At 45.0% G+C, this 288,358-nt stretch overlaps 3 protein-coding genes across 4 annotated transcripts; 2 read left to right on the top strand and 1 right to left on the bottom strand.

Annotated features, from left to right (window-relative positions):
* The first annotated feature begins 51,254 nt into the window (after positions 1–51,254).
* On the top strand, positions 51,255–139,263 carry RD3 (RD3 regulator of GUCY2D). Its single transcript, XM_078647115.1, has 3 exons — positions 51,255–51,357; positions 129,235–129,564; positions 138,590–139,263. The coding sequence occupies exons 2-3, from the start codon at positions 129,245–129,247 to the stop codon at positions 138,885–138,887; spliced, it is 618 nt and encodes a 205-aa protein (XP_078503241.1). The 5' UTR covers positions 51,255–51,357; positions 129,235–129,244; the 3' UTR covers positions 138,888–139,263.
* A 6,677-nt stretch (positions 139,264–145,940) lies between these two features.
* Positions 145,941–241,895, bottom strand: LOC144763790 (uncharacterized). Of its 2 annotated transcripts, XM_078649736.1 has the most exons (8): positions 241,754–241,895; positions 213,647–213,713; positions 196,858–196,932; positions 193,277–193,435; positions 178,480–178,532; positions 155,543–155,626; positions 150,551–150,643; positions 145,941–146,647 (listed from the first exon to the last, which is right to left on the bottom strand). In XM_078649736.1, exons 3-8 carry the CDS (start codon positions 196,928–196,930, stop codon positions 146,597–146,599), a joined length of 513 nt encoding a protein of 170 aa, XP_078505862.1. In that variant the 5' UTR covers positions 196,931–196,932; positions 213,647–213,713; positions 241,754–241,895; the 3' UTR covers positions 145,941–146,596. The 2 variants fall into 2 exon arrangements, with proteins under 2 accessions (XP_078505862.1, XP_078505863.1); XM_078649737.1 differs by lacking the exon at positions 213,647–213,713 and having other exon boundaries at positions 241,754–241,888.
* A 371-nt stretch (positions 241,896–242,266) lies between these two features.
* MRPL57 (mitochondrial ribosomal protein L57) lies at positions 242,267–255,145 on the top strand. Its single transcript, XM_078649738.1, has 2 exons — positions 242,267–242,397; positions 254,757–255,145. The coding sequence occupies exon 2, from the start codon at positions 254,771–254,773 to the stop codon at positions 255,086–255,088; it is 318 nt and encodes a 105-aa protein (XP_078505864.1). The 5' UTR covers positions 242,267–242,397; positions 254,757–254,770; the 3' UTR covers positions 255,089–255,145.
* Positions 255,146–288,358: the final 33,213 nt, after the last annotated feature.

Genomic DNA, 288,358 nt, shown 5'->3' with positions numbered 1-288,358 from the left:
TTTTCTAAATAACTGACCCTAATGTTGTACATGGTTGCTGGTCCCACCTTGCTTTTTGCCTGTATGCTGTTTATTTTGTCTGTTTTTAACACTTGTTTTGAATTTTCCTCGGCGGGGGTTCATTCCCTAATGTGTGCTCTTCGTTTTTTATTCTAAAAATAAATAATTTCTCCGTATAGGCATTGAAACAATTTTTGGGAATTATTCTTTTCTCACTAATATTGTGTTCATAGTTAATGCTTAGGGACTACTGTTCCTTTATTTATCCATTACCCTCTGTCCTTAATAATCCTTGGGTTTGCCCTGTGTTTTAAACTAACTTTCTAAAAGTGGCATTTTCAGAATTTTAATTTAAAATCCAACTTTACCATCAATTAGGACTTTAAATTAGGAATACGGAGACAACAAATATGAATGAACTAATTATCTCTTCCCATTTGGAAACTACACTTATAAAAGGCAATAAGGCAACTCCAATGTTATCCTATCAGAGAGATAGGCCTTGTGTTTCTCTATCTGGACATATAAGTCCTAAAAGTACATGTCCTGCTTTTTAAATACACTGCACCCTGCTATTGGGCCTGTCCAGGGCCAACCCTAGGGGTGACTTGTATGTATTAAAAAGGAAGGTTTGGGCCTGGCAAAATGTTTAGTTTGCCAGGTCGACATGGCAGTTTAAACTGCCCACACAGGCTCTGCAGTGGCAGGCCTGAGATATGTCTAAAGGGCTACTTATGTGGGTGGCACAATCAGTGCTGTAGGCCCATTCGTAGCATTTGATTTATAGCTCCTGGGTACATGTAGTACACTTTATTAGGGACTTATAAGTAAATTAAATATGCCAATTGGGTGTAAGCCAATGTTACCATGTTTTAGGGGAAGGGCACAAACACTTTAACACTTGTTAGGAGTGGTAAAGTGCGCAGAACCCTAAGGCCTGTAAAAAAGGCAAAACAGGAGGTCTGAAGGCAAAAGGTTAGGGGGAAACCACACCAAGGATGCCAGGTTTAACACTGGCTTTCCTGCCTACTGTGACTGACGCCTGAAAAAAAAGAGTTGTGGGTTGGAATAGAAGCCCTCCATAGCATCTGAAAGTCAAACAAGGTAGTGCTAAAGCTGCGCATTTTTCTGCCAACTGTTCCTGTCCAGTCCCAAACAGCTATTCGCTGTTGTGTGTAAGCAGGTAACACCCATTGGCTTTTCCTGGTCCCAGAGGCAAGCCATTGTCCTCTGAGTCATAGTAGTCAACTCTTTCACCCAAGGATGTGTATTCCAGCTCTGGAGGTGTGATGAGTGGCAGAACTCGTTGTAAGCCGGTTCTGGCTCAGGTTGCCTAAAGTACATTTTACAAAGCTACTTTTCAGCTTAAGTTATCAAAAAGATGGTTATACTATTAAGTCATATTTTAACAACGAAGCAGGGAATAACTTTGAAGCATTTTCCTAGCCCTTTCCTAACAGGAGATGGGAAATAAATATTGTTTTCTCATCTGGTCCTACTAGAGAAAATTCTAGCCAGGTCTACATAGTGAAACTGCTTTTGGCTTTTGTTTCATTGTTGATTGCACACTAACCTCAACAGGTAGTGTGACGATATTTTATATATTAGCACCATGCCCTGTGGGCTTACAAGGCACACTTTTAGGGTGACTTATGAATATATAAAAAAGGCATTTTCTACATGGTAAATATAATTTCCCCTTTGAGGTATCACTGCATTGCATTCAAACTGCATCCTAATCAGAGCATAGTGGTGCTCGACGCAGAAATGCTTTTGTCACATATGTGGGTGGTGTAAAAATAATTTGTGCCTACAGACAATATTTTACTTACTATGCTACCTCTAAAAACAAACTACTAGCTCTAAAAATAAACCAGTGGAAATCGAGTTTTGTCTTTTAGTGCGTTGACGTCAGAGCAGTAGAAACTCTGGCTTCAAAGCCTGTGCTCCAGAGGGCTCTGATTCATCATCCTTCCTGGATCTCCAGAAACCCAAGGGAGTTGGTGGAATGGAGGACGACAGTCTGCCATATATCCTGTCTCTCCAAGGTCCCTGGAGACCGCATATGGGCGGGATTTACTGAAGGTGTATTGGGGCTTAGAGGGTAGCAGAACACTACACCATATTATATACATTACCTACTGGCGGTCGCCAGTAGGTATATATAGTTAGGATTTTTTCCCTATGGGATTTTTGAAAATTCTATGTCTAATAACTTTGGTGTTTGTGGACGGAATTGGCTGAAATTTTCAGGAAAATGGCACATTTTGTTTCTGAGCAGCCCTTGAAAATTTGGGGGGGGGGTTCGTCAAGGGGGGACCGAGAAAAAAGGGGGGTCCCAAAACGTGTTTTTAACATTGAGTTTTCCATAGGGCGGTTGGCCTCACTTTTAGCCCGAACGGCTGAATGGATTTGCACGAAACTTGGCAAAATTGTAGGGACTGGTAGCCCGATGTGCCTTTTGTAGGTCTCAATATATGTGCTTCAGTGGATTTTGAGAAATTAACGTTCAAAAAAAGATATATATCTGTAACAGCGGACCGGGCAGCGCTCCAGTTCGCGTACTTTTCGCGCAACGGAGCTTTGTGAAGCGAAGCTGATTGGTTCTCCGGCGTCTGTAAACATTCCAAACAGTCCGTAGCGGCCGCCATCTTGTCTCTCGGTAGGATCGAGAGACAAGAGGAGGCCAAAGCGAAGGGGCAAATGACCATAAGGGGGCATAGTAGATTCTCGCTGACCCCCTAGGTTTGATGTGGAGGTTTTAAAAGGGCCCCGCGGGGCAAAAAAAATAAAAAATAATAATAATCGAACGGCTGAATGGATTTGCACGAAACTTGGCAAAATTGTAGGGACTGGTAGCCCGATGTGCCTTTGCTAGGTCTCAATATATGTGCTCCAGTGGATTTTGAGAAATTAACGTTCAAAAAAAGATATATATCTGTAACAGCGCTTTGCTTCGGAGCTTTGCGAAGCTGATTGGTTCTTCGGCGTCTGTAAACATTTAAAACAGTCCGTAGCGGCCGCCATCTTGTCTCTCGGTAGGATCGAGAGACAAGAGGAGGCCAAAGCGAAGGGGCAAATGACCATAAGGGGGCATAGTAGATCGTCCCTGACCCCCTAGGTTTGATGTGGAGGCTTTAAAAGGGTCTCGCAGGGCAAAAAAAAAAATATATCGTTTTTTTAGTTTTTTTGCGTGGAGTGCGCCCGGTTCGCGAACCGGGAAGCGTTCTGGGGAGCGTACTTTCTTGAAAATTAGTGAAAAAAGTTAGAGTAAAATAATAATTGTGAGTGATCAGATGTAGGGTAGCTCTGAGAAGAGCTTTTGGGTTTATGGTACATTTAGGTACTTATAAGTAGGTACCAATGCACAGTCTTAAATTCAAAATGAAAACTCTGTTGCCCTCATCTGAGAAGTGAACTCCATCTCCTCTGTAGATATCTTGCATGTAGTAACGCAAGTTATTGTTGTACAGGGAGCCCATTCCATGGTCTCTCGTGTAAGCTGAAACAGATTTGTTTACATGCTTCCTCGACTTCTCAATTTGTGGACAAAATTGGTTTGACCACCTCCATTTCTGTCTTTGGCATATATTTGAATATACCAAGGCAGTCTGAGGAAAAAGTGCCATCAATTGCTCAAAGGTGTCCTTTAAAAGCATTTCCAGACCTACCCCAGTCAAAGTGCCCAAATCATTACCTCCACAGTGCACAATTAATAGGTCAGGTTTTGGCAAATGCATAAAGGTTTTCACCAATGGTATCAATTGGTGACATTTTAATCCTCTGTGGCCAAACCACTTAATTTCCACATCTTGTAAATTGAGGTTAGGTAAATTCCTGTTCTCAGCATACCTCTGAGCCCAATAGATGTAACTATGTCCAACAATCCAGACAGAAAACATGGTGAGAGAAGGTTCTCCTGCAGTCAGATGAAGTGTGGCAATGAAATGGCAGTTGAAAAAATAAGAGTTTAAAATGAAAAAAACTGTGGAGTTTCTGTGTTAATGAAGCAGTAACAGTGATTGGTGGATTTTGATTGCTGAAAACAGAAAGTTAGGGTGCATGGATGAGTTGTTTGAAAGATGTATTTTGAGTGGTCAAGAAAAAATCATTAAATGAAAGAATGCACTGGATATGAGGTGCACTGAGAGTTCAGAGTTCAATTGCAACATTGTTGTGTGAACTTGCAAACACCAGAGGTCTTCCAAGACGTGGTTGCCATGCAGAAAAGGCATGAAATGGCAGAGGGGGGAAGGGTTTTCATTTGAAAAAAAGTGAGGGAAGAGTTTTGATTGGGTGACATGAGAGATATGTGTGAAGAATTACAGCATTTCTGTGCTTTTGATAGCTGCAGACTCTGGAGTGCATACCTTTTGCTCTGCTGAAGACAAATTGGTGTGTTTCTGAGACTGTTTTGAAACTCAAAGTATTTGCTAAGGTGAGAAAAGATTTCTTTAATTTAGATAGAAAATAGTGTGCTTTAAGGAGAAAATTATGAAGAAAGTTGTGTTTTTCAAATGTTGCTTTGTCTCAAGTGTTTTACAAATAGATTTTGTTTCTTTGAGAAATTGTAATTGGAGAAAATGTGAAGTATTAGTACTGACAGGGTTTTTATGGGCATAGGAGCTGTGGAGTGTTTTCAAATTATGACTTGTAAATCGTTTTTGAGAAAAAGCAATGGTTTTAATATTGATGACAAGGACATAATGGTGTCTGCTTCTTTATAAGGTAATTGAGAGTCTCTGATGTTATTTTTCCCATTTCAATGTAAGAAGTTTGTCTGTGGAGCAAATTGCTTGTAAATATGCTCCCACCTGTGCATGGCAAATTTAGATTTTGAATGTTTGCGTTACATAGGCATGTTAAAGGTGACTGAAACATGCTGCAAAGGCAATCAAAAAACGCTTTTATGTGTCTTAAGGACATTTTAAGTCATTTCCCCATGTGCAGTGTTTTCAAATTATGAGTTGAAAATCGTTTTTGAGGTAAAGGAATGTTTTCAAAATTTATGTGTGCCATATGCCCCCAAATTTCTTTTTCAGGGGTGCAGCAGGGTGTTCTTGAGACACCCCTGCACCCTCGGAAAAATTCGTAATTTGCGATGAGGTAATTGCTAATCGCAAATTGCACCTTCATTCCTATGGGCCTCCTGCTGCATGGAAATGAATGGGTAATTTGTAATTAGCAAATAGCTCATCGCAAACTAGGAATGGTAAAGAATCGCTATTTATTCCTTAAAGTTCGCTATTTAGGAAATGCAAAAAACTTTGATGATACATATGGCGGTTCATCTCTAACAAGATAAGAAGCATAGGGATAGATTTATGATGACTGGCGCATCACCAGGGATGTGTTAGTCATTCTGTGCCGCTGTTCCGTCACCTATGGTGTGCTGCATTTACAATGCGGCGCATCATGGGGCAAAAACAGCACAGATGCGTGACGTATCTGTGCCGGAAAGGTGGCGCATTGCTGGAGTTGTATCGCAAGTGTGATGAAGCTCCAGCAAGGCTCAGGGGTGTCCCTGTCGCAGGGTTTCTGTTCTCACACAGAACTGTGGACAGAGGATTGGAACCTCGGCGAATTAGGGTGCCCCAAAACTCACCGTAGTAATCAAAAACCCCTTAGCAAGCTAGGTACAGTGTCACATTAGATATAACAAACTCTCAATGTTTAGACAATCCAGAATATGAACTTATAGTACCTCAGGATACGTGGAACTCATGAACAGTCGGTCGTTATATATTTCTTAGAAACCAGAACATGGAGTTAAGAAGAACACATGTGTATTTGAAATGTTTATTTACTAATGCCGTCTTCTCAGGCGTAGTATCTTAGATAATAGAAGTACACATATTATCAGTAGCAAAATTACCAGCATAGTTACTAGTACATAAAAAGCGAATGGTGACAGTATGTTAACATGCTGTAAATGAATAAGAGTTAGCAACACTTATAAGCAGCCGCGGGCCGTGGAGGGAGTTACGGTGGGGCAGGGAGGCGGGGAGGGGGAGGGGCAGGGTGGGGAGGGCTCCACCCTGCCCCTCCCCCTCCCCGCCTCCCTGCCTCACCGTAACTCCCTCCACGGCCCGCGGCTGCTTATATCTGACCCTCCCTAATACACATATTATATTATTTGCTAAGAAGGTCTCTTTGTGTTGGTTTAGGGCGTGCCCATACTTTAGTGTCTTAGATTTGAAGGAATCACATCAGCATACACCAGCTCTCTCTTCATGTGAACCGCATCAAGTGTTGTGTATGTGTGTTCGGCAAAGCAATATAAAACCCGCCTCATGCCCAGAATTGGCAGAAGCTGCACTTATGTTATGAGTATGAAGTCGTGGAGATCAGACCTCATAACAATTCTGTATCGTGTTGTTCTTGAAACTTCAGCAGTCGCTGTACAGATATAGTTTAACAAGCAAAGCAGATAGTAGAGCAATAACATATTATTCTCATGTAAACCACGATGAACTACTAGGTTGAAAGCTAAAGCAACAACTAAGTGTCGTGTGCAGAAGTTGCAAAAAAGGAAAAATGGCGTTTAAACCGGTAATGAGCCCATGCTAACTTAACACGGTGTAAAGATATCCAGGATCTAGATGACACCTCCCCATGATCCGGAAACGAACTGAATAAGATAATAGAAGTGGCATCTCATGAGAGCAGATTGCAACTTTATATGTGGACGGTCCGCAAGGTAAAACATTAAAAACTAGGAAAATTTAATGCTAAAGAAAAATAAAACAGCCAACTACTTTATCGAGGCTTAAGCCAATAGGCAAGCTAAATAATAAAAACTTGACAAATAAGTCAATGAATTGTCAATGAAATGCTAGTACTCAGCATATCAAACATGAAAAAGGTCTATGACATAACTGTGTATGCAAAATAAGCTGCAACAGCCTCCAATAGGAAGTCACCGTCTTCATCCGAAAAGAGTTCAGCCATCCAATTTAAAAGCGGAAAAGAACATACGTGCTCTCCCAGCACCGGATCCTCTATCACCATCAGAGGACAGCTCGGTGGGTTTTCAAGAAAGCTCTGTTCCAAGAAAGACTGTGTTGCCGCCAGTAAATTCCAGGGACCAATTAGTCCATGCATCAATGCCACAGCCATAATCCTTTCGCCAGGACAAACCAACTCGTGAGTAATGATAGGAGTCATCAGCTGATTAAAGTCGACGTCAGGAGAAACCGGTCCGCAGAGACACAAATCAATGGCCCAATCGAAATCACAGGTCAGGCAGTGAAATACAGGCTGGACACAGGTGAAGTAGGAGAATCGAAAAGATAATCCATATGCCGTGCTTAATATCGCCAACGGCATTGTGCCATAATATTCAAGCATGCGATTGCGGAACAGCGTCAGCAGCTGCAGGGCGGGAGCTTGCACAGGAGGGACATCCATATTTAAAAATGTAAAAAAGCACAAGAGCGTCCGCTGGTAATGCAAGTAAAAATGGGAATCCACCAAGCACAGTGGAAAAAATAGAATGAAAGAAAGCAGGGATGACTCCAAAGATTTTCTCAAATGAAGTCACGAGACCACTGGTAACAACTTTAAAAAAGTGCGGCAGGCCCTTTGTGGAGGACGCGTTAAAGATAGTCCGAACCATCTTGCTGAAATGGAAAGGCAAATCTGTATTTAAAAGGGTCTGCACCTCTGTGCGGGTGTTCGCTATGTGAAGCACGAAAGTTTCACGGGCCGAACTCAAGGCCACCTCTCTCTGAGACAAAAGAGCTCTTATTCTTGCCATGCCGTTGAAATCTGTTCCCAAGGTTGGTATTTGTGGCCAGATTGAAAACTCCCTATGTTCATGTGTGGGAGGAAATAGAACATTTCTGCAGCAAATAACCCGTTCACTTACTGTTACGATAAAAGGAATACTTTTAATTAACCCAGAACAATCTTCATTATTGAGCATCAAATAACTACCATTTTCCAACAACTTGAACGTGGGGATGATAGCAGGAACTGGCGTGCCTTGCAACACGCAAGCCATATTTGGTCGGTGTTTGTTGCATGAACCGTGTAACTGTATGTGCCTACACATGAGTGAATGATCTGGCGTCTCAGTGCATTCCTCTCCATTCAGATAAACTTCTTGATCATCTTTGAAACATCTGTATGTGTATGGAAGCGACCAGACCTCATGAAGAAAACCACTACCTAAAGGTGCATAACGACCTATTGGTATATATTTCATACAATTTGAAAACTTATATAAAGCAAAAGGCAGCGTTATTAAACCGTGGATAAGGCACGTTGCCAAAGCAGCCAACCTTTTGGATTTATACTGGAAATGTTAAAGGAAGAATTATGGAGTAGGGCCTGTAAATCTTTAATGGACAACCGAGTAAAATTACTCCAACCATCATATTCCTCTAACTCCGGGATAGTAGGGGTGTTTAATTTTTTAGAAGTAGCCAATCCAAAGCATTTGGTCTGGGAAATTGTTTCATTCACAAACAACATATGATTTGGGATGAGATATGCACGGTGCAAAGCCTCAGTGCCTTTTACCTGCCAGGTTCGTGAACCCCAAACTGATGTAGATCCTGGATATCTTTACACTGTGTTAAGTTAGCATGGGCTCATTATTGGTTTAAACGCCATTTTTCCTTTTTTGCAACTTCTGCACACGACACTTAGTTGTTGCTTTAGCTTTCAGCCTACCTGCGTCAAGATCTATGCCTGCTTCAAGCAGGCGCAGGGTTTTGATGCAGCTTTGTCCTATCTGATTGTAAATGCGGCAGACTGTGGGTGGTAGAGCAGCGGTGCACGTTAACTGGTGCATCTCTGGGGATGTGCTAGTTAATATAAATCTGCCCCTTTCCATACATACTGAGCATGTCATGAATGATGTAATATGTGACATCATCAGCAGTGGATTACGGGTAATAGTATCTCTAGTTTACTCCCCTATAGCTGTCTTTCTTTTAACATAACTGTCTGTTTCCTTCCCTTATACTTACTGTTTTTTTGGTTCGCTTCCGGTTCGCGTACCGGCGAGCAAACTGGGAAGCGAACTAAGAGAAATAGAGGTTGGCACAGTTCCAAATATTGTACCAATTTTTTAATACCGGGGAGGTAGTTCTGAAAAGAACTTTTTTTTAATTGTTTTTGTTGTTTTATATTTTTTTTATTATTTTTCTGAACATTTTTTTACTTTTTTTGAATTTTTCTGAACAGTTTTATATTTTTTTTGTTTTTTTTTTGGAGGGGGCAACGAAAACGATTCATTGTAAAGGGCTCAACAGGAGCAACAAAAAAAAAAAAAGAATTTATTGTTTGGGGCGTTTCGGACAAACATAAGCATGATTGTCAATAGCTCTGTTGATCAGAGTGATGCTACTTTCTCCGTAGCAAATGAATCCACTGCAATGTACGCAGACTTGTTTTACTTCACGAAATCTCGTTTGTATATTTGGCACCATCTCCCTGCCCTCTGGTCCCGTTACTTCCGGTACAACAGATCTTCTGGCCATAATAGGGAGATTATCTAGGTCGTTACGAAACTGTGCAGCACTGAAGTTGTTAGGATGCCACCTAGTCATATGGCGATGCATTGTGTAGTTTCCGAAACTGTATTTTTTGTCGGTCCCTCTGGACAGTCTATCTTGACATATAAGGCAAGTTACGTATCTTGCATTTACTTTTTTCTGACCTTTGGGAATTTTAAAAAATTGCCAAATGAAGTTTTCTTTCCGGTGAGACGTCCTGGGCTCCTCAGGCAAAAAGTGCCTCTCTTCGTGCTCTTCGTCCTGTTCCTCTTCTTCCTCTTCTTGCTGAATTATAACTTCAGCAGGTGGTCCACTCTTCCTTGGATGTGGTGGAGGTGGTGGGGAAGCACCAGCTGAAGCTACTAAAGAAGCCATTGCTCACTGGTAACAAAGGGTCTTTCTCTCACAATGATGAAAGTCAGAGTGAGGAAAGAAGGAGGGATTTTCATCATTTGGGAAAAACAATAGTTCTCAACCAATGAAAAGTGTTCATTTTAGATTATATGACCTAGTCTTACATCATTAGGAAACCAAAAGTGAAATGAACCAATGAAAAGTGTTATTACCAAGTCACATGACCTGCTGTGTTTACGTTACGCGCTTTGCAGGGCCTCCCGGTTTGCTTCCAGAAACCTGCGCTTTGCGCCTCGCTTCGCGTACCAGTTCGCTAACGTAGCACGTCATATGACGTATCACGCGACAACGCGAAACGTCATGTGGACGGGAGGCGTCACGATGTTGTTTTCTAACGCGGCAGTTGCGATAAAGAAACGTTTACCGGCTCGCGGTCTATTTCGCGGCATCAAGGTCAGCTAACGGGAAGTTTCCCGATTCGCGAAGCGGGAACGAAGAAAAAAATATATAAAAAAAAAAAATTATTAATAAACATATAAAATATATTTTTGGATTTAAAGAAGAATACATTTTACAGCTACAGATATTAGCTGTTAAAAAACCAATGAAATTCACTGAAAAAACCATAGGTTATAGACCATATATTGTTAGGAATTAGCATTTAGAAAACCTTATTTTACTCACACAAAACCATTGAAATTCCATATATAGTTAGTTGCACTAACTATATATCGCGCACCCGCAATCCACTGCTGATGATGTCACATATTACATCATTCATGACATGGTCAGTGACATCACTGATGACATCACTGATGACATCTCAAATGACATCACTGATGATATCTCATTTGACATCAATGGTCACATCAATGATGATATCATTAATGTGACAATACAATGCATCTCCTCACACTTTAATATAACCCCTGTTACACCCAGTGTTAAATACAGAGTATAATTTTTGAAACCATTGACACACCAATACTAGTTACTACATACGCACTCACTGATTCCTACGTCTACACACACATTCACTCATTCACCCATACAATCATTCATACATACAATCATTCATCTTTACAACACTATCATATGCACTCATACACCTATACAGACACTCACACTCTGCCACTCATCCATGGAGTTACTCACACACCTAGTCAGTCCTGTAAAGAATCAATCACACTTCCATTTTCTAATCTACACAGTTAAACATAGAGTACCTTACATTTTCAAACATATACTAACACATACTTACTCTCTTATAGAATCACTGATACAAGTACACATTGATCTGCACAGAGTCACACACCTCCCAGCCAGCCATACACACACTCAGTCTCCCATACAAATACTTGTGCAACCAATCAATAACCCATATAGCTACTTATATAGCTACTGATCAACACATGCAGCAGCTTGCACAACAACAGACATACTGATGCACACTTTCAGACAGTTTAGTCACTAACCCGTGCATTTAGTAAGACGCATTTAATCACTCACTCATACAGTCAATCACGCACCTACTAAAACCTTCATTCAGACACTTATACATCCACTCATTCTTCAATATGTAAAACATATTTAAACTTTACAGAAACACATAATCACTGGATGTTGTCATCAGTGATGTCATTTGAGATGTCATCAGTGATGTCATCAGTGATGTCACTGACCATGTCATGAATGATGTAATATGTGACATCATCAGCAGTGGATTGCGGGTGCGCGATATATAGTTAGTGCAACTAACTATATATGGAATTTCAATGGTTTTGTGTGAGTAAAATAAGGTTTTCTAAATGCTAATTCCTAACTATATATGGTCTATAACCTATGGTTTTTTCAGTGAATATATATATATATATATATATATATATATATATATATATATATATATATATATATATATATATATATATATATATATATATATATATATATATATATATATATATATATATATATATATATATATATATATATATATATATATATATATATAACTAAGGCTGGTAGAGAAGGGTGGCAGAATGCCAGTTTTAAAAAAATGTGTTTGTGGGGTCGGAAAGATGGTGGGAGTGGGTGATAGTATCACAAAAAATGGGACCCCCTGAACGTGGTTGAAGTTCCTAGGACAGGGAAACAAACATCAAATAGATAACATTCCTAGGCAACAAGGGACTTTATCAAAAATGAAGTCCTATATATAAGACAAAAATTAGCGCAAAAGCTCAGTGTACCAGACAAGAAAAGTAGTTAAAATTGTATCAGTTTATTTATATAAAAGTTAAAACATTACGACATAACCCTTCATGAAAATGATTGTACACAATCTTAAAAAATTATGACATAAATATCCATGAAAATCATTATGCATGAAATGAGGGCCAATTACAGGTGGCTACGATATAATGTAATTCTATGAATGACATTATGTCGTGGCCACCTGTAATTGGTTTTATTGTAACTGATTTTTATTTTTGTCAATAAGTAATTGATTCTTTTTATATATGTGAGACAATTGAAACTTCATTTGGCCCTCACTTCATGTATAATGATTTTCATGGATGTTTATGTCATAATTTTTTTATATTGTGTACAATCATTTCCATGTAGGGTTATGCCGTAATGTTTTAACTTTTATATACATAAACTGATACAATTTTAACAGCTTTTCCTCTCTGGTACACTGAGCTGTTGCGGTAATTTTTGTCTTATATATAGGACTTCATTTTCGATAAAGTCCCTTGTTGCCTAGGAATGTTATGTATTTGATGGGAGTGGGTGATAGGACATCAGGTATATGCAATTGTTTTGGAACCACTGCGATATGAATGAGTCCGATGACTCCCTTGCCCCTGCACAGGTGGTCCATGGGAATAGAAGTAATAAGAGTAATAAGAGGGAAACTAGTCCTGTGTTGCTTGTGTTCCGGTTCAGGGAGGACCTGGCTTGGAAGTTCGGGCTGGGCTTTTCCCACTGGAGCAGGGTCTAGACATATTTGCATATGGCTAGGGCCAAACCAAGGTGGCATGGTGTGAAAAATAACAATGGATTGGGATGTGGTGGAGTAATTACCAGTGACTGAGATTAATTCAAGTGTGCCATCCATCACTTTTTTGTATCCTTCAGCGTATCAACCTAAGTGGGACAGGTATGCCCAGATGTGGGGCAGATGCTCACTGTGCCTCTGAAACCAAACTATACCTGGTTGACATGCTCTAATAATAGCGAAACCAGACCTGGGTTGCTTGTGCTCCTGTTCATGGAAGCAGGGTTGGATTGGGATCACAATTAGGCCCGGCCACTCCCAAAACAAGCATTGGAAATGCAATAGGGCTCGCATTAGAAAAGTTTGAGCTATTGGTCTTATAAACATTTTTTATTTTATTTATGTGTTATTTTTTAAAATAGCTAAATTAATAACTTTGTCATTTACAATGCCAATAGTTATAACTTTCGCAAATGTGACACCTATAGCATTTGTAATGCAACATGTTTTGTATTTACGTGACTTAGATGTATTGATATTACAAATAACAATGGCTTTTAATTTTTTAAAATAATTAATACTTAAATAATTTTTTTAATTTGTAATGGCAATAGCTTAAACTTTTGTAAATACCTTTTGTGAAGATTATGTTCAGTGTTTTTTATTGTGACGAAAATCCAAGAACAGAAGTGAAATATTACCATCTTTTTGTGATTTGTAATAAAGCGTGAAAGCTTGAAAACAGCTTGAAACATTGAAAGAACATATTTGAACCAGTGATGCTGTGGTTGCGCTAAGTGATCCTGTGGTTGCGCTGAGTGATGCTGTGGTAGTGCTGAGTGATGCTGTGGTTGCGCTGAGTGATGCTGTGGTTGCGCTGAGTGGTGTGTGCATTGGTGGAGCTTAGTGGGTGCATTGGTGGAGCTGTGTGGTAGGTGCATTGGTGGAGCTTAGTCGGAGCATCGGTGGAGCTGTGTGGTGGGTGCATCGGTGGAGCTGTGTGGTGATGCCTCGGCGGAGCTGTGTGGTGGGTGCATCGGCGGAGCTGTGTGGTGGGTGCCTCGGCGGAGCTGTGTGGTGGGTGCATTGGCGGAGCTGTGTGGTGGGTGCATCGGTGGAGCTGTGTGGTGGGTGCTTCGGTGGAGCTGTGTGGTGGGTGCTTCGGTGGAGCTGTGTGGTGGGTGCATCTGTGGAGCAGTGTGGTGGGTGAATCGGTGGAGCTGTGTCGGTGGAGCTGTGTGGTGGGTGCATCGGTGGAGCTGTGTGGTGGGTGCATCGGTGGAGCTGTGTGGTGGGTGCATCGGTGGAGCTGTGTGGTGGGTGCATCGGTGGAGCTGTATGGTGGGTCCATCGGTGGAGCTGTGTGGTGGCTGCATTGGTGGGCTGTGTGGTGGCTGCATCGGTGGAGCTGTGTGGTGGCTGCATCGGTGGAGCTGTGTGGTGGGTGCATCGGTGGAGCTGTGTGGTGGCTGCATCGGTGGAGCTGTGTGGTGGCTGTATCGGTGGAGCTGTGTGGTGGGTGCATTGGTGGAGCTGTGTGGTGGGTGCATCGGTGGAGCTGTGTGGTGGGTGCATCAGTGGAGCTGTATGGTGGGTGCATCGGTGGAGCTGTGTGGTGGGTGCAGCGGTGGAGCTGTGTGGTGGGTACATCAGTGGAGCTGTATGGTGGGTGCCTCGGTGGAGCTGTGTGGTGGGTGCATCGGTGGAGCTGTGTCGGTGGAGCTGTGTGGTGGTTGCATCAGTGGAGCTGGGTGGTGGGTGCATCGGTGGAGCTGTGTGGTGGGTGCATCGGTGGAGCTGTGTGGTGGTTGCATCAGTGGAGCTGGGTGATGGGTGCATCGGTGGAGCTGTGTGGTGGGTGCATCGGTGGAGCTGTGTCGGTGGAGCTGTGTGGTGGCTGCATCGGTGGAGCTGTGTGGTGGGTGCATCGGTGGAGCTGTGTGGTGGGTGCATCGGTGGAACTGTGTGGTGGGTGCATCGGTGGAGCTGTGTAGGTGGAGCTGTGTGGTGGTTGCATCAGTGGAGCTGGGTGCATCGGTGGAGCTGTGTGGTGGGTGCATCGGTGGAGCTGTGTCGGTGGAGCTGTGTGGTGGCTGCATCGGTGGAGCTGTGTGGTGGGTGCATCGGTGGAGCTGTGTCGGTGGAGCTGTGTGGTGGCTGCATCGGTGGAGCTGTGTGGTGGGTGCATCGGTGGAGCTGTGTGGTGGCTGCATCGGTGGAGCTGTGTGGTGGCTGCATCGGTGGAGCTGTGTGGTGGCTGCATCGGTGGAGCTGTGTGGTGGCTGCATCGGTGGAGCTGTGTGGTGGGTGCATTGGTGGAGCTGTATGGTGGGTGCATCGGTGGAGCTGTGTGGTGGCTGCATCGGTGGAGCTGTGTGGTGGCTGCATCGGTGGAGCTGTGTGGTGGCTGCATCGGTGGAGCTGTGTCGGTGGAGCTGTGTGGTGGCTGGATCGGTGGAGCTGTGTGGTGGGTGCATCCGTGGAGCTGTGTGGTGGGTACATCGTTGGAGCTGTGTGGTGGGTGCATTGGTGGAGCTGTGTCGGTGGAGCTGTGTGGTGGCTGCATCGGTGGAGCAGTGTGGTGGGTGCATCGGTGGAGCTGTGTGGTGGCTGCATCGGTGGAGCTGTGTGGTGGCTGCATCGGTGGAGCTGTGTGGTGGCTGCATCGGTGGAGCTGTGTGGTGGGTGCATCGGTGGAGCTGTATGGTGGCTGCATCGGTGGAGCTGTGTGGTGGCTGCATCGGTGGAGCTGTGTGGTGGCTGCATCGGTGGAGCTGTGGGGTGGCTGCATCGGTGGAGCTGTGTGGTGGCTGCATCGTTGGAGCTGTGTGGTGGCTGCATCGGTGGAGCTGTGTGGTGGCTGCATCGGTGGAGCTGTGTGGTGGCTGCATCGGTGCAGCTGTGTGGTGGGTGCATCGGTGGAGCTGTATGGTGGGTGCATCGGTGGAGCTGTGTGGTGGGTGCATCGGTGGAGCTGTGTGGTGGGTGCATCGGTGGAGCTGTATGGTGGGTGCCTCGGTGGAGCTGTGTGGTGGGTGCATCGGTGGAGCTGTGTCGGTGGAGCTGTGTGGTGGTTGCATCAGTGGAGCTGGGTGGTGGGTGCATCGGTGGAGCTGTGTGGTGGGTGCATCGGTGGAGCTGTGTCCGTGGAGCTGTGTGGTGGTTGCATCAGTGGAGCTGGGTGGTGGGTGCATCGGTGGAGCTGTGTGGTGGGTGCATCGGTGGAGCTGTGTCGGTGGAGCTGTGTGGTGGCTGCATCAGTGGAGCTCTGTGGTGGGTGCCTCGGTGGAGCTGTATGGTGGGTGCATCGGTGGAGCTGTGTCGGTGGAGCTGTGTGGTGGTTGCATCAGTGGAGCTGGGTGGTGGGTGCATCGGTGGAGCTGTGTGGTGGGTGCATCGGTGGAGCTGTGTCGGTGGAGCTGTGTGATGGTTGCATCAGTGGAGCTGGGTGGTGGGTGCATCGGTGGAGCTGTGTGGTGGGTGCATCGGTGGAGCTGTGTCGGTGGAGCTGTGTGGTGGTTGCATCAGTGGAGCTGGGTGGTGGGTGCATCGGTGGAGCTGTGTGGTGGGTGCATCGGTGGAGCTGTGTCGGTGGAGCTGTGTGGTGGTTGCATCAGTGGAGCTGGGTGGTGTGTGCATCAGTGGAGCTGTGTGGTGGGTGCATCGGTGGAGCTTTGTCGGTGGAGCTGTGTGGTGGCTGCATCAGTGGAGCTCTGTGGTGGGGGCATAGGTGGAGCTCTGTGGTGGGTGCATAGGTGGAGCTCTGTAGTGGGTGCATCGGTGGAGCTCTGTGGTGGGTGCATCAGTGGAGCTGTGTGGTGGGTGCATCGGTGGAGCTGTGTGGTGGGTGCCTCGGTGGAGCTGTGTGACAGCTACTGCTAACCAAACAATGAAATTACACAGTAAAATGTATATCAAATATTTGAATTAAACATATGCATAATTTAAGTCTCATGACCTCAGGCAGATAAAATGAATGCATACGTTCCCGGCAAGATGTGGTGACAATGGATTGGGAAAAACAAGAGTTGGGTATCAAACATACGAGCAAAACTGTTTAAATAAATAAAACGCGGGAAAGAGCCTACTCTTTAAACAAGCAGAGACGGTGGGGAGGGGTGTGGGGCAGGGCAGCAAGACACAGAAGTGCTGGGTGAGAGCATAGAGGAAGCATCTGGAGCAAAACATTTTAAATTAATGAAAAGAAATCCTAAATCAATGTGCGAGCAGCAGAGAAGTGACGGCGGGCAGCAACACGGAGAAGTGGTAGGTGAAATAAAGGCATACGTTACCGGCAAAATGTGGTGACAATGGTTTGTGAAACACAATATTTAGGTATCAAATATACAAGCAAAACATTTTAAATAAATAAAATGCTGAAAGGAGCCTATTCTTTAAACAAGCGGAGATGGTAGGGAGGTAAAGAAGTGCTGGGTGGGAGCAGAAAGGAAGCGACTCGAGCAAAACATGTAAAATAAATTAAAGAAATCCTAAATCACAGTGCAAGCAGCAGAGAAGCAACGGCGGGCAGCAACACTGAGAAGTGGTAGGTGGAAGCTGAACGAAGAAATGTGGGTATTTTTCTTTAGTAGAGACTGGAAACACGAGCACCACGAGCAAAACAGTTTAAAACAAGCATCAGAGAGCATAAAAAGAGACACGGTCTTGCGGCCGTGAAACTGAAATTACGGCCGGCCGGCCGTGAATAATTAGGGGATGAGCGCACGCTGAGAAGCTTGTGGGAGGGGAGGCTGGGCTGCCTTTGATGTGGTAATGCGAGGCAGGCAGGCAGGCGGCTGGTGGCATTGTGCATGCGCGTTTTAGGGCTTGCGCTTGCGCAATGACCTAAAAAGCACATGCACTGCATGGAATCGCCAGTGGTTAAACTCTGGATAAGCCACTATAGAGCTTCGCCAGCTATGCGCATGCACATCAGCAGGCGAGCCCTAAAAATGTGGGCTACATTCCCACATGGTCAATATATATTTTTTAGCTATGCATAGCATGAACTCGGTCCAAGGTAAATGGAACAATTACCATAAGCACCAGCTACATTGCTAAAAATCAAATTCATTTTTATTTTAGGTAGGGAGATTAAGTGATTTTTCCAGAATCACTGGATGCTGAGCTGATACCAGAACTTGAACGTACTTCCCCAGTTCCAAGGTCAGCAGCTCTGAGACCATAAGACTACATCCCATGTTTTTTTTTCCCTCTGGGAAAGGTGACCTCAGAGCGAGCCCCATGCAAACACCCCTCTCCTGCCCCCACCAAGGCATAAAAGACAATGGGACCAAAGTGACAACACCTGGCCCCTAGCAAAGCTACTTCTCTTACTACCCCCCTCACCAACCCACTGCAGCCTCAGGGTATGACCTGGCAGGGGAGAGGGGTAAAGAAAAGTACACTACTGATGCTGCTACTCCAGGGGGGGGGCTTAGGTGAGAATGGCCCCCTGCGAGGTCCCTGCATACTTCCACCCTCCCCACACCCGTCATGGCCTGAAAGTGATGGCAGAGAGGGGGAGTGACACTGCTTCTGGGCTGGGTCGGACACACGTGGTAGGGGGCAGAGGTGAGAATGCCCTAAGGGCCAGAACAACACCTGGGAACAACACCGGGCCCTCAGCCTCAATTTGACAGCATGGTAGGGGAGTGTGCCCATGATACTGGCAACACTTTAGAGTGACAAAACAGTAAGTTTCTGTGGTGCGGTTCACAAAGGCCCTAATAAAATGGCCCACAGATGACCCTAAGGCACCGGCACATCGCCCAATGCCCGACTGATTGCTTTCCCCATCCAACCCTGCATGGAGGACCTAGACTGGCAGTTCGGCTAAACTAATCCCATGGGAGCAGGGCCAAGAATGATTTGCTTATCACTGGGTCCAAACTGAGGTGGCATGGCGTGCAGAATAACAGTGGATTGGTATATGGCATGAGTAATTACCAGTGACTGAGTTTAATTCAAGCATTCTAGGTGGTTCTCTGGTGACCGCAAACACCTCCGCCCACACTTCCAGGTCTTCTGCGACCTTCTCATCCTTCCACGTCAATTTAATATGTGTTTCTTCTGCTACTGCCCGCTCAAGTACATCTTTGACCCACAATAACATACTGGGACCCCCTGGACTCCTTCATTTCGAATCTATGACAGAATTTCGACAGACAAAATATCGACCTACAGAAACATGGACGCTGGAATATCGAAGGCAAGTATATCGACATCCTATCTACAACATGGTAAGTACAAAAATATCGAAACAAAAATATCGATGTTAAAAATATCGTAATTACAAATATCGTTTTATATCTGTTAAAATATAATGTGTAAAATAAAGTAAATAATAATTATAAATAAAAAAACATTGTTAAAAATATTTAGTAATGTTTAAAATTAATAAATAATAAATATGTAATAATATAACACTAATTAAACACATATGTAAAATATATAATATATATTTACTTAATAATACATTTTAATAATTGCTTTAATTACTTATAAATTGTTTAAAAATAATATAAATTACAAATAGATCTCCACACATAAAATAATTACATAAAAAATTAAATAATTATTTTTAATAAATTAAAAAAATTAAATATACTTTCAATATTTTTTAAATAATAACATAATACATTATCTAAATTGATTCTAAATATTAAATAAAAATACTATTTAAAGTCCAAAAAAACAACAGTATTAAAAACATTGGATAGCGTAAAATGTAAAATTACTATTCCCACTCCAGAAAATACAAAATTAGGGAAAACATTGTATAGCATAAAAATAAAAATAACTATTACCACTCCAGAGAGTGGAACAGTGAAGAAAACATTGGATAGCGTAGGGGTAAAAATTACTATTCCAACTCCAAAGAGTGCAACAGTAGAGAAAGCGTTGGATAGCGTAGGAGTAAAAATTACTATTCCCACTCCAGAGAGTGCAACAGTAGGGAAAGCGTTGGAAAGCGTAGGGGTAAAAATTACTATTCCAACTCCAGAGAGTGAAACAGTAGGGAAAGCGCTGGATAGCGTAGGGGTAAAAATTACTATTCCCACTCCAGAGAGTGCAACAGTAGGGAAAGCGTTGGATAGCGTAGGGGTAAAAATTACTATTCCAACTCCAGAGAGTGCAACAGTAGGGAAAGCGTTGGATAGCGGGTGGGTAAAAATTACTATTCCCACTCCAGAGAGTGCAACATTAGGGAAAGCGTTGGGTAGCGTAAGGGTAAACATTGCTATTCCCACTCCAGAGAGTGCAAAAGTAGGGAAAGCGCTGGATAGCGGGTGGGTTAAAAATTACTATTCGAACTCCAGAGAGTGCAACAGTAGAGAAAGAGTTGGATAGCGTAGGGGTAAAAATTACTATTCCCACTCCAGAGAGTGCAACAGTAGGGAAAGCGCTGGATAGCGGGTGGGTCAAAATTACTATTCCCACTCCAGAGAGTGCAACAGTAGGGAAAGCGTTGGATAGCGGGTGGGTAAAAATTACTATTCCAACTCCAGAGAGTGCAACAGTAGAGAAAGCGTTGGATAGCGTAGGGGTTAAAATTACTATTCCAACTCCAGAGAGTGAAACAGTAGGAAAGCGCTGGATAGCGTAGGGGTAAAAATTACTATTCCAACTCCAGAGAGTGCAACAGTAGGGAAAGCGTTGGATAGCGGGTAGCTAAAAATTACTATACCCACTCCAGAGAGTGCAACAGTAGGGACATCGTTGGATAGCGTAGGGGTAAAAATTACTATTCCAACTCCAGAGAGTGCAACAGTAGGGAATGCGTTGGATAGCGTAGAGGTAAAAATTACTATTCCAACTCCAGAGAGTGCAACAGTAGGGAAAGCGTTGGATAGCGTAGGGGTAAAAATTACTATTCCCACTCCAGAGAGTACAACAGTAAGTAAAGAATTGGATACCATGAAAATTAAATATAACATACTTAGAAATAATTTTTATATTTAAATGTATGAATATTTACATTTTTAAAAACCTAAACATCATTTCAAAATACAAATTAATATTACAAAAATATAGGTTTGAATAAATAATTAACAATAAATTAACAACAAATATTAATTAAAACATAATAGTTACCAAATAAGAAATATTAAGCAATAAAATACTGTAAAAATCAAAAAATTATTATTAATAATTGATTACCAATTAAAAAATAAACAATAACATTATTTGTATAGCATAAATGACTTTTTCTAACACATTAATTACCAATCATTTACAAATAATTTCAAATAAAAAAGGTTTAATTACCAATTAAATAAATTAATTACCAATTAGAAAAATGTATTACAAATTAAATACATTAATTACCAATTAAAAACATTAACTACCAAGTAAAAACATTAACTACCATTTACAAACATTAATTACCAATTAAATAAATTAATTAGAAAAATTAATTACCAATTAAACAATTAATTAACAATTAAAATTATTAATTGTTAATGAATAATTAATTAAAAATACATAATTTATCAATGCCAATAATTAAAAATAATTCATTACTTAATTACAATTAAAATACTTCCCACCCAATTCCCCTATAAACCCACTACCCGCTACAGAACTTAAACGCAAAAAATAATAAAAATTAATTTATAATTCCTAAAAAATTATAATTAATTTAATATATTTAAATTACTTCCCACCCTATTCCCCTATAAACCCACAACCAGCTCCGGTAATAAAACATAACATTGACTTAAAAATAACATTATAAATATATAAAAATAGTTCACATATAACTTAAAACAAGTAAAATACTTAACAAAAAACATAGAACACATACATATTAAATACATATTAAAATACATAACAATAGTACAAATATCGATATTAGTAACATCGAAATTACTAACATCGATATGTTTGATATCGATATTACTGACTTCGATATTACTTACATCGATATAAAAAAAACGATATTACTTACCTTAGTGTCGATATTCTGTCCAACGATATTGTTGACATCGATATTCTTTACCTTCGATATTTCTAACTCGATATTTGTGTAGGTCGATATTTACAACTCGATATTTTGACTGTTATGTTATGTTATAAGCTGTTTTGTAACGCGCTCAATTACTACCGGAGTATCCTGGCGCGGTATACCGCTGGGGAACCCGTCCTGGCTTTCCCTGTGGGATGGTCCCTACTGGGAGTACCCAAGGTGAAGCCAGGCATCCCCGGCATTGATGGGGCCGTTGTGGAGATTAGGCAAGCTAATGCCCAGAGTTGCCGAGTGGGACCCCTGGTTAGAGTTGGCACCGAGGCGAGAATTAACGAGTCCGCTGAACCTGGTCCACGTCCCTGCCGCGTCGGGAATTGAACCCTGGTCCCGGGCCAACTCCTGCTTCTGCCGCCTCTAACCAGTGAGCCACACCACTCCACTGTGTACCCTTCATTTCATTGCTACGCACCTCCGCGGCAACACTAGCATCACTCTAAGAAACATATGCTGCATCTTTTTAGTCTGTACCTTTGGAATTATCCCAAGCAGGCCTTACAATGGGGTAAGTAGCAATGGTATACACGTCACCTCCACCAGCTTGCCAAATACCTCTGCCCAAAAAGTAATTAGCAACTTAGATGTAAGATTTATAGAGATTTTTGTGGTCTGTGGGTAAGTTCCTTACCTGTTCTACTCTATTTTGTATTCTGTTTTTTTTTAAGAGTTCTAAGAACTTTGTGTTTTACTGTCTTACTTCTGTTATTTTGAACTGCATTCCATGATTATCCTGAATTTTACTTCACACATTATAAATCAGTGGCTTCAGAAATTGAAAAACAAACTAGGGTACGCAAGCAAGAGAGCATGTTTTTCTCAATTTTTACCTTAATAATATGAGTCATGAGCAATTTTAGGCTTAAGATACTGAACGCATTGCATTCCATGTAGAGGTGTTGCTTGGTAACTATTTGTTCTAGGCTTGGTTACAGCACAGCTAGATCTTTTCAGAATGTACTTCAACACTTAAAATCGAAAATTCTCAAATTATTTTCATATCCACTTTACCTATTGTTTCGCATAATGAGTTTTGCAATAGAGGTAAACATGGGGTCGGTAATTGGAACTTGTTTACCTTTCTCCCAAACAAAATTTACTTTAAACAAAGGGGTGAAAAGTTGGAAGCACTGACCACACCTTCCTCTGTTCAGGCGCTTTCAGACAAAGAAAGACATGGATAACCAATATTCCACGTCTACAGGAGGCGGCTAGTTGTACAGTATTGTGAAACATGTGCAGCCTGGTAGAATGTGTATGCCTTTAAGATGCCTTATCGTCGAGCATTGTTATGCCCACCCGGCATGCATCACGGCAAGACATGCCGTTTGACCCAGTGCATATAAGATGACAGATCCCTGCTTGGGTGGGCAGTGCATGTGCACCATCGGTAAACAACCTTTACAACGCAGTCATTACAACGCATTACCTTTACAACGCAGTCATTACAACGCAACATCCTTTACATCGCATGCCATTACAACGCATGTCACTACAACGCATGTCATTACAACACATGTCACTACAACGCATGTCACTACAACACATGCCATTAAACCCATCATAAGATAAGTAATGGGGAATAGTAATTTATAACCCTACACTATCCAACCTTACCCCACTGTTGCACTCACTGGAGTGGGAATAGTAAATGTTATCCCTACACTATCTAACACTTACCCTACTGTTGCACTCACTGGAGTGGGAATAGTAATTTTTACCCCTACACTATCCAACACTTACCCTACTGTTGCACTCACTGGAGTGGGAATAGTAATTTTTAGCCCTACACTATCCAACACTTACCCTACTGTTGCCCTAAAAGTTGTATGTGTTGTAGTGGTATGCATTGTAATGGATTGCGTTGTAAATGTAGTTTCTAAAAATGCGTTGTGATGGCATGCGTTGTAAAATCATACGTTGTAATGGCTGTGGCGATGTAAAAACTGCGTTGTAAAGGCATGCGTTGTAAATGTTTGTGCTGTCACGTCACACATTCGCACCATCACATCAAGTCAGTCTCACAATGGTTTGCTGCCACAGTGGCAAAACACCTAGAAAGCATAACAAACTGGTGATTCGGTGTAAATGCTCCCACATGGTGACGTCGGAGAATGGGGCAGCTCTACCCAGGGATCCATCAACTCGCTGGTGGCATTCCAGGTGCCAGTGGCACCCACCTGATATGACTGGGGTGTGTGCAGCTTATAGATTTCAAGGCTAAATCATGAATTCTTAACTAGCAAGGAGCCTGACTACACAACAGAAAGTCACTACCTCTTAATTTTGTTGGGCAGTGTGTTCATAAGACCCCATAGAGTTTGGCGAAGACCATTGGGGAGACAGCCACCACCTACTTCAGCCAAGTTGACACTGACTCTGAGACGCTTACGCTCATGTAGACCAAATGGTAGACAGAGGTACTGTTGTATTCTTCAAATGTAGCTTAGCAGATACCTGACTGCAGGGTCCATTCTCAGAGTGTCCAAAGTTCGGAACATCACACCAGATCTCCAGGACCTGGGTGCAAACCATTGATACACAACTTTTCGAATCACAATACATTCCCATTCCAAATTGTGAATCGTAATAAGTCGGTAAACCCATTTTTGTAAGATGGAAATGATTCTAAACCTTGGAAAATGAGTTCAGAAGATAGCAAAAAGCAGCTTTGTGGTCACAAACCTTTGGTTTTTAAGAATTACAGGGTTTGTGACTGTAAAATGGCTTTGAACATCAGGCACAGTGCTTTGTTTGTTAACAAGCAACAGAACCAAGTGGTAGATCAGGAAAGTTAAAGACAGAGTACGTAACTACACAGCCAATGAGTACCAAGCAGCCAAGGGTTTAAATATTACCCAACAACTTACGTATTTTTTGAAAAAAACTTTTGTATTATTTCATAAGCAAAATGGCATCAAATAGACACTCCATCACAACAGTTAGTACAAAAACATGAAAGAATATATACAAATATGTACAAAAATATTGCAGTAAAAGCAACATACACTTACAGAGATAGTGAACAAGCATATAATCAAATTATTGTGATGACACCGACTATTGTCTGCGATATAAATTCAAAAGCACAAGGTTGCAAATTGAACACTTTTTTTACATACAGATCATTAGAAAAACAAAGCCAGTCCTTTGATAAAAAATGTGAACAGGGCGGAACTGGGATGAAATAGCCTGCCTGTCACACAACACCTGTGATTAGTGAATTATAAGAAATTGCAGAAAGGGCCCACGAGAGTGGTATGAATTAGTCCCTAGCTGCACCCTTAGTTCTTGACACAGGCTGGGGGTCAACGCGTTTCGAACCTTGTTTAGTCTAGGTTCTCCTCAGGACGAGGACTGGGTGAAGATGTACCTTCTCAGCCAAACATTGTCTGCGTGGAGAGAAGGGGAAGGACCACTGGAATTATTCTGGATGCGGTGTCAAAGGTGCCGGAACCAGGGGCGCCAAAGGCGATCTGTGATAGTCTGCGAGGACTCACATTCTCTTTTCTGTGTATTAAGAAGGCTGCACAGGCTCTGCGCTGTACGAAGGAAACGGGCCACAGTCTGTTTTGTAGCGTCTGGGCGGGAATCAATCTCTCGCTGTCAGTTCAAACCTTCTGGGGTAGGAGTCCTCGGTTGTTAGAGTCTGCCGGTCAGGTCAGATTCGTGAGTGATGCCATTTTGCTTATGAAATAATACAAAAGTTTTTTTCAAAAAATACGTAAGTTGTTGGGTAATATTTAAACCCTTGGCTGCTCGGTACTCATTGGCTGTGTAGTTACGTACTCTGTCTTTAACTTTCCTGATCTACCACTTGGTTCTGTTGCTTGACTATTGAGGTCCAGGTTGGTCAGTAGTAGGACCCCACACCTTCAATTGTGTATTGTTTGTTAACAAGTCAGTGCCACTGCCCTTCTCAGGAGGCCAATGAAGCTTGCAAAACCCATTGCCCCTACCAGTGCAGCCAATACCAGTACCAACACAACTACTAACCATCACAGTCCTACAAGTGTCACAATTCAGACTATGCCAGGCCACCTGAAGCTATAAGAAGGGCCTAGGTGGTATGTATTATTATTTGTTCATGTATTTTGAATAATTAAACACTCTGTTGTTATGCTCACCTCAAAATTAGGCAAACTGTACCACCAAGTGGTAGAATGCAATAAGTGCCAGCGTTGAGAATTAAGTGCCAGTGCAGAGCACAGGAAACACCTGCTCAAATTAAGCACTGGTGGGGCTAAGCTTCTACAGGGATTGCCTATTACCTGTACTGTTGGTTGTGTGTCACAATGACAGCACTGTAAATAAAACCACAGTGAGAATTGTTTCAACCTGCACATAAACACCACTGAAATGTATATGCTTTTTAGGTCATTTCTGATTTTATTAAAATTTTATGTATAAAATACTTAATTATAAGGGCTTTCGCCCAGCATCTTTAACAATTACTGTTTCTGCGTCATTCACGTTTTTCTTCTATCCGCTGTAGCATACAGCATGAGGCAGCGAGTCAGCCCAGTTCAGCCATTGGCTAACTTCACTGTGGGTGGTGGCTTTGCGTTGTTTCAAAAGAGCAGATCCACATAAAAATAATTATCTTCAGTGCCACTAACAGCTATAGCAATATGTGATTTTTTTAGACTAAAAAAATATTTGTGCTTTTAGACATTTGTGTTTTTTAATTGGCAAGGCCCCGGCTGCTCCCCCAACAATAAAGTTTTACAAAAACCATGATAAAATAAAATGAGCATTGACCAAGCCAAAAGGCTGGCTGCCAATGACAGGCTTATTGGTTTTGCCAATTCTTATTATATTTGCGGGCTTGAAATCGCAATTCAAAACATTTAACACCATCTACCACAAGAATAACTTTTACCTATTAAAATGTATTACCAAAAATATCCACTTCACTAGAAGTGCAGTATAAAACCCTGACCTTCAAAACCCAGGTATTTACCGTAAATAAACAGAAAATCCAGGGGTGGCTGGTAGTAATTTGCAGGGGGGTGGTGCCCTACCATTTATGTGGGAGGAGGCAGGAGCATAAGGGGCATGCCAGTCAGATGCTCAACACAGAACTAAATCGTGATGAAAAACAACGTTTCAGTATTAGTTGAAGATCAGGGGTTATTTACACATGTGCAGGGCCGGGCGTATGGTCTGACTCGCCCTCGAGGCAGAAGCCGGCATTATGATGTCAGAGTGGTAGGCGTGGCAATTTGTTCAATTTTTTGCTTGGCTTCATATGTTCGCCCAGGGGTGTGGGCTGAAAAGGCCCAAGGCATGGTTAGGACCACAGAGTGACAGACAGTTTGAAAAGTCTGGGAAAAGGAGGCCAGTAATAGAGAGGAGTCGGTGGCATACACTGAACGGGAGCAGGCTCCACCCACCAAATGGTTTTGCTGCTGAGAGGGCAGGCTGGGGGAGCAGACCTGCAGCTCCGTCTATAAGAACTCAGCATGTGTGTTAAGCCGGGCTGGCCAGAGTGCTCGAGACACTTGTGCATACTACTGTCCTCCCGTTTGCATCTACACGTGCCCTTTATTTGTATTGAGACATGGCCTCGAAAAGTCATGCCTTTGCTTCTAAGCGGTGTACCCAATCGCTTTACATTGTCAGCCTCGTCCCCAGTCACTCTCTCCCAATGAAGAGGCCATGGGAAGCGCCAGATAGTCCGTTCTTCATTGCTTAGAGCTTCTGCTGCCTGCCATTCTGACCCCCAGGCGACTTCACTGACGGCTCCTCCGTCAAGGCGGAGGAACGGTGCCCCACTGCTTTCTGAGTAGTGCATAAAGGAAAAATAAAATGATAATAAAATATATTATCATTCTATTTTTTCTTGCTTTGCCAAGTATGCCAATTCAAGGGTGGGGCAGGGCCAGGCCCTTCTGATTGACACTTGGAGGCTGGGATGATGAGTGCTACGCACTGCTACAAGTGCGCATGTCTGTTTGGCCCGCCTTCTTAGGCAGGCCAAACAGACATGAACACTTAGGTTTCTCCAACCCAGCTGTATTGCACAGCCGGGAGGATAAACAGCACAGACTCCCTGCGCCTGAGCAAGCGTCAAACCTGTCTGCTCAGGCCAATCCGCACACTGCTCTGATGCTAGGTATAGCATGAGAGTAGCGTCTCGATTGGTTGTGGAGTGTGTGATGTGTCTCAGGGACTGCTGGGAGCAGGAGAGCAGTGGAGCACCGAGGTGCGAGGCGGCTGGCAGCATCAGGTAAGTCTAATATTTAATTATTGGTAACGCCCCCGTGCTCCCCTCCTGCGCCCCACCCACCTACCACTTTTTATTTGTATCGACCGCCACTGGGTGACTTACTGGCTGAGATCAGCGAGCATGCCGAACTGACACTGCAGAAGCTTCAACTCCGGAGAGGTGCTTTGGATGTCAGGTGAAAGGTCCCTTTATTATCCTGTGGCACCACCCCAGGCACAGTTAGAAATGGGTTTGGACTAGACCTAAGGAACTGTTGAAAAAAACCTACACTTTTTACGTAACAAGCATTAAGGTTTGTACCATAAAAGCCGGAGTTTCCGACTTCGGAACTGGGAAGCTAGGTTCGAGTCTCTGCGACGGCTCAACACGCCCCCCACTTGTTTGTGTGGGCCGCCAATTAATGGAGCTCTGCTGAACAGACAGATCTGTACTTATCAGATTAGTCATGTACCGACCAAGTGAGGGCAGGAGCCCTCTGCTTTACTGCTCTATGCCGACTAGAAATATGGACTGAACTGGTAGGACTCTCCTAAGCATGGACGGAGCTTGGGATTCATTGAGGTGTCACATGAGTAACAAGGAAATGTGGCTTAACGGCCAGAGATGCCGACTTTGGATTTGTGGAACCAGCTTCTAGTCCTGGCATTGGCCCACCATCCTTTGATTCTGAGAAATTCTTTTGATCTCCCAGGACCCAAACAACATGCATCAGAACTTGTGTGATGAAATCTGGTGCTCATGTAAAGCACTCTAATGTCCTTGGGCCATTTGTGTGGTATGTAAAACTGCAAAAAAAAAAAAAAAGAGTAAGGAGCTGTGGTGTTGAGCAAATGCTGAATTTTGCTAACCAAGTAAATTGGTATTATGACAGTGGTATATTTTGACTTGTTTCTAATGATGAACTTGGGCTGTAATATGCACAAGTTGAACTCCCATTTTTTAAACGTTTGTAGCAAATTTTCTTGAAATCGTCTGTGCTATACAAAGGCACCATGTGAATTTAAATTTTTTACAAGTTCTTCTCGGGGGAGGCCCCACTCCTGAATATTACTATTTCACTTTGGCTTGCTTGTTGTGCTTGCTGTTTTCTTCAACTTGAATCTCAACTTTTCGCCCCACTACTTTTAGAATCAACTAGCCACCACTGAGAAAAGTCACAAAAAATATGAACTTTGCAAACAACATAGCAAAAGTTTGCCAACGCTTAAGAAGCATGACGAGGGTGTGAGTATTTTGGGTTCGCAAAGTGCACTGAAATCTCCAGTCTAATTTCTATAAGCACAGTAGTTTGTGATGTTCTTTCCAGTACTAAAATCATTCTGCCTCAGACTACGGGGGCGATTAGGATGTAGTGTGGATCGCCACCGCCTGCATGGCGGTGGCGATCCGCCCTACATCCTTCCCCGCCCGCCATCCATTTCCCCCCGCCATATTAGTATGGAGGGGGTACCCCAGTGGACCGAAAGACCGTCCGCCGGTTTTCCGCCGGTCGACCAGGCGGAAAAGGGGCTATATATGGTGGCGGTGTCTGCTAGACACCGCCATCCATATTAGCATGGGCAGTGGAGCATGGCTTTCCATGGCAGAGACCCCTCCATTGAAAGCCATGTGGAGTCTGCTTTCGGGGGCCCGTTGCAGGCACCCAGGGTATTGGGGGGTTCACATGGAGGGTTCCTATGGTACCCCTCTGCATTGTCATGGACATGGTGGCAGGCACCTCGCGGTGCCTGTCACCTTGTGCATGACAATGCACACAGTGCATTCCCAGCATTGTGGTGGGCGGTGCTGTGAGCACCGCCCGCCACAATGCTGTGAATGGAGTATGCCACGGTGGCAGTGGCATCCTAATTGCGTGCGGGAATGCCACACCACTGGCAGTCGGTCCCAGCACCGCTAGGAGTCCGCCGGCCATCCTAATTGGCCCCTCAGTTTCCTTGCTAGCTACTTGTGTTTCCGTTGTTTCTCATAAATGTTAATTATCAACTGTGGTCTGAAACATTTAAATGTATGGATACGCGAATGAAAGGAAAATAGGCCTTTTCGGGTGATCCAGCGCCCCTATAGAAAATATGTCATAATAACGTTACCCAACTCCACAATACTCACCATTAATCATAAAACACTCATAGGCCCATAAACTAACGTGACATATTTTGAGCAACTGAATCATGTGACCTAATTAATGAACCTATTCACAAATTATATACACATTTATATACGACTGCAGTATAACGATTTCATCATGGTTTTTGTAAAACTTTGCATTTAATTAAGTCACCTAGGCAAATGGATCTGCTGATGGTAACAACTGTGAAATAACAAGACCAGCTTTTTTTTTCAGAAATCTTATTTATTAACTATTTATTCAAGGAAAGTGCATATTATTAGAATCTTTTTATTTAAGCAACATTATTTGAGGAATTGCAAATTAGACTGTTAGTTCAAAGCAAAATCAAATAACATGTTTAATGAAGAATAAACAGTTTTCCATCACCTAAGCCCTAACTTCCCTGTCTAAAACTCACTTCGCCTAAAGGAATAAAGGTAAAAGTCATTTAGCCCTATTGATCCTTACGTGCTCCAAAGAGTCCGTCAGCACGTCACGCCTAACAGGAATCGGGAGAAGATGAGCAGCAAGAGCCCCCTCCCTCCCATGGGGACAGTTTTTATACCTTTTCTAACTAACTAAAGTATCTTTGTCGCACGTTTTTACTGTCAATTCAAATTTTCTATTGGCTGAGCCACGTCAGTCCACTATTAGGTCACGCTCTCCTGACCAAGTCCGGGGCCTCATCATAGCCCTTATTGTTCTTAGTTTCACCATCCTCTTTGCTTCCTCAAAACGATACTTTTCCCGGGGAGAAACTTTTACTTCCTAATCTTGGCAGGCCATACAGCATCCTGTCCTTGACAAAGACTCCAAGAACACATTCAACTCGACCACAATTGTTTCTGCATTAAACGTTGTCAGCTCAGCAAAATACTCTGCGCATGAGTGAAGGCTTCACTCTGGTCAAGTCTTGAAAGCTGCAGCACTGCCAGCCATTTTCTTTAGGCCCATTCGTAAAACTAATGCATAAACAAACACAAAACATCGATTAATGAAAGAAATAAAGTTTGTTCTGTTACCCACCCACCTTTGCTAATTATTAACCCATTAATCTATGTTACCTAGCAGAAGCAAATAAAGCAACAAACAGATTTGTGCAATATAAAGACGAAAAGACAAAACATGAGCACACAGAAACAAGCACATGCCATTAATAAAACAGCCGCATTTAATTCTGACAAAAACAATAGACAAGATTAGTTTGTTATTTTTCACAAACAGACATTTGCAACATAGGGCACATATATGAGCACATATATTAGTTCCCGTGTGTCATGAACTGCAATTTTAATCTAGGTTGGTTAATAATATTCTCTCCATTCACATTAGTATAATTATTTTATTATGGAAGTTTAACTTCGCGAGTTGAAATAAATATATTTCTAAATCTCGCTCCATCAACTCCCTCATCTGGTGATTTCAAAATCACCAAACCACACCCAAAAATTGAGCAAAATTTTTATCCCAAAGAAGAACATGTTTTGATTTTCACTGTGTTAGTATTTCTAAAGACTTGTCTCAGCTGTTTGTCTGCAACTTTCATATTGAGTTCTACGAAACTCTTCCAGTTCTATTTCTCTCTCCTGTACCTTTCTGATCTTGTATATTCTCTTCTTTTCCCTCAGGTATTTCTTTCTCTTGTGTAACATGCAACTGATCTTTAACAACAGTATCACAAAGACTATGACTAATAAAGGTGTCAGAATTTTGCCAAGAATTGAACCACCAATCTCTTGAAACCAGGTTTTGATTGCTGCAAATCTTTTGGTTAACCGTTCCGAAAAATCATCCTCTTCTAAGGGTACAATTTCTGATTACAACTCAGTAATATTTTTGATATACATCTCAATACTCTGACTCTTATCTGGAATATAGGTACAGCAGTGTTGGACATGCAAAATGCCACAAACTCCTCCCTCTTTTGCTAGCAAAATGTCTAAAGCAAGACGATTCTGCATTACCATGGACAGTATAGCAATGAGCTCAGTATCCACCAATTGGAAACCACTAGCTGTGTCAGTTGACAACCTGTCAACAATTGTGGACAATATTCTGATTCTTCCTGCATTCAGGGTTAAACCCACTAAAGGTATAACTGCTTCAAAAATGTCTCCCAAAATTTCTGAAAAACTTTCCCTTTTAAATCTGCTCAGATGATTGCTGATTTCAAATGAACCTTCTGCATTTCTGTCAACATGGAATATTTTTGGAAATACAAGTCCAACAAAACAGGTCCCATTCCAGTGATCAGGGGGGTTATAGTAAGCTTTGTCTCCACACACAAAATAAATTCCAGGAAAAATTGGATCCTTGCCACCTTTGGATCCCCAACCCCCCATGCTTTTGATAAGTGTCCTCACAATGACTTGCACCCACAAAACAGTTATCGAACAATGTGTTATCTCTCCTAATACAGAATTTACCACTAATTGTTTTGTCTATGTGTATAGCAACATTCTCAAATGATTTATCATTAAGCTTTTCATCCTCCAACTGCCAAAATTTAGATTTGGTCTGTTTGAGCATCTCATTTCTTTTATAAATTGCTCTCCTCTCCTCAACTAGATTCAGGAAAGACTTTTCCTCAGTTCTCAATTTACATGTCAAATTATTTCTAAAAGCATACTCATAGGTGAGTTCATTTGTCACAATGAAAAATTCCCTCATCTGTTTGGCCTGTTTGTGCTTATTTAAGCTTTTCTCAATTTTCAGGTTTGCAAAAATCTCGTCATGGTTAAAATAGTAATACTCCAAACGACCAGTCTGATAAAATAAGCTAGCTATTACACTGCAGGTTATGCCATAAGTAAGAGGAAGCATATTATAGGTAACTCCCTCCGAAACAGCAGCAGGCAATTTCACACAAATATAACAGTCCTTGACTTCCATGACGTTTACATATTCAGCCAGGAGTCTTGAAAAAGTATTGCTAGAAAACTCACCAACAGATCTATCTTGGCGAATCTCTGGTCTATGATCAATAACTCTGTTAGTTTTGCCTGTTGCACTATGTTTGTCTTGTTTAACTGAAGCTTTGCTCGTCATGTTAGCCTTATACATTTCCTTGTCAAATCCAAAAGGGAAAATGACAGCTAAAACTAACCAAAGTAAGATTATTAAGACCACACAAATTAAAGACATTTTACAGCATCTCCTAAGAATGGAACATCTTGAATTGTTATTAACAAATACGTAAGGCATTTTCACTCCTTTAACAAAGTCTTGCAAAGAAAACAAAAATCAAAAATTACAAATGTCTAAATTTTCTAAATTTCTAATACCCCCCTATTTTAATTTTTTTAATTTTTTATTTTTTTATTATATAATTAGAACTTCACCTTCTAACAACTTTTCTTCGACCTTGCGTCACAATTTGTTTTCCAGCTAACACAATTTCTTCAACCTTGTATCACCTAACACAATTTCTTCAGCCTCATGCCAAAAACGAAAACCCTAAATTTTTAATAGAAAATACTTAAATCGTTGTCACTATTGTCTTCTATCTCTTCCTGACTACTGCTGTTGACTTCCACTACAGGTGGAATAATTATGTAAGTCCACTCAGGTGACTTATATTTCTGGTTTGGTTTTACAACTCTCTTTGCCCTACTACTAATGACTTCTATTTTCTTTCCTGCTTCACTTTTCTTTTCAGGATCTTTTTGACTTGATATTTCATTAATTTGCTCCTTTGATCTGTTTATCAATTTGAACTTCAAGCTTTCATTTTCTCTTGGCCAGTTATCACCTTTTCTTGGTAATTTCTTCTTTGGCTCAGTTACATTACACTCTGTTCTCCAAGCCCTTTTTCTGAAATTTCTTATCTGAGAATCTTCATCACTCACTTCAGTTTCACTGTCAGAAATTTGAATTCTGGACTCAGGTACTTCTTTACTCGGCAGCTTCACTCCGTTAGGAACTCTATCTTGATAGCTGGTACTTGGTAATTCGTCTTCTTCTTCTTCAATTACCTTCAACTTCCAAGTTTCAGATTTCCTGTTCCTGCTTTCAGAGCTTCTTTTCTGCTTTTCAATACTCTTCTGGTCTTGAATCACAACTTGATCAGACTCTTCTTCTGCTTCTTTTTCTAGCAGATCTTCATCATTTTCAGAGTCTACAATCACAATCTCCAAATCTTTTTCAATCGATGCTTGATTTTCATTTGAACTTTCCAGATGTCGACTTTCTTGTTGATCTTCAGGATCTGGATTTCTCTCAGGTTCTTCTTCAGAATCCGAATCAGCAGTGGTGTCACTTTCTGTCAGACGAAGTCTTCCTCAGGATCTGATGTGAAGATATAAGGGCCCACCTCTCGATACCTCCAATTCTGATTGTAATAAATACACAGAATATTGAAGTGATCATGGGGGGAATTAGGGAATTAGGAAGGGAACTGCGGGGAGGGAGATCTGAAAAGGAAAAGTTATTGTTGCGAGTTTTCTTAATGCTTCACTCGACTCTAGGACAAAATATAAGTAATAATATCTTTACACTTGAAAGATCTAATTAGCTTGGAAATAATATATACTTCAGTTGTCAATAGAAAAGACTGTTGTCTCTTTTAGCGCAATAACAAACAATTTGTTCCCAAAAGAAATAACGCAATGAAACTTGCGACTGATTTATATTGTAAATAGCCTCTTTACAATCTGCGCAAACTCTAAAGTTGTATCTTTAAAACATCAGCAAATAATCACTTTTACTTATTCTCATACTTTTGTAAAAGACCCAATTTCAGTAAATGTTGCGACTAAGCAGTTCTGTATTTGCGACCATTCAGTTCTGAATTGCGACTAGGCAAACTACCAAGCGCCTCAATTTACCCATAGAAGCATGAATTGGAGAAATTAAAACATCACTTAAATTTCAACAAAGGTGTTGAGTTGCTCTTAATAATTTAACCAAGAAATATCACTAATAACCTTTGCGCATAATATCTCTAAAAATCAGAAAATATAATCTTTACTCACTTTGACAAATTACTTTAAATCTCTTAATTGAAAGTTTTTACTTTCTCCTACCTGTAGAGTACGACCTACTCTACAAACTGGAAGGGTGTGTCAGCCACTCTGGATTCTCGAAATCAGTCTTCTTGGAACTGGAATCAGCTTCTCCTCTGCAGCCCTCGATAGGAAAACGCCTCACAAACCTGGTAACTTGCTGCCAAAGACTCGACCCCTGAAAGAGACTGCAAACACTTCTTCTAGAAACTTCCCCAGATTAGAGCACCTGGGACAAGCTGCTACACCTTCAAAATCCTCAGAATAGTGAGCACGGATGTTTGGGCGCGGTCGCGTACGTTAACGTGACAACGCCTATGCTAAATCCCACGCATGCGACCGGTATGCTAAAGCTCACGCATTCGGCGGACGCGATAAGGGTGCTAAACCTCACGCATCAGGCGGACTATATCTAATTGGATTGTGACACATTTACAAAAACAATGGACCTTCTGACAATGTCTTTACTAAGGCCTTCTTGCACATTTCTGCCACCAACAACCTCCCAGATTAGCCTGGTGCATTTTGCCACATAGTGGCAACAGACATGGCGGACGATAGTGACGCCTGCACAGTGGGGCGGGCCCTAGACCGCAAGCCACCCTAGTCCTGACAGTATTCTCCCCTCCCAGGAGCTCTAGGGCCCGGCTTTGAAGGATGAAGGAGGTGGAATCTTCGCAAAATGCGAGATGCGTGAATGTTCTCAGCTGGTTCCCAAGAGTCATTCTCGGACCCATACCCTTTCCAAGACACAAGATACCACAGCTTCGTACCCCTACGCTTAGAGTCCAGTATAGTCTGTACTTCGTATTCCCAATTGCCATGAACCAAAACCAGAGCCGGCCTGGGCCTTACATCCTGTCTAGCTGGTTTTAACAAGGACGTGTGAAACACAGGATGAATTCGCAAGTTTTTGGGAAGTTGTAATTTATATGTCACTGGATTGACTTGACGGAGTACTGGATATGGGCCGATAAATTTGGGATGAAACATGTTTTTGTGTTTAAAATGCAAATTCTTCGTAGACAACCATACTTTATCTCCAGAAGTATACATTGGTCCTGATCGATGATGTTTATCATATTGCCCTTTGTATTTCTCTTTACTTTGTAATAAACGTTTGTGAATCTTCTGGTGAACAGTCTGCATGAGTTGTACTGTATCTTACACCGCAGGTGCATTACTCTCATCTTTGGGCAAGGTCAAAGGAATAGTCTTTGGTAAGTATCCATAAAGAGCTTCAAAAGGAGAGGATCCAGTAGAAGAATGAGGCGAAGAATTATAGGCTATCTCAGCAATCCACAGCAAATCCAACCAGGACCTTTTGGAATCCTCAACATAACATCTCAAGTATTGTTTTAATGTTTGATTTAATCGTTCGGTTTGACCGTCTGTTTGCGGATGATAGCTGGTAGACATGTTTGATGTGATTTGTAAACTATGACACCATTGTTGCCAAAACTTAGATGAAAACTGAGATCCTCGGTCTGATAACAACACTGAAGGCAAACCGTGTAAACGCACTATTTCTTTTAGGAAAATTTGTGCTAATTGTCCTGCTGTTGGCAATCGTTTACAAGCTATAAAATGTGCGTACTTAGTTAGACTATCCACGACAACCAAAATGACTGAATGTTGATTGATCTGCGGAAGATTTGTAATAAAGTCTAACGAAATATATTCCCATGGTTTGGTTGGTGTTGGTAAAACCTGTAACAAACCTTTTGGCTTACTATGATCTGTCTTGAATCTTGCACAAGTTTCACAGTTTTGAGCCTTTTTTGTAACGTCTTTCTGTAAATTTGGCCACCAGAATAATCTTTGTACTTTTTCTACAGTCTTTTTGGGACCAGGATGTCCAGCCATAGGATGGGAGTGTAACCAATTGAACACAGTTTCTTGTAATTATTTGGTAGGAAGGTAAACCTGCTTTCCGTGGAATGGTATTCCTTCCTTGATTGTTTGATTTTCTTCTTTATTCTCCCATTTTTCCCATTGAGACGGAGGAAAATTTTCATGAATATTTTCTAGAAATTGGTCAGCAGACAATAAACAGATTACTTTGTCAGGATCTATTATTGCTTGTGGAGCTCCTTCGAATCTGTGCAAAGAAGAATCTTTTCTAGAAAGAGCATCAGCTTTTTTACTGTCTTGTCCAGGACGGTAAGTTACTATGAAATCATACTCTGCAAAGAACATCATCCATCTTAACTGTCGAGGAGTTAACATTCTAGCAGAACTCATGAATTGCAAATTTCTATGATCCGTATATACCGTTACTGTGAACTTCGCTCCCATTATATAATGTCTCCAGTCTTTGAATGCTTCTAGTATGGCAAGTAATTCTTTCTCTGCAATGATGTAGTTTTGTTCTGCTGAGTTCAATTTTTGAGACATATATGCAACTGGATGCATCTGACCTGTTTTGTGATGTCTCTGAGACAAAATGGCTGCTATTGCTACATCTGAAGCATCTGCTTCAATTATGAAAGGTTCATTTACATCAGGATGCATTAGGATTGGAGCTGCAGTAAAAGCCTTTTTCAAATTCTGAAATGCATCATTGGCTTCAGAAGTCCATTCAAATTTCACCTTTTTCCTTAGTAAACGAGTGATGGGAGCAACCACTGCTGAGAAATGATCAATAAAACGACGATAAAAATTTGCAAAGCCCAAAAAACATTGTACATCCCGAACTGAAGTTGGAATGGGCCATTCTGCTACTGCCTGGATTTTTCTATCTGTCATTTTCATGCCAGTTGGTGTGAGTAACACTCCCAAGAATTCCACTTCAAAAACATGAAAGTCACATTTAGATAATTTGCAATATAGATTATGTGATTGCAAGGTGCTCAAAACCTTTTTGACATGTCCCTCATGTTTTTCCACTGAATCTGAATAGATTAAAATATCATCTATGTAGACGATAACGAACAGATCCAAAAATTCTCTCAAAACATCGTTTGGGAAAAACTGAAAGGCCGCTGGTGCATTACAAAGGCCAAATGGCATTACCAAATATTCAAATAATCGATATCGAGTTTTAAATGCAGTTTTCCACTCGTCGCCTTGTCTGATTCGCACCAAATGATAAGCTCCTCTAAGATCAAGTTTTGTATAGATTACTGCGGTCTTAACTTGATCCAAAAGGACGGGAATAAGCGGCAAAGGGTATTTATTTTTGATCGTTATTTTGTTCAACGCCCTATAATCGATACAAGTTCTTAATTCCCCATTTGCTTTTGGGATAAAAAACAAAGGGGAGGCGGCTCGTGACTTAGAAGGGCGGATAAAACCATTCTCCAAATACTGATCCAGATATTGTCTTAGATGTTGATTTTCTTTTTCGGACAGAGCATATATTCTGCAATTTGGTATACAAGAACCTGGTATGAGATCAATTTGACAATCGTAACTGCGATGAGGAGGAAGAATTGCTGCCTTTTCTTCACTGAAGACCTCTTGATAATTTTTGTAAACTGTGGGTAAAATTGTTTCTTTTTCTCCAGCCGTCGCGATTTGACTAATAGTTGGCTTGAAGGAACTTAAACAGGAAGAATTACAAAAATCAGAGAGAAATACAAGTTCTCTTTTTTGCCAATCAATCAAAGGATTATGTAGACAAAGCCAAGGCATTCCTAGAATAAATCCATACTGAGGAGCTTGGATGACGTCAAATTGAACCTCCTCCTTATGTCTTTGTCTTTTTGAGTCTTCACAAATCATAGTCACTTTAGAAGTTTGCATAGTTATTGGCCCTCCGGACAAGATTTTTCCATCTACTGCCTGAACGATTTCTGGTGTTTCTTTTTCTTCACAGATTATACTTAATCGTAGTGCAGTTTCCAAATCTACAAAATTTCCTGTGGCTCCTGAATCTATTAATACTTCCATTTGCCAGATCTTTTGAGTTAACTGTATTTGGACCGCTAAACGAAAGTGAGCTTTATAATTGGTCACACAAGAGTTTATTGAAGGGTAAGCGATGGTTCCCAAGAGATCCCCCTCTAAACATCTTGGGCATGTTAGTTTTCCGACTGTTGATCTGTTTTTTCAATAGCTGCCACCTTGTTGACATTTGAAAACTTGTTTTTAGGTTTCATCATACAGTCTTTCACAAAATGTCCTTTTCGACCACAGTAGAGACATTGTCCATTTTTACGTCTGTTGTCCTTTTTTCTTATCCGTTCTTCTTTCAGAAAGTCGGTGATCTACACGTAATGTTAAATTTATCAAATCTGAACAAGCTGCTGGTTGTGGGTCAATTTGGACTAAAACATCCTTTAATTCGTCTTTCAGTCCCTGATAGAAAAGAGCTGCTCTCTTTTCTTCCGGCCAAGAAGTTTCTGCAACAAGTCTATTAAAGTGTGATAAATAAGTAATGAGGTCTCTGTTTCCTTGTTTTAACTGAAGTAGTTCTCGATCTGCAGATAAAGTTACTGTTCGCCTATCAAACACTTTCTCAAATTCTTCAATAAAGCGTTTCCAATTATACAATAATGTGCTATCTTGTCTAACAAATGGAACAGCCCAATTAGCAGCATCTCCGGACAAATAAGAGATTAGAAACGCAATTCTAGATTGTGGGGTAGGAAACGCTGAAGGTCTACAGGAAATATGTAACTCAATTTGTGTTAAAAAGGTTTGTACCTTTGAAGGGTCCCCAGAGAAACGCTCCGGAGTAGCCAAAGGAATTTGCGGTGGAACAGTAACTGATATGTTTGTGGAAGCTCTTGCACCAAAGTCTTGAACATCCTCTGGAAGGGGAGTGTTCTGAAGTTGTATATTGTCTACCTTGTCAGCCAATAACGCGGTTGCATTCATAGTGTCTTTTAAATCAGCCTGCATTTTAAATCATCGATGGTGGCCATTATGGCAACACAATCAGATCAGGAGGAAAATGATTCGTGGGCTCACTATTCTGTCCGACAAAGTCTTCCTCAGGATCTGATGTGAAGATATAAGGGCCCACCTCTCGATACCTCCAATTCTGATTGTAATAAATACACAGAATATTGAAGTGATCAAGCGGGGGGGATTAGGGAATTAGGAAGGGAACTGCGGGGAGGGAGATCTGAAAAGGAAAAGTTATTGTTGCGAGTTTTCTTAATGCTTCACTCGACTCTAGGACAAAATATAAGTAATAATATCTTTACACTTGAAAGATCTAATTAGCTTGGAAATAATATATACTTCAGTTGTCAATAGAAAAGACTGTTGTCTCTTTTAGCGCAATAACAAACAATTTGTTCCCAAAAGAAATAACGCAATGAAACTTGCGACTGATTTATATTGTAAATAGCCTGTTTACAATCTGCGCAAACTCTAAAGTTGTATCTTTAAAACATCAGCAAATAATCACTTTTACTTATTCTCATACTTTTGTAAAAGACCCAATTTCAGTAAATGTTGCGACTAAGCAGTTCTGTATTTGCGACTATTCAGTTCTGAATTGCGACTAGGCAAACTACCAAGCGCCTCAATTTACCCATAGAACCATGAATTGGAGAAATTAAAACATCACTTAAATTTCAACAAAGGTGTTGAGTTGCTCTTAATAATTTAACCAAGAAATATCACTAATAACCTTTGCGCATAATATCTCTAAAAATCAGAAAATATCATCTTTACTCACTTTGACAAATTACTTTAAATCTCTTAATTGAAAGTTTTTACTTTCTCCTACCTGTAGAGTACGACCTAATCTACAAACTGGAAGGGTGTGTCAGCCACTCTGGATTCTCGAAATCAGTCTTCTTGGAACTGGAATCAGCTTCTCCTCTGCAGCCCTCGATAGGAAAACGCCTCACAAACCAGGTAACTTGCTGCCAAAGACTCGACCCCTGAAAGAGACTGCAAACACTTCTTCTAGAAACTTCCCCAGATTAGAGCACCTGGGACAAGCTGCTACACCTTCAAAATCCTCAGAATAGTGAGCACGGACGTTTGGGCGCGGTCGCGTACGTTAACGTGACAACGCCTATGCTAAATCCCACGCATGCGACCGGTATGCTAAAGCTCACGCATCCGGCGGACGCGATAAGGGTGCTAAACCTCACGCATCAGGCGGACTATATCTAATTGGATTGTGACACATTTACAAAAAAAATGGACCTTCTGACAATGTCTTTACTAAGGCCCTCTTGCACATTTCTGCCACCAACGTCCTCCCAGATTAGCCTGGTGCATTTTGCCACATAGTGGCAACAGACATGGCGGACGATAGTGACGCCTGCAGAGTGGGGCGGGCCCTAGACCGCAAGCCACCCTAGTCCTGACACTTTCTTCGTCAGAATTTTCAGGTGTAGGTACACGAATAGTATGGCTTGCGTGAATCCACCTCTTCAAACCCTTGCACTTCACTGCATTTGTTGTGACTAAATCACTTGCCTTGGTTTCTGCCACCTGGGTACCAGACAGTTTCTTCTTCGATGAACTGTTGTCCTTACCCAGTCACTTGGTAACAGATCATGTGCTTGCTCTTTTTCTCTTGTTTGAACTTCAGTTCCCACCTGATGGAACACAGAAGTCACGACGTCAGATAAGTTCCTGCAGTACTCCAAAATGACGCTATCATTAATAGTCATCAACTTTCCTACTGGTATAAATGCTTGTCTCATAACCCTGCCCATGAGAATGTCATGTGGGCTTAAACATGTCTTTTTATCAGGGGTACTTCTCAAAGACATCAAAACAAGTGGAAGTGCATCAGTCCACTTCATACCTGTAGCTAGACACATTTTGCCAATTCTATTTTTAATAGTTCCATTCACTTGCTCAACAAGACCTGATGCTTCTGGTCTGTATGCACAATGAAGTTTCTGTTCTATGTTTAAAGCTCCACAAACCAATTGTAACAGTCTGTTTTCAAACTGTCTTCCACGATCACTTTCCACAGTCACTGGAAAACCGTACCTCGGTATAATTTCCCTTAAAAGCAATTTTGCAAAAGTAATTGAATCATTGTGGTGTGTAGGAAATGCTTCAACCCATCTTGAAAACAAACAAATTATTACAAGGACATAACGCAACTTGTTGTGTGGTGGCATGTCAATAAAATCCATTTGTAACCTTGTGAATAGACCACCCTCCCGTCCTATGGTTCCCATGCTCACAACTGTTTTTCTGTTGGGGTTCATTTGTTGGCAAACTATGCACCTCTGACAAAAAGACTCTGCAATAATTCTGAACTTTGGATTGAACCAAGTCTGTCTGAAAAGCCTAATCATGGAATCTCTTCCTATATGTCCCTGACCATGATACATCCTGGCCATGTCAGCAATCATGCTATTTGGTAAAACTGGTCTGCCATCTTTGTAAGTCCAAATTCCATCCTCTTCTCGCTGTCTACATTCTGCTTTTAACCATGTGTTTTTCTCCTCATCACTTGCCTCATCTTGTAAATCTTTTACTCCCTGCCATGTTTCAACTACTGATGTTAGCATAAGTGAGCTCAAGACATGTTCATCATTCTTTTCCCGAATAATTGAACAATTGTTTTTCGCACAGTACCTCGCAATCTCATCTGCATAGGCATTTCCTTTTGTGATAAAATCTTCACCCTTTTTGTGAGCTGCACATTTCACGACAGCAATCTTTTCTGGTAACTGAATGCCATCGATCAATCTCTTGATCAATTTTGCATTTCTGATGGAAGTCACTGCAGAAGTTAAGTAACCTCTTTGAGACCAGAGCTGTCCATAATCATGCACAACTCCATATCCGTATTTGCTGTCAGTCACTATGGTGATTTTTAAATGTATTGCTTTTTCACATGCACGAATCAAAGCAATCAATTCTGCTACTTGAGCTGAACGAATTCCTTCGAGACATGATGCTTCGATCACAGTAGCAACCATGCAGACAGAATATGCTGCTCTCAGAAAGCCCTCATCTGTTCTCAGACAAGAACCATCAACAAAATAAACAAAATCTGACTCAGGCAAAGGAACATCTTTTATATCCTGCCTAGGCTTGGTACAAAATCCAAAACATCCAAGCACTCATGGTCAATATCGTTTTCATTCCTGATTTCTGTTACAGTATCATCAGGCAATAATGTGGAAGGATTTAAATTCACACACCTTGCTAGCGAGACATTATCTGATCCCAGAATAATTTTCTCGTATTTGGTAAGTCTGTTACTTGTTAAATGCTGTGTTTTGCTTCTGGTAAGGAGAATTTCTACTGAATGGGGTACATAGACTTTTACAGGAAATCCCATAATAATTCCTACACTTTGCTTAAGGCTCACACTAGTTGCAGCTATTGCTTTTAAGCAGCCTGGTAATGCTTTTGCAACAGGATCAAGCACTGCTGAGAAATACGCTATTGGCTTTCTCAGTTTCCCATGTCTCTGAATTAGAACAGACAATGCACATCCTTCTCTTTCACTGCAATATAACTCAAAATCCTTTTCATAATCTGGCATGCCTAAAGCTGGAGCTTCACACAAACTTCTTTTTAGCTTTTCAAAAGCTTGCATCTCAATTTCAGTGAGAACAATTGGATCTTTTATATCTGATTTTGTTAATCTCTGCAGTGGTTTTGCAATTACTGAAAATCCACTAATCCATTGGCGACAATAGCCAACCATCCCTAGAAACATTCTGACCTGTCTCTGTGTTTTTGGAGGTTGCATTCCCTGAATCATTTTGATTCTCTCAATTGTAACTTGTCTGATTCCTTTTGCAATTCTATGACCAAGATATTTTACCTCGTGTTAGCAAAACTGTAATTTTGCAGGTGACACTTTATGTCCCTCATCTGCCAGATGGTTCAAAAGAGTAATTGTATCTGTGACACAGTTATCTCGTGTTTTTGCTGCAACAAGTAAGTCATCAATGTACTGAACCAATGTCGATTTTCCAGGTAAATTTAGATTCTCCAAGGACTTTTTTAACAACTGATTAAAGATAGATGGACTCTCTGTATACCCTTGAGGAATACGACACCATGCTAATGTGTGACCTTGGAACCGGAACGCAAACATTTGCTGGCTGTCTGGATGCAATGGAACAGTAAAGAACGCATTGCAAAGGTCAATAACAGTATATCATTCTGCATCATGCGGAATTTGGTAAAGAATCACTGCTGGATTTGAAACAGCTGGGCAACATGGAATAACTATTCCGTTAACCTTTCTCAGGTCCTGAACTATTCTGTACGTTCCGTTTGGCTTTTTAATCCCCATAATCGGTGAATTACAAGGACTGCTTTCAATTTCTTTTAGAACACCTTGTTTTATGAATTTGTCAATTACAGGAATGACATTTTCAATTGTCTCTGCTTTCATTTTGTACTACGGAATGTTTGGAAAATCTATTCCCTGTTTCACTGTTATTTTTACTGGGTCAACATGTTTCATCAAGCCCATTTCTCTTCCTGTCAAATCCCAAATTTCAGCTTTGACTGTCTTTTTCAGTTCTTCAGGTAAATTATTTTTATCAAATGCAGGAAACAATTTACTTTCCTCTGCTTCAACCATTAGCATTGTCAATTTGTAAAGCCCATCTTCTTCTAGTGTCTGAAGCTCAATACCCTCCGGTGAGCAGTATATTTTGCATTTCATCTTGCAGAGAATGTCTCTCCCTAGCAAGTTTACAGGACTGCTGTTACAAACTACAAATCTGTGTTTGTCTTTAAATTTGCCAATTTCAATTTTAACAGGCTCTGTCAAATCCGTTTTAATCTGTTGATTAGCTACACCAACTACTTGGATGGTTTCACCAGAGAGAGGCAGGTTTTCTATTTCCATTGATCTAACAGTAGAACGGGTAGCACCAGTGTCCACAAGAAAAGTGATTTCTACATCATTCACTTTGCCATTTACAAATGGACCAGACTGGTCAACCTCAAAAGTGGCTCTAAGCACACACTCTTCCCCCTCTCTCAGGCACCGTCATAAGAAATCCTCAGAATCACTTCCACCATTTTCTGTCATCAAAAATTGTCGAGAAACATTTGGCACATTCACTCTTTGCGGTCTGATTACCTGATCACCTCCGCTGAATCCTGTTTCCGAATTATAACTCTGACCATTCACACAGTTTGGAAGAGGAGGTTGTGGAATCTGACTCTGCTGATTCGCTAACTGTCGCTGTAGCTGTTGCTGCAGATTCAACTCATTTAATTGTCGCTGTAGCTGTTGCTGCAGATTTACATCATTCTGCATCTGTGGATTTAATGATGCATTTTTAAATTTCTGGGCGGATTTTTACACTTGCGCTTCCAGTGTCCAATTTCGCCACAATTAAAACAAGGTAGCTTTTGTTTTAGCTCTTCAATATTAACATTAAATTTTGGTTTATTGAAATTTCCCTTAATTTTTCCTTGACCCTGATTCTGATTAAAATTTTAATTTTTGTTTTCCAAATTTGCAATTTGCTGTTCAGCTACTTTCACCTGTGCCCACATTGCCTTTTCCTTAAGCTTTTTCTGCTTCGCGTCTATCTCATCACTGCAGTATTTTGCTTTTCTCAGTATATCATCAACTGAGAGTGATTGCCATCTGACAATACCATTCCTGATCATATCACCAATTTCAGGTCTCAGGCCATAAACAAATCTGTATATAAAGTGGCTCATGTCCTTTTCTCTTAATTTTTCATAGCCACTGTACTGTTTAAAAACCAACAGTAGTCTTTCATAGAATGAATGCACTGAATCTTTTGGCTCCTGATTTCTTCTGTCAATTTTGACCCAATCAACTTCTTTTGGGGGAATCTTATTTTTCAACCAATAAATCACTTTATCATACAGTCCCATGACTTCTGATGATGGAGCACCTGTTGAAGCATCTCGAGCAGGTTCTACTTTTGGCCAACTTACAGCAATTTTACATTCTGTCCAAAGATCTGATGGGACACCAATGTCAAAGAATCCATCCAGATCAATCCACAGAACTTTCCAAACTTTTATGAATCTGTCCACCTGCCGATACCATTCCACCGGCTTTTCTCTTAACCGTGGAAAATCATTTGTGAATAACAGAATGTCCTGTCTAGACCAAGGAACATGCACATAACCACCTCCTGCTATTTCTCTCATTGGGTACTGATTAGCCACCATGCCCCTTTCTCTCCTTTCTTCCTCTCTTTTCTTTGTCCACTTCACTCTCCATTTGCTCAAATCACCCAATTTTTTAATGTACACAATCAAATCTTTTATATGCAGAATTCTTCCCATTGTATTAAAATTCCCAATGTCTTTTTCAGTAAAATCTAATCTGTAATGTTTTCCCAAATTTTTCTGTTTGCTCAAGTCAATCTCTAATTCTGCAGCTAATTTTTCTAGCTGTTCATACTTATTTTTCGTTTTCCATTGTACGCTTTTGCAAATGAATAACAATTCATCATCTTGATAATGCTTTAAACTGTCAGGACCAATTGTGCCAATGATTAATTCCTCCAAATCTGCTTTAAGTCTCGCAACATCAAGCTTTGGGGTTGAATCTGTTTTCTCAACACTCTTTTCTGGAGATTCAGTATCTGACTCTGCACCCATTGGTTTTCTGCATAATGAATCTGGATTAAAAGTTAAATCAGGCATCCTTGTTTTCTCTCGATGTATTTCAGTTAATTCTGAGTAAAAATTTTCAGCCACTTTCTGAATTTCTCAATTTAATGGAATAGTCAAACCTGGATGTCTAATTTCTCCCTGATCGAATACAGGTTGAACAGGACCAATCGTTACTGGAACTGTTACTGATTCCATGCCTTTAGTTAATTGCCGAATTAATTCCTCTTTTGATCGTAAATATTCTGAAGTACTTGGAGTTTCCTCATCTCTTCCAGCACCCATTAGACCTCTGAAAGGAGTCTCATTTCTTGAAACTGGAGTTTCAGGAAAATTTCTACTTTCACCATATGCACTAGAATTAGTTCTCGTTTCTAATCTTTCAGGAGTTTCTGTATTATTCGAGTAAAATCTGGGTGAATCCTCATTAAATGGAGGTGCACTCGGAGTGGTTCCTGTAAAAACCATCGGGGTAGACCATGAACAAGCTGGTTTTAAAGAAGTCTGTTTCTTATTTGTAAAGTATATTTCTTCTAAAACTGGATCTTCCAATTGACTTTCTTCAATATTATTTTTCTTTTGAGTATTCTTTTGACCTGGTATTTCAGTAATCATTACTCTCACTGGGTATAAACCATCACACATGTCTGCCTGTCTCCATCTACGCATCCTATCCTCATGAGTTTCTCTTTTAAAATTTGATTTTGGACTTCTTATTATACCACTGCTTTCCCGTTGAAGTTCAAACATCTCATCCTCCCACTCAACTAAAGCCTCAAATTGTGTTGGTCTAGGCTTCGGCACAAGAGCCATCATTTTTTCTCTCAAAGTTTTCAAAATTCTCATATTAAATGAGCCATCCTCTGGCCAAGCTAAAACACCATCATCCTTGGTATAATCCATCCAATTATCAAACCAAAGGCAAGTATGATAACCATATTCACCTTCCATATAGGCTGCAGGTGTTTTGTATTTATGAAGTAATTTTCCACCTCGCGTTTCAATTTTCTTATCGGGTGAAAATATATTTTTCAATTTCTGAAGCCATGTAAGCTTTTTCTCTTCCTTTTTGTAATAATAACTCATGTTTTAATCAAATCCGCTTAATTTAAAATGATCGTAAATGTTTCCTGGTTGATCCGCAAAACCAGCCAATCCGTGCGCGAAACACACCAACAAGCCAATCAGGTTAAGCTACGTCACCACCTTACTCAACCAATAGAATTGCTGCTTTCTGGAAAAGCCAATCGACCTACAGCTCGTCAGAGTCACGTGAGCCAATCAGTGCGCTAGCTGTGACGTATGTTAGCCAGTCATAGCGCGGACCCTGTGACGTACACAGCCGCTGCAGCTCCTCGTCTCTTGCTCCAGGAGCTTACCCCTCCTTCACAAAATATTTTCACAGAGCCTTTTTAAAAACACTTTTTCAATGAAATTCAATTAATAACAACAGAAAAACAAATCATTTGTCTGTTTCGCTAAATAAAGTGATAGCTTTTACAATCATTCATGTATTCTTTTGCGTGGAATAGACGACGCTACTCTCACAGAATATACAATTGCTGATAAAGTAAACTTTTACTCTACTCTTCTAACAAGTAGTATCGAACTCGTTTCCCTCTGAATGCACATAAAGTAGCAATTCAAAGTTTGACTCGAACAAATTTACAAAATCATTTACGCACTTTCAAACGGAAAGTTTCCCTAACCATACATACATGAAATCTTGGTAGGACTTTAACCAACCATAGAAATCCACATTTGCCAGTAAGAATAGACAACGCTTCCTTACCCTTCACACAAGCTCGGATAAAATTCTACTACTCTTTTCGCAGTGAGTTTTAAAACAGGCTCTAAGTCCCTACACTCAAAAGCTACGATTTCATAGACAATCCTCACTATACATTCTACCTAACACACCTAAAATCCCTAAATTCGTGTTGTACGTCCACAACACTAGTGATATATGACAATACCACTATTTTGAAACAGAACAAATGCACTGTGTAACTTCATTTGTCACACCACTCATATGCCGGCACAACTAGGATTTTTCACACTGCAGGAAAAAACCTTTTCAACTACATGTAACAAGTGAACAAACTCAACATATGTTAAACATCGATCCTATGTAACTACCATGTAGCATGTCAGTTACCATAGTAACCATAACTCTGCTACCAGAGAATTGATCCAGCGCCCCTATAGAAAATATGTCATAATAACGTTACCCAACTCCACAATACTCACCATTAATCATAAAACACTCATAAGGCCCATAAACTAACGTGTAAAACTTTGCATTTAATTAAGTCACTTAGGCAAATGGATCTGCTGATGGCAACGACTGTGAAATAACAAGACCAGCTTGTCTTTTAAGAAATCTTATTTATTAACTATTTATTCAAGGAAAGTGCATATTATTAGAATCTTTTTATTTAAGCAACATTATTTGAGGAATTGCAAATTAGACTGTCAGTTCAAAGCAAAATCAAATAACATGTTTAATGAAGAATAAACAGTTTTCCATCACCTAAGCCCTAACTTCCCTGTCTAAAACTCACTTCGCCTAAAGGAAAAGGTAAAAGTCATTTAGACCTATTGATCCTTACATGCTCCAAAGAGTCCGTCAGCACGTCACGCCTAACAGGAATCGGGAGAAGATGCGCAGCAAGAGCCCCCTCCCTCCCATGGGGACAGTTTTTATACCTTTTCTAACTAACTAAAGTATCTTTGTCGCACGTTTTTTCTGTCAATCCAAATTTTCTGTTGGCTGAGCCACGTCAGTCCACTATTAGGTCACGCTCTCCTGACCAAGTCCGGGGCCTCATCATAGCCCTTATTGTTCTTAGTTTCACCATCCTCTTTGCTTCCTCAAAACGATACTTTTCCCGGGGAGAAACTTTTACTTCCTAATCTTGGCAGGCCATACAGCATCCTGTCCTTGACAAAGACTCCAAGAACGCATTCAACTCGACCACAATTGTTTCTGCATTAAACGTTGTCAGCTCAGCAAAATACTCTGCGCATGAGTGAAGGCTTCACTCTGGTCAAGTCTTGAAAGCTGCAGCACTGCCAGCCATTTTCTTTAGGCCCATTCGTAAAACTAATGCATAAACAAACACAAAACATCGATTAATGAAAGAAATAAAGTTTGTTCTGTTACCCACCCACCTTTGCTAATTATTAACCCATTAATCTATGTTACCCAGCAGAAGCAAATAACGCAACAAACAGATTTGTGCAACATAAAGACGAAAAGACAAAACATGAGCACACAGAAACAAGCACATGCCATTAATAAAACAGCCGCATTTAATTCTGACAAAAACAATAGACAAGATTAGTTTATTATTTTTCACAAACAGGCATTTGCAACATAGGGCACATATATGAGCACATATATTAGTTCCCGTGTGTCATGAACTGCAATTTTAATCTAGGTTGGTTAATAATATTCACTCCATTCACATTAGTATAATTATTTTATTATGAAAGTTTAACTTCGCGAGTTGAAATAAATATATTTCTAAATCTCGCTCCATCACGGGCATCACATGCATGCAACATACCCGGTTCAGACGGGAGACTCCCGATTTTTTTACGTCAAAGGGAGCTTTATTTTAGCTGTCTCCCGCCCAAAATTGCATTTCCTTCAATTTATGTCAATAGGGAAAATTAAGTTCTCCGATTATTACTTTTTCAAAAATCGTCATCTACGTAGTTTCAAAATGATAAGTTTCAACATGGCCACTGGAATGCCTCAGAAGTTCCTGGTGCGTCCATGCCATGGCATGTTGAGGAAGCAATCAATATCAAAGTATGCGGTAAGCAACAAAACAAAAAAATGCCGGGAAACATAACACTTTTCCTCTAGTATTTGTTATGCTGTGGACGTCACGAGTTCTAACACGGCATCCCCACTTCGGAATCCCAGGATGAGGTCAGCGCTTACTTAGAAACTGTTAAAGCGCTTCATCTAAAAAAAAAAATGGCAAATGCCTGAGACGTAAACTCTAGAATGGCGTTGGGTACCCGCTGGAGAGCGAACCGCCACGTCTGCCATGTGCTCGTGTGTTGTAAATAACTTTTGAGTGCCCGTGGGACGCTTTGCCCTGCCAGCCTCGCCTCCCCTGCCCTGGGGCGCGCGGGAGCCTGATGAGTCGGCACGTGCCTCCTTGTTATCCCGCGCGCGCTGCTCCTCCTCACGCTGAGCGGCGCGTGGAACATGCTCTCCCCACAGATAATACTTATTGTGGCCAAATAGGCTTAGATGGGTCTCCTTGGTAACTGCGGCTCGTGCGCCGGGAGGAGGCGCGCTGGGGCTGCACCGGAGGACTAGATTTAGCCTCGCCTCGCCCCTGCCTTCCCTGACTTGAGGCCCAAGGGGAGAAGAGGCAACAAGTACGCGCTGCTCGTAGGGCCCTCTTCGCCTGAGCGCTGCCCGGGCCCAGCTGTCTCCGTGCCCCTCAGGCGGCGGAGAGACAGAGGAGCACACGTGTATCCAGTGGGGGCAGGTGCGCCGGTCTCTGCCCAAGACACAAACAGCCTCTCTCCCTGCAGCGGGGGTGTCTGCACAGCCCAGGTGACGGGGAGCGGCCCCGGGACACCGGTAAGTCTTGTAATATTGTCTACAAAGCGCCACCTTCCTCTCGTTCTCTTCAAAATTAAAAATTAAAACTTTGTTCCTAGTTTTGAGAGGAAACGTTTCGAGGCGGCTGATGTAGATACTTTGGTGCGGAATGGCATGCGGGGATTCAAGTTCATACGTGTTTTTTTCTTGCCAGAGTTGAAGTTTTATTTTGTCAGTCATGCTGTGCTAACAAAAAGAGCTAGAAGTGACCTCCCAACCCGGGTAGAAATTTCAGTTGCTGTTTGAAAATGGTAATTGTGGCGTATGCGTGTTCTGTTAGACTATTATATATTTGTTGAACACAGAAGGTGAAATTCTACCAGTTAAATAAAGATGCATTTGGGCACTGGTCAGCTGCAACTGAAATCAACTGCAATTTTAGGTAGCCCATAAGTCGGTTTTTCTAGCAATTGATTTCAGTTAAAATTATTTTAAGTAGTTAAGTGGAATTTCCTCATCTCCTTTCTTCTCTTACATTCAGGGGTATATTTGCGAACGTTTTGCATGGGCACTTGTAAGGCACAGCGCAATTGAAAATTGTAGCGCTTATTCACTACACACTAAATAGGAAGTGTTATGTCTGTCGGTGTATTTGGACTATTACACGTCCAGGGTGTTATGAACCAATTTGAAAGTACCGAGGTAGGTTTTGGAAAATTATATCTGACAGGAAACTGAGAAAAAGAAAAGCCCGTGGGAGAGAAGGGCTTATAGCAATGTGAAGCCAGCCGCAGACGTGTCTGTAGAGCTGCACAAGCCCCAATGGACACTCAATGCTGAATTTAGAAAACTGACTTTCCCAACAGCTTGTGCAATGGGCACAACATCTCTGCTGCACAGAGGCAGTCTGTCCATTCCATGTTAAACCGCGTCCCACCATACGTGACCATGCTATCAAAACCGTATATTTAAAACAATCAAATATGGTTTTTTTCGACAACTTTAAGTGAGTACTGGAGTGTATTGTGGAAAACTTGTGGCCTGTGGAAGCCTAGCCCGGGGACACTCCGAATGGAGTAACCATGCTCCCATAACATAACATTTTTCTGCAAGGAAAAAGTAGATTTAATAGCAGATTCACTCATAGGGATGTTCAGCAAATAGATCTACTGGTGCAGACTAAATTAAAATACATGCTTTTGTCGAAGAACCTGATGATCCAACACATCCACAAGACCAAAGCCAGAGTAAGATCCTTCTCCCAGCCAAGACCTGGAACACCCTGCCCCTCCACCTCAGGCAATCCCAGTCGCTGATTCAATTCAGGAAGGACCTTAAGAACTGGTCTTCGACTGAACCCCCCTGCGCCCAGACGGATCATCAGCCCCCTGTCACTCCCTCCTCCCAGCACCGTGAGACCCTCACGGATGAGTAGTTGCGCTATATAAATCCCTGATTGATTGATTGATGCCTCGTCCCCTGCATAGTCATTATCTGGATCCTGTACCAGGACTCTAGACCTCCACCCATCTGCCTCTTGGTTTTTGCAACTTTTTGTCTTACCTTTGAAACTCGGGAGCTTATTTAGAAGCCCCTTGCACCTCCCGTGCTTCCCTTTAAAATGGGAAAAAGTGACGTAATGGCAGCTCAAGGGGCTTGTACATAAGCCCCCTAGGTTTGCTGCAATGTCTCAAGGTCATCGCAAAATGCCTCGACCTGCAGGGTCATGCCTACACCACTTTCTTCTACACTGGCGTGTATATGTCCTCGGTCCAGGAAATTGTCTGCGGCCTTCACCTTTGACAACCAACACTGCACATCTATGTCGCACACCTCCCAACACTGACTTCAGCATTCACATGTGCGATCAGTCGCACCATGGGGCCGATACACAAAAGAATCTTTGAGAGTAGGAAGTAGTGGAACAGGAGCACTCTTTTACCTACTCTTACACACCTTCATGAATCAGCCCTGAAAGGCTTAACTTCCTACCAGTAAAAGTGCAAAGCAGGCACAGTCCTTCCTCATTGTACTAATTGTATTTAAATATAACTCAAATATTGGAGGATATGAAAATTCATAGTTCTTAATGGAATGAGATGTTTTTGTAATTATTTTAAGAATTTAAAAAAATGTGTATTCTTTGTGGTTTAAAGATCAATGATCTAAATAAACTTTATTCTGACAAAAACTCAAATATTGCTAGTGTATTCCAATCGTAGATGTTTTATGGGCAGTTCACAGCGGCAAGTAAGAGTATATAAAAGAGTACTACAGAAATACTCCTTTACATACTCTTACATGGCTTTGTGAATCAGCCCGAACATTTCTTTATCATAGCTCTTTGAACAAGAGCTACTAAAAGGAGGCGCTACAGAGTCGATGCGCGCTTCATTTTATCGGCTCTCATTATCCAGGCAATGCACGGCCACTGAGAACTCTTGCTTTTCAAAGGGGGAGCCCAGGACTTGTGTCTAATGTCACCAGGACCTCGTGGTGAAGAGGCGACCGATCATTGGTGGTGAATGGCCCTAAAGTAGCCCTGTCATGGGATAGATACATAGGTCACGTCATCGTCTTCCAGGAACTGAGGAACGTCTGGTAATGGGATTTAGTAAATGATGAAATTAAAGCCCAACAGAAGCAGGCCATTGCACTGTAAGGCACAGAGACACATTTTACAGAGTGCTTGTAATCCTGTTTAAGGCTAAGAGGATTGGAGTAGTCATGTATTTGGTTATTACGGATTAGTAGTGGTTCTCAATGTGCTTTGTCTGGGAAACATTTTGTATAGTCACTGCTGTTCCATCCTTCGCCCTGCTAATAACACCCTTGCACATTTACTATTATTCCACTCAACGTGGGGCAGCAGCATTTACAATATTGTAAATCTAGGTAAACAGTTGTGGCTATGCTGAAAACACTCCTATTCAGAAAGAGGCATGTGCACTTCTGAGATATATTCTAGAAGGGGATCAACTACCAGATTACTACCCCTCCCTTCAGCCCCCCCCCCCCCCCCCGGAGGATCGGCTGCTATTGGACCCGATCTTTGACGAGGCCACTCTATAGTACATAAGAAAATAATCAACAACTCGCGTGATCCGTTGAGGGCCATACAGGCGGCATGGGAGAGGTAGCGATTAGAGCGAGATTCCGGCAGGCCCAGCTCAGAATCCTGCATAGATCCGATTACTCCAGAATACTCCTGCTCAAGGTTGGACTATTTAATTTACATATAGGTCTCTAGTATATGTACTACATGTACCCAGGACTTGTAAATTAAATGCTACTAGGGGGCCTGAAGCACTCATTGTGCCACCCAATTAAGTAGCCCTTTTAAACATATCTCAGGCCTGCTATTGCAGCCTGTGCGCAGTTTTAAACTGCCAGTTCGACCTAGCAAATTAAACCTTTTGCCAGGCCTAAACCTTCCTTTTTAAAACATATGTCACCCCAAAGGTAGGCCCTAAACAGACCACAGAGCAGGGTGCAGTGTATTTAAATGGTAGGACGTGTTTTTAAAAAAAGTTTTACGTTCCCTTGTAGTGAAAAACTCCTAAATTAATTTTCATTACTACAAGGACTGTCTCTCCAATTGGATAACATTGGGTTACATGTTTTACATTTAATAACGCTTACTTTTGATTGAGAATAGATGAGTATGATTACAAAATGACACTATTACTTTTATTCTTTTATTTGCCAATGCAAGTTAGATCGGCAAAAAGAAAAAAAACAAGGATGGGTGAAGTAAAACAGTGAGGGGAGCATCGAATTATGGAGGGCTGGGGATGAAATATGTTGGTGGGAGGAAGCAACAGGGAGGGTATGGGTGGTGATGAAGAAACATGTAGAGACCTATAGGTAAATTAAATAGCCCAATCAGGTCTAAGCCATTGACACCATGTTTTAAGGCGAGAGCACACGCTCCTTGGTTTTAAAGTGCACAGAGTCCTAATGCCAACAAGCACATAATTCAGAAAACAGGAGGGGTGAAGGGAAAAGTTTGGGGGCGACCCTGCATAGAGGGCCAAGTCCAACAGTAAAGGTAAAGGAAGCTATAACAAAAGGAGGAAGTGTGATTTGGGAAACACCATTCACTCATGTAGCATAGGATTATACTAATCTCCTATTACAGCACCCACCAAGCTACAGTAGCCCCCACAGGAAGAGCCAACTTGGTTGTGCTGAGTGCCCTACCCTACAGTAGTGAGAGAGGGTCAGCATTGAAAAGGTAAATGTACGGTAAATATGTTTAAACATTCATAACTCACCAGCCACCATTGCAAATTATGGGGATGGGGGACTGCTCCCCAGTTTGCATGTACAACCCACCAGTTTCCCTCTTTTGAATGTTGATGTGTTTGTTTTTTTGCCTGATGTTTCTGTTGCACAAACATCAGGTGTTGTGTTTGGTTTACCGAAAGTTGCCTCAGTGCATAACTGAGGACAATATGTCTTTATTCTCCACAAGCGGAATGCGAACTAGGAACCAGTAAAACATCCTCTTCGCTCATCTCCCGCCAAGATATTACACACTGAGCTCTCAGAAGCCAGAATACCAATAACTTAAAGTAAACAAGCCCTTCATTTAATCCCCATTTCGAAGTATGCTTGGATAGGCAGGATCACTTGTGTTGATTTACCAATTATTTTAGCCAATCCTAATTTACACTGCTGGCTTCCAAGTGGATCCCTCACCGGGGGACATCTGTGTCCTGTTTGAAAAGCACTGCGGCCTGAGAGCTAAGGTGGAAGTGATCAGGGGCGACGTGTGTGAGGTTCTGCTCTGTGCTTCCTGAGTAATGGCCTTGTTACTTTCCGGTAATTCTCCTTACTCCAAGTCCAATTCTTCCTCTCCACAGTCCTAAAATCCCACCGGGCCAGATTGAGAACCAACAGCACCCTGACGAAAATGCTCATACTATCCCTGCTCCCTTACTGCATACTCTCGCATCCCTCCCTTGTCTCTCTCGCTCTTAAATCCCTCCCTCTGTGTTTGCTGTAAGTACCAGGAAAAGCTGTAAAAAGCAGTGGCATCCTGCCCAATAGCTCCAAAGGATCCACCCGATAGCGAAATGCTCAGTAGAAAAAATTGCTAATTCGAGACAGGATCTGACGACCTGGGTGTAGTGTTCCGATGCACGAGGTGGCATTCCAGCCTACCCACGCCGTCGGGAAAGGCGAGCGCTGACTCGTGACGTCAGACGCTCGCTCGTATAAATAAAAGGGCGTGGCCTCGGCTAGGCAGTCGGAGCCGCGTGCGCAATCAAAGTACCGGCTCCTGTGGTTCTTAGCGCGAGCGCGCTAGCTACACAGATAGCGTCTCTTAAAACGCTACACTGGCGACGAGGGAGTAGCTCTGAACCCACTGGGGCAGATGCCTGCCCCATGCTGTGAGAGGTGTTGTGCTGCCGGATGGTGTGCCCTGAGAGGGCAGGACAGCTCAGGAAGGCCTACCAGAGGTCACTGATACCGCGCAGGTGGACGACAACGGAGGTATGCGCTCGCCCTTCGGGGCCCCGGAACCAATACCCGCATTGGCCCTGTGGTGGGTAAGCCACAGCAGAGCGGCCCGCTTTGACTGTTGGCCAGGCGGAGCATCCATGCCTGTTTATAGCTCCAAGGCCCGCCTCACGAAGCTGCGTCACTCTGCCTGAATTACCCCGGTGGAGGGAAGGAAAGGAACTGTGCCCAAAGGAGGAAACTCAGGGTGTCGCTCTGACACTGGACTACCAAGGAAAAGGGGAAGACAAGGCCCACGCAGCGCGCTGAGCACGTGCCAAAATGGCGTCGATCCCCGCCCTTGAGCCGTTTGTCGTTGATGGCAACCCGTCATCCCTCGCTCCACGCTGGAGAGATTGGACCGATCGACTCCAAATATACTTCGAGGGAGCGGGCATATCAAGAAAAAGGCGCAGAGCCCTACTACTCCACCTGGGAGGCAAAGATATCCACCGTATATATAAGACCATCACGGAAGCAACGCCAAAGACTTACCTCACGCTACTGACCGCTCTAAATGCTCACTTCGAGCCCATGGCAAACAGGGACTACGAAAAATAAATTTTTCGCCAGGCCAAGCAGGAGGCCGAAGAATCCCTAGATGCGTTCCACGGCCGACTGAAAGAACTAGCGAGCACGTGTGGATTCCGTGACGAACAGGAGGATATCCGAGGGCAGATCATCCAAGGGTGTTACTCATCCAAGCTCCGGGTGGCCATCCTCCAGGAAGACGGCAAGCCCCTAGCGGACATCCTCACACTAGGCCGCTCGAAGGAACTGTCGCAGGCAAGGGCGTCGCACATGGAAGCAGCCCTACACCGCCCCATCAAGATGGAACAAGTACACGTGGCCGAGAAGGTGAACGTGGTAAGGCCCAAAGTGCGACAAACTGGGGGGAAGAAACCGCTAGACACCAAGAAGAAAGAGTGTGGATACTGTGGAGGCCAACCTCACCGCATGCAGGACTGCCCAGCAAAAGGGAAGAAGTGTAGCGCATGCGGGTGGATGAATCATTTCGCAGCAGTATTCAGATCCACCAGGGTCAAGAAAGAAGCCGCACATGCGGTGCGAGAAGACCCGGATAGCGAAGACATGGACGATGACACCGAAGAGTACCCAGTCCACTATGTATTCGCAATCAACCAGCCACAAAGAGAGAAGCGCCGCCTCCCGAAGTGTCGCATCAGGATCCACCAACAGGAGGTAAAGGCAACCATCGACACGGGGGCATCAATTGAACTAATGGCCGCCAACGTATACCACCAACTACGCACCGAGCCTCCGCTACGAGAGGCGAAGATCCGAGTATTTGCATACGGACAAAAGACGCCCATCCCACTGATTGGGTGTTTCAAGACAGAAATCCAGCACGACTAAACGAAAATCACCAGCTGCCGCTCCATCCTGACTCGAGGTACATCACCACCTTCTCTACCCATGTAGGCCTCAGAAGCTACCGACGCCTGAATTTCGGTATCTCAAGTGCCGCAGAAGTATTCCAGAATACTATCAGAGAGGTCCTCAGTGGCCTCCCCGGAGTACTAAACGTGAGCGATGATCTATTGATCTACGCATCAACGGGGGAAGAGCACCATCAAAGACTGAGAGGAGTTCTAAAGAGAATCCAAGAGTCCGGCCTTACTCTGCACCGCGAAAAATGTCAATTCCTGCAGAACAAAATCAGTTTCTTTGGATACACTTTCTCTGATCAAGGAGTGGCCCCGGATCCGGACAAGGTAAAAGACGTCCAAGAAGCTCCTGCCCCTACAAACATCTCAGAAGCAAGAAGCTTTTTGGGCATGGTAAATTTCTGTGGGCGCTTCATCCCTGACCTATCCAACCTTACTAAGCCTCTCAGGGAACTGACAAAGTCCACGACCACATGGCAGTGGGGCCCTGAACAAGAGCATGCTTTCCAGGCAACAAAAGCGGCCCTGTCGGCAGAAACCACTTTGTCGTACTTTGATCCTGCGAAGCCCACCAACGTGGCCGTGGATGCGAGCCCCCATGGACTGGGAGCAGTGTTGGCTCAACTTCAGAACAATGGAGAGTGGGCGCCCATTGCCTATGCCAGCCGGTCCCTAACTGAAACAGAGCAAGGATACTCGCAAATTGAGCGAGAGGCCATCGCCATTCATTGGGCCTGCCGACACTTTCACGTCTACGTGTATGGGCACCACTTCACAGTAGCAACTGACCACAAGCCGCTAATACCCCTATTCCAATGGTCTGCGTCTAAAGCGCCACCCAGGATTGAAAAATGGATACTCCAGCTCCAAGGCTATGACTACCGCGTGGAGTACAAACCGGGATCCACCAATCCGGCGGATTACCTGTCGAGGCATCCGCGGCCAGCCACCAACAAGGAGAGAGCGGAGGCAGAGGACACGGAGGAATACGTCCGTTTGGTGACAGAAAGATCACAACCCCTCCCCATGAGCTTGGCCGCCATCGTCAAAGCCTCGAAAGGAGACGAATGCATTCAGATGGCGGCGGACGCAGTCAGGTCAGGAGATTGGAAGGCCATTCAAGAGTCCCTGGGCAGAAGAACACCCCACGCCAGACTAACGCTGGAATCTATCCTGAGGGTAAAAGGGGAGCTGTCCGTCGACAGCCAAGGATGTCTCTTACGAGGCCCCAGAATGCCGGCCAGCCTCACCCAGCAAGCAGTGGACCTGGCACACCGAGGACACCAGGGAATGGTGAAAACCAAAAGCAGACTAAGAGCCAAAATCTGGTTCCCCGGCATGGATGCCAGGATCGAACAAACGGTGAGGACCTGCAACTGGTGCCAAGCAGCGGGGCAGGCGGATCGCCCACACCCAGTGGTGACGGAAGAAAATCCCCAGAGACCGTGGGAGTGCGTGAGCGCAGATTTTGGGCACCTCCCGGATGGACGTTATGCCCTAGTCATCATCGATGATTTCACCAAGTACCCGGAAGTGGAAATAGTAGGGAGCCAGACAGCCACGGAAGTGATAGCCAAATTTGAGAAAACCATCGCCACACACGGCATCTTTGAGGTGGTTAAAATGGACAATGGACCCCCCTTCCAGGGGCAAGAGTTTGCAGAATATCTAAAAGGATGAGGAATTCATCATCGCAAGATCACCCCACGCTGGCCCCAAGCCAATGGGGAAGTGGAAAGATTCATGCGCACTCTCAATAAAACAATACGAATTGCCTTGGCGGATGGATCTCCGCTGGAGAGAGCGATTTACAGCTTCCTAAGAGAGTATAGGATGATCCCGCACATCTCCAGGAACGGCAACAATGGGCCGAGCAGTGAGTGACACACTCCCACACCACCCAACCTGGGTCCCGGCACAGGCCAGCGAGGAGAGGACCCTAGCCAACAGGACTCGCTCAAATGATCAGGCCAGTAAGCGGAGAGGAGCCAAAGAGTCGCCTATTCAGTTGCAAGACCAAGTGTATGTCAAGGATCGATATCCAGGGAGCAAGTTCAGGCTCCCTTTCGAACACAGACCATGGACTGTCACCCGCCGGACCGGCACGATGATGACCGCCCAGAGAGGAGCTGAAACCGTCACCAGAGACGTATCCTTTTTCAAGAGAGCACACCCCGGAACCCCTCCATGCCCCGGGTCCGAACTGGAAGGACTGCACCCGAGTCAACAGCGCGAAGACCAGGAAGCAGACCAGTACCCCGGGGGCGAGGACGATCCAGTGGACCTTAATACCAGTCCCTGCCTGCCACTCCCAGGGGTGACCTGCCCAGCTCTCCCTCATCCAGGGGGGAGCCGGACACCCCCGAGCGCAGGACCCCGGAAGTGGCCCTCTCTAGAGGCGGACAGTCCAGATATGGCCTGCGAAAGAACCAGGCACCGTCTTCCCAGCTGGCCGACTATCTGGTGTGACCATCATGAACTAAGGCTGATAGACTGGTAACAGATCCATCGTTTTGACTGATTACTATGTTCTTATAAATGTTATTGTTTAATAAAGGTTGGAAGGAATGTAGTGTTCCGACGCGCGAGGTGGCATTCCAGCCTACCCACGCCGTCGGGAAAGGCGAGCGCTGACGCGTGACGTCAGACGCTCGCGCGTATAAATAAAAGGGCGTGGCCTCGGCTAGGCAGTCGGAGCCGCGTGCGCAACCAAAGTACCGGCTCCTGTGGTTCTTAGCGCGAGCGCGCTAGCTACACAGATAGCGTCTCTTAAAACGCTACACTGGGAACGTTTGTTAACATCGGCAAGTGTTCATTTGAATAACTCTATCTACTTCTTGGGGGCGTTTCCCAACAAGTTAATGTGAATACTTTGCTGTGTTGCACAAGTTACTACTTGTGTAACGATATATCTGTAAGAGACATTAGTTAGTGATAGATTCCTTACCTTAGAATATCCCCAGGCGTCAGACTGGATCCGGAAATTTTTGCGTAGCAATACCCCTGCGCGTCGGTAGGCGTCGTCTGCGGCTCCGCGTCCGTCGTCGGCGTCGTTAGCGCCGGAATGACGTCGTCGGAGTACTTAGACGCCGCCCATGCGCGCTGACGTCAGTTCTGATACACAGCTTTTCCGCGCCAGATACGCAGAGCCATGATAGAACCAACACTGGTGCCAAGAAACTAGGGCCCTGAAAGGGGATGACCTTAACCCTAGATATCGGTTCGCAGAACGGGGAGGATGGGTGGGTCGGTAAGGAATCTATCACTAACTAATGTCTCTTACAGATATATCGTTACACAAATAGTAACTTGTGCATCTGAAAGAGACACGTTAGTGATAGATTCCTTACCTTAGAATAGATACCCCAGCAATGCCAACCCCGGTGGTGGGTCTGCGAACCAATAATTACACCAGAAAGTCCTGGAGGACGGAACGGCCAAAGAAGCCATCCCTCCGGACTTGACTGTCCAGGCAGTAGTGTCGTGCGAACGTGTGCAGCGAGGCCCACGTAGCTGCCTGGCAAATGTCCTGCAAGGGCACTCCCCGGCCCAGGGCAGTTGTAGTCGCCGTGGCCCGAGTGGAATGAGCCCTGAATCCAACAGGGGGCTCCTTCTTAGCCATGGAGTAACAAGCCTGGATACACAAGATGATCCACCGGGAGATGGTCCGCTTGTGTACCGCCTTTCCCTTCTTAGCGCCCACGTAACCAACAAAGAGTTGGTCATCCACCCGGAACTGGCGTGTGCGATCCAAATAGAAAGAGAGCGCACGTTTTGGGTCCAGACGGTGGAGCCGCTCTTCCTCTTTAGAGGGATGCGGAGGCGGAAAGAAGGTAGGCAAGGTGATGGACTGCCCGATGTGGAAGGCTGAGACAACCTTGGGCAGGAAAGATGGCTTAGTACGCAACACAACCTTGTCCGGATGGACAGAAAGGAAAGGTGGGGTACAAGAAAGGGCCTGGAGCTCACTAACTCTCCTGGCAGAGGTGATGGCAACCAGGAAAGCAGTCTTTAGAGTCAGAAGACGAAGAGGACAGTTGTGAAGTGGCTCAAAGGGAGCGCACATCAGGAAGGTAAGAACAAGGTTCAAGTCCCACTGGGGCATCACGAAGGGAACAGGAGGGAACATATGCGTGATGCCCTTAAGAAATCGATTTACAATAGGGGACTTGAACAAAGAAGGCTGATCAGGTAGCCGTAAGAAGGCAGAAAGGGCAGAAAGGTAGCCCTTGACAGTGCCCAGAGCAGAGCCCTGCTGGGCAAGAGAAAGAAGGAAGGGGAGAACCTCAGAAAGGGGGGCAGAGAGTGGATCCACAGCCTTTGCTGTGCACCATGCCACAAATCTGTTCCACCTGCAGGCGTATACCGACTTTGTGGAGGGCCGCCTGGCCGCCAGAATGACATTACAGACTTCGGGAGGCAAGTCAAATGGCCTCAACTGTCGCCGCTCAATCTCCAAGCTTGTAGGTGGAGACTGGACAGGTTCGGGTGGAGGACCGTCCCCTGCTGCTGCGACAGAAGGTCCTCCCGAAGAGGCAGACGAATCGGGGGATCTACTGACATGCTGAGTAGCTCGGGATACCAGTATCTTCGTGCCCAGTCCGGAGCCACAAGGATAACCTGGGCCCGGTCGCGCCTGATCTTCTTCAGCACTCTGGGCAGAAGTGGTATAGGCGGAAAGGCGTACAACAGACCGCAACTCCACTCGCGACGAAAAGTGTCTCCGAGCGAGCGCCGCCTTGGAAATTCCAACGCGCAGAACTGATGACATTGCGCGTTCTCTTCGGTGGCGAATAGATCTAACCAAGGCTCTCCCCATTGCTGAAAGAGGCCTTGCGCCACGTCCGAGTTCAGACGCCATTCGTGATCCATCATGCACCGACGGCTGAGTTTGTCCGCCCTGGCATTCAGAGAACCTGCCAGGTGTTGAACCACCAGGGTCACACCCTGACTTTCCAGCCATTGCCAGAGGCGCAGAGCCTCCTGGCAAAGGGTCCACGACCCCACCCCGCCCTGTTTGTTGCAGTACCACATGGCGGTGGTGTTGTCCGTGAACACCTGCACTACACTCCCCCGGACAGAGGGGAGGAAGGCCTTCAGTGCTAGACGAATCGCCCGTAGCTCCAACAGGTTGATGTGAAGCCGGCCTCCGCCGGAGACCAGAGTCCTCTGATCTCCGCCTCTCCCATGTGGACACCCCAGCCCTGGAGGGACGCGTCCGTCACAACTACGTGCTCCGGGTGGGGTAGGGAAAGGGATCTGCCACTGACCCAATCGCGGTCCCTGAGCCACCACTGCAACTGTCTTGCAGCGCCCTCCGAGATCAAGACATGATCGGACAAGTTGCCCTGATGCTGGGCCCACTGAAACTTCAGGTCCCACTGCAGAGCCCGCATCCGCCACCGGGCGTGACGCACCAGAAGGATGCAGGAGGCCATCAGCCCCAGAAGCCGCAGCGTCAACCTGACCGAGACTCGGGATAAAGGCTGAAAGATGGGAACCAGAGCCTGAATATCCCGAACCCGCTGTTCGGGAGGGTAAACCCGAAACTGCGCCGAGTCTAGAACCGCTCCGATGAAGAGGAGCTTCTGAGAGGGACACAGGTGCGACTTCGGCACATTGATGGAGAACCCCAGCAAGTGCAGGAGGTCGGCCGTAGTCTGGAGGTGGCTGACGACTGTCTGGGGCGAGCCCGCCTTCAACAACCAGTCGTCGAGGTAGGGGAAGACTGACACCCCTAACCTGCGCAGATGAGCTGCGACCACCGCCATCACTTTCGTGAACACCCGTGGGGCGCTGGTAAGGCCGAAGGGGAGCACGGTAAACTGAAAGTGCTCGTGGCCTACCGTGAACCGCAGGTAACGCCGGTGGGCCGGCAGGACGGGGATGTGAAAGTAAGCGTCCTGCAAGTCCAACGCTACCATCCAGTCTCCGGGGTCCAGGGCAGCTAAGACCTGAGCCAAAGTCAGCATCTTGAACTTCTCTTGACGGAGGAAGCCGTTGACGTTCCGTAGGTCCAAGATCGGGCGCAGGCCCCCCTTGCCCTTCTTGGGTACCAGAAAGTAGTGGGAGTAACATCCACACCCTACTTCTGGCCCAGGAACGCGCTCGATGGCCCCCTTGGCCAAGAGGGCCGTGACTTCCTCTTGCAGAAGTTGCAAGTGATCCCCCGACACGCGGTGGAATTGCGGTGGCATGGCTGGAGGAGTCGCCTCGAAGGGGAGGGAGTAGCCCCTTCGAACGATTTGCAGCACCCACTTGTCCGATGTGACAGTGCGCCAGCGGAAGTGGTGATGGCGAACCCTGCCTCCCACAGGGGTCACATGGGCCTGAAAACTCGGACTAGGAAGGTTTTGAGGCAGGTGCTGCGGAGGGAGGTGTGGACTGTTGACCCCGACCGCCGCCACGGCGGTTTCCACGGCCGCCACCGCGCTGCTGGGTATTCTGCGGTGCGTGGCTGGCAGCACGTGTGGGGGCGCCCCTTCCGTGGCCACGAAAGGAGCGAAAGGCACCCGATTGCTGGCGCATGGCCGAGAGGCCTAAGGACTTGGCCGTAGCCCTGGAGTCCTTAAAACGCTCCAGCGCATGGTCTGCCTTGTCGCCAAAAAGGCGACGGCCATCGAACGGCATATCCAGGAGGGTGGCCTGGACATCGGCCGAGAAATTGGCGGACCTCAACCAGGCGTGGCGTCGAACCGCCACCGTCGTTGCCATCGCCCTGCCCAGTGTGTCCGTGGTATCCAGTCCACACCGGATAGAGTATCGTGCCGCATCTCGACCCTCCACAAGGGCTTGGGCGAGTTTAGCCCGGACCTCCTCCGGGCATTGTGGCAGCACGTCCGCGACTGCGTCCCACAGGGTGTGGGTGTAGCGGCCCAAGAGACACGCAGTGTTGACAGACCGCAGTCCCAAACTCAGGGACGAGAACACTTTCTTTCCGAACTGTTCGTATCTCTTGGATTCCCGATCGGGCGGGGCCGTCGGGAATGCGGTCTGGGAAGTGGAGGCCTGGATAACCAGGCTCTCGGGGGTGGGTGGACAAAAAGCAAGGGTCGCCCGGGGCCGGGCGGTAGCGTCTGGCCACGTTCCTATCCACAGGCGGACCTGTGGCGGGCTTGGACCAAGTGCCCACAAGAACGTCACACAGGGCTTCATTAAATGGCAGCAGAGGCTCACTTGAGCTTGCCTGCAGTTTAAGAACCTCAGTGAGGAGGTTAGTCCTCACGGCCGCGACGGGGAGCTCCAGGCTCAAGGCCTTGGCTGCCCTCATCAACACTACGCTGTAAGCAGCCCCCTCCTCCGTAGCCACGGTGGGAGGGGAGACAAATCCAGTGTCTGGCGAGGTGTCAACACCACTGGCCTCCCCAAGCTCATATGTCCAGTCCTCCTGTGACTGGCAGTCCCGTGCCAGAGGGTCCTCAGACCCCTCCCAATCACCTCCGTCATCAGTCTCCTGTAATCCAGGGTCAATAGACTGGGCCTCCTCATGGAAATAGAAATCTCCAAAGGCCGTCGGAAGCGGCGCCCAACGGCGCCGTTCCGGCGCCAGAGTCGGACCGAAGGGAAGACTGGGGACGGCGTCCACAATGGGCGCCGGGGGCGACACCCTCGGGGCCGGCGGCGGTGAGGTCGTGAGGTCGACCGGCGACGACCCGGATCCGGAAGCGGATCCTGTGAGGCCCTGCGGCGCCGGGACCAAAGTCGCTGGCGGCGCCGGGGCCGAAGCACCCGGCGGCGTCGGGCCGAAGCACCCGACCTGCTAGGGCCTCCAGCCGGGACCACTGGGCCCGGAGGCGCCGCGGGGCCCGGCTGAGGAGGGAGGGACTTCATGGCCATGAGGTACCGCTCGACCTCCTCCGGCGTCGCGCCGTGCCCAGGGACCCGAAGGTGTGGGGCAGGCGGCGACGCTTGCGACTCTCACGGAGCCGCGTGGGCGGTGTCGCCCGAACCCCCGGCCGCATCGTGCGAGCGTCGGGGTGGGTCGGAGGAGCGATGACGCCGCTCCGACCTCTCATGCCTCTTACCTGAGGACTTGGATCCCGACGACCGATGTCCACTCCCGGAGCTGCGGGGACTCCGACCCCGCGACCGGTCCCTCGACCTCCCGTGGGACCGGGACCAGGAATGGCGCGGGGCCGACTGCCGGAGCTTGAGCCGCTTGCGGGGTCGTGGTGGTCGAGGCCTAAGCACTTCAGGCACCGGCGATGGGGGTCCGTGACCGACATTAGTCGGTCGCACTTCGAACAGGGCTTGAACCCGGGCATCCCTACCGGCACCGATAGAGTCGAAGAGTCAAGAAAGAAATGATCGAAAAAGATCAAAAAAGTTAGCCAAAAAATGACTAGGGGTAGAGCTTCTCCGGATCTGCGCTAGCTGGCGCGGAAAAAAGAAGAACTGACGTCAGCGCGCATGGGCGGCGTCTAAGTACTCCGACGACGTCATTCCGGCGCTAACGACGCCGACGACGGACGCGGAGCCGCAGACGACGCCTACCGACGCGCAGGGGTATTGCTACGCAAACATTTCCGGATCCAGTCTGACGCCTGGGGATATTCTAAGGTAAGGAATCTATCACTAACGTGTCTCTTTCAGATTGTGATTTTACTTTGTTAATAAAAAATCTGTCTGGCACTGGGGTGGAGTTCACGTAGCTAGAACTGTGGCAAGAAAAAAGACGGGCGAGGAGGCCATGTGTGTCTTTGCCATCCTGAGTTTCCTGCAAGATAGGGATCTTGGGCCCAGATGTACAACCTTTTTCTGCGGCCGCAAATGGGAAATTGGGCCGTTTGTGGCCGCAAAATAAGTCTGCCCCATGTCAAACCCTATTTTGGGAGCCGGTAACCTATAACTGATTCGCAAAATAGGGTTTGCGACTCGCTATTAGGAAGGGGCGTGCCAAGGGCGTCCCTTCTTAATAGCGACTCGCACTTTAATGTACCATTGTTTTGCGACCACAATTGTAGACGCAAAACACTTGCAGTTTACCACCTACTTCAAGTAGGTAGTACGCCACTCGCTAACGGGAAGGAGTCCCCAGTGGACCCCTTCCCCTTTGTGAATGGATGCAAAATATTTTTTGATAGCAGACAGTGATCCCATGGACCACTGCCTGCTCTTAAAAAAAATGAAACAGAAACGCTTAATTTTTCCTTGCATTTTTTAAATACATTCCGTTTTCCTTTAAGGGAAAAGGCTGCATTTAAAAAAAATGTAAAAACCTGCTGTATTTAAAAAGCATAGTAATAGACAATGGTCCTTAAAAAGACCAGTGTGGTCATCAGGATATAGACTCGAATCAGTGATATATTAATAGTGTCCAGCCGGACAGTCAATTTAATCATTCAAAAGTTTCAAAACCAAAAGTATAAACACATCAATACAGTGGGACACAATCTTGCATCCTACATAAACACATGACAAGTACACTTTAGGACAGGAACATATCAGGCAAGAAAGGGTAGCTAGTGGAATATTGAACACAATTTGTAACAAGCTTGAGGAAACAGTAAATACACTTTTTTTTAATCAGATTCGATTAATGTGCAAACTGTTTACATTAGTCGACAACTAACGTAAGGTGGGCCATTTTCAGGCTTCACTATGGCTGGTACACCCCATGTTGCAAAGATGCAATCTAATCTTTCAATGACTCGTTCTTGAGTTGTCGATGAAAGATCTTCAATTAGTGGAAATAGTGAGTATTCATCCATAATCACCAATAGATGAAGTCTATCATCTAGTGGACCGTAAAAGTCAATGTCTTTTATCTCGCATACATGCTTTGGGAGTTCTGACATGTTCAAAGTGTGGTGAATAGTTTTTGTAGAAAGTCAGTTGCATAAATGACAGGTCTTTAATTCCTTTTTAACCTTGTCACCAAGGTAAGGAAACCAAACTCCATCTCGGAGAGCTCATTTTTTGGCAACAATCCCATGTTGTCCTTTATGGGCTACTTCCATTATTCTCTTTCTCAGACTCGCCAGAATTAGGATTCTCAACCCTCATAATATTACTCTTTTCTGAGTTAAGGACAATTCAATCTTCACATTTTTGTACTTTTGATATTCACTATCGCTAGTGAGCGGTTGAGTGTGTTGGTTCCATGACTGATCTGTAATTATGTCCTTCAGCTTTAACATGTCACTGTCATGGCTCGTTGCAGTAATAATCTGGGCTAATGAAATGGCAGCTGGTGTGTTTGATTTTACCATGAAGTTGATATAGGCCTCAGCTGTTTCTGATGGAGTACCATGACCTTGTGTAGGCTCTCTGGAAAAGTAATCAGTAAGGTTCTGATCCTTCCCTAGATGGTGCACAATGGTATAATCATAATCTTGTAACCATAGTCCCCATTGTTTAATGCGAAGAGTATTTTGGCCTTTGGATTTCAAAATACAGTCAGTAAAGCTTGATGTTCAGTTACCATCGCAAAAGGTTTTCCGTACATGGAATACATGGAAATGTTCTCAAGCCTATCCCACAGCTAAACGTTCTTTCTCCGGTTGACGTAAGCACGTTCTGTTTGGGACAAATGTCTACTTGCATATGCCAGAATATACCTTCGAACATTCGGGTGTCCACTGTGCTGTGCAAGGATAGTGCTTAACCCGACAGGGCTAGCATCAACAACAACCTTTTTATAAAGCTTCTGATTGAAATATGCAATTTCAGTAGCATTCTCAAGGGCTTTTTAATTTTCATGAAGCTTTTCTCACATTCATTTGACCAATGAAATGAAACATTCTTCTTCATCAAATCTCTCAACGGAGTGCTTATAGTGGCATAGTCTTGCATGTATATGGAACAGTAACTGGCCTTGCCAAGAAATGAACGTACCATGGACACATCTTGCAGGGATCAGCATCTAACGTTAGTAGGATCTGGTGTCATACCCCCATCAGAAAAGATTTGGCCAAAGAATTTTAACTTTGCCTTATGGAACTCACACTAGTCTGCATTCAAAGTCAAATCTGCTTCGGCAAGTAATTTACATATGTTTGTAGGAGCTTTATCGTGTTCTTTTTGTGCAGCTCTGAAAACCAATATGTCATGACTGTAATTGAACAAATTCATGACAGGCTGTATGATATGCTCAATGACAACTTGAAACAGTTATGTAGCGGCACACCAAACTTAGGGCCCGATGTAGGTCGCCTATTACCGGTCGGTAACAGCCGATTTCGGCCGTTACCGACCGGTATTTGGGATTTGACATGTAGGTAGGCTTAATTTACAGAATCGGTATATTTACCGATTCTGTAAATTTACCGATTCTGTAAAATACCGATTCGGTAAATTTACCAAAATGGTAAATACAGATGTAGGTGGCACTGAAAACCGTGCCACAGGCCATTACCGAATCGTTATTTACCATGTAATACTATTACATGGTAAATAACGAATTCCAGTGTACATGCACATCTGTGCATGTACACCTGTGCCATGTGGCACACAGACATGCCCTAAGGGCATGTATGTGTGTCACATGGCACACAAGCCAGAAACAGGGGTGCAACAGGGTGTCAAAGTGACACCCTGTCCCCCTTGTGAAATCGGTAATTTTACCGAATCGGTAATTACCGAATCGGTATTTGCTATTGAATCCTATGGGCTTCAAGGCCCATAGGAATTAATGGCAAATACTGATTCGGTAATTACCGAATCGGTAATTACCGAATCTTACCGATTCAGTATTTTTACCGATTTTTTTACCTACATAGCAATTACCGATTAGTAAATACCGAATCGGTAAAATTCGGTATTTACCATTCGGTAATTTGCTATTACCTACATCTAGGCCTTAGTCTTTTGTATCAAAAGAGACCAACATGTGTAGAAGAGGTTGTAATGCACCTGCAATATTCTTCAAGTTCTAACCAATGATAACTTTTATTGAACCAAGAGGAGAGAAAACCTTCACACCATTTAATTGCTTTATCATTCATTCATTCATTGATAACTTTATTTCGGTCACCACAGACCATAAAAGTGCAGATAAAATACAATACATACATACAATGCACAAGAAATAAGTAAAACAATTAATAACATATCCAGTAAAATTGAGACATATAAAATTAAATTAAACATTAGTGGTTATCCAGATGTACAAAATACAATATTATAATTAGACTTAATCTTTACAAAATTTTCTTCGTCTGCGCCACATGCCAATTAAGAACCGTGAGACGGCAAAGACAATTGGGGGATGGGTGTCGTACTTTAGAACCCTACAAGCTTGGGCACATTGACTGAAGCCTAGGTTTCTACAAAGTGGAAGCAGCCAACATTTCTTTATAACCTGATAGGCAGGGCAAAAAAACAAGACATGGAATACATCCTCTCGCTTGTATTTGCATGCTGCGCACACGGTATTCTCTGTATTAGCCCATTTACTGGTAAATGCCCTAAGTGGGAGACTACCAATCCTAAACTGCATAAAAAGTTTCCTCGCAAGTGGGGGATAGATTACATCCAGAAAATCCTCCTTTTTAGATTCAGTTTTTACTTGGAGAAACTCTACTGTTAGTCTTCCCACGGTAGTACATCTCTGAAGGGATAATAAGTTATGGTGCCTAAAGTGATGTACCAGGACTGCCTTAGATATCCCTAGACAGTTTTCTTCGGGATTGTCCCACAACTCAGGTAAGCCAATCCTATTACTAAGTGCCCTGATATGTAAGAGCCACGGAATGTTCTTAGTTCTTAACGTAGCCCAAACCTCTAGGAATTCTTTTTTATAGGAAGCCAGTTCAGGCACTGACCATAATCTCTTCCAATACAACAAGGGCCGCAATGCTACTGCCTCCTCTATAGGATCTAGCCCCAAGTCCATACGTAGGGGAACAAGCGGTGTACTGGCTGGTAAGTGGAGGAGTGTGGCTCAATGGTTAGAGCGGCAGACCCTGATGCACAGTTCTGGCCAGGGACCAGGGTTCGATTCCCGCCTCGGCGGGGTCTCGGGCTCAATTTCCTCGGACCTGTTAATTCTCGCCTCGGTGCCTATTCTAATCACGGGCCCCACGCTGCAACTCTGGGCAATAGCTTGCTTAGCCTCCACACCGGCCCCAACGTCGCTAAGGATGCCTGGCTTCACCCTGGGGGTGCCCAGGAGTGGACACTTCACAGGGAAAGCCAGGAGGGGTTCCACAGCGGTATGAGTATCAGCACCAGGAAACCGAATAGGCGACACCGCAAGGTGACCGTCTGGTGACAGTGCGCTCTATAAGTACCATGACATTTACATTTAAGCCCAATAAATTCCTCACTAAGGTGTGTTCTACCTTCATGAGGTTGGTTAATCTTTGGTGTCCCCATAGTTCCGCCCCGTACATAGAAGCCGTTCTGGCCTGAGTTTATACATTTCTATGACCGGGGCCACGGGCTTAAATTCGGAAATTCTGTGCACTTTTCCAATTCCACCCGCCACTTGAGATAACCTAAGGGCCGCCTTTGCTGACTGGAAGCCCCAGTCAAGATTTTCCGTCAAAGTAATACCTAGATACTCAAAGGTCTTGACTCTTTCCAAAGGAGTACCATTCAAAAGTGGATTTGGACGGGTCTGCCTTGGTGGAATAAAAATCATAATCTTCGTCTTACCCAAGTTTATTTCTAGACCACGCAGTGCACAGAATGCTGCAAAGCCATCCAGGGTACTTTGGATACCCGTTGATGTTTTGGACAGCAACAAAGTGTCATCCGCAAACATCAATGCGGGCACCCGACCAGAGGCTAGCCTAGGGGCATCGTTATCCTTTACTCTAAGCAGATGATCTACTAACCCATTTATGTAGAGTCAGAATAGGGTTGGGGCCAGGACGCATCCCTGGCGCACCCCCTTCTTCACAGGGAAGCGGGCCGACAATTCACCATACCTCCCACACCTGACTTGAGCGTAATTATCAGTGTGGAGTCTAATTAACACATTCAATAAGTAGATGGGTAAACCCAAATCAAATAATACTCTCCACAACTTGTCCCTTGGCACTAGATCGAATGCGGCCCGCAGGTCGACAAAGATGAGGTAGAGGCTGCCACCCTCCAATCTCACCGTTTTCCAAAATAATACCTGGAGTCTAAATATCTGGTCTAGGTTTGAAATACCCAGCCTGCAGAGTACTCAAAATCTCATTTTCCTCTATCCACCCCTGAACTCTCTAAAATAATCCTGCCCATCAGTTTTTGTGTGGTATCTATCAAATTGATGGGCCTATAGTTTGATGGGATTAGGGGACAACCTTTTTTGTGGACAGGGACTATCTCCGCTCCAAGCCAGGTATCAGGCGGGTCCATCCCCTTCAGTATTGCATTAAATAGGACACCCAAATATGGCACCCAAATTTTTGGTTGAGACCGAAATAGATCCCCTGGCAGCTTATCTAGGCCAGGCGCCTTGTTAGGTAGTAGTTTGGCTATTGCAATTTCGACTTCGCTTAGCGTGATAGCCAAAGACCCCTCCAGTTGATACTCATGGAGGGGTCCAGGGGTAAAGAGGATAGGAGCCTCTTCAGCCTCGCCTAACACAATATCCAAAGACCCCTCCAGTCGATGCTCATGGAGGGGTCCTGGGGTAGGGAGCAAGGGGGCCTCTTCACCAGAGTATGCATAGAGTGCTCCAAAGTGGGTTTCCCAGACCACAGCTGCTATGTTCGGTACAGGAGCTAATCCACCCTCACTCACCCCAGAGCTGACAATAGCCCAAAATGACTTAGAATCCTTACGTGAGAGTGCTGATCTTAATTCTTCCCATCTATTTGCCTCCCAATCTTTTTTTCCCTATTGATAACCTGCTTATGCTTAAGCCGACATTGCTTAATGCTTGGTTTGTCCTTTGCTTTTATTGCGGTTAGCAAGTCTTTTTTTGCTTTCCGACAAGTGGCGTTATACCAGGGATGGGTTACAACTGGGCTTGCCTTTTTACTTCCTTTGGGGTAGAACACCTCAGACAGTTTGACAACCAACTGCTTATGAATTTCCAAGGGCCTGATCTGAGAATCTTGCTGGGGGTCCTTATCCCCCATCTCTCCCATTTCTATCAGCTGCGGTAAAGCCTTCTGATATATACCTGCAAGTTTAGTTGGAGAGCCCTGCAAGTAAGACCATTTAACTCTCCGACTGTTAATAGTTAGCAGGAGGGGCAGTTGAGCAGCATTAGGCTCAGGGACAGGGTTAGACAACCCAAAACTCCCGGGTTTCAGCGTCAAGACCAGGGCATTGTGGTCACTGTCTTTCCTCGGGTATACCCTGAAATCCAGGACCTTATCCCAATGTCTAAGTTCAACCATTATATAATCGATAAGGGAACTTTGCCCTTCTATATTAAAGGTTGATAAGCCCGGTCTATCTGATTCTGTCCTCCCGTTGCACGCCCTCAAAGACATTGAAATGGAAAACAAATTAATTTGGAGAACCAGCGGCGTCCATGCTCTAACAGGTGGTATCTGTGGATCTGGAATACGCCAATACTGATCCTCATCAGTTGATCCTTCTAAGTCTATGCAGGTAAGAGGTTCGAATTGGCAATTGAAGTCCCCGCCAACTAATAGGACTACTGTTGGTTCAAGGGTCAAGATGAACTGCCTTTGTGTATCAATGGTTCCAGATTCTTGCCCACTCTGCATAGGCCTTGAGTAGATATTAAGTAGGGCAATCTGTGTGGAATGTGGAAGTGTTAGAAGGACACATTGGACATCGGGTGAGTTAGTTGGAATATGGGCTGCTTTGGCACCCAGGTGCGTACCTACCCATGTAGTTCAGCCTCCCGAGGGTCTTCCCCTACCCCGTGTTGTAGCCAAAATATTAAAAGTGGGGAAACCGGCCATCACGGTCTCTTCCAACGCCCATGTCTCCTGCATTAAGCAGATATCATACTTTTCTATAAAAAGTCCCCACTCAGGCGAAGATAGTTTACTTTTAATCCATGCTAAATTCCAGGACAGAATTTTAATGTCACCATCCATTACCCTAGCCCTAGTTGCACCTAATAATCTCACTGAGCTAATTTCCCCGAGATGTGATGCTTCACCAGGTTCTACCCCTCTAATGCACATTGGCCGCTTATTCTCTTGAGTTCTTTCTTTAGCCCCTCCCTTAACAATTCAACTGTAACACCACCTGCCTCCGCCTGTGTCACAGGTAATAGGGCTCCAGAATCTACAGCCACAATATCCCTCCCTTTAATCCGCCCCACATTTACCCTAGATACCACCCTACCACCTCGGCTAATTATTGGGGTAAGGAGAATATTAACATCAGCATTGCTCCCCTCTCTCTCTACTTGTGAGCCCTGAACATTGATTGTTGGAACAGTGGGCAGTTGGCTCTCAAGGCGTCAATCCACTTGATCTAGGGTACTGAACCTATTGCTTTGAGAAAACAAAGGGAGTATAGGGGTAGATGTATATGCACCCTTCCAATTTATTGCCCCCCACTTGATCTCTATGGGGGAACGTGTTCTGCACGCCCCAGGGCTGCCCACCTCTATTTCGTTTGGGATCCAGCTGAGGAGCGGGATAAAAGTAGGATAGATGTAGGGATTGGATTTGCGTTTCAGACCGAGCTGGGGCCCCATTACAGATATAATCCACAACACAACTATTCCTGAAGTTAATTATTACACAGTCTCCCGGGATGGTTTTTTGCCTTGACCCCACCCAATCTACTCGTCTTGCAAACAGTATTTCACCAGAAACCTGTAAGGGAAGAGGCCTATTAAGGTTGAGCCTCTGTATACATTTATTTTTAAGCTCATTGTAATCCTCTTTTTTTCCCCTGGCTTAAGACTGGCACCCCTGCAAGCACCACCACATATGATAATGACTCTGGGAGAAGATCAATGCGAGGTAGGACTTTTATTAGCCCTTCCTGGGGAATATTTTTACTTTCTTGAGGTTGTTGATCTACACACTGAATGCCCCCCCCCAGACCCCCCCCTTCTGATCAAAACATTGTTATTAGTTACAGTGCTATCACTTAATGGTGGTGGAGGGACATTGGGGGCTACCACCAAAGGTGATGGAACAGGTATGTTATTACTAATGGACAGGGTATTTGAATTACCATCTTTATCATGCCAGCAATGTGCGGACCTGGATATGGTTCTTGTTTATTTGCTTTGTTAGCTTGTACATGTCAATGCATATGCATGCTTCTCTTTCACTTACCTTTTTGGTCACTAATACTATGGGAGAAACCTATGTCGCTGGACCATTGGAACATTCAATAATATCATGCTTATGTAATGATTCAAGTTCTTTTTCAACATCTTTCAAATGAAAAGCAATTTGTTTATGTCTCTGAGCAATAGGACGGACTTCCTCATTTATATACAACTTCACTTTCATAGTCTTAAATGTTCCCAAACCACGAAATAACATGGGGAACTGATTATTTTATGGTGAGCATTTATATTGTACGTCACAAAAATGTGTCCCATGTCAGCAGCTGTGCTGAAACTGAGTATACAGACACTGGACAAGTTGCCTTGGAGCACATGGACAGGTGCTGGTACCTTCATTTTCTTGTGTTTAATTGTTGCTACAATTGAACCATGACTTTTTAAGGGTGTTGATGCAGCCCATGTATACGCTTTGATTTTCTATGTCATAAATTGCAGTAATGGAGATAATTCATGGTATTTCTCCTCAGGCATAATATTTATTGATGCACCACTGTAGAGAATGAAGGGTATCTAACAACATTTACTTTCAGAATAATTTTAGGACAATGTTTGAATGACATGGCACAATCATTTCATTTACTCTCACTTGAGATTGATACAGAGGAACTGTTTGACGATGATTTAGATGATGATCAATGCCGTTCTATGTCGATTTGTCTTAACTGATGTCGCTACGTGGACTTGTGGGTGCACATCGAATGTTGCTTCTGGAACATTTCAGAGGCCATTGTTTTCACGCTGTGACGCACTTGCATTTCTCTTGGCTTTGCAAACTGTCACAAAATGTTTCTCCTTCCCACAGCCTTTACAAATCTGTCAGAGGATGGGGCATTTACCTTCATGTGGAAACAAAAATCCACATCTAAAACACAACCTTTTTTTACGGGTAGATCTCACCTTGTGTCCTTCAGTCTTTGGCTTCAGTTTACTCTTTACACTCATGACTGTTTCATTCTGGGCACCTCCGGCCTCCATGTCGGCAGCTTGTCAATCTGCACCCTCTTCAGCTCTGGCAGCCAATAAAAATTGACCAGACTAAGAGTTTCTCTCAGCATTCGTCATCTGAATGAATCTGGCAAGCTCCATCAATAACTTTCAGACACATAGCTTCCTCATCAATAAATGCATTGAACTTACAATGTCTTATGAGTACGTCGAGTCTCTCCACAAATTCATCAGTGGTTTCCCCAGCTTTCTGTCGTTCCTGGTTGAAGATGTATCTTTCGTAATCAACATTTGGCATTGGATTAAAAACTTGTTTAATCTTTTAATCTGATGATATGTGACTTCTTCATCCGTTCGTGTTATTCTCTTTATGACTTCTTTTACACCATCACTAGCAAGATTTTTGAGATACTTGATAAAATGTTTATCGGTCTTTTCAAGTGCATCGATGAAATTATCAAATGTCTCTATCCACACAGCCCATTTATCACAAAAATCTGCTTATTGGCGATATCGAATGTTGGTGGTGGTTTCAGGAAAGTGGCAGCATTGTAGACCAGGATGGAACATACTGACACTGTGTGTGGGCCTCTGTGGCTTGGTTTATGTGACTCAGCAGTGAGGCCCTGCGTCGTGCTGGCCTCAGGATCACTTTAATGATAGCTGGAAACATGACTCCCTTCTCTGCAAGCTGAAACATTTCACTATTCCGAAGATATTCGGAGACGGTGGCGATGGTAGCGCACCTGTCAAACACAACCTCTGTGCTTGACCTGGGTTCCGACGCCTGTCGCTGAGGTCATACCAGCTCACTTTACATAGATTCTGTTGAGTAAATATTTGTGTGATCCCTAGACGTCGCTTTGCTCGCTCTTTGTCTTCACCACTTTCATAGCTGCCAAGGTTTCAGATTGCTATGTGGGACATTTTCATAAGTGCAGTGTAATTGTGAGGGACATTTCAATGACTGAGTGACACTTTCTCGGAAGCAAAAATCAAGCAATGAAGACGAGGGAAACATATAAATCTCAGAAATTACACCCATTTGAGCAACGAGAACCCTAAGAAGATCTTAAAACTTCTGCAAAGCACCAGAAATGGAAGGGCACTAAGCTAGTGCCCTTGTAAATGGATCATCCTGTTTAACAATTGTGCAACCATGATTTTAAACAAGTATTTCACATGCAGTACTTTATTAAAGTTATGTGCACATATACAGACATGCGCAGTTAAATACAAAAGTAGCCTGTCTCGAGTCACAGTCAAGACGCACACTGGTAAGAGGAGCTCTCAGTGAACTGGTGGCACTGAGCGGCGGCTGTTTGGAGAGAGGCATGCAGCCTGACCTGGCCTTTAAAGATAATAATCCACTTACTGCTTAACTGGCTCTGTCCCCGGACTCAGACTCGGAGCACGTAAAGTCAGACACTGTTGATCAGAGTTCTAGTGTTGCCAGGAGACAGCAACAATTTCGGGGGGCGCAGGCTGGGACACTAGGAAATTGAACATGGGACACCTGTTGCCAGGCGGGCCGGCAGAAAAACAATGAATCCTGCCAGTTTTAACCAGCCTACTAGTAGTACACCAACTCACTGGACCCCTGGGTCCTCCCTGCCAATCAATCAAATAATAATGCAGGCAGAGAGCATCACTGAACTCCAGGCGAGTCACCTGCTACTACTGTGAGTTCAGACATTTAAGTTGCACCAGTCGGTATTGTAAAAATAAAATACTTTTATTTAGCTCAGTCATTCAGCATTACAGTTCTCACAGTTGGACAGCAGGCTCATGACGGTGAGTCTGAGTTGGCCGCCGCTGGGGGTCGGGTGAGCCTCAGAGAGTCGGACCAACCCACAGGATCCATTATACTGCCGCTACGACTGTGGTGAAGGAGGCCTGATCCGCTGCACTGCCAATCCCATACACACTGCAGCTGAGCAGCCTAGCCATTTACTAAACTTGAAATGCCGCCGGCTTGCGCCGGCCTATTAATGTGAGTCTGACAACTCAGTGAGAGGCTCACACACTGTCTGACTACAGCCATTGGGCACTGACAATGACTCTTCTCCTGACGTCAGAGATGTGGTGTCGGGTGGTGTTACATTGCAGCACAGTAGCTAGTGAGCAGATGAACCAGACCCCAAGCCTACCGGGAGCAGCACGCACCATGCTGCCATTGCAACTTTCAGTATTGGTGCATTATAGGGGCACGGCTTGACAGCTGAGAGACACTGTAATGCTTGATTTTTGCATTTTAGTGCAGTGATGCGGATCACCACACTGAAATGCATCAGTCTAATGCCTGATGTGTGGTACTTGGCAGGGCTGCACTTTCTAATTTTAACGTTATCTTGCACTTTGTGATTATCAATAACTGCTCTTTGAAAACCTGGTTGTATCTGCCTTAAGCGTTCACGTTCTGGATTACATATGACTGTATATTGCATAGCAGTGCAGTACCTTCATATATGATACTAGCAGCCCGCCCCAGCGTTGCCTGGGGCAGAAGGGGGCTGGGGGCCGCATTTCAGGCTTGTGTGCACTCATGGCTCCCGCCCGTCCCTCCGCCCGTCCCTCTGTGCGCACCCGCGGCTCTGGGCTGCTTCACTTACCTCACCCACCGGCGTTGCCCGGGGCAGAAGGGGTCTGGGGGCAGCATTTTGGGCTTGTGTGCACTCATGGCTCCCGCCTGTCCCTCCGCCCGTCCCTCGGTGCGCACCCGCGGCTCTTGGCTGCTTCACTTACCTCACCCGCCGCTCCTCCCCGTGCTGCTGATTTTACCGCTCCACTTCTCCTCCGCTTCTCGCTGCTCCTCACTGCTTGACCGCCACTCGCCGCTCCTCCCCACGCTCATGTCCTCCGCTCTTCCTGTTGCTCCTGAACGCCGCTCCTCCCCGCGCTCCCGATGTCATCACGCAGACGTCGCGGCCGGCGCTACTTGCAAGGCACTACTTTATTTTTATTTCTAAATTTTTTAAACAACATATATTTTTTATTTTTATATAGCCTATGTCCTTCTGCTTGCCCTGAGGTTTTCAAATATGTCTTGGGTGTTTGGATTGGTGGTGTACTTTTCGAGTTTACCTGGCTCAAAGGACACAGTTCTCTCTTTATAATAGTAGTATAGATGACCAGGAGGTTCTCGGTCATCAATATGAAGATTTCTTTGCAATGCATAAGTCATTTTTAATTTCTTTACCGCTGCCGGAGTTGCGCTGACTCCACATGCGCTAAGCATCGATTCCTCACTTTGCAACACACGTGGCATGCACAAGCAGTTTGCTTGGACCACGGCAAACACTCTGGGAGAGCACTGTCGATCTTCGGGTTACTTATCCCCTAACTGTTCTCCAGTTGTAGTGTCTCCCCAGCTTGGGTACCCACAAAGGACTTTGCCACACACGAAGTTTAGTAATACACATCTTTATTCTTCTACATGTAACCGCAACTCAACATTCTAAACCAGCCTTCAGTGCATTCCGCTCTAACACCTATGTCACAGTTCTGCGGAGTCCAACCGGAGTCAAAAGGGTTCCATTATTTCTAATGCGCAAGATACTACAGTAATTATAAGAAAAGAAGAAGCTCACACTTTCACACGCAACAAGACACCTCCCTACCTACCAAGAGCAGTGACATCACAACCACATTGAAAGGAATAAATACAGGAAACCACGAAAGGTGTAAAGAAATCCATGCTACACGACAAGCACAAGAGCAACTAACCAACACCAGCTCTTGTCCAACCCACCGATGGGCAATCCAAAAATATGCAACTCCATTTTTAGACGGGGACAGTGTAGAGTAGAGACCCATTCCACCAGGCACAGGCATACCACAGAAACAAAGCACAGATACCCTTACAACTAGGCACTGCACAGCAATGCAAGCCACTCCTACTAATGAACATCAAACACAAATCCTGCTATAAATAGTACAGGGACAACTAATTGCACATCACCCTACAGTAAACCGAAACTCCTCTTGTAACCAGGCACAGGGATCCCACTGCAGAACTGCTGTCACGGGGGCTGACATCACCACAGATGGACATCTTTTGCGTGAGATGTTATATAGAATCAGTTTGCTTCTGGTGCTCACCTGTGCCTGCGCACTTGTATGTGATGTTTACCAAGTCCCAAATACCTGCGTTGTGTGGACATATTCACATTTCCAACTACACACATCACGCTTATGGAAGTGCTGAGGGTTTGAGAATCCAAACTTTGCATGTATCCCTTTGCAATGATTCAGATTTTCTCACTAAACGTTGCTTGGGAAGGGGAGTGGCCCTCGCCTGTTTCTTTACTTTATAAAGAGAAAAACACATCGTCTGAGGCTGGGTAGGGGCAATTAAATTTGACTAAGGCTGTGTAGGGGCAATTAAATGTGACAACTGTTCTGCTGAAACTTGCACCTTCAAACCTCTCTGAGTTTCTTGTGAGGTCTCTGATACAAATGTTATATTTCCCCTGTGTACTCTTGATGACATTTATTTATTTATTTATTAATTTATTTATTATTAAGAGTCTCTCAGCATGTACACTATGAAATGAATAGTTGCAAGGAATATATGATGTTACAACGCAAGCATTCACAACACATGTTTTTACAACGCAGTCTTTACATCGCAACTACCATTACATTGCTTGATTTTACGATGCATGCCATTAAAACATATTTTTAAAAACTACCAATACAACGCATTCCATTACAATGCATAATACTATTAGGGCAACAGTAGGGTTAGTGTGGATAGTGTAGGGGTAAAAATTACTATTCCCACTCCAGTGAGTGCAACAGTAGGGTAGGTGTTGGATAGTGTAGGGGTAAAAATTGCTATTCCCACTCCAGTGAGTGCAACCTAAGGGAAAGTGTTGGATAGTGTAGGGGTGAAAATTACTATTGCCATGTATCCTAAAACCCATACCACAATGGCATCCGTTGTATTGGCATGCGTTGTATGGCATGCGTTGTATGGCATGCGTTGTAGTGACATGCGTTGTAATGACATGCGTTGTAATGGTATGTGATGTAAAGGCAGTTGTGTTGTAACAGTTTTGTTGTAAAGGTAGGTAGTTGTAATGACTGTGTTGTAATGGATGTTTCCCGTTGAAAGGTTCATCCTGTTAGAAGCATCATTTGAAATGACTTCTTGCTTGTTGCCTTTAAAGTTTTACTGTGGTTGGAAGGATAGTAGTTCTCTTTCTTTCTAAGTTGACATTAAAATTTGATATCTCTTTCGGCCTTGCTGTCTTCTGTGATCAGAATATAAAATTAGGGTGCTTGTTGGGTTTGGGTACGTCGAGGGTATGGAAGGTGGGAGGAGTTGGGTACTCAAAGTTTGTGTAGTGGGACGGGCAGTTTTACATGCTGGGGTAGGAGGGATAGAGAAGTAAAATTAATCCAAATTCAGCTGCATGTGTAGGAAATCTACAAAATCTGGTTTGCCTATTCAGTCTCTAAGGCTCTTTGCGAACCTACCCGGAAGGACCCTGCTTAAGGCAAGTATGTGTCCTCATTTGAGCAGGGTATTGTCTTTCCGTGCCTCCCATAGATGCAGATCACTAGTTTCATTGACAAAGCAGGGTTGGGTGAATCTTTGTCTTATTTCTCTAATGATCTACTATGGTTGTGTTATTAATCTTTAGATGCATATTTGTCCATGTGGTGGCGGTGTTGTTGTCACTGGCTCAGAGCCACTGTGCTGGATGTATGTCATCACAACGCATGCTTTTACTACGCATGCCTTTACAACGCAGGATTTACAACGTAAGTCGTTACAACGACTTGCGTTGGGGGGTGCTGGATAGTGGAATAGTTTAATTTACTATTCCAACTCCAGTCCCCGTGGATAGTAGGGAAGGTTTTGGATAGTAAATTAAACTATTCCCTATCCTACAGCGCCCTCCAGCGCAAGTCGTTGCAATGACTTGCGTTGTAAATCCTGCGTTGTAATGGTAGTGCGTCGTAAAAGTTGCTTTGTGATGGATGTTTCCCACTATGCTTACCCCAGAAACCAGGTTGTATTTTCTAAGGCTGACTTAAAAGTAACAAAAATGTTATAGTTGCAGCCGGACGGATTCCAGATCTGTAGGTTGTGGTCCAAAACTTAGAAGACCTCGTGGTTTCAAAGTTGAGAGCTGAGGGGCTTATGTATGATAGGCTTGCGCCATTGAAGGGGTACTTTTTTGGACGCTCTGGTGGTGCAAGTCTCTTAGTCATATCCATGAGGATACGCAAAGCCACTCTGCTTGGCTTTGCATAGCCTCAGAGATATGGAGAAAGACAAAGCGGCTCAAGTCGATGCGCTGCTTTACTCTGCTCCAGGGAGGTGTACCATGGGCACTGCAGTGAGTTTTCCCACTCAACACTCATTGATTTTGATGGAGCCTCAGATTGAATTAATCACGTAAACCTGGGGCTGCGCCTAAGCCCTACGCCTCCCCAGAGAAGGAGTAAAGAAGGGAAATATTTTTATTTCTCCTAGTTATTTCCTCATTCTACAGCACATATGGAAAGAGGAAAATGCCCCTCTGGATTCTTTTTGTGCAGGAAGGTTGCCCTTCCTGCACAAAAACAATCCTGCATGCAATGCAGAAACCCTTCCACAGTGGTGCAAGGGTTTCTGTGTTGACGCTAGGCAGCAAAGTGTGCGCCATTGTGGGGGAAAGGACAAGAATGTGCCATATTTCATTAATACAATGCATTCCTGCCCTTTCACATTGGCTTAGGGCAGTGTAGCAAGAAGTCTTGCAGAGCACCCCTTCGCCAATTACACATAAATGAGGCTCTGAGTGTAGGAAAACTCACCTACCCTGCTGTTCCCTCAGCTTCTTTGCTTTCTGGACCCAAAGGTGTTGACTTTTGTTGTGCCCTAAACATAATCTAGTAAAAACAAGCATTGGAAATGCAATAGGTCTCGCATTAGAAAAGTTGGAGCTATTGGTTTTGTAAATGACAATTTTTTTTTATGTGTTGGTCTTGAAAATATCAAAATTAATATCTTTGTCATTTACAATGCCAATACTTTTAACTTTTTCAAATGGGACACCTATAGCATTTGTAATGCAACATGTTTTGTATGTACGTGACTTACATGTATTCATATAACAAATACAATTGGCTTTTAATTTTTTTAAATAATTAATACTTAAATAAAAGTTCTTGTAATTTATAATAGCAATAGCTTAAACTATTGTAAATAACTTTTGTGAAGAATATGTTCAGTGTATTTTATTATGACGAAAATGCAAGAACAGAGGTGAAATATTAATTGATTTTACAAATAACAATGGCTTTTAAATTTTTTTCAAATAATTAATACTTAAATGAAAGTTATTGTAATTTATAAAGGCACTAGCTTAAAGTAAATCCAAAAAAAACAAGTTATGGATTAGGCGGTTTGCTGCCAGTTGCTGCTGCCACTCTCTAATAGCAGCCGCAATTTTCTTTATTAATTTCTCCATCGGACCATAAACTGTATGTAAAGGGGTAGAAATAGAGTTGGAGTCGCGACGATTGGGAGGTGCACTGTAGTGGAGTATTCCTTAAATACTGGAGCTGACGAAGTGTGCTCAGTGTACGAAGATAGATGCCCCTTTTGAAAGCTGCTGTAACGCCTGCAATACTACTGCTGGTCCCTAGATGGAGTGTTAGGTGGAAAATAGCAGCCACAATAAAAACAAGGTTAATTAACGGGAATAAATTACAACCAATACACTTGAAGACGGAGGTCAAGGAAGGGACGACGAGGGGGCAAACAAAGGCAAGAGCGAGGGAGAGGAAATAAGAAACCCCACCCCTCTGAAATAGAACAATATACAATTGCATGAAATAAATAATTGTTTCTAAGAAGTGCCGGTACTGTCCAAGTAAAAGTATCAGAAGGAGAGCTTCTTACATAACCGAGGGCAGGACAAGAGAGGTGGTGGTGGGGGGGGAGACGGACAGAAGAAGAGAGACCGACATACGAGGAGAGAAGGGGGTATCTTGAGGGAGAGAAAAAAGAAGGGACAGAGTGGGGGAAGAATCAGAGGAGCGAGCAAGTTGTATAAATATGAGAGCGAGAAAGAACGAGGGTGAACTATAGAAAGAAAGAGGGCTGACATACAGATATAGACGGAAAACGAGAGTACGAGTGAAAGGGAGAGAGAGATAATGAGTGAATGGGAGAGAAGGGAAAATATATAGAAAAAAAGAAAAGAAGACACGGCCGGCCGGCCGTGAAACTGAAAGCACGGCCGGCCGGCCGTGGAAAAGCCTTTGATGCAGCAGGGGGTAATTAGGGGAGGAGAATGGCTGGGCTGAGGCAGAGCGCAAAGCCTTTGATGCAGCAGGGGGCGGAGCGGGAAGAGCTGCTGGCGGCACCAAGCTGACGATTTGATGCTGTGCACGCGCATTTTAACTAATTGCGCTTGCGCATTGAGTTAAAAGTACACATGCACTGCATCAAATCGCCAGTGTAGGTAAGCTCTGTTTAAGCCCCTATAGTCTCGCACTGCTCAATGCGCATGCGCATTGACAGGCGAGACCTAAAAAAGGGGGCGACCCAATAACCCCTTGTGAATTTGGGTATCCAACACTAGAAACGTAACCTGCTAACAAAGGGTACACAATTTGAATTATATCAGGGGTACCCAATTTAGTCATATCCAAAATCAAAATTAGTTATTTGAATAAACATTTTTGGTAAATATGGAGGTATAAAACCAACAAAACATTAAATACAAGACCGGCACATCAGTTGACCATATCATAAAGAAAATTGTACTAATTTATCAAACAGCAGGGGTTCAAGATTCAAATATATCCAAATTTACATTGACAATGCACTGTATTTATCACTATCAAAGGAGAGAGAGAGAGGACTAGGTAGCTAGTCCGTATCCCCGGGGTTTTATATGTGAGATCAAAAAGGACTAGCCTATTTGTGAATTTACATATACTCAAGACTGTAAGACAGGGTACAAACCCTTTTGTTTGTTCATGAAGCCCTCACCCACCAACCTGGTTGGTGGCATGCTTCATCATCGGGCCCACCCTGTGACACCGAGTGTGTCCCGGGTGTGCTTCGACGCCTGAATACAGCGGAGCAGGTATGTTTCTGAGTGTGCAGTGTAGTGACGTGAAGGTGAACATTTAAAGCTATACAGGAGTAGTCTGGCAGAGGAGTGGACCATGGGAAGATAAAGGGGCCTCAGGGGGTTAGGGACCTGTGGAAAGAGAGCTTACCCGGCTCTTAGCTCCAACTGCCAGTACTTGGTCTGAGGATGGACGAGTTACGTAGACTAGGTGCCAAATTTAACTAAGATTTCCCGCAATGTTAAGAATTATGTGGAGGAACGTAATGGACAATTTTAGGAAGGTGGAGCAGGTTGATAAATTATTAGAAACCATGCACAAGAAAATATAGGGGGAAACGGAGGTTATAGAATGGAAAGTGTATGGGGTAAACAGAGGGCACAACTGGTTTGGGAGAAGTGTGCGTATTGATTTTTTGGGTTGGGAGTATGAGGGTCTGAATTTATTTTTTCTCATACACATGGGTGAGGCTTCCCAGAGGAAAGGCACAAAGAGGGATATAGGATTGCAAGATTTTCTAGAGAGGGTTTCCATGTGTGAGAGACTGGGTGGGAACCATAGCTGAAAAAATATAAAAAGTCCTTATTTCGCTTTGGCAAAAACAGATACTAGGAGGTTCAGAAGAAAAAGAAAGTCAGAGGGTTTGAAGGCTGGGAGAGAGCTAAGGTAGAGTGTATGACCTGGAATGTTATTGGGTTGCTGGTTGCTACAAGTCTGCGAGTAGTATGTCGGTACTTTCAGGACTCTCTGGCACAGGTAATGATATTGCAAGAGACCCATCTTATAGCCTCACAGCACAGTGCATAAGTCTCCTCAGCAAGCAAGATTGGGTAAATCAGATCATATGCTTAGATGAAGTAATTAACTAAAGAGGAGTTGCAGTACTGGTCAGGAAAAATGTAGGAATGAGTGTTTGCTAATTTAAAGCTGACTTCAGGTAGGTTGATAAGATAAAGGTACCTCAAGGGCCTTTCTCATGTGCGGGATTTTACAGCCCAAATCAAGATGACACTGCATCTCTTCATGAGATGACACCTAACATCTCAGAGTATCCCTCTCCATTAATTATAGAGGGTGATTTCAATGTTGTGTTGAATGAGGACTTAGATAGGTATCACAATAGTCTGGCGATAAGCAGTCCTAAAATGAGAAAACGTTGAGGGACTCATGTTAAACTATGGGTTGCAAGATATCTGGAGGATGCGAGGAGGTAAAGAGGGTGTACTTTTCATAGTAAAAAATACAGTCATGCCTCGTGGATAGACATTTTTCTGGTGGAGAGTGCACTTACCGGCAAAATAAGCGATGTTAGACATTTCTCGGCTCATTGTTCTGATCACTCAGCTGTTCTGATAGTATGGCAGTGTATGGAAGGCCATTTGAATAGGAGGTGGAGGGTAGATAGGTCTCTACTGCAAGACGAGGAGGTACAGGCGGTGTAGGCAGGGCTGGATTAACCATTAAGCAAAATAAGCACATGCTTAGGGCATTAAGGGAAGGCTGACATCACAGAAATGTTCAATTGCCAGATTTACAATGGACTATATGGTGCTGCTGAACCGATAAGGTGTAAGTATATGAAATAAACATTTACCATCTTACTGTTTTATTCCATTTCGAAAACTAACATTTTATTTTATTTTTTCTTATTTATATTTTGAATTAGATATATATGGGGGCTCCAAAATCTTTTACGTGCTTATGGCCTTTAAAGGCCTTAATTCAGCCCTGGGTTTTGGCCAGAGATACTAAATACTTTTTTAGACTGAATGAGGAATCTGCCAGTATGGAGGTGGTGCAGGATACATACAAGGCGTTTATTAGTGGGGTTCTTCCAGCCCTGGGATGTCATCAAAATGTAAATCAAGAAGAGAGGAAGCTAGCAAGCTAGAGAGGGCTATCTTGAGCACTGAGAAGAAGTTAAGTGAAACCACTCAAGAAATATATCTGGAGGTACAGTGGTAAGTGGTGGAGCTACGGGTGCTATGAAAGAGTTATTAGAAAAGAGAGGTTGAGAGCAGTGTTATGCAAGCAATTTAAGACATTTTGAATTTGGGAAGAAGTGTGGAAAGGTACTTGCATGCAAAGCAAGGGCAGACAGGGCAAGGGGTGCTATTGAATAGCTGTATAGTTAAGATGAGGGAACTGTATGCATAACTGAAAGGAGGTAGAAGAAGTGGTCTGTAGTGCATTTCAAATAGTATACTTAGAAGAGACACTAGTTGAAGCCCACGATTTTAGAGAATGGATAGCAGACAGGAAACTTTTGAACTTGTCTGATACTGTAATGAACTGGTTCCCAGGGAAGATCACATACAAAGAAATTCGATCTCAAATAAATGTCTAGTAGTGGGAAGGCAGTTGGGCCAGATGGTATACCCTTTGAGGTTTATAAAATAACAAAGGAGGTGGTAGTTCCGATATGGAGAAAGTTGTTTGATGAGATTTATTTAGAGTGAGGGACCAAGTCAGCGTCATGGGATGAGGCAACAATCTCATTAATTCTGAAGCCGAATAAGGATAAGAAGGCCGGGGAGTTATACTTGCCTATTTCCCTTCTTAATAGCCACTATAATGTTTATGCATAGATCTCGTCCACCAGGTTGGCTGGAATAATTAGTTAGGTAATGCATTCTGACCTGAAGGGGCTTCATACCAGGCACGCACAGTGGCGTAACATTAGCCCCCGCAGTCCCTGCAGTGCTGGGGGGCCCAAGCTCCACGCGCCCCCCTCAGCACAGTACACTGGGTCTGGAAAGAAAGTGGTAGGTGGTAGGTGGTGGGACAAGGGAGGTGGGGGGTGCCCAATAGACCTTGCAGTGGATTCCCCTCAAGTTTCATTACGCCACTGGGGCGGCAACTGCATGATTTAACACGCTTACTAATTGCCTCTATAGATCTAGCTACAGCAAATGCTAGCTTGCTTGCAGTCATACTAATTGACGCTGCAAAGGCTTTTGACAGAATGAATTAGATATGCTTGTGGGAGGTGATGAGAGCTAAGACTTTCCCCCAGTTATTTATAAAGGGAATTCAGCAGCTATACAAGGCCCCTTTTGCTAGCATTTTGGTAAATAGCAGTCTTACTAAGAAAATAAAGAACCACAGGGGTACATGTCATGGGTGCCCATCGTCCCCACTCCCAGTTGATAGCTACATTGACCCTTTGGCACAGCTATTTCAGGACAATGAGGATGTAGTTCCGTTTATGATCCAAGGTCAGAGAAATAAAATTGCTCTCTGTTCTTACGATATTATTATATATACAAGCAATTTAAACAAGACTCTCCTACACACTACTCAGTTAGCAGAAACCGTTGGAGCAATTTCTAGATATGCTATCAAGAAATCAAAAATGGCGATTATTACTGTTTATCCCAAACCCCGTAGGCACGTCCAAAGGTCAGATATTTTGGAATAGGGGTGGTCTCCACTCTGGAGGAAATTGCTAAATTTGATCTGGCTAGGATCTGTAAGGAGACATATGTTCAATTAAACAAATGGGATCATCTATACATAATGATATAGTGGTAGTGGTTATTATGCCTAAATACATGTCTTTTTATTAGTATTCCTCTTTTATTTGTGAGGGATCTGCTAGTTAAGATCCAGGGGGGGTTAACATCCTTTATTTGGTCTTTGGAGAGCCCTAGATTGGTCTGGAGGAAATTAAGACCGAGATTGGTGAAGGGTAATTTGGCGTTCCCGAATTTACAGTTGTATTACTACGCATTTCACTTTTAGAACAATAGATTGTTGTTGGCAGATGACTCATGGAGGGTATACATGTATAATGGTTTAATTGGGAACTTAGGGAGGCAAGGCTGCCTGTATAGATTTGGTCACCCACAATCTTTCAAAAATGTAAAGCTGATGGTTTTAAGGACTTTCCTAATAGTGTGGTGTAAGATATGGATGTTGAGGGAAATTGATTATCACTCAGATTTTAACCCACTTGGAAATTGGCAGAAACTCCTGCACCTTTACAAGATCAAATTAGCCTGCCATTGATTAGGGCTGGAGTAAAGAGGTGGGGAGGGTTCTCACGTTATATCGTGGAATGCAATCAGGGCACTGACTAAGGGTGAGATATCTGATTTTAGGTTATGGTGGAACAGTCAATGCTGGGTAGGGACGGACGGATCAATGGGAATTTGAGGAGAGGATGCAGGATCCAAATCTCCTCCCGAAAGAAGTTTCAGTCTGGTACTGGGAGCTGGTGAATACGAGAATCCAAAAAAGGCGATACTGTAGCATGCTAGAAGGAGCATCTGCCGATATCGGAGTATAATAATCTATGCCAAATATCACTGAACTTTCTTAACAGAATAGTAAAATCTGCACCATTAAAAAGAAACCACTTCTTCACTCAGGACAGAATCTACTGCACTCCAACCGAGTTTGGCCAAATGACCAAGGAAGGTGCTCTAAGGTGTCAGAAGTGTGAAGTTGCCTGTGCTGATGACATCCATATGATTGTAAGCTGCCTGGGCCTCCAGAGTTATTGGAAGGCAGTAAGTGGTGTTATTTCACAGATTCTGGTGCAGAGTGTGGAGACTTTATTTGGTAATTTTTGGAACAGATGCTTATCTTGAGATTGATGTGCCAATGTGTCATCAGCGCTTAATATTTTATTTAGTGCTTATAGCCAGAAGGGAAATCTGTATGAAATGGCTATGGGAGATGCCCCCACTGTTTAGGAATGATTGTTAACTGTGGATAAAGTTTGAAAGTTGGACAGATAAAGCTGTCTCAACAGTAAAAAAGCAAAAGACCTTTGGGAAGAGTATCTGAAATTGAGGGAGGAAACGTCCAATGAATACCAGGCAGGCTAATCCCAGGTTAGGTAAGGAACTATCTGGCATCCAGCAGAACTGTATTTAGATGAAATGAGCACCTCGAGTCATCTCTTTTTCTGTTGGAGAATGAGGACAAAATAACTAACTAACTAAATAAATACATCTTGCTCCCTATTGAACCCCATGCCTCTAACAAATGTTCAGTTCACCATATATGTCCCAGCCTTACTACATTACATAACATATTGCTTGCCATTGGCAAAAGTTCCTGCAAGAAAGCAATGATTATACCACTTAAAAAATCTACTAAGGACCCTACTTTAGTTTCAAACCTATTTCACTGCCCTTGCTGGCCAACGCAGTTTTCTGCATGTCTTGAGAATAAACAGTCTTTTGGACAGTTTTGAGTCGGGTTTTAGGCCAGCACATGGGACAGCGTCTGTCTAACTAGTAGTGAAAGGCGACATTAGAGGCAGGGAACAGGGAGGAGCTTCTGCTCTGTTATAGGACCTCTTGGAGGTCTTACAACCCAGATTCATCAAGATTGGTATAGGAAGAAAAGCCCCGAATTGGATTCAATCTTTTCGTAATGATAAGAGACAAACGGCCATCTGCCCACCTGATCAGTCGCAAGCATTCACCATACAAGGTAGAGTGCCTCTGGGTCTTCATTTAGCCCTACATTATTTAACATCTAGTGGGATAGTAGCAGAATTGGTACCATCTCTGGGATTGAATTTTACATTCTGTGCAGATAGTACACATGACTAAACATTTCGCCACCACGCAATCCACCCTTAGTAGCTGCATGACTAAAAGGGCAGGCTGATTGAATGGCTTAAAGACGGAGGTACTGTTAGCCCTGGGAACTGGGTGCTGCTCCTGTCGCAGTCTGCTCAACCAATTTTACTCTTTTTGTTTTTTTTCGACTCAAAGCCTAGTTTTGGGCAGAAGAAAGGCTGCAAGGACATCAAAATGTTTCATAGGATTATAGGATTATATAAACAAATAATTGTCTTTCTGTTCCATTTAGAATGTGTTGTGACTCAACTTAGGCAAGGCTTATGCATCTCATATTATATTACGCATTAATACTCACCTAGCGATGCAAATGTTTGGGAAAATAATTGGAAACCATAAAACTCAATCCGAATGAGATAAAAATTAGTTGTTTTATTTTGAGGCTTTTAAATCTATGTAGATGAATGATTGCAATTATTTTGACCAGAGCTGTAGAACAGTCAACAGATATTCTTAAATATGTTATGTTGTAGGTGAATGAAGAAAAACATGTATTATGGGTTTATTTGTTATCTATACTAATATAACAAAGAGAGAGCCCAAACCTTTGAGGCGGGTAATCTCAGGAACCACAGCACCAATCACAACACCCAATACAGCGTTGGAAAGGGCAGTTGCAACAGAAGGACATAGGCTATGCAGACACCCACCATATACATTTAAAAGGTAAAAGAACCGTGCCAGCAAAGTAGTCCCTTGCGGGCGTGTCTGCGTTGTGCTGTGGGCGTGTGCTGGGGGCGGGAGAAACGCTGGGGGCGTGTGGTACGTTCCGCCCTTCATGCAATGTCTCATATCGTGTGCTAATCCCACCCTGCTCCCTTTAAATACCCCTGCACCCCATAATCATAACCCACCCTTACTCCTTAAAATACCTCAACACCCTTAAACACTAACCCATCTTAACCCTATAAATATACCCTGTACCCCAAAACCCAAACCTATCCCTAAACCCTAAAAATACTCCTGTACCCCAAAACCCAAACCTAGCCCTGAACCCTATAAATACCCCTCTACCGCAAAACCCAAACCGACCCCTGAACCCTAAAAATACCCCTGTACCCCAAAACCTAGCCCTGAATCCTAAAAATACCACTGTACTCCAAAACCCAAACCTAGCCCTGAACCCGAAATTACGCCTGTACCCCAAAACCCAAACCTAGCTCTGAACCCTTAAAATACCCCTGTACCCCAAAACCCAAACCTACCTCAGAAGCCTTAAAATACCCCTGTACCCCAAACCTAGCCCCGAACCCTAAATATAACCCTGTACCCCAAAACCCAAACCTACCCCCTGAACCCTAAAATACCCCTGTACCCCAAAACCCAAACCTAGCCCTGAACCCTAAAAATACCCCTGTACCCCAAAACCCAAACCTAGCCCTGAACCCTTAAAATACCCCTGTACCCCGAACCCCAAACCTACCCCTGAACCAGAAAAATACCCCTATACCCCAAAACCCACACCTAGCCCTGAACCCTAAAAATACCCCTGTACCCCAAAACCCATACCTATCCCTAAACCCTAAAACTACCCCTGTACCCCATAACCCAAAACCATATCTGAACCCTTAAAATACCCAAACACCCCAAAACATATACCTCAGTACCCCAAAACATATACCCCTATACCCATACTTACCTTATCCGAACATTAAAAAAAACATGCTTTTACCATTCATGCATTTACAACGAATTTCGGTGTAAATGTATGCGTGGTAAAAGCATATAAAATGTAATGCCATGCGTTATAATGGCATTGCGGAGTCATGGTACTTTCGTAATGAAAGTATGCGGAGTGATGGTATGCGGAAAGAAAGCTGCAGAATAATGGGTGTTTACCCTCCCCCGGTAAGTACATTGGTGGCACGGCGGCCCACCAATGCAGCAACATACTCATATTTTTTCACCACCCATTTGAAAAATGCACAGGTCTCTTTCATTGATGGCCAGCACCGACATACACTTTTAGACACACCTCCCGCCACAAGTTCTAGAATTGCGAACTTTAGAGCTGGGGAGCTACGCTAGAATCTCGGCATCAGCTCAACATCCTGTGATTTCAGGCAAATCGCTTTGTCTCCCCGTGCCTACCACAAATGAATGTGTTCTTCTGTAATGTAAATTGTGCTCATGCCATGTTGTCGAGTTTGAGCTATATAATATTGCAAGGAAAAATAAAGTAGGGAAACTCGAGTTCACACACTACTGAACGCGCACTCTTAAGTGCATCAGCAGTGCACTGTGAATCGGAGCGTTTCACAGGCCTGTCACAGATAAGAAATGCTATCAAAACGAAATCCTACAAAACAATATACTACTGGCCGGCAGCAATTCATACCCGGACAACGTCGGGACGGGCTGCTAGTTTGGACATAATGCAGCCAACATTTAAAAGCGATCTTTACAGCTATTATATTTGGTGGTACTGTTAAACTAGACTGGTTACAGCGGCATAGCGTGGGTTGCCAGCACCTGGGACAAGGCAGGTATTGCGCCCCCTAACCCGTGGACCGTTAGCACTTCCTGGTGCAAAATTTTAAAAGAAAGTAAATTAGTAGTTCGATTTATTTTTCTTTTAAACTTTTTTGCCCCCTAAGAATTTTGCGCCCCCCGGCAACCGCCTCTGTGGGCCCCGCCCATGCTACACCAATGAGTGGTTCCATTATATTTAAGGCTCAAATTCGAGTTGTGCAGTGTGGTATCCCGTAGGGACTTGTCACCCCGCAAGATTTCCGAGTTTTATCAGATGTTTTATCAGAGAACTACATTTAGGAAGTAGTCTGGTAATTCAGGAACTCAGAAACTCACCATGATCGGTAACTTGGGTGAACTACTGTAAGGATCAGGGCTCTAGGCCCTTATACAGTATAAGTAATGACACTGACACATGGTTGAATAGTCTGGAACTAGCCCGGTGCCACCTGTGATGGATGGGTGTGGGGTGAGTGTTGAAACCAGCACTCTATTTATTTATTTATTTATTTAAAATATTTATAAAGCGCGACTGTCACCTGGCAGGTATCCTGGCGCTGTTGGCTACTCCTAAGGTTCTTAGACGGAAGTTAAACAAAGGTTAGGGATTTAAAGGGACGGGGGAAAGAGCCAGGTTTTAATTCGTTTTCTGAAGGGAAGGAGATGGGGGATTTGGCGAATATCGACAGGCAGACTGTTCCACAACTTGGCAGCAGCTACTCTGAACGATCTTCCCCCAGTCCTGGCCTTCTTACATCTGGGCACTTTCACAAGGCAGGCAGTTGTCGACCTAAGTGTTCTGGTGGGAGTATACCACGAGAACAGACGTTGGAGAGGCCTGGGTCCGGCACCGTGTAGTGCCTTAAAGACCAGGCAGAGGGCTTTAAAGGCAATGCGTTGCTTCAGCGGCAGCCAGTGCAGCTCGGCCAGTGCTGCAGTGGCCGAGGATCTCCTGGTCCAGCCAAGGGCCAGTTTGGCTGCTGCCGACTGAACTCGTTGGAGTCTGTCCAATAGTGTCGCAGGAGATTCAAACAGGAGCGCATTGCAATAGTCTAGGCGACTAAGAATAGTACACCTGACTATCAGTGCTCGGGCGGAAGATGGTAATAGAGGCAAGACTTTGCGCAGTGAGCGCAAGAGGCCTGAGCAGGTGGCGACTGTTCTTGAAACCTGCGTTTCCATGCTTAGTTGGTGGTTAAGCATGACGCCCAGATTGCGGACACTAGTGACCGGTGGCGGGTTATTAGAGTTTTCCGGGGGCCAAAACTCAGCAGGCAGAGGGCGCGGTATTCGGCTCGCCGGGCAAAACAGAACCTCAGTTTTCGAGGAATTAAACTGGAGGGAGTTTCTGTGCAGCCAGCTCGCAGTGTCTCTTAGACAGTTGTGAAAAGCTTCTAAGGGGATGGAATCTTCGCCCTCCCAAGAGAGAAGAAGCTGCGTGTCGTCCGCGTAGTTTACAGTGGTCATGTTGTATGATTTAATTAGGGTGACCAAAGGTTTCAAGTAAACATTAAATAGAATCGGGCTGATGGAGGAGCCCTGAGGAACACCGTGAGGGACAGGGGAGAAGGCCGATTGGAAAGGGGGAAGGGATACCGCCTGTGCTCTGTCACTGAGGTAAGAGTGGAGCCAGATCAGGGCCGTGCCGTCGATCCCTGCCTCTCTCAGCCGCTCGAGCAGAATCCCGTGGTTGACCGTATCGAATGCGGCAGACAGGTCTAATAGTATCAAGGCCACAGCTTGGCCCCTGTCTGCACGCATTCGAAGCTCCTCCATGGTGGTAAGCACAGCGGTTTCGGTGCCATGGGCTGGGCGAAAACCGAATTGGAATTCGTCCAGGATGTGGTGCTGCTCGAGGTGGGTCGAGAGGCAGTTACTGACCCAACGTTCCAGCACCTTCACCGGGAATGGCAGAAGTGATATAGGGCGGAAGTTGGACAAGCATTCTGGGTTGAGCGTAGGTTTCTTCAGAAGCGGGGTGATGAGCGCTTGCTTCCAAGAGGTGGGGACAAGGCCACAACTGAGGGATTGGTTACAAATCATCCGGAGAGTATAGAATAATTCGTGTCCACATGCTTTCCACATTTTCGGAGGCAAAGGGTCTAGGGGAGATCCAGAAGTGATGCCTTGTGCCACTTTGTCGAATTCAGTTTGAGAGAGAAGAGGGAAAGCTCGGAGCCTGTTCGTGGGAGGACAGACTGACTTCAAAGAGTCAGAAATGATAAGGCTGACTTCGGAAGAGGTGGAATGGATGTGTGGCGGAGGCGAGACTAAGTTATTTATGATAGTCTCAATTTTGTTAGTAAAAAACTGAGCGAGGCTATCACAAAGAGTCTGAGAAGGAGATATAGGATTTTTGGCACAGTCAGGATGTAAAATATTGTCCAGAATCTGAAATATGCTTTTAGGACTGTTAGCCGCATTGGCTATGGTGAAGCAATAGTAATTCGCTTTGCTCTCTATGATAGCGGATTTGTATTCACGGAGTGCCTTTTTCCAAAGGGCTTTCTTATTGTTACAGTATCCTTGTCTCCACTGTCTCTCAGCCTGTTTACAGGTTGATTTGAGGATTTTCAGGGAGTCGTTGTACCAGGGAGCAGGTGCTCTACCTTTAGGTTTGCAGTGTTTTAGAGGGGCGACCGCGTCCGCGATGGATGTAATTTTTGCACTAAAGGATCTGTAGTTGTATTCCACCGAATTGGAAGGGGAGACACTATCTTCCACCTCGAAGACTTTTGCGGAGATACTAAGTTTTTCTAAGGCTTTCCAATTACGATAAGAGAATTGTGGTGGCAAGTGAGTCTTGGGCTTTCTTGTAGTGGTGTTGTTGATGTAAAGTTTGATGAGCGAATGATCTGTCCAGCTCATAGGCAGGATGTCGCCTACTTGCGTTAGACCCGGACTAGAAAAGATAAGATCCAGGCGGTTGCCAGCCGAATGGGTGGGGTCCTTTATCAATTGGTGAAGCCCCACACTATCACAGGACAGCAGAAGATTGTTTAGACTCGTGTCTAGGCTGCCGTTTGGCCAAAGATTAAAGTCTCCCAGAATAATAAGTTTATTATGGGAGGTTGCCAAGTTAGTGATAATCGTGAGGAGCGCTTGCTGTTGTGAAAGAGAAAAGGCCCCAGGCGGTCGGTAACAAATAATGACCGTGAAGGTGACTCCTAAGTGGCAGTTTATAGTCAGACCGAGGAGCTCGATTCCGGGTACTGAGTCTATATCAATGGTGTTCAATTGCCACGAGGCTCGGAAGATGACACCGACACCGCCACCTCGGCCTTTGGGTCTAGGGAGATGGAGAATGTTAAAATTTAGAGGACAGGCAGAGGCTAGGTCAGTCTCACAGTTGGCATGTGTCCAAGTTTCTGTTAGAAAAAGTACATCTAGATGATGTGAGTCTATAAGGAGGTTGATTTCGGTGGCATGCTTCGGTAGCGATCGCACATTCAAAAGGCCTCCTACAAGTAGACCCTTGTGGGTGATGTCTGTAAGGGGAGAGGCAGTCTCTTCAAAGATGAGCTTACCTTCATGAGCACATCCTCGGAGGCTAAGCAGGGCATCGCGGGAGTAGCAAGGTGTCAGTGAGCTATGTTGGGCAGGGTCTGTGGCGCTAGGCGCATCCTCGTCGCGGACGAGCGCAGACGAGCTTGCCTTAAGCGCGCCTTCGGCGCGCAATCGGCGCGCCCGCTGCGCTCGTCCGCTGCGCTTCCGGTATTGACACATGATTTATAGTGACGTAGGAGGGGGTGTGGCCAGCAGTAGATGGGCGTGGCTATCGTCTCCCTTTCGGCGGTCAATGGCGCCAGGGAGCGAGTAGATTCTGCTTCCCCACAGCTAGTGATCAGCTGTTCTGGGAGTCAGGTAGGTAGTGTGCAAAACGGAATAATGTCCTTTAAAAACACAATAATACACAATCACAACAGTTTTAAAAGATAAGAACACCTCCCGGCTTTTCGCCTCAGGAGTTTAGCAGCAATGGGGCAGCGCGGCGTCAGCGCGTCCTATATCACTGCGGAGGGGGCGTGGCCAGCAGTAGATGGGCGTGGCTATCGTCTCCCTTTCGGCGGTCAATGGCGCCAGGGAGCGAGTAGATTCTGCTTCCCCACAGCTAGTGATCAGCTGTTCTGGGAGTCAGGTAGGTAGTGTGCAAAACGGAATAATGTCCTTTAAAAACACAATAATACACAATCACAACAGTTTTAAAAGATAAGAACACCTCCCGGCTTTTCGCCTCAGGAGTTTAGCAGCAATGGGGCAGCGCGGCGTCAGCGCGTCCTATATCACTGCGGAGGGGGCGTGGCCAGCAGTAGATGGGCGTGGCTATCGTCTCCCTTTCGGCGGTCAATGGCGCCAGGGAGCGAGTAGATTCTGCTTCCCCACAGCTAGTGATCAGCTGTTCTGGGAGTCAGGTAGGTAGTGTGCAAAACGGAATAATGTCCTTTAAAAACACAATAATACACAATCACAACAGTTTTAAAAGATAAGAACACCTCCCGGCTTTTCGCCTCAGGAGTTTAGCAGCAATCTCTAGAAGTGGCTAGTGGAAACACTTGGGGCCTAATTATGATGTCGGGACACCGTTTCAGTTTTGGGACTGACCTCCGGTCGGCGGTCCCAACTGCCTAATTATGATGTGACGAACACTGTTCAGTCGCATTCCTACATTTCCCCATGGGAGCATGCACTACAGCCGTAAACTGGCTGTAATACATTCTCCCATAGGGAAATGGGAGCTACTGTTCATCCCTACAACCCATGGCAGGCACCTCAAGGTACCCCCTCGACCCCCAACCAGAGGACACACACACAAGGGGGCCCTGCTGAGGGCCCCCCAAACACACTTTCCAACATAGTTTTCATGTCAGACAGGCCGGCATGGAAACCGTGCCGGAAACCGCGCATCCTAATCCCAAGGGCGGAAAGGCCCGCCCTATGGGATTACGACCTTGTCCCTACTGGCCAACGGGCTTCATGAGCTCATCAGGATACAGCCGTTATGTCTGGCCGGTTTCAATTCCGACTGGCTGATTGAAACTGACGATGAGGGCCATCATAATCGAGCCCTTGGTGTAGAAACACTAGACCGTGACCAGCCAGTCGCTACAGGTACCAACTTCAATCGGTAAAACCAGGCTCTGTGGTTCCCCCTCCTGTCACGTCATCTCCCAGTCCAGTTCCCGGCGCCATCCCAGAGTCAGGAATTTCATCTCTTCCTTGACAATGCACTCATTCTTCTCTGCGCCATAACTGGGTATCAACCGTACCTGCCTTCCGGTGTGTCAGGGACCGTCTCGTCCTCGCTAAAGGATATCCAGATATAGCAAGTAATGCGATTTACGCACCATTTGACGTACTTCTTTTAATAGCACTCGCTTTATGCGCTGTTTCTATGCCTCTGGCAGATAGTCCTGAAGTGGCGTTTTTATTCCAGTTCTCTAAGACCCAAATCCACTTGAGCTCTTTCCTGCTTCAGCTGCAAAAATGAACACTAACTTGAAAATAGCACACATTATTACCCTCTCCAGCCGAGAAAGGGCTGTACTGAAATGAAGGGAATAGGCCATCAATTTTCCATAATTGCGAGGTAGAATGAACTAGGTCTCCATTGCCTTACTTCGGAGGAGATGTAGAAATGTGTCTGAAATAAGCCTAAAGTAATTTGCAGCAGTGCGCCTAGGGAGGAGGAGTAGTATCTGAGTTATAAATAGGGTGCTGTGCTCTTGCATTGGGTATTACATACAAGGACAGATTATATACCTCCGGATGGTGTAATTTTTATGGTATCCGTTGCACTTGGTATGTTGCATACGTTGTTTGTGGAAGTCCCTTTTTAGGTTTTGCCTCGCCAAAAAGATGCGCTCTGCGCATCTTTTTCGCGCAGGCGAAATCCTGATGAGATCTGTAGTGTGGCTTTGGTTCGGCCCTCGTCATTCATTGGCTGGCTCCATAAATGGAGCCTAGCCATTGGACGAGGGGCCTGTCCGTCAATGCCGGACCAGATTCGGGGGCGTTCCCGACATTCTTTGGCTTTTGCCGACGTCACGCGACGCCGGGAACGTCCCCGATTCTGTTCCGGCATTGCCGGCACCTCCCTTGCTCCCCCTCCCGCTTGTTTCCTGGTGCCCGCCTTCGTGCTCCGGCCGGCCGTCGTCAGCGTCTCTCCTCCCCCTTTCCCGCCCCCTCCCGCTTCTCTCTGATGCAACATTAACGAGAGTCTTCATTACACGGAAACAGTCAGAAATAAAACAAAACACATCAATTTATGCACCATAGAATGTTAAGCGTGCACAACAAAATACTCTGCAACCCACACATCAGGTGTGGGGGCGATCAGTCAGTGACAGCAGCATCACGGGGGCTGCTCCTGATAGCCCAATGATCACGCCGGAGGCATCAGTGCCAAGAGCGGCTCTCGCTCTCCCCGGGCTCAAAGGGGGAGTAAAGTCCACGATCCCTCGCTCTTCCGTGTGTGACAGGTAGCTCGGGCTGTGAGAGCACGCGTGGTGGTGACCTACGGGAGTGAAGACCCCAGGGAGCTGAGTCAGTGCTCGTGAAAGGTGCGGGGCCCGCTAAGGTGCACTGGCGCTGCTTGGTCAGCGCTTACCCAACCCACCTCATCCTGCCCTTTCTCTGCCCGAGCTCACCCGCCGTTGCTGCCTGCCGCCCTCTGTCCCTTGTCATCCTGCCCTTGACCTTGATCCCTCGGGCTCACCCGCGCTGGTCCCCCCCTCCCCCCCCCCCCCCGCATCTACGTCCTGCCCTTGATCCTGCTTACCTGCACGATGTGTGTGACAAACTGCAAATATTAGATCGACAACACATAAAAACATCCAATAAAAATCAAAGAACGACAAGACCAATTAAACAAGGCACACGTAGGGCCGTGGAGCTTCAGAGTGCAGAGTGGAGCTTCAGAGTGCAGAGTGGAGCTTCAGAGTGCAGAGTGGAGCTTCAGAGTGGAGCTTCAGAGTGGAGCTTCAGAGTGGAGCTTCAGAGTGGAGCTTCAGAGTGGAGCTTCAGAGTGGAGCTTCAGAGTGCAGAGTGGAGCTTCAGAGTGCAGAGTGGAGCTGCAGAGTGCAGAGTGGAGCTGCAGAGTGCAGAGTGGAGCTGCAGATTCAGAGTGGAGCTGCAGATTCAGAGTGGAGCTGCAGATTCAGAGTGGAGCTGCAGATTCAGAGTGGAGCTGCAGATTCAGAGTGGAGCTGCAGATTCAGAGTGGAGCTGCAGATTCAGAGTGGAGCTGCAGATTCAGAGTGGAGCTTCAGAGTGGAGCTTCAGAGTGGAGCTTCAGAGTGGAGCTTCAGAGTGGAGCTTCAGAGTGGCGCTTCAGAGTGGAGCTTCAGAGTGCAGAGTGGAGCTTCAGAGTGCAGAGTGGAGCTTCAGAGTGCAGAGTGGAGCTTCAGAGTGGAGCTTCAGAGTGGAGCTTCAGAGTGGAGCTTCAGAGTGGCGCTTCAGAGTGGCGCTTCAGAGTGGCGCTTCAGAGTGCAGAGTGGAGCTTCAGAGTGCAGAGTGGAGCTTCAGAGTGCAGAGTGGAGCTTCAGAGTGCAGCTTCAGAGTGGAGCTTCAGAGTGGAGCTTCAGAGTGCAGAGTGGAGCTTCAGAGTGCAGCTTCAGAGTGGAGCTTCAGAGTGCAGAGTGGAGCTTCAGAGTGCAGAGTGGAGCTTCAGAGTGCAGAGTGGAGCTTCAGAGTGCAGATTCAGAGTGGAGCTTCAGAGTGCAGATTCAGAGTGGAGCTTCAGAGTGCAGATTCAGAGTGGAGCTTCAGAGTGGAGCTTCAGAGTGGAGCTTCAGAGTGGAGCTTCAGAGTGGAGATTCAGAGTGGAGATTCAGAGTGGAGATTCAGAGTGGAGATTCAGAGTGGAGATTCAGAGTGGAGATTCAGAGTGGAGATTCAGAGTGCAGATTCAGAGTGCAGAGTGGAGCTTCAGAGTGCAGATTCAGAGTGGAGCATCAGAGTGCAGATTCAGAGTGGAGCTTCAGAGTGCAGAGTGGAGCTTCAGAGTGCAGATTCAGAGTGGAGCTTCAGAGTGCAGAGTGGAGCTTCAGAGTGCAGATTCAGAGTGGAGCTTCAGAGTGCAGAGTGGAGCTTCAGAGTGCAGAGTGGAGCTTCAGAGTGCAGATTCAGAGTGCAGAGTGGAGCTTCAGAGTGCAGAGTGGAGCTTCAGAGTGGAGAGTGGCGCTTCAGAGTGGCGCTTCAGAGTGGAGCTTCAGAGTGCAGAGTGGAGCTTCAGAGTGCAGAGTGCAGCTTCAGAGTGCAGAGTGGAGCTTCAGAGTGCAGAGTGGAGCTTCAGAGTGCAGAGTGGAGCTTCAGAGTGCAGAGTGGAGCTTCAGAGTGGAGCTTCAGAGTGGAGCTTCAGAGTGGCGCTTCAGAGTGCAGCTTCAGAGTGGAGCTTCAGAGTGCAGAGTGGAGCTTCAGAGTGCAGAGTGGAGCTTCAGAGTGCAGAGTGGAGCTTCAGAGTGCAGATTCAGAGTGGAGCTTCAGAGTGCAGATTCAGAGTGGAGCTTCAGAGTGCAGAGTGGAGCTTCAGAGTGCAGATTCAGAGTGGAGCTTCAGAGTGGAGCTTCAGAGTGGAGCTTCAGAGTGGAGCTTCAGAGTGGAGATTCAGAGTGGAGATTCAGAGTGCAGATTCAGAGTGCAGATTCAGAGTGCAGATTCAGAGTGCAGATTCAGAGTGCAGATTCAGAGTGCAGATTCAGAGTGGAGATTCAGAGTGGAGCTTCAGAGTGCAGATTCAGAGTGCAGAGTGGAGCTTCAGAGTGCAGATTCAGAGTGGAGCATCAGAGTGCAGATTCAGAGTGGAGCATCAGAGTGCAGATTCAGAGTGGAGCTTCAGAGTGCAGAGTGGAGCTTCAGAGTGCAGATTCAGAGTGGAGCTTCAGAGTGCAGAGTGGAGCTTCAGAGTGCAGATTCAGAGTGGAGCTTCAGAGTGCAGAGTGGAGCTTCAGAGTGCAGAGTGGAGCTTCAGAGTGCAGAGTGGAGCTTCAGAGTGCAGAGTGGAGCTTCAGAGTGCAGATTCAGAGTGCAGAGTGGAGCTTCAGAGTGGAGCTTCAGAGTGGAGCTTCAGAGTGGAGCTTCAGAGTGGAGCTTCAGAGTGGAGCTTCAGAGTGGAGCTTCAGAGTGGAGCTTCAGAGTGGAGCTTCAGAGTGCAGCTTCAGAGTGCAGCTTCAGAGTGCAGCTTCAGAGTGCAGCTTCAGAGTGCAGAGTGGAGCTTCAGAGTGCAGCTTCAGAGTGCAGAGTGGAGCTTCAGAGTGCAGAGTGGAGCTTCAGAGTGCAGAGTGGAGCTTCAGAGTGCAGAGTGGAGCTTCAGAGTGCAGAGTGGAGCTTCAGAGTGGAGCTTCAGAGTGGAGCTTCAGAGTGGAGCTTCAGAGTGGAGCTTCAGAGTGTCAAGAGCAATGCCAATAGCTCTAACTTTAACAAAGGCAAAACCATTGCATTGTAAATGCTTGTTCTTAAAGAGTCTACTTTTTGCTAAGTATGGATCTTTAATATCTAATTTGCGGAAAGCGTCTTAATTTGGCATTTATATGGCTATTTGTGTGCCAAACAAAGGCAAACGCCAATATAACGAATTGTATAACAAAGTACGACCATTTTAACAATTGACACATTAAAGGGCCCCATTAGGTCGCACAATACATCACAAAAGGGAGCAAAACTGTACCCCCGGCAGCGTTTACTTTTGGAAACAAATTGCATCAATCCACTTGATTTTTCCAAGCTTTTTCTTTTCGAAGATTCTGTGCTTTGGCTTGCACATTTATTTGTTGTCTTGTGACAAATTATTTTGTTGTGCACATACGCATTATTCTTTCCACCTGCCCTCTTTTGCCCACTTCAGTTTTGTGGAAATGTGTTCCATGTCTTGCATTAAATAATGATGACTGCAAGCTACATTTTTCTGTTGTTTGCAGCTAGCCAAATGCTCGGGTATCCAAGCTGTAAATCTAACAAGCATTTACAATGCAATGGTCTCGGCATTATTAAAGGTAGTGCTATTGGCATTGCTCATGACATTTATTTTAATTTTTAATTTTTTTAAAACATAAATAAATGGTATTGTCATTTACAATGGCAATAGGTGAGCATTAGAGAGTAGTAGAGAGTATTCGCGGACACAGAGCCACACACACTCGCACAGAGCAGCGCACACACACACAGACAGAGCCGCGCACACACAGACAGAGCCGCGCACACACAGACAGAGCCGCGCACACACACAGACAGAGCCACGCACACACACACACACACACACACACACAGACAGAGCCACGCACACACACACACACACACACAGAGAGAGCCACGCACACACACACAGAGAGCCACGCACACACACACAGACAGAGCCACGCACACACACAGACAGAGCCACACACACACACAGACAGAGCCACGCACACACACACAGACAGAGCCATGCACACAGAGGCACAGAAAAACCGGGATGACAAGCAGGGAACAGAGGCACAGAAAAACCAGGGTAACAGAGGCACAGAAAAACCGGGGGAACAGAGGCACAGAAAAACCGGGATGACAAGCAGGGAACAGGAGTAAGAAGTAGACTAGAGAGCTTCATGGAAGGAGTAAGACAAAGGCAGTGGGCACACCAGGAGTAAGATGCAGACTAGAGAGCTTTGTGGAGGGAGTAAGACTTGGATTAAAACCTGGGATGACGAGGCAAAGTATGGGCTCATAACAGCAGTATCTGAGTGGAACAGTGGTGTCACAGCAGGAGCATGCACACTGGCAGGCAGGATCTATCCATGTCGAGGCAGAAGAAAACAAAAGCACACATACGAAAGGACAATCTGAAATTCTGGAGGAAAGGTTATTATTTGATGAAGAATGAGGTGTTTGTCAGAAAACACTTCTCAGGATAGCAACGGGTAGGTGTGAGGGAGATCAAAGAGCAGTTAAAGGACATAAGCGGTCTAAACCATGGACACTCCAAGACGCGAAGAAACATACAAAGGGTCCAAACCACAGAGAGATTCTGAGGAAGAGAGAAGCAAAAGAGACCCAAGGCACAGTGAGAGACTATGTTACAGGGAGAGACATGCACGAGATCAAACCACATAAAGGCTCCAGGATAGAGAGAGAGAGACGCCACAAATGGAAACCACACAGGTATTTATGTAAAAATATATATCTTTATCTAGTTTAGGCAAGATCAAAAATCAATAGGGCAATGCCAACATACATAAGCTCTTCTGTGGTAGATGATCAGAAAAAGAGTTCTCTTGTAGCCAGACAAAAACGATGTCTGGTAGGATCTCTATCACTTATAATTCACTTGCCTTTGTAAAAAGAACCCATCCCAAAACAAAGGGGAGGGACCTTAACTCCAAAGCATGAGGCTGTCTCTGTGTTTCCCTATCGCAGCGAGTATGAGGTGCTGCGTGATTTCACAGGGGAGATTCCAACTTCACTTGAGCCCCCACGGCCTGCAATGCCGGTCTATCTCTGCCCGCTCACACCCAACACCCAGCGCTCCACTTAGTCCGCCCGCATTGCACACAACACGCACGGCGGCAGACGAGGGCTCCCACAAAGGAATCGGAGCCCGTTACCTGAAAGGCAGGCGCGGGGCAGTCTGGGCGGCTCACTGGGGATAGGCTCCTTCTTTTCAGCACTCCCCCGGCCTCCGTTGCAGATCCTCACAGCGCGGCCCTTCGATGACGCGAAGGGAAGTACGGGCAGCTGGGGCCAATCCCAGCACGGACCAGTGGTGACGTCGGCGGCTTTAACAAAAATAAACATTACATATTTTAAACATGCCTATTAAATACTATTTTGTCTAAAAAAAAACAATTATTGCCTCGATCATTGCCGGAGATCCTGAACTGCGGCAGGCTCCGACGAGGGGAGGGGGAGGGAGGAATGAAGGGGGAGGCACTAGAGGGAAAGAGAAGAGGTTGGAAGAGACGGGGCAGGAGGAGGACACCAGGGGAGGGATCGTGAAAGAGCCCCGTCCTTTTTAGACTGGGGGGCGTGTTTTTTCATGATGACGTCACAGCGAGAAAGAAACGAAAAAACAAGCCCCCGAATCCGAAAAAGACTGGGCTTGAACCGAGTGACGCCCCTCTCCTCCAATGGCTGGCCAGCATTTACGAGGCCAGCCAATGGAGAAAAGAGGCGGGTTCAAGCCCCCTAACTAAGAAACATTAAATCTTAGAGCTCCGCCCACACTGCTATGCAGTGCGACGCAGTCCTCGACCTAAAACCCTGTACTGCAGGACTCCTTCGTCCAAAGGGATTTGATCATTTTTTAAATTTGAGTCCACTAACCCGCACCTGAACATTAATGTACAGGATATAGAGTTCATTTAAATCTTTGAAGCCCTTTTGACACATTTTTATAATACAAATGTCTTTAAAACTACTGGACAGATTTACCCTAAGCACAGGAAGGTCTTATTTTGAGTAAAGTTCTAGTTTCATGCCAAGTTTGGTCGCAAGTCAGAAATTCCTATTGCCTCCTTTCTCCTATCCCCCGAAGGCTCTGCATCAAACATTCTTCCCAAATCTTGATGATTTCTGTTGTGATATCATCAGTGCAGTGTTGTCATCAAAGATTTTACATTAAATGTCATCAGTGGTGTCATTTGAGATGTCATCATTGATATTCTGTCGGAGGTCAAGACAGGAAATTACAGTTTAAGTTATTGTTTGCACAGCTTCAATGGCATAAAATAACATAACCCCATGTAGCCTTTGCGGTGCAGGGGTGAGGCGAGCTCCAGGGGGTCCCCACAGTGCCCTGGCCTGAGAGCTCCTGATTGAGCCTGGGGTGGATGTTGGGGGCCTCCAAGTACCTTGCAGGGGGGGGGGCTCCTTCAAGTTTCCTTACACCACTGCATAGCTCACAGTCATTTTGTCCATTATGTTGACATTACCAACTGCACAGAATTTTCAGCTATGGGCAGCTGCACTGTGTGTGTTTTTAGAAATTGCTGTCCAGATCCGAGGATACAAAATGGCATATGGGTCAGTGCTGCAAATGGCTCCTTGGGTTTGACGATTCTGGGTCACATATGGTTCCTACGCACATGGTAAATAGTGGTTTGGTGACTGGGATCCACTGCTAGATTTGCAGATTACAAAGAGAAAACGGTTATTTTTCTATTTTTGGGGACACTACCCCTGTGTTCCCTTAAACCCTCACAAAATTAGTATTTTTGGAATGCAGGACCTGTGATATCCTTCCATCATATATTAAAATCTAAAACAAATATTTGCAATTGTAGTTAACCAATCAGATTGCATAGATCTGTAGAGCCTGACATATGTGCAAATCCTTTTATGGACAAGGGAAACAGTGTCCCCTCGTCAAATTATATTTGGGTTTTTTCCCAATTTTATTTGATAAATGTGTCAAGTCCAATTTGACAGGTCTGCTTTAAAGATATGTATAAATGTTTTACCTGTTTTTGGCTTGAATTAATTGGGGATTTTATTTTGCAAACAAAAAAGGCTTTCACAAACCAAAAAAGATTTGTGAGTTGTATGAAGCCGCTTCATCTCAGCCAGGTTTCGCTGAAATCAATCTGGCATTTTTTTCTGTAGGCATGACACCTTTTTATATACATGACTTAACATGGGACTGAGCAACTTTACCCCCGGCCCCCTAAAATATTTGCCCTTCTTGATGCATTTTCATGAAACTCTAAAGAAACAAGTCAAGTGGATAATGCAGAAGTCCTGTGTAGTGTTGCCCAATGGTTCAGTTACCGATGATTGATTATTACAATTTCTATGGGGAGTGCGATTTAACTATGAATATAGAGCCGCTGTTTTATAGTCTACAAAACACATTCATGTAAGTATGTCGGAAAGTTTATAGATATGCCAAAAGAAAGCAAATCCTCTGATACACCTGCTCTTGTTGCTTGTAGAATATGTTATGCTCCAGTTAACACTGCCTCAACACTTTTTGCACTGAGTCAAAAATGAAAACAAAGTGTGGTATCTTGGAATGCGGGTTTCTGGAATATGGAACTGAGAGGGTTCTATGGAGCTGAGGGTTCTATGGATCGACAGTTGAGGAGATCAAGAGCGGGAGGGTCTATGAGGCGTTTCTCTATGTGAAGATTGAATAAACCCATTATAACCACTTGTGTTTGGAACTTACTACATTGGCGATGAACTGGGTTGGGGAATGCCTCAACACCTCGCTTGGGCAATAATGGCTCCTGGAGAAAGAGACTGTCATTTTTGACTACCTGAGCCATTACCAGGGATACATCAACAGTATTGTGAGTGGATCTACCACTTGTTTTTAGAGGACTTATTTATACTCACTGTTGTTATACTGATGGGCTCGAGCGCGCCGGTCTGCCAGCCAGAGGCATCGACCAGTGCGAGTTGGTAGTTATGCCCGAGCGCCGCGTCACATCAAGTTAGTAGCTCGTGGCATCTTCTCTTCAACAATGAGGTTCTGGGCCTGATTTTCTGCAAAGAACCTCCCCTGCTCTTCGCAGAAGTAGAACCCCTCCCATGGGATGCTGAGTAGCTGGTTGTTAAAGGAGCCATTTTAACCCAGTGTTGAGTTGTATGTGACAGCTCCTCTCATTGGGCCCTGGCTCCTCAAAGGAAAGTTCCTTGGGTTTTTACAGCTTGGTCATAAAGAGTCTTCTCAGCATTCAGAAATTGACGCTCTGGGGAATTTTAGTGGTTTAAATTAGCCTCTTCAGCTGCGTGGATCACTTGAATAATAGCTTGGTGTCTTGGACTCCCTTAATGTGGAATAGATATTCCTGGGGAGAGTGTGTACTACAGATTCAGATTACAGATTTATGTAGGCTGGCAGCATCATGTGAGTTTCAGAGTGCTTTAGAAGAGAAAATTAGAGACCAGTTCATGTTGGGGTGTATAATAGCAAAAGTAAGGGAAGAACTGGTAAAAAGATTATCCTAAATTGAATAAGGTGTTGCTAATAGCCAAAAAGTATGTATGTATGTATGTATTTAATGCTTGTTAAGCGCAGCTGTCACCCAAAGGGTATCCTGGCGCTGAGACCAATCTAATCATCAGGTGAAGTGCATTACATTACTCTTGGAAACAGAAAGGTCTTGAGATCCCTTTTAAAAGAGGACAAATCTTGTCTACTCCTCAACGTCAAAGGTAAGGTGTTCCATACATAACGTGGCGGCCGCGAAACTAAACGCGCGGCCGCCCATCCTCACTCTGTTGATCCTGGGAATCCTCACCAGAAACGACGAGGAGGATCTCAAAGGTCTGGCAGCTTGATACCAGGAGAAAAGATTTTGAAGCGGTATCGGTCCTAGTCCATGCAGAGCCTTGAAGACCAAGCACGAGGCCTTGAAGGCGATCCTCTGCTGGACCGGTAGCCAGTGAAGATCAGCCAGTGCTGTGGATGAAGAGGCAGAGCGAGGACGAGATAGAGCCAATTTAGCCGCCATGTTTTGAATCCTCTGCAACTTTAGGATCAAAATCTTAGGGGCTCCCAGCAGCAGTGCGTTACAGTAGTCTATCCTACTGAGAATAGAACTACGCACTACTTCAGCTCTAGCTTCCCGGGGGAGTAGTGGCAAGATCTTACGTAGGGCACGAAGCAAGCCCATACAGGTCGCTGCAGTCCTATTTACAGAGGCATCCAACTGTAGGTTGGGTTCGAACATAACTCCCAGGTTGCGGGCCGATTTCGCGGCCTCCACCGATCCTGGAATAGAGGTTGGCCAAAAGTCATCCGGTAGCGCACGGGGGAGACGATCAAGGGAGCAGTGGAGTACCTCCGTTTTTGACCCATTAAATTGGAGTGAGTTGGCTCGCAGCCACTCAGCTGTAGCCGACATACAGCGGTGGAAGGTGTCCCTCGAGACTGTCTCATTGCCCTCAAATGAAAAAATCAATTGAGTATCATCGGCATAATTGATGACTGATATGCCAAATGACTTTATCAGATCTACCAGGGGCCGGAGATATAGGTTGAAAAGGATCGGACTGACCGCCGATCCTTGGGGGACACCTTGATTCACCTGTCGTGTAACTGATCGAAAAGGTGGTAACGCCACAGCTTGCTGTCTGTTGCAGAGGTAAGATGTTAGCCAACTTAAAGCCCGACCAGTTATTCCGACGCTCCGAAGACGACCCAGTAGAACCTCATGGTCCACCGTGTCGAACGCGGCCGACATGTCAAGCAGCACTAAGAATGCTGACTTTCCCCTGTCGACACGCGTTCGTAGATCGTCCAACACGGTGACCAATGCGGTCTCGGTGCCATGGGCCGGCCTGAAGCCAAATTGAGCTACGTCCAGACAGGAGTTTGTTTCCAGGAAGTTAGACAAGGCTCTCGTGACCCACTTCTCAATAATTTTTATTGCAAATGGTAAAAGTGAAATGGGCCTATAGTTGGCTGGGCATAGAGGGTCCAGCGTAGTCTTTTTTAGCAATGGTGTTACTATTGCCAGCTTCCAGCTGTCTGGAACTGAGGCCGTGATCAGCGACTGGCAGCAGATGGAATGGAGTGGAGGAAACAACTCATCTTGGAAGGCCTTCCAGATTTTATGAGGCATTGGGTCAAGCGTTGAACCTGAGGAAACACTGTTGGCCAAGACGCTAAATTCCCTAAAAAAGATTGAGGATTCCTTTGCATGTGTGGATGTGATAAGAAGAGAGAATGGGAACGCATGTGAGGAACAGGTCCATAGTGTGGTCAAAGTGAATAATGATTTACAAAAAATAAAATTAGCAGGAAAATGTTTTAGATGCTGTTTTGTTGGGCACTTGGCGAATGATAAAACGTGCCCAGCATGGGGGGCTGTGTTAAAGGCATGTGGGAGTAAGGACCACTATACAAATAATTGTAGATGTCAGATTAAAAACAGCAGGGTTAAATAGGTAGCGGTGAATTATGAGGGTGGAGAAAGTGAATATGACAATCTGCAGTGTGGTGAGATAGTGCTACAGTTACAGAATCAAGGGAAGCGTGGTCCGTATGGACTACATAAATATCAATAGATTTGAAGTAAGGATAGTGTTTGATTCAGGGGCAAAGATCTCACTGGTACCAAGAGTGTTTTATGAAGAACATCTGGTTAACAATGTTAGGCTATATAAGCCAGACATCAAAACTAAAGTGTATGGGGGGTCAACCAATCGAATAGGTAGGTTATTTTGAGAGTGAATTGGAGTACAAAGGACGCATCACAGCAGGCACGATGTATGCCTCTTGCGAAGGGGATAGTATAATCAGCTGGTTTCACCAAGGATATTTAGATTTGATGTTTGATCCTAATAGCCCTCCCCCAGTTGTCTTGAGGAGGGAGGTGACTTGTGATCTTTGGGGTTCACCACCTACATGCACACCCAATAGTTTGTCTGAGGTTGTTGCGAAGGACAAGGAGAAGAAGTGCAACATGAATGCAGCCCCAGTAACAGATGGAGTTGGTGTATTTCAGGATATGAGTTGGTCTGAACAGATGGATACTTGGAGAAATTCCTAGATGTTTTTGGTGACAATTTGGGATGTTTGACTGACTATGCACACGAGATTGTGTTGAAAGCTTATGCAACCCCAGTAATAGGTAAGATGCGAGGAGTTCCCTTTTCTATGCGACAGGCAATGAAAGACAAAATAGATTGAAGAAGGAAGGCATTATTGAGGAAGTGGAAGCTTCGGAATGGGTGTCACCGGTGATTTTGGTTTGCAAGGCTACTGGTGAGATTGGATTTTGAGTGGATTTGAGAGGGTCGAATAAAACGGTTATTGTGGATAAGTATCCTCTTCCCAACTTATCAGATATGTTGATATATGTAATCCAATAGAGTCTGCTCCTACACAGCCACCATCCATCTCCATTCTTAGAGAACTTACGAAAGCTAACATCATCCTTTGGCACTGATGTCTCTGGAACCCAGGAAAGGTTCCAAGATTTGGTCTTGTTTTATTAATGAGTGGAGTTGAGTAGTCCCTGCTTAATCTAGGAGTATAGCTGGGCAGTGCAACTAGGAGATGGGTTAGACATTACTTTGGGTTATTTCGCCTTAATAAACTTTTCCAATAGAGTCATAATTGTAGCCGGATTCCTTCAAATACTATTTTCTGTTGATAAACAGGTATTCACCATGAAAATATCTATGGTCTTTCACATAGACCTTATGGTATGTTTCTGGAAGCTGCTGGTAATTAGAGAGGGAAGCCAATGAGAGTCAGACGGCCTGAAATGGGCTACACGGAGAAGAATGACTCTTAATTAATCAAAGATGTGATGTCACATACGTTAGTGTTTGAAAACGTGCTAACTTTTCTATCAACTCTGGTTAGGAAGTAACTTTGGAAGACTTGTCCATGGGCAGTTCGATTTAATTTAAGATATTAGTGAAATTTAACATGCAGAAAAGTTTTTTTTTTCTTGGGGTTTGTCCAGCATCTGGTGTATTTTCTGTAATGTTGCTTATACAAAGTTTCTACCATGGGTTGTATCGAATCTCCAAGAGTGATCCAAGCAATGAAGTATTTGTCTCACTTTGAATTCAGGCATGAATCACTGGAACAATTGATGTTGTTTTGCAATTGAAGTTAGTATCACAGTGGCATAATCATATGAGGCCTATGAAATTAACATGTTATTGGTATTTCAAACTGACTGAGGGATCATAGCCTAAATTTCAGGTGAATTAACAGCTATACACTTATCCAAGAAATTGTCAAAGTCTTTCCAGCCTCTGCTTTGCAGTCTTTGCATAGCAGTATCTGAGAGGCTATAATGGAATATGACTTTAGGAACACTTCAGTCCAAAGTGTAGGACCAAATGGAAAACCTGCACCATAGAGCAGTATATAGGACAAAACATCAGACCATGTGCCTGAGTGGCAGAGTTAACCCTGAGGGCAAGATTTAATGGTGACAGCAGATCAAGAGGGTGTACGAGCTGGCACTATTGTAGGGCGGGCTTGGCAAACATTGTGAAAGTCTTAAAAGGTCAAGAAGGCAGTTGGTGTTTCAGGGGCATGGAGTATTAAGGTAAAAACAACAAAAATGTTTTTAGAAAAGAATTGTATAAAGTAACCTCTGAACAGAAGAATTTCTGAGTTTAAAAAAAGTTTTTTCTTCAAAGAAGTCTTCCTCCCTAATTCCATCACCATATATAAATTGCATTCAGTTTACATCGCACAAAATAAATGAGATTTTAGAAACTATAGTATATCTCACAAGTGCACTCATTTGTACTCTCAGCATAAAGATTGCTTAGTAGAAAGAATCAAGAGGCTCATACTTGAAGGAGTTCAGTTTGCAATTGTCAACAAAATTGAAGTGAATGGATACCTACAGGAGGAGCTTTGGTCTTATTATTGCACACCACACTCCTTTACAGGGCACCTCTTGAGCCGTCTTCAATTCCGTTTATTTATTGTGCACAATAAATTAAAATAATTGCATATACGTACTACCTCCCTTTTGTAAGTTAACGCATCATCTTAAGTTAGAGTAAATAAATAAATAATTCTTTGGTGATCTGAGTTAACATGGTTATTAAAATGTATATCTTAACTAAAATACTTACTAAAGTTTGCTTACCAAATTGGTATGACAGATAAAAGCATTCTTTGTTTTACACGCCTGATTGGTTATATAAGAGCCTTGATCCGTTTCTCTTTACGGGACAATCATTTTGTGAATAAACAGTTTAGGACTGTGTTCGAGGAAACATAGAAATTATTGCATGCCTACATGTATGAATGTTCTGCACATTAAAAGAGATTCATAGTAGCTCCTTCTGACTCTTAATAGGGGTTTAACAGATTAGCCCCAATGGATCAAGTCCTCTTTATCAGCCTTCATAACCTGCATGTTGCACTCTCTATTTCCTTTAGCCACAGAATGATCAAGTGAGGTTAGGTTCCTGAACCAAAGATTCATAAACGTATTTTTATTATTAAAACAGAGTATCCTGCCTCCAGGCATGGTTGTGCTTTTAGAGACTTGTAATTTATTTATAGGCATCCACACGTGTCATTGTTTGGACAGGTTGACCTTAGCCTCTGTCAGTGACAGCTTTTTAACCCCTTCGCTGCGGCGGCTATTCCGCCGCAGTGCTAAGGGGGAGGGGGGGCCGCGCGGCGCTCCCGTGTTCGTGACGGAACCGCTCCGTCACGAGCCTCGGGCGCGCTGTGCTTGTGACGGAACGGTTCCGTCACGGCCCCGCCCGCCCAATAGAACCCTCAGTGCAGGCGCGGAATTCGCGCCGCGCAGGCGCGGTGGCGGACCAGCACAGCACACCCGAGGCTTGTGACGGAACGGTTCCGTCACAAGCACGCAAGGGGTTAATGACCGTGTTAAATGATTTTTTGAAAGAAGCATGTGTGGCAGACATGTATCATAAGGGTCTTTTCTGAAGGGGGTCTAGGAAATGTTTCGGGTACCCCCTTGCTGGTTATTGTTCTGACCCAGTTACTATTTCAGTCCACAGTACTTGATTTAATCATTTTTCATTGTGGCTTTCAATTTGTTGCAGCATTTTACAAAGGCACCCCGCCTACTTATTGTTTGTTTGGTTAAACTAAACTCAAGGCATAGCTGAGCAGGAGATGCATGTCTTGGCACAGAAAGGAGGTACCATTGCATGTTGGAAATTATGGCATCTAACATCGTTGCATCTCTTCTTGCACTGCTTCGCTGCCGTATGTTAGGGTTGGAAGCAACTTTGTGGATATTATTTTCAAAATTGGGCGACCGCAGGTCCCATTAGAGTTTTAAATAACATTTGAAATGCTACTATCAGGGAGAGGACTTTGGCTCTTAGCTGATGTTTCTGCTGCAGAGAGGAGCCTCTTGAATCAATAATCACTCTGAGCTACTTGTACTCATTGACGTTCCCAATTTCAATTCCTTTGAGATGCCATTTGTGGGTTCTATTTGTTTTATTCGTAACCACCATCACCTTAGTTTTTGCTAGGTTAATTTCCATATCATTTTTTGATGAGTACTTGGTTAAGCTGTCAATAAGCCTTTGCAGACTCACTTTAATTTGGTTTGCCAAAATGAAGTTGTCTGCGTATAGCAAGCTAGATAGCAGACAACCATTGCGTTTTGAGGGTGACCGTTTACGAAATTCAGATTGACAGGCAAATTGGCAAAAAAAAGTGGTAAGAAATTTGGGATGCCAGAACACACCCCAGTTTCAGAGTTTCAGGCCTTATTGAGAGTAAATCTTCCTAGAAACATAAGTTTAATTGTCAATCTTACAGCATGTAGATAGCTCTGGGAAGGGGATATGGTATTCCCCAATACTCCAGTTTCCCTATAACATTTTGACTGGACGCAGTCAAAGAAATCCACAAAGCATAAATGTAGAGGTGTCTGCTTTTTCAGTTGTAGCTCATTCATTAATGAAAGTGCTAAGGTGTTAGTTGAGGTGCCTGTACCACTGCAGAGTTCTGTTTGGTTTATTGGAATTATTTCGTTTTTGTTTGCCCAGTTTGTTAGATCTTTATTCAGCAAGGAAGCAAACTACTTGACTTTATTGTCAAGGAGTGCTATTATTCCATAACTTACTAGGGCCGATTTATCTTCACCTTTAAAAATGGAGTTTATAATAGAGCCCTTCCAGTCTTTTGATATCTCCCACTGGAGCGCATTGTCAAAAAAATTTGCAAATTTCACAGCCCAAAATGAAGGGTAAATAGCCCGTGGGATCCTGTTCGGGCCAGGCACCACATCACACCGTCCTTTCTCCATAACCTTCATGATTTAAATAGTTGAATATGAGATAAATCCTTTATTACGTAACCCTGATCTCTGCGAAGTAGTGTCCACCACATGTTGTGTCAAATCGTCAGATTTGTGTTTGGAACTGTCTCTAGGGTTGACAGACTTTTTGTCTGCTATAATTGATTTCATTCTACTTGAGGGCAATCTGAAATGAACTTCCTGGAATTATACCCAAGTCATTCTTAGTCATGAAATATAAGTATCAATCAATCAATCAAACATTTCTTGATTGTTGTAGGTCATTAAAACCATAACAATATATATATATATATATATATATATATATATATATATATATATATCACATCACAGGAATACTGCTTACGCGATCCTCAGCCAAACAGCACTGATGCCGTCGATGGTAGCAGTCACCATACTATTCGTTTTTCACGGTTCCCGTTCACCTCTGTGATTCGGCTCCCAGAAAAAGACGGCACACCAGGTAGGTCCAGCACAAAAGTTTATTGTGCACTAAACAACACAAAGACGACGCGTTTCGGCGTTAAGCCTTTCTCAAGTGGCCCCCATTTTGATTTAGCAAGAATATGTCCTTTCTTTTTTTATGTTACATAGACATAAAAGAAATACTGTGATTACTCGTATCCTTCAACAAACTACATACAATTCAATTCATTGCATCGTTAGTTAAACCACACTCTGTGTACGGACATTTCTTGCATTGGTACAATGTCAGTTTCGCTGGTATTAGACCTTGGTTTTAGTGATGGTAAAAGCAAAATATCGTGTCAGGTCGGTGTCCCGGTAGTGTGTTCTGGGTAATGTGGTTCCCCGATGTGCGTGACATTGAGCAGTATCCTAATGGAGTATTGTGGGTAATGTAGTTCCTCAATATATAAAGCACTAAGCAATCACATTTTTTTTGTGTTTAATTTTCATATATACAGCAGAATTCCGCATGAGCCAAAAATCATCTAATTTTTTCAAATGTTTTCATTTTAGCATAATTGTATTTAGGAACAATTCATTACCATATTTTTTCTAATGTTCGATACTCAATTTCTGTAGCAATACGCTGCCAAAACCGCATACAAGTATATGTGAGTATATACTTGAGGGTTCTGATTTATCACCGTTATCTCTTTTGGGGAACCATTCTATTACCATTTCGTCGGTAGATCATTTCATACTAGGTACACCATATTCACACGCGGCTTTTCCACATATCAGCTAGCATTGTACTTCAAGGGGGCAAGTCTGGTTTGCTGTGCATATAATAGTGGATAAGGGAACGGTGCAAGGGAAGTGGGGTTAAAATCTAAATGCCGTGCTGGTTATTAACAAAAGTGAGTTAGTCTAACAAGTGGTAGTGATAAGTTTTGAGTGATGCCCGGGATTGTTTCTGGTGGCTGGCAAAATATATATATATATATATTTTTTTTTAAATTAGAAATGCGATCTAAAATGAGATGAGTGAAAGTGCAACTGTGCATAGTAACATGTAGACTCACATTTCTATTATAAATTATGATTAAAAGATAAAACAGAGTACACATTAAATTAAAAGAAACTGTACCCCCGCCCCCCTATCCCCTCTGTCGGTCGATCTTCTAAATTACTGCAGTGAATCTCTCCACCTCCAGGACTATGAAAAGCCATTATTTAGAGGTGTAGCAGATGGGAGACATGGTCAGGATATAACCAGGTTGCAATTAAATTGTGGGTAGTCAGGTTTGAGGCTAGCTATTATCACTATCAAATTCCTTATCCCTTAAAAGCCTTTTTCAATAATAGATTGAAGAGTGTGCATGTTAGGGTAGATGCAGACTAGGTGGATGAAGTCCTCCTTTTTAGCTGTACAAAGTCTGCATTCTGTGGGGTGCTGTAGTCCCAAACAAAGTTTTACCAGAGGCAGCTCTTCCGTAATGGCAGAGGGGTGTCACCCCACTGGTCACAGTCAGTCACAGAAAAATAAAATGATAATATAAACATAATATCTTTTTATTTTTCTGTGACTGGCTCTGGCTGGCATGCCTGTGTAGGGTGGGCTGGGCCATGAAAGGGAGGAGAGGTGTGCACTGCAAAACAAAAATATGCAAGTATATGGTATTTTCATTTTGAGCAACTAGTGAAGCACAGAATATGAGTATCATTATCAGATTTTAAGTCATAACTATATTCACAGATGAGCATGAACCGAAGATTACCACAGACAGAGGCTGAGATATTCTATAGCATTAAAGCTCACTACAAAGGGCTATAATTGTTGTTAAAAGCCCTCTTCTTGAGTTATTGGCTCGAGTCACAGAAAATGTGCAATAATACGAGAGATGCCCTTTAACAACTGGAATAACCTGAGGCAAAAGGTTATTCGAACATTTAACCCACTAACAATGGAATCCTGAGAGAAATAGAAAAACGAACAGTAGAATTTGTGCGCAGAAGGCTTCTACCATTATGAGCCAGAAGCCAATTCATTATCTTCAATAGAGCTCCCAACATTCTAATGTTCTAATTAAGCATTATAGCCCACTGCAGAGGGCTATAACAGTTGTTACAGGCCCCAAAGAGCGAGGGCATGTACCAACCACAATAGACTGAGGTATAAAGGCTATAATGCTATTAGAACATTCCAACCAAAGAGGGTTAATTGTTCTGAATTAAAAAGGGAGAAACAAAGAGAATCACTGGAATGTTGGAGCAGCCGGCGTTTGCCAGGCATTACTGACCCCGAGGCACCTCATTGTCTTCGATGGCACTCTCAACATTACTTTGTTCTTATATGGAATACTATACAGTCTGGCTCTCCACCTCCATCTATGGGCTATGCTGTTTTGGTAAACACTTTGATAACACTTAGATGTTGCTGCATTTAAAGTCCTCTACTTCTATAGACCCATCCCCCTTTCGCCAGTGAGGTGTATCTGGAGATGCATCTGTAATGAAAGGTATTCTGCTGAGCTCATAAGGCATTCCGCCACATTATATATCCCCGTGACACAATTATGCTTGGGTAATCAACTCAAATTTCTGAAACTTCAGGTTCAAAGATGCTAGTTTAGATGCCACTCTTTCTCTGACCCATACCATTCTGTCAGGCACTTGATAGGGCTTGAGATGTGATTGTTACCTCTCTCACATTTTGAAAGAACCTAAAATATAATTATTTAGGAGAGATAGCCCAGAACATACGACTGGTGTTAGATATAGTGTCAAATAGGGCGGTCGACCTCGGAGCTGGGGAACGTGGTTCCAGTCTCAGCAGGGACGCTTCAACATTCTGTGATTCTGGGCAAATCACTTAATCTCCCATGCCTAACAAAACAAGCATTGGCATAGCCAATAGGTCTTGCCTTTGGGACCTTATAAGTGTTTAGTTATCCAGCACAATATCCTTGGTGCAACAACATCAAGTGTTGCATGGCTAAACACTTATAAGGTCCCAGAGGTGAGACCTATTGGCTATGCCAATTCTTGTTGTTTAAGGTAGGAACTGAGGTGTAGTCCCAACTCCGCCATTAAGCCAAATTTGTGATCCTGGGAAGGTCAGTTTACCTCATTGAGCTTCTATGTCCCTGTAGGTTGGATTTGAGGAAATTTACAAACAAATTAAACTCTTACTAATAAGTATGGAACCGAAATAGGTTGCTTCTATAGAGGCTGGCACTTGTAGAAGAGCTTCCATGAAAACAACTGTGTCGACCGAGGTTCACGTACTCTGCTCTGCAGGACAAAAAACCCACTCATTTTAACACAAACATATTTGTGACAAAAATCAACTCACTGTTGTTATTTGGCCTCCGAAGAGGCTAGGGGTCTCTGTTGGAATAGTGGGGAAAGACCTGCCTCAGTCACTCGAACAGTTGGTTTGGAATTAAAAGACCAGTTTCTTAATCCCCACTTCCCTGTTTTCACCCCTGGACTTACGGAGTCGAATTTTTCTCTGTTTATGTTGTCCCATGTGTACCTCACTTGGGCCGTCCTACAAACATGTTATCATTGAATGCCATGCACTACTTCACTGCGTGTAACCCATGGGCACACTGAAAGATAATGGCGTACGCATATCGTTTTGTAGCTCTTTACATGTGCTGATTTGAAATTACAGGGTGACTAATTGTGTTTTGGTATCTTGGCCATTCCAGCAAAGAAACACAGTGCAGCAAGAGAGGATTAGAAATGCCCCAGGGGGCACGTCACTCCAACCCACATTAACAATAGTAATGGCCTAATAGATAAACGTTTGTGGGGAGGGTGACAACTTTGTCCTGCAAATGGCTCCGAGGAGGCAGGAATGTTCACACCTTTTCAATGCTCCCTTCCATTGTAAGCAGCAGCAGGTCAGCCCCAGTCCACACCCCCTTACACACACAGGCGGTTGTTGTTGCTTCTATCAATTCCCCTATCAGCACCTGGTTTTTCTACAAAGTATAGGGAAATATAGCTTGTTTTCCAATATAATCTGTGGCATTGTTACATTCAGCGCTTTGTGGTTCCTTCTATACCAAGTTTTTCAACGAAAGGCAGGAGAGTATGGGGGGTGTTGTTCAGCAGAGGCACGCACATTTGTCACTGCAAACCAAACATTCAGGTGTCGGTGTGCTTTATATAGCGCCTAGAAGTGTTAAGATCCAATTAGGTTGTTTAAGATTATCTGAAAGTATGATGCGTGAATGGATTAACCCTGGGCCAAGCTCTACGTCTTTACTCTTCTTCCAGGCTGAACACTGAATTCACTGTAACCACTCAGGCGTTCAGTCATAATGACCAATACATTTCAAAACTGCAGACATAATTCAATATAGTTCTTTGCATGACAATTAACTATGCCATTTCAGTAATGTGTTATGGTAATTGGACCTTCAAGGGTTTTAATTGTCTTTATGTTTCAAATATTACTTTAAATATCTATAATCGTACGACCTGATATATTTGATGCCGTTAATGCACAACAACTGTGACAAATGTTTTTTAAGTCAATTTCTGTTTGTCACTAAACAGTGATCTTTTTGAGACAAAAGAGAGCAAAAGAAAGTGGTGTATATGAAAGAGTATTCGGATTTAATATTTGTTACAAGGGTACATGATAGATATACAACGTTGTAAGAGAACATACAAATAAATTGATCTACAAAAATTCTCTATACAACAATTTCAAGAGCTTTTCTACCTATTTACAATCTAATTTATTATCCGGTAGAAAAAGCAAGCGTCGACGTTTCGGTCTCTATTCTTGCGTTTCCGAGACCATCCTCAGGACATAAAAAATCATATCTTGGGAGACCCTCAACCACGGAAGTTCTGATTATAGTGGTAATGTGCGACACGGCATAAATCGAAATGATTGTATCTCTCTTAGTAGAATAACCTGTTTGAAGTCCTTATTCGCCTGACTTCATAGGTGTATAGAAAAAGAATTGGGCAGATAAAATATCTAAGAAAATTGTGAAAATCTCCTATTGTGTTATTCTGGCGTTTGTAGTTACAACGTTGAGTCTATCGCAGTCAGCTCTCAACAACTGAAATTAGTTTGCTGCAGCCCTTCACTTCCAAGTCAGTTCAGGAGCAAGAATCTGAACTGACTTGGAAGTGAAGGGCTGCAGCAAACTAATTTCAGTTGTTGAGAGCTGACTGCGATAGACTCAACGTTGTGACTACAAACGCCAGAATAACACAATAGGAGATTTTCACAATTTTCTTAGATATTTTATCTGCCCAATTCCTTTTCTATACACCTATGAAGTCAGGCGAATAAGGACTTCAAACAGGTTATTCTACTAAGAGAGATACAATCATTTCGATTTATGCCGTGTCGCACATTACCACTATAATCAGAACTTCCGTGGTTGAGGGTCTCCCAAGATATGATTTTTTATGTCCTGAGGATGGTCTCGGAAACGCAAGAATAGAGACCGAAACGTCGACGCTTGCTTTTTCTACCGGATAATAAATTAGATTGTAAATAGGTAGAAAAGCTCTTGCAATTGTTGTATAGAGAATTTTTGTAGATCAATTTATTTGTATGTTCTCTTACAACGTTGTATATCTATCATGTACCCTTGTAACAAATATTAAATCCGAATACTCTTTCATATACACCCTTTCTTTTGCTCTCTTTTGTCTCAAAAAGATCACTGTTTAGTAACAAACAGAAATTGACTTAAAAAACATTTGTCACAGTTGTTGTGCATTAACGGCATCAAATATATCAGGTCGTACGATTATAGATATTTAAAATAATATTTGAAACATAAAGACAATTAAAACCCTTGAAGGTCCAATTACCATAACATATCTATTGCCCAAACCCTCAAGGGTATATTGGGTTGCTCACTTTTGTGTACCATTTCAGTAATGTAGCGCTGTGAGGTGTTTTAGCGCTTCAGTGACTCTTATACAACGTATTTACCATGGAGGTGTAACCTCAAATAGGCGTGTTTGCATGGAGGTTCTTTATTTGCGAGTGTAAAGCATGAAGTGTTTATGTGTGAGCATACATGTGAATATGCACAGGTACCTGTGTGACTACCTTGTAGAACATACGTAACCATTCAGTTTCCGAGCTTTAGGGGGCGCTGCAATACTTGCTATAAAGGTTGTTTTGACAGGGAACTCACGCATGAGCTATTAGAAATATATGGAAATTCGTGTTTACTCGGATATATTTACATCTAAAACTTTGACAGTTTTGTTGTATGATAAACAGCGGCCTGCTCAGATTGCGCGTCACAAATCGAATTAGAGCGCAATAATACTTTAGCAGTTGCAGTAGAAGCTTAGGAAATAATTGCCTGTGACAGGGAGTAGTCGGCAGATGAGAAAGCGAGGGCAAAAGAAAGCATCATTGAGAAAAAGATAAAGAATAGAAAACAAAGGGTAAGAAAGAAGCAAATGATAAAAATGCGAACAAAGACCGACAACGTGGGAGAAATAAAACTAAGAATGACATATGAATGCAAACGAAGCGATGTGAAATAACAATGATGGAATCAAAGCGAGACAGAGCTAAACAGAAAAGAAGCAGTGAAATAAAAACAAGCGGGCGCGCGTTGAAAGTAAAAAAAAAGGAGAGGAGGAGGCAGCAGGTGGAGGGGAGAGAGGAGAGGGCTTGTTTCCCTTGTTGGAGCAAGCAGGAACCATCTGTTAATTACAAACAGATGGTTTCAAAGCTCGCCCCCGCAAGGGAATCGCCAAACATGCCCGCGTTGCCATTCAAAGCAATGCAACACGTGCACGTTTTTGGGGCCAAAACGAAATCGATTACTAAAGGTCTCCTATGCAGCGCATGCACGCTGCGTAGTCGAGACCTAACAATGAACGTCTCCTTCTGTAAGGTAACTAGTGCTCATGTGAAGCGCTTTGATACCTTCGGGTCTAGTTTGCGCTACACTTTAAAAATAGCGTTTAACGCTAATCAGAAGAAACCTCGCACCCTGAGCCTCACAAAATGGATGACAGAAATGGTTTTGCATTATGGTCATTATTTGCTCTGGCTTACGTGCATTATTGTCCTTCACTGCACATACTGCATTTAAATTCTGATTACAACTGGGACCTACAGCGCATAGCACATGGCAATGTTTCTGAGTACTTGCAAGTTGTAATCAGGATTATAATGGGAATTGTGAGGCGTGAACTCTTACAGCACCCCTTGGCACAACAGTACAGCATGACCTGCAGTGGGAATCATGTACTCCTCGTGGTCACAGAGGTTGCAGCAACACATCCATAGATTCCAGTTTGTGGCCCGTATTGCAGTGTGTGAGCTGCTAGTATGTGAAATCTGAGAAATGGGGTTTTAGCAACTGGGCGTATTATTGCTTACATCGGAATCCGGAGGCAGCGCTGTCAGTGTCTGGTTACGTGACTTAATTCTTCCCTCTCCCCATTCCGGCCAAATAGGACTTAGAAAGATATTTCTGCCACCCTCCTTTATCTTGCTGTAACCTTAGGGCCTCTTTGCTTCGGTGTCTGAAGTTAAGGTCTGATAAAGTCAAATGAAACTTCTTTTTGATCCCTTTAAGGTGTGAAGAGCACACACGAACCCCATCCCTTTCACATCTCATGTAAGTCACTATCATGTCCCAATGGTCTAAGCAAGGGGTCTCTAACAGGTAGATTAGGAGTTACTGGTAGCTCACCTGTACACTGGAGATAGCTCCCTGAAGGGCAGTCCAACATAATATGTACTTCAGGGGGTATAGCCACATTGAAGAAGGCTACGCAACATATCTCTGGCTGGAAACAGGGTTTAGAACGCTGTTTGTACAATGAAGTACAATTACAACGCGGTTGTTACAACGCCTGCATTGATAGTACGCAATACCTTTACATCGCAAGTCATTAGAACGACATGCTGTAGGGGGTGCTACGGTATTGGATATGAAATCCAACACCTTCCCTGCTGTTGTGCGAACTGGCTTAGGAATAGTAAATAATACTATTCCTAAATCCAGCGTGCACCCTACATCAAGTCGTTGTAATGACTTGCGATGTAAGGGTATTGCGTTCTAACAAGACGGTCGCTGTAACTACTGCGTTGTAAAAGTACGCTTTGTGATGGCATGCGATGTAACATGCTATATTCATCTCCGGCCTCTGTGAGTGTTAGCCAGCCAAGCCAATGTTAAGGCTGCACGTTTACACAACACACACTCTGACAGCCTGCGTAACTTTCGACATGACCACCGGTGTCCACTCTCAGTTTAGCAAATCAGTAGCAACCCACACTCTGAGTTATACAATGTGTGTGACAAAGACAAGATGCTCTTGAAGTGTTTTACCCAAAATGAAAGAGCAGATTTGATAGAAAGAGGTGTACTTTGAAACAGTGGAATGCTGATGTTTGAAAACCATATGATTGAAAAGCCAAAATATACTTAAAGCTGCTCTTTGATTGCTAATTCATAGTCCGTTTGGGGGATTTATACCAGGAGCGTCTGTAACTTGCGTAATTCCGTATAGCGTAATCATGCAGAATTACTTACGAATTCCACAAGATTGTGCTTCAATTAAGCAAGGAGAGTAATTCTGCATTTAGTGCTATTTCTTAGCGCAAAAATGCCTCCTCGTATAAAATGGGCACGAGGATTCATTTTGCGCTATGAAATAGTGCTAAATGCAATAGAACATGAATAGACAGCACAAGCAGTCGCTTGCACTCGCTAAATGTGCTCTTGGGGTAGGATTTTTCCCCATCTTACTACCAGCATTATGCACTATTTCCTTATCGCAAAATGCACATTTGCGTCCAAAATGGACTTCGGGATGCCTTTTGGGCTAAGAAACAGCACTAATCGCAGTACAACACGAATAGCAAGCGGTCATGCTTGCTAAATGTGCTCTTGTGATAGGATTCCCACCCTCAAATTACTCTTAATTACACAAGGAGGAGTAATTGCAGAATTGTTATGTTCTGTTATAACGTATTTATAGAGCACACAGCTACTCAAGAAGAGTGTCCCGGCGCTAGCAGAGCACAACGTTTGATGGAAACAAGTAAAGACAGCTCATAAAGAGAGGTAGAACTATTGCTGGAATAGCCACGTTTTGAGCTGTTTCCTAAAAAGCCAGATATTAGATAATTCCCTAATTGTGGCAGGAAGTTTATTCCACAAGTGAGCAACTTGGACTTGAAAGGAACGACCACCTTTACGAGAGCGTGCAAATTTGGGCACACTCATCATATATAGATGGGATGATCAAAGGACTCTACGAGGCGAGTGGAAGCTCAATCTTCTCCTGATGTAATTAGCACCGGAGCAGCGCAGAGCTTTAAAAGCCGATGTCAGGGCCTTAAACTGAATTCTACGGCGGATGGGGAGCCAATGTAGGTTCCTAAGGTGGGAGGAAATGGGGGCACGAGGGCCTAGCATAAGAATGGCTCTAGCTGCAGCATTCTGCACCACCTGGAGTTTACTTAATAGATTTTCCGGAAGACCCAAATAGAGGACGTTGGCGTAGTCCAGCCTTGATGTAATAAGAGCCTGGACTACCATCCTTCTGTGGGCAAGTGACAGAAGAGGTAGAAATTTACGAAGTGTTTTCAAAATTCCGTTGCAGGTTCCTGCCACTGATTGAACTTGCTTCTTCATGTCCAAGGAATCATCCATTTGTACCCCAAGATTTCTGGCTACCCCCACAGAGGACTGTGGGGGGGGACATATCAGACGGCCACCACTGATTCCATTCATCTGGATCAGAGGCCCGAAGAGAATCACTTCTGACTTTGCTGAATTACACTGAAGCTGGTTAAGACTAAACCAGGAAAAGACTTTTCTCAGACAGTTATTGATTTTCCCACCTTCAAAACTTTTCCTTTTTTACAGGTGTACAATAACTGAGTGTCGTCTGCATAAGATATAATTATGGCTCCCGCCTCTTCAGCCAGAGGAGCGAGGGGGGTCATGTATAAATTAAATAATAAAGGACTCAGCATAGATCCTTGTGGTAACCCAACCTTCATAGGAGGCATACAGGAGGAAAAAGGCGGGTTCCAGATTTCCTGCCTTTTGTTCCCCAGAAAGGAGGAGAACCATTTCAACACCTTGCCCCCCACTTTGCAGTCAATCAATCTCTGAAGGAGTCTATCATGGGGCACGGTGTCAAACGCGGCTGACAAATCTAACAATATTAAAACCGCTCTTCCACCTGAGTCGAGAGTCCCTTTGATGGAATCAGAGATTTCAAGGAGAGCCATTTCCGCGCTAAAGTTAGCGCAGAAACCAGATTGGCTCCTGTAAAGGAGGTTATTCGATTCGATGTATTCAGTAGTGACTAGGTTCACATATTTTTCAATTGTTTTGGCGAAAAAAGGCAGAAGTGAGATAGTTCTATAGTTAGAGGCTGATAATGGATCCGCTGACGGTTTCTTCAGCAGTGGTAAGATTTTAGCCTGCTTCCAAATAGAAGGAACATTGCCGCTGCTTATAGACAGAATTATCAGTAATTCCTCAGCAAAGAGTAACACTGAATTGCTAAAATTACTCCCTTTACTCTGGCGTAATTGAAATTCTGATCAGGCCTAATTTATAGCTCTTACTATTGTATTTCCGCCAGTGCGCGCTTGCTGCTGTGGCTATTTCGTTAGTCATATGGAGAAATTTTTATGCATTGAGGTGGTCGGTGATCTATCACAATATCAAGTTTTAAATATTGTCCAGTCAAAATTTTGCATCCGAATATTAACAACTACAACATCATGAAGGTGAGTGAAGCTTTATTTACATTCTTAACTTCACATCTATTTGTCTTCATGATAAATCTATATCATAGCTCTGAACTCACTGCATCCAATCCACACACACATATGTGCCACAAATATCAATTTCCCAAGTCACCATAACCCCTTAAGCACCCTCAGGTACATCCTACCCAGTACCACATGCAAGCCCCAGTCAGAGACTACATTGCACTTTATTCCCACACTTCCCCTCTGCAGTTTGTGTCTGGGGGCTCTTTGCTGCTGCATGGAGGTGGTTACTCAAACAGCCAGGTCTTAAGGTCTCGTATCAATTTGTTGGAGTGATGGTGCAGTCGTGAAGTGCAGGGGGAGGTTGTTCCAGGCTTTGGCTGCCAGGTGCATGAAGGAGCATCCTCCGCTCTAGGCTCGGTGGAAGCATGTGGTGTCTGCAATGGAGAGAGAGGCTCATTGGAGGAGGCTGGATGGCAGGTGGAAGGTTAGGCATTTGTGGATGTATGCTGGTCCTTAGTTGTGCAGAGCCTTGTAGGCATGTGTCAACAGCTTGAAATACATCAACCATTCAACCAGTATTCCTTCATGATCCGTACATGAATGTGAAACACAAACCTGATACTAACGCCAACCAAGGCCATTATTACTAGCTTTGGTGATTTAGTGTAAAATGGGGTGATGTGATATCAAAGTAGGCCTGTCTCATGAACGTCTGAACAGAGACCAATGCACTGAGGGCTATCAGAACCTGTTAATGGGTACCATATAGTGAACGACTGCAGAAATGATGCTTCATCCGTTAAGTTTCTCACCTTTATCCTGCCTCTTTCTGCTCATGTGTCATCTTTATTTTGCCTCTTTCCGCTAGTTTCTGACCTTTATGCAGCCTCTTTCTGTTTGTTTTGAAGCCTTTTTGCCTTTCTGCTCGTATCTGACCTGGATTCTGTCTATTTCTGCTGTTTTCTGACCTATATTTTGCCTCTGTCTGCTTGTTTCTGATCTCTATTTTGCCTCTTAATGCTCATTGCTGACCTTTATTCTGCCTCTTTCTGCTAATTTCTGACCTTTATTCTTCCTAATTCTGCTAATTTCTCTTCTTTATCTTGTCTCTTTCTGCTTATTGCTGACCGTTAGTCTGCCTCTTTCTGCTCGTTTCTCACCTTTATCATGTCTCTAACTGCTCATTGCTGACCTTTAATCTGCCTTTTTCTGCTTGTTTCTCACCTTTATCTTGGCCCTTTCTGCTCATTGCTGAGCTTTATTCCGCTGTTTCTCACATTTATCATGCCTGTTTCTGCTCGTTGGTGACCTTAATTCAGCCTCTTTCTTCTCCCTTCTGTCCATTTCCCCAGGACCTTGGGCGCGCCTTAAGGTCCCATCAGTCCGGGCTACCTCCCTGTCTCCTCCGGGAGCCGGCATTGCTACCAAATGCAGGGAGTTGCTGTAAATGCAGCACCCTCTGTGCAGGAGCAATACTTTCATCTCTTTCCCTGCCCGCATGTCTGCTGGCAGGGAAAGAAATGAATCCTCCACTTCATTTCTTGTATTTGGCCCCGGGGAGGTGGTGGAAACCCCGGGGTTGGGGGTCCCCCTTTTTAATGTTAATTTTAGCCCTGGGGAAGTGGTGGTCCTTGGGGCCTGGGGGGGAAGAGGGCAGAGGGTATGCGTGGACCTTCGTTTAATGTACCAAAAAACCATGGGAAGTGGTAGTCCTCAGGGTTTGGGGTGGGTCTGCACGCCCCCCCTATTAATTTTATATAAAGCTCCAGGTAGTGCGTAGTCCCCGGGGCCCAGGGGAGAGCCGCGCAGCCCCCTCGATTAAATGAAACATAAGTCCTGGGAAGGTGGTGGTTTCCAAGTCATAAAATACCCATGGAGGCGGACCACAGGCACCCCTCCCCTCCTTTAATTTAATAAACTTGGCATGCCCCCAGTACCTGGCCCACTTGGGCTTAATTAAAAACAAACTGGGAGACCGCGCTTGTTTTTTAAAAAACAAAATGTTGCTGTGAATTTGAGGCAATATTTTATAATTTTTTAATGGGACCAAGGCTTAGGGGTCAAGGTATGCCTCCTTTTCTATTTTTATTTTTACTTTTTACTTTTTGTTTTTTTGGGACTCGACTGAAGCAGAGTTCCAAGATGACTGCCACGCTTCCTGGTTGAAGTGTTGGCAGCCAATCAGAGCTCTGCACGAGCTTGTTATTATTCGCGAATTAGCCGTGATCGTAGATATACATTACAAATTTGAATTTCCTTTAATATCTCACGAACTACTGAAAAGAGTTACACCAAATAACAAAACGCATAATCTGCGGACTAAAGCTAGCTTTCTGTCAAATTTGGTGTAATTCTGTTCAGCTGTTTGGGCTAAAGAGTCTTTGGGAATTAACATGGGAAATGCACTTTTTTTGGCCCCCGCTTAACAGATCACCTCGAAACTTTCTATGCACAACTGGAATCACCGGTGCACATTTTTTGGAAAATTTTGTGAAGATTCGTGAAACTGTACCAAAGTCATAAGACAGTCCAAAAAAGCGCTTTTCCTTTGGAAACATGGGGCAGATTTACAAGCCCCTTGCGCCACGTTTGCGTCATTTTTAACATGGGAAAAGTGAGGGAAAAGTGACGCAAAAGTTGCGCCAGGGGCTTGTAAATTTGCCCCATGGTCCTATGGAAAACCGCCAGTAGGATGGATGGATGGATATAAATATATTATTCCATGTGTGGCAGTGGCCATTTTATTTTTCCCACTGGCAGCCTAATCCCACATTGATGCATGTTTCAGCGTGCAAAAGATAACGGTGTTCTTATGTCTCTATTGCTCTAGGGATCTGCAGATGATGTCCCTTGCCTCCTGGTTTAGGTGGAATGACTCCTGGTTTAGATGGAATGACTCACAATGTCGAATTTCTCAGCGGAGCCCAGTGGATATGGTGATGGAGACCCTGATGATGGAACTGAACTGGCAAATTAAGCAGGCAGAGAAGCAGCAGCGAGAAAGAGAAAATGAGTACCGCAAGATAAAGACAGGTGTGGACTACAGTTGGTTGGTCAGCTTTCCAAAGCAAAGCTATGACATCAATCCGGGGGAAAGGTTACAGCTGGAAGATATGTGTGCAAAGATTCACCCGTCTTATTGTGGACCTGTTATTCTCAGGTACGGTGAGTGGTTTGGGGCAAGGTGATATAAGCTTGCACTTTACGATTGAATAAGCAAGAGGTCAATACTTCACTCAGTGCAAGTGACTGACATTGTCTTGACCAGGTCATCAGAAGGAGACTCAAACTTGGCTGGGAATAAGAATGACATCTTAACTCAAAAAGACCATGGTGGCTTGGAGACCCTTTGCAGTGATCAAGATCTTTCAGATATACATAGAGTAGATGTAGATGAGTTTCTACTGTGGCCCAACTCGTGCAGTTGTGTCATACGATACCATAGATTACTGAGAACAGAATACAAGGCTGGGCACCGTGTGTGCCTGACAGTTTTCTAAACCATTAGAACATTAATGATAGATCGCCATGTTACTGATTGTGTGCTCAAATTATTCTCCTAGGTAATTCACCAAAAGATCTCTTGCTAGTTTCCCAGGACCAAGCTTTATAGGGATGCACCAGTTTGTGTTAGTAGCTTTTGGTTTATTAGTTTATTCACCAAAGTAATATTGTTTGGAACCTCCATGTATGGTCAGTTCTTCTTCAGAACTGCCAGTTCAACTTAAAAAACACACCGGCAACGCTGAGGAGGAGGCAAAAGCATTGATGTTTACCATTGCTGAGGACTCGCACAACATGGCCAGAAGAACCCCACAGGGACAAACCAACATCTCCCCTAAGGGCGCCATCCAGCTCACCTTTTGACAACTTAGCAGAACCCTAAGTGAGGTATTTTCTAGGGTGAAATGTCACAATAATTCTAACATCAACACAGTTAAGCGACAAATAACTTGAAAGTCCAAACCAAAGTCTTTGAAAAAAGAGTTAAAATATATTATCTAGAAACAATAAACATTAATATGACGGAAGGGAAGGGTCAAACGATTAAAAAAACTAAGTTTAAGTGCGTCCAATAACGAGTAAAAGACAGACGTCTCAGAAAATCAAATACATCCGAAAGGGACTTTAGACCGGACACAGGGCTCAGGCGGAGTTGACCCATGAATTAATTTGGTCAGATAAAACCAAGGACCAATCATAGATTTTACCTTTAGATTAGGTCTTTCATCGGCAGCGATGTTCAGGGGAGCTGAATGGGAATGCAGGCAGTATCCATTCAAAATACACCCACTTAGAATATGTGAAGCAGCTGCACTCATTGCATGCAGAAAATTTTAAACAAATGTTTTAGGCGAGAAAAAGCGTCTTAACAAGGATGATAGTGTGCAAGGTCGTTAGAGGCTTCTTGTGCATTTTTTTGGTTGTTTTTCCGTTGCACCGGAGCATATGCCCTTGTAGCAGTCAATGCTGGTAACAAGTATTAAAGTACACTTCACAAACTCGCATTTCATTCACAGAAGCTCTGATTAATTATGCTTTTCAGAAATTGAATTCCTTTCAGTGGACAGAGCACTTAACAAATTTGGCCAGACAGTCTGTTTTTCCAGACATGCACCATTGGTTTACCTTGGTTAAATGTATTCCTAAATGTAAAATTATTATCCAGCTGCAGTTGAGCAGTAACAGGAGTGCTACACAGATGACTTTCTGGAACTCTTCAGGACTAGGTCTAACACAGCCTCTTAGAGATCACCACAACGTTTAAAACATGTTTAAATATTTCCAAAGCGCAAGAAATGTCAGGACTGTATAGACTAAGGGTCTTATTACGAGTTTGCTGGTTGTCTGGACCGTCATATCAGCGGTGGGGGCCCTAGCGCGGTGAGCTTGGAGTCTGACTGCCATATTATGAGCTGTGCAGATCTGCTTTGTGAAGATTTTTGCTGGATAGCAGAGACCTCCAGCGGATTGTCTGGTTCATGTTTGGGGAAAGGCATATGGGAGCTACACAGCCGTTCGTATTATGAGTTGCCTGCTGCACGAGCGGACCGTGGTGGTCGAACTGCCTGCTTCAAGGTGGTGGTGACGAAGGATTTGGGGCGCGTACTCACCGCTTTCTTGTTCTTCCAGGCAGATTCCGACATGAATCCCTTGCTCCAGGTCCCCCCTTCACTGCAGGATCTTCATGCTGAGTATTACGACCCTGTTTGCGGCGATCTACAGGCGAGTCCTTTTCATATCAAATACCCATTGTCAGGACTGCCCACATATGAGCTGAACCCCGGTAATGGGTATATGGTATTCTTCACATATATCATGTAAAAGTGTGCATTCGAAACATCGGCAGTCGAAATGCACACACATGCATCGATACATTTGGGGAAAAGTACTCACCACCGCTGCAAGATGACCGCCTCCACACTGCCGGCCCGTGGTCAACTCATAATATGGCAGACTTTGGACCGCCAGCATCAAGCAGGGGGGGCGGATGCGTTCCTACAGCGGTCGGATTGTCAAACTTGTAATATGGCCCCAATTCTTCTAAGTTGGAGAAGACGCTGGCGACAAAGAGGTAGGCACTAACGGGCTGGAGTTAAAAGGTGAACCCTTACAAACAAATGGTGTAACCCATAAAACATCAAGGGGACCTGGGTGCAATATAGTAAGAACTACAATTGGTCCTGATGTCCCTCTATGGAAGAACCACTGAGAACCTAACTCAGGAAATTAATTCACTAAGTACTTGAGTTATTATGAGCAATCATTTAAATATGAGAATAGATACTCTTCATTAGTACATCAAAAAAGGAGACAATACAAATGAATATCACGGGAAAAAAGGTACCTTTTCAATTTATTTTACTTATACAAATTCAATAAAATATATGGAAAGATATCCATAAGCGGTTGCTCTAGTAAGAAGTGCTTGTGTGTGAAGTGAGTAAAGGAAAATAAATTCAGACAATTCAGTGTAATTCAGGCCATGTGATGGGAGACGCCTCCCATCACATAGCTTGAATTACACTATATCTTAGATCGATTGGATGATGCATTTATAAATAGCAGCATCATTCTGACAAGCGGCCCATGAATAATAGAAAATATTTGCTTCATAGTCAGGCCTAAGAACACTGGTTTACGTTTCTCATAACCATGGTAACCAGTACTGTCTGTACAAAGTCATGATACTGTGATTTACTAACTATTGTTTGTCGGAATTTCTTTTCCTTTACTCACTTCACACTCGAGCACTTCTCCTTGCACTTTTTACTAGAGCAACCGCTTATGGATATCTTTCCATATATTTTATTGAATATGTTATTTGTATAAGTAAAATAAATTGAAGAGGAACCTTTTTGTCCCGGATTTTCATTTGTATTGTCTCCTTTTCTGGTGTACTCGTGAAGAGTATCTACTCTCGTATTTAGATGATCGTTCATAAATGACTTATGTACTTAGTGAATTAATTTGATAAGCTAGGTCCTCTGTGGTTCTTCCATAGAGGGGCGTCCGGACCAATTGGAGTTAAAAGGTGGTCGCATCCCAGCTGCAGAACCACATAGAAAACGACTGCCTCCGGGACTCCCCCACTAATATGACTTTCATAAATTTGACCCCCAAGGAGGACGCGGGAGCTCTTTCTACACGTTTTTATTTTACCACGTATGCATATCACTTGCCCCTTCCTCCTCCCTGACCCTGCCTTTTCCTGTCTTGTCTGCCCTGTCTGGGTACCAGGGTCAGGCATAACGACACAACACCTCCCCCTTTGTATTTTAAGTGTACACAGTACTTCAGAGTTCTTCAATGAGCCGAACAGGTCTCCGGATTGTTCTTCGTGGTCGGCTGGCTTGTATCTGATCAGGTGGGCTCCTGTCTCTTGTGTGGTCGGACTCCAGTGTGTGACGATACTCATGGTCACTGTTCCTTTCTTGACTTGACGAGTCCGTGTCGCGGTTAGGCTCTCGAGCTCGAGTATAGGCAGAGGGGTTGCACCTTTTGAAGTGTGATATGTTTCTGGTTGTTCGCTTGCTCTCAGACTCAGCAGTGATCATGGTCCCTTTCCTTCTTGTGACTTGCAGGGGATGTGCAAGGTAGCGACTGTCGGCTTTGGTTCTCTTGACCTGTTTCACCAGCACCCAGTCTCCTTCACGGATATCGGACATTTTTGCATGTCTTTGGTGATCAGCATGTTCCTTCATTCTGGATTTCTTGGCGTGATCAAGTTCTGCTAGAGTGTCATGGTCTGTGGTTATAACTTGAGATTGTGTGACGGCCTCGGTAGTTGGGAGCCGGGGCGTGGAATTCGCCCAAGCATTAGAGTGGCAGGGCATTGGTTCGTGGTGCTATGTGGCGTGGTCCGATAGGCTCGCAGTACTTCAGTTAGTGCCGGTTGAATGTCAGGCCAAGTTAGTTCAGCTTGTTTTATGGTCTTTTTGATTGTTCCCATGAAGCGTTCTACCATCCCGTTGGCCTGGGGCCACAAGGCAGTGATCTTCCGATGTTTGAAGTTCAGGTGTTTGCAAACTCTGCAAATTCTTGTCCATTGAATGGTGGCCCGTTGTCTGTCTTTACCACCGTGGTTATTCCGCATGCTGCGAATGCTTAGTCGATGACCGGTCTGACGGCTGTCGCTTTGGTAGAGGAGATTTGATGAGCAATGGGAAAGTGAGAGTACTCATCCATGATGACGACGATGTATTTCCCCGATTTCAGCGGGCCGAAGAACTCAATGGCTACTTGTTGCCATACACTGTCCGGGAGGTCCGACATCTGCAGTGGTGCTAGTGGCTCATCTCGTCCCACTAGTTGACAGGATGTGCAGTCTTGGAGTGTGGCTTCCACCATCTGGTCGAGAGACGGGAACCAGACGCGTTCTCCTAACGCCTTCTTCGTAGCCACTACTCCTCTTTGTCCTTCGTGTGCCAGGTTGACGATGCTTTGTCTTAACCGTTGAGGGATCACGATTCTTTTGTCTCTCAGTAGTAGTCCGTCAGTGCTGATAGATAGTTCTTCTTGGACGTGTTTGAACGCTGCAAGTTCTTGAGTGTTGACAGCTTCATTTCAGTGGGCGTCTTCTAAGTGTCTCCACGAGTTGGTGCGGATTCGGTGCATAATGTTTTGAACTGTGACGTCCTGGGCGGAGGCTTCTCAGATGGCTTCTAGCGGTACCGCCGGTGGACAGGCGTGGTCGATGACGAAATGGAGGTATTCCTCCGCCATAGAAGGTCGCACTTGTGTTTGGGTTTGTGGATGTCGCGACATGTAGTCTGCCGGGTTTTCCGCCTTCCTCGGTTTGCGAATGATGGTGTAGGTGTAGTCTTGTAGGCGAATTCCCCACCATTCAATCCTTGGGGGCATCTTGGCCTGCGGGTTACCAAAGATGGTTGTTAGTTCCTTGTGATCCGTGATGAGCGTGAAGTGTTTCCCGTAGATGAAGAGATGAAAATGTTCACACGCCCACACAACCGCAAGGCTTTCTTTCTTCGGTTGGGAGTAGGCTTTTTCTGTGTCGGTGAGGCTGCGACTGGCGAATGCGACAATGTGGCGTTGGTCCGCTTCATCATCATATTGTGCCAGGATTGCACCTAACCCCACTGGGCTGGCGTCCCCAGTGATTTCGGTCTTCCATTTGGTGTTGAAGTAGGCTAGATGGATTGCAGTGCTCACCCCCTCTTTGATCTTGTTGAAGGCGTGTTCGCACATGGCTGACCATACGAATTGCTGTCCTTGACGTGTCAGTTCTCTGAGTAGGTAGCTGATGGTGGCATACTCTTCGATATAGCGGGCGCAGTAGCTGGACATCCCTAGGAATGAACGAAGGTCACTGACATCACGTGGTTGTGGAGTGTCCGAAAGGGCAGAGACTTTCTCCGGGTCAGGTCTCATGCCGTCCTTTGAGAAGATGTGGCCGTAGAATTTGAGTGTTGACTTGTGAAACTCACACTAGTCTTGGTTGAGTGTGAGGTTGGCATTTAGGAGGGCATGACATACTCAATCAAGTGCTTTGTCATGTTCTTTCTGGTTCTCCCCGAAAACCAAAATGTAGTCGCTGTAGTTAAATGCATTTGGGATGTCTTGAATCACCCGCCGGATAGCCTCCTGGAAAATCTCAGCTGACTAGGAGATTCCGAAGTTGAGACGTTTGTATCTGAAGAGGCCTTGATGAGTGGTGAATGTAGTAATGTATCGCGACTTCTCATGTAATTCTAATTGGTGATATCCTTTGTTAAGATCCAATTTCGAGAAAACTGTTGCTCCGTTTAGGCGCATGTTCATATCGCTGATGTGGGGTCCTGGGTGCCGTTCTCTCGACAGCCATATTCGGGGCTTGCATGTCCACACACAGGCGTACCTTGTTGTCTTGACCTCTCTTAGGCACAACCACGACTGGTGACACCCATGGGGTGGGTCCTGCTGATCGCTCTATGATGTCCGCTCTCAGTAAGTCTTGCAGCTCGTCATCTACTGCTGATTGCAAATGGAATGGTACCGTCCTGTGATGTTGTGCTATTGGTGTTATCTGTTCGTTGATATGTAGCTTGACTTTGAAGTGAGTTAGTTTTCCTTTGAAACAGATTCCAAATTACCCATATTTTATCAATTGCTTTCTGAAAACAGCTAACAGAACATTTTTAGCATGCTGATGGTTCTGGAGTTGTCTGCCACATTTGGCATTGTAGACCACACAAGTCTTCTCCACAGACTACAATTAGGTGGACCTTGTCTTAGTGGAAGCTGCGAGTGGTTCACTTGCTTCCTGGGCAACCACAAACAAATAGTAAGACTTGGCAACCTCGTCTCTCCAACCAGCCCAATTGACTGTGAGATCCTGCAGGGCTTCCAAGCATCGCTTAATATTCAATATATATAAATCCAATGTCTCATGGATATCTTCAGTGACCATCACCTCCACTTCCACTCTTATGCTGTTGACACCCAAAGCTCCATTAGGGTGTCTGGTAATGTGACCAATTTATGGCCCTAAACGATGACATTCAGGGAATTAAGACCTGGGTGGGCTACAGTAGCCTCAAAATGAATGCTCAAAAAACGAAATTCTCTTCTTTGTCCCTCAACTCGTCTTCACTCAAAGTGACACTACATGCCCCCATATTCTTTGAGGAATGTTTCCCTATCAAAAGTAAGAACTTTGGGTGTCATCTTGAACATTTCCATCAGCCTGAACTCAAACACTTGAGCAGTAGTAAATGTCACATTTTATAAATGAAACTTCGATACATCACGCCAGAAAACCTAGCTACAGTGATAGCTAATTAACTTGTGCCTTGACTACTGCAGTGCCCTATATGTGGTCTCTCATCATACCAGATCAACAGACCGCAAAAAGTACCAAATGTGGCTGGGTGACTCTTGTTCGGGTTAGAAACAATGACAACCAGGGGCTTCCCAGCTACAAAGCCTCCACTGGCTCCCTTTACAGAACCAAATCCAAAACAAGATCCTCTGCCTTATCTAAAAGTTACTTGAAGAAGCCGCTCCCATATATGTTCCAGCTAAGATAAACAGCACTGACTAAGCCAATAGGCATAACCTTGGCAAGCTGGTGAAATTCGTTTTTTATTTTTATTGTAAAAATATGCTACATCTTACAACCTAAACAAGGCAGCCATCAGCTTGCAATAAAAATAATAAATGTTAAGTAATAATTAACCATCACACATAAGTTTAATATGACAGCCTAGGTCTTTCTAGCAGGCGGGTGTAAGTTAAACAGGCATAGAAACCCCTTTTAGCTTAACCGCATGCGCGCTAGCGGTTTTCCCGCTGCGCGCTGCGATTTAAAAAAAAACGCGTTACGTGACGAGCTCAGCTCGTCATCCGCGTAGCGCAGGTTACGCTCATGACGAGCTGAGCTCGTCATGAGCGTAGAAGGGGTTAAATGCACAAGAAATATGATTCTTACAGTCGCAAAAAGGTGTTATTGGCTTTGAATTGTTTGAACAACTCTAACCTAACAATGTAGTTTAAATACAAAAAGATGGCTCAAAAAGAATAAGAAATAAAAGAAAAACATATCAGCAAAGAAAAGTATGTGACCCCATACGATCAGACAATCACTTTCTGTGCTATAAAACCCATAGCTGAAGTGGAGTTTAATCAAGCAAACATATCTTCACCAAGCATCATGTGTGTATATGTACCAGGTTTATTTCCGCACTTTTTTGCCACAATAAACTATTAGAATCCACTGCCCTGTAGGGCAGAGTTCATCCTTTTACAGTGGGAAGAAGCAGTTGCAAAAACTAACGTTCGAGCCCAAACGTTCCAGGCGTGCCCCTCCCCGTTGATCTGGAAGCCATAGGACATACGCGCTACACCACAATAATTATATACATATATAAGTTTACATTATTTACATTTTGCTATTAAAAATTATTCCTCTTTGTTCTTCCCATTTCTCCTCCTTCTATCTCATCGCAAACCTTTGTGGCTACAATGAACTCCTGAACACCTTTCTCAAACTTTCATCCCTCCTTTTAGCGATGACATCCAACTAACAGGCAAACACAACCACTACTTACAAAAATCTTGGTACTTTCCTTTTTCAATTCCATTACTAATCATCCTATCCCTACTCTGAACTCCCCTTTTTAAATCAATTCCTAGCATTCTATCCCTACTACGAACTCTACTAAAAGCCTAACAAAAAATCCATAAGAAAACCCAAAAACAGAAAACAAAATTGCACTATCCTACTAACTACTAATATTGGGTTCCCGAGTAGTATGCTCCTTGCCAAAAAAGCACTTCAATGCCTCCTCAGGAGTTGTAAGCGCTACATAAATAAATTTAAATTACAATTGCAGATAATTAATAAGGTACCTCGAAGAGTACAGAGCAGCCAAGAAAGAAGAGGGAATAGATGTTCCTCAGCACTGTAAGGACATACACGGCTACAATTTGCAAGCATGAAAAGAGATTGAAATATTGATTCTAGATTAGCTTCCAAAAGCATATGGATGGGAAAGGAAGATGTTTGCCTGCTGCCAAATCCCCACGGCAATTTTAAAAGAGTGTAAAGTATTGCAGGTTATTAAGCTTTGTGTACATTTTAAAAGTCTTAAAGAAAAATATATATAGTCTTTGAAGTTCAAAAATATTAAAACTTTAAAGAAAGAAAATGTTCACCATTAAACTATGAACTTGTACTTCTCCAGATTCAGGCACCTGATTACAGAGTACGACCCTGAAGTGCAGGAGGTAGCACCGCTCTTCCGCTCTGTGCTGCAGGAAGCCTTCGACAAAATGAAAGAGGAGGAAGAATCAAAGAAGCTGGCTAGTCAGTGGAACGCCAAACGAACCTTGAGTCTGTCTTTAACAACATTTAAGTCACGGTCCAGGATTTACCCCTTCAGCAGTGACATCAAGACCATTTCTGAAGATGTGGAGCAAGGCTCGGAGCCAACCAGGAGAGTGTGGAGCATGCCGGAGTTCCAAACCCCTAAAGAGGACTGATAATCACTGTGAAGTTTCGCATTTCATTTTTTCACCTTTTTTTGTTTCTCATTTTTTTCTATCTGGATTCAACTACTGAGGCATTTTTTAACAGTGCATCTTGACTTACTCAAATGTATGACAATTAAATCTCCTGTTTCTATCTCGGAGACAAATGTCAGCATATTCTATAAACTTTATGTGGCCTGTTTTCCAAAGGAGTGTTTTGTTACTATGTAGGGAAAATAATTTGGTATGCATAATTGTAGGTTGTAACAACTTTAAGAGCACCAAAAAAGGAGTTGCAAGGATGTGGTTGTACGTCATTTTTCAAACAATACAAGATTTGAAGTAGTGACTTGTGTGGGCGCTTATGTAGTATTCTATCTGTAAGCTTTCCTTCCTGAGACAGTAAAATGCGATATAACTTACAACATGCACACCTCAGAAGAAAATAAGACCCTGCTGAAATCACAGTCTTCAAAAAGTACAAGAGAAATTGAGCATCAAAAAACACTTGCATTCTTTAAAACAATCGACTTGATATCTCTTGAAAACCGAGGTCACAAAAGCTGAATAGAACATTTTTTTGGGTAATCTCAGTTTTGTTGATCTAAACAGGGTTTGGTTTAGATTAATAATGATAGCCTCCTAATTCATATCGATCAGTTAAGTAATGACCAAAAAGACCTTGGTTCTGTTAGGACGTGCGAACCATCAATACCAGCATCCACTGGAAGGGCAGAGTACCTTCCTGCCTATGTAGGTAGTAGTGACTCCACAATGTGGAATCACTATGTATTTATACTTTCTTTTACCTTGTTCTGGTATGAATCCATGTTACAAAAGCCTTTGTAAGCACCAATTGCCCTTCCTTGTAGTCACCGTATGTAGGTGTTTCAGGAGATATATGGATGACCACTTCATTGAACTTGGTTGTGAACGATGTTTTGGATTTTACTAACTAGTGACTTAACTTACAAATGGAAGTTGGAGCAAGGCACGTGTATCTGCATTTATGGTCAGTCAATATGTGCATCTGTTGCAAAAAATACTCTGTGTAATCATGGTAAAACAAAACACAATTTCCAAAATATAACATAAAAATATTCACTTAATTGTGACGTTATGGTAGGTGATAAATTGTGATGATTAAAAAAAAATCTGTCCACTGTAGAAACAATAGAAATGCAAATGAAAACCCTTTTGTTTAGCAGGTTCTGAGGTTCAGGGAAAGTAAACTTGGAGTGCCTGGATACCGTTGTGTTTTGATGCTTTACAGATATGTTGACTTTGGCCAAATGATTATCCACACAGCATTAACTCACTTTTATCCAGAGGTACAACTAACAGGTGTAAGTATGCACCACAAACCCAAGTTTGGAAGCTTTTTTCTTCAATAGGACCACCCTAATTTCAGTGCGGTGTCATACTCTGTGTATGAGTGGTAAACATCTCAATGGAAATCAGTGCTGTGCTATCAATATATTGTGGGCAGGGAGAAGATGTTGTATGGTAAGGAAGGTTACTACAGCCTCCCATGAGAATCAATACCCTATACCAAGGAGCAATCCTACCAAACAGAACTAAATTTGTAAAATCGTATTCTCATGCCACAGAGAAGAGGAAAGATTTTTAAAGGACTCTCACCCACAATTTTCGGTGCGGCGTGCTTCATCATATAGCCCTCGCCTGGAGTAAACCCTGGCAGGCTCAAACCCACTCGTGGAGGGAACACTTTGATGGCATTTTTTGGAAGGGATTTGCTGGGATCCTTTTTAAAGTGCCCCTTCCTGCACAAATAGAATCCTGTCTGCTCAGGAGGCTCCCTTGCACCATAGTCCAAGGGTGCCTATGTTGGTGCTAGGCTGCCGAAACGGCGCCAGCGCAGGGACAAAGGACAGGGAATGCACTGTATTGCTTAAATATGCTGCATTACTGACCTTTCAGTTTGGAGTAGAGCTGCTGCCCTCCACCAGTATCCCATAAATAAGCCCCTTTATATCTTTTAATGTAACAGTGCAGCAGCTAAAGTGGTTGCACTGCATTGCGTAATTCGGAGGAAGCAGCGCAGAGCTATAGTTACTAAATATAGCCTGATGCTGTCTTATCCTGCGCTGGTGCACAAACAGGCTGCCTAGCACCAAGCACATGTGTTGGCAGTGGCAGCTTCTCCGCTAAGGCGGAGGAAGGTCGCCCAACTGCATTTTGATCAGTGGCTAAAGGAAAAATAAAATGATAATACCATTGTTATCATTTTTTTCCAGTTTACCGGTAGAGATGGGGCGGTGCTTGACTGTCACAGGGGAGGAGTGATGGGATGACGGTTTGGCTAGCCATCTTGGCCTGGTCAAACAGTCATGCGCACTTTGCATGTTCTCCACCAAGCTGTAATACACAGCCTGGTGGGAAACGTGCACCGGCTCCCACTGCCTGAGCACCAAACCACAGCGCTCAGCCAATCACAATGCGATCATCGCTCAAAGGTGTGTGCGTGCTGTCTAGCATACTTTTGTAGTAGAAAGGCAGCCTTCCAGTACACAATCTTATGGTTAGACAAACTTTAAAACACCTCACACAGTTAATTTGTGCTGGACTGTGCAGCATAAACGTAATATGTGATGAAATGTTAGAAATAAAAAGATTTCTCCAACTGTGCTCCTGTCTCAAGAAAGAAGGTGGCTACACATTGATGGCCCCATTAGAAGTGGAGCTGCAGCATTTGTTCACCCGTGAAATGGATGCAAATGACGAGCAGGCCAGGGTTCTTGTTCCCTTGTGAAGTTGATCCAAATATCGGAGTCAAGCGCAAAGCAAGAGATATTATTATTATTATTATTCTGAGTTTTGTATAGCGCCTGGTTACCTGTAGGCATCCCAGCGCTTACCAGAACAAAACACTACTAAAGAATGAAGGGATTAAACAGAAAACAGAAAAGTTTTTAAAAGTTTTCGAAACCGAAGCAGGCTAGCTTCCGAGCGCAGTTGTAGGGGCAACGAGTTCCACAAAGAGGCCACATTTATTGAAAACCTTCTGCCACCCGTTCTTGCCTTCTTCACCCTGCCAACCCGAAGGAGATGTTGATCGTCAGAGCGAAGAGAGCGAGGGGCCTTGTAGGGCTGGACCATCTCCCCCAAAATAGGTGGACCTACCCCGTGCAGGACTTTGTGAGCGATACAAAGTGACTTAAATTTCACCCTGTCTCTCACAGGGAGCCAGTGCAGTGCCCTCAACGCCGGGCGAGCAGATTGACGCCTAGGGAGACCCGTCAGAAGTCTGGCTGCCGCGTTCTGCACTTGCTGCAGTTTATTCAGGGTAGATTCGGGTGCACCCAGGAATAACGCATTGCTGAAGTCCAGCAGCGAGATGATAAGTCCCTGGATGAGAAGCCTTCGGGTGGTCACTGGGAGCAGAGGCAAAATCTTCTGGGCTGCGCGGAGCAGGCCAAAGCACACGCCAGCAGTCTTTTTGGCATGAGTTTTAAACGATAGGTCCTGCTCCAGCCATACCCCCAAGCTCTTGATCTCCCGTTTGGGGGGGGGAACCGGTCCCAGACAGTCTGGCCAGCTGCTGGGGGACAAAGATGGAGAGGAGTTCCCCAGCAGCATCAGTTCCGTCTTGGAGCCATTTAACTTTAGGGCTGAGCTGCACATCCACGTGTAGATCTTCTCAAGACATGTGTGCAGCCGGTCGGGATGGTACGCCGACTGGGAAAGGCCTACCACCAGCTGAGTATCATCAGCATAACTGATGATTTTAATACCCAGCGGCAGTACCACACTCTCCAGGGGGGCCATGTAAACGTTGAATAAAGTAGGGCTCAATGAAGAGCCCTGTGGCACACCACACTGGAGAGGGGTTGAAGATGATTTTTCATGGCCTTCCCACACCTCAAATGAACGATCTTCCAAAAAGGAAGCGAACCATTTGAGGGCCAGACCCGTGACCCCCACCCCTGACAGCCGTTGGAGAAGCACCTGATGGTCCACGGTATCAAAAGCAGCGCTGAGGTCCAGGAGGATCACTGCCACTGATCCCCCCGCATCCAGCATGCTCCTAGCATTCTCCACGACCGCCAACAGGGCAGTGTCAGTCCCCTGACCGGGACGGAAGCCCGTTTGGGAATCGCCCAGGAGGGAATTGGCTTCCAAGAAGTCCGAGAGGCGTCTGTTCGCCAGCTTCTCAGCCACCTTACTGATACCCGGCAGCAAGGAGATAGGCCGAAAGTTGGCGAGGTCAGCGGGATCAAGGTTAGGCTTTTTCAAAAGGGCCTTAACCACCGCTCCTTTCCAACTGGGGGGGACTACCCCATGGGCAAAGGACAGGTTTATCAAGTCCGTCACCGGGCCACCAATCACAGAGGACACCTGTTTGAGCTGTGCTTACAGACCACGCAAGTCAGAAAAGGCGGTGCACTGCTCGAAATAAAAGCTCTGCCAGTTCTAACCCGGCGGCACCTGCCATGTAAATAAGTCGAAAGAGCCGAAAGGTTTGAAATCCAGAGAGCACAAGGGAGGCTTATTAATAATATGACACACATGCAGAAAATATGAAAAGCATATGAATTTTAGTCAAATCGTTGGGGGCAAGAGCAGCTCATTATTTGAGGCTCGGGTTAGAGGAGAAAATGAGTGAGAAAGTCAGGGGGTCAGGTTTGCATATCCAGTAAGCGTGCTCTGTTAAGAAGCAAGGACAGCACCTTTAGGTCTTAATTTAGTCGTGTGCATCTTAAAATATATATCGTGATGATTTGTTTTTACTAGTAGCTGGCAATTATGTGCTTATGGTTTGAAATGCACTGTTTCTTTTTGTAATTACAGAGACTGGTTTGTGGTTTTACAGCAGGTGCTAACAATTTCCTACAAGGTTTGACACAATTTTTTAGTAGTAGTGTACATAGCCATTTCAATTGGCAGACCCTGCCTCCACCACTTCTAAGTTATGCTGTTGTGTTTGTGCTAATGTAGACCATATAAACATTCATTTGCCTTCCTGTGAATGTGGAGACAATGTCGTTCAGCGAGAAGCCAGACACCCTATTGGGTAAGTTGGTGTCACTTGCTTTGCTGGTCTGGTCTGCTTGAGACGATCAGGTGTTCCGGTAAGTATAGTGGACTGTTTCAAGTAGGAAATTCTAGCTTGAAAAGGAAGATAGTGAAGAGCCTGAAGTATAAGAGTAATGTGGACAGATTTTCTAGCTTTGCTCACCAATCTAGCAGTTTAGAGTATTACGATTTTTACTGGAGTCAAGATTTAATGTGGGATTCTGGTCATTACGTCATTCCCAAAGTCTAATCTTAAAATGGCAAGAGCATGTTCTGGCGACTATAGCTGATCATGGGCATTAGGTGCCTTATTTTCTTTAACATACAAAGATGGTAGTTCGCAGCTTTGGCACGCTTGTTAGTAAGTGGAATGAATGAAACGGCAGGGTCATTCGTGAATCCCAGCATTTTCACTGATAGTGTGGCTAAGATATTGGAGCCATTCACATTGAAAACAGGCAGAGGTGATGTATAGAGCCACTCTCTCTACTAGAGCCCCAGGCTCCCCTTGAGGTTCTTCAGAAATCAGGGGTGAAGGCAGTGTCAGCGCTGGTACTGCAGCTGTGAGACAGCATCTCCCAAGGACCAAATGAGCAGCGTGATCAAAGATCTGCTACATTAAACCATGAGCAATAAAGGGCACAAGAACGGCGGGTCGCTTCTGCACCATAACCCTCTCTTTTTACATGACTCTTCACATACTGACTGTAAACAAAGTTTACATCCTCTATAAAGAGATACAGAGTTACAGGATAAGTCATTTAAAACCAAGTTATGAAGCATTTAAAGGTATAAATATGGTCAAAAGCAAGTTCGGGTGGGAGAAAAGCAGACAAGATGGGATACACATCAGAATAGGGGGGAGAGAAAGTCAGACATAGCCATTGTTCATGTGCGAGCCCATAACTGAGCCATCCATCCTCAGATCTTGTCGAAGCCGTTTCATAGTTCTAGATCACCTTGGGAAGTGTCGCTAGAAACAGCAGACTTTTCATGTCGCTGTTAAAATCTTCAAACTAGGGGCTTGTTCTCATAGCAGGCGAGATTGAGTTTCAGCTAAAGTCCCTGCCGCGGGTGTACTCGGGCTGACAATGATTACGAGTCCCTCTGTACCACAAGTGTATGTTTTCTGCTGAGGCGAATACTCCTGGAGAACCTAATGCCAAATCCTCCCAAGGACAACTCAGCAGAAAGTTGAGAGTGCATAAGGAATTGTTTCTGAAGCGTCGGCTGACGTAATGCGACAGATGCACTTTATTATCAAGGCCACTAAAATTATGCAACAATGGATGGCCAAATTATGTAGCAGAATTGACCAAATTATATGGCAAAAAAAGTCAAATTATGCAACAAAATACAGCACAATCTAGAACATCATTAATATGTTAATTTGATATTTCAGCATCTATTAATACTATCTTGGCAAAGTTGCTAATCATTTGTACCAGTGTAATGCCTTGATTACAGCAATCAGCAACTCAAAGATCCTCAGTGAACCTTTGCACCATTGCGTGGAACCATGTGTTGACACTTCTTTTAGTAGCTTTTGATCGGTTTGTGCTAGAAATTTTTTGGGGGTGAAATCTGCAAGTTATGCGGTGGATGGTTATTTACGTGGCAAATGCAGCAAATTCCTAATCATGCGTAAAATACCGCTGCCACAGATTCAGATAATTCCTATGGCCCTGCTGTATTATAATAAACTCAGCAGGAACTTTTGTAGCATGAATGTTCACCATAAGTGGCACCTTGGTCCTATTGAGAGGTTGCAGATATATACTGTTGCCTAATTCACTTTATGGACCTGAGGCAGATGAGAGTAGGAATGGACCTGCTATGATTTTAACCTACCACCGTAGTGTCAAATCTAAGCCATCACAGTGGATAAACTGAGCCACCATCCCTGCAAAACAACTGTGAGCATGCAACAATACATACCTCTAAATGTTGCTTACCAACAAAAGCAAAGTCTAAACACACATCATTTGCAAAAAGATCAAGGGCTACTTTGTATAAAACTGGGAATCATTGTTTTCTAAGGAATTTATTTAGAATAAAAAATACAAGAATTTTTAAGTAAATATTTGTACATCTATTTTTCAATATTGGATTATCTTGAAAAATCTAAATAAAGACCCAGCGAATGCTTTTAACCAAAGTTCAAAACGGATGTAAAATAAAGGGCCAAGACAACGATTTCATCTACATTTCTGTGGAAAGTCACAGACATAAAAGAAACGGAACATAAGCAAACTTATCTCATTTGTTTTTAACATTTTGTATGCAAGAAACAGGTTCCTTTAAAATCAGTAGACTTGGTCTTCAGTTCCGTAACATATAAAAGCACATATGCAGGTATCATTGTACAAAAGTCTTTTTCCAATAAAGATATGCCTCAAGTACCTTTCCCGAGGCCCCAGATAAGAGCGCTAACGGCAAGCCTTACATTTCATACAGCAAAGTCATTTACATTTTATTGTATAATGCTGCAATGGTAAGGATCTCACACCAGTACTCATTGAAGAAGTAGTCAGGGTATCAGGTGTTCTTACAGCTCCATAAGATTGCCATCGGCTAACGCAGACATTTGTGGAAAAGCGCTCAAGTCTCCCCGACATTGCTTATTTTCCATGCACACCTCACTGAGAGATTAACAGCGGCTTCACTTCATTGTTAAACCTGCTTCACAAGGAAGAGTTTAGGAAATCCAGGAGCTGAGCTCGGTTTCTGTCCCTCTGCAGAGATATCAAGAACAAAATACACATTATATATCGTGTATTTCTCCTGCAAACATTTGATCTTGTTGAAACACTTCAAATCGACAACAGCTACAAAAGACGTGTTCATATCGACACATTTGCATGGACAGGAGAAATGCTTGAACACAAAACATTCTGAATTTGTAAAGAGTCACCGTATAATAAACCATTCGGAGGTGTAGAACTCCCAGACTGAAAGAGAATGCTTTACCTTCTTAATACTGCACCCGGCGATGTCAGGATCAGCTTACAGTACAGTGTGATCTGTAGTCAAATAGTAGAAAGTACACACAACCCAAATATACAATAAAACGGTAATGCAGCACAATGCACTAATATATTTAGTACCCCTGACTGCAAACAGAATAATGTCTGATCAATAATAGATCAGAAACACTGGAATACTTCTTAAAGCGAAACATCACACAACACCAACGTAGCTTTAGAATGTAGCAATGGTACAACTAACATACACTGATGCTGTCACAACATTGCAAACTCAAGGTTCGCCAGTTTTGTGACAAAACTGAGGTACTTTGAATCCAGATTAAAAACCTATTGAACAAAACATGGAAAAACACATTGAAATAAAAAAACACACTGTGCCAATTTACAATATAGTGTGTCATTAACAGGCAAACCAAAGGGTCAATGTCTTGTAGGGAAAAAAGAACATTAACATAAATAAATCTCCCAATTTATTCTTAGGTGATACCGTTCTGTTAGAAATGGGATCCCTGGTTGGCTGAGGTATGTACCCAGGCCAGGCAGGAACCATCACTCGAGTCAGGGTAAGCTACATACACAATAAGACAACCTGCGCTCACCCTCTGGTAGCTTGGCACAGAGCAGTCAGGCTGATCTACAAAGGCAATGTGTAAAGTATTTTTGCAGAACACACACAGTAACACAATGAATATGCCACAAAAAGACTCCACACAGGTTTATAAAAATAGAGAATATCTGAGGCCAAATTGGACCAAAATGACAAAAATTCAATTCATAAAAGTCGAGATTTTAATTTTTAAAGAATAAACCAAAACTAGTGATTAGAAGTCATAAGCCGTCAAAAGGTTACTTGAGGTCACAAAGGACCGCTGCAAATCCAAAGTGCAGGCTCACTGCGATAGTCGATGGCTGGCTAAAGAACCCGGACAGGTTCCGCTGAAGAAATACCTGGGATGAAGCTTTTGTCAATGTTGAGAGTCTACTACGTCCTCGTCGAGCCACGGAAAGGGGGTCCAGTGTTGGAGTTGGGCTCCGTTGAAGCCCAGCTGCTCAGGCTGTTGAACTGCCGTCATTGGGCAGCCTATGCGTTGGAGTCTAACGGCGATGCCACGGAATCTCTCATGCAGTCGATGTAGTGTGTCGGGTTTTGATGAAAACAGCTGCAGAACCCACTTCTGAGGCCCAGAGCTTGTAGGAGCACCCCAAGCAAGGATAGGACTCAGAAGGCAGAAGCACCAGCAGAATTGCAGGAAGTCTTTTGTGTCCCTGAAACTTCAGAAAACAGGAGGCAAGCCAGCAAGCCCTTGGAGATCACTTGGAGGGAAGGCGAAGTCCTTCCAGCAGAGTAAGGGAGCAGCAAGCAGCAGGACAAGAAGCAGAAAAGCAGTCCTTCCAGGAAAGCAGTCCAGGTGAGTCCTTTAAGCAGCACAACAGTCTTTCTGACACAGTTCAAGATCAAGAAGTGTCTGTTTTTATGGGGTCAGAGACCCAGTACTTACACCCAAAAGTGCCTTTGATGTAGGGGGTGACATCAAAAGAGCTCTGTGACGTGCACAACCAGTCCTGCCTGCCAGGCTAACCCTGGAGGGGGGGGGGGGGGGGGGGCGGGTAAATCAGTGCTTTGTGTGTGGACAGGATACTACCTACGGAAGTATAAGTGCCCGTTTCTCCCATTCCTCCTTGCCCAGGAATACCCATTAGAATGCAGATGAGTGCTCAGAATGCAGACGAGCCTCACTTTCCTGTGTTCGTAGCTGTCTACAGGGAATGCACAAAGTGTAGCTGTCATCCAACCCAGAAGTGTATAGGAGACAGGCTGTCAGGCACAAAGAGCATCAAGTACAGATTATATCCACTTTCTAAAAGTGGCATTTCTTAAAACAGGAATGTTAGATCCAACTTCAGCAGTAAGGAGGATTTAGCATTACCATTCCAAATATATGGAATATGAAAAAGCTACTCATCTGTGATCAGGAATTATAGCTTAAAAGTGTATTTAGGAATTCCCAATGCTAGCCTATGAGAGGGGTAGGCCGCACAGAAGTAAAAAACGAAACATGCTGCTTGTCGCTACCAGCACATGCAAAACATACAAGTACATGTCCTACCTTTTACTTACATAGCACCCTGCCGTTAGGGTTACTTGGGGCTTACCTTAGGGGCGACGTATATGTAATAAAACAGGAGTCTAAGGCTTGGCAAGTAGTTTTAAATGCCTAGTCGAAGTGGCAGTAAGCTGCACACAGGCACTGCAGTGGCAGGCCTGAGACATGTTTGAAAAGTTACTTTAGTGGGTGGCACAACCAGTGCTGCAGCCCACTTGTAGCATTTAATTTACAGGCCCTCAGTATATGGTTTACCACCTTACAACTGACTTATAAGTACATTAAATATGTTAATCAGGTATACACCAATCACACACATGTTTAGGGAAGAAGCTCATGCACTTCAGCACTGATTAGCAGTGGTAAAGTGCACAGAGTCCTAAGGCCAACAAAAGAGGTCCGCATAAAGAGGAGAAGGGCAAAAAGTGTGGGATGTCCCTTCAGTGGGCCATTTTTCCGCCGCAGTGCTAAGGGGGCGGGGCGGCCGCACGGCGCTCCCGTGCTCGTGACGGAACCGCTCCGTCACGAGCCTCGGGTGAGCTGTGCTTGTGACGGAACGGTTCCGTCACGGGCCCGCCCGCCCAATAGAACGCTCAGCGCAGGCGCGGAATTCGTGCCGCGCAGGCGCGGCGAGCGGGCCGTGACGGAACGGTTCCGTCACAAGCACAGCACACCCGAGGCTTGTGACGGAACGGTTCCGTCACAAGCATGCAAGGGGTTAAAACAGGGATACTTCAAGATTTAGAGACCCCGTGAATTCATATGTAGCAATTCCTCTCTTAAAAAGGACAAAGCTCAGGGATGAATGGTGTGAGACCACAGTTTGAACCACAGCGACAAGTGCGAGCCCTGGTAAAAGGTGACAGCTTTTAACTACACTTCCCTTGCAATTCTGTTAGCCTGCAAACCAAAAAGACGGACCTCCAGTGTTTACGAAGAACAACATAATTAATAATTGGAGGAGTGGAGCAATGTGCACACCAAGCAAAGTCATCACTGTGGTTACTTAAACAGCCATCCTTCTATTTTTGGTGTGTGGTAGAGAGGACATTAATGCACGTGTATGTGTCTCAAAATAGAAAAATATTAGATAAGGCACCATATCGGAGTGCCATTCAAACTAGACTGATGTAGAAGAAAATGTATTGCTTTTCAAGAAAAATACATAATACATTACTTTGGACTCTGGTAAATATGAAAAATCTAAAACATCTTGAATCAGATTTATATTGGGATCGCCAAAACGAGGTAGGCAGTAAACATGTTTTGCAATCTCACAAAGTTCGAAAATTTTGGTGTGAAACGTTTGATTAAAAAAACAGTGGCTCAAGGGAGAGGAATTAGTGTTATAAGGCGCTAACCCAAATGTGATGCAAAGAAAATGGAAGAGAGGAAAAAAAATAGATCGGTGGATTAATGACCTTTTCAAAACTGACAATCCTAACAACCATGTCCCAGACCAAGGGACTAGCTCTCAATAAACTAGCTCTAAACATTCAAAACATTCCGATTGGTATTTTAAATACATTTTCTGCATGGGATTTACCTCTTTGTCCTCTTTAGTCTTCTTTATTTTCATCTTGATTTTCTTTCCTGTAATCATACTGTAGTTCTCGTCTTTCTTTTTCTCCCTGAGAAACTTAAATATAATCAAAACAACAAGAACTTAGAAGGAGAGTGTGTGCCTTACTGTAACATACTCACAATGACTAGAAGGTGTTGCCTACAGTTGCCGGTATCTACGTTTCCATTACAGCAAAGTGATGACAAAAACAACCACTGGCATGATTGGTCTTTGGTTTAACAGCGACCTGCTCAAACTATAAATGAGCAACAATCTGGTCATCGCCATTGGAACTCGTCACACCGAAAGTCAATGTGTACTGCGTAGGCAACACATAAGTTGAGAAAAGTATGAATGTTACTTCTTAACTGGCCTAAGATGTACTTTACAAATACATTTAGCATGAAAAATGGAGTCTGACAAGTGTGGATCCTTGGGCCCAATCTTTTTAGAGTAGTTTTTAGACAGTGTATGTAAGCTCTTCTAGATTATTCACAATGTCAATGTACTTTCCCAAATGACTGAACCACATAAATGTCCAAGACTGGTGTATTCTGGGGTCTCAATATGAAAAATTAGAAGTTGTTTGGACTCAAATCGCATTTGGTGCTTTACATTCGCCATCCTAAACTTGTCCTGGATAAGTAAACTGCAGCCAAGGTCTGGGTGTTTTGTTCAATGATCATAGCAATCTTTCAGCACCTGTGCAAAGAGGTGGCATACAAGACCAAGGATGATGGCTGTTCTATGGATTAAAACCGAGCCCTGACAATTTAATTCCACTATCGTACTGCATAAAAAATAAATTATGTTGGCAGCATACTACAGCGCTGGAGCACAGTTGTTAATCCTAAAACAGATTTTGGTTAAATATGGATTTTACCAATCTGCCGCAAAGCAGGAATTTGATGGTTTCCAACTATTACATGTCCATTCAAGTACCAGCTTTAGTTTATCATTATTTAACATCAGGCCATCGGTCACTGGAATGCCCACCTTTTCCAATCATAACTTAGGGGGCAGTGCTTTTGCTTCCTTGACTTATTTTCTTGGAGATTGGCAATGGTTCTCACCAAGCCTGAAAATGGATATATGATGTAAAGACATCCAATTTGAAAGTAATGCCCTTTTAGGATATGGCATGCGTCTTGTAAAGCTAGATCTATTCAGAATATAGATCGATATAGCATAAACTGCATTCCCGATCAAGAATTCCTGTTGATAGAAAAGCCTGCAGCAAGACTATCATCTGCAAGTCCAACTATACATTGCCTACAGACACAACAAAGATGTCTCACTGAAGGCGACAGGCGTATAGTGTTATGACAAAGTAGAAGTGATGTTTACAGCAATTAGAAAACATCAATATCTTCTTAGTAGAGACAAGAAACTTAAAATGCAAAAAGCAGAGACATTACATAGGATGAGACCTTGAGCTCCCTATTACCCAGATACGTGCTAGTCCATGTCTCAACAAACGTGCAGCCTGAGGTCAAACTCCTTTGTACGGAGACAACTGAAGTGATCTGGAGCACAGAAGCTTTTAGGCGTCTATTGGATCCTGACTGTCTGCTGTTAGTAAGCAAGGCCACAATCTGAACGCCATGTAGCATTCATACTAACGGACAACATTAACGTCCAGAAGAACCATGTTGTGACATTTTCAAACTACAGGTTTTAATTCATAACTGGTAAGAAAAATGACAGGAAATGTCCCCGGGTAGGAAATGCTAAAATATGTAATATCTATTTTTAGAGAGCTGCTTCTCTGAGACAGCATTTTCAGGATCCCCAAAAAAAGGTGGCAATAAAACGTGTTTACAAAAGCCCATGACAAGAGGGTAAAGTAACTTAAGAGCTGATTAGAATCCTCTTCATGAATGTTAGCATTGTGGCTTATCATCTCTGTAGTTCATTATTTTTCAATGCAAGAGTTTCCCAGAGGCGGCTTGAGAACCAGTGCATGGCATACTCTTCTCTACGATAAATTCAGACTGATAGTTTATCAGTTTCCAGTGGCTCTTTAAATCAGTTCCCATGGATATTCTAAATGAAAGTATCCTCTACGTCCTTGGCAAAACTAGCCACCTTTAGACTGAGTTGAATACAGAGCTAAGTATTTTCAAAATAAACAAATGTAACCAGCGTTCGTTAGTCATTGTACCTCAATCTGTATTTTTGGACCTCATTAGCCCGAACATTCGGTTACGACCAAGGTTACACCCAAGTAGACAAAAGGTCAGTGCGATTACATAATAAGGTACGACTAAAGAACACTGATTACATTTTTTCTTTTTGAAAATAAGTTTCTCTGTATTCATTTCTTACGAGAAATGTGGATTACCGAATTCAATGACAATGCATTTTTCACTTTGTGACATGAGTTTTTTAGGTGAACAGTTTATTCGGAAGATAATTATTTAACATGTTTTCTAGCGTACATTTGTGAAATAAATAGGACAATCGATCTGACATCTAAACAGGTGCAACAGCATTAGTCGGTTTTCGTCATGAACTTCATACAAAACAACTGTATGTTTACCATCGTTGAATTGTACTAAGCACTTTGTTTATTTCTACTGCTCATGCCATATTGCACTTTTAGTTTGACGAAGGTCTGTTTGAGACCAAAATGCATTACTAGGCATCTTGTCGAAGTATTAAGGCATTATGGAATAATATGCTTGTGTGCTGGAGTCTTTGGGGCTTTAAACGTAAATAGTAATTTGTGCAGACTTAATTGATTGCTGGACCGTGAGGCACGCCGAGCATACAAACATATATAACCGTGACAAACACCATCTCTTGGTCGAAATGTTTGGTGGTGAGAACTATGCTTTATTAAAAGCTCCTTTAAACCCACATGACTTCTGGAGTGCAGTGCAATCTTTTGATGAAGCAATTAACTGCGAGGTATGGTCTGACCTCGACACGAGCACCAGCTAAGTAAAGTGCACACAGATAATGGATCTTTTTCTTTGTTGAACATTATATATATATATATATATATATATATATATATATATATATATATATATATATATATATATATGTACATACACACACATATATACAGTCTTGTATAATGCTTCTTCTGGTGTCATCGCCATCAGCTTGATCAACATATAAAATTAACAGAAGGTTGCCTACTTTGTTGCAACTATCATTCCATTTAAAAAATAATTTTCTATCTCAATTTGCAATGCCTCATGTAGGGAAGCTACCCCATCTTGGTTTCATTACATATTTGCTTCTATGTTTAGGGGGACAGGAGAAAAGAGAGAGGTGACCTGTACTTTCAGGTGACAGAAAAGAAACCCATAACACTGGTAACCTTCAATGAAATTGGCAACCAGAGGGCTGTGCATTAGCTTTAAGATATTTTGTAAATGCATGTAGTACCTCTGTTATTAAACATCATTCATCTCAATACCATTTCAGAGTTCATTCCAGCAACAATTCATCAGTCGGGTGATACTGGTTCTGAATTCAATAAACAACTGTCACGTTTCCCCTAAGTTCTTGGTACGTATTAGTCATAGAGGCCCCTTATGAAAAGATCTTGCAAAGACATTTGTTGAATTTCAAATTGTATTATTTTTTGAAAATCTATTAAATCATTTATTTCCCAAGTACTATTTATCACTGGCACAATCTCACCTTCTCTGGGAGTTAACAAGCAAACAAAAACGTCAATGTTCGTGCTCTGTAAGTAACGTAACATAATACAACAGGGTCTGTTGGCAAGGACTTCTTGTTAATCTGTGCAATTCTTGGGCTCCATTAAGCCTTGCACAGCTTGGATGTTTGCGCACCTCTATGCCAGAGCTTTTTTATATTAAAAAACTGCATTAGGTTAATTATTACTGGAATTCAGGGATCCCAAAAGAATCATTCATGAATTCCAGTGGGGGACCCCCACTGAGTCATTACTGGAAGTCGGGGACCCCGACCTAATCATTTTCAATTACTTGAAAAGCAAAATAATACACAACAAATTAAAAAACAAACGTTTGAGAAACAAATACACAAATGATTACATACTTTATTTGATTCTCAAACATATATATAAAAACAACATTGTAATGTTATTGGGAAGGTTGGAGCCTTTCTAAATTCATTTGAGGCCTCTTCGTCCATACTATATCCTGTTTAATGCACTTGCACCCACGAACCAGTCTGAGGATACAAACTTAAATTTTAGCCTCCAATTTCAAATTCCGTCACAGTTACAGAATGTTGTCAGTCTCATATTTTGTTTCTTCGTTCATAAACACTCCTTAATCTATTAATATTATTTATTTTTCCAAGCAGTCGCTGACCTCCTGAGTAGGATTCGGGGACCCCGACGGGTTCACAGAACACAGGGTAATGTCTAAACACTGTCCTAAAACGTTAAAAACAGGAAATGTTGCCAACAATGTCTGGTGTCTGGCAATACCAAATATGTGAGTTTTCCTAAGGAACATAGTCTGCACAATCAAAGATGTGACATTAGCGAGGATAACAAAATAAAGTACCCATGGTTTAGTACTCCGGGTTGTATTCTCTAGTCTCCTCTTGTTATAATATTAAGATCTACATCCCCAAGGACTGAGTAAATGTACTACAGGACTTTGCATACTGAAAAGTAACAACAGCATATCAAATGGATATAAACGTGGGAACAATCTGTTCAGATATTCATAAAATGAGCAGACTCCTCAAATATTTAAAAATTGGCCCAAGAAAAGCGTTTGGCTTTAGGTACCCATTCTCAAATATATTTTCTGGTTTACCTCACAATATTGGGTACAGTGCCCCGTACAAAGAAAAAGAACGCAGTGTCAAAGGGGTGAATGTCACATGAGTCAATCTTGTTTTATACTCTATTTTGATTTTAATACAATCTGTGCATGGGGGACTGATGAACATATTTTGAATGTCAAGGGATATGTATAATGCATTCGTCTACATAGGAAAGAAACTGAATACCTTTGATATCTGCACAGGTCTTGATTTAGTTTTCTTTTTCTTTTTGTCTTTCTTTTTCTTCAGCTTATTCTGTTTTTTCCTTACCTGAATAATAACCATAGATAATATTTATCAAACAAAATCACAAACATGGAATGACTTTAAGATGAAAGGACAAATATTAACTTTTTTCTTTCACGGATCAATGGCATTAGTACTCTTGACATTCAATTTAAATATTAAAAGGAATCCAGTTTAATGTTAGATCACATTAATTCTTGCTTACTAAGCTCACATTCTCACTGCAGCGGCTTGATAGCAAGTAAATACACTCTTTCTTTGATGCAGTAATACCTGCCTTAGATATGTTTTTTTTACCCGTATTTTTATTTTCTCATACAATTCTAATTCTAACTCTCCTGTTCAAAAGTATGAGAGTCACAATCAACCGGTCACCTTTATCAGCAGGTGACAACTCCCTAGAAAGCAGCATTGGAGTACCCTGGAGAAAGAAGCCTTTGCTGTGGTTTGGCCACTGAAGAAGCCGAGAACTAAGTGTTTGAGACTTCAGCATGCGTGAGTTGCTTTCGTGATTGTTCGCGTCCCTACATGAAGAGTCTCAAAAGCAAATTGATGTGACCAGTGTGCAGATTCCTAGACTTGGAATATTATTAATGGCTAGAGCTCGATCACAGAACAGTAAGAATGGGAGGGTGGGTGATGAATTAGTGACTGGATACATGAAAAAGTGTACCGAAGGAAGGAAACTTGTTCTTCCGATAGAAACTTCTAGCCCTGGATTTATTGCCTTTTGAATACATACCAAAACAATACCCATTTGGTGGAGGGTTTGCCAACAAACTCAAATCAGAAAGTCCTGCAGGACTGAGCGGGCAAAATGCCCTCTTGGCAAACCTGCCTGTCCAGGCAATAGTGCTTCATGAACGTGTGGAGGGTCACCACGTATCCATCTGGCAAATGTCTAGGAGAGGGACTCTGCATGCAAACAGTGGAAGCAGCTTTCGCCCTGATAGAAGGAACGTGTAGACCTTTTGGAGACTACTTTTTGGCCAATGTGTAGCAGATCTTAATGTAAAGCACGGTCCAGCAGAAGATGGTTGTCTTCTGCAATGCTTTGCCTTTCTTTACTCCAGCGAACCCCACAAAGAGCGGACTGTTCACCTGTTGGTTTTTGGTACGATCTATGTAAAAGCTTGGCGCTCCCTTGTGGTCCAAGTGATGGAGTTTCTCCTCCTCCTTCTTAGGGGGAGTGTAGAATGTCAGCAGGGTGATGGTTTGAACGACGTGGAATGGCGTCACAACTTTCACCAGCAAGGATGCCAGAATCCATAGAATCAGTTCGTCTGGGAAGAAGGTATGGTGAATTAACCCAAAGAACCTGAAGGTCACTCAGACGCTGTGCTGAGGGGATGGTGATGAGGAACAAAGTCTTAATAGTAAGGAGCCGTAAAGGATAGCTGAGACGCGGCTTGAACTTAGTGCATATCAGATAAGTCAGGACCAGATTAACGTTCCATTAGGGCACTATAAGGGAGAAAAGGAGGGGGGGGGACACGTATTGCAGCCCTTTCAAAAATCGCACCACAAACAGGCGACTTAAACAACGAGGGCAAGCGTGGCACCCGTAAGAAGGCTGAAAGGGCTGATAGATAACCCTTTCATGGTGCCTAAAGCAAAGCTTTGCCGGAAAAGAGACATAACAAATAAGAGAACGTCAGATAATGTGGCCTGGAGGGGTCAATCTGGCGAGTGCCACACAAAACCACAAATTTGTCCCAACAACAGGCATTTACAGTTCTTGTTGTGGGATGCCTGGCTGGCAAGATAACATCAACCACCTCCGGAGGAAGGTCGAAGGTGTTCAGCTGTCCCTGCTCAATGTTGAAGCATGAAGGTGGAGATTGCGCAGGCCTGGGTGCAGAACTCTGCCCTTCGGCTGTGACAGCAGATCCTCCCAGAGAGACAGCCTGACCAGAGGACAGCTGCTTAAAACCAGGCGTTCCAGATACAATACTCTACGTGCCCAATCCGGAGCCACTAGGATGACTTGGGCCAAGTCAGCACTGATCTTCTTGAGAACTTGAGCAGAGGTAGTATTGGCAGAAAGGCATACAAGATTCCCAAGTTCCACTCGAGGCGGAACGGGTCTCTGAGTGAGAGATGCCGTGGAAACTCCAACGAGCAGAATTGCTGACATTTATAATTCTCTGCGTTGGTGTAAAGATCGAGCCAAGGTTATCCCCAGTTGCAGAAGAGACCTTTTGCCACCTTCAGGTGTAACTGCCATTCGTGGTCCGCTCGGTGACAGCGACTGATCTCACCCCCCCCTGGCAATCAAGGATCCTGCCATGTGGTTCACCACCAGGAAAATCCTTTGGCGTTTCAGCTATTTCCAGAGGTGCAAGGCCTCCTAGCACAGGGTCCATGACCACACCCCATTTGCTTGCTAGCTCTAGATGGTTGATGTGGAGCTAGGACTCTGCCGTGGACTAGAAGCTTCTGGTCTCCACCTCTCCCAGATGGCCGCCCCAACCCAAAAGCAATGCCTTGGTCACCACTGTCAGCTCTGGTTGGGAAAGGGATATGGGTCTGTTCCTGACCCAATACTTTTGGAGGACAACCACCCACCCACCCCAATAAATAATTCAATTTCTCACAGATGCAATGCTATTACAATCTGTGCACATTACGCAACATAACATGTTTTTATGAGGTAAAGAAGAATTATAATAAACTGCAGAGTTTATTTAACGGAAAAAAAAATGAAATGTTATAACGTTTTTAAAGGTTCCGCAAGTGTGATAGGGAGTATTCATGACAGCCGGAGACAGGTTTCCTTGTCAAGATTGCTGTGTTATTGTTGAAGTGATGTTTCTTGCTTGATCTTATTTTTTAGCAACAAATTGCAAATCACAGGCATTTTCTGGTCGAAATGGGCATACTTTTAGTGGGAAACGAGCTTGAAAAATGGCTTGCCACTTTACAGAGCTTCTTATTATGATGTTTTGCAACTTCAGATCTACAGAACTGTAGCTCTTTTTTAAATGATTAATACATAATAACAGCTGTGCTCATAATTAGCTCTATATTTTTAGGGAGAATGACACAAATAAGTTTGATATTTTTTCTGAAAAAAAGGAATCCTTGAATACTTTCATAATTTGGGTGTCCAAAGGCATATCTACATTTAGAATGCCCACACATTTCAGCTCAGTAGCAACAGGAAGGATTTTTCCTAAAATAAGATGGCCTCCTTTCACAGCAATTTTCTAAAAGTCGCCATGTGACCATTCATTTTTTATCTATTGCTAATATTGTTCTGCAAATGATCCACGATTTGTCTAAATTCAATATTTTCGCATGGTCTAGTGTGTTTTGGCCAAATACTAATTGCGGTTTAGTGAGAAAAGAAGAAAATGTATAGTTTGACCATTTTTGCAGTAATGGTGTTATTTCTCTACATGCACTGTTACTCTTCAGACACAAGAATAAAAGGCAAACATCAGATACTTCCTTGGGACCATTTTAACGACACATATATCACGATGCCTGCTGGACTGTGTTTACCTTGACAATTCATCAAACTGCCCAGTCCAATTTCTTTGAGTCATCAATATTCTAATCAATATTAATGTTAACAAATGTGCAGCATTAAATGGTTAACACCGTTCAAACAAAAAACAACCACCCCTGATTTTCTGATTTTTTAACAACACTGCCAAGTCCATGCAGCAAGCTGAACACAAGATGATAAGATGGTAAACACATTTATCTAGAACACTCACCGCCACAGAAATGAATATGCTACTTACCAGTATGCATCTGTTCTTGGCATGTAGGGCTGCTAACATTCATATCTTAGCATTAGATCGCCGCCTAGTGTTGGGCTCGGATGATTGCACATTGTTGTCCTGGAAGAGTCTTCGAAGTATCCTGAGATAGGTGGCTCCTCCCCTGGACTACAGTGCGCATGGGCATCGGCTCCATCCCCAGATTGTTTTTCGCCATTGTGGCAGGAGATGGAGTGAAAGTGTAAAGGATGTCCATGCTAACGAATAAATACAATAGTATATCTGCAGCTGCGACAGGCACCGGGGAGGAGGGCGGGCGATATGAATGTTAGCAGCCCTACATGCCAAGAACAGATGCATACTGGTAAGTAGCATATTCAGTTCGAGGCATGTGGGCTGCTAAATTCATATCTTAGCATAGAATACATAGCAGTCCCTCCATCAGCGGCGGTTGCCCGTGCCAGCTGCAGAAACCTGAAAAAGTGTCTTGAGAACAGCCTGTCCTACAGCTGCTTGCTGCTTGGAATGCACATCAACACAGTAGTGTTTTGTGAAGGTATGTGGTGTGACCCACGTGGCTGCTCTGCAAATATCCTCTAAAGGAATGTTCCCTAGGAAAGCCATGGATGCCCCCAGTTTGCGTGTGGAGTGCGCTCTGGGGGGTATTGTTAAAGTGCGCTTGGCTTTTTGATAACATATCTGGATGCACTTAACAATCCACCTGGCTATCCCTGCTTTGGAAATTGGGTTGCCTTTGTGTTGTGGTGCGAAGGCAACAAAGAGTTGTTTTGTCTTTCTAAAGGGTTGTGTTCTGTCTATGTAGTACATCAACGCCCTCCGTACATCTAAGGTATGGAGCATTCTTTCCGCCACCGTTTGCGGGTTTTGAAAGAATGCTGGTAAGTCAATAGTTTGGTTAAGATGAAACTGTGACACCACCTTAGGAAGGAATTTAGGGTTAGTGCGTAGCACTACCCTATTTGGGTGAATTTGAATGAACGGCTCTTGTATGGTGAGCGCTTGCAGCTCACTGACACGCCTCAGAGACGTAATAGCTATCAGAAAGGCCACTTTCCACGTAAGGAATTGGAGCTCACACGAGTGCAGTGGCTCAAATGGTGGCCCCATCAGTCTGGTGAGAACGACGTTGAGGTTCCACACCGGAGCTGGTGGTGTTCTTGGGGGAATGACTCTCTTCAGACCTTCAAGGAAGGCTTTAATGGCGGGCACTCTGAAGACAGAGAGGTGCTGCCTGTTCTGAAGATAAGCCGCTATGGCTGAGAGATGTATCCTAATGGAAGTGTACGCCAGATTGCACTTGTAGAGATGTAACAGATAGCAGATGATGTTGGGAATAGATGCATCTAGTGGGTTGATGTCATTGGACGTACAGTAGATGACAAAACGCTTCCACTTAGCAGCATAGCATGCTCTAGTAGTTGGTTTCCTCGCCTCCTTGATGATACTCATGCATTCTGGAGGTAGGTTAAGGTATCCAAACTCTAGGACTTCAGGAGCCAGATCGCCAGGTTGAGCTGTCGTGGATCTGGATGCTGAATGTCTCCATGGTTCTGCGTCAAAAGACTGGGCGTGAGGCGCAGTCTTTGATGCGGCACCACTGAGAGTTCGAGGAACGTGGTGTACCAAGCTTGTCGTGCCCACGTTGGAGCAACCAGGACGAGAGTCATGGAGTGCTGCCTTAGCTTTCTTGCGACCAGCGGTATTAGAGGGGCTGGCGGAAAAGCGTATGCAAATTTGCCTGACCAGTTCATCCATATCGCATTCCCCTGCGACTGTGGGTGAGGGAACCTGGCGGCAAAGAGTCGGCATTTTGCGTTCTCCTTTGTTGCGAACAGGTCTATCTCCGGATGACCCCACTGCTGGAAGAACGGGTGGAGAACAGAAGGGTGTATCTCCCACTCGTGCATCTGATGGCTGTATCTGCTGAGCAGATCCGCCATCTGATTGTCCTTGCCCGGGAGGTGTTCTGCCATGAGGAAAATGTTCCTCTGAATGGCCCACTTCCACATGCTCTGAGCCAGATGAGACAGCTGTGGCGAGTGGGTGCCCCCCTGTTTCTGAATGTAGTACATCGCGGTCATGTTGTCCGTCCGGACTAGCACGACCTTGTTGCTCAGATGTACAATGAAGGACTTGAGCGCCATGAAGATTGCCATCAGTTCCAGATAGTTGATGTGCATCTTCTGTTGCTGCGTCGTCCATAGTCCCTGCACTGTGTAAGTGAGCACATGTGCTCCCCAGCCCTGGAGAGATGCGTCCGTCGTCAGGACAATCTGCGGCACGGGCTCGTGGAACAGTCGGCCCTTGCAAAGGTTGTGTGGAGTCCACCAATGCAGAGAGTCGTATGCCCGACTGGTAACCAACACTAGGTCTGTCAATTGCCCACGAGCCTGTGTCCACTGATTCGCTAAGCACTCCTGGAGCGGGCGCATATGTAACCGTGCGTGAGGGACTATGAAGATGCAGGAGGCCATCATGCCAATCAACTGCATGAACACTCTCGCTGGCAGGGAGTGTCTTGGTCGGAATCGTTGGATCAGTGACTGAATGCTGTCGATTCTGACTTGGTTTGGCTGAGCCATGGCTGTCAGGGTGTTGATCGTAGCACCCAGGAACTGCCGGACATGTGCCGGCTGAAGATGCGATTTTGGGTAATTTAGGGAGAAACCCAGATCGTGAAGAAGGTGAATTGTAGTCGACATGTCTGCGGCGCACTGTTGCTCTGACTTGGCTTGTACGAGCCAGTCGTCTAGGTAGGGGTAGACATGGATATTCTGCCTCCTGAGGTGCGCCGCCACTGTCGCTAGACACTTGGTGAACACCCTCGGGGCCGTAGTGACTCCGAAGGGTAGGACTTTGAACTGGTAGTGCCTGCCTTGAATAGTGAACCTCAGGTATTTCCTGTGTGACGGGTGTAGTGGAATGTGGAAATAAGCATCCTTGAGATCTAAGGTCGCTAAGAAATCTCCCTGGTTTAGCAAGGGAAGAATCTGCTGCAGTGTAAGCATATGGAAATGCTCTGACAGTATGTACAGGTTGAGGGGACGTAGATCGAGAATGGGCCTGAGAGAACCGTCCTTCTTTGGAATAAGGAAGTACAGGGAATATACCCCTGTGCCTTCCTCCCCCACCGGCACGAGCTCGATTGCGCCTTTTTGCAGCATCGCCACCACTTCCTGCTGCAATAAGTGCAAGTGCTCTGCGGACATAGGCCTTTGCCTCGGTGGGATGTTGGGTGGAGTGGATTTCAGCTCTAGGCAATAACCATACTGGATTAGTTGTCGCACCCACCTGTCTGTGGTGATGTTTCTCCAGACGGGCAGGAACTGCTGCAGTCTCCCCCCGACAGGTGTTAGGTGGTCGGGGGGCAGTGACAGAAAGTCACTGTTTGCTTGGAGTAGAGGTGCGGGAGCTGTTGTTTCCTCTGCCGCGACCTCTGTTGCTGTTATTCCTATAACCTCCCTTGTTCTGTTTAGTGAACGAGGATTGCGTCCCACCTTTGGAGAACTGGGATTGTTGACCCATCTGTCCTCTGGTGACTCCACGTGCACCTGAGCGACGAAAATTGCTGCCACGAAACTGTTGGGACTGCAGGGCCCCCATAGACTTAGCAGTTTCCGTGTCCTTCTTTATTTTCTCTAGGGTGGTGTCAACATCCGGACCAAACAGACTATCAGGATTGACTGGCTGATTCAGAATTGTTGTCTGAATATCCTGCTTAAACCCTGAGATGCGGAGCCAGGCTTGTCTTCTCAGCATAACGCTAGTGTTGATAGCCCTAGCAGCTGTGTCCGCAGCGTCAAGTGCACACTTGATGGCTGCGTTTGATATTAGCTTTCCTTCCTCAATAAGCATTTTGGTGCCTTCTTGGAACTGTGGGGGCAGGTGTTGTATAACCTGTTCTAGGGTGTCGTAGTGCGCCCTATCATAACGCGCCAGGAGCGCCTGTGTATTTGCGATGCGCCAAAAGTTTGCCGCCTGTGCAGCCACTCTTTTGCCTCCTGCCTCAAGCACTTTGGACTCCTTATCCGGGGGAGGAGCTTCACCCGTTGTCTGGGAGTTGGCACGTTTCCTGGCATTGGCAACCACAAGAGAGTCCAGTGGCAATTGTCCCCGGATGTAGACGGGGTCCGCAGGTGCAGGCCTGTACTTCTTTTCAATGCGAGGGTTGACCACTCTCGCCCTCGTAGGCTCCTTAAAAATGTCCCCAGCATGTTTGAGAACACCTTTCAGCATAGGAAGTGTCTTTACTGTCCTTTCAGATATGGCAAAGGTGTCAAAAAGGAAGTCTTCCTCAACCGGGTCGGCATGCATGTCCACATCATGATTGGCTGCCGCCCGTTCAATTAGTGCATGAAATCCTGCTGAGTCCTCAGTCGGGGATGCACGTGCATTAAAGGTCTGCGGGTCTTGGCCCACACCTTGGGTGTTCTGGTCACCAGTGTCGTCGTAAGAATCTGGTTGTACATCAGGTTCATCGATAGGGAAATTGTACTGTTCATCCTCATCATATTCCTCACCCACAGAGTGTTCTGGGGAGGGAGTAGGGCTCCGTCTTGGAGGAGGCTGAATCGGTTCCGTGAGGCCTGAGGCGTCAAGGGGCACCCTCTTCTTTTTCAACGGGATGACGTAGGGATCCACCGGCTCCGAAGTGATCTTCCGTTTATAGAGTGTCAGCTTGCCGGTGGCAGCATCGATGAAATGCTCTGAATCGTCTTCCGATTCGAGTACACGACGTGGAAGAGGGTCAGGCAGCGAGGAACCCTGTTTCGGAGCCGATTTCGTCGAAAACGCTTTCGGCGCCTCCTTAGGTGGCAAGAGAAAAAGGAGTTTCCCAGAAGGCTTAGCCGGAGCGTCCTTTTGCGGCTGCGGTGATGGCATCGGAGCCGATGGAGCAAAGGCTTTCTCCCTGATTCTCTGCAGTGACTCCGCAATGGGGGACGGTACACTGCCAGTGGGTTTCGTCGCCGACAAGGATGCTTTGAGCGGTCCCTCGGATCCGACGTCCTCGCGGGCCTTGTGCGTTTTGGGCGCGGAAACCGTCTTCGGCACCTCCGAATCTTGAGGCCGGGGCGCAGACTTCTTGGGCGTAGCCTCTTTGGAGCCGACCTTGGCGGGCTTGGACGGCGCCGGAGCCGCTGATCCGTGCCGACCATCTTTCTTGGGGGCCCCTTCCTCTGGCGTCGGTTTCGATTTCGGAGCATCGGAATCGACAGACTTCCTCGGCTTCTGCGGACCGGAGGTCGACGGAGCCGACGGGGTGACGGGCACCGACTTCTTCACAGGCACGGCAGCCATCTTAGGGACACTCGAGTCCTTTGGTTTCAGTTTCGATTTCGGGTCGGCCATGTTAGGTGTTGACGACCCCGACGGTTTCAGTTTCGGTTTCGAAACAGCGTGCCCAGCAAGTGAGTCCGTAGCCGGGCCCGAAGGCGGGGCTGTGGCTTGCGGCAACGGGTCCTGGGTAAGGCCGACAGGCGATCCCGTGTCCCGGTCGGTATCCTCGTAACCTTCGGGGCAGAGCTCGTCCGCAGAGCTATCCGCCGCGGCCCCATAAATCTCATCGTCGTCTCCTACCTCTTCGACGTATTCGAGGACCTGACCCGCGACTCCGTCGTCGTCTCCCGGATCCGCCTCGACCTCCGTCTGTGATGGGGAGATTTGTAGAAGGTGACCCTGGACCTCTTCTTCCGGGTCGCCGAAGATGTTCTCCGGATCTGGGGCCGCTTGCCTAGCTTCCAAGCGCACCGCGCGCCGAAGCTTGAGAGTTTTCTTGGAGCGGAACTGTGCACAGGCCTTGCACTTGCCGTCGTCGTGGTCCGGTGAAAGGCACTTGTTACACACGGGGTGTAGATCGATGTGTGGGTACTTGGACCCACAGAGCGGGCAGTACTTAAACGGGCTCCGCTCCATGTCCGTAAAGGCTTGCTGTCGTGTCGCGATGAGAAGGCCTCAAAGTTTAGAAAGCGAAGAAAACTCCGCTTATTCCGGCTTCAAGAGACGGAAGACTCGAGACCGAGCGCAGACAATACCGACGCAAGAAAATCGAGGCCTTTTGGCCGGTAAAAGATAGTGTTACTTGGTTCCGACAGTAAGACGTCGAGACCACATCCGAACCCAATGGCGGAAAAAAACAATCTGGGGATGGAGCCGATGCCCATGCGCACTGTAGTCCAGGGGAGGAGCCACCTATCTCAGGATACTTCGAAGACTCTTCCAGGACAACAATGTGCAATCATCCGAGCCCAACACTAGGCGGCGATCTAATGCTAAGATATGAATTTAGCAGCCCACATGCCTCGAACAGGAGTCTTACTTTACTAGCCACACCGGACAGGTTTAATCCCTTCAGAAAGACCTCTTGCAGTTCTCAAGGGACATTTCATTGCAGCGCTTTTCTCAGCTATTGAAACTACTAAAGAACTAGGGGCCACATGCATCAATCATAGTTTGCATATTTTGCATCATAATATTTTGCCATTTGGGATGCATCAGCCCAAAAGCAATTCGCAAAGTAGGTAATCGCAAATTTTGCGATTACCTATTTTGCGAATGCAGTTAGGGAATCGCAAATTGCGATTCACTAAATGCGATGCATTCCCAAATTGGGTTTTTGCAACTTGGAATCCCAAATTACCATCAACTTCAAGTTCATTGTAATTTTCAATTCCTTTGAAAAATGAAAAAAAATGCATTTTTCAAAGTGCATTGTGGTGCATACTTACCTTTTTGGGGGTGCATCAGGGTGGCCTTTTGGCCCCCTAGCACCCTTGAAATTGCATGCACAATTTGCGAGTACCTATTTGGTACTCGCAAATTGCAAATAGGAAGGAATATGTAGGAATTGAAATTTTTTGTGTGAAACCTACATGCATAGGTAATTGCGACTCCTTAATAGCGATTTCTTAATAATCGCTATTAAGGACTCGCAATTCATACCTGAAAACAGAAGAATCATAGTAATTTATCTTAATCAAGGATCTGAAACCAGAGATGCAATTATAGACACTTCACTGGGGATAGCTCCTTAACTGCCAGAATTCAATCTACTACTGCTAGAAAAATTCTCGTAAAAAATGGTAACAAGACGAAAAGCAAATTTTTCTTAACCCGTTGCGTGCATTCGTCAGTCAACGGCCGTCGCAAGCACTACCTCCGTAGTGCTGCGCACGTCCGTTGGCCGACGCGGCCCGGCCCACTCCGCTAAACTGCCGCACCGCGGTTAACGAGTTAACGCTACATTTGTTCATAAGACCCAATGTAGGAATTTGTATGTCATCTGAGATCAGCACAGAGTATTGTAGCCTTTGTCAACTCTTTGCAACAGTACCTGCGGAGTTGAAGAACGCTGTGACAGGCTGCTACTGAAGAAATCCATAATGGATTATTTACAACCTTAAAAATACAGAATTGTATTTAATTTGCCATATCGGGATAAACTCCTGAAGAAGGCTGGTGCGGTCTGTTTGGGATCTGCCACCAGCAAATATACGGTGGGCATTAAGATCTTAGTGCACCATCTAATATTAGCATCAGCGAGTATCCTACAGAAACATTGTGACTGAAGGTAAGTGACCAATTTGTTTGATAGATACTTTTACCTGCCAATGTCTCACCTCATGAACTAATATCAAAGCAGTACTCCCCTTTGGGTGGGTCTTCAGAAACAACACAATCAAAAATCGTGCAATAAAACACAATAATTTGTCCATTCCTATATGCTCCAAAGGACCATACTGTCTAGTAAGGAACAGAGCTGAATCACTACAATCTAATCCAGATTCCAACTAGAAGAGTCCTGGAAATGGCCTCCTTCCAGCAAAACCAGCCCACCATCCCCAACCACACTGATTATTTATACATTGATCTAATCTCTATTCTTTTTCAAACATTGTTATTTCTGTAAATGATGCAACTGGAACACAGCCCGTTCCTAGGCTCTTTCCCTCTCGGAGGTGGCTACTCCTGGACCCGGGGATGGGGTTCCCGAGGGCGAGAGTGGCCCGGGAGGGGGGCCACGCGCCGCCCTCCCCCAAAAATGTTTTTTATTTAAAAAAAATAATTTAATAAAGGCCGGCCCCGGGGGATGGGGTCCCTGGGGCCAATAGAGGCCTCGGGAGGGGGGCCATGCAGCCCACCCTCCATTAAAAAATGTTTAAAATGCGGCCAGGCCCCGGCGGATGGGGTCCCAGGGGCCGGAATCGGCCACGGGAGGGGGGCCAGGGCCCAAAAAAGGTAAAAAGAAGGGGTGCTCACAGCCCCCATTCTAAAAAAGCAAAAAACATAAAAAGACGCAATCGTGAGTCAGGCCCCGTCCCTTCCCTTCACCACTCTGGAAACGCGCCCTGTGTCGCGTTTTAAATTGGGGAATTAATTCCTCTTCAATTCTGAGTGTCCCTGGGGGCCAAGTGGTCCACCAGGTACCTCCAGTAAGCTCCACGGACCTGGGTTGCAGAGTGTTGTAAAAAGGGGCGTGGCCTCTGAACACCTCTCTGCAACGCAGCTCTCTGACGCATACTGGAGGTACCTCGTGGGCTGGTTGGCCCCCAGGGACCCTCAGGATTGAAGAGGAATTAATTCCCCAACTTAAAACGCGCCACAGGGCTTGTTTGCAGACATGTCATCTCAGGCCTCGCCCCCTTCCTTCACCATTGTGCAAACGCGCCCCCTGGTGAGTTGTAAGTTGGGGAATTAATTCCCCTTCAATACTGAGGGTCCCTGAGGGCCGAAAAGCTCACCAGGTACCTCCAGTATGCGCCAGAGAGCTGCGTTGCAGAGAGGTGTTTAGAGGCCACGCCCCTTTTTACACCTCTCTGCAACGTAGCTCTGTGGTGCTTACTGGAGGTACCTAGTGGGCTAGTTTGACCCTAGGGACCCCAAGATTCAAGGGGACTTAATTTCCCAACTTAAAACGGCCTCAGGGCGCGTTTACGCAGTGGCCTGAGGTGACGTGTGCAAACATGCCCTGTGGTGTGTTTTAAGTTGGGAAAATAATTCCCCTTCAATCCTGAGGGCCCCTGGGGGCCAATAAGCCCACCAGGTGCTTCCAGTAAGCGCCACTGCGCTGCGTTGCAGAGAGGTGGTCCAGGCTGTGCCACTTTTTACACCCTCTGCAACGGCGCTTACTGGAGGTACCTAGTGGGCTATTTTGACCCTAGGGACTCTCAATCAATCATAGCATTTGTAAAGCGCACTACATACCTGTGAGGGTCTCAAGGCACTAGGGGGGGTGGAGGGGGGGGAACGCTGCTACTGTTCAAGGAGCCAGGTCTTGAGGAGTCTCCTGAAGGTCAGGAGGTCTTTGGTCTGCCGTAGGCGGATGGGGAGGGTGTTCCACATCTTGGCGGCGAGGTGGGAGAATGATCTGCCACCGGCGGTCCCTCTTCAGATGCGGGGGGCGGTGGCGAGGAGGGCGCGGTCTGCGGAGCGGAGCTGGCGGGTGGGGGTGTAGCGGCTGAGTCGGCTGTTGAGGTACGCTGGTCCGGTGTCGTGGAGTGCCTTGTGTGCGTGGGTGAGGAGCTTGAAGGTTATCCTTTTGTTGATGGGGAGCCAGTGCCGGTCCTTCAGGTGGGGTGTGATGTGGCTGTGGCTGTGGCAGGGGATGTCGAGGATCAGGCGTGCGGAGGCGTTCCGGATGCATTGGAGTCGTTTCAGGAGTTTGGCCGGGGCTCCTGCTTAGAGTGCGTTGCCGTAGTCCAGTCTACTGCTGATGAGGGCCTGAGTGACCGTTTCTGTGGGGATCCACTTGAAGATCCTGCGAAGCATGCGAAGGATGTTAAAGCAGGAGGAGGAGACGGCGTTGACCTGCTTTGCCATGGAGAGTGTGGATTCGAGGATGACCCCTAGGTTTCGTGCATGGTTGGTGGGTGTGGGGAGTGCTCCATGTGCCGTCGGCCACCAGGAGTCGTCCCAGGCTGAGGGGGAGGAACCGAGGATGAGGACCTCCGTCTTGACCGAGTTCAGCCTCAGTCGGTTGTTTTTCATCCAGTCGGCAACAGCCTTCAGTCCTTCGTGGAGGTTGGTTTTGGCGGTGTGGGGGTCCTTGGTGAGCGAGAGGATCAGCTGGGTGTCGTCGGCGTAGGAGATGATGTTTAGGTCGTGCTGTCGGGCGACGTGGGCGAGCGGTGCCATGTAGATGTTGAACAACGTTGGCATGAGGGATGAGCCTTGGGGTACGCCGCAGTTGATCTCGGTGGCTTTGGAGCGGAAGGGAGGGGGGGAGGGGGATGCTCTGGGTTCTCCCGGTGAGGAAGGAGGTGGTCCAGTCCAGGACCTTCTCTTGGATTCCGGCGTTGTGGAGGTGTGCTCTTAGTGTGCGGTGGCAGACTGTGTCGAAAGCGGCTGACAGGTCCAGGAGGATGAGGGATGCGTTTTCTCCATTGTCGAGCAGGATACTGATGTCGTCGGTGGCGGCGATCAGGGCAGTTTCGGTGCGGTGGTTGCTGCGAACCCCCGGACTGGGACGGGTCCAGGATGTTGTTCTCTTCGAGGAAGCTGGTCAGTTGTTTGTTGACGGCCTTTTCGATGACCTTGGCCGGGAACGGGAGCAGGGAGATGGGTTGGAAGTTCTTGAGGTCCTTGGGGTCCGCCTTGGGTTTCTTTAGTAGGGCGTTGATCTCTGCGTGATTCCAGCTCTCCGGGAAGGTCGCTGTCTCGAAGGAGATGTTGATGGTTTTCCGGAGGTGGGGTGCGATGGTGCTGCTGGCTTTGTTGAAGATGTGGTGTGGTCAGGGGTCTTCCAGGGATCCGGAGTGGACGGTGTTCATGATCTTGATGGTGCCATCGTCGTTGATGTTGGTCCAGGCGAGTAGGCGGTTGGTGCGGGCGGTGGTCGTGGGAGCGGTGGTGTCAGCGGTTGCCGGGGTGGTGGCAGCATCGAAGATGTCGTGGATGTCTGCTATCTGGCGGGGGCCAGTGAGTCACACAGGTCTCGTGACGGTGGGATGTCGTTGGTGTTGGAGCTGGGGTTGGAGAGTTCCTTCACGATGCTGAAGAGTTCTTTGCTGTTGTGTGCGTTGTTGTCTGTGCGGTCTCTGAAGACGGTCCTTTTGGCGGATCAGATGAGTTTGTGGTGTCGGCAGGTGGTGTTCCTCTGGGCTGTGTAGCTTTCCGGTGTTCTTTCGCGGGTCCAGTTTTTTTCTAGTTTTCGGCAGGTTCGCTTGGAGGCCTGGAGGTCTTTGGTGAACCAGCTGGCTCTCTTGCTGGTGTGGGCGCTGGGGAGGGCTTCTTGAGCGGGGCGAGGGTGTTGGCGCAGTCATTGATCCATTGTCTGAGGCTGCGGTGTCGGGTTGGTCGGGTCCACGGGTGGGCTCTGGGCGACGGTTAGCTGGTCCTCTGTGATCTTGCCCCAGCTGCGGCGCGGCATCTGCTGGGTGCGGTGGTGTGTGGTGGATTTCTGGAAGGTGAAATGGATGCAGCGGTGGTCAGTCCAGTGGAGTTCGGTGGTGCAGTCGAAGAAGACGTGGGTGCTTTCTGAGAAGACAGGATCAAGCGTGTGGCTGGCGGAGTGAGTGGGTGTTGTGACGAGTTGTCTGAGTCCGAGGTTGCCGATCAGGGTGGAGGAGTTGTCGTTGTTGTCGAGGTGGAAGTTCAGGTCCCTGAGGAGGATGTAGTCCGTGGAGGCGAGGGCGTGTGTGCTGATGAAGTTGGTGAAGGAGTCGCTGAACTGCGGTCGGGGTCCGGGGGTCTGTAGATGAGGGTGCCTCTGAGGGTGGTGTTGGGGTTGGTGTGGATCTGGAAATGCAGGTGTTCGGCGGTGCTGAGGGTGTCGTCGGCGTGTGACGAGATTTTGGGAGTGTTTCTGTGGACGATGGCAATTCCTCCTCCTATTCTTTTGGGGCGGTCCTTGCGGGTGATCTTGTAGCCTTCCGGGATGGCTATGGCGATGTCAGGTGCAGAGGAGGGGGTCAGCCAGGTCTCTGTCAGGAAGGCGACGTCTGGGGCATTAGTATCAAATAGGCCCCAGAGTTCGACGGCGTGTTTGAGGGCGGAGCGGGTGTTGAGCAGGATGCATCTGAGGAAGTTGGGTTCCTTGTTGGTCAAGGGGACTTAATCTCCCAACTTAAAATGGCCACAGGACGTTATTACACAATGGGGAAGGGAGGCGACGGGGCCTGAGGTGACGTGTGCAAACACGCCCTGTGGCGCATTTTAAGTTGGGGAAATAATTCCCCTACAATCCTGAGGGCCCCTGGGGGCCAACTAGCCCACCAGGTGCTTCTAGTAAGCGCCACTGCACTGCGTTGCAGAGAGGTGGTCCAGGCTGTGCCCCTTTTTACACCTCTCTACAACGGAGCTTACTGGAGGTACCAAGTGAGCTAGTTTGACCCTAGGGACTCTCAGGATTCAATGGGACTTTATCCCCCAAATTAGAACGGCCAAAGGGCGTGTTTGCACACGTCACCCCTCCCTTCACCAGTGTGCAAACGCGCCCTGTGGTGCGTTTTAAAAGGTAGTTTTAATCCCCCTGCCCTAATATGTACTAGGGTCTTACAGAGGAGGCCATGGTAATCACAGGGGTACCCGTAATGCATAGTGTTCCCTAGTGTATGTAGGTGTTTTCACTGTATTCTACGTGTCTTTTAGCATAGCACTGGCTCTAGGACTGGTTAGTCAGAGTAAGTTACCACCAGTACCCATCTGAAAAAGTTGAGGGTACAGGATAATTTTGCAACAAGGCTTCTTTCTGCTCCTTTGTTTGTTCTTTCTGCACCGTTTTCCTTCTTCCTGCAATTTTCTTCGTCTTTGAGGACTTCTGGTGCTTCTTTCTGCATTTTTTTTTCTTTCTGTGCGTTTTTTCTTCTTTCTTCACATGTCCTACCTCTGTAGGCATAGTTAGAAACTAGCATTTAAGAAACCTTTGAAATTCACTGAAAAACCATAGGTTTCAGGGGCGTTCTAGTTAGCTGGACATTTCACTCGTACAAAACCATTGAAATTCCCCCGTTATAGTTAGTTCAGCTACTTGCGCGCCCGCAATGCACTGCTGATGATGTCACATATTACATCACTTATGACATGGTCAGTGGCATCACTCATGACATCTCAAATGACATCAGTGATGACATCATCCTTGTGATAGAGTGGCAGACCTCCTCTCAGCGTAATATAACCCTTGATAAACACATTCAAAAATAGAAACTAAAATTTTCAAAACAATGGACATACCAATACCAGTTACAACAACCTATTTAGTAATTCCAAGATCTACATACACATCTACTCATTCACCAACAGTCCTATAGTCACTCATGCATGTACTCACTCATCATATGTACTCATACGCCTGGGTTGCAGAGTGTTGTAAAAAGGGGCGTGGCCTCTGAACACCTCTCTGCAACGCAGCTCTCTGACGCATACTGGAGGTACCTCGTGGGCTGGTTGGCCCCCAGGGACCCTCAGGATTGAAGAGGAATTAATTCCCCAACTTAAAACGCGCCACAGGGCTTGTTTGCAGACATGTCATCTCAGGCCTCGCCCCCTTCCTTCACCATTGTGCAAACGCGCCCCCTGGTGAGTTGTAAGTTGGGGAATTAATTCCCCTTCAATACTGAGGGTCCCTGAGGGCCGAAAAGCTCACCAGGTACCTCCAGTATGCGCCAGAGAGCTGCGTTGCAGAGAGGTGTTTAGAGGCCACGCCCCTTTTTACACCTCTCTGCAACGTAGCTCTGTGGTGCTTACTGGAGGTACCTAGTGGGCTAGTTTGACCCTAGGGACCCCAAGATTCAAGGGGACTTAATTTCCCAACTTAAAACGGCCTCAGGGCGCGTTTACACAGTGGCCTGAGGTGACGTGTGCAAACATGCCCTGTGGTGTGTTTTAAGTTGGGAAAATAATTCCCCTTCAATCCTGAGGGCCCCTGGGGGCCAATAAGCCCACCAGGTGCTTCCAGTAAGCGCCACTGCGCTGCGTTGCAGAGAGGTGGTCCAGGCTGTGCCACTTTTTACACCCTCTGCAACGGCGCTTACTGGAGGTACCTAGTGGGCTATTTTGACCCTAGGGACTCTCAATCAATCATAGCATTTGTAAAGCGCACTACATACCTGTGAGGGTCTCAAGGCACTAGGGGGGGTGGAGGGGGGGGAACGCTGCTACTGTTCAAGGAGCCAGGTCTTGAGGAGTCTCCTGAAGGTCAGGAGGTCTTTGGTCTGCCGTAGGCGGATGGGGAGGGTGTTCCACGTCTTGGCGGCGAGGTGGGAGAATGATCTGCCACCGGCGGTCCCTCTTCAGATGCGGGGGGCGGTGGCGACGAGGGCGCGGTCTGCGGAGCGGAGCTGGCGGGTGGGGGTGTAGCGGCTGAGTCGGCTGTTGAGGTACGCTGGTCCGGTGTCGTGGAGTGCCTTGTGTGCGTGGGTGAGGAGCTTGAAGGTTATCCTTTTGTTGATGGGGAGCCACTGCCGGTCCTTCAGGTGGGGTGTGATGTGGCTGTGGCTGTGGCAGGGGATGTCGAGGATCAGGCGTGCGGAGGCGTTCCGGATGCATTGGAGTCGTTTCAGGAGTTTGGCCGGGGCTCCTGCTTAGAGTGCGTTGCTGTAGTCCAGTCTACTGCTGATGAGGGCCTGAGTGACCGTTTCTGTGGGGATCCACTTGAAGATCCTGCGAAGCATGCGAAGGGTGTTAAAGCAGGGGGAGGAGACGGCGTTGACCTGCTTTGCCATGGAGAGTGTGGATTCGAGGATGACCCCTAGGTTTCGTGCATGGTTGGTGGGTGTGGGGAGTGCTCCATGTGCCGTCGGCCACCAGGAGTCGTCCCAGGCTGAGGGGGAGGAACCGAGGATGAGGACCTCCGTCTTGACCGAGTTCAGCCTCAGTCGGTTGTTTTTCATCCAGTCGGCAACAGCCTTCAGTCCTTCGTGGAGGTTGGTTTTGGCGGTGTGGGGGTCCTTGGTGAGCGAGAGGATCAGCTGGGTGTCGTCGGCGTAGGAGATGATGTTTAGGTCGTGCTGTCGGGCGACGTGGGCGAGCGGTGCCATGTAGATGTTGAACAACGTTGGCATGAGGGATGAGCCTTGGGGTACGCCGCAGTTGATCTCGGTGGCTTTGGAGCGGAAGGGGGGGGAGGGAGGGGGATGCTCTGGGTTCTCCCGGTGAGGAAGGAGGTGGTCCAGTCCAGGACCTTCTCTTGGATTCCGGCGTTGTGGAGGTGTGCTCTTAGTGTGCGGTGGCAGACTGTGTCGAAAGCGGCTGACAGGTCCAGGAGGATGAGGGATGCGTTTTCTCCATTGTCGAGCAGGATCCTGATGTCGTCGGTGGCGGCGATCAGGGCAGTTTCGGTGCGGTGGTTGCTGCGAACCCCCGGACTGGGACGGGTCCAGGATGTTGTTCTCTTCGAGGAAGCTGGTCAGTTGTTTGTTGACGGCCTTTTCGATGACCTTGGCCGGGAACGGGAGCAGGGAGATGGGTTGGAAGTTCTTGAGGTCCTTGGGGTCCGCCTTGGGTTTCTTTAGTAGGGCGTTGATCTCTGCGTGATTCCAGCTCTCCGGGAAGGTCGCTGTCTCGAAGGAGATGTTGATGGTTTTCCGGAGGTGGGGTGCGATGGTGCTGCTGGCTTTGTTGAAGATGTGGTGTGGTCAGGGGTCTTCCAGGGATCCGGAGTGGACGGTGTTCATGATCTTGATGGTGCCATCGTCGTTGATGTTGGTCCAGGCGAGTAGGCGGTTGGTGCGGGCGGTGGTCGTGGGAGCGGTGGTGTCAGCGGTTGCCGGGGTGGTGGCAGCATCGAAGATGTCGTGGATGTCTGCTATCTGGCGGGGGCCAGTGAGTCACACAGGTCTCGTGACGGTGGGATGTCGTTGGTGTTGGAGCTGGGGTTGGAGAGTTCCTTCACGATGCTGAAGAGTTCTTTGCTGTTGTGTGCGTTGTTGTCTATGCGGTCTCTGAAGACGGTCCTTTTGGCGGATCAGATGAGTTTGTGGTGTCGGCAGGTGGTGTTCCTCTGGGCTGTGTAGCTTTCCGGTGTTCTTTCGCGGGTCCAGTTTTTTTCTAGTTTTCGGCAGATTCGCTTGGAGGCCTGGAGGTCTTTGGTGAACCAGCTGGCTCTCTTGCTGGTGTGGGCGCTGGGGAGGGCTTCTTGAGCGGGGCGAGGGTGTTGGCGCAGTCATTGATCCATTGTCTGAGGCTGCGGTGTCGGGTTGGTCGGGTCCACGGGTGGGCTCTGGGCGACGGTTAGCTGGTCCTCTGTGATCTTGCCCCAGCTGCGGCGCGGCATCTGCTGGGTGCGGTGGTGTGTGGTGGATTTCTGGAAGGTGAAATGGATGCAGCGGTGGTCAGTCCAGTGGAGTTCGGTGGTGCAGTCGAAGAAGACGTGGGTGCTTTCTGAGAAGACAGGATCAAGCGTGTGGCTGGCGGAGTGAGTGGGTGTTGTGACGAGTTGTCTGAGTCCGAGGTTGCCGATCAGGGTGGAGGAGTTGTCGTTGTTGTCGAGGTGGAAGTTCAGGTCCCTGAGGAGGATGTAGTCCGTGGAGGCGAGGGCGTGTGTGCTGATGAAGTTGGTGAAGGAGTCGCAGAACTGCGGTTGGGGTCCGGGGGTCTGTAGATGAGGGTGCCTCTGAGGGTGGTGTTGGGGTTGGTGTGGATCTGGAAATGCAGGTGTTCGGCGGTGCTGAGGGTGTCGTCGGCGTGTGACGAGATTTTGGGAGTGTTTCTGTGGACGATGGCAATTCCTCCTCCTATTCTTTTGGGGCGGTCCTTGCGGGTGATCTTGTAGCCTTCCGGGATGGCTATGGCGATGTCAGGTGCAGAGGAGGGGGTCAGCCAGGTCTCTGTCAGGAAGGCGACGTCTGGGGCATTAGTATCAAATAGGCCCCAGAGTTCGACGGCGTGTTTGAGGGCGGAGCGGGTGTTGAGCAGGATGCATCTGAGGAAGTTGGGTTCCTTGTTGGTCAAGGGGACTTAATCTCCCAACTTAAAATGGCCACAGGACGTTATTACACAATGGGGAAGGGAGGCGACGGGGCCTGAGGTGACGTGTGCAAACACGCCCTGTGGCGCATTTTAAGTTGGAGAAATAATTCCCCTACAATCCTGAGGGCCCCTGGGGGCCAACTAGCCCACCAGGTGCTTCTAGTAAGCGCCACTGCACTGCGTTGCAGAGAGGTGGTCCAGGCTGTGCCCCTTTTTACACCTCTCTACAACGGAGCTTACTGGAGGTACCAAGTGAGCTAGTTTGACCCTAGGGACTCTCAGGATTCAATGGGACTTTATCCCCCAAATTAGAACGGCCAAAGGGCGTGTTTGCACACGTCACCCCTCCCTTCACCAGTGTGCAAACGCGCCCTGTGGTGCGTTTTAAAAGGTAGTTTTAATCCCCCTGCCCTAATATGTACTAGGGTCTTACAGAGGAGGCCATGGTAATCACAGGGGTACCGTAATGCATAGTGTTCCCTAGTGTATGTAGGTGTTTTCACTGTATTCTAAGTGTCTTTTAGCATAGCACTGGCTCTAGGACTGGTTAGTCAGAGTAAGTTACCACCAGTACCCATCTGAAAAAGTTGAGGGTACAGGATGATTTTGCAACAAGGCTTCTTTCTGCTCCTTTGTTTGTTCTTTCTGCACCGTTTTCCTTCTTCCTGCAATTTTTTTCGTCTTTGAGGACTTCTGGTGCTTCTTTCTGCATTTTTTTTTCTTTCTGTGCGTTTTTTCTTCTTTCTTCACATGTCCTACCTCTGTAGGCATAGTTAGAAACTAGCATTTAAGAAACCTTTGAAATTCACTGAAAAACCATAGGTTTCAGGGGCGTTCTAGTTAGCTGGACATTTCACTCGTACAAAACCATTGAAATTCCCCCGTTATAGTTAGTTCAGCTACTTGCGCGCCCGCAATGCACTGCTGATGATGTCACATATTACATCACTTATGACATGGTCAGTGGCATCACTCATGACATCTCAAATGACATCACTGATGACATCATCCTTGTGATAGAGTGGCAGACCTCCTCTCAGCGTAATATAACCCTTGATAAACACATTCAAAAATAGAAACTAAAATTTTCAAAACAATGGACATACCAATACCAGTTACAACAACCTATTTAGTAATTCCAAGATCTACATACACATCTACTCATTCACCAACAGTCCTATAGTCACTCATGCATGTACTCACTCATCATATGTACTCATACGCCTATACATCCTGTTACACACCGCCACTCATCCATAGAGTTACTCACACACATAGTCACTCATGCTAATAAAGAAACAAACATCCATTTACTTGCATATACAGTTATATACACACCACCACACTTACTTCTACAGAAACGTACACATACTTACTCTTTTAAACAATCACTTATAGAAACACATACTTATTCATACAGGAACTTTTCCAAACTCTCACTCTCACATATACTCACTTATATACACCAATACTCACACATACTAGTATAAAATATATGTAGTTATTTATAAAGACACTATTGATTCACTCGCTAACACACCCATACACACACTCATCTACCCATACAGTCCTGCACACATACTGTCTTCAACACATACAAACAGTGACTCACTCATTCATGCATCTATGCACTAAGTAATACCCCCCACTGAACCATACAGACCCTCAGACAGTCATACTGATACTCGAAAAACCAAGTAATAACCCATATAGACACTGATGTAGCTACTCACCAACCGATGCAGCCACTTATACAGAAAGTGAGAGACTGATACAGATATTTACATATTTAAACATTACTCACTAACCCATGTATTCAGTAAGATACACTTAATCAGTCCGTTATACAATCAATTTTTACAACAACAAAAAAATCATCCACTTATATACCCATTTATTCTTCCATCGACCTTGAGATATACATATACAAAACATATTTAATTTTCAGAAAAACACACATTCACTGGAAGATGTCATCAGTGATGTCATTTGAGATGTCATCAGTGATGTCATGAGTGATGTCACTGACCATGTCATGAGTGATGTAATAAGTGACGTCATCAGCAGTGCATTGCGGGCTCGCACGTTATAGCTAGCTAAACTAACTATAACGGGGGAATTTCAATGGTTTTGTACGAGTGAAATGTCCAGCTAACTATAACGCCCCTGAAACCTATGTTTTTTTCAGTCAATATATATATATATATATTTTTTTCATCTTACCTTTTTGTTCTGCTTTTCTTTTTTCTTCTTTTTCGATTTAACTTTGGAAGAATCTATAAAACACAAAACGCAAAAGTATAAAATGTATCACTGCTGCAGATGTTGGACGAATACATTACAAAGCAAACCTAATGAAGAAACTTATGTACAATTTTTTTAAGCAGATGATTCTTTGTCATTTATATAACACATTTATCAAAGGACTTTACAACAGAAATTTTATATACAATTAATATTTCCTTAATAATTTTAATTCCACAAATATCTGCCTTTTAAACAATTTTAAGATGGTATGCTAGCACAGATGCTGCAGTCTCTCTAACCAGGAAATTGTTAGTACCAATATTAAAACTTAAATATCTATAGAGTGTGCATTTTACCCATAAAGGTATCCTAGTGCGAATATTAGTAGACAATAATAAGAGGGATAGAAAAATGTACTAAAAAATAAGCAAGCTTTTAGTGATTTGCAGAAATCAAATGGTTGTCAAATAAGGCCAAGGTGCTGTAGAAAATCATTCCATTGTCGAGCAGCCAAGTGTGAAAAGGAACAACTTCTGATCCTTTTAAGCCAGATGTGTGGGAGGACCAAGAGTCTAAAGCACACATAGGGCAACAGTCTACTGAGCGTGAAACAAGATGGCAAGTATGAAGCCCCCCAAAGAATGAAAGTCACAATGTATCATACAGAGAGACTGGAAGAAACTAAGCGTTTAGAAATACCTCATAAAGTGAAATAATAAAAGGAGAAATGTTTATTAAGCAAAGGAAGACAAAATTAAGTCATTCAGCAGTATTCTAATTGTGTTGCAAATAGTCCAAAAGGTAATTAGGTAATCTGTGGTAAAGTAAACTGCCACAGTCCAGGAGGGAAAGAATCAATCAATCAATCAATCAGAACATTTATAGAGCGCGCTACTCACCCGTGAGGGTCACAAGGCACTAGAAGGGGGGTATGAAGCAGCTACTGATCGAACAGCCAGGTCTTGAGAAGTCTCCTGAAGGTCAGCAGGTCCTGAGTCTGTCGCAGGTGGATGGGGAGGGTGTTCCATGTCTTGGCGGCGAGGTGGGAGCATGATCTGCCGCCGGTGGTCGTTCGGCGGATGCGCGGGATGGTGGCGAGGACAGCGGAGCGAGGCTGGCGGTTCGGGGTGTAGAAGGTGAGTTGTTTGTTGAGGTACGCTGGTCCGGCGTTGTGGAGTGCTTTGTGGGCGTGGGTGAGGAGCTTGAAGGTGATCCTCTTGTTGACCGGGAGCCAGTGCAGGGCTTTTAGGTGGGTGGTGATGTGGCTGTGGCGAGGGATTCCGAGGATGTGGTATGCCGAGGTGTTTTGTATGCGCTGGAGTCTTTTCTGAAGTTTGGCCGTGGTTCCCGCGTAGAGGGCATTGCCGTAGTCCAGCCTGCTGCTGACGAGTTCTTGGGTAACCGTCCTTCTGGTTTCGGTGGTGATCCATCTGTAGATCTTGCGGAGCATGTGGAGGGTGTTGAAGCAGGAGGAGGAGACAGCGTTGACTTGCTGGGTCATGAAGAGCGTTGAGTCCACGATGAAACCCAGGTTGCGTGCATGGTTGGTGGGTGTCGGGGCAGCTCCCAGCGTGTCCGGCCACCAGGAGTCGTCCCATGCGGAGGGGGTGGAGCCAAGGATGAGGACCTCCGTCTTGTCAGAGTTCAGTTTCAGGCGGCTGGTCCTCATCCACTCTGCGACGGCCTTCATTCCCTCTTGGAAGTTGGAATTGGCGGTGGCCGTGTCCTTGGTGAGGGAGAGGATCAGTGGGTGTCATCGGCGTTCGAGATGATGTTGAGGTGGGGCGCTCGGACGATGTTGGCCATGTAGATGTTGAAAAGGGTCGGGCTGAGGGATGATCCTTGGGGTACGCCACAGGTGATCGTGGTGGCTTTGGATCTGAATGGGGGAGACGGACTCTCTGGGTTCTGCCGGTGAGGAAGGAGGTGATCCAGTTCAGGGTTTTGTCACAGATCCCTGCGTGGAGGCGTGTGCGTAGGGTGTGGTGGCAAAACGGTGTCAAAGGCGGCCGAGAGGTCCAGGAGGATGAGGGCCGCGGTTTCGCTATTGTCCAGCAGGGTCCTGATGTCGTAGGTGGTGGCGTTGAGGGCGGTTTCGGTGCTGAGATTGCCAGATTGGGAGGAGTCCAGGATGTTGTTCTCCTCCAGGAAGTGGGTCAGTTTTCTGTTGGCGGTCTTCTCAATGACTTTCGCCGGGAACGGGAGCAGGTAGATGGGTCGAAAGTTCTTGAGGTCCTTTGGGTCCGACTTGGGTTTCTTGCGAAGGACGTTGATCTCGGCGTGTTTCCAGCTCTCCGGAAAGGTGGCGGTCTCGAAGGAGCTGTTGATGATCTTTCGGAGTTGGGGTGCGATGATGAAGCTTGCTTTGTTGAAGATGTAGTGGGGGCAGGGGTCGGAAGGAGAATCGGAGTGGATGGTGTTCATGATTTTGATGGTGTCTTCGTCGTTGACATGGTTCTAGGAGAGCAGGAAGTTGGTGTGTTTGGTGGGTGTTGAGTTTGGGGTGTCGGCGTCCGTCGTCGGTGTCTGGGTCCCGAGGCTGTCGTGGATGTCTGCGATCTTGCAGTGGAAGAAGATGGCCAGTGAGTCACAGAGTTCTTGCGATGGCGGGATGTCATTCGTGCTGAAGCTGGGGGAGGCGAGTTCTTTCACGATGCTGAAGGATTACCAACTCAATGACTGATTGATTGCAGACAAAGGGAGAAAAGGAAGTACCTTTCTTAGCAGGTGCACACACAAGCAGGCAGAAGCGATTCTGCCTAGCTGTAAAGTAAGAGAGACTTACTGGCCAATGGGAAAAGCAAGATTCCTCACCATCGGAACAGTAGGCGGAGCAGGACTCTGGTCCGAAGCCATCAGATTGAATTGTTCATCTACTAAGATGACCTCGGTCTTATCTGTGTTTAATTTCAATGAATTGGCACTCATCTTGGGCACACTGCACTGCAGTGCAACACTTGTGGAAGTACTTTCAGGCTCCAAATGACTGGACATCGAAAAGGTTCTGAGTGTCAACAGCATATGACATTAAAGAGCACCAGAAGGACCAGATTAGTATGGCAAGACGCTGAACATATATTTTGAACAGAGTAGGGCGGTAGTTGAGGAGGGGTGGCGCCCCGGGGCCCACGACTGTTCAGACATCCGATCTGGGAAACCTGGAGTCCCGAGGCCGCCTGGCGATAGTAGGGCGCGCTGGGCATTGGGCGTTCTCAGGCGTGCTGCCCAGTGGAGCCCCAGAAGAAGCGGAGGGCGACACAGCACCGCCCGTAGGCATAGGTACGCTTGGGCATAACTAATACAGCAGCATTAGCGGCACCCCGGACATTGCCAAGAACAGTGGCGCCTATCGGTGGTTGGGTCGGGCCATAGAGAGGTGAGGTCCTCCGTGGTTGGGGTGAGGGTGAACGGACAGCCTTTTTGCGTGTCCTCGTGGCGGTCGAAACCTGCTGAGTGGCCTGGTGGGTGAGACCATTGACTTGGAGAAACGCTTCCTGGTTTTCGAGCTGTTTCCACGCTCGGCCCTCTGGGTGGCCGCCCCTAAGTACCATGGGGAAGCACCTGTTATACGACAATGACACACGATAAGGGCGGAAGAGGCCACACCAAGCAGGGCACCATTGACAAGTTCACTGAAGCGGGTGCTGCGGCAGGGACTGCGGGAACTAAGGGACAGGTACCGGACAACGCGGCGCTCCTGGCAGCCATTACCCAGTCCAGGGACATACTTGACGCCAAGATCAGGGCCGTGGGCTCTGATGTCATACTGCTGAGGCAGAATTTGCGTAAAGCGGTGGAACGCATTACGGCGACCGAGACCCGCAAATCGGAGGTGGAGGACGACGTCACGACCTTAAAGAAGAAAGTGGCAGCCATGGAGAATATTCAGAAAGGTCTGGCGTTGCGGGCTGAGGATGTTGAAGGGCGGGGTCAGCGCAACATCCTTCGCTTTGTGGGATTCCCGGAGGGATGCGAGAGAGACAGCGTGGAGCGTTTCCTGACACGGTGGCTGGCTACCCCCCAGATGCCCTCTCCTGCTGCTTCGTGGTGGAGCGGGCCCATAAGGCCCTCATGCAGAAGCCTCCGCAAGGGCCCGCCCGCGGCCGATCATCGCCAAGTTTTTGAATTATATGGACCGCAACACTATCCTGAAGCAGGCCAGAGCTAAGGAATCCCACACCTGTGATAAAGCAAGTATCCTTATATTCACAGACTACACGCGCCTGGTGCAGCAGCAGCGACAATCCTTTCTGGCAGCCAAAGCTCGCCTCCGAGACCTCAAGCTGTCGTACGCGCTGTTGTTTCCGGCCCGCCTGAGGGTGGTCTACCGATCTCGCACCTATTTCTTCGACTCTCCGGAGGAAGTCTTTAAATGGACAGACAAGGCTGTGACAGTGCGGGTCCACACGCCACCTGGCAGGGAATCAGACTCGTCGTCGAGTGAGGTGGCCTGGAGGGGCCCCCGAGGCCAGCAGAGAGGCAACAGGAGATCGAGGTCCAGGCGTCATTCTCTGCCCAGCTCCGCCCCCAGGCAGTGGGGTATGTCACCGGACAGACAGGCTGCGGCAGACTGATCAGTGGGTATGGCAGGGGCTGGGACTCTAGAGACTGTGTTTTGATGTCCACAAGAATTGGCTTTTGTAGTCTGGTCTGCCCTGTTCCCATGATGCACTGGGCCAGGGACAGACTAATTTGCATACAGCCAGGTTCTGAAACTGGGATGGTGCAATGAGCTAAAAAACGGTGTTGGATCTAGCCCTGATCTCTTGACTGGGTGAGAGTACTCTGCTTAATTCAGAGACTCTGTCCATCACCACCCCTTGTTGTAAATAATTGATGTCCATATAGGCACATTTCTTGGGTTGGGAACCTGGTCACACAGGGGTGGGCGGGAAGGGGTAAGGCCCGAGGGTTATAGGTGGTCAGTTGGGGATGCATTGGAAGGTATGGTTCCTGTCCCCCGGTTGGGGACTAGGCTACTATCCGACCGCGGCAGATACTTCCATGTTCGTGAGGTATGGGGTGGGAGGTAGGGGGTTTGTTGGGGAGGGGGGGGTTGTTTCGTTTGTTTGATTGCGCGTCCATGCCGGTTGCTTGTAACACATCCTACACACCGGGGAACACATGCACAGGCCACGAGGGCATAAGTCAGTTGATATCTCTGGCACGAAAATGGAAAGGCGGATAACCCCTGGTTCCCTGCGCGTAGTAAGTTGGAATGTTCGTGGGGCACTGGATAAAGTAAAGCGAGGGGCCATTCTTCAATATGCCAAACGAGCTGAGGCCGACGTGCTCCTGCTCCAGGAAACACACTTGCTGGGTACTAAAGCCCTATGCCTACAGCGGTACGGATACCAACATATATTTCATTCAGGCTTCACACAGGGCTCGCGGGGGGTAGCGATATTGATCCATCGCCAGGTCCCCTAAGCGCATGAGCGACTTTGGTCGGACACGCAGGGAAGGTATGTCTTTATACAGGGCAGAATTGGGGGAGATGTCTTGACGCTGGACGGCGTATATGCTCCACGGCCATTACAGTGGTCTTTAGTGGAACAAATTCTAACTCTGTGGGGGGACATGCCGGATACACTCTCTGTTGTAGGAGGGGACTGGAACGGCGTGATGGAGCTGAGTCAGGATAGATGGAGGAACGGGGACACTGATGGGGTGGGAGGATCCCTTACCAAATTACACTCCCCGGTGACGGGGCTGGACTGGGCAGATGCATGGAGACACCTACATGGCCTTCGCCGGGACTACACGTACTTCACATGACTCATTCTCGAGGCTGGACTACATATTCGTTCCCAGGGGGCTAGTGCACAGAGTGTTGTCAGCAGATATTATGCCCAGAGGCTTGTCGGATCACTTACCCGGTGCTCTCACATTCCAGATAGGTCCGGGGCGGCAGCCACTTAGATGGCGTATGTCGGGGTGGCAACTGCAGAAGGAGGAATACAGGGAACACTTGGCCAAAGAGATAGATAATTATTTGGTAATAAATGTGGGGTTGGTCGAATCTCCAGCGGTGCTTTGGGAGGCACTAAAACCTACGCTGCGAGGAGTAGATATTTCGTGGTGTGTGGCTGCGTGGAGGGAGCGGCTGAGGGACGTGGTGCGTCGGGAGGCGGAAGTAGAGGCGCTGGAACATAGAGGGGAGAGGCGGACGGCGGCCCGGCCAGACGGCAACTAGTGTTGGCTCAGCAACAATATGCAGCACTACTGATGGATGAGGCTCGTCAGGCCTGGCTGGCAACACGTAGTAGGGTGTATCAATGTGGGGATAAGTCAAGCAAGATGCTCCACCGCCTATGCCAGGGTACCCTGCACGCCTAGCCTCTGCCGCGGATCCTTGACCCTGAGGGAGCGCCGATTCTCGAGCCCCCAGCTATTGCGTAGAGCTTTGCAGCATATTGGTAGGACCTGTACGCGCCAAAAGAATGTCTGGCAGCTGCGGTTACTATGAAGTTCATAGATGTCCTTCCCCTAAGACCGTCTCGGATGAGGTGCGAGACCAACTAGATAGGCCTCTGTCGGACGATGAGTTGGGTACGGCCCTGGGGGAGTTTAATCCCGGGAAGTCTCCCTGTCCGAATGGCTTTCCCAGGGAGGTTTTTAAAATGTTTTTTTGTACAGCTGGCCCCACATTTTCGGCCTGTGGTGGAGGAGGCGCGGGAGTGCGGCCTTCTTCCCCCAGACTGGAGACATGCGGAGGTGGTAGTGTTCCTTAAGCCGGGTAGACCTCTGGGGCAGCATACATCGTATCGCCCCATCTCTCTTCTTAATGTGGAGGCGAAGGTTTTGGCCAAGGCGTTGGCCAATCGGCTTAGGCCACATATCCCGCACTAGTACACCCGGACCAGGCCGGGTTTATGCCTCAGAGGGCGACTTGCCACAATATTAGGTGCGCGCACGTTGCTGTATCGGTCAGTGGCGGCTCGGGGAGCCGGCAGTACTACTGCTGGCTGACATGGATAGGGCCTTTGATTCCCTGAGCTGGGTGTACTTGTTTGCTCTGCTGCGGAAACTGAATTTGGGCCCGCGTTTTCTGGCCTATTTGCAGCTGCTTTACACTGACTTAACAGCTTTGGTGCGGGTAGGAGGGGCGATTTCTCGCCCTTTCTCTATCCAGCGAGGCACGCGCCAGGGCTGCCCCCTCTCCCCTTACCTTTTTGCGCTCGCCATGGAGCCGCTGGCGGCCTGGGTGCGCATTGATGCCCAACTTCAGGGGTTTGAATGGGCGCCGGGTCTCACAGTTAAAATAGCACTTTACGCAGACGACGTTTTGTTCTTTCTTACTGATCTGGATAGGTCGAGGACACAGCTGCTGCGCATCCTACAGATTTTCAGTGAGACCTCTGGGTTGTACATGAATCCAAGCAAGTCCACGCTGTGGGTTCTGAGGGGGGGGTGGGGGCTGTGGGTGGGAGCATGGGCCTCATCCCTTCAACTGGCGACAGGGGGGCTGAAGTATTTGGGGGTCTTTTTGTCCGACATACCAGCAGTATCCAGGGAACGTAATCTGGTCCTGGTGTGGGATCGAACCCGGGAAGACCTTAAGGTGTGGTCCCGCATGCCCTTAACTATATATGGTAGGTCGGCCATCTTCAAGATGGTGGCGCTTCCCCGTCTTCTTTACAAATTACAGAATCATCCCTACCAGATTTCACGCCGCTGGTTCCAACAGGTAAACTCAGCGCTGGGAGGGTTCTTGTGGGAAGGGGGCGCTGTGAGGGTGGCCCTACACACCTGTTTTTTTATCTACTTACGCCGGTGGTCTTGCTACTTCGGACATCCTCTCCTATTACCAAGCCGCACACTTGCTGGTCCTCAATGAGTGGTGGTACGGGGATAAGGGGGACCCAGCCTATGCAGTTGAGCGGCAGCTTATGGGCAACAAACACCTACACACGCTCCTATATTCCGCACCGCTTCGGAAGATTCTGCCCCCTGTCATGCGAGTGATGTTTCACATCTGGAGGCAGGTTCAGGGCAGGATGGGGTGGTGGAATTTCTTGACCCGGGAGTCTCCTCTCTGGGGCAACGGGCGTTTGCCTCAGTTGGCAGTCTTGCAGGGCTTCCAGGGATGGGACTCTATAGGTATTTCGGCTCTGGGGGACGTGATGACAGATCTGACACTTAAATCGTTCCAGGATCTGCAGGACGAATATGGGATGCCACGATCCCAGTTATTCAGATACCTGCAGTTTCGACACGCTCTGGCACCTAGTCTGGAAGGCCTGGAGTCTCTCCCCGAATTAAGCCCCATAGAAGCGAAGGTCTTTATGGGGGAACTACTGGACCGCAAGATTTCTCGCATATACCAGACGTCAGTCATTCACTGTTCCACAAATCTGCAGAGGCTTAAGACAACATGGGAGGAGGACATGGGTGATCTGGAGGAGGAGGACTGGGCAGAGGCTCTAGCGAGCCCGCGGGGGGAGGCAATAGCCATGCGCCTGCGGTTGATACAATTCAAATACTTACACAGAGTGTATTTCACTAGAGTGCGTTGGTGGAGGGCTGGAATGATCGAATCCCCTGAGTGTCTCAGATGTAGGCGGGAGGAGGGCGCACTTCTGCACACAGTCTGGAGTGGTCTTTCACTACATCGCTTCTGTAGGAGAGTGTTCTCCTGCCTGTTGGAGGTGTTGGGCTGGGAGCTTCCCTACACGCCGCGCCTGGCCCTGCTACACGTCATGGAGGGAGTTGGGGGCAATGGATACCTCTTGTTATTGGGTCTCACGTTGGCGAAGAGGGATATTGCCAGGGCTCGGAGGGTGCCCCGGGCTCCGTCTTTGGCTGCATGGAGGAATGGGATGGATTTTTGTATGGGGCTCGAACAGCCGGTCTTCAGTGCCAGGGGGTGCCCCCGCAAGCATTATAAGATTTGGAAAAGGTGGGCAGGCTACCGGGGTCTGGACCTAGATCCCCCACCGGAGGGAGATGTTCGATTGCCGGATTGATGGGTGTGTGGAAACCGGACTTTGCTGGGTGGCCAATGGGATTGTTGTTTCACTCCGGAGGTATTGTTAATTTTACTGTGTGGCATGGGCGCAATCGGGGGTGGAGGAGGGGAGTTGGGGGAGGTGTGTTCTAATATGGTTTATTCACTTTCATAAAATGTCAACGTCATTCTTCTTGTATAGTTGATGTGTGCAGTAGTCTCCGGATTGAAGATCTATGCAGCTTATGTGAACCGTGACAAATAAAACTTATTTAAGAAAAAAATAAAATTGTTTTGATGTTCTCCTTCATAACTGGCTGTAATGTGCCCTATGTGACTGCAACACGTCCACAACTGGTTTTGGTTCTACGCCCAGCGCTGCTGATCCAAAAAGGCCGCAGTGGAGCTTGCCAGCACTGCAGCAGGTTAATTTCAGGCAACAGAGGTCACTGTAGGGTGACATGACCAACGTGTGCTTTTAAAACAAACACTTGTGGTTCCTTGCTCTCAGACTCTGGAAGTGGGCGTGGCTTCCAAAGATGCTCACACAGGGGGAGCTGAGCTCACGTTACGCAAATGTATTTAGACTCGACACAAAACTGTGAGATATTTCAGTTCACTTATACCAATGCACACAACAATAAGTAAATGTAAGCCACCCAAAGCTTACCGGCGTCCTAACAACGTGAAGATGAGAACCTGTATATTTCCAGGATATGACATTGTTAAATCCCTTTTTCTCCAGTAGAAAGTCGGCCAGGCAATTTTAAAACTAATCGCAATAAACTATCCAAAATAACTACCAATTACCAGCTCTTATCCCTCCTAATGTGCTTTTATTGTCCTGCGTGTGGTGATCTGATACCTCGAACGCAACCATCTACGATAATATTGCACTTATGTTTAATTCATTTGCGTACACAGTCTACTTCCAGTTAATAAAGTCACATCCCCACATACTAAACCCGTGTTGCACTTCCAGGAGCTAGATAGAGTTGTTTTTTCTCAATAGTCACTGATGTGTGCAAATATATGAAAACATATCAGAAAAGTATCAGTCGGACAGATACTGGGGCATGAAAGGGAAAGGTCAGACGGGGACACACATACACCATGATGATTTATTTTGAGAGGCGAGAAGGAAGGTCTTGCGATGCTAAAACTGACTAGGGGGAGCTATATACCCTGAGGACTTTGAAGTTACATGAGACCGAAGCTATGCCCTGTATTTGACAGTTAAACATCAATTCTTTTGACTGTATTTCAAACTGAACTGTGATGTAAGGCAACACACAATAAATAATTTAGGAGAAGCCGAACCCGCACGCCCTTACCTTCCACAGCCCCTCCTCGTGGTGAGGCACGCGCTGTACAGAGCAGGTCCTGCCTCGCCCTCAGCCTGTGGCCGCAAGTCCCCAGAGAGATGGCACTCCCAAGAATATCACGCCTTTCCCTCCATGAGAGCACCAGTCCAGCGGAGGAGGAGCATGGCTGCCCAAGACACGTGCCGCTCTCGGCTCCCGTCTGACTCAGAGGAAGTCGGATGGCGCTGCATAGCATACTTGGGAGGAGGAGGAGGAGGGGTGGGTGGCGTGTGGGTGGAGGAGGAGGGCAGGCAGGGCAGTGTGTGGGTGGGAGGAGAAGGAAAGTGGTGGGTGGTGCGTGTGGGTGGGAGACTGTGGAAGGAAGAGCATTAGTCAGTGCGCCACAGGAGAAAGGGGCAGCGTGCAGGAGCTGGGAGGTGAGACAAGCTGTCACCAGGGTGAAAAATATAGTGTGTCCGTCTCACGCGACATGTAAAGCATACAGTCCCCGCGTGCACATCTTCTGTCCGTCCGCGTGCACATCTGGAATCCGTATTGATTCCAAAAAGCCCTCGCATGGAGAGAGCAACGCATGCGCGCTGCTATCGCCAGGCGAGACATAAAAATTCAAAAACTTTGGCATCGAGAAACTGTGCTGCAGAACTTTAGTGGAATTTGTATTCCGCTCCTCTTCAATAGAAATGGATGTTCACATACAAGCCAATCAAATCATAGTAAACTACAAATGAAACGAGTTTTGTAATTAAAGCAATAACAGGGCATTTCTTTCCTTATTTCAGCGCCCTTTACTTCCCTCATTCGTCTCATTTGGTAAGATTTCACTGGCCTGTATGTGAAGTGAACATTCTCTTTTTTTTTTTAAACGGAACCGAATTTAAATTCCACTAAATTCTGCGACACAGTTCCTTTCTTGATACGCACATTATCGCTTTAGAGATTGTAGGTTTCCAAATCTGTAAACTCCACTTACTTCTACGGCCATTAATTTAACCTAACACTGCCCTCTAGTGTATTTTAATATAACTAGGCACATTGAATTATACAAAAAAACACTTTTGCACACATTTTCTAGGGATCGTTTTCAACCCTTTTTATATTGCATCTTCTTTTACAATCCAAGCAAAGTAAATGCATGCGTTGTAAATGACTATGCCATCAAAAAAAGCATAGTAAAGGTAAGTCTTTATTCTAATATTCTTTGTAAAGGTAACATACCGAGGGAAAATACGGTCATTACAGGGTGGGAGGTCACCTCGGGTGGATCTTCTGCCGAGGTCTAAATCGGGCCCTAAATAGGTCTCTTAATGGAAAGTTATGAGGTGACCAGTCAATCAGAGTGCTTACTTTGCAAGCTACCGCTACCGTTACAGGCCTGCACAGGAGTCCTTCTTTGCTGCCAACCCCCTGTCTTAGGTGTGCTGGGGGCAGCCCCCAACAACCTTGCGTTAACGACAGATAGGGAGTGCTGCAGGAGCTGAAAGGTAGCAGTGAGAGGCCGCTACTGCTCACTAACTGCTCTCTATTTTGGGGAGAAGAGTACAAACAGAATTATTGCATTTACTTGTGGGCAGGGGGCACCAGTCTTAAGAAAATTAGTGGGGAGACTAACCAAGTTAGGCAGTATGCAAGTAACATCATGGCATCACAGCGCAACAATATGGCGCTGCATCCCAGGAAGTGGCATCACTACCCGTAACCTCATAGGAAGTGACATCACAAGGAGTGACAGCAGATCTTAACACCTCACAAATATGTTTCACAGGTCTATCATAAGTGCATTACAAGATTTAACAAATGAGAATTTACGTTAGTGTTGTGCCAAAAAAGTGACGCATCCCCACAGACACAAAATGTGGGTCTCAATTTACACATTTATTTGGTAAAAACTCTGCCACAAAGAAATTGACAACAAGGAGAAATGTGGCAGTAAATATATTCTGTTTAATTGGCTGCAAAGTCTGCATTTTTAAATACCTTATGGGGTTAAGGCACCTGCTGCAGAGATCTTTGTGTGCCCAGTAAATCCTAAGGTGATTTTGGAGAGTAACGCATTTGTTGAAGAAATCTGTATTTTCTCTGGTCCCAGTTTTGAATCAAAGTAGCATAGAGGGGTAATGTATCTCCTGCAAAAGCACATCATCTAACATGCAGATGACAGATTTTTATTTTATGTAGCTAGGTAAGTGGAGTGCCGTTTTTAACACAGAGATCATTTTGTTCCTTGCAGTTCATAAATTGTAATTCTTCTAATATAGCACAGCGAGCCATAAAGGACATGTGACTCCTACGCCTTGTAACCCTGTCTTATGTAACACGTCATGTATATCGATTTATAAATGTATACGCTTTATTGTCAAGGTATAATGTGCATGTGTGATATAAAGCACTCTTACACCCTGCATTAGGATGATTAGTGCCATAAAAAATATATATATTTAAAATGTTTTTCTGTAAATACTGGGACAGACCAGCACATCTGACATTCTTACAGTGCATGCATAGCTCTTATATATACAGGGGTTAAACAAAGTGAAACGCATGTCACTCAAGTACTTGAGAAGAGGTAACAAGCTGTGTGCCTTTGTTTCCCCTCCCTTGCCTCTACATGTGATGCTCAGATAGCTCCCAACTAGTATAGTGGACTAAAAGTAGGCCTGATGGCCCTTAAATTCGGCCTTTGTAATGGGCCCAGCTGGAGTCTGGAATACGATACTCCCTCATCGCCTGCACGTTGCTGCTCTGAAAGAAAGCAGACAAGGTGCCGGTGTGATGCTGAATGTGTCCCAGTGCCTGAAAATTACACCGGGACAAGTTCAGGATATTGAGTGAAAAAGGCTTTATTTCGATACGTAAATATCTTAAAAGCAATACATTACAAAATGCAATTTCAAGAATTAAATAAAATGACATACAGTTATAATTTCATAAAACAGTCAGATAAAAATACAATAAATAATTAAAATAAGATTAAATTGAGATGGAAAGCCTTTTTGCTCGAATCATCCAAGCCCATTTTAGGAATTTGGAGACAGCGCAGACAATAAAAGGGGAAGTATCAGTTAATAAAATGCGGAGAGCCACCAAATGTTGTCTAGTGCCAAGGAGCCTGCATAGAGGTACCAGCCAGCGCTTCCTTGGGGCACGGTAGTCGGGACATTCAAAAAGGAAGTGTGCCACTGTCTCAACCCTTGTAAGACACACCGCACAGAAATCTGAGGGCTGAGCCGTTGGGGATCTCCACCTAGACACCAAGTCAGCCAGAGGTAAGGTGACCACTCTGAGTTTAAAATAGAGGGCCCTATCCAGGGGAATGGAGATTAAGTCCAGGTAGGGCTCAAGTGCTACAACGTCTTTAATTCGTAGAAATGCAGCGGTTGAATTGCAATGGCGGGGATAGCAAATGAGTTTGTTGGTTACCCAGTCCCAATATATCTTTTTTAGGGTGGCTTTTGGAGGGGCAGAGCGGGTAACCCAGCAGTCTTCCAAGCCCAACTCCACCAGGAGGCTCTTGATGTCTCTTAACCATTTTATGCGATGCCATCCTTCCATTGCAATTACTTCAGACAGGCCAGCTGCGTAGGAGGCTAGCTCCGGTACCCTCCATAAACGGGCCCACAAGAGCAGAGGCCGCAATCGCGCCTGGTCCGTGATCGATTTGCAGCCCGTGTCGAGAAGCACTGGGACAGTAGGTGTGCTTGTTGGAAGTAGCAAAAGATCTTTCAAAAATTTGGATATTTCAGTGAGGCCCACTTCTTGCAGGGTGGACAGCGTCCACCCTGAAAATAGTGCACGGCGTCCACCCTGAAAATAGTGGACGGCGTCCACCCTGAAAATAGTGGGTGGATGCTGTGTACCTGCGTGTACTCCAGACTTGTGCCCTGCTTGCAGAGCAATAACATCTGCTAATTACCTCCCCATGCTATGCACCCTTGACTGCAGCACGGGTCCATAACTGTAAAGAGGTAATTAACAACTGCTGCTGCCTGCAGGTGTGGGCAATAAAGCCTAATTACGACACTAGAATGTGGAGAGCTCCCCTGAAGATGTTATGGTAGCAGATGGGCAATAACCAGGTACAGATCATCTGCTCGACATTCGAAAAGTTAGCCTCCTGTTTCAACCTGTTTAATTTAGACTATTCCACCTATCTGACCCAGGCCTACAACTCAGTTAAATAGTCTTCAACAGCTGCTACCGTCCTCATGAAAGGGCTATAATGATATTGTAGGCTCTCAAATGCATTTAAAATAGTGTAGTCTAACTCATTTAGTGCCCAATGTTCACTTAATGAACTTAACATGTTCAAGTATTTTGTTACTACAGTATTTGATAAAGTGGATTGCAGATGTATTCTATGTTGCTGGTTTCTTTAGAGATAGTACCCAATATTGAAAACAATACACAGTTGTTATTCGAAATAATAGACATTTTTATAATGCTGCTGTATCTTTCACTTGTTGCAAACCATGAACCTTTTCAACAGAACCAAATCACTTACCTGCACTACTTGAAGTGCTGGATGATGAGGATGATCTTGAAGAGGATGAAGATGAGGATGAAGAGTGAGAGGAAGAAGACGATGAGGTACTAGAGGACGATGTTGAAGAAACAGAAGAAGATCTGCTCCGACTCCGCTTACGCTTTCTCTTTGCTCTCTCTAAAGTAAATAAAATGTTTGTTTTGAATGTCAAATGACAAAAGAAAAATCATTAAAACAAAGTTAAAGGTTTCTCCATGGAAAGATTAGTTTGTTAAATACTACAATTTGGTTCCCAAAAGTCACTCACTTCACGCAACCAACCACACATAAGAAATGGCAACGAGAGCATTTTTATGTCGCAGTTGTCTGGCTATGCTACAGACATCGTGGGGTGTTTCAGAAAGTTGACCTGGGGATGCATTCCACTTTTTGCTTGCCATTGGCTTTGTGGTTTGTAACTCATTTTTTCTTTCTTTATATTTGCTGTTCCCAATGCTAAAGCAGTGTTTACTGCATTCTTCCACAAACTTGTTTTCTGTAATAAACTGGCCTTTAAATCTTGTCCTTATCTCGTCACATTTGCTGGGCAATCAAAGACTGAGGTCAAATGTCAAGCTGTGCCTTCGAGGGAGCCTGGTGTTTATTTTGCTTTAGTGTGACTTTAAAGTGAGAGCGTTTACAATGAGCAAACACTGAAATGCACCAAGGCACAGCCTGCTAAATCGGTGTTGATGTTCAGGAAGAGCTGCTCAGATTCAACAATTCCAAAAAACAGCATACCCGGATGAAACAGATGTCTGTTTTTAAAAGTGGAAACATTTTCATTCAGAACTCAATGCCACCAGACTTGCCAACCAATTCGAGAGCATCAGGCACTAGTCCAGTTTATAGTATATGCTATACAAACACCTTAATAGTACAAGGCTTCATTTCTTTTGACACTACAGGAGCTGGAAAGCCAGATGTGTTCAAAAAGGGATGGTGGTGGGTGGGGGGGCACTTATCCTCTGCACCATGGTAAGTGCCATTTTGGATAACCTTTCCCCTCTTCATGCAGCAACTGCAGCTGCCTCCCAGCATCCACTTTCCATTTCAGATAGTGGCAAAAAAAGAGGCCCAGCAACAGAGCAAAATGAAAGTGAAACAGACTATGGGCAACGCCGGCCATAAATTACCGTTATTGTGTCCAGCACTCAGGCATTATTGTGCCATCGATCCAGCTTCTGCCTGTGACTAAAAAACATCCCGCTAATTCCGTCCCGAGGCTGGAGTTTATTTACGCATAATCAAATTAATTGCTCTTCTGAAAGACCCTTAGCATGTGAATCCATGTGTATTGGTCGGTCATGGTGGTGCACGAAGCCGTACGTCATCAGATACAGTGCTGCGACAGGCAGCTGTGGTTCACACATGGACGCACTGCTTACACGTGTCACCAGCGTGTACTCAACCTGACAATGTGATGTAGCAATGAAAAGAGCAGTAGGGGTTTCCCGCTACTCCAACAAGGCAGCCTATAGCGCACTAGCGCTTGGAAGAGAAATAAGTATTGACTAAGTCAACAGGTCTCTCTTATGCAAGATCTATTGACTTTGTCATTGTTTTTTTGCCATATTGTACCGCAGTGTTGGCTTCAATGCAGCATGGATGAAAGTAAAGAAACATTACAAAAAACAAAGCGCTATGACTGGCTGTGTCATACAGCTTTTTTTTCTTTACTTTCAGCCATGTTGCAACATGGCTAAGAAACATTGGCAATGCTGATAGATTTCACATAGGCGAGACCTCTGGCTTTGCCAATACTTGTTTAACAATTGTACTTCTTACGAACAACGTCCAGACATACAGAGGGCTATAATTGCTTTAAAGAGCCCTCAGAGTCCTATCGGTATAGTGCCATGTTTATCCAGAAGGACTTCTTAAGTGGCTTAGCTGAGGCTCCCAAAAAAACAGAAAGAGATGGGACACACAGTTCCAATACTTACAAAAATATATTATCTAAATTCTTCATTGCAAAATGTCAGTAGACATGAAAACAAATATTTGATATTGAATTTGAAGAATTATCTGATGTTCGTGGCAACGGCAAAATCTCGTTAACATCAAAGCAGAAGGTAAACTTCCAAATGTTTTGTAATTGTAAACTATTTTTTAGAATGAAGTCTCACAAATTTTTTGCGGTCAGAGGGATACATAGACTTAGAAGAACTATGACTTGAGGTCCACAACAGAGAGTGGTTTATAATCTCTGACTGTGACCACATGTTACACTGCAATTGAAGAAGAAAGTAAGGATACCCAGGTGTAGTTATTTTGAGAGATCTCATAATGGGAATGGGAGATGGGAATGTACATCGGACAGTAACTCAACTCACAGCCTGTTGGTTGCAAATAAGTGGGGATTAATAACTCATCATAGAGCATGATCATCTCTAGTTTTCAGCAATCTAGCAGGTGTGGATTCCACAACGGTGAAATACACTGTCTGTGTGATCAGTGACTGGAGACGCTTATATTCATTTCAGTAAGTGTGAAGCAAATATCGGTAGAACAAAGAGTCCTAAGAAGGTTATTTAAATAAAATAGTTTAGGCAGGGTCCACATCATGGATAGCACATTAAACTATAAATAGTGTCACATATGCAATTAATCTGTTGATAGGCACACACAGCATGGCATGGGGGAATGAGGATACAGGCCCAGTGGTTCCAAATTATGAAGGTCCCTGGAAACCGAGGGTAGAAGTTATAACAGGTTCTGATAAAGGTATTAAGTGTTGCGGAGAGGATCTCATTAGTGAAACCCTGGATCAGAGTGTTTTATTCTTGTTGTCTTTGCTTCAGGAATAGGAAATATCAAACATTATGTTGAGGAGTCTGAGATAGAAAGTGCCACCGTTGACCCAGTTAGAGTGTGTGGCGCTATGGATCGATTAACATTAAAAATTACTTATAGATTCTGATTTCTGGAGACTGGTAATCAAGCATTATCTAGTCCAGTAGGCCAGAGGTCTGCAGGGCAGGTCTGCTGTGTCTCTCATCACATTGAGGCATGTTTAGAAGTGATTTAATTTCAACTAAATATATCACAAAGTTGACACCTTCTGAGGGATTTCATAGCAGATCCCAGTGCACTGTAGGGATTTCAGCTCTTCTGGCTTATAATGATGTCTTTTATAAAAACGATTGTGTATGTTTCTTATAACTGTGCACATCGATCTATGTTCATCTATATGTCCCTTTCCTTATCCAATATTAGATTTCATGATTAAAGCAGAACTAGTCAAAAATGCCACACACATTGCCTCAACCATTAATGAATATGAGTGGTCAAAAACATACAAATTATCAATAAAAAAACTATGAACAGCCAGGTGAACACAGCATGAATGCCAGACAATATCACAGTGGAGTGAATACACTGGAAATAATATTAGGATAGGATCCTTGGTTGTGTTGGGCAATGGTGAAGGGAGGCAATTTTGTAGAGGTAATTTAATCCACACGAAAACCCCTAACAAAAATGTATTTCTGATCACTGAAAGGTATTAGATGTTACAATTGGCAAGTACACTGTACAATAATCTTAGATTCACTAACCACTTGTGATCTCTTCCTCTTCTTGCGATGCTGTGGATATTCGTTTGCATTTCTCAGCACATCTGCCTTCCATACCTACAAAAAATGGAATAAAAAAAAAGCAATAGACCAGTTTCTAATAATAAAATGTACAGTGGCGATAAATAATGGAATACTGCGGATCTTGTGTTTGTCCAACTTTGTATATTGCATAGATAAATTTGCTTGAGTTATTCCATGTTGTCCTGATTGGGACTACTCAGTAACAAAACTAAAAAGTAATGAAAGTTAACACTAATTTTAGCATTGTGGGTATTGTAGCCTATCTACCTTGTTATGGGATCCAATCATGTGGAGAGGATTTAAGGCCCCCTCTCTACAAAGGTCTCCATAGCTTTTTTAATTTCTAATGCACATTTTGAAAGGAGGAATAATGAGGGGCTATTCCCTGAAGATATTTAGAAACCTTGGACTCCGGGAATATGCATTTCCTTTATATCTTTTCTTCTCAGGGTTTGTGAGATCCATTCCCACTGACAAAGAGATGAATATTTCTATTTTTCATTGTTCTTGAGGGTTGGACCCGGGAAACTGTCTAATGTTGCAAAAATGCCAATGCTTCAAGATTGCCCCAAGAGTCCTCATTTAAACGCAGATTGGCTGGAAAATTTTAAGTAGATGAGGAACCTGTACAACACACGTTTTGCCTTCAACTGAATGACAGGCCTCCAAATTGTGAATTATCCTCAACGACTCTTAAGACAGAGAGGACAGATTCTGATTTGCCCTAAAGCCAATGTACTTTGAGGAAGAGTCATCTTTAAGTGAAGCATTCACCTTTTTATAGCAAATGAAAGCATCTAGAATCCCTGCATGCTCAGGAGAATGATCAAACTCTTTGCCTCGAGAAGCTAAACAACTTTTCTCAAAACGCCACCTCTTCTCAGGCCTTTGGTTTTCTGCTGAATATCTTGGAGTGCCTCCGCTACACTGCATACATCCAAGATGTCAACAACTTCACCAATAACTACCTCACCGACCATCCACCTCATAAAAAAGAACATAAAACCTGTTGTGACTTAATCACCTATGAAGCTATCTTTAGCAGTCTCAGTATTGATGGTAAAAAGCTCATTATGAAAGGCAACAAAAAGTCTCAGAAAGGGGTAATCATCAACCGTCACTTTGCCACATAACGGCTTCCTCATGGACAACTTCATCGCCAATGACATCCTCATCAATATAGTCACTATCAACAACTACTCAAGAATTTCCACATTCGCTATTAGGTTGCAGCCTTAGATAAAGGCATCATCAGTAAATCTCACTTTGGTGCTGCCTGTACAGGTTGAAGAAGATACCTCCTCCACCCAAGCAGGTATAGAGGAGTTAGAGGAGAACAATTCATAAGTAATGAAGGCTCATAAGAAAAGCATGATGCACAGCACCTAAATGTTCAATTTGTTTCAATGGATGAAGAAACAGACAAGGAGGACATTTTACAGACAAAGGTCAATAGAAAATACCCCCTCTTTTATTGAGCACCAAATTACTCCTATTGACAAAATTAACTGATGCTTTTCCCCCAAGCAGAAAAACTGCTCACTCTACTCTTGCCGTTCAAAATCACAGCACGCCCTGCTGATACCCATGAAGTGGGTTCCATCCAACTTCCTAGATATGGAAGCATATGATGGAGTCTCACTGTGCTAGATTTGGTAGCTTGAATTGTATACCCTCATTTATTCACATTGACAACTCTGCAACGCAGCTTATGTCATCTCATGCAATGGACACAACGGGTAAAGTACTTTGTCAGCCTGTACTGCCAACAATACCTCCATCTCTCTCCAGGGCTGAGGGGGATGACTCAGATGAAGAGGTTGCTAGCTTTCATGAGCATAAGGACTTCACATCTATGGAGGAATTAACACATCTACTGTAAGCGGATAATGATATTTATGTAACCCTTGCAAGATTCCGATCCGAAAGACTACCATTCAGGTCATAGCAAAACATGCCACAGCCCCACTGAAAAAGCACTGAATAAATTTGAGTTATGAAAAATTTAATATTTGCTTTTGAACTTCAGAGACAAATTCCATATGTTTATCAAAGCAATTCCAAAGTTGAGTCATGCCTGTTGCTGATGAAGAACCCAGCAACTATCTTCTACAATGATGCACAAAATAAATATAAGGCAGCCTAAGAGCCCCCCACTTACCAGTTGCATCACATAAACACTGACTCAGTTATAATGGAGCCTGCCCACCGCAGGTCTAGAAACCAGTTTCGACAGTCAACTGATCCTCTAATAAGTCAGAAAGGAGGATGTGCACTATTGACAAACGGAGACATTTTCACGGCTCGTAACATTAAAAAAGCGAATGCTATAGCTATCCTCAGCCGCTATGACAGACTGTGGAATGATAGTTCCCCAATCCTTGAAAAGCTCCTGGGCAATCAGAAAGAGTAGAAAGTGTTCCTAAAAGGTGAAGACATAACATCAACACCAATTACTGACATGTTCACAGATGCTGCAAATGAAAATTTCAGGCAGATAGCAAACAGGGCCATTTTCAAATGATATGGCTGGCCCAGGGAGGTTTTTTTTCCCTAGGGCTATCTCACTTCTGCTGGAGTCCGACACCTGCGGGAACAAGAGCTCTGATTGGCTGCCAAAAACATGAGAAAAATGCTGAAATAGCATTTTTCTTAAGCAGGAAGCCCAAGAAACACATGTATTTAGTGATATATATGGCATACTCCTAATGATTGTGCGTTTTACATGTTTTCACAGATGAAAATACACTGCGCATCAAGGAGACATAGGGGTCGCCACAAAAAATACAAATTACAAATGATATGAAAGCCAAACTTAGAGCAGATCTTATAAAACTTAAAAGACACTGGGTTTGTGAAAGTTTCCCCACCTGAATAAAAATGTAATTTTTTCACAGAATTTCTATTAATAATTTTTATTGACAAAAATGTAATTTCACGTACTTAATACAAAACAACTAAAACAGAACTAAAAAATTATCAAATCTTAAAATACAATGATTTAATAAAAATACACAATATTAGAAACCCTCTTGGTAGGCTGAGAGGAGAAAGAGGCCAATATTTTTCCATGAATTACAGCTACTAACTGCAGTTTCAGAGACTTTACAGAGAAAATTCAAAGTCTTCCTAAAAGTTATACTTATCCCACCTTTGCAACTGTGACTTACTGTGGGAGAGGTGGTGAGTGATGAAAGGACAATAACTGGAGTAAACAATTCAGTTAAAAGAATAACGAATGTAAAGTTCAAACAACTTACATTAAGAGAGAATGTACCGACTAATAGCCACAAGCAAATTGAAAAATAAATGGAAAAGGGAATGATGATAAAAATAGGATTGGCAGTTTCCAATAAAAGTTGATCCAAGGAATTTTCACTACAAGCTCCGCTGCAATTCAATGCAAGCGTACAGGATAAAGAAGTATGACTAAAGCCCTGATTGTGACTTTGGCGGGCCAACCACCAAAACGCTGTGTCCGCAGCCGCCAGTAGAACACAGCCCTGGCAGTCTTCAGACCGCCATATTACTAGTCCACCATGGTGCAGGAGGTGTGGCTGCAGAGATCTTGCGGCGGTGGTTACTATTTTTCTATATGTATCGATGCCTGCATCAACATTTTGACTGCATGTGTGTTTCGAATGCACACATATGCATGATACCGGTGGAAAAAATCCCACAGCCGCAGTTGGCTCGACGGAAAGCCAACTCGTAATATGGATGGTGTGGAACTTCTCTCCACCTCCCTATGGCATCTGCTTTTCCCCGATCGTGACGCCGGCAGTCTGCGGTGTGCTAGCAGTGTCGGCAGTTCAGTCGCAGTCTTTGAAATAGCAATCCACCCAACTTGTAATATGGTGGTCAGACTGTTGAGCTTGCGACGCTCGGACCGCAATCGCGGGTACGGCCGTTCACGGACCGCAAAACTCGTAATATGGCCCTAAATATCTATGACCTTGGGGAAAAGTGCACATAGTGAGACAGAGATGGTGGTCAGGATCCCTTAACAAAACAACCCCTGGAGACTGGCCTTTATTCTAAAGCAAAACTTGGGTAGGGGTTTAGATGTTAGGGCTTCTTCCAACAAGGCTGCATGAATTGTAGTGGTGAAAAGAATTACGCTGGCAAAGCTCTAGCTGCTGAAAGGTGGAAGGCATCTTGAAAGCGGATACGTAAATAGAAGACTTCAGATGCTTTGGACGCTTTCTCTCAGTCAGTCTACCTTTTGAAAGAGTCAAACAACGTTTCTATTCCTAAAAGATGTGACCTGCAAGCTTACGCTAGGCAAGGCACCAATGGCTCAGAAAGGCCTTAAGGGAGATTATGGTAGGAAGGTTTGCAGAAATGCAATAAACTTGGAAAAGGTTGCAATGTTGCTAAAAGCATGGGGAATGATCCCTTAACTGAATCCATATCAGCACTGCACCCTAGTCCACCAATAGGCCTCAGAATGTTTCAAAGATTTCAGCAGTACAAAAAATTAATTTTACAAAATTCACAAACTGGCAGTTTAGCATATCCTTTGATTCCTGCAAATCAGACAGGAAACCTCTTGCATAAGTGTCTCACTACTCTTGTATACAGGCAGAGAGCTCGGATGAACTGGGACCTCAGGCATCCAGGAGTAACTACAGAGGTCTCGGAGTCCAATACTGTCCTCAGCCTTTCCAAATCACACAGATTATCTGGCATGGAGCTCCACAGAAATCAGTCAGAAATACCCTCAAGTCCATGTGTTGGATCAGAAATTGGCTATTCCAACTATGGTAGAGAGAGTCCAAAAGGGATAACGGCACAGGGATGTACAGATCTTCTTTCTTTTAAGAATCAGTAAAGACTTTAAAATACAGATCTACTACAGAGTCAGTGGGCAAAAACAGAAGCTATTTAGTATGGAAATTATGTATTGGGATGACTGTGTCTACAGTGGTAGGTTATGGTAAGCGGTCTCTAAAATAACCTACATTCCATCTCACTACAGAGGTGACTTCAGAAGTGACTTCATGCAACTCTGCAAGGATTGGTATGCCTCACCAGGCAACTTACATGCTACTTCATATAAACCTCAGAACTGGATGACTGCAATTTGTTTAGTGTTAAACTGCCCAATGCCGGTTTTCTCAGTCTGTAACTTGGGTGTCATATTTGATTCCAACATAACTTCCCAGGCTCAAATTGCATCGGTTATTACGTTCTGTTTTTTCCAGCTTAGGATTTTGATGAGAATGTTGCCTATCTTAGCTCTCTCCCTCAAAACTGCAGTGCTTAATGCCTATATTCAATCCAGTTTTTATATTTTAAGAAATTCATCTATCTAGGGCAGCCAAAAAAATGCATGCTGTGCCCCTAGCGTATCCCAACTGCTATCATCAGAATTATATTGAATTTGAAAAAGATAGTTGGATAGTAGAAAGCAACTCCATTTGTTTCCTTTCCCAAAGCGATTCCAATTTAAATGTGTGCGCACACTACATCAAATTTACTCTCATATCAGAGAACAAATTAGAATTAGTTATTCCAAGCTACAAATCTGAGAAATGAGGCAAGAGAGCCTTTTCAATTATTGGCTCTAGACATTGAAACCTCTTTCCACTCACCTTAATAGTCAGAGCAACTGAAAGTGTGTTTTTCCCCAATAGCCAATATAATTAAAATGGATAATGGGAATTTCTGCCTGCGCCTAAAGACTATGGGCCAGTAGTTCTTAACCTGTGGTCCGAGGATCCGCGGGGATCCGCGAGGCCTACTCAGAGGGTCCGCGAAAGTTTTACAAAACTTTATAATATTACAATGAATTGATTAAAATAAAGTATATACAAATAAAGAAGCAGAATTGAACATTTGAAAACTTTTTGCAAATTTGATTGTGCATTACACAAAATATTTCAATATTTGAGCATTTGTTTGGTTTATACATATTTTTGTATTTTTTAAAGTCCACGTCATAGAAATTGTATAGGCCAGGGTCCTCGGCTTAAAATAATAACTCAGTGGGAAGCCCATAGATTCCAGTAAGGATTTAGTGGGGGTCCACAGAAGCCAAAAGTTTAAGAATTACTGCTTGTGGAATTAGATGAGGTACTTGGCAACCTAGGTATTGATTGGGAGATACCAAGCGGCAGAGGTTTCAAACCAAAATCTAAATTGATTCTGAGTGGGAGGAGTTACGTATCTCGCTGCTGCCGTGCTACCAGCTACCTGCCTGCTACCTGTTGTCTGCTGCGGTTGTTGCCGCCGGATTGCTGACGGGCCGATTTCTGGCCCCCAGGGCCCTCCCTGCCCTTTGTTGCTGCCGCTGCCTGTCTCCCGACGTATCCCGTTTCTAAGTCGTGCTTCCTTGCCTTGCTGCAGATTACACCTCCCCGCCACGCCGCCTTACCACTCTGGTGCTGGCGTTTTCGGCGTTCTTGGTGTCCGGCCGCAGGCGGTTTTGCAGGGCTTGAGGCGGACAAGCTGGAAGCAGGACGGCGCTGCTTCCTCTGGGGTGAGTGCCTGTGCCTGCGGATGGTCTCCTCGGATGCGGGGCAGCCAAGGCGGAGGCAAAGGTGAGCTCATGATCCAGCAGTGGACGAAAATTAAAGTCAGCGGTGATCAGTGAAAACGATTGGAGCTTTCAGGTCATAAACAAAACACGACCTCCTCTCTGCAGGTTTCAGCTTTGTGTAGGGTGAAGGCGTCTCTACTGTGGCTAGAGAGCTCAGAGAACGCCAGAACCAGAGCCTGAACGCCAGATCAAACGGGACGAACGGACCTCTGTTGCTGACGCTGCTGCTGACGAGGAAGCAGCAGCTCACAGGTTCTCAGGTTCCCCGCGGAAAACCTCTACTAAGCCCTGTGCCAGCTGAGGGGGCTCCTGCTTGCTGCTCAGAGTTCCGAGTCCACGACCACGCCTACGACCGCGACCGCAGCGCAGAGGGCTCGGAGATTTCGTGCCTGCCCTTAGCCTGAGCCGAGCCGACGGTGCACACCGAGCAGTGACTACCCACCATCACTGAGCAGTATCCGGAGCACCTTGTGAACCTGGGGCGACCGGAGCATCAAGTGTGTCAAGAGCAGCTGCCGGTGTGGGAGGTAAGAGGTAAGAGGTGGTGGTGAGCGCGGCAGCCGTTAGAGGCCGCCGCGAAGTAAGAGCAAGGGGGTGTGGTCTGTGGGGCTGCTAGACTAGGTATCCCAGCTTGCGGCCCCCCCGCGTACCCCGCTCGCCCGCCCCTCCCCCCCACCTCTCCCTTTCCCTCAAGAAACACAGCTCAACACAGGGGCTACCCAAGTACCCCCTCCCCCAGCACGAACTGTCACGAACTGACACAAACTTGCCCAGAGACATAGACATATAGAGACACAGAGACTTAGAGCTACCAATTGCCATTCCAACCATTTAGCTCTGTAACATTGCAGCTTCGTAGCTCCTAGCATACGGGCAGGCGGTGTCAAAAGCCTCAACACTATCCCTGCTGTCACACCTATCAGGTCTATCTCGCTGGGATGGGCAAGACCTTTTGCGGCCACTAATTTCAGAATCCTTTTTGGCCAAGCAATCAACAATATCAGCAGGGGGAACGAGCTTCCCTCGGAAATTTGCTTCCTCGCTTCCTTTTAGAGGGTTTCAGGCACGACGACGGTTGGATGAAAGCACCCGAAGAACTCTAGGCGACGCAGTCCCCCCAGCTTTCCGTCTGTAGAGTCGGTCACCCAGACAAGACACTAAATAGGTACATAAGGCACGCACTCACAGGTGTCTCCCTCAACGCTTTTAACCCTCTTAACAAGGCGGCTTACAAGTAGCGAATCTCACCGATCTTTTGGGCCCCAGCCCCAGTCCCAGCTAACGGAGTATAAAAGATGAGGCTGAGGAAGACTAAATCCTGCACGGAGGGCGAGGCGGAAGTCAACCCTGAGAGTTTAGCACAAAGAAGGGTAACCAGAAGTATAAGTATTCAAAAACTCCAGGACCCAGTCACTGGCACTGGCAATTCCCTCCCTCAAGGCCTCATTACACAATTATTTCAGGCCTCAATATGCCTGCCCATCACCCTTGGAAGAAACACCACAAGGTCCTGTGAGGTGTGCCACACCGGGGCCCCCAAAGACCACCCAGGCCCAAAGGGACTCTCTCTGCTGCGAGTCTGTCAACCTCGAGACAACTGGGAGCCCTGAAGCACGTTTTCAGCCCGTTGCCAGGGTGAAGAGCCCGATTAGGATCACTGCCGACATTCACGACAGGCCCATATTGGGGGTGAATGCGGTCACAGACACTGAGAGGCCAAATGAGGCTGTTGCACCCTCCTCTCCAAAGAGCACAGGCAAGGGTCTGAATGCAACTGTGACATCCCGGGAAACACAGAGGCCAAATTCCCAGGGAACGGAGGTATCAACAATTTCGTTTCTATTAAAATTGGAACAGTCAATCGAATGCACACTTGAAACAACACCTATAAATCCAGGAAGAGCCAATGTCCCGCGAATCGCACAAACGGAGGGATGGAGCCCGTTCGGCTTAACTCATCACCAAGACCTAACCGACCCAATTGAAGAAGCCACTTTTAAAGATTTTAACTTGTCTGTAATTAGAGAAGTTCAGGACACAATGGCTAGGGCAGTCCACAAAGATGGAAATCCAAATCGATCTCTTGCAGTCGATAGCCCAGCACCTGGCGCGTCAAGACGATAAGTTGGCAAAGCTGGAAGCCCTGTTCGACGCTCAACATGCTCACGCTGCCAGTACTAATTCCTGTGCTGCAATAATCGATAAATGGGCAAGTCTACCAGAAGTTCTAAAAGAGATGCTCGCACTAGCCAAGGGACTGGGCGAGACGACCTCGCAAGAACAAGCCGCACAAATGCTACCAGTATTGACAACAGAGCATGCTGAAATAGGAACCATTAGTAGGGCCCTGTTATAATCTCATTTTGGCTGAACAAGGGAATGGTGACCCCGAGGTATCGGATCTTGATACCGCAAGTGACGACCTGTCTGTCATACTCCTCTGGCGGAGAAGGCCGAAGGAGCATCAGCAAGCGCTAAAGCTCCGTTGTCAAGGAGAGCTAATAAAAGACTTAAAAAACAACTAAAGAAATCCAACGCCAGAAGTAGAAACAGATCACCGGCGTCATTAATCTCGGGTGCCACTGAAACTAAAAGCACCCCCAAACCACTCTTTCCCATTTTCATACCTAAACAGGCATCTAAGACCGGCAAGTCTTGTGACGCATCCCTCGTTTCTGGCAAAGCCCAAAGACAACAAATCCCTTTTACGGAGGGCCAAACCAACGAGGTTTCTCAAGAAAGGCCTTCACAGGTGGCAGTCGCCGCACCACCAAGTGCCTCCAGCCCTTTCGGCAAGGTTCCTCAACATGAAATTGAAACAAATCTTAAACTAAACCAGGGGGTCCAGCCAGAACAGCCAAGAGTGGTAGGACCACCGATTGAGGGGCCAGGAAATCAGCAGCCAGGCGACACAATCAAAAATCACCCAAATTTGACACCCGACCGGGGTAGTGGCTAGGATGGCCGTGTGCGGATGGTCGATCTAGCACGGCGCCTAATGGGCAGCAGCCAGAAACCACCCATAAAAACCCTCCAAATTTAAGCAACCAGAGGTCAAAGCTCCCGGGAGAAGGGGCGAGCTGGTGCTCTATCGCACATAAAAATAAATAAATCACCTACGAGCTGCTGTTAACCCCAAGGTATATAGCTAAAGGCTCATTTGACATCTTGAACAGGTCCAACATTGTCCGCCTCTTTGGCCACATTGATTCGCTGGCACAAATCACCTCAGAAAATATTGAATGGGTGACATTCAAGAGACTGGAGACAGACACCCACGACGACTTCACCATAAACGGATTTGTGACCCAGCAAGCTCAACAGGCTGTACTTGCTGAATGGGGCATCGAAGTCGCCGCCCCAAGGGCACCGAAATACCCACACGTCCTGATGCCTCATCATGACATACATGAACCCACATCTGTTCTCAAGGGCACAAGGTCCACCCGCCCAGATGGTGGGGCGAAACAGGGCGGGCAAGAACCCCGCTAAAAATCAAAATCCAGCAAAATGACTGGCAACGTAGAGTGCAGCGGCCTCAGCAGGCATTAGATCACCCGGAGGCCACATGGAGACAGGGTCCCTAACCTAACTAACAGCAGTGTAAACAATGCCCGTGCAAACCCACTCAGGGGACTAGTTCGCGAGTTAACCATTATTTCATGGAACATCGCCGGGCTGAGCAACATTTTTAGGGACACTGCTACACTTGACTACCTTGCACAGGGGGACATACTCTGCATCCAGGAAACCTGGGCAAGGGCAACGACCACCATTGGTGGCTTTTACGAACATTTTAAACCAGCGACTAAAAGGACAATCTTTGGCCGCCCGTCAGGGGGCCTTTCCATCTATGCAAGTCATGCCTGTAAAATTTATACAACTGAATTAAAACTGGGGTCTCCTGACCTTCAAGCCATCAAAATAGAGGGGCTGTTATCAGGTCAAAAATCCCGTCCCCTTCTACTAATCAATTGTTATTTCAACCCAATTAAATATCAAACCTCCCAGGCCATGGAATCATTCATCACAACACTGGAAGATCTTTTAATAAACTGGGAGGACCAAGATGTAATAATCGCGGGCGACTTCAATTTCAGAGGCCTAGGTCTAATCCCGGGGGCACCACCAAGCAAGAGGTCAGCCCAATTGATTGAATTTCTCGCAAATTTTAATCTGCACTCCACCCACAGAACACAAAAAAAAAGCCACCCAGAATGGACCGCCATGCCAACTTTTAGAAACGTCTCCACCATAGACTACATTTTCACCAACGAAGGGCTGGCCCACAAACTTTGCAACTTCATAGTTGACGACAGAGTTGAAAGCGACCACAGGCCCCTCCGCGCCACATTCAACCTGGCGCGGGAACAAGCGGAATCACAAGAAGTCATTGGAACCACCACGGGCGAAGAACATCATAAAGTCCTTAAAAGAATAAAATGGTCAACCAATCTCAGCCATAGACTGTTAGGTTATGTAGCCAGAAGGGGGAAGAACTAAACCCAGTCCACACTGAGAACATCACACACCTCTGGGAAACACTGACCTCCGACATATTGAAATGTCTGGGCAATAATCACCATCTAAGAAGCTGCCAATTCCATACTGGGTCTCGCCGTTCAAATCCGCGGTGTCTGATACAGATTAAGCGTGCTCTCAACAAGGCAATTAGGGCACAAAAGAAAGGCACCCATTTGCCAGGGAGGCACTCCATTGCCGCTTTGCGTACGGACTACAAAAAGAAAGTCTGGGAGTACAAAAGACTGCAGACCGAACAGAATTGGCTGACCGTATTTTCCTTAATTAAAGGAAATGACAACAGCAAGCTTTGGCGCTTCATCAACAGTCTGACCCCCAGAGGCGTGCACAAGGAAAACAGTGTTGCAGGGAAAGTTTGGGAATAGTACGCCAAGGGGCTGTACACCTGTGCGCCAAACCGGCCCACCCCCGGAAGCTTTGCGTTGTCCAAGGTGGCGGCTACAACTATCGAACCCGAAAGCTCCCCGACAGAAGGACCAAGTCCGACCCGGCCCGGAAAGTTCACAGAGGCAAAGGTCCTAAAGTGCATCAAGGCCATTAGAACCGATGGCGCCCCAGGCCCAAACGGGATCCCGGCCCAGGTCCTCAAAACTGCCTCAGCCTTCTTTGCATCCAGACTCACCCCTTTATTTAACCACTCTTTTGCCACTGCAATTCTGCCTACTTCTTGGAAAGGTTCAAACCTATTCCCTATTAACAAAAAGGGGCATCACACGAACCCGGCCAATTATAGGCTTATAGCTCTCCTCGACATAGAAGCAAAGATATACGCCCGCCTTCTTCCAAGGGATCTGGAGGATTGGGTGGACAAGAACGGCATTCTCCCGCCCACACAGACCGGCTTTAGGGCTAACAGCTCCACCCTCGATAACATCATAGCCCTTTCCTACCTCGCGAAGAAGACCAATATGAGGAATAAGCCGCCCCTGTTTTGCTGTTTCATAGATTACTCTACAGCCTTTGATCGTGTGAACAGAGGTCGGCTTTGGGTAAAACTTGATTCCTGGGGGCTACCACAAGTCCGGCTAAAAGCCATAAAGGCGCTCTACGAGGGGACCTGGGTCAAGGTGAAACTAAGTCCTACAATAACAACAGCAAGAATCGACACCAATTCTGGCCTTAAGCAGGGGTGCGTCTTGGCCCCCATGCTTTTTAACTTGTATACTGCGGACATGTGGACAGCCCTGAAAGATGCCAACTTAGCACCCCCAAGGTTGGGGAAGCTTGTCTTGGGAACGCTCCAGTATGCTGACGACACGGTGGTCATGGATCACACCAGGGTGGGGCTCCAAAGAGCCTTAAGCAGCCTTGCCACATATAATAAGGCAAATGACCTACGGATCAACGTAAGCAAGACTAAGATCGTCATCTTTGGCAAATACCCCCACAAAAAAGAAGCATCATGGTCCCTGGGGGAGCACCGTATCGTAACTGCCTCATCCTACAACTATCTGGGCACCTGGGTCTCCGAGAGTGCCACAGCAGTCAAACACCTGAAGGAGCTTAAACCAAAAACAGACAGAACCATACTGTCGCTAAGACGCTTAAGTCATCGCTTGGCCAGTCCCTCAGCCGAACCAATGCTGACAGTGCTCAGGGCTAAACTGATCCCTGCCATCTCGTATGGGCATATAGCCTATCCAGGCGCATTTGACAAAGTGGTCAATGCGGCCCAGGCGAAAGCCTACAAGACGGTGCTACAGGCCCCCAGACATGCAAGGAACAATAGGCTAAGGCTGGAAATAGGCCTGAAGCGACCAGAGCTGGCACTACTGGGGGACCTGTTAAAATTCTATATTAGAGTATTGAAAGCGCCAGAACACACCCTAAAGCACTTCCTAAAAACAATCTTTGGTGAAGTGGGCTCCCCATGGCACTCCAAGGTGGAACTAGTCATTGATGCACTGAAAATCGAGAGAAGGAGCCTGCCCCTGCATGAGATCCCATTTTCAGCCTGGGCCCAAGCCGTTAAGCGTCAAGTCCAGACCATCTCTTTCAGGCTTGACCTTGCATCCCTTCGGCACAACCCACTAACTCAGGCCTTGGACAAATCATATATCTCTGGAAAACCCCAAATATACCTGCAAGACCCAGTATCCACCCACGTGAGAAAGAAAATTCTGTATTTTCGCCTCTTGGCCCTCAGGTCCGCGGACTTTAACCCCAAGTGGGCACGAACGGATGGCGCCATAGCCTGTCGTCTATGCAATTATCGCAGAGAATCCTGGCTACACCTGCTGTGTTGTTGCCCAAAGTTCGCCAACGACCGCCATCGTTTGCTGCGTCCGACCTTACGGAACTTAGGCTACAGAACTTGCAGAGAGGCCTCGGACTGGTGCCTCTCTGTCTCCACGACCTGTCTGTTAGCCAGAGTTGGGAAATTCTTACATCTGGTAAAAATGGCTCTCGACTCCCACTTAACGGCCACTAATCCTAACGGTTCCGATATTGGGGTCTGCGCCCTATCGGTGGCCCCAATGATGTTAGCTCACAGCTAATTTAGCGTGAGCCTGTAAAGCAACTGGAATTCATCGGCCCCAGTCATCTAATCTTGGTTGGTCTAAGGGCCCAACGAGGAACCCACTTATCGTCAACCGGCTTTGGTGTATGAATTGATTCTATTGAACTTCTATGCGCCTCTCTTCATCTGTTGTGGAACAATGGAGTGACCATACTCTCCTCCTTTTAAAAGAACCCTGCTCTGGACAATTAAGCAGTATTAATTGTCACTATGTTAACTCAAAGTGATATCTACATTTTATGTGTGGATGGGGTACGTCGGGGGGCAGGGGGGATGTTCTTTATTTTTTTATACTGTAAAGCTTTTAAGTAATCGTGCAGTCCATCAATAAAGTATAAAGTACTGCTCTTGGCACTTAAAAATAAATAAATAAATTCCCAAATGGCAGAGGCCTTGTCTGGGTGAACAAGGTATATAGTTTGTCTTCACTCTTGTAAAATCAAAGGGAACTGTGTGTCACGGCAAGGCAGACTGAGGTAGCTCCATTCTGAGTTTGGAATCAACACGGCTGCCTAATCCAAATAAAGATAAAGGCTCATACTTAGCACAAATAAGGTATAACATTTTACTGCCAATAAAGGTCCATTAGCATATGAATACCTCTTTTCAGATCAATCCGACAGGATAATACATACTAGAGAAGAGTGTTTAATTTACAATTACATATTTAAATGTAGAATTTATCATCAGAGCTGTCACTGTTAAAGGATTAGCGCATGGCCATGGTTCAGAACATATAACACTGCTACAAAATGATTACAAGAAACAGAGTGTTAATTAGCTGAAAGAGTTAAAATGCGAACTCCAAGTATATCCACAATTAAACAGTTTAGTTTTATTCCATTTACATTCTTATAAGGCACTTTGCCACTAGAAGTGCCCTAGTGTTACTAAACAATAACCAGAGAAGATGATATTTAAGAAGAGTAGACTTGATAAACAGGTTTTAAGGGTGCTCTTAAAAGAGAGATGATGAGTGATCTTAAGGCTAAAGGTAGACCGTTCCACAACTTATCTTCCAAGAAACTGAAGCAACGGCCTACCAAATAGCTTCTTAACATTGCTGGTACTTGTAGCAGCATTTGCTTTTCAGAATGCAAGCTACAACATGGTTTGTAAAGGTTCAATTTATTTTGTTATGATGGCCGTATATGAGAGGTAATCTGCTTTATGAATGAGGCACAGGTATTTGAAGTCAATTCTTTCCTCCATGACTACCAAGTGAAGATGTCTAAGTGCATCGGGATCAAATGTGTTAATTGCAGACCAGGCAGACTGGTGCATTCTGTACCCTTTGGAACTTAAATAGTAAGTTTGTGGTGAGACATATATAACGAATATTGCAATAATAAAGTTTTGACAACATGCAAGGGGAAACACAATATACAAAAATGCTAGTTCTAGCAGCTGCATAGTGTAGCAGCTTGAATTGTAAAGTTTATTGATAGAGAGGCATAGTGACAATTCAGAGTATATTAGAATACCCATAGATTTTGCTTTCATTGGGGGAGATGATGGAAGTTTCATACTGAAGGACTAAAATTATTAATCTCAAAGTTCTTTATTTTGTCTATAAGAATTAAACCTCTCTTATTGACATTCAGCTTTAAGAAGTTGTACTCCATCCAATGACATACCGCTAACACAAATAATGGAGCACCTCTGAGGATGAACAAGGACCTGGGCATTATCTGCATAACAGAGCCTTGCAACCATAAGAGTGAATTAGTTATATCAAAGGGCATATGTACACATCTAAAACCAAGGGGACTAGGGAAGGACCCAGCCGCACACACATTGTTAATGGGACATCTTCAGAGTACATGTTTTCCATTTGAAGTGCTGTGTTCTTCTGTACAGAAATTAAGTAAACCACAGAACATAGGTGATGTCATATTATTGTGCGACTTTGGGGCTCATTATGATGGCAGGCATCTGCCCGCTATCATAACAGTGATGGGACCGCCCGCCAGACATGAGGTGGTCCCTCCAGCCCAATTAGGATGCGCCCGCCATACTGGCGGGAGCATCCTGGCCTTTTACCATTGCGGACGGTGCTGCTGGCTACCATGGTACCCCCCCCCCAGTGCACCCCGCCTCCACCACCCCCACAGAGGGAGCCCGCAACGGGCCCCCAAACCAATCCCAGTCAGCCTTTCCATGGCGGCATCGACACCATGGAAAAGCCTGTCCAATGCCCTGATCCTAATATGGCGGACGGTGCCTGCTAGGCACCGCCACCATATTAGTGGCCCAGCTCCGCCGGCAGGCAATCGTAACAAGCAGCGGACAGACTTTGCGTCCGCCACGATACCCACCGCCATCCTACTATGGCGGTGGGTAATTCTCATTACGATGGCGTTAACGATCGCCATCACTGGCCCGGCGGTGGCAATCATTACGCCATCGTAATGAGCCCCGTAGATAGGCATAGCAAAGGCTTCTGATTTTCTAATAAAAGTATAACACTGTGATTTTTGTTCCCCTCTCTATGCAACCTAACACCCTCTCCCTTTTCCCCATAGCCCATCATTTCTCCTATTACTTCCCGTCTGTGGTTATTGTGTGGAATTGTATTACTACAGGGGTAGAAATAAGAATGAAAACTTTTTATTCACCGCGGATAACATCCCACATGTAAAACTGCTCTTGGCCTATTTAATTAATTTACTAATTGAATTGAGTAAAAACAATGGGGTGTTTTCTTCTATTAAAAATGTTTAAAATATGCTCTTAAATGTTGTACAATAATATTGTTAAGAAAGAAAAGGTTGTTAAAATACTCTTTAGTCAGATGGCTCACTAGTTGTTGCGCTCCCATCTCAAAGTTGGTGACTGACGTTATTTCAACAGAAAGATTGAAAGGACAAATTGAGTCCCTATTTGACAAGATAAGAGTTTTAGATACAACAGACATTATAGGAAAAATATTTTTTATGAATTAAAAGTAGAGTTAATTGCCTTTAGAATGATTTGTTCTGACTACTATATTTGACATGACTATTTTCTGGTTTAAGAGGCAATAATACAGCTTCAGAGTCTGAAAACAATGAAGACTTCAAGAAAGACGTCTAAAACACATGGATCAAGTACAACAGAATATTAAAATGTTAATCGAAATAGAGGCAGATTGTACCCACCTGCGATTAGAAAGGCCCATTACCAGCTTGTCAGGTCAGTTTGTCACAAACCCATTGCACTTCCAACCTGAGACCGCAAAGTGAAGAATTCAGAATTACATGACCAAAGTTAAACCAAATAAGTCAGAGTGATCAGGTACAATTTGATGGTGAATATAAAACATAAATGTGGTGGTGTACACAATAATCTGGTGTAGTTGTCCACATAAGGTAGCACTTTTCAAATCTGTGTTGGGATAAACAGGAGCAACAAGTGGACTGTAAGGATCAACTACAACGAAATTGTGCCTATGTGCCTGAGCATTTCTGTTCGAAGCACCGTATGTTGTACATGCATTTCATTTTATATGGATGTGCTTACTAACGTCTGGCTTTTTTTCTGGAAAAAAAGGGTTTTGTGATTTTAGTCACCTGATCATATATCGCTAGAGGTTAAACCCCATAAGTGTTGATCCCACTAAAATGATACAATCAAAACAGAGATGACGTTTGTCAAGGATAAACTCTGCAGTCATTTAAAGGAATTACTGAATGCCATCAAACAGGGACACCCTATGTTTGGCGGAAAGATCTGAACATTTTAGGACACGTTTTTAACATATTTTCTGTTATCCCTACTTTCTCCATTAAAAAAAAAAGAACTCTGACCCATCTTTATAATTTGTTTTTAAATTATGTCTCTCTCACCAAGCACACTTCTGTGTTTTTGATATGTTGGAGTGGCTATTAGTAAAAACCATTAAATCCGGATTTATAAAGCATTATAGTAAATTTTGAATGACTCATCCGCTTTCAACTATTGTATACTTAAAAGTTATGGTGCCCAAGTTAAAAACAAACATTGAGGAAATCGACTTACTAACCGTGGATATTTTGCACAGGAGACCGCTACACAGTCTGCATTTGCATCTCTAAAATTCCTTCCGAATTATATCCCTGCTCTGAATCTTTTTTCCGCAGTATATGAGCCATTGTTCCAAGGGCTTAAAGGTTCTCCATTCTTTAAGCAGATGTTAAAGTATACCAGCATACTTTCTCCACTGGTATCAAAACCACAGATTAATAGAACATCCATAGCGAAATATATCAAGTGGTTGTCTATGGAGTAATCAAAGTAGTTGTATATTTATTTTCACAAATAAAGCTAGAGGAATTACAATATGTTTTGGAAGTTTGTGCATGGGAAGATTTTTATGGAATGATGGGCAAGTACATGACAATGCTATGATTATTCAAAGTTAATAATGGCAGACAAGCGAAAAGTTTGGAAGGTCAAGAGATAGTTCAAAATATTTGTGTACTCAAATATGCTCTATCAATAGGCTGTATTAATCCATGTTTTCAATAGGTGTCATAGAAATTACACATATGAATTAAGATGGTATCCCTTAAGATGAATATTATAATAAAACAAACATCACAAGATCGGGGGGAAAGCAATTAATGAAAGAAAAAACAGATAAAAAGTGAAGGGCAACAGATTAGTAAAAGACAGATCATTTTATGCAATTATACAAATTATTCACTGCAAAAGGTTTCTTGATCGACTAAGGTAGGATATTACAAACATGCATCCGTATGATAGATATATCCAACTTTTAGCATTACTGATCTTAAATAAAATGCAAAAAATCATATTTTGATAACAACAGTTAACCATAGAATATTTAGTTACTAAAAACCTCTTGTGATTTGAGAACTGTATCTGACTTTAACACAAAGAACTCCACTTCCAAGGAAAGCATTTTATACAGAAACAATGGTGGTGCTTAGGCCATTAAAAATATAAGTTAGTTTATTAGTCTTCAAAAGCCATTAAAACTATGGAGGAAGAGACATTATAAAAACTCAAATGATCATAGTGGTATATCATAATTTAAAGCATAACATAAGTAAAGAGAAGTGGGTGTATCCAGCATTGCAACAGAGGAGAGTGAGAAACCTAACAAATGATAATCCCATTTTCTGATACTGTTGTTGGCTTTCATCATCACCGTTCGATGTTGCCCCTTGGTATGATGATACAATATTTATTTATGTGAGTATGCATTTTTATGAAGTGCACGCAAACAAGGACATAAAACATGGCGAAGTTCTTCATCAACGTTACACAGAACACACAACATTTTAAAAACAACTATAACCAACAGAAATCCAAACAAGTTAGAAAAAAGCCAAGAACGGAATATTAAAGGTAAGTTATGCACTGGGGAGAAGTTACTGCTACAAAGGAGTTCATATACAAATAATTGGCTGAAGAGGTGGGGCAGATGCATTCCTCTCAGTTTGGATTTGGACTGGAACATAGCACCATGTCTACACTGTTAGGTGCCAAGGAACACCCAACAACATACCACAGCCTTTATTTTATTAGATTTAAGTGCCGCCTTTGACACCGTTTATCATTGGTGTTTCACAAGCAATTTGGAGATGTTGGCATTCAAAGTGCAGCTCTCACCTGGTTCCAATCCTTCCTGAAAGAACGCTCTTTTCAGGTTATCGCTCAAGCCTATGAATCCTCGGTGCACTGGCTACCACATGGAGTCCCTCAAGGCACCTCATTGAGTCCTACATTGTTTAATATCTATGCCAGACATTTGGCGGACATATGGTAAATCATGGATTGTCGATTTATTCCTACGCTGATGACACACAGCATTATCATATCCTTTTCTTCAAAAGCTTGCAGTACTACCTCCAATTTAGTACACTATTTAAAGTATGTGGCATATTGGATGAGGCTCTATTGTTTGAAACTTAACATAAGACAGAAGTGTTGCTTCAGCAGGGAGTCCTCATTGCTGGCCTGAGGAATTAGGCAAATGCCCTAACCCCAAGTAGGCGATTAAGGATATGGGTTATTACTTGGAACACAAATTAACCATGGAGCAGCAAATCACTAAGGTTACGGCTTGCTGTTTCAGCCTGCTAAGATGTTTGAGAAAGATACTGTAGCTCTTAGCTTCCAAGTCCCAAAATGCTATTATCCAGGCCCTGGTAATCCGCTATATTTGGGTGCCACAAACACCTGAATAAAGCGACTGCAAACTGTTCAGAATGCTGCAGAACATTTTCTTTGCCATATTCCTTGCAGTGCCTCAGTTGCGCAATTTCTTCATTGCCTGCACTGGCTTCCAATAACAAAACACATTAAATGTCAATCTCTATGCTATGTTTATTATGCCTTGAACAAATCAGGGCCTGCAAGTATTCGCTCTCTGATCTACCCGTATAACCCCAAGTGGGCACTCCGGCCAAGTGAGCTTAATCTAGCCACTATTCTGAAACTCATATTGCCAAGAGAGGACAGGCGGCCCTTCGTGTTTCTAGGATCTAAGCTATGGAACTTATTGTCCCTCTCTCTTCACCTCTGGAACCCTTATGGGATATTTAGGAAAATGCTTAAGGCTTGACTTTGCTGGTTCTCTGGTCCCCGTTCTTCTTCTCTCTGCTAGTGGTGGGAAACCCTGCTGGGGTACCCATGCACTCTATAAATAAATACAATAGATGGAGTATATAAGCAGGAGCTTTTACTAATGTTCTATATTTAAGGACATTTTTCAGGTTCACAATGTGTTTATATGCTTGCACAATCCTTACAAAACTGCACTTTTGTATTTGCTAATTATTGTTTTAGCAATAATGTTTATATGCTGGCTTGGGAAATGGAATTCTCCCAGCTAACATAGTCTATTATACATGTGTAATCTCATGAGCGAGTGGAGGGGCATCATGACCCACTCAATGTCTGCATGAATCACGGCCCCGGCACACAATTCAACGAAGGCAACAAATAGCAGATTTACAATTTGTTCATCCTTTGCATATATATGACATAATAGTTCATTACAATGCAATATTACATATACTACATTAAATGGGCATTTCAGTGGTGCAGTATATCAACAGTCTGGGATGACGACGACCAAAAGTTTCTGGCATTTCTGCTTGCTCAACAAAATTTCAGTGATGGCAGAATACCTCCTGGGGACTGCCAACAAAATAGCAGCCTGGCATTCACAGCACTCACAATATAGGACTCTATGGAAACTAAACCCAAGGATACTCAAGAAAATAGAGAACAGATGGGACCCTTTCACGATGGACCTGTTTGCCTTGAGAGTGGATTCTCAAGTGCACAGGTACTTCGGTTGGAGGCAGGACCTGCAGTCAACAGACACCTTCCTTCAGGATTGAAGCTGAGAGATGGGGTATGCATTTCCCCCATTTGCAATGAACACAAGATTATCAGTATCTCTGGTAAACAAGAGCAACCCAAATGTCCATGCGAACTTCAATATTTAAACAAACCATAACAAAAGATCACATGGAACTCATTCAAAGTAATTATCAATAGTACAGCTAAATAACTGTAAATTCCAGATGCAATACAATATATGCCTGCAGAGTTTCAGTCATGTAAGTAAATGAATTTTGATCGTAAGAGCAGGTCAGAAGACAGAGGGCGAATGTGTGAGTCATCACGCCAATATATAGGTCTTAAGTCTGGTATTCAGCTGTGATGGAACCTTCTTGGGACTCTTTAATTCATTTTCCCAGTTTCAAGACCTTCTTCTGAATCCCCTAGGAAATGCACACCGCCTTTGAAAAGTCCTGTAAACTATGTCTCATGGCATGGAGGATTACAGGGAACGGGGGAAAGTCCCTAGAAATTTGCAAGACGCAGAACAAATTCTGCCAAAGGCCTAGACAAATGAATGGTTAAACAATGTAGATCCGCCTGGTTGAGATGGATGGACTGGTGTTCGGAGAGGGATGTGGATCCTGTGGGATCTGACATTGTGCAATTATTAAATGCATGTGAGCATCACCCACAGAATAATGGCTTATATATCAGTGAATACTTTCAGATCTACCATTTTGGCAGGGTATATCCCACAGAATGGTCTTCAGTTGGAGAACACCCATTAGTGACTAAATTGATAAGGGGAATACATTGTTTGCTACCCCAGAACCTAGATAGTCATCTGTCTAGGATCTGAATAAGGTCCTAAATATTTTACTGTCTTGGAGAGAAAAGTATCTTACCAGAAAGGAACTATCAGGTAATATAGATGTGTTGCAGTGTTTAATCTCTTGAAAGGGAGTTTCAAATGTCAGGGCTCTAGACATTATAGGAATCTTATTTAACCGTTGCGGGATTACCTCTCTTCTGCAAGAACTAAATGCAAATCTACAGTGATTTCTTAGCTTGCTTTTAATGATACACCAAAATTGTGTGTAGTTAGGTATATCAGGGTCTATGTGGACAAAATGGATGAATTTTACCTCCGCACTATGAGAACGACAAACATGTATCTCCATATGCAATCCTTTTAAGGTGTTTCCCCTTTGCAATGATCAGAAGAGAATGTATCCCACCCAGGTAGAGGTAAGGAACTAATAGATAACAGCTCTGTCACTGCGTATGGTGTAAATACTTTATTGAATTGTTACTTGATGAAGTGTTATGTTTAAAGCAGTTCATTTCATGTTGAATACTGTGCAGAAAATGCATTGGAAAATGTCGATTTTTCACAGCCTGATGGGCAGAAAAGATGGATTTTATTAAAGACACGGAGGCTAGGATTATGCCAATCTCCTTTTTTGTCAAGCTCACAGCATTAACAATTGAAGAAATCTAGAACTTCAATAACATCTAATAAGTTATAAAATCCATCACCATGTAGCATTCTGATTGTTGGTGTTACAAAAACCGAACCAGATAACTTCTAATACTTGGACGGTTTTCTGTGGTGGGATAATCTTTGCCTCTGTGTCTTTTAATAAAATCCAGATTTTCTGCCCATCAGGCTGTGAAAAATCTAAATGTTATGGCATGACACGGAGGCTAACATTAGGCAAGCTTAAAGTGCATTTAACACATTTTCAATAGAGCTTGTAATAGGTCTAAAGTAGCAGCTCTTAAACATTGTTTCATTGGACCAATCTGCAGTTCTAAGGATATTTTGTAGGCCTCCCCCTAGGAAGAAAGCTTTGGATGCTGAGGCACACCTAAGGGAATGCGCACCAAATATAGTAGTGTCTATACCTGCTTCTTTCATTACCTCTTTAACCCATCTGGCTAAAGTGGGGGATGAGACTGCCTTATGAAGTGAGCTATAGATTAACAGCATTTGACCTGTGTTTCCCCACAGGGTCGCAGTCATCCTCTCATATTCCAGCAAGTATTTCACCACGCAAAGTCTTTCATTCTGAGGGGAAAAAATGAAAAAATAGAGGTTGACATTGTCTTGGTTTGTCTTTTTAAGTAAAAGCCAACCCCTTCAGGTTGGTAGGCCCTACTGCTAATATCTAAGGCTTTTACGTCTGAGGTTTGTCTAAAAGATATCAGGTAGAGTAAAACTGTGAATTTGTAGGATATTTGTTTTAGGGTTAAGTTTGAATGTTCACCACAACCTACTAGAACTTGCAGAACATCTCATAGAGCGGCATATTTTACAGTAGAGTGCTTTGGTACCCGCATACTTCACATAATTGTTTGGGTTAGTAAGTTTTGTCCCACTAATACTCCTTCTAAAAGGCAGTGGCCTGCTGCAATCACTGTCCTATAAACATTTTTTTTGTAAACTCTGTTTATTGATTTGTCAACACAGAACAATACAAGGGTTCGGTATTACGGTTCAGTGAGGCAATACCTGGAACATTCGTCATTGATAGTACATGGCAGTTTAACAGCATGAAGACAGCGGCGGGTGGTCATCAGAGTGAGTACATTGTTCGTCAATCAGGGGTAGTGTCATATTGCTGGCATACATTAGGAGGAAACCATGTCACAGCTCATAACAGTGGAATGCAAGGGGAACATCTGGTGTGTTTAAACATATCAACAGTGATCAGTGGTAAGCCATGCTAGTCGGTAAATTATACAATCACATATGTAGCAAATGATCATAATCTAAAGGTGATTTTATCTGTATGGATAAACTCGTCACACCTGGACATCATTGCCGCTCCGGATACCACCCCCACCCAGTCCTTCATTTTGATCTGCCTGGACCAGTAGGTAGCTGACTAGGGGACCCCAAATGTCCTTTGGCCTGCTAGAGATCGGGATTAATTCAGTAAAAATTGCGTGCTGCTCCTCACTATGAGTCATATCTGCGAGCCAATCCTTAAACTTCGGGGTTCTACCACGACCCCACCTACATGCAACTTGCCGTTTTGCAAGAAGTAGTGCAATATCTAAGAATTTCCTGCATGTCTTGGGGATGTGTGGTGTGTATCCCAGGAGCATCAGTAATGGATCAGAATTTACGGATTCCCCATTCATTGATTCAAGGGCGCCGTGCACCTGCTGCCAGTAGGTGTGGACAAGGGGGCATTCCCAGGCAAGATGTAAGAAACCTGCATGTTCCGCACGGCAACGCTCGCATCTATCGTTATCAGACAAGCGAAACCTGTATTTTTTTACCGGGGTGTAGTATAGTCGCTGCAAGAATGTGTAGTGGAGCATCTTGAGCCTGCTACTGGCTGATATTCGGGCCGTGAGGTTACAGCAGTATAACCACTGTTCGTCAGTACTCTCAGTTGCTAGTTCAGCAGCCCAATGTAATCGGGCCAAGGCCTCCGGTCCCGGACTAGTCGCCCTGATATGGCGATACATGCCCGATACCAAATGTGAGCCGTCCTGCGAGCATAGCATGAAGTGAAGCGGAGATAGGACCTCAGGTTCGTTAGGAAAGTCAGGTAGGATTTCCCTCATCCCCTGGCGCAGTCGTAGGTAGTAAAATACATCGAGCGGAGTGCGGTTGTGAGCAGTAAAGAACAGTTCCGCAGTTTTTAATTGGCCAGCGGAGAAGAGGTCACCCCAGCAGGCGATTCGTAGGTGCTCACAGAGCAATCGGAAGCCACGTTCTGTAGGAGGTCAAGCTTAGGGTGGTATGCCAGCGGCAACCGGGGAGAATATAGCAAGCCGCAGTCCTGTCTTTTAGCCATGCGGCGCCAGGCATCTATAGTGCATGTGACGGAAGTATGCGGTGTTGTTATGAAGGACACGGGGCAATGGAGGAGCCCATTGAGGGGGAAGAGGGTTCGCAATCCAGTCCTCCACCGCCAATTGAGGCATAAATGGAGTGGGAATCATCCAGTGATAGGCGTAATGCGCTTCAGCACATATGTAGTAAGCTTCAAAGTCGGGTATATCGAAACCCCCCTTATCGTATGGTTGAATCAGCATGGACCATCTCAGCCGCGGGCTCTTACCCCCCCAAAATAAACAACAAAGTTCTGACTTCAATGTTTTAAAGAAAAACGCACCCGGGTAGTAAGGGATATTAAGGAATAGATAAAGAAACCGGGGGAGAGCCACCATTTTGATAAGCGACACCTTACCTGCCATGGAGAGGGGGAGGGAGATCCATCGATCTACCAATGCGGTAAGTTTCGTGACTGCCACACCGTAGTTTAAGCGTATCGTCTCGTCCTTGTCACGCGAGACTTGGATACCCAGGTAACGTAGGTCCGAGTGGCACCATTCCAAAGGAAAGTCAAGGGGGAAGTCTGCGACCGCATCCGTGAGCGGGTAAAATTGTGACTTGGCCCAGCTTATGTTCACACCAGACATTCTACCAAACACAACAAATTCCCTGAGCAAGGGATTTAGGTTACGTGCTGGGTCTTTGACAAATAGCGTCATATCGTCAGCATATAATGATACATCAATCTGTCGCCGGAAGCAGCGAATCGCGCCCTCACGGTGCAGCTGACGGAGCCTACAGGCCAGTGGCTCGACGGCTATCGCGAACAGAAGAGGGGATAGCGGGCATCCCTGTCGGGTGCCCCTGGAAATGGCAATATAGGTGGAAAGGCGGCCGTTAATCAGGACTTTCGCTGTTGGTTGCGTATATAGCAATTGGACCCAGGAGATGAATAATTTAGGGAATCCCATGCGCGCTAGGAAGGTGAACAAGTATGGCCACTCGACCGAGTTGAAGGCTTTAGTGGCGTCTAGAAAAGCCGCTGCAACTGGAAGGTCGGGGTGCACTGTGTAAAGCAGGGAAAAAAAAGAGTGCGTAGGTTATGGGAGGTGGATCGACCCGGGACAAAGCCAGACTGGTCAGGTAATACAATCCGGGTCATCAAAAGAGACAGTCTGGTAGCCAGCACCTTCGCCAGTATTTTAACATCACAATTCAAGAGCAAAAGCGGGCGATAAGAATCACAGGTGCTGGGGTTCTTGCCAGGCTTTAATAGCGAGGTAATTACGACCTCGCGCATTGAGCTGGGGAGGATTCCGTCAGCCAGTGATTCCTCAAAGACCTCTCGGAGGACAGGGGCCATAATGTCTATGTATGTTTTATAAAACTCGGCAGGGATCCCGTCTAGTCCAGGCGCCTTCCCATTTTTGAGCGACATAATAGCATCTCGGATTTCATCCAGCTCGATGGGGGCGGCCAGGAAGGCCCTGTCGCCATCACGGAGCCAGCAGAGAGCTACATCGCCAAGAAAGTCATCATATGGTACGTCAGAGGCCGTGGCTGTGGTGTACAGCGCATGATAGTGAGAAACAAAAGCGGTGAGTAGGTCATCAGAGTTTCTGACTGTATGCCACTGGTCGTTCAAAATTTCCAGAATTGTGTTATGATTGTGCGGGGTGCGCGTCAACACTGCCAGGGCCTTGCCTGGTCTGTCTCCCTCACAGTATTTTCTCGCCTGCCAGTGTTTCCCTTTGAACTTTGCTTCCCTGTTTGCTTCATCCTCATATCGTGTCAGTTTGTCTCTAAACTCTGCGTGGATGTCAGAACTATCTCCCTCTACCATCCGAGCCTCCAAGTCCTCACTATCGAGTGTGCGGATTGTCCGTTGAATGTCGGCCAGAACCCCGAAGCTCTTTGATATGCAATATCCCCTGATTGTCACCTTGAATGCCTCCCAAATGTGTTCGACCGAGTCTACAGAACCCTTGTTTCTAGGAAAGAAAGCGGCAATTTCCTCACCAAGTTCTGTGCGGAACACGGTGTCTAATAGGGCCGCTGGCTGCAACCTCCAGTGTGGTCTAGGATTGTCCCATCCAGGCACCTGCAGGTGCATCAGGACCGGGCTATGATCAGAGTATGTCCTCGGGAGGTGCACCACCTCAGCCACCCCGCACAAATCTCTCTAGACGTAAAAATGTAGTCCAGTCGTGCCCACGTGCCTGTCAGTGATGTAAAGTGTGTGCCCTCCTTTCGGAAAGGGTGTAGATAGCGCCAGCCGTCTACCAGATCACCCTCCGAGATCACGCCCTCCAGATCCTCCCTGGACCTAGGTTTGTAATGCATCACTCCGTCTGCCCTATCTAATTGAGGCACCAGTGCTAAGTTAAAGTCTCCCCCCCAAAATAACATGTCGGGACCCTACGTCCAGAATTTTGGCCCATGGTGTGGTAAACAAAATAAGGGCATGTCCATGTTAGGTGCATAACAATTTACTAAAGTGATAGTGTCACGGCATAAACGCCCCCACATCAGGGCAAAGCGGCCCTCTGCATCCGTCAGCTCACCACACGCTTGAAATGGCACACTGCGTTTAATTAGGATAGCAACTCCTCTCGCATAGGTAGAATAAGAAGAGAAAACACGAGCTCTAGCCCATTTGCTCGCAAAAGTAGTGCGTGCCTGCGGTGATATGTGTGTTTCCTGCAACATGGCAGCCTGCACCTGATGGCGATCTAAGTATGCAATCACATTTCGGCACTTTTTAGCATTATTAAGACCCCTTATATTCCATGACATACAGCTTAATCGTGCATCAGACCCCGGACCTGCCATAAGATAGGGTATCCCATAAAAATGTAGCATGCCATAGTAGATACAAGAAAACCATCTTTTCTCAGGTGATACCGAACACCACAACGACCAACAAGCCGCCCTTCCTCCCCGTCAAACCAAACTCCCTCCCCAAAAGAACTCAACCCCCCTCCCACTACTGCATCCCAATCATGCCAGTAGCCACCCGTCCCCACGCCTCCCCACAACTTCCACAACTGGTGCCCACGAGTGGGGTATACCCGTAGGGGAAACAACATCAAGGGCGCACAGCCACTTCTCCCTCCGGTAGCCTCCCGTACTGTACCACCCTCGGTGGAGGCCAGGGCAGGGATAGTGGTCCCTGGAATACTTTACCACTGGAGGAGTTAAGTAGTCCCACACTGCAGTAGAGTGTCCAAGCTATCTGGTTTAGTGTCTGAAGGTTCAAGCCCAACAGGGCAGAACCCGAGCAGTCTGGTCCATGAGGGTCGCTACGCATCAATTGCCATCTTCTGCCATTGGTGGGTCGTCTTCGAGGTCCGCATTGCCACCCCGACCTTCCCTCTGTGCTTTGCGGAGTGCTTTCAAGTAATCTTCTGCTTTTTGCGGATTAGTGAAAAATCGCTGCTTTCCTTGGTGTGTCACCCGCAGCTTCGCCGGGTAGAGCAGAGCATAGTCCAGCTGGGCCTCTCGTAGTTTCTTTTTTACATTCAGGAATTTGCGCCTCTACTCCTGCACTAGGGGAGTGAAATCAGGATAGATAGAAAAGGTGACGCCGTTGTAATGCAGGTTCTGGTTGGTTCGAGCTGCTCTCAATGCGACGTCGCGGTCGTGATAATTCAACAGACGAGCGATGATTGGCCTAGGCGGCATTCCTGGTTTAGGGACAGGAGCCAGCGACCTATGCGCCCTTTCCACAATGAACTGAGGTGAGAAGGCATCTTCCCCCACCGACGCTTTGAGGAGCTTCTCCACATATAGTTCCATCCTGCCAGTGTCTGTGGACTCCGGAACGCCCGTAACGCGGATGTTGTTGCGTCTGCTACGGGCTTCCAAGTCCTTGTTCTTGGCCGCTATAACTCGTAGTAGATTATCCATGCGGGCTAGTTGAGATGTATGGGAGGCGGTGATGTCATCGTTGTCCGAAATCCGTTGCTCCGTTGTTGTTATCCGCTCCTCATGTTGGTCTACTTTATGCACTAGGGCATCCATCATGGAGGACATCCTGTCCACTTTCTCTACCACAGTGGCGAAACCCTGTCGCATCTCCTGAAGCAGACGGTGCATGTCTAGTTCCTGAGAGGGAGAGGCTGCAGCAGTAAGGTCCGCGCCATTGGGCCCCGGCTCGGCGGGTACCGACTTCGATCCCTTCTTCGCGCCCTCAAAGTTTATTTTTGTCTGGCGGTTTTCAGGGCGCATCATCGTGCTTTTGCGCCTCTCACTGCCCGCAGCCCTGGGGTTCACTGATGCGATGGTGAGTGCCTCTTGGCCAAGTAAGGCGTCGTGACACCCTCTAATCCGTCTCCGAGCAAGATGCTCTTCCAGTAGTGTGTCTCGTGACCTTTCGCACTAATAAATCCTCACCAAATCAAGAGGCTGCACAGCGAGCCTCTCAACCAAGTCGCGGGTACAGGGGAAGCGACATATAACAAGGATTACTCACAGGTCTCAGTCAATATCAACCAGAAGCCGCATATAGTGAAATCAGGCTCTCCTAGCCCAGCACCCAACCACGAATTTCATGCACCGCTTGTATCACAGGACAGTTAGACCTAGTATGTGGTTGAAAAAGCCGGAATCACCGTGTGTTGAGAACGCTTCTGTGTCAGGCAACGCTATGCGATCAGTACCCAGGAGTATTCGGCCGCTTCATCATCACAGGCCGGAGCGCCGCCACGGGCCGACAGAGCAGAGCCACGTAGAGAGCTTCTCGGTAGGTAGCGGCCACCAGTGCGGCCCCCTCGCCGCCCCCACCAGCTCCGGGCGAGCCAGGCTCAATGCTCTCCCAGGGGGTCAGAGAGCCTGCGATCTCCTGCGATCTCTGCAGCGCAGCGCTCGTCGCGGCGCCACAGCGGGCACACGATCCCCCGCCGTGCGCAACTCCCGGCAGGATCGGGAAACCCCTCTAAGCAGGGCCGCCCCCCACAGCCTCTAGCAGCAACCAGTTCGAGCTGCCACTCCTCCGAGGTCCACAGGATAATCTCCCTGCCCCTAGCCGTACCCCGTACCTTCGTGCCGCTGACGGGGGTCGGGGCAGTAGAGGTGGCGTTCCCAACGGCGGCCACCGCACAAAGCAAGTCCCGCGGGGCTCCTCCGTCCAACTTCAATACTCCTGCCGGGTGTAGGATCACGATCGCCGCCGGGACTCCGGGGGGGCTCACAGCAGGTAAGGGAAGGGGCCGATCGCTAGGACAAGAGCCAGGGGTGCAGCAGTTTCCGCAGCCGGGCCCGCCGCCACGTGGCAAGCACCGACCTTGCGTGACAATCGGCGCCCGATCCTGCCGTCTCACCAGCTCCAGGGGCACTGCCGGCGAATGTTGTAAGGACGCTTTCTCGGTCCCGGTCACCTCCAGAGATCCAAGAGTTGGACCGAGTGTGGGCGATCTCACACGGCGCAGATGCAGCTACTTTTGAGAGAGTTCACCCTCCAGTAGGGTAGGATTATTTAAGGATCAATGCTCCAGGGAACGGGAGCCTCACAGTTAGGCGGCCATTCCGTGTGCGTGCCCTCTAGCGCCCCCACTGTCCTATAAACATTGACTGTTCTGTAAGAGAGTCCTGATGTGAATAATTTGGATAAGTAGTTAATTACAAGCACTGAATTAGTTGACACAGGATAGTTATTCAGTTGAAGACACCAACTAACTCATTTCTCCCAAGCCAGCCTATATGATTTTCTTGTGCCAGATGCCCATGATTCTGATATGTGTTTGAAGGCATCTGCTGAAAGGCCTGCGATCTGCTACTGTCTCTTGAAATCTTCCAAGTCATCAGTGTCCGAAGGACCTTGGTCTTCTAGAGGGTCTGGTTCTCCTTCTGGGCCTGTTATTATTTCCTTGAATTTTGGTATTAAAATCCGAAGGTCTATACTCATTTCCAGTAGGTTTGGAAACCATGGATCTTGTGTCATCACATTCCAGTACCCAGAGAATTGGGCCAAACTCCCGCCTACCTTTATATAGGTATGTGAAAATTCTTTGGTAATTCTTGCCTGCCGAAAAACCTCTTTGTCGCCTCTCCCACAAGCTCTTTGTTTCTGTGAGTAGATGGTGGAGTCCGAGCCAAAACCTGGTTGGAATCTTTGGCCGTATCCCATGTAGGGTCTTGAAGAGCCCTGGACACGGCCGGGGAACCGACCCTTTGTTATTCCTACCCTCCCAAAAACTCTCTCTTGGAATACTCTTTTGATGTCCTTCTGGGACTTTTGGATTGAGCTGAAAGCCTCTACATATATGCCATGTCTCTAATGAAGTCATCTCCAAAGAGTAGCTCTAGAGCCGAAGATCCTTCTTCTTTTGTGGCTAATTCTACTAGTTTCGGATCTATTTTGAGCAGAACGCTCTTCCTTCTCTCGTTTGAGAGGGCTGTGTTGGCACTGCCTAGGAGGCAGATGGCTCTTTGCGCCCATTGACGTAACTCTTTTAGGTCAATTAGGGAGTCATCAAGGTAGGCCCCTTCTGCCATTTTGAACATTTTTGTGAGCGGTCCAATCAAATCAAGTAGGCGTTCCTGGCATGCCTTTAAGCCCTTATCCATCCATACCTCTCCTAGGGTCTTTTCCTCCTTTAGCGATAAACGGCAATCACTACCTTTAGGTCTAGTTCAGGGGTTGAGGCGACCTTGTCTGGTAAGGAGGGGTGTGGACATTCAGATCTCAGGCGTGATCTGACTTCTTTGGGTATTTCCTTGCGAAGCCAAAAGGAGAGATACTCCACAATGTGTTGGAAAGGGTCCATTCTGGGGACAGGGGGTGTTTGATCCGAAGTGGGTCGGACATACTTTTTTCCAAATTAGTCCATAATGCCCATCTTAGACCCGGAGGCATTTGGTGCCTCGTCATTGCTATCAATATTCTCTTGTTCGATATCATCAATGTCCGCATCTAAGTCGGATGAGTCGGACAGGTCAATTTCATCCTCTAAATCATCGTCGTTCTCAAAGGGGGTAGTTGTTGTGCTTTTTTGGTGCCCATCTGTAGTGCCCAAGGCACAGTCTAATTCACCGCCAATGCGTGAAGTCATTAGGTTGGAGCGTTTGTTCTGTTTAAGCCTTTTTGTTGCATTCTCCCCAGGGATCCTTTTCCTTAGGGCCTTATTTGCCCAGTCTGCCTCTTCAGGGTGTCTTGAGCTAGCAGTTGGCCAGCCTCCTTGTGAAAGGGCATCCAGGTTTTTAATAATTGTGCAATCTAATGACCCAATTACTTTATTAATGGTTTTATTTATCAACCCTTCCATCCTATCCTCCAAGCTACTCACTGAGGGATCAAGGGACATGCTGGCAAGTAAATAGCTGTCAGTGCTGTTGGATTCTGTCTGACAAAGTAGTTTTTATCAGTTGGTCTGACTACAACTGCCAGAATTAATTTGGTTTCCCAATCTATCTAAATAGGAGTTGTAGTCTTCCCAGTGTTATCTTCCCAATGTTTTAAGACGGTCGCTGAGTGTCTCTCAGGGCTTTTCCTCTATAGTCCTTGCTTTGTTTCTAATATCTATTTCTTGTCTCTTTTTTTCTTATCTTTCTTAGCGCTGTGCTGCGTGTGGGGGAAGATCCTGAATAATTTCCTTTGGACCAGTCGGTAAATTAATTTATTCTTATTATTCTATTTTTCCTTGTTGAATCAGCGGGGCATGCAATGTGATCTTTAGTGTTCGCTGTCCTCGCTGATTGGTCTTGTTTGTTAATTTACAAGGCTGGTGAGAGGCACCACGTTGCTACGCGCGTTCGTCAGCCTCGAGATGTTTGTATCTGCAAGCCGGTCTCTTGCTGAGTGCGTCGCGTGAAGATTCTGCCATAGTTCCCATTGCCGTAGCAGCGGGACTGAACCGGTTTGTTTTTCAAAGCCTGCAAGCTCAAACTCGAGGCCTGAAGAAAGAGAGAGGTCAGGCTCGGTAGAGGAGCCAATGCGCTGTATTTGGTAATTTTCTGCCTGAATGGGCAGAGAGATACCTTGTGCGTCCTTGGGTCCGGGGATGGGAGGTACCCCCGGTCCGAGCTGACACATTTACGCTAAGAATGAGCAAAATGGCACCATCTACCCTCCCGTAGTTTACCTCCTAATAACCCAGCGAAATAATAGAGGGTTAGAGAGAGGTATTATAGGTAGGGGGTCGGGTGGGGTGTTAGCTCAGTTGCAATGAATAAATAAATTAGCATATAATGTTAACAACAAAGAAGACTAAAGAAAGTGTACTTATCTGTGAGCAGTAGCAACAAAGAAGGGAGAATGCTACGCGTTGATGGATTTTATAAGTTGTCAGAATGTTATTGAAGTTCTAGATTTCTTCAATTTTTGCTGCTGTGAGCTTGGCAATAAAGGAGATTTGCATAATGTTAGCCTCTGTGTCATGCCATAAAATTTAAAATGGTTGAATACCTAAAAGTTGCTCAATAATGGTTAAGATTATGGTACACTGAAAGTGTTGGCCTTTGCGAAACAAAACATCTAAGAAGATCAATATGGAGAATAGAGACAGCTTCCGTAGCATAAGAGGACTATGAGCAGTGTGATTAAATAATGAATGTTAGATAATGGTTGCTAAAAAAAAGAGAAGACAGATAAATCAAAATCCTCGCATACCTGTCCTTGATATAATTAAAACTTTCTGTTATGATAGTTAGGAAATTTTACATTTCATCCTACATTGCAATACTGTCATAGGATTATAGTTGCTAATTGCAGACAGTACCCTAAGGGCTTGGACAATGACAATACTGTCAGGGTCTCTCATCAACAAGTCCTGAATGTCGAAATACATAAAATCCTCAGGTTTGTATAACTTAAACAAACAATAGTAAAACAGGGCTTGAAAAATCCACTCGACCGCTTGCATTTGCAAAGTAAATTTAATGAGGGCAAGCTATTTTTAGCTCCTACTTGCCCTTTCTGGCGAGTAGGAAGACATACTAACTTGTATCCTCTGTCTCTGAAAACAGAGCAAATGTGACAAGATAACAAGATTTAAAGGCATTTTTATTGCTCACAAAGTGATTGAGCAATAAAGATGCCTTTAATTCTTGTTATCTTGTCACATTTACTCCGCTTTCAGAGACGGAGGTCAAGTAGGTTGCACTTATGTCGAGGAGATTTTTCAAGGTACTAGACCTGCAGGACTAGAACCATTTTTAGGATTTTTGGAGCCCTGGTAAAAGCCTTTCCGCACAGTCATCTCTTGAGTAGTGCCACCTAACTTTCCAATACTGGCTGGAATGACAGTCATGTCAAGCACTCTCACTGCCATCTTGCAGACATTAACTTAGAAATTATATAAAATGGGGATTCAAGTTGAACTACTTCAGAAAATCACAACAAACTCCAGAGGTTTATCACAGTGAGTGGTTCAAGTATCAAATAAGAAATTAGCTTTGGATTTAAAATTTGGCATGCGAACACCCCACAGACTACATAGGAAAGATCAAAAGGTTAGTCTTAGAATTAATTTGCAAAGGCTCTAAACGAAAGGTCCTTTGTGGGAGGATCACTTTACACAACAGGGAACTTCTACTGTGCCAGAGGGACCCAAAAATCAATACTTAATTAATATTACAACATAATGAACAATCATATATTTTTTTTAAATGAAAGTATTTTTCCTGTTTGTTTCCTAACATAAAAACACAGAACACATTAAAAAAGCAGCAAACCATTAGTAGTCACTGTTACATTAAAACACTAGAAATTCATTCTGCTTACACACAGTTTCTCAGATGAAATTCATGAAACATCAAGTTTATATACTGGACCCCTTTAATGTTTCAGTGGACTCATATATCCCTTTTGGCCAAAATTAAGCCTAATGTCATCAGACTTGACTGCATGCATTTCTTCTATTGGCAAAGGTGTAGACCCAGCATACAATGTTTAATCTCCAACGTAATCATATTACCTACTGCGATCTGTAGTACATAAACTATATTTTACTACATTTGTATGGTCCAGCATAACCAAGTTAAGTTGAGTAAATCATCTGATTTAAATCTAATGCGATAAGGGGAAACAGGTGTGGTATTTTTTGCAATATTATATGAATAGGGTAAGTTACATGAAGATATTTAAAGAGGGTGAGGTTACTGTGTTACTCAATGCTCTCTGAACAAATTCTATTTTTCTGTTCCAGTCATCATCCATAAGCAGAGTACCAAATCCATGCCACATTTCATACAATGAGGACAGCAGCAAGCCCCCCATGGTTAATGCCAGTGTATCCAATAGGGTGCAGTCTAACAGTGAGCCATTCCAATTTTTGTATGTGTTGCCCTGGACAGTTTGGCATAAAGAATGAAGTGCCCCACTCGCAGCCCGAGCTGCATCCTGGATTCTTCAAATATGTATAAAGTGTCCTCCACATTCAAGTCTCCCATTATTTTGTCGCCATTATCAATCCATCTCTCCGGTTTAGCCTTCAGCTATACGTTGGGGAACTCCTGGGGTCCCCATAACAGGGCCAGGTTCACAAAGAGTGTCTTCTTTAGGATTACTATGGGCATCCAGATCCACAACAGTTACATGAGAGACATAGTAAAAAGCTTACAGCCCACCTCTATTACCGCGAGAAACAAGAACCTGCAGTCCATGTCTTCAAATAGTATATTCTCCGTTCTGTGGATTTCAGTCAGCCATTCCAGGGGATGTTGTCACTGAGATGTCAAGGATTAGTATTCCAAATCTGGCACTATTAGTCCTTTCAGTATTCAGCAAGGTCATACGGCAATTTCAAAGTGCCCTGGGATGTGCTCTAACCCATATAATGAATGTTATTATACTATCTAGTTTTCTGAACATTTTCCTTGGTATCCGGCAGAACAATGCCTTAAGAAACAAAAAAAACACCTGGCAACACATTCTTTATTAAAGCTACTCTGCCCACCATGGAAAGTGACAATTTCAACCAGAATGCCACAAGTCTTGTGTCTGAGCTAGCAGGGAATCCAAGTTTCATTTGATTTTTTTTCTAAAATGTAAAATTCATCAGTTTGCTATTGTAGTCTCAGATAAGTAAAGACAACCTTTCCATTGCGTGTCCACACCCCGAAAGAGAACAATCTTGACTTAGATCTATTAACATGCTGTTCATCTTCCTGTATTCATATAAGAACTGTAGCATATGAGGACTAGATACAACAGTTTCTCACGTACACCACAGTATAGCCAGCCTATTGCGACATACCATGTAGGGTGGTACCTAACTTAATCCCATATTGCATCAACTCCATCTCCAACCTGACTGGTTTTATCGCCAAACACAACAGAACATGACCAGAGACAACGGGCATTCCTGGTGGGTGCACTGCTCCAGGATACAGCTATCAGAAGTGATGTTACTGGTTCTGACTTGTGCTAGAGATTGTGAATACAGAAGACGTATCTACTGCAGGCTAGTGGGGGAAATTTCGCTTTTTAATCACCTGGAACATGAATTCCCATCCTATTGCATTAAACACCTTCTCATAGTCCAAAGAGGCTACTACACATTTTCTCTGTGTTATGTTTAGTATTTAGTGGAAGCGTTGATTAGGGGTCTGTAAGACTTGAAGTTCTCTGGGCCTTGTCCAGGTTTGGGATCACAGCAATTAAAGCATCTCTAGTAAACAGGGAGCCAGCCCCTCAACGTATTCAATACAGACCTCCTGCAGCTTAAACAGTAGCCCTCCAGCATATGCCTAGCAAAAAACTATAATGATTTTTTCTGGGCAGTGAGTTTTCCCACAATTCGAAGAGTTCGATGTGTTTCATGAATAAAACCAATATATCTGCTGTCAGCACAATGATATCTAGTAATGTGCCATATAGGTTAACAATGCACTAACTTTCAGAGTAATCTTGGACGTGCTAATTTACACTGGTCATAAAAATTATATGTAAAACTTACATACAGTATTTTACAAACTTTACATCGAAACGTAGATATGCATATGTACCGGAGCATAAGAAACCGATGAGGGGCACATCTCTCCAAATATGAATGAATGAAAATACATCTGCTGTCAGCATAGTGATCACGAAATTCTATGTCAGTCCACGGAGGCTCAGATTATGCTTCTCTTTACTTTACTGACATAAACAGCAGCCAATAAAAACTTTAAACTGGCATGACCCCGGAAGGACAACCCCCTCCAACAGTCTGCACCAATCACTATCCAGTCCAATGTATAATTGTCCATGTACACAATACGACCTCCTCTTTCTTTGCTGCTGCAGCAGCGAGTTAAGTGCCCTTCTGTTTTACTTCTTTTATTGGGGGTAATGTGTATAGGGCGGTGGTTGTTGTCGGCGCGCGCGCCAGTGATCTTGTGGTGTTGAGCGGATCTTCGCTCGTGATTTGAGATATTTGGTGAATTTTGTTAATAATATTATTTTTCAGATCTTGGCCCCGTTTTGTTATTTGTACCCGCGCGTGTGTTTTCTGCCTTCGGGCGCGCGAACCGAGGCATGCGGTGCGCTCGGTAGGGGGCGGTGGAGCAGGAGGAGGCAGATGCGAGACGCTCGCGCTCAGGAGGCAGTCGAGCCCGGCCCCACACGCGACGCGCATGCGCGAAGAGCCGGCTTTCGTTTTTCTCACGTTACCGGCTCATCGCGCGTCTTTAGACTGCATAAATCCTGGCCTCAGTGAACGCTGGACGGAGCGTATCCGGATTAGAGCATTGCTCTAGGGGAGTTTTCAGTGTGTGTTAAGGGGTCTCCTTCCACCTTGTATTCAGCCTCATTGACTGTAGTGTTTCGGTTTGCCAGTGTTTGTGTGTGTGTTAGAGGCACCCCTGGGCTACTCCCCCCCTTGAAGTTCCTCCACACCTCCCTGCTTTAGCGCTATGGCGTACTACGCCGAGGAGGATAACCAATGGGCAGAGTATGATGAGTATGAAGAATATGAGCCGCAAGAAGAGTATTTGGAGGAAAATTTGGTGGAGGCCCTGGATACCCATGTCCAAGGGTCAGTTAAAAGTGCGCTAGTCAAGGCTCTCAAGCCTTTTGCAAAACCCCTTCAGAATTATGGCAAAAGAAAGTTCAAATCAGCCAGTAAGGGCGGTACCTCTTCACAATCCTCAGCCCAGGTGTTGGCTCGGATGGCCAGGAATGTTCTGAAGGATCATGGCTCAATGGCGAACGACACGTCGGGGGATTCTTTCCCGACTCCACCGGATTCCTCTGATTCGGAGGTGGAATCAGTGGCTCCCAAAAAGAGATCTAGAAAGGTGAAGCACACCCATAAGGCGGACAATGGCCAGGTACCCAAGAACCTTCTATTTAACCCCAACAATATTGTGCATCCTAGGTCCACTGAATGGATACCGTGCCCGGAGGTGGCACAGTATGTGGGTAACAACCTGCGACAGGGTTTCGACAATGGGGTGAGGGCCACATTGCGATCTGAATGCCCTAGGCCATCCTTGACAGGGAAGGTAGCTGACACACCGGATTTGGACCCCACAATGGCGGCATTTATGCGAAAGTTTGCGAAGGATCCAAAGAAGGGGCTGGATAGAGCGTGGCGAGGTGTTCAGGACAAAATGTTAGATGTCACCGGACCTCTCACGATGATTCTAGACGCGCCAGTTATGGCTAAGGATAAAAATATGCCACTGGATGTGTCGGAGGTTCTGGAATGGGCACAACGTGCCATGTGTTTTTTAGGAAATGCTAATGTGGCAGTATCTACGGAGCGGAGGCGCTCTTTTCTTATGAGATTAGACTCCCAGCTGGCGGAGATGGCCCCTTCCGAACCTGGTCCCCTAGCTAATGGTATGCTTTTCGGAGACAAATTTGTCAAGGAAATGGGTAAATACGTTGCCACGTTCTCCGCACTGGACAAGGCGCAGTCCAACATCAAAAGGGTACTCCACAGTGGTGTTTTTGATAGGGCCGGACGCCCACGAGGTCGAGGGTCCGGCCGAGGTTATGCACAGACCTCTCGTGGAGCAGAGCAGAGAGGCAGAGGCAATCGACGCTCCAACTTCTACCCCTCCCGTGATAGAGGAGGTCGAAGCAAGGGGCAGAGAGGACACTATCGTGGACAACAGGCTACTTCAGGAGACTACTCCTATTCAGGTACGACTTCTATGTCCGTCAGAACATATGGTAGGGGGCAGACTGTCTCTTTTTCTCCACAGGTGGCGCCAACTCACGAACGACCCTTGGGTGTTACAAACAGTACAGGGTTTCCACATAGAGTTCTATGCCTCCCCGGTACAACGGCGGAGACCAGACCCATTATATTTTTCCCAAGCAGAGCAGAGTTTCATCGACGCAGAGATATGCTCTTTGCTCCAGAAAGGGGCGATAGTGGAATCCTCCCCACACGAGCTAGGCTTCATCAGCACCGTCTTTGTGGTCCCGAAAAAGAACCAAGGGTATCGACTGGTGTTGAACCTCAAAGAGTTCAATGGCTGGGTTGTGTATCGACACTTCAAAATGGAAGGGATACACCTCCTGCGCGATATACTATTGGCACAGGATTGGATGGTGCGTCTGGACTTAAAGGACGCCTACTTAGCAGTGGCCGTTTACCCTCCGCACAGGCGGTTCCTACAGTTTCAGTGGCACGACCGGTGGTTCGAGTTTTCCACCATGCCCTTTGGACTGTCATCCGCCCCATGGTGTTTCACCAAGCTGATGAAACCCGTCGTGCAGAGGTTGAGGGAACGGGGCGTTCGCCTCATTATTTACCTCGACGACATCTTGATTTTAGGTCAGTCTCCGGAGGTGGTATCACTCCATCTGTCGTGGACGATCCACCTCCTTCAGGACTTGGGATTCCTCCTGAATATACAGAAGTCAATCTTGCAACCTTCTCAGGTGATGGAGTTCCTGGGTTTCCAGGTGGACTCGGTGAAAGCCCAGTTACTCTTGCCCCTCAAGAAGAGGGTGGCGGTGAGGAAGGAGTTGAGGAGAGCGCTTGCCTCTCTGACAATCTCCTTGAGGACTTTGGCACGCCTGGTAGGGCTTCGGGCTTCTTCGATCCAGGCGATCTTTCCGGGTCCCTTACATTACAGGGCCCTACAGCGTTTGAAGGCCTTGCATTTACGCAAGGGCCTGACCTATGCCCAGCAAGTTTCCCTTTCTGCGGAGGCTCGTACGGAGATAAACTGGTGGTTAGAGCATATGGATGCGTGGAACGGCAGGGCCATTTTTGCAGCCACCCCGGAGGTGGTGATAGAGTCGGATGCCAGCCGTTGGGGCTGGGGAGCCCGTTGCGGCTCAGTGGAGACCGGGGGCCGGTGGTCCCGCGAAGAGCTGAGTCTCCACATCAACTGTCTGGAACTCCTGGCGGGTTCTTTTGCGATCCGCACTCTGTCTCCTCAGAAAGTTTCGTGTTGTATTCTCCTTCGCATGGACAATGTGTCCGCGGTACGTTACATAAATCGCCTGGGAGGCACCAAGTCACGTCTCCTGGCGGAGATAGCCAAGGACTTTTGGCATTATTGCCTGGCCCATCAGATTTCGGTGACGGCGGAGTATATACCGGGGTCCGCCAATGTGACGGCGGATTGGAACTCTCGATATTTGAGAAATGCCAGCGATTGGAGGTTGCACCCCCGGATCTTCAAGGCGGTGGACCGCAAATGGGGTCCGTGTGTGGTGGATCTGTTTGCCTCGCGGCTCAACAGGCAAGTGCCCCAGTTTTACAGTTGGCGGCCGGATCCGTTGGCGATCAGCTCAGACGCCTTTCTTCAGTCGTGGACGACGGGCATTCTATATGCGTTTCCTCCATTTATCATGATCCCGAGAGTTCTGGCTCAGGTTCGGAGGCAGAAGGCGGAGGTGATCTTGATCTCCCCGTGTTGGAAGGCACAAGCTTGGTTTCCGGGGGCGATGAGTCTCGCCTGTGCATCGCCGGTGCGGATCTCATCGTTTCCGGACCTTCTGACGGACCCGGTGGGTCTTTGCCATCCGTTGGTCCTTCAAGGGCAGTTGTCTCTTATGGCGTGGAGACTTTCCGGCGCCGTTGGCACGTGCCGGGAGTTTCGCAAGACGCTCTCTTTTTCTTGTCTCAGGCATGGGCACCTTCCACTCACAAGCGGTATGAGTCAGCTTGGAGACGATGGGTTGGTTGGTGTAACGAACGGCAGGGAGATCCGGTGGGATCCGATATCACTGTGATAGTGAATTTTCTATCGGAATTGGCGAGGTCAGGAATGGCTTACAGATCGGTGAATAATTTCCGGTCGGCTATTTCGGCGGGACATCCGCATGTTGAGGGTAAACCTGTGGGGGAACATCCCCTGGTATGCAAAGTAGTTAGGGGGATCCGCTTGGTGAATCCCCCTCAACCCAGGTACACTGAACTTTGGGACGTTTCAGTGGTCCTGCGCTTTTTGACGGCCTGGCCGGCTAATGAGGGACTATCTCGCAAACAGCTCTCAGCGAAGCTTACAATTTTGCTCTGTTTGATCTCGTGCAGGCGAGTGTCAGATATTCGGGCCTTGGATTTGGCAGGTAGAGTATTCACTCCCTCGGGAGTTTCTTTTACGATTTCTAAACGTACGAAGACTCATACGAAATGTATTGCTTATCCTGCTTTTCCTCATCATAGTAAATTGTGTGTAGTTCAATGTCTTAAGGTATATGAGGATTGTACTAGAGAGTTTAGGACTGGTTTTGGTCAATTGTTGATTTCCTTGCAGAGACCTTTCCGCCCAGTCGCCTGTGCGACTCTGGCCAGGTGGGTTACCTGGTTGCTGGACCTTGCTGGTATTGACACCTCTAAATTTGGGGCTCATTCTGTGAGGGGCGCTATGGCCTCTAAGTCATTTGGAGCTGGTTCTCGGCTTCAGGATATTATGACGGCGGCAGATTGGTCATCTGAATCCACTTTCAAGACGTTTTATCATAAGCCTATTGTGGATGTAGCCTCTGTGGTGGTGGAGAAACTTTAAACTAGCATAATCTGAGCCTCCGTGGACTGACATAGAATGAAAAATTGTCTAGCAGACGCGACAAAGAATTTTCAATTCTATTAAGGACACGGAGGCGAGGATTATCCCACCCGGGCTTGCAGAACTGTGATTTCATGCATTATTGGATTATTCTGTGCTGTATTGTGCCCACCCAAATGTTTATGATGGCTTGCTTGTATTTCCAGTTTGGGGAATAGCCATTACGACGTATATTCTTGTTTCAGGTGATCAACAGAAGCAGACTTGAGACGACCAGCCTATGATCTGGGAATGTTTGCAGTTGGTGACTTCCTCGACGTTGGATGCGATAGTTGCCACGTTGGCCTCCGGTCTCGTTGGACGGATGATGTATTCGCAAAGAAAGAGGAGGTCGTATTGTGTACATGGACAATTATACATTGGACTGGATAGTGATTGGTGCAGACTGTTGGAGGGGGTTGTCCTTCCGGGGTCATGCCAGTTTAAAGTTTTTATTGGCTGCTGTTTATGTCAGTAAAGTAAAGAGAAGCATAATCCTCGCCTCCGTGTCCTTAATAGAATTGAAAATTCTTTGTCGCGTCTGCTAGACAATTTTTCACTCTCCATAGAAGTGAACAATTTGTAAACATTCGGATTAATAATGGAGCATTATAAACAATGGATACAAAAATCATGTTGCACAACAAACATCATGCTAGTCATACTGATCAGATGTAAAACTGACATACAGTTCTTTGGAACTTTACATTGAAACATAAGTGTACATATATAAGGAAGCATAAGACACAGATGATGGGCTAACCATTACTAAAACGAGCCGCTTGTCTATTGATTTCTTCAAATATGTTAAGGCCATGATTCACAGTATCCAATGCATGTCTCCATTTGCATTCCTTTAAACTTAAAATAGACGAAAAATGGTCACACCTGGGACTGCGGATTAGCCTCTTAAGGACCCACCACCTAAGGCTATATGATTGGTGCTCCATGGTTTGGAAATGCTCAATCAAAGATGCTTATCCGACTGCAATGTTGGAGGATCCTTGCATGTACCTTTTGACATGTCTGCCCTATGTACAATTTCCCAAAGGGGCATTCTATTGCATAGACCACAACAGAGTTGTTGCAGTTTGTGTGGTGCCTCAATGTGTACTTATGGTTCAAGAGGTTAAAGGATTTTATCTTCATTGTAAATGTACAGGCCTTAAGTGTACTGGCTTTAAAGGGTCTGCACTTTTAGTGTCCTAGCAATGGTGGTGAACTCAGTCGCGTTCTCAAATCGGGGGCACGTGGGGTTCTTAAGACGAGAGCTAACAACATAGGCCCTAATTATGATGTCTGGCTGGAAGTCATCCAACAGCTCGTCGGAGGCTTTCTGCCTGACATCATGGGTTTCTATCTTACTGCCATATTACGATACTGGCGGTCAGAGGGAAACCCGCAGGGGAATTCTGCTCTGCTTCCAACGGCTGTGGGTGAAGTAGTAATCCCAAATTGACAGAGAAGCCAGCCTCTGCTCTGCCTTCGGGATTATGATGTCGCTTTCTGCCTGCCTTTTCATGCGGTTTGCCTGCCATGAAAAGGTAGGCAGAACGTTTCTTTGAGGACATCTAGCAGGGCCCCCTTCCTTCCTGGCCCTCCACTACGGGGCCTGAGGTGAATCTATGCTGCTCCCCTAAACATCCCTGCACCATGTGGCAGGCACTGCATGGTGCCTGCCACAGTGCAGGGATGTTTGAAAACATAGATTTTTCTGTTGAAGCCTGTGCTGCGGCCCTTTTCTGACCGCTGCACAAGTTGCAATAGGAAAATGGATGTTTGCGACCACCCCATAGGGTGGTTGCATCCTAATGATGCAGGTGGAACTGCAGACTAATAGTCGGGTGGTTCCTTTCCGCTGTGGTGTTGGGCAGACGCTTCTCCAACCGATATCATAATCAGGCCCATAGTCTCTGGCATTCCTTCCCCTGCTGCATCCGCCAAAGGAAAAAAAAAAAATATATATATATATATATATATATACACACACACAAGAGAGAAACCATCACAGGGATGGGTATTTAGTAGGGGTGAAGTACACAAGGGGGAGAACTAGAAAACACATGAATACTCCTGCAGTGCTAAAAAAAGGAAAAAAGCAGTTCCCTAAAAGTGAACAATAGAAGAATACAAGTCAGCCAATCAAAAGGATGGTAAAGAGGGTTTGGTCCAGGGGAGGGACAAACATAAGAACAAGGAAGAAGAAGGAAAGCCACTGAATAAGAAGCAAGCATATCAAAGAGAAAATAAAGTCAACTAATTTAAACAGTGGGCAGGCTCTAAGCCCAATTTCAGTTCTTGGTACAGACCACAAAATGTATTTTGCAACCTGACAGCTAAAAGGTGAAAAAGAGCAGAAGATAAATAGGAGTGCAGATGAGATAAATAGCTAGTATTTAAAGTTAAAATAAAACGTAAATAGAACTTTAAAAACATGATTTGAGCAAGATCTGCAACTGTACAGAAAGAGTTATTTTGTGTTTAGTCATGTGATCAAGTGCATTGGCTTTGTGTAGTTACTTAAGGTGAAGGGAGCAAATGGGTAAATTATTCAAACTCATTGCCTCATGCTGTGGATGTTAGAAGAAACCTTTGAGTGATAGTTTTACAGACCTGGGGAATACATGCCAAAATGGGGGGGGGGGGGGTGATAGAGTGAGATCTGGAGAAAAATTATCAGAGGAATTAATTTTCCCCATAGACGAGCAATTGAAGTGAAGGAAATTTTAGAGTGAAGAAAGATCGAATAAAGCAATTTTTGGCTTTAAGAATCAAAAGTCTCCCGACTGAATCAGGCGTGCTGGCATGTAGGCAATGGGTGAAGCCTGTTGACCACAAGTCTGTCTTGGTGTTAATATTATGTATGATTTTTTTTTAACCAAAACTACAGCCTCGAAAAGCTGTGAAATCTAGGATTTATCTCTTCTCAAATATAAAACAGGAAACACGTACATCAATTTAAAGTATTTGAGAGTTGACTAAATGATTAGTGTTTTGTCATGCTATAAAAGCATGCTGGGGGTTTTACACAAAGTATGTTTGCTACTAGATTTTGGCCCTTCAAGAATAACAAAATGTAAATAAATGACCGGTATTTTTATGAGAAAGGTGACAACTCCGACTGCAACAATGGGTACTATTGGAACCACAGTCCTCGGTTGCGCTTTTGAACAAATCTAGCTGTGGATTTAAGAGAAACTGTACACATTACGCACTGCAAGCCACTCACCAGTGACACCAGGATTTCCCCTCAGGGGTTCGTTAACATTCCTTTGAACGTCTACCGTCGAGAATCACCGCAAGTAAGGGCACAGTTTAGACAGCTAGGCGCTTCCATCCTATCGCTTGCTCGGAGACATATTCCATTCGTTGTGGAAAAGTGTAATAACGCTGGATTCGTGGAGATCAATCCGGTCGTCGGACTGGCTAGGAGGACTCTCGTCATTCATTGGCAGTTACGTTTTGACAAAGTAACGCGGTTAGTTATTGGTTGAGGTGTGAACGTGCCTGCTGCTGATCACTTTGAGGTTACTTCTGCACCGAATTTGCTTGTTTCACGTTGCTTCCGTGAGCTCGCCCGGCCTCATATTCTAAATCAGTGATTTTCTCGCTATTTATTGGCAGAAAAAAAGATATTGGTGATCGGTGCTGGTTCTGGTGTGTGCGCTCTTTTCCAAGGGCATATCAGAGAGGACGACTGATCCGCTGCCGAGAACCACCCGGTTTGTACCTGTCACTCTCCACTGACCCTTCGTCCAACCTCTGGAGCACGGCAGCCTTTGCCTTCCGCTTTCGACTGTCTTCTGTGTGTGTATACAGCTCCTTCCGATTCATCCACTGACCGCTCCGGTTTTTACGGCCCCGTGGAGGACGGTGAGTGAGTGTGCGGTGTGCTCCCTCCTCCTCGGTTCTTTAAAGTGGATACACTTACCCGGTGTCTGTCAGTTTTTCAAAACAATCCTTTAATAAGCATTGGATATCGATGGAAGTTATATTTTTAGGAATTTCTGCTTATTTTTAGCTGACTCTATTTCTTGGGTAGTGAAGGGATAAAGCTTTGCCATGGCCTAGAGCTTGTTCCATTAAACAACTTTATTTTTAACCATTCTTCAGATTTATTTATGGTTTACCTACTATTTCGAGCATTCCATCTTTCCCTGTTACCCTAAGAGTAGTAAGTTGGAGAGGAGGTGGTAAAATGTGGAGAGGAATGTAACATTATTGTAGCCTTTTGGTTCTCCTGTTCAAATAATCCAGTACTTGTGTATATTTAGGTGGTCAAACAAGGTGTTTCTGTCCTCTTTTGAGATCACATCCCAAATGTCTGTTCGTTGGAGAAAGGTTACCATAGTATTTTTTAACTGAGAAGCATAAATGTATTTAATTTGTGTTTTATTGGAAATTGTTCTAACAATTTACTTAAACTGATAGCCATGAATGAAACAGCAACATGACAAAAAATAGGTTGGAATCAATTAATCAATAGAGGGGCTAATCATCGAGAGGGGATCCGGACGCTGGGACAGGTATTAGTCGAAAAGCCAGGTCTTGAATTTCTTCCTGAAGTGGGTCAGCAAGGGTGCTATGGGAAGGGAGTACCATGCTTTGGTGGCGAGGTGGAAAAAGGAATGTCCTCTGAAACGGTAGCAGCGGATACGTGGTATGAGGGCGAGGTGTGCAGAGCGGAGATTCCTGGTTGGCTGGTGGAAATGCAGGAAGTGAGTGGAACTTGTAGGCTTGTCGTGGAGGGCTTTGTAGGCATGGGTCAGAAGTTTGAAATGACATCTCTTCTGGACAGGGAGCCAGTGGAGATCCCGTAAGGTGCTGGGTGATTTGTGCCCACTTGGGCAGGTTGAGGATCAGTCTGGCTGCTGCGTTCTGGATCCCCTGGAGTCTATGTATGAGTTTAGTGGTGGTGCCTGCATAGAGTGCGTTGCCATAGTCTAGTCGGCTGGTGATGAGGCATGTGTCACTGTTTTCCTGGTGCTGATCGACAGCCACCCAGTGGTGGCCAGTAGGGAACGGAGGCGGTGGGATGTGGTGGTGGGGTTAGGGGGTAGAAAGTAAAAAATAAAAATAAAAAAAAAGAAATAATTAAGAAAACATACCTACTGGTCGTGTTACCCCAGCCGCCGCCTCTCCTTGTCAATCGGGAAGCAGTCGGGCTCCCTAAGCCAATGACAATGCAACGTTCCCCAAAGCCAATCACAATGGTGCAGTGCAGCATTGTGATTGGTCTGACCGCCGTAGTTTGGCACTCACACGTAACAGAAAACCTGTGCATGTTCCCCTCCAGGCTGTATAATGCAGCCTAGTGGGGAACATGCAAAGTGCGCATAAATGTTTGGCCGACCCAAGACGGCCAGTCAAACATTCATGCGCACTTTGAGTGTGCTCAACACTACCTTCCCTGGCCCCTGCTGTGACCAGCCTTGCCCCTCCCCGCACCTAGGAACAGAAAAATAAAATATCGTTTCGTCATCATTTTATTTTTCCTCTGCGCTGCTCTTAAGGCAGTGTGGGGACGTTCCTCCGCCTTAGCAGGGGAGCCGCACCTGCACCCACCCAAAGACTTTGTGGAGCATGCAGATTTTGTGAAAACAGGCTGCGGAAATGGCTTTGATCTGACCCTTCATGGAGAGTTCACTGTCCATGATTATACCGAGGTTGCGACCATGGTCTTTTGGTGTGGGGTTTGACCCGAGGTCCGCCATCCACCAGGTGTCGTCACTGAGGGTGGTGTGTCTGCCAGAGATCATAACTTCAGTTTTTTCCATGTTGAGCTTCAGGATGTCTCTCATCCATGTTGAGGCATTCTTCATAGAGTTGTGGAAGTTGGTCTTCGGCGTGGTGTGGGCAGTGAGAGCGAGAGGACTAGCTCTGTATCATCAGTGTAGGAGATGATGTTGTGCAATCTGACAATGTCTGCGAGTGATGTCATGTAGATGTTGAAGAGGGTTGGACTGAAGGTTGAGCTTTGGGGTACGCTGCAGATGATGTGCTTGGTTTGGGAGGTGAAGTGAGGGAGGCGGACTCTCTGGGTGAGTCCTGTGAGGAAGTATGACATCCATCTGAGCGCCTCGTCTGTAAATCCAATCTGGCGTAGTCGATCGATGACTTTGTGGTGGGAGGCAGTGTTGAAAGCAGCGGTAGGTCTAGGAGGATAAGGGTGGCTGGTTCTACTCTGTCGAGTAGGGCGCAAATGTAATCTGTTGCGGCAAGCAGGGCTGTCTCGGTGCAGTGGCTGGCTCTGAAGCCTGATTGGGATGAGTCCAGCAGGTTGTTTCTCTCCATGTATTCATGACTTGGAGGTTGATGGCCTTCTCCGGGACTTTGGCAGGGAACAGGAGCAGAGATGGGACAGTAGTTCGGAAGCTCGCTGGGGTCTGCCAAAGATTTTTTAATGAGGGGTCTAACCTCCGCATGGTTCCATGCATCAGCAAAGGTGGCTGTGGTTATAGAGGCGTTGAGGATCGTGGTGAGCTGGGGGCTGATCTTGTCTTTTGCGAAGTTGAAGAGTTGATGGGGACATGAGTCGGTGGGTGATACTGAGTGGCTTGAGTTCATAAGAGTAGTTGTGTTTGGTGTGCTGAGTTATTCCCATTCGGTGAGCGGGTGGTCGGTGGTTGTGGTCAGAGGGTTGGGGATCGAAGTTTCTACAAACGGTTGCTATCTTGTTGTGGAAGTGGTCGGCAAGAATGTCGCAAAGCTCCTGTGAGGAGGGGATCGAGTTTTCTGTGGGCAGGTTAACTCTCTGACAATGGTGAAGAATCCCTTGGTTTGGTTGGCGCTGGTCTCGTTCCGCTGGCTCAGGGACTCTTTTTTTGCGACTTTGAGTCATTTGTAGGTGGCTTGGTCGGTGTGGTTTCTGCTGGTGCGCCATCTTCTTTCCAGTTGTTTGCACATGTGCTTCGACGTGCTGAGTTCCAGTGTGTACCAGCTGGCTCATTTGGTGGCTCGAGCGACTCGTTTGATGGCGATGGTGATCCAGGCGTTGAAGTTCTCTAATGTCTGGTCCAGGTTGATGGCAATGTTGAACTGTGCAGTGCTGAGGGCGTCGGTCCACTGTTGCTGAGTGACTGTGGTCCAGCTGTGGTAGGGGGCGCTCTGGCAGTTGGGGCAATGTGGAGGGGTCGGCAAGGGTGAAGTGTACGATGGTGTGGTCCCACCAGGTGAGTTCCGAGGTGTGGCTGTATCTGATTCTGTTACTTGCCATGAAAATGGGTCCAGCATGTGTGCTGATTTGTGCATGGGGTCTGTAACCAGCTGCTTGAGGCCGATGTTGTCCCATTTATCCAGGAGATCGATGGAGTTTGTGTCGGTGGAGTCGTCCAGGGTGAAGTTGAGGTCTCTCAGGAAGACTTATTTTTCGGATTCGACAGGAAGCGGGGTAATGAATTCAGCAATGGCATCTCTGAGGCCGGTTCGTGGTCCTGGTGGTCTGTATGCAAGGGTGTCTCTGTTTTTTTTTTAGCTGTATGTAGGGAGCTGGAAGTTCATCTGTTTCATGATCGGCGTGTTATTGCCATCCGTGATGGTGCAGGTGATTGATTGCTTGTGTACGATGACGATGTCACCCCTGTGTCTGTTGATGCGGTCGCGGTGTTTCATCTTATCGCCACTTAGTGTTGACTGGTGCCAATGGGTTGAGCCAGTTCTCCGTAGTGAAGGTTGCATGCATCAGGGGTGAGGGTGGAGGTGTTCCAGACTTTGGTGGCATGTTTGCGGACTGATCTGGTGTTGATCAGAAGGCAGCTGAGTTGTTTTGGGGTGGGGGGAGTCAGCATCCGGGCTGGTGTGGTGCTGGTTGTTGTGGTATTGGTTGGTGCTAGGGTGTTGGTGAACCAGCAGCAGAGGTAGGTGAACGGTCCCGGTGTGGAGCGAGGCGATGTGCGGCGGTACATGTTGGTCTGGGCTCCAGGATATGGAGGTCTGCAGCGGAGTACTTGTGGGGGTCCTGAGTGTTCCTGGCACTGGGCACGGACGGGTGCAGACTGGCTTGCAGTTGGTGCGCATTTGGCTCGCCAGCCTCGTGCTGTGGCCTCCATTAAGAAGGTCCGGGGAGGGGCACTGAGAAGGGGGGAAGCTAGTGGCAGTAATCAGGAAGAAAAAAAGAGCAGGCTATCACTGGGAACAGGAATCTGGGGCAGAAGGATCTATGGGCTGAAGAGGCTGAGAGCTGGCTGACCAGGCTTGCTCACAGGAGCAGCCTAGCAGCAGTCAGGCAGGCTGCGGAATAGCGGCATGAACAGCTTACGTGTAGTAGGGAGACCTGGATGGGACCTGCTTTGAGAGTGAGACAAGTGTTTGTCTGTATTCTCTCCTTGGCATGACACAGCTCTTTGCCATCTGAGCCCCTGATTCTAAGTTAGGCTAAACAGTGATCCCAGGTGTGAAACTGTCTGTCCATTATAACTGGCATGGTGTTCTACACCTATTCATCTAGAGTGACACAATTGGATCCAATTTTACTGGCCAAAAATCAGGAAGCTTGAGCTGCATGCTCTCCACTACTAGCCCATAGTCCCCACTGTGCCCTGACGTTCTCCCCACCCCAACTACCGCCCTGCCTCTCTGCTACCATGCTACTGAGAGCAGGTGATAAAATGGAAGCTTATTTGTTTTGGGAGTGGAGACACTGCATGCCAATTCTGACTTAGTAAATCTGGATATGCATGGTATTCCTCAATTCAGGGAAAATACTTCCTTTCCTCCCAGTTCCTTACCCAAAGTCCTGCCTCGAGGACCCCAGGACTTGTATGACTAATTAATGACATAACCATGAAAGTGAAGCTCTGGTTCACGTATTCTTCACAGACTTCCATTGCAACGCATGCCCTATCTACACGGGGTGCTGCTTGCATTCCCTTGGGTTAAAGGGTAAATAAGAGAAAAGTGTGTGGAACCATACCCCAGTGTTACCCATGTAGATGATTCTGAAAGTTAAGTTGTACTAAGTGTGTTCTACTGGTCGAGCCCTTAATCCAATCACTTAATCGTGTAGTCCTTGTTTGGACCTTAAGGTTGGAAAGGTTATATTATGCCGTATGTTAATCCCTTAATCAATAGAGATTTTGAATTACAATAAAGGTTCTATTTCGTGTCTAACAATAATCAGACTTAGGATACTCCCATTCTTAACTATTGGTTTGTGCTTTCTTTTCTATTCGTTGTCACATGAATAGTTCTGGAGAAGGTTTAGTTTGCTCTGCTGAAACGATTTATTTTTAATGTAGTATTCTTTAAACAGTTATCAGTATTATTTTGTTTCATTATATGCAGTTTTTACAAGTACTTTAGACGACATGTCTTTCGCCTTTGTAATAGCATTTAGGTTTTAACACCTGATGGAATATGGTAAGCAATCAAGTCAGAAAGGATGGGAGAAATTGGCATGTTCTGTTCCGTCTGGGGTAGATATGTATGGGAAGATCTCCGAGGCATTTTTGGAGGGTCCAGTGGTCTGGTTGTGCATGAAATGTCTTCTCATCTTCAGATTCTCTTGGACTGTCAGCACACATGTGGGTGCCCAACTACTGAACTCATTTGTGGCTAGTAAACCTGCCTCAAATATGTTTAAATGTACCTGGCATATCAACCCCTGTGATATTACAGCAATGCACATCTCTGGTCTGGAAGATGACGCTATTTACACCTGCAAGTGGGTAGGGCCGTCTACTCCAAGCATTTGTTTGGAAAGCTTAGATAGACCGAATTGCCATAATTAAGCCTATGCTGGATAAAGACATTTACAATGACCACGTTGCGTGAAAATTATAGAAATGGAAACATTCTGAGTAGTTATTCATGTTGAAAGAAGCATACTCTTGTTATAGCTGTGATCTAGGATTCTATTGAAAGCTTACAATCCAGTATGATTCTGAAATTGTGGGTAGACGACACAGCCTCAGAGCATTTGCCCAAACTTAAGGGCCATAAAGACAGATGTCATCTGTTCCCTTCACTGAAGAGTGGGGGGATTTATTTTTCGTTTGTATTCAATTTAAGGAAGTTGGCTTTCATTAATGTTTAAAACGTTTCCAACTCTGAAGAGATATCAAAAGACTTTTCGGGGGAAGTACTGGGAATTCAGCAGACTAGATTTGTGTCATCAGCACAGAAATATGATTTTATGTGAAATTCCAGGAATAACAAGCATTGAAAATGCAATAGGTCTCGCCTTTGATTAAGTTAAAGCCATTTGCTTTGCTAATGGTATTGTATAGAAAAGCAAATGGCTTTAACTTAATGAAAGGCGAGACCTATTGCATTTTTAATGCTTGTTGTTTAAATCTCACCATTTTCGGTTCCCAAAAGCTAACACATGGTTTAGACAGACTCCAACATGTGAAAGGTGACTGTGGTGGCTTACCACTTAATAAAATAATCTTTCGGTTGCAATGATGCTAAATCACAGAACTAAGTGGCGTCTGGTGCGTAGATGACAAGGCTGTGCATGCTAAGTCTTGAAAGGTAGTTACAACATGAAATAACTGACCACAATGTTTTCACTTTCTGCTTTGCTAAAGAGTATCGCAGACAAGCACATCACAGGAGATGTGAAAAGTTAGGCATGAGCGCCGAATATTCGTTACAATGCTGCACAAACGCTCCTGCAGAAACATTGTTCCTTCTCAAATTTCATCTCGAGCGCAAACCATTTGCGTAGGTGCCCCACGCGCCGTCCTCCAGCTCACAAATCCCCTTGCAAGGCTTCTAGGCAGCCGCATGATTGGCTGAGGTGAGGGTTGTCGCGTGATCGCAGCCCTCGAGCAGGTCGGCCCGCCATGTGGTTGAAAGAGTGCGTTAAAGGTATATCACGGATTGAAAGTCCTTCTTTGAAATTGGCAGAAGTGTAAAATAAAACGGAGTAGGACTTATGCGCGCAAGCTTGTATGTGTAAGAGAGGGAGGATGACTAAAACAGAGAGGAAATGGAGGTGAGGAGGAGAGAGATATGGAGATTGAAAGAAATGAAGGGGGAGAGGAAAGAGGTTGAGAAGGGAGTCAGAGAAGGGAGGGAGAGGACAATGAGACCAAAAGGAGACGCTGGAAACTAGAAAGAAAACAATGAGAGAAAGGAGGAAATGGAGATAGAAAGAAAGATGACGATGACAGAAAAGAAGAGAAATAGGAGGCAGAGAGCGAGAAAAGCGAGAGAGACAGTGAAAAACAAGACGGAGGGCATTGCTGTGGGGAGGGGGGAGGAGAAATGCGACAGAAAGGAGGAAATGGAGATAGAAAGAAAGATGACGATGACAGAAAAGAAGAGAAATAGGAGGCAGAGAGCGAGAAAAGCGAGAGAGACAGTGAAAAACAAGACGGAGGGCATTGCTGTGGGGAGGGGGGAGGAGAAATGCGACACGGCCGCAGCAGGGGGCGGAGCGGGGAGAGCGGCGATGAGGGAGAGTGAATGGTGCGACGCAGCAGGGGCCTTTGAAGTGTGCTCCACTTCAAAGGTGTGGGAGGAGTGCGGCTCAGGCAGAGCGCACGCTGGGGGAAGCTTGTGGGGAGGAGCGGGAAGAGCTGCTGGGGAACAGATGGCTGGCGATTTGATGCTGTGCACGCGCATTTTAGGTCAATGCGCTTGCGCATTGACCTAAAAGCGCACGGGCACAGCATCAAATTGCCAGTTAGTTAAAGTCTGTTTAAGCCCCTATAGTCTCGCTCCGCTCAATGCGCATGCGCATTGACAGGTCGCGAGACCTAAAAATGCCAAAGGGGTGATCTGTTGATTGAATAGTAGTGGGGAAATAATAGCTCATTCTGTGACTCCGCATGGGAAGGATTTTCCTGTGGGAGGGCACTATCCAAGATGAATGGATTGGCATTAGTTTGATAGAAAGAAAGATAAGCCAGTTGTTATGGACACATAATGTCTTGGAAGGAAGGCACTATCTGTTATGGAATGTTTTTCTATCCGAACCCTGGATGGGGTCGTCGGGAGAACCAGATGATCTGCTGCCTAAAATCACCTCTTTACAGTCTGCTGTAGTGGTAGGTCTAAAGGAAGTAAAATACTTGTCTTCAGGCAGAAGATTATCTGTAGTAGAATCATTACAGGTGAGTGGGCTGAGATCCAGATACTGGCACATTCTTTGATTAGTCTCACTGAAGGAGCTGTTCATTTCTCCTCTAATAAAGTTTTCTTAATGTATTCTTTTCTTGTTTAGGAGATGGTGTAAAACATTTGCTCGAAGCACGTTTTTTATTTACTCTTTTAACTTGTTTATGGCAAAATGTATCTAATATAGCCTTTAAATTGTAGTAGAATGTATTAACTGTGCTTGAGTGGTTTGCGTTCTTCAGTTGCTGCAAATAAGCTAACCGAAAGTATTTGGGGAGATGGGAAAGATTCTCTATATTCTCTTCAATCCACAACCTTCTTTAAGAGTAAACAGTCAATTTTTAGGTTGAGCCTGAGCAGTGCATGCGCTGCTCTACGAGGCATGCTGTATTCGAGTATGTAATTACAGTTCAGCTCATATTTTTCATTGTCTTGTTTCATTGTCCTTTGTAAATGCTGGCTTCTGATTCATTAATAAGCTTATTATTCCCTTCTTAGTACCGCCTTGTATTCATTTGTAACCTTGCCCTTTTACTTCTGTTTGTTTAGTCTGTAAGCACTATTTTCTTTAATGAGTTTCTGGTACTGCACGCACGACATGCTTTCCAGCAACATTCAGCGCACCATGCCCGCTTTCCCTTTCAAAGCAGCCCAGGACAATCGCGGCCTTATCTTTGCAATGAAATAATGAATGCAATGAAATAAAACTCACATGTACGAGAGTTTGAGCTATTGGCATTATAAATAACAATAGCTTAAACTCTTCCAAATGCAAGACATATTGCTATGCAAATAATTTTTTTGATAAAAACCCATATGCAGCCCTTTCACTTTAATGTCAGCCATGCCCCTTTCTTTAGACGTGGCTTGTTTAAAGAAAGGGGAGTGGCCGACATTAACGTGAAAGTGCGTCATGGGGAGCTTTCCAAAAATTGCATTTGCAATTCATTAGGCCTCGCTTTTGCGAGAGTTTAAACTATTGGCATTGTCATTTACAATGCCAATACCTCAAACTCTCGTAAATGCGAGACCTATTGCATTGCAAATGCTTGTGTGTTTGTGGCGGCATCGGTTGATAATTCTGATCTCAGATCCTATCAAAGGCACTTGTTTATGGTCGCTGTGGGGGAGTGCAGCGTAGGGTCAGCTGCTTGGGACGAATGGGAAATCAAACAGGGGTGTCTCTTTTCCCTTCATGAGACCAAGGGGCTTCACCTTTTAATGTCAAAGATTGTCATCACTGGTACATTCCACCTACTGTGACATCCGTCGCGGTTATGTTGTGTACTGTATCTTTAATATGTCTTGCTTGCGAGCGTTCCATAGAATATGGAATGCGAGGTTGTGGGTTCTTGATGAGCTAGCATTACAGAGAAGCCAGCTACCTGTCAGGCTGCGTACCTGCTCTTTACTCTAAGAATAAATCCTATTTGAACTATATCAATTCGTGGTTTTGTGACATAACAAATGGCGACGATCGGGATCTGGATACCTCAGGCCACCGCATAATTTTTTTTTTGCTCTTGTGGCATTTTCTCAGGATTTGAGTGAGCAGAGACGCCGCAAATCGATCGTAAACGGAGGGATAGTTAGTGGGACAATTGCACGACGTGTTGAGAGGCATATGGAAGCTTCGTTCTGGTGAGCGCAACGTTTCTTTTAATAATTAAGGCCTTCTGTGTGTATGCAAAGCTGTTAGTCTTACCTTTTTGAAAGACGCCAGTCCAACGGCAGACTTGGAATCAGCTGATTGTGCACTGCTCTTGACCTGCTTCTGAAGCCACGTCAGTCCCAGTTGATCTTCTCCAATTCATTCCTTGCATCAGACGTTCAGCTACCTGTCAGGCTGCGTACCTGCTCTTTACTCTAAGAATAAATCCTATTTGAACTATATTCATTCGTGGTTTCATGACATAACAGTCGCGAGATCCCCTTTATAGCCTGAGGCATCCTTTATAGCCTGAGACGTCACTTATAAGAGGACCCATTCTCATGGATCTTTAACCTATAGATGTGGGACGAGCTCTCTTCTGAGTAAGAGACATCCTTGAGTGTATGCAGCCTTCTATGCGATGTGAGCTGAGAGTACTTAAGGGAAGAAATAAGTCTTTCTGACCTGGAAGGGCATTCATTTTAAGAGACATCTGTGTGAGTGAGTGGACTTAGTTGGTACACTAGAGACATAACTGTGAATAAATCCTCGCTGGTAGCCCCTCATAAATTGTCTTCAGTGTGAAAGCGCTGTACAGAGAACTGTCCTGCAGATCTCCCTACATTAGGTTTGAAGCGAGACCGCTCTCACAGCCGCTGTTGTGAGGTACTTCTCCTGAAGCAGGCCACATCTCGTAAGCAGCATCTCTTATTACAAGAGACCGCTCTTGCTGCATGTGTAATCTGACTAAGCAAGTGACCTGTGTCCTTCCTTTCAAGGATAGGCTGAACTGACACCCCAGTGGTATCTTTGTTTTTTTTTCTGAGATTCAAACAATTCGGACAGATAGTATAGTTGCATTTATTCCTCATGATATGGTTTAAATGACAACCTCTTGATGCCCTTTGTCTAGGTGAGTTCTTGTTGTTTTTTTCGCAGTCCCTTACGCAGGTGCCTGTCGTCCAATGGGGGCAGGGGAGATACCCGCTTGCCATCCAACAATAGCTCGCAGAAGACACTTTCTGGGCATCTAGCTGTTACTTTTGATACACTGTGCTGTACAGCATTCCTTAATGCACCATATCTTCATCTTCCACTGCCCGGCTTACATGCCTGCCATTCTGGACCTTCAGGATCTAATGACATGGGCATTCTAGCCTCGGTGAGGGAACGAGGGTTGCTTATGTGAGTGTCTAGCCGCGTTTGGAAGAATGGTGTTTACTGCATTCCCACTACTACTCTGGGAAGAAGGGTTTCTCTGGCTAGAGTCCACACGTGGACGCAACCGAGTGTCACTTTAGTTAGAATTTAGCAATTTGCTGATGAACAAGCAGTGCTTTGGTGAGTCAGTCCTTCCTAAAGGTCTGCAGGTGTTCTTTGGCTAAAGCCTGGTTCTAGTAGGAAAACAAGCATTTGCATTGCAATAGGTCTTGCATCTGTAAGAGTTTAAGTTATTGGCATTGTAAATGGCCATGCTTTAATTTATTTGTTTTAAAAACTAACACATAAAAAAAGGGATGGTCATTTACAATGCCAGTAGCTGAAACCCTGGCAAATGCGAGACCTACTGCATTGCAAATGCTTGTTAGGAGCTGTGGTCCATACTTGGAGTGGAGAAGTGTGGCTCAGGGGTTAGAGGCAGCAGACCCGGAAGCGGAGATCGGTCCTGGACCAGGGTTCAATTCCCCGCCTCGGCAGGGTCTTGGGCTAAAAATTCCACGGACTCGATAATTCTCGCCCCGGTGCCTCCTCGACTCACGGGTTCACACTCTGCGACTCTGGGCAATAGCTTGCTTAATCTCCACAACGGCCCCTCGCGGCGGGATGCCTGACTTTCACCTTGTGGATACCCTGCTATCTCACAGGGGAATACCAGGAAGGGTTCCCTAAGCAAGCGCCGGGACACCCACTGCGGGTAGCTGTGCGCTATATAAGCTCAACTACATTTACATTTACATTTACTTGTAAAAACATTGAGAAAAACATGACAGTGGTGAGACCATGTTAACTCTTACAAGGCAGTAAATCTAACTAGAGTGGCAAAAAATTGATCAACTTGTGCCCTGCTATATGGGGGCGTCTAAAAACATGCTGGGATGGAGTTAAGATGAGCATTGATTGAGGCAAGCAAGGTTCTAGAGCTTGATTTCTGGTGATTCTCACCCCCAGATGTTGAAATCAGTGTCTTCCTGAACCTCTCGGTGACCCACCTATTTGCAGAAAACAATCCATGTTTATTCACCTCCTCCTTCATCGAATGCTATCCCATCTCCTACATTATCTTCCAAGTGATAAAACCTCATGAGTAACAGAAACCAGTATTGTTTGTTCCCACAACTTCTCAACGGTTGATCAAGCTTACAATATCGTGTGATCATGTATGAGCTAATTAAAATATATATTTTTATATGTATCTGTATGCCTGTGCATGCCTAAATAGTTAAGATAGCAACATGATAGCTATGTTCTTTGTGACTAGAAAATTGCGTTCGTAACTTGTATTTTTTCTTTTTAGGGATCTGGAACAAAATGTTTCTCACCACAGTGCTTCTTAAGAAAGGAATTCCTGGTAAACAGTGGATTGGCAAATACAGACGACCGAGGCCAGTTACGTGGCAGATGGAGCGTGCAATGATTAGAAGATTAGAAATTGAAGCAGAGACTGAATATTGGATTAGTCGGCCATACATGACCAAGGAGCAGGAGCATGGACATGCTGCCGAACGTCGGCATGATAGATGGGAGGCCTTTAAAGTCGCCAAGAGGGTGGCTACTTTTCCTCCACACAAATTTGCAGAAGATCACTTAAACCATTTAAATATTAGTAAGAAGTGGACTGCTGCATAAATTACTTGAAACATGTCTGTATTTCTTTGGTGTTTATAATAAAAGTTCGAAATACTTTGCATGTTTGCTTTTATGACAAAATAGGAGAATAGCCGTTTGGCTCTAGTGCTGCAATTTCATTAGGATTGTGTTTTGCTTGTAAGCACGCACTAAAAAAAATCGGTTCTTTCTAACCAGTCTGCCACATACAACATATATAGAAGCAGTACTTTATCTTATTTCCCAGCACTGAGTACAACATAGGTAGCTTAGCTGACTGTGAAACTTAAATTTTGGAAAACATGAAGAATCCATATTACCAAATGAGCTTTTTCTCCTCTTGAAATAGAAACTTCACTGTGGGCCCATCATGTGTTCACAGAGAACTGTTTTATTTATTCATTTATTTTTAATGCAAGTATTTAAAAAAAAAAACACCGTTTAAGGGACGCATATCGCAGACATTTATCATTTTCTTAGCTTTTTTTTTTTTAACACTTACATTAATAACTGGATTAAAAAGCAATTGGCTTGTTCAGCTTTGCATTAATTTCCACAGTAAACAAGTAATGAAACAGGAAGAGATGCACAATCACCCCCGGATAGCTGTAAATGTTTTTTGTACACTGCGCAAGGATTCCACCACACTTCACTTTGACCCCTTTTAATTTCTTGCCTTAGGAACTAGTTTTAAAACGAATTTTACGTTCTATTCAATACTTTTTGTTGTATACATCGGATTAGTGGCCTTTTATGGGAGGTTTTATTAATTTCATTACTAACGCCTCCCCACAACCATTTCTTTGTTCGCATGCTTTTAAAGAAAAGTAACTTTCTGTGGAGGGGAAAACCCTTGACAATAATTATGCACTCTCCATGATTTGTCTTACAGACAGTCACATGTGAATACCATATTGATTAACAAGTAACTATACAGAAGACTGTAAGAGGATGGGAAAGCTATTAATACGTCTAAATGGGAAGTGCTGATGGAGCGCTCCAGATCTCTTCGAGAAGTGTGCCAGAGCCCAGCTAAAAAGAACTCCAGGAGGAAGTCTGGACTTGGAGGCAGTTGTTTCTGGTGTCATCCAATTCCCAGCCACTCACACCTCGAGGGGGCCCTTGTAGAAGGTGTGCATCTATTCCCAGTAAACGCCAAGGGTCTTGTCAAGAAAATCCTCGGCTAGACATATTTTTCTACAGAGGCATACATCTCTGAGCACCTTTGTGTGCAGGACCTAATAGTTGACAAAAAAAGTCAAGAGACTTGGGAGCGTCCAGTCTACTAAATAGGAGTGTGCAAAGACTTTTTCTGTACTGCCCACCAGCTGTCCTCAATGTGTGTATGTATGTGGTATTTCTGCACTGCAAACCTAGTCAAAAGACAGAAAGTCCAAGACAATCTTTAAATCAACGAATGGTAGGAGAGGTAGCTGGTTTGTAGACGGTTAATGTGTTGCGATGTATTATTCTTTAGCGAGGTGCATCTATAACACTTTCCTGTTTTGGAGCAGCTTTGGCGTGACCCTAATGGTTTCAGGGATGTTCTTCAAGATCCAGGTTGCTTAGATGTAAACGTCCTGCTGCCAAGCTTTATTCTTTTTTTTTTTCCCTCACCCTTCTTAGCCTGCTGTCTGATGGCGTCCTGGCTGTGGATGTGCCGAGAACTCTGATATGTGAACATGTCTGCAAAACAAGTGGAAGATGCTGGTTGTTATGACTTTGTAAATTATACATCTGTTTTTTTAGATTGGGTGTGATAGCAAGGGTTGCCAAAGGAGTTAGATGAGGATGTGGGTGATATGGTCATATGTCTTTAGGCTCTGGATGTGGTGTGCTGCTGCGTGTATGATGCCCTTAAGGGGTGCCAGTGTGGAGTCTGGAAGCCATGGAGCAAGAAATTACCATCATCCATATGTAAAAGTACGAGAGCTTGATCATCAGTTCTTTAGTTGCTTTCTAGAAGAAAACGTTTCTAAAGAATGTTCATGCAGCACTATTTGCGCTACACCCATTTCTTGAGAGAGGATCCAATCCAAAAAGGGAACTGGGTGACATGTAAGAGCTGTACACCAGCAAGGAGTACACCACCATACAGAACTCAAAGGATGTGGCCTAACGGCTAGAGCAGTCGACCTCGGAGCTGGGGAACAGGGACGCTCAACATTATGTGATTCTGGGCAAATAACTTAATCTCCCTGTCCCTAACAAAAAATGAACATATCCATCTGTTACACAACAGGTTCTCATGTAAAGTGCTCTGATACCTTTGAGTCGAGTTCGCGCTGTATAAAACTCCCTCCCCCTCAAAATGTAGACACAGTACCAATTCCAACTGATGCTCTTACTGTGTTATGGATTCATTCTTTATCCATAACCTGTTTAGTGGCATTTAATTATGTTCTGAACCAGGCTGGCACCAAACCCCATATTTATCTACTAGATGTTAGTATTTTCCAGATGCTACAGGCGCAAGCATCTTCAAAGCTTTTAGTCCTATAGTGTTGAACCTGCTAGAACAGTGTAATTTTCTCTCATTGTGCTCCCTTATTTACCATGGCTTCAGTGGAGCTATATAAACCAAAGGGAAAAAAGAAATCTTAAAAATTCCATATCAAGACTAGCTATTCCTGTGGAGCACCTCACCCGACACAGTCGTTTCCACTGTGCTGAAGAAATATTCCTCCTCATATGCTGCTACACGCAGGTGTATGGCTACAAAAGGAAAGGAACTGGCACCTCCAACATGTCTGTTGAGGTTACAAAATCAACAGCTTTGTTGAGCAACTATGAAGTATTGTAATGAGAATGAGTTTAATATTTGACTAAGGTAATTCCGAGCGAAAGTAAAAAAGATTTGTTGGAGGTAAATGAGCCATTCCTAGTATCAAGTTAGGTGACAACTATGAACAGATGTAGCGGGCAATTGTGCTGATGATTACTGGCAAGGCATCTCAAAATGGACTGCTTCCTTATACTTATTCTCTGGATGTATTTTCATTGTAAAATTCAATAAAAAAATTCAACACAAAAAAAAAATGAACTTGTGTCATTGACTCCAACTCGGCGGCCTAGAGTGGTGCACTAATAACAGATAAAGGGCTGGCTCTAATCCGTAAGGCTGAGCCTGGTATAATACACAACAGAAGAAAATGCCAGTACTGATACTAGATTTCTAACAACAAATGGTAACCAATGTACAGACCTCTGTTCAATACATATATATGCTATTTAATAGCCATTTATTTTTAAAAAAAATCGCTTGCGAAACATTTTTTGAATAAATGGCTATTAAATAGCATATACATGTATTGAACCGTGGTCTGTACATTGGTTACCATTTGTTGTTAGAAATCTAGTATCAGTACTGGCATTTTCTTCTGTTGTGTATTAGAGTGATGCACAGCGCATTTGTTGGTATACCTGTTGCTGTTCTTATTCTGGTCGCATATAGACAACAAACATTCACATTATGAAGACAGAGTAGCACCTATCAAAACAGTTGACTTGGGAAAGTGAACTGAATTTATAAGCTGACAGTATAAAGGAAATTGTAGTAAAAGGTACATCAAATGCCAAACGTCCTAGTGGTAGCAACCCACAGAATACCCACTATTAATACAGATAGGCATGAAGCAAAGAAGATAACCTTTCATCACCAGCAGCCATGAAACCTCCAACAAATGACAAGCAGTGGCTTACTTCATTGCATCAACTATTAATTACGCATGTGTGGAAGAAATTGTTAAACAATTTTAGTGTAGTGGAACATCACTCCTTAACATTGTACACAATGGATATTCTCTAAATCTTGCTCCACTTGTGATGACATAACTCATCTCTGACCGGACCAACTAGTGAGGGAAAATTCTAGGGTTGTTTCGAAAACACACACATACACACACACACACAAAGAATTGGTAGACAAATCCCTCAGTCACTAATGGCAAAACAATATATTGCTAGTTTCCAGCAAAGAAGAGAAACATAAAAAATAATTCAGGCATACCAGACTTGAAACAATGAAGAAATAAGCAAGGGTGTTACCTTTGCATTAAATGTTCCTACTCAAAGAGGCTGGTGTGGTTAATAGGCTAGCAAAATTGGAGTTTTTTTCTTCAAAGACACAAAATATATGGAAGATTCATAGTCTGTGGTCTTATTTTTCGGGCTTAAGTCTTCTCTGGCATCCATCAATGCATTCCTTAGCAATCTTTATTTCGGATTATAAATATTTTCCTTAACAATTAATGATTTACCTATATACTTTTCTTAGGCAGTTCAGTTGTAATGATATGCTATTTAAACAATTTGAATGCTAACTTGTTTATACCCATTGTGGAGCACTAGGATTACCAGAATGTATCTGATTATAATATGGTATAGTACAGAGACAAAAAAGGGCGACTGCAAATAGGAAGTTGCAGGCTTGTGAAACGATTGTGCCAGATTGTTTGTTTAGCAAAAGTTTGGAACCACGAGGAGTGAAATAGCCTAACTCCAGGTGACTTATGGCCCGTTTCGTAGTTTACAAACTAACTAAGCAGACCATCCATTTAAGCACTTAAGAGCTATGTCCCGATTCCTTGTGCTAAGCCCTTTTTTTTTGGCATATATGACCGCTCTCACATACGTTTCCCCCACATATAATATCAAGGCCAAATATACATGGTTAGATGGACTGGAATAAAGTCTGAGTAAGGTTTGATGAACTGGCATAATTAAGTTATTATCATTGACATTAGTGCAAGAATTATAGCCAGAAGTATTTTTATGTTCTCAGGGAGTCACCCTAAACGCACTGTGTATGCCCAATTTGTACGGTGCTATGTGTAAGGTTACAGTCTCTTTGCTGCAATGTGATCTTAAGCCAGACTGATAGCCGTGAAGGAGATTGTTAGTAATTATGTGATCTTGAAGTTGAACATAAACTGCTTTTTTTTATATAAATCTTGCCAATGATTCATAGGACACGTGATGAGTTCAAGCAGTGGGTTGTCTATGGAGCAGTCTTTGAAGGTCCGGTCTTCTATTTTATGTTGACCTTTGTTTGTTAATGGGACACATCATAGAGATTGAGATGGCATAGAGGAAGAAGTGTGGCGCCGCGGCCAGGGTGACTGACTCCGGAATCTGGGGATCACGGTTCGATCCCCGGTGCCGGCAGCAGATTAGCCCAGCACCATGTGACTCTGGGCAATAGCTTGCTTAATCTTCCCGGCGGCCCCCAGCGCCTAAGACCCTTACGGGTGATTGTTTGCGCTTTAAAAAAAAAAAAAAAAGTGGGTGGTCCAGTTGAGAGGTGTAGGTGCTTTTTATTGGATTGTTGGTGATGTTGACTACATGAGATCGTGAATGTGGCCTGTGCAGAGTGAGCATTGCTGAGCAGGAGCTGGAATGTGTGTTCAGTAGTTTGAGGGTGTATGGTAGTTAGTGGGATGTGCCTGACGTCGTGTCTTGTGAATGCAATGCGATTGTCTGAATCGTCTACTTCTGGGTGTGACTATGGGGATTGGCAGTATTGGGAGGGTGGGTGAGGCACATGATTTTATCTTACCTTGTAAGTTTCAGACCCAAAGAGGCAATGCCTTTGTCTTTATTCACAAAGAGTATATCCGCATATAAAGTAGTTCACTTTTGTCCCAGGGGCTACTATGGCAATGTGTGCTTTCTGAGACCAAAGTAATATGTTAGCTTTTATCCAATGTTTATCTTAGAGTGATATGAACCCAACAGTCTCCACAACAATAAAGTTTGATGAAAATCGTGACAAAACAAACAAGCATTGACACCAGATTTACTGGTTTTGATAATGTAGATCTGGGGTTTGGTGTTGTATAATTGTATACGTGACTTACCTGCATTTATCTGTTTGTATAATTAGCCTGATTTAATGTAAAGCGCTCTGATATCCGCAAGGATCTTGTTCACGCCTATAACACCTTCAAAATAAATCTTATGTACCATGCACGCGCACACACTACACATAGCACACTATTGCAAGCATCATGTGATCATGTAGGGCAGGAGTGCAATAAGTACACAGCAGCAAAACTTTACATGAGACGGCCCGTAAGTTTCACTCCAATGACATGTCAAAAGGCCTGTTCACACTACTTATGAAACACAAAAAGAGTATGCTGTTATCACCGGGCTTTGTCACAAAACTCCTGGCAAAGGCAGTAGTCCAATACCACTACTAGAGTAGCACTTGGTGCGCCCCTTCTGGTCTAACAAGAACTCATTCTCAGCAATGCTCACTCTGCACAGGCCACATTCACGATCTCATCTTGTCATCATCACCAACAATCCAATAAAAAGCACCTACACCTCTCAACTGGATCACCCACTTTGCCATCTCAATCTCTATGATGTGTCCCACTAACAAACAAAGGTCAACATAAAATAGAAGACCGAACCTTCAAAGACTTCTCCATAGACAACCCACTGCTTGAACTCATCACTTGTCCTATGACTCATTGGCAAGATTTATAAAAAAGCAGCTTATGTTCAACTTCAAGATCACATATTTACTAACAATCTCCTCCACGACTATCAGTCTGGCTTCAGATCACATTGCAGCAAAGAGACTGTAACCTTACAGATAGCACCGTACAAATTGTAGACAATACCCTCTTGACCACAGATGAAGATGGTCTGTGCCTTTTAATATTGATGGACCTCACAGATGCCTTTGACACAGTTGACCATCCCACCCTCATACAGGCCTGTGTGTTCCATTTTGGTGGCCCAAGGCCTGGAAAGGCTACTTGAAGGTGAGGATCGCAACCCCTGACAGGAGATCTGGATGTTTTACATTCCTGAGGGCTGCAGGGGGAACATCAAAGAACAGGACAGAGGAGAGTGCAATTGAAAGAAGCTGACCCCCAAATATGAATTTCCAAGGACCAGATCCTAAATCGCATCTGTGTCTGGATGTGGACTTTAAAAATGGGGGCATGGAGGAGGAGCTTCGCGCGCAACCAAGATGGCCGCGTGAGCTTAGGGCTCCCGAGACCCTCGTAACCTCCCGTATCTATCCTGTCGTTTATCCTGTCCCTCATTGATGTCTTCGTGAAGACGAACCACGGGTGAGGCGAAACCTGAATTCAGATTCCGAATCGGACCCCGGGAACTGGTGTTATGGTGCTTCGAAGATTGCAGCCTACATCTCCGTGATGTCCGGCTGTGGAGTTGGCATTATGCCCGAGCTGTAGTTGAACAACATCGGCCTGAGGGGGCAGGGAAGACCGGTCAGATTGACTTTTACTTTCGATTTGTCTTCCACATAGATATTCGTCTGAGAACTCCCCCCGTACTGAGGGCGGTTATCCTGTGCTCTTCTCGAGTGTACTCTTTCATTGCCTTGCTGGTTTTGGGAAGACACTTGGCTGGTGCCCTCTGGCTGTGGTTGGGCCTCCGCTCGGGGGTCCCATGGGCCGCCATCTTTCTATCTAGTCTAACTGCTCCACGTCAGTCTCCATTCTGCAATGGCGGGGAAACCGGAGGGGGAAAAGCAGAAACTCAAGACCTCTCGGCGGGGTGGCTATAACCAGACTAACATCATGGATCGCTACGCCCAGGCTAAGGGATCTCCCGGTGGACCGGGCAGGTCGCTGGAGGACACGAGAGATTAATCGACCTCTGCAACAGAGCTGACCCTTCAGGACGTTATGGCCGCAATCGATGGGATCAAATCCTCCCTTGGGCAGCAAATGGAGACTCTCGCCCACAAGCTCGATACTGTGGCGATAGATGTCAACCTTATCCGTACGGACTTGAAGAAAACGAACGAAAGAGTCAAGTCGTTGGACATTAAGACTTTCAGTCTGACGGGTGATGTTGCCGACCTTCAGACGGAGATGCGCAATTTGAGGGCCTCCAGGGATCTCTTTGCGCGTCGCCTGGAGGATTTTGAAGGAAGGGCCAGACGGAATAACGTCCGTATCATCGGGGTTCCGGAGAAGGCGGAAGATCCAGCGGCTGACCTCTTCGTCGAGGATCTCATCGTTAAACACCTTGCACCCAAGGGACTAAGTACGTTTTTTACGGTCGAGCGAGCCCATAGAGTTCCGGGCGGTAAACCGAAATTGGGTGCCCCACCACAGCCTATCATCGCAAGAATCTTCAATTTCTGTGACAGAGACGCTATCCTGCAGGCCTCACGGATTGGTGGACCTATAAAGTTTGAGAACACTACCATCAGCTTCTACCCGGACTTTACCCAATCGGTCCAGAAGCAGAGACTTGGTTTCCTAGGGGTAAAGAGAGGACTGCGTGACATGGGCCTTAAGTACGCTAAGCTTTTCCCGGCCAAGTTAAGGATCGAACATGCGGAGCGGACTTATTTTTTCGATCGACCTGAGAGGGTGGTCGACTGGCTGGACACTCTGCCGCACCAGCGTGCACAGGAGGAACAGTCTGGTGGAGCGGAAGGTGGACCGATGGATCAGAAATAGACACCTGCTGCCTGGTTTCTGGGGTCTCTAGTGGGCCTTGAACTGTGATTCGCTAATTTTGTTATGTGATTGATTTGACATTCGTGGGGGTTGCGGGGCTATTGGTGGGTCTCTTTCCTCCTCTGATTGACTTTTTGTAGCTTAGTTAGATGTGGGGGTGACAGGCACACTGCAAGTTGGGGTGGCTTTCTCGTATTGCGCAGGGGTGCAGGGTGGAGGGTACGTAACGGGATGTTGGTGGGGGGATGGGGGTTCTGATTTTGTTTGTTTTTGTGCAAGGCAATGTATTGTTAGACCTTTTGATTGAAGTGCTGGGCTCTCACTGGGTTGGTTCTTCTTTCTTTTTCGGGATGGGTGGTAGGGGGTTGAAACTGCTGAGCTGGAATGTGAATGGGTTGGGGGATAGGATAAAACGTGGGGTAGTGCTGCAGTTGTTGAAACGTCTCTCCCCCGATGTTGTCCTTCTTCAGGAGACACACTTGATAGGTAATACTTGTCATGCTATGAACAGGAAGGGGTATCGTTTGGTAGACCATGCAGGGTTCTCCTCTGGTTCCAGGGGGGTTGGTATCCTTATTAAGAACTCTCTCCCGCTGGAGATTGACGCCACGGTCCTCAATGATAGAGGGCGCTATGTCGCTATTACTGGTAGGTGGGAGGGCCGGATCCTATCCCTGGTTTCTGTGTATGTCCCCCCTGGCCTGCAGTCAACTACTTTTGCGGACTTGGGGCGGGTTATCCTCGCTCTCCCCGAGGGGTCCCTGCTGTTAGGTGGCGACTTTAATGCTGTTGTTTCTGGTATGGTTGATCGACATCCACCTAGGGATCTTAAGGGGGCCCAAACTTGGCTTCATGATTTCATTGATACCCTGGGCCTGGTAAATTGCTGGAGATTGTTACACCCCGCTCAGCGGCAGTACACGTTTCATTCCGGCGCTCATGGTAGCCTTTCACGGATTGACTATGTTTTGGTGCCTGCTGCACAGGCTCTTTTTATCACTGAGGTTAAGCATTTGGCTCGGGGAATTTCCGATCACTTTCCGTTATGGTTCCGACTGGAGTTGAATTCCGGGACCGAGGGACGGGTAGCCCCGATTAATCCCTGGTATCTCCGGAACCCTAAAACTCGTGCTGATTTGATAAAGTCTCTTGAACAGTATTTTCTGGAAAACGAGGGTTCTGTTTCATCTGCGGTGTCGCTCTGGGAGGCTTTCAAGGCCGTCCTTAGGGGCCAGGCCTTATCGTTAATCGCGGGCGTTAAGAAACGGAGGGATGAGGAGGTTGTTAAGATCGAGACGGATATTATGGATTTAGAGCTGGGCCTGGAGCAGGAGGTCACCCGTGCTAAGACACATGTCCTGCGACTAAAACAGTTGGAATACAGGGCGTTGGTTACTGACTCAGCTAAGGCCATGAGTAGAGAACAACAGGGACGTCTATATGATGTGGGAGATAAAGCAGGTAAACTGATAGCGTGGCTGGATAAGAAAGATAGAGCTAGTCGTGTGGTGCCTGGGATTGAAGCGGCGAATGGTGCTCGGTTTACCGACCTTGGAGAGATTGTTCAGTGTTTTGCGGATCACTTCCAGAGTGTGTATTCCTCCATGTCGGATAGGCCTGAGGAGGACTCACATTTGCTGTTGCGTGATATTGCTTTACCGCGTCTTTCTGATGTTGAGAGGGAACAAATTGATGCTGCAATAACCGTGGATGAGGTGGCTCTTGCGATTCGCTCCCTGCGTTCAGGGAAAGCTATGGGTCCCAACGATCTGCCTATTGAACTTTACAAGTTGCGGCCTGACAAGATGGCTCCCTATTTAACGGATATGTTTTTGGAGTCACGTGAGTGTGGTTCTCTTCCCCGCGATCAGCGTCTTGCGACCATTGTGGTGATTCATAAGGAAGGGAAACCAAGGGACAGGTGTACATCGTACCGGCCGATATCTCTTTTGAATGCTGAACCTAAGATCCTCGCAAAATTATTGGCTAACCGATTGATCACCGTTATTAGCGAGTTGATACATCCGGATCAATCCGGTTTCATCCCGCATAGAAACACTGCCCTGAATCTTAGGCGTCTGCACAGCGTTCTCGCGAGGGCTGTGACGTTGCGGGAGCCGGCCATCTTGGCGTCATTGGATGCCACAATGGCTTTTGATACCGTAGAATGGTTATATTTATGGGTCGCGTTGGTTAAGTTTGAGTTTGGAACCGGTTTTATTGGCTGGGTGTGGCTCCTCTATGAAGACCCCCTTGCGCAAATTGTTGTGAATGGTCGTGTTTCTACTCCGTTTAGTCTTGCAAGAGGTACTCGTCAGGGTTGTCCGTTGTCGCCGCTCCTGTTTGCCTAAGCCCTCGAGCCCCTCGCTGCATGGATCCGGTGGGAGCCCTCCATTAAGGGTATTCAGTGGTCCTCTGAGTTTGAAGATCGCATCTCGCTTTATGCAGATGATAATTTACTATATTTGACCTCGCCCCGGAAGTCATTGATGGTCTTGGGTGATGTTTTGACCTCTTTTGGTAGAAACTCGGGCCTGATCATTAATTGGACAAAATCCTACTTGTATGTTCTTTCTGGTGACGTTCCTCTTCTGCCACGTAACTGTCCCATTCAGGTGACGCAATCGGGGTTCAAATACCTCGGAATCTATGTTTCATTGGAAGGAAAACATGGACTGGTGTATGTTAAGGGAAAAAACTGTATATTTGTCCCGGGGTCGTTCCCGGAAATGGGATAGAGTGTGGGGACCTTGGAATAGTTATCGTGGGGATATATGCACGCCGCCTGTATTAGATAATACTGATGTTCCACTCTCCCCCTGACCCCACATTCTGGCTATTTCATTGTAAAATGTTTATGGAGTCACCCATGTCCCCCCCCCCTCCCTTTCCTAATATTGATTACTGATTTTGTCGCAATGTCTTTTCCTTCCTCGTTTGAGCCGGTACTTTGTATGACACTCTTTTCGCCTTGCTTGTTTATGTTAATTTCAAATAAAAAGAAACAAAAAAATAGACTTTCTCCTTATAGAAAACAATGGGGACTTAATTTAAAAATGGTAAAAAAAGTTTTGAAAAATGTAAACTCTAAATATTGTAAAAAATGTAAAGAAATTACAAACTGTGTTATATACCACTATTAATACAAATATCTAAATGTTAATTTTGTAAGTGAAAATTGCAAATCAACTTCTTTGGAAACCATTTTTGGAAATTCTTGGACACTAAATTACAGTAACTATTTCCAGTGGCCGCTGTCATCTATGGGGAGTAGTGCGGGTGGACGCGCAAATACAATTAAAATATTAAACACAAACCTTTAACACAAAAAAAAAAATGGGGGCATGAGTTTTACAAGATGTTCATCAGCTTAAAAAGATCACCAATACTTCAAGATGCTGCAACCAGGACTGGGGACCAGGATCTGCTAATCGTCCTGCGGGGTAAGGGATTGTCACCCAGAAAGTCAAGACCACTTGCCTTGAGCTTGGAGTACCAGCCTTCTGCCTGCCTAGAGCAGTGGACCTTGTGAGGAGGAGGAGGAGGAGGAGGAGGAGAGTGCCAGAAGGGACCAGATGGAGATCCCAGTATTCCAGGTGAGGGCCGCCGTGAAGCTATGGGCTATTTCCTCTGTCGGAGAAAGTCAGCAGCCCTGTGTGCCAGTTTGGAGCCACTGTGAAGCACAGGGCTGTTGCCTCGTGCTAAAAGGATTCCTGCTGAAGGATTGACTAGAAGAGACGATCTAGACTTTACCACCCATGACAACACGTATTGGATTCTGAGGAAGCTGTAGAGGAGGCTTCTGACACTACACTGGGCTGTCCAGAGAAAGCCGTGGTCCCAGCGTGTCATCCATAGGAGACCACCAGATGCCACGGCCCTGCAGCTTCAAAAGACTGGAGCCAGAGAAGACATGACCTGTCCGTCCCTGAACTCGCCAGCTGCCCCAGGTTGAGTAAGACTGTACTAGGCCACCAGGTCTTCCTAGGACTTGCACAAGCGTAGTGTATAGCACTGCTCAAATTGACTCTTGAGGCCAGAATATGAATTTGTCCAATGCTCAATAGTATGGGCCACACCTGAAAGTTGCCTTTATTGTTGAATGGGAACAACCAGCCCCGTTACAGGGAAAAGGGGGACTCTGGGGCAATGCCCAAGATTAAACTAGTGCACAGTTCTTATGAGACTGTGGATATTTTTTAGTGTGGTGGTGATATGCCTTAAAGGCTTGTATTAAAAATTAGAGTATTTGACTGGACTATTGGCTTATGTAAGCCTTGCACACACCTTCCCCCAAGAAGCATTGGACTACTTCACCATGCTACCACTGAGAGTCAAGTGCTGAAGGGATAGTCGTTGGCCAGCTGTTAAGGATCCATAGTAAGTCAGCTACGGGACAGCGGGAAAAAAGGCCTGGTTGACTCAGTAGCCCGTGCATACCTTGAGGCCCTCTGAAAGGTGTAAGGGCATGTGGCAAAAGCCACAGTGCGTGCTTTGCGTCCCACTCATTGAAATAACCTTGCACCAGACCACACTCCTTCATGTCCACCCTGATAACTCTAATAAGCCCTGGCCAAAATGGACTTCACAGAATTGCATTGGAGAGTGATCTCTTCATTTCCTTGAATGAACTTGAAGATCTTGCTCATCTCCCTACCAAATCTGCACTCCTTTTTTCAACAATGACATCAAATCATTAGCCACTGTAGCAAAATATTTTACAAATTTAGTATAATCCTCTGTCATACCCATGATAGGCATAAGTTGTTTTCTGTTAGACGGTGCTGGAGCTTATTCACGGTCTTTTAACAATCCTGGTTTGGGTCTAATATATTTCTCCAAAACCACATGTCTCAATTATTTCAACTCACTAGCTCCCAACGCACATTTGTCTTTCCTGGGTCCCAGATCTCTGTTCTTCATCCTCTGTAAAACCACATCCAATCTTCTGATATGTTCCACTTCATCCTTCATTCCAGGTTGAAGTGATTAAAAGGGTCTGCGACTGACCTCGTGTTATGAGCTATAGGAATAAAACCAGCTCCTGAGGCCTCCTTGTAACTTCTCAGCTGATATGCTGCAACTGGACCTGCCTCATCTCTGCTTCAGTGAGTTTCTGATTCCAAAAAAGTGTCTCTCAGACCCTGGTGTGGGATCAGTGGAGCTCCTCCTTAAAGAAAAGGAGAAATCCTGAAGTTTTGTGCTCTTTGTGACTGGACCTGTTTGCGCCAAGATCTTGCCACCCCCGTGCTGACCATCAATGCAAAGCTCCAGTGCATCTGACTCTTTGCGCTATAGCGACCGCCAGAGATGACCGGCAATGCATGATCTGAACTTCACTCCACTGCATCGACTGCCTGCGGTGACCCCCCAATGCGAATCTCCAGCAAAGACTGTCTACAACGCACAACAAGATCTTTGCACTACAGTGGCAACCGTCCGTGATGCCCGGCCTGCTCTTTGCACTACAGCTATGCTCTCCCTGCTCCTTGGGTCTCCTCCACCGCAAACAGAACTCTTCACACAGGTACGTTTTTGAGCAGGTGCAACTTGGTCTCTGTATCTGATCCGTGCTTCATCGCGGTTGGCCTGAACTTTTGATTTCACCTGGTCTCCCATGACCAAATAACCGCAAGTGGCATTTTGTGCTTTTAGGCCCTGTACTTACATAAAATATTTAAAATTGCATTTCTCCAGTTCTACTGATTGGATTTTTATCATTTTGGTGTCAAATACTTTAGTAAAATGTACTCTATTTTTCTAAATTTGATTAGAGATTTTTCTAGTGTTGTCTTTTTGCTTTGTTACTGTGTAAGAGCTGCATAAGCACTTTACACATTGCTTCTAAGTTAAGCCTGACCGCTCTTGTGCCAAGCTACCAGAGGATTAAGCACAGGTTAATTTAGTGAATTAGTGGTTCACCCTGACAAGGACTGTTGCGGTGAGTAGGGGTTTCACCCCCCCCCCCCCCAAACTAAAAACCGAATTTTTCACCCATGGTGTCTCTCTTCCTCTTTCCTTAACCCCTATCTTTATTCTCTGTCCTTTATTCCAGTTAATACAAGACAGTTGTATTGTTTTAAGTGTGAGCATACTGCTGCTAGATATATAAAACTCATTCCAGATACAGGACAGAAACCTGTGGATAAAATACAAGGTTCTTTGTCGCATGCTCAATAAAGTGATCCCCATTCTTTCCTTAGACTATATCACATGTAATTCCTTTTCTCATATGCACTAGCCGCTCCCACAGCTCCAAAGAACGATACTGGTTGACGGTGACTGACGAGGGCGGCATAGGTCAGAATCCTAAAAGCGTCATCTGAATTGGAAAAAAATCTATGCTAAGAGAAGAAAGACCCCAAGTCTTTTAAGCAGCAATTTACATTTGAACCTGATCTATCTGACAGTGTTAAGCCAAAAACTCAATTGATGCTTTTTCGAGATGTATTTCAAACATCACCTTATCTCTAAAGCTGGCTGCCCAGTCTGCTTTTTTTTTCTTCCTGCTGTCACTCGATATACTTTACCAAAAGAGAGCTACTCCATTGTTTTGAATTTCTGATTTCGCTGCCTTGTACCCCAACCTATACATTTGCATCTAAAAGATGCGTTACATTATGAGTAAAGATAGGTCATCAATGGAATTCTTTATTCACAAATGCAAATTGGATTAACCCGTTTGCTGCTTCGAACGTTCAGCGCCAGTGCTGAACATTCGAAGAAACGGGTGTGGCCGCGTCGGCCGTTGGATGTGCGCAGCACCAGGGAGGTAGCTCGCGCGACGGCCGACGGCAGCAGCGAAGGGGTTAAAACTACGTTGAAAAGCCAAAAATAGGTCTTTTGATTCAAACTTGTGAAAAATAATTAGCACAAATTCTCTGTGCATGACCTTATTCTACCAGAGGCTCTGGCTCGATAAAGAGTTTTTAATGAATATGTAAGGGAAAGTTGCTCTGCTCCATGGGCAAATGTCTCTGCTATTATGTTCCTATTGAACAGCAAGGTTTGAAGATAAAAGTAGTAGTTTCAATGCATTTTTTAAATAAATGAGCCACGTCAAATACTTTTGTGTGCTTTTCATTCTTCATAGGTCATGTGGTCAAGTGGCTAGATTTTGTTTCGACTTCCCCCACTGCACCGCACTGTGTAGGGAGTGACTTTCGACCATCTCTTTTTTTTTTTTTTTAAACTTCTTTTTATTTGAGCAAGTCTCGGCATCCATATACATTGACATAGTTATCAGTTGAATTACACGTTTCTCAGCGGCTGTCACAAGCTTCAACTTATAGACATGCTCCCATAGTCATGAAACAAGTCTGCAACTCCTATATATTATATACCTCCTCCGCCCTTCCCTACCTAGCTTTCTTATACCCCCCATACTCCCTATACTCTTCCCACCCCCGCCAAACTATCTCCCATCTCTTGGGGCATCTCTTGGGGCTCTTGTGAATTGTCTTTTCTGCGGCACAACACCAATCCATATCCCTCTTCCATTGGGACAATTTCGGTGGCTGAGTTGCCCCCTCCCCTACCTTCCCCCCCCCCCAGGCCCCTGCAATGTTTCTCTTGGCTACCATTGCAGCCACCTGTAGCCAGATTTTTTGATACTTGGGCCAGTTTTGTTCCCCAGTGATACACAATACCTGCCACCTAGCATTCAGAGGGACGTCCTGTCCTATCACTTCCGACATAATCCTAACTATTCTCTTCCAATATTGTTGTGTCATTGGGCATTTCCATAGGATATGAAGAATGTGCCCCTCTGGGTGCACCCCCTCTGGCATTCCACTGTGAAAATTCGCCCTAGCTTGAACATAAGTATGCTGGTGTAGTAGTACCTATGTAGTATCCTCAGTTGGACCAGTCTAAATCTTGCCCGGATTGCCACCTCCCTGGGACTCTGCACCGCCTCTGCCCAGTCATCGTCCTTCAGCAATCCCACCTCAGATTCCCTCTACCGAAACTTTATAAGTAGATTTGGTGATCTATTAAGGATATTCTTGTACCTGTAAGACAGTGCCTTCTCCGGAATTGGGTCCAACAATAGCCTATCCTCCAGTGAACTATATTTGGGAATCTGATCCCCCTCTTTGAGGTGCCTACCCAATGCATGCTTCAGTTGTAAATATCGGTAATGTTCTGTAGGTGCCAATTGAAATGCTATCTGTAGGTCTGAGAACGGTTTCACTGCCTGCCGCCTCCACACATCTCCTAGTCGACTAATAACTATTAATTTCCACTTCAAGAAGCTCTGCAGCTGATCCACCTCCCTAAACATTCCGCTAGTCCACAGAGGTGCTCCGTTAGCCGGTTAGCCCAACCCAGGAACCGATTAGCTTTGTGGGGCATGTTGCCGTGCCGCTCTCTACCGTACAATGCCCCCAGATAGCCATCAGATCCCATTGCCCTGTGATCCACTCTGTTTGCCGGATCACTCCGATCTGCGATCTCAAAACACACACAGTTTACCACCCTTCTCAGAAGGGTGGTAAAGCACTCGCAAACAGGAAGGGGTCTCCAGGGGACCCCTTCCCCTTTGGGATATGTGTAGTAAATGTTTTCAGAAGAAGTGAAGGTAGATTAAATGGAAGTTTAATCTGGGAACAAACAGCAGTATGCCAAACGCTTGCTGGCCAGGCACAAACTGACTCTGTAGGATTCTAAGAGAGTCAGAGCCACCTAAGTTCTAGAATGGGAAAGGAAGGAAGGAAGGTAGAGACCACAGGGCTAGGGAAACAAGGAAACAGGTTACAACACATCTTCTTTCATTAATACAAAATTTGAACAAAATATAATGAACAGGTGCAATGGACATTGTAGTCATAAAATCAATCACAGCAATAATCATTCAAGTATGCTGGTGGTTTGCGAAACCTTGAATGTCTGGAAATGGCAACAGAATCAGTGATAGGTGGAATAAGAGTGGTGTCAACCAACCCACCACTCTGCGAATCAGTAGCATCACCTCCACCCACACAATGACTCTGAACAGGGACAGGAATAGGAACACCTGAATTATCAAAAGAAGAAAACATATAACCATTATTCTCTTCATTGAATAGACTTTCATGTAAAGGTACAGAGCCAGATTTGCTCATTTTCTTGTATAAGGCAACTCTCCTCAGGTTCCATTTCTCACCATTGGTTAAAGTGACATAATGAGGAAAAACATATTTAACAGTGTAAGGACCTCTAAATTTGGATAAGCCTTTAGAAACCCTGCCAGGCCTCACCTTCACCAAATCTCCCACTTTGATATTCGAAACAACAGACTGATAACTGGAAGGACCCTCTTGATAAGCAACATCAGCGAAGAGATCCCTCATCCAGGAAGGGGTTAGCTTGGTAGTGGGAACTCTGCCACGCATGATCTCAAAGGGAGACTTGTTAAGTGAACCATGAGCGGCAGTGCGATGAGCAAAAACCATTTCTTGAACTAAATCATTGACTGGAATACCTTGAGAAATGGCCATCTGAATTGTGCCTTTCACTAATCTGTTCAAGCGCTCACACAGACCGTTTCCCTGGGGATTGTAAAGGGAGGTCCTATGATGTTTGATGCCAAAGTTACTCAAAAAATTACACATGGCCTGAGAAACTAATTGCGTGCCATTGTCAGTGACTACAACACTAGGAGAACCTTCTTGCTGAAATAAAAACTTCAGATGTTTAATGGTCGAGTCAGTCGTGATGTCCCTCAAAAACTCCACTGAAAGCCACTTACTAAACAGATCAACAGAGACTATGGCAAATCGATGGGATAAAGGCAATTCCTCCATGGGACCAATGAAGTCAAAACACAAAGTGTGCCAAGGTAGATCTGGATGAACTATAGTCCCCATGCTTGAGCCAACAGCAACTTTAAGCCTCTTCTCACTCTCCCTGCAATATGTACATGTCTCAATCCATGAAGAAACTTGGGAGTCTAAACTTGGCCACCAAAAGTTGGCTTTTAGTCTGTGCTGAGTTAGCGTCTGCCCCAAATGGCCCTCATGCGCCATGGCAATCAACCTAGGTCTCAGAGTAGAGGGTGGAATAAATCTCTCACCACGCATCAATACACTATCCTTGCATAAAGAAAGCTCATCAATGACCTTTAAGTATGGCCTCACACTAACATTAACGCAGCTCTCCCGTCTAGAACCAGCTCTCAATAAAACTATAACCTCCTCTAGAATGGTGTCTAACGACATGGCTTCAAACCACTCATCTTTCGAAAAGGAACCTTCCCCCAAGAGAAGAACATCATCAATCCACGCAACATTGTCATCACAACATTCTAGACAAAAATCTGATTTGTCACCTTCATGAGTGTCAACAGCTAACCTAGACAGACAGTCTGCCTGAAAATTCCTCCATCCCTGTAAATGTGATATGTCAAACTGATATTCCTGCAACTTCGCAGCTAATCTAGCAAGCCTAGGAGAACCACTAGTAGCACCCCCTGGTGAAAAAATGCGAACAAGAGGTTTATGGTCCGTCTTAAGATTAAACCTTGCACCCCACAGATAAGGACGGAAGTAGTGAGTACCCCATGCAGCTGCCAGTGCCTCTTTCTCGATAACCGAGTAATTTCTTTCCGAAGCCGACAAAGTCCGTGAGGCAAAGGCAATGGGGCGGTCTCCCTCTTTGTGCTTCTGAAGAAGTACTGCACCGATGCCGGTGGCACTGGCATCAACTAAAAGCGTTGAAGTTTTCTTGGTGTCGAAAGGTGCTAGAATGTTAGCATTACAAATATCACTTTTAATACTAACAAAACAATTCTCCTGCTCATCCCCCCAAACAAATTTGCATCCTTTTTTCAATAACTCTCTCATGGGAATGGTCTTTTCAGAAAACTTTTCGACAAACCGTGAGTAATACTCGATCAAACCCATGAAAGAGCGTAGCTGATCTTTGTCTGCAGGACTAGGGGCCAACCTTATGGCCTCCAACAAATCTTTTTTTGGTTTCACGCCTTCTGATGATATCTCGTGTCCCAAATAGTCTATCTTCTGTACTAGAAAAGAACATTTACCTTTCCTTAAAGTGAGACCAGTGTCTCTAACCCTGTGTAGGACATCTCTGAGTATACAATTATGACCCGGTATGGAGTTGCCAAACAGCAGAATGTCGTCCTGAAAAAAGATAACATTGTGCAACCCTTTGAAGATCTCACTCACCATTCTCTGGAATACGCTGGCTGCTGACACTAAACCAAAAGGGAGGCGGGTAAATTGGAAAATTCCTTCTGTTGTTATAAAGGCAGTGAGCTCCTTGGATGAATCATGTAGTCTCACCTGGTGGTATGCACTCTTCAAGTCGAGCTTTGAAAAAAACGTAGCTCCTTGAAGAGTGGACACCATCTCACCTATATTGGGTAACGGGAAAGTGTCAGCAACTACACATTTGTTTAGGGACCTGAGGTCCACACAGAACCTCAGTTTTCCATCCGATTTTTTACTAATCATAACAGGCGAAACCCAAGCTGAAGCCTCAACAGGTTCGATCACGCCACTCTGTAGCATTTCCTCGATAAGGGCTTTCACCTCTTCTCTTATGGATAAAGGCACCCTCCTCAGTTTGTGCTGCACCGGAACACTGTTTTTCCTTAGTTTGATGAAATGGGAGTATCCTTTAAGTTCACCAAGTTCATCATTGAAAACTACTTTAAACTCTTCAAGAATACTGTCAATGCTCTCGTCTTCTATGACCATAATTTGGTTCTTTGCTCTGGGGTTAATGATGATATACAGGTCGTACTGGTGTACCCACCCCAAGATGGGTGGACCATCCAACGAAACATATACCCGACCAAATGTAGACCTTTTTTTTAATACAATGTCAGAGTCAAAGTACCCTATTATGTCAATTTTCCCTCCTTGGAAACCAGTAGGATTGATGTCACTTCGGGTAAGATCTTTGTTTTTCCAAGTACTCAAGAATAGATCCTGAGGAATGATCGTATAACGCGAGCCAGTGTCTACCATTAAGTAAACTTGGTGTTTATCTATGAGGAAGAGAGCTTTGGGTCTGTTCTGACGTCTCTCTTCATTGACAGCAGTATCATCGTTGACTACCAGAAGTTTGTCTCTCTCATTTACACCCTCATGTAGATAGTCTTGCACAATAGCTACTCTTTGTTTTGTCTTGGCTCTGCACATTTTTGAAAAATGTCCCAAACAGCCACATTTGAGACATTCTTTGTTCGAAGCATAACAAAATCTTGCCTCAGAGGAGTGACTATAACTGCCACACCTGGAACATTGCCTGTTGTTGGAAAAATCTCTTTTTTGGACAAACTTGGATTTGTTCTTGACAACAGCAACAGATTCCTCCTCACAATGCCCACATTCTGGATTTAACTTTTTGACGGAGACTTCAGAAATATCTTGTTGCGAAGTGCCTGCTTTGTGAGAGTCAATGACCCTAATGCAAATCTCCGTCTCCTCTACTACTTTTGCCAACTCTATGGCTGTTTTCAATGAGGGATTCTTGGCAGCCCATAGTCTTTCTTTAATTTTCTTATTGGTACACTGGACCATAAGTTGGTCTCTTATGAGCTCATCATTCATGGCCCCAAATTTGCACTTAATTGATAGCTCCCTAAGACGTGCTACAAAATCGTCTATGGATTCAGATTCTTTTTGATGTTGTGTATAAAATTTGTATCGATACATCACCAGATTTTCCTCTTTCGAAAATCTTACCTCAAGCCTAGCTATGGCTTCTTTGTACTCATCAGGCATAGCTTGCCCATTCGCCTGCAATGCTATAGGCAAGAAACGGAAAACTCTCTGACCTTCTTTGCCCAATGAGCTAAGAAGAATAGCTTTCTTCCGTTTTGCCGAGAAATCCTGTCCATCCAGTGCTTCAAGGTAATTGTCAAATATAATGAACCAATCTTCCCACGGAATTTGCGGGTTTCCAGCATCAGGTAAGAAAGGAGGTGGAAGAAGAACGTTTATAGGAGCATTCATCTGTTGTGCCATGATGAACACAATGTGCACAGGTCTCCTTACTAGAGCCTGAAGACTGGCTTATTCTAGACGCAAATTCAAAAAATTATTTTATTTTTTAGTTTTTATTTTTTTAATTTGTTTTGACAATATTAGCGGAAATCAGGGTCTCAGGACTTCGTTTTGTTTCCAAATGAAGTGCAGGTAAAACGAAGCTTTGGGAATTGCTTTTGTGATCAGAAACGAGGATAGACGCTGTGAGGTCAATTGTTGACTGATACAAAATGGCCTCGCATCAAAAGGAGGCTGAGGTTGGATGAAAACGAGGCTTGGGGCTCAGCGCGAACAGTCTCTGTGACGCGCAGCCCTTCCTCTCAGTGCGAACAGACTCTGTGACGCGCAGCCCTTCCTCTCAGCGTGAACAGTCTTTATGACGCGCAGCCCTTTCTCTGCCAGATGACGCGCTGTCTTTCTTCCTCACACGTTGGGAGACAGAGAGGGAGTGACGCGTGAGCAGAATGGTGCAGGCGCAGGAAGAACGCGGGCCTCTTTCAAATGACGCTGCTTACTCACAGTTCGTTGATCACACGATACAATGCAGGTAAATCCCCAGATTTGAAGAAAATGGATTTCTTCTCCTTCTCTGACCTCTGATATAAATAGCACTTGGTGGGTCGTTCAGCGGTGGCAGCTGCTGCTCGTTGCTTCCAGGAAACAGTAAAACGCTTGTTGTCCAAGAACACAGCTCACTCTTCTTTTCTTCTTATTTTCTGGCCAGCATACTCCTACACCAACGTCGCCAAATTGTAGTAAATGTTTTCAGAAGAAGTGAAGGTAGATTAAATGGAAGTTTAATCTGGGAACAAACAGCAGTATGCCAAACGCTTGCTGGCCAGGCACAAACGGACTCTGTAGGATTCTAAGAGAGTCAGAGCCACCTAAGTTCTAGAATGGGAAAGGAAGGAAGGAAGGTAGAGACCACAGGGCTAGGGAAACAAGGAAACAGGTTACAACAATATGCATGCACACATTTTTTAAGGGCAGGTAATGGTTCCAGGGACCACTGCCTGCCCTTAAAAATTTAAAGGAAAAGTTACATTTTTATTTTTTAAATGCATCCCGTTTTCTTTAAGGAAAATGAGCCGCATATACAAAAAAAAGAAACTGCTTTATTTAAAAGCAGTCCCAGACATGGAGGTCTGCTGACCCCAGCAGGCCACCATCCCTGGGAGTTCTAGCTATTCCCATTGAGGTTGTAAATTGCGACAGCCTCATTAATATGCAAGAGGCATGCAATTTGAGACCCTATTGGGAATCGCAAACAGTGTCTCTGACACTGTTGTACATTGATGTTTGCGACTTGCAATTTGCAGCTCACAATTTAATGCAATTTGCGAGTCACAAACATCAATGGTCGTAAATCTGTCCCCAAGTGCATTATATGAAAATATAGGGAAGGCATTACAGTTGCCTGAAACCTGTGTTTTTGAAAATGGTGCAAACATGGACTTCAGCTGTGTTTTGGAGAAGAGTGCAGGTTGGAAAGGCTTGCATACTCAATTAGCAGTTGCCTTTTGACTTTGCTCTTAGCATAACAATTTGTTCAGTTTCTCCCAGTACACAGCGCACCAGGTCAATGCATGCAATTTTATTGTGTAACTTTTGCATGGCACATCACACAGCTGCATGTACCATGCAAATGTCAGACCTATTAGCTTTGTCAATGCTTGTTTTTTTGCAAACTCAGACACACCACCGTTAGCAGCATTTTTACAATTTTTTACCTATATACCTTTACTTCATATTAAATATGTTTGCACAAATAAATATCGAAAACTGTAGACTTGCCAAAGACAGACCTATTGGCTTTACCAGTGCTTGTATTTCTACATGTTGAATACTGTAAACTGTCCAAGGTTAATGAATTACCCTAAAGCAATCTTAGAAAATAGGCGGAAAGAAAACAGTGCTGCACACAAACAAATGTGGCATGGCATCAAATAAATAGTTTCTGTGCTAAAATGTCTTCACACCCACCTTTCTAAGGCAGTTTAATTGGAAAAAACATTTTATCCCAACATTTGATCTTTTTTGTAAATTTTCTATTCATGTTTTTACATGTTTTTAACTTGTGGTGAAGACAGACAAGAAACCCGTAACTGAACCCAGAAATGTCTACGTTTCTAAAAAGTAGACAATATTCAGACTTTAGCAAGGGGTCATTTTTAGGTCGAGCCTGGGCAGCGAATGCACTGCTCTACAAGGCATGCAGTATTCAGGTATGGACCTGAAGCTCTGCCCACTCTCCGCCCATATTTTTCATTGGTTTGTTTCATTGCCCTTTGTAACTGTGGCTCTTCATTGGACAAAAGGCTTAGTAGTCCCTCCTTAGTACCACATTGTATCATTTTGGAACCTCCCATGGCAACATCCCCCTGTTCTGTGTATTGTTTCCCTGTAGGCTTTAATTACAGCCTCCGAGCACTATCTTGTTTGAACTGTTTTCACCTGCCTTCTGTTGCCGGCAGGACAAGCTCTCTCTTAGCACTTTATAATTTTTTTTATAGCACAGCACGCCACAGTGGCGGATGCGCCTTTGGTTTATTTGCGAACGTGGCTGCATACTTTTTATTGACTCTTTATTCACTTTTTGTTGTTTCCAAGCACCGCATGCCGTGCTTGCACATTAATAGAGGCGGCAACCCTTTCTTTAGATGAGCCGCATCTAAAGAAAGGGTAGTGCCATCTATTAACGTGCAAGCGCGGCATGGAGCACTTAGAAACAAAAAATATTTGCAATGCAATAAGTCTCGCATTTGCTAGAATTTAAGCTATTGTCATTTACAATGCAATAGCTCTCACTCTCGTAAATGCGAGACCTATAGCATTGCAAATGCTTGCTGTAGCTTGGTCATGGTTTCCCTCAAACAATATTCTCATTTAGTCCAGCAACTGACTCGTAAATTACAGTGTTTTATATTGCGTGCTGATGGCACATCATTTAGTGAGCAGAGATATCCATACATGAGATGAAAAATATATAGTCAAAAAATGATACCAAATCATATTTAGAGCCAAAAAAGGTGGGGAGTTTTTAAAAAAGTGCAACATGTCTGTTCTTAAGTATGCTATAGCTATCGATGCGAGGACCCTTTTGGCATCTCAGATGGACATCAGTACTGGGCCCATCCATGATAATGACACTGTGCACCTCTACATTTTGCACACAGTTGACCTGCCCAGTATGACCGGGGTGCACTAAATGGGAAATTAGTGGATCGATCTCAGCGGCAACAACCTTTGACAAAATACCACTGTCCATATTTATTGAAGAAAGGGGTCTTGAAGACCCTCATTCACTTCAACACCTCAAAAAGGGTAGTAGGCGCTATATAAAAGCAAATGTCTTTATTGGCCAATATATTTGCTTTTAGGCAGAATGTATACACCGAGTTCTTCTGTGAATAATTCTAGACGCCTGGATGCTACGATTGGCCAGTAAGCAAGTGTAACTCATCTGGTTTTGCTCGCTGTCAGTTCACTACAATCTCTTCTACTGTAGTAGGTGTATCAAGCAGTACTATAATAAAACTAAATTAAGTGGCGAGATGTGGGTGCGGACCTGGTCTTCACATGTTTGAGCCATCTGACTGTACAGCTGCCAAGGTATTTAAACACATTATATTAATGGAATCTCTGTCCTATTGCCTTAATCCCAAGATCTTTTCAGTGTGGTTTGCATCCCATTTCATTGTGTAGTAACCATTCCAAGGTTATCCTTGCTTTTGGTCCTCTATGCATAACTTGCATTAAAGGATTCTGCTACTTTGCGCCTGAGGCTTGAGCCGGGCGGTCACCTTTTAAATTGCTTTTAAAACTCAGTGCGATTATTTACCTTTGTGTCCTATCCCCCCCTGCACCAGCGCGCGGATTTATCGCGGCGCTTGTCTTCACCGATTGAGGGTGGAGGCATTTACTTCATTTGACAATTTTAAATACCAATTGCACTCGCTGAATTTAGCGCTGTATTGACAGCTCCTCAGCCTCCCCCTAGAGCAACCGGCCGATTCAGGGCTGTCTTACCTGGGGCACGGGCGGAGATACGGCGGTGGCCATTTTGGGTAGGGCTAGCCTCCCTTGTGGCGAGAGGCGCCACTATAAAAACATACGGCTATGGCTCCGCGCAGCGGACGCGTTCAGCGTACGCGCCGTATTCGCGCCGGAGTCAAGCCAGAGTCCAGCCCGTCTGCGACAGACCGGGGCGCAGGGCGAGTCCTCTTAGTCCCCTGCTGCTATCCGACAGGTCGGAACCGGCAAGGTACTATATGCAATATACTAAGCAGGAGCTTCTTCTATTACGTCCTAGTTTAGCAAATCGCTGTGATCACAGCTATCAAGCCGATTTATTACCTATGGCTTGTGATTTCTGTGACCAGACCTTTCAACCCCCTAAGAACGACATACATGCAACATCTAAACCTAATATGATATTATTAAATTGCAGGTCGTTGAAAAAACATAAGCTAGAAATATACGGTTTACTAACCACTAATAAGCCCGACGTGCTTTTTCTAACCGAGACATGGTTGGATGAGGAATCCTCTCCGGAAGCGCTTGAGAAAACCACCCCCCCCCCCCCCCCCCCCCCGGCTACTGTCTACTTCGCTTAGACAGACATAAACAAAGAGGGGGAGGAATAGCCCTCATTCATAAGTCTGAGATTGAATGTACCTTAGTGAAAGCCACTCTACTTCATAGTGAAAGCGGCCTATTCACCATTAAACTAGGACCGAGAAATGTCATTAATGGTCTGTTAGTATACCGCCCGCCTGGAGCAGCTGGACAATTTGATAGTCAGCTTTTAGACTCTATCACGCAGCCAGCTCTCTGATGCAAAAAGTTTATCATTTTAGGGGACTTAAACCTTCATTTTGACGATAGGGAATGTAAGGAGGCACAGGAGGTGGCGACAGCTTTGGCATCTTTGGGGCTGAAGCTACAATCTGCTGCACCATCACACCAACATGGCCATCGCCTGGATCCCATCTTTGCCAACTGGGAGGGTATCACAGCCTTCCCTCCGGTTAGAATAATCTGGTCAGATCACTTCGTCATCCCGTTCTTGGTGGATAACACACTGACAGAAAACAGATTTTTTAAACCCCCCTCCCTGAAACGAAGAAACTGGAAAATGTTTAACCAAGTGGCCTTCAGATATGCTCTTCAAAAAAATCCCCCCCCCGCAAAGTAGCTCCCTTCAGGAAGCTTGAAAAAATTATGAAAAATGGCTGTCCACTGCTCTGGATGAGATAGCTCCTTGGACATCTAAACCCCCGGCTAGGCATTCCAAAACCGCTCCTTGGTTTTCGGAAAAACTAAAACTTGCCAAAGCTAGATGCAAAACTCTAGAGCGCAGCTGGAGAAAACATTACAATCTTGAGGACAAATTACTATATAAGAGTGAATTAAATAAATACCATAAACTTGTGAGATCTGAAAAAAGTTGCCACCTTAAAAGAAGAATTGACTTAGCAGACAACCCCACTAAAGAACTTTTCTCTATTTATAAAGAACTCACGATCCCAACCAGACTGGAAGCTCAAGACACTTACTCGAAGGAACTGTGTGACTCCATTGCTGATTTTTTCGTAAGCAAGATTGATAAAATCCATGCCACCTTTACAAAGGATGAGGCCAGTTCGAGTAAACTTGCAGTAGCTAATAACAGCAACACGGGGACTTCTGGTCTCACGTGTTTTATCACTCCTGAGAAACAAGAGTTACTTAGCATCGCAAACAGTATACAATCTGGCTCTCCGAGCGATGTGTGCCCGCCGACTCGCTGCAAAGGAGTCATGGAGACCACAATAATTGACTATATCAGTCTTATTGTGTCGCTCTCCTTCCAAGAATGCCAGGTATTAGATGCTTGGAAAACCGCCCAAGTAATCCCCCTTAAAAAGAAGGCCAACATCCACATCTCCCAATTCCAAAACCTCCGCCCTATCTCCCTCCTCCCTTTTTGTGCAAACATCGTAGAAAAAGTAGTGAATAGGCAGCCCATGAGCTATCTGAAAGAACATTCTCTCCTGCACCCCACACAATCAGGTTTCAGAGCTGGATACTCTACTGAGTCAGCCCTACTTTTTTCCACCGAGAGTCTAAGGCACATAGTGGACGAGGGAGAGACAGCAGCGTTGGTACTTTTAGATCTAAGTGCAGCCTTTGACACCGTGCTGCACTCAACGCTGCTGTCTCGGCTATCTGATATGGGAGTAAAGGGGCACGCCCTTGCGTGGATGGAGTCCTTCTTGGTCAACAGGAACTTCCAGATGCACTGCCCCCCCTTTAAGTCCTCTCTTAGGAGGGCGAGCCACGGGGTTCCTCAGGGCTCAAGTCTGAGCCCTACTTTATTTAATATCTATATGGAACCCCTGGCTCGCATAGTTGAGACTTATGGGGTGGGCATTGTAAGCTACGCTGATGACACCCAATTGATGTTCAAGCTTACGCCCGACCACAGAGAAGATGCCACCAATTTCTCCAACTGTCTTTCTTCCGTGGCAGTCTGGATGAATAACAACTGCCTCCGCCTTAATGGCGACAAAACCGAGCTGCTGGTGGTAGGAAAATCTTCCTCCGCATGGTCTCACATGTGGTGGCCTGCGGAATTAGGCAGCCCGCCCTGTCCTGTGAGTTCGGTGCGTAACTTGGGCATAATACTCGACTCAAACCTTTCATACATGCCGCATGTCAGCAAAGTCACAGCTAGGTGCTTCAGCGTACTGAAAGTTCTCCGTAAAGTAATAGACCTCCTTCCCATGGATTCCAGGAAGACCATGGTCCATGCCCTAGTAACCCCCATCTGGACTATGGAAACGCCCTGCTATTGGGTTTGAGCAAAAAAGGGCTTCACCAACTCCAGTGTGCTCAGAATGCCGCCGCGCGCCTAGTGCTCAAACTTCCTCGGAGAGCCTCAGGGAAATCTGCCTTGTCCAAACTCCACTGGCTCCCCATCAAGGAACGTATTAAATTTAAGTCCTTATGCTTTGCCCACCGTATCGCCCATGGCACTGGTCCAAGATATCTACAATGCCTTCTTACAATACATCGCCCCACCAGGAATCTGAGATCTTCTGGAACGATGCTGTTCAAAATCCCTAAAATCACCAGAGCCAGGATGGATGGTTGTTCGTTCAGATACCTGGCTGCCAAGTGTTGGAACGAGCTCCCACTCGAGCTCCGTATGGAACCCTCTGAAATCAGGTTTCGGGGAAAACTTAAAACTTTTCTTTTCCCACGTACTTAATCCATATCCCTTTCCTTGCCCAGGTTTGGCGTACCCGTGTTCCTTCCCTTGAGCCTCTTTGCAGTATTCAGCGTGGGGAAACTCTGTTGTGAGTAACCAGGCGCTTTACAAATGGTTTTTATTTATTTATTTATATTTATTTATAAATTGACCTCCTATACAGCAGCCTAATCAATTAGTGTTTTTGAATGCCTCCCAATACACTCTCCTCCGTCCCAAGAGATACAATACATTCTTCCAACCTATTCATTTTTCATCTCAACATTTTCAAAATTCCCCCACTTGTGACTGACAGTTGCACCAAAAAAGAAGTTAAACGTGTTCCACACCAAACCTCGTGACATATCTGCCACCTAATTTATCCAGTTGTGCTGTAACAGTTTTCAGTGTGTGGGTGCTGCATTCAAGGGTAAATCGTTGATTCTGAAAAATTCAAGCATTACACAAAGGACAAGTGTCACAAATGATCTACACAGAAAGAGACTGGTAAGGGTGTAGTATGTAGCTAGTGTTGCATTTTGAATCACTCTGTCACAAATGTATTAGTAAAGCACAGTGTGATGGAGCACTGTCATCTACAGATGTCACATTTTCCATTGAAATAATCACAAAATGAGCACATACAGTTTTTCTGTAAAACTACATATTGCACAAATGATAATGTGTGGATATTGGATTTCAGCAAATATTTGTCATTTGCGCATCACTAAGTATGGGTCTTCATTTGTTTTGATCATATTAAAATCTTTGTTTCCATCACACTTCAGAAATAAAAAAAAGTACTTAATTTTTGCTTTCCTATCTGCTAATTTATTTTGAAATATGTGTTCCTTTACATTTAAATTTGGTTGCGTGTTAGGACAAAAATGGCATTCTACCTCTTTCCTTTCACACCAGCAAGATTATTACATAGTATACTTTACAAAATCCTCTCACTTTACAACACCAATCTACATGTTAAAAGAATAAGCAGCAATATGTCAGAAGACTAGACTAGACATTTGACCTGTCTTTGAACACCCAGCAAATGTGACAGGATTAAAACAACATTTTAGGTAGTCTTTAACACTCATTCACCTTCCGGAACTCCAGCATGGTAATTTTGGCCTAGCTGCACCCCCCCCCCCACCTACTTCCAGCACCAAGGAACTGCTCCGGAAGAATCACAATATGTTGTTCCTGAGAAATGCAGCAAATGCTCTCTATTAATGTGTAGGTAACTGTCCTGTTTTCAGTGTTCATGTTTTGTGGATTTCAGTGGTGTTTTCTCAGTCTTTTCTAAATCTTTTGAAATCCGTGCTTATGAAGGTTTTACTCAGCTGCCTAACAGCCAAAATAGACAAAAACTGCATTGTTCCGGTGTATAGAAAACATGATGTTTTTTGCAGTGATTGTTATTAAACACATATTTAATTTAAAAGAGAAGTAATGTTGGGTATGTATTGTCTTCCCATTGCCAGTGTGCCAAATGGACATATGTTAGATTGTTTTAAGCATATAAAATCACATTTATTTCTGAGTCCTACAGCTCTTTTTCATCCTTAGCCCAAAAGATGTCTGAGAATGTGGCTTTAAGAAGGAATGTCCCATTTCTTTTCTACAAATGATATTCATTTGTGCTCTCCCTTTTCATCATTCCTGTGTTTCTGTCACTAACTGTATCAAAATGCTCTTCCATGAAATGAAGCTTACAAAGAGTTTATTTTTCCAGCCTGAGTGTTTTTCATCTCTCTGGTCTCCTTGAGAATGGAGATGACATCACTGGTATGTGGTCTGCAGAGGCTGTCTATCTTCTTGTGTCTGTTCAGTTTGCTCAGCCAGTGCTATTGGCATCTTCTGTATGGAGGTACCAGATGGAAGTGTGGTACACCTTCAATCATCTTCCCTGTTCAGTAACGCTCAAAACCTCTGTCGAGGAGGTCTAAAGGGTTATCCTATGTATGAAAAAGGAGAAATGTGGAGAGAGAGAGAGCGAAAACAGCCATTTCAAGGGGTCAGTACCTCGAAGGATTCCAGACTATTGTTACAGCTAATCAGTGGACTCTGGAGCAAAAAGGAAGAAGAGTGGGTACAATAATTCATGGGGGCATATTTACAAGACCCTATCGCCACCACAGCGTCAGTTTCAGTGATGGCGATAGGGGCCTCGCCTTATTTGCAAGGCAGAGTTAAGCCACTTAACGTGGCTTAACGCTGCCTTGTAAATAAGGCACCCTCTCACGCTGTATTTAGCGTGAAAGGGGAATGCAATGGGTGTTACGGTGGGCATTCCACCACAACACTCATTGATTTTGATGCTGCCTCCTATTTACAAGGGCAGTGTAAATAGGAGGCAGCGCCAAAATTAAGACCATGGAAAACCTGGTCTTAAACAGGCAAAACGAGGAGAAATGCTTAATTTCTCCTCGTTTTTGCTCTTTCCATGTGTGCTGCCTTGTGCAGCACACAAAGAAACAGCAAATTGCCTATGATTGTTAATGTGCAGGAAGGTACCCCTTCCTGCAAATAAACAATCCTATTTTTAAAAAATGCCGTATTACAACCTCTATGTGTCCTGCATTAAGCAACACACATAGAAGTTACAAAACGGCATTTAAATCTTGTTTATGTGCAGGAAGGGGGACCCTCATTAAATCCACCTCTTAATGCTGCAGGGGTGACTCACTATTGCCTACATACAAATTAGGTGAACTCACTCTGTATGCCATGCTTCAAATGGTCATGTTCCTGGATCTGCCATTGCGGCACCCAGCAGGAGGGGTAGAGGGCATCATAAACATCCTAGAAGGGTTTTCAGAGGTGAAATGTCATGTTGTGAAATAGCAGGGCTCTTCTCACGACAGGTAGCCTTAAATGAGATTTTCTACAGTCTAGCCATCATCTTGGGTAGTCTCCTTGCACCAACCCTGCTAGTATGCAGGCATTCTGGGTCTGGTAAGAGACCTGAATTGGATGTATGATGGTACAACGCGTGGTGTTACCACGCGTACCGTTACAATGCAGGTTTTTCAACGCAAGTCGTTACAACGACTTGCGTTAGGGGGCGTTGGATAGTGTATAGTTTAATGTACTATTCCAACTCCAGTCCCCGTGGATAGTAGGGAAGGTGTTGGATAGTAAATTAAACTATTCCCTATCCTAGAGCGCCCTCCAGCGAAAGTCGTTGTAACGACTTTCGTTCTAAAACCTGCGTTGTAATGGTACCGCGTTGTTAGGGTTTCGTTGTAAAGGTTGTTCCCCGCAGCAACTAGTCTGCACTGATATCTAGGCATGCAAGAGTATCTGGTGATCTGAATGTGGGTGAACTATGCTGGAATGATTGACATATGGGTACATTGCAAACCTGAATCTACAAAGGATCTCTAAGCATAGTTAGAAAAGAGAGAACCAGCATTGTGTCAATCTGTTAAATGAGTTAAATCTGATTTACACACAAGCCTAATGGAAGGCACTGCATGAGCTCAAACTGAGAGGACATAGGAATGAATGGGAATTGCACATGCAATTTCAAGGGTGCAAGGGTGCAAGGGTGCCAAAAGGACACCCTGTTGCACCCCTGAAATGACAATTTATCCACATGTTGCGCACAGACATGCCCCAAGTGCATGTGTGTGGTGTAACATGGGACTTTGAAAAATCCACTTTAGTGCATCTTAAAAATCGCAAATTACCATCAACTTTAGAGCGACTGTAATTTGTGATTCTTATTTGCGAAATCGCAAGTTTTTTTTAGGTTAATGCATTGCCTTTAAGGAATCGCAATTCGCGATTCCTTAAATGCAATTGCAATTTAAGTAATTGCAAATTTTGCGATTCCTTAAATTGCGATTTTTGCATTTGGGATGATGCATTCCAAATGCAAAAATACTGGTCGCAAAGGGGCAGATTCTGGGAATCTGACAGTTTGCGGCCGTTTTTTTCGTTGATGTAAGGGGCCCATGATTACCCTCATATGTACTTACTTAGTATTATTTCAGGAACATCTAAATGCAATAGAAAGGTGCCACAGCCTTCCAGGTACCATAATTGTAAATAATATTTGTTTCTAGTGAGCAGCATTACAACTGCCTTAATTCTCTCTCAACAATAGGGCAGACATTTCAGATGACATTATGTAGCAAATCGCCGTTCTCCTTATCAGTTTCATCACTGACATAGGAAATGGTTGTGTTTTCCCACTTCTCTTTTCTGACAGTGTATATGCATACTTTTTTCTATGCCACTGGTAGCATTTAATTTACATCCCCTGAGTAGTTGTAGTACTATATACTAGGGAGGGCGCAATCACTTTAGCACAGGTTAGCAAGGGAAGGTGCACAAAAACAGATTCAGCAACATCAGACAAACATCTTGGATGACCCTTCAGAAAGGGCCAATTTTCAATACTACATGAGCACCGAATGTGCACAGTTACCTTACTGCACAAATGGTGTACTTGTTTTCCAACTGAGCTCCAGGCTAACCATTATCCTTTGATATAACCATTGGTACTTTGGACACAGAGCCTTATGCATGTCATGAATGCACACACTCTAGGCTTGCTTCTTTCAGACTTTGGATCACGTCCACAGTTCAGAGC

This window comes from Lissotriton helveticus, chromosome 6 (assembly GCF_964261635.1).
Source record: "Lissotriton helveticus chromosome 6, aLisHel1.1, whole genome shotgun sequence".
Lineage (NCBI taxonomy): Eukaryota > Metazoa > Chordata > Amphibia > Caudata > Salamandridae > Lissotriton > Lissotriton helveticus.
The sequence above is the reverse complement of the archived record's forward strand: the minus strand, read 5'-3'. Positions and strand labels throughout refer to the sequence as shown.

Bases quoted from the DNA above. Each gene is read 5' to 3' on its own strand.
- LOC144763790 (XM_078649736.1), bottom strand. From the start codon at position 196,930: ATGGAAGGCAGATGTGCTGAGAAATGCAAACGAATATCCACAGCATCG. The intron at 150,644-155,542 runs GTATTCAGTTTC...ATTATATTTAAG, and splicing joins GACCTGTGCAGATATCAAAG to TTTCTCAGGGAGAAAAAGAA. The intron at 146,648-150,550 runs GTAAATCCCATG...ATATCTCTGCAG, and splicing joins AGACTAAAGAGGACAAAGAG to AGGGACAGAAACCGAGCTCA.
- MRPL57 (XM_078649738.1), top strand. From the start codon at position 254,771: ATGTTTCTCACCACAGTGCTTCTTAAGAAAGGAATTCCTGGTAAACAG.
- RD3 (XM_078647115.1), top strand. From the start codon at position 129,245: ATGATGTCCCTTGCCTCCTGGTTTAGGTGGAATGACTCCTGGTTTAGA. The intron at 129,565-138,589 runs GTACGGTGAGTG...GTACTTCTCCAG, and splicing joins TGTGGACCTGTTATTCTCAG to ATTCAGGCACCTGATTACAG.